The 288,358-nt window shown below is 39.9% G+C and overlaps 3 protein-coding genes across 8 annotated transcripts; 1 reads left to right on the top strand and 2 right to left on the bottom strand.

The window, feature by feature from the left end:
* Window positions 1-120,839: 120,839 nt before the first annotated feature.
* Window positions 120,840-238,631, top strand: USP47 (ubiquitin specific peptidase 47). 4 transcript variants are annotated; one of them, XM_033205809.1, is made up of 29 exons: window positions 121,491-121,649; window positions 153,966-154,025; window positions 160,286-160,489; window positions 164,595-164,708; window positions 173,027-173,165; window positions 178,526-178,622; window positions 183,591-183,736; window positions 184,149-184,228; window positions 186,295-186,444; window positions 200,982-201,077; window positions 201,168-201,320; window positions 203,544-203,711; window positions 210,205-210,336; window positions 210,818-210,894; window positions 211,460-211,515; window positions 213,758-213,870; window positions 214,590-214,694; window positions 217,049-217,256; window positions 219,038-219,153; window positions 221,204-221,323; window positions 223,094-223,871; window positions 228,679-228,854; window positions 229,217-229,297; window positions 230,633-230,748; window positions 231,108-231,226; window positions 233,473-233,603; window positions 235,184-235,231; window positions 235,322-235,452; window positions 236,298-238,631. In XM_033205809.1, the coding sequence occupies exons 1-29, from the start codon at window positions 121,611-121,613 to the stop codon at window positions 236,470-236,472; spliced, it is 4,128 nt and encodes a 1,375-aa protein (XP_033061700.1). In that variant the 5' UTR covers window positions 121,491-121,610; the 3' UTR covers window positions 236,473-238,631. The 4 variants fall into 4 exon arrangements, with proteins under 4 accessions (XP_033061702.1, XP_033061701.1, XP_033061700.1 ...); XM_033205810.1 differs by lacking the exon at window positions 153,966-154,025 and having other exon boundaries at window positions 121,372-121,649; window positions 236,298-237,233; XM_033205812.1 differs by lacking the exon at window positions 121,491-121,649 and having other exon boundaries at window positions 153,971-154,081.
* LOC117080623 (60S ribosomal protein L17) lies at window positions 125,349-125,979 on the bottom strand. The gene has a single exon (XM_033205817.1). The coding sequence runs from the start codon at window positions 125,955-125,957 to the stop codon at window positions 125,403-125,405; it is 555 nt and encodes a 184-aa protein (XP_033061708.1). The 5' UTR covers window positions 125,958-125,979; the 3' UTR covers window positions 125,349-125,402.
* A 2,805-nt stretch (window positions 238,632-241,436) lies between the features above and the next one.
* Window positions 241,437-287,653, bottom strand: DKK3 (dickkopf WNT signaling pathway inhibitor 3). 3 transcript variants are annotated; one of them, XM_033205815.1, is made up of 8 exons: window positions 287,295-287,653; window positions 286,625-286,863; window positions 280,641-280,778; window positions 277,040-277,123; window positions 246,690-246,782; window positions 245,261-245,405; window positions 244,120-244,276; window positions 241,437-243,005 (listed from the first exon to the last, which is right to left on the bottom strand). In XM_033205815.1, exons 2-8 carry the CDS (start codon window positions 286,835-286,837, stop codon window positions 242,783-242,785), a joined length of 1,053 nt encoding a protein of 350 aa, XP_033061706.1. In that variant the 5' UTR covers window positions 286,838-286,863; window positions 287,295-287,653; the 3' UTR covers window positions 241,437-242,782. The 3 variants fall into 3 exon arrangements, with proteins under 3 accessions (XP_033061706.1, XP_033061704.1, XP_033061705.1); XM_033205813.1 differs by having other exon boundaries at window positions 287,428-287,653; XM_033205814.1 differs by having other exon boundaries at window positions 287,126-287,374.
* Window positions 287,654-288,358: the final 705 nt, after the last annotated feature.

Below are 288,358 nucleotides of genomic sequence, written 5' to 3'. Positions count from 1 at the left end.
ACCACTGCGGTTAGAAAGCACATTGACACTGAAGGCTTTTCAGCGAAGGCTTGACAGGATCATATGCATGTTTGTGAAAGATCACTCTGCATGCTGTGTGAAGGATGGAGCAGAGAGGAAGAGCTCAGCAGTGGGCAGACCCGTTAGGGGGCCAACGCAGTGATGCCTGCAGGGGATGATGAGCCCCTGAACCATGACAGTAGTGACGGGGCTGGAAAGAAAGGAAGACATTCAGGAAATATTTAATAGAACTGAACAGAACTTAATCAGAGAATGTCTTTCCTATCAAACCTTTGAACTGCATCAATTATCAGTTCCAAACAGAGCCAAGGACCAGGAATGCTCATTACAGAAATCATAGTGGCAAAGCCCAGCTGCCATTATATGTAGGCAGAATAGAAAGTCACCTCCATATTATTATGTCAGGAGCACATGGAGGAGCCAAAATCCAAAAATATCTATGCCACCCACTGCCTGAAATTACACCATTAAAGCAGCATTTCTTGGTTTTAATCCTCACCCCTCTAGATGATTTTAAAACATGTTAATATGCCTGAGAAGGGGAAAAAAAGAATGTTTATTGAGTTCAAAAGACATTCTGCATATATTTATTGAATCCTCACAATGACCTTACAATTTTATTGCTAAGAAAAAATAAATCTCAGGGAGACACACAAGTAATAAGTGGGAAAGCTGGGATCTGAATGCAGGTCATTGTGATTTCTTTTTTCCTGGGTGAATCCTGATGGATACCACCATTATCATTGTTACTACCGCTTATTTCTATTTTGTTCTTTTTATAAATATGAGAGTAGTGGGCCTAAGGGAAGAGGAATTGGTGGAGGTTCTGAGAGTTATGTACGTTGCAGACAAGATAGAATAAGTTCATAGGTAAAACACACGTTCAACTTCATTACCTAAGATTACGTTTATGCTGCAGAGATTAGGGGGTGGCCGGCAACAATCCGAGCCACAGACTCATGTGATCCATGGTTCTGAGCACTCTTACTCTCATGAGCCACAAGTTATCAGATCTCAGCAAACTCTCCCAGTAGAAGGTTCCTGTGGTGTTGGAATAATGACTGAATCCAGACCAGGGAGCTTAAAATAGAGACCAGAAAGCGTAGCTTTCTCCATATTTTCCCAGAGTAATGGAAGGAAACTAGCTGTTCCTGACCCTGAGAGGAAAACTCCCCACCTTTAGATGTTTACTTCCCTTTTGCAGATGTCTCATTGTATTAACTACATCTTGTCCTTCTCTTCAAGAGATTAATGCTCTTCCACATCTGGGCAGTCCTAAGTCCCAAGTCACAGGGGCCAGAATTTGCTTCCTTCCTTTTTTATTTCATGGACACTTATAGCACCCAGTAGAGCTGGGTTAGAATATCACACTTCAGCAGTAGGAGCTACAATCAGTCCATAATCATGCCAAACCTAAACATAAGTTAATTTCTGTTTATTAATACAAAGATATGCCCTAGCTTACTGGTTCCTAAGTTTGAAATCTATGCCCTTAGTTTACTATCTCAGGGTATTCCATAGGGAGAAAGGAGATGGTAGAAGTAAAGCTGAGGGGAAAAAGAGCCAAGGTCAGAAGGTAGTTAGGAGGGTAGACAAGACAGAGCTGAGTATCTTAAAGAAGAGGACAATGAGAGCTGTGTCAGAGGCAAACAGTTGGTCAACCACCAGGCTGAGCACCAGTGGGAGACAATGGTACCTCTGACCTTCAGCTGATTCCATTTGTCAGCTTTCTCAAAACTGATTGGGTTCAAGGGCTTTAATTCATGCTAACCAAACTCAGAAGACACTGATTGATACATCAAATGCTGAGCCTTTAATATCCAGAGAAAAATGTAAGTGTTAACTTGTCTGGAACCCAGGTCCTCCCCTGGGCAGTGCTAGAGACAAACTGACCATATCTTGGTCTTTGGCTCTCAATTTCTCTAGGCCCTTTGAAACACTTCTCTTCGTGAGTAATACCAACAACATACTACATGCCAATATAGCTGGTTAGGTTAAAGCTCTTTCTAGCTGTCAGAGTATGAGGAAACCTTCCTAAGACTACCCCGAATTTTCTCACAGCAGTTACATCCATCTATTCATTCTTTTAATCAATAAATACTTATTGCCTACTATATGCCCAGCAATGTGCTAGCAGCTGGGGAGGTAGCTGGCAAATGAGGGAAGTGTGGCCTCAGGTCTTATCAAACTTACCTAGAGTAGGGAGACAAACTACCAATAAGGAAAGAAACAAAATCACTGCAGAGTGAAGCCTGATCCCATGTGGGTGAAACCTGATTCCATGTGAACGAAGCCTGGTTACGGTAAGTGAAGCCTAATTACCATGTGAGTGAAGCCTGATCCTACAGGGTGTGTGGGGGAGGGTATGAAGGCATATGATGCTGTGAGAAAGGGTAGAGGACCTCCTTAGACAGGGTGGAAACATGACATTTAACCTCAGTCCCGAAGAAGCCAACCTTACAAAGAGAGACGGACCGTGGGGTCAAAGCAGAGATTCAGGCAGAGGTGAGGCATATGCAGGGCCTATGGGTTGCGAAACAATTCAGCATGAAGATAATCAGTGTTTCTGGAGTACAATGTGCAAGAGGGAGTGTTGTGTGAGATGAAGTTGAAGAGGAGGTAGGGACAGATCATGCAGAGCCTTGTATACTATCACAAGAAGGTTGGGTTGTATTGGAAGTGAAAGAGAGTCGTGGAAGAATTTTAAGAGGCAGAATTGTATGACATAAGTTGAGTTTTTGGAAGACCACCCTGGCTGCTGTGTGGAGAATGCATTGAGGCTCAGGCATGGAAGGTGTCAGTCTAGATAGAGAGAAGTACATTGACTTCAGAGACATTTAGGAAGAAGAATTATTTACAGACTTCCTTACTCACAGAATTATTACAGACTTACCGAAAGAATAGACATGGGAGAGAATTTCCTGTAGGTTTGCATCTACATACTACTACAGATGCTCTCCAGAGAATCTCTGGATCTGTTAACAACTGAAAAAGGCCAAATATCAGTTCAAACAACAATGTTAAGGACCAACTCTCTGCCATCTTAATGTTCTTCGTATGGTTGCACAATGCAGCACATTTTAATTTATCCTCTCAAACCATAATCTTAAGGTCACTCTTTAGACACTCAGGCACAACATTATTAAATCCTATCCACTTATGATTATTATTGTTGCTCTTATTAAAACTTTATAGGTGTCTCTGGAGAGTATTTGAATGAACGGCAAATTTAGAGGAAATTAAATCTTACTTTCATGAAAATAAATTTTGCTGTCCAAGAACTATAATTGGATAAATTGACCAAAAAGAACAATTTTCAATTTTTTTTTACTTAGCTATAATTTGTTGATTACCTAATGTGTGCCAAACACTATTAAATCTTTACAATTACGCCATGAAGTGGGTGTTGCTGTTCTCACTCGAAGCCTTGGAAAATCAAGGCTCACAGAAGACATGGCTGGGCTAAAGTTATGAGCAGTGATTGCCACTGGGGTACACTGGACACATACTTGCACTCCTTTTCACTATGCTTTTCTGAATGTGCTTGTATTTATTATTTCCTAGAGGTTATCAGCAACCTCATGCATAAATGACTTCTCTATAGACATCAGGAAAAAAGCAGCTATATCCCAGGAATGGCAAACTCAAGTGCCTACTGGGCCCAGGCAGATTCTGTAAATTAATGTATAGTCCTGACAGAAGAAAATTAGGAGTCATAGCAACTGTGGGAAACTGAAGGGCATAAGCCCCTTTCAAGGAGGTCAGCCCCTACTCAGCCCCACATGACTGCCACCGCTGGAAATGTGGCCCATGTGGCCAGATCTTCTGTTTTATCAAGGAAGCAAGAAATCCAGACAGATTTTCATGTAAGTTTTAAAATATGCAACAAAACTCAAATATTCTTTAAAATACTGAGTGCCAACACCATGCAAGCTTAGCTAAAGGGGTGTGTGGGCAGAATCCAGCCTACAGGCTGCCAACTGTTGACCTCTGCTGTACAGATCATTGAAGCATTATTTATGATTTGGAAGAATTTTAACCAACCTTAATGTCCAATGATGTGGGTTGGCACTGATATCTGTGCTGCAGCCATCTGATTAAATTTTTAAAGGCTTTAATAGTGAGCAGTATAAATACCATGTAGCACGCTAAAAAATTCTTAGGATACACAGCAGGGTAACATGCTGCTAAGATGACATTACATTTAAAAAGCAAACTACCAAAATGATACCCAGGCAAATGTTTTATATCTTGAACTACAGGGTGGTTACAAGAGTGAACAAGTGAAAAATCATCAAGCTGTATAGATTTGTGTATTTCCCAGCATGGAATGTCATACGCCAATAAAAATAATAATAATATTGATGATTCCTGGGCTATGGTTATCATTCTGTACACTTTTGAATGAATATGAAGAAGACTTTAAAGGAAGCATGGGCAAAGAAAATAATTTGATTGTGTTAGTTGTAAGGTAACAGGAGATTTTTTCCCCCTTTTCCTATATGTTGATTTCTATTACTGTTACTGCATGCAGTACAGTATTTGTGTGGGAGAAAAAATATTCCTCAAAATATATTATCTAAGAAGAGCAAGAGTAAAATTTAAGCTGATTTAAAAAAAAATCAGTAGTAATTACCTTCCCATTTTAATGCAGATTGAAAGCTTAAAAGGAGGATTCACTATTTAATGTTTGTGTCACTTTCTGCGTTTTCCCAACTGAGGCCCCCACCTGCTGCCTCAGCTCCAATCCGAGCAGGTCAGAAGGGAACCTGGGAGCCCCAGTGCCCTACATGGTCACTGAAAAACATGATGCTGCCTGCCCATGGCCCCTGTGACTGGAGAGCTTCCTACAAGCCAAAGGCACTCCAGTGCCCACTGAACTACCACTGCCCCTCTTACATTAGTCAAGATGATCTCTGCTGCAAGTGATAGAAAACTCAACAAAATGGCTTAAAATACTGGAAAAAGTTCATCTCACATATCCAGAATTCAAGGTATGGGGGATTCCAGAGCCCACTACAACCAGCAACTCAATGATGTCAGCGAAGGCTCAGGTTCTTTCCACATCTCTGTCTTGATGTCCTTTCTGGGGTTGTCCCCCTCCAGCCTTGTGGCAGTAGTCATCAGAGATACAGTAGCCAGAGAGCAACTTCCATATTCACATCCAGCAATGGAGGGATACTGTTTTCCTCCAGGTTCTCTCTGTGAGGGGGATTTTTTTTCCCCCAAAAGCCCCTGTTAGACTTCTTCTCATATCTCAGACTAGAACATAATTGAGTCACATGATTATTTAAAATTAATCCCTAGAAAATAGCATGATGAAACGAACATGAGTAACTTCAACTAATCATCTGGATTGAGACTGATGTGGGATACTAAACCCAATGTCCTTAACATCCTTATCAATTTTAACTCTTAAAAAAATCTTTAAATGTGTCCACCTCACTGGTTTCCAGGTTATCATAATCTCTTACCTGATCCACAACAAGAACCTCCTAACTAATCTACCTAAAAATTCCTGGCAGTTAGGGGTCATTTTATCACTACCTCAATCAAACAGCCAGAGAGTTAAGTCAATCCACCAAATAAAATGTTGGAAGGAAGGGGGCAGGATGAGAGAGAAAATAAGCTAAAAATGGAAGGGAACTTTCCTTTGGATGTTGAACTGTGAACTGTGCTTCTTTGCATGTGATATTGCATCAAGACTAGACCATGTGGTACCTGGACTTATATATGGGTTATAATGTGATCCTCAGAACTAAAGTAGAGGTCAGCAAGTTTATACTGGAAATGCCAAGTTTAAAATCTCAGAAAGAATGATGCTCACTCACCCCATACACTTTTGGAGGACGTATATTCCAAGCAATGTGCTCGACACTGGATGTACAACAATGAAGAAGGCTGATGCAGTCTCTGCTCTCTAGAGCCAACAGTACAGTGGGAAAGGTTGTCATTTTGCAACTAATTACAGACTAATTATTTAATTACAACTTTGACGAATGCTGTTAACCAAAAAAATACAGGAGGATGAGCCCAGGTAATGATGCAATGTGGGAGGTGTGAAATCAGAAAATGCTTCCCCAAGGAAGTGACATTTAAACTAAGCGGAGTTTAGCCCAGAGAAAAGGTAAGGTAAGTGTATTCCAGGCAGAAGCAACTGTATATACAAAGACTCTGAGGCAGCAGAAACAAGGAAGGACTAAAGGAAGGTCACTGTGCGTACAATGTAGAGAATGAAGACAAGAACAATACAAGACGAGCTGGAGGGGGGCATGGTGAAGGCATGTTGGGGGCATGCAGAGCACGTGCAGGCAGGGTTAGTTTCATCAGGACGTTTTGCACTAAAGGGATATAAGCAAGTGATATTGATCAAAAGCCAGAAGATGACACCACAAGCAATTTGGAAGTGGCAGTCAGAAACAGAGGAGGCCGGGCGCGGTGGCTCAAGCCTGTAATCCCAGCACTTTGGGAGGCCGAGACGGGCGGATCACGAGGTCAGGAGATCAAGACCATCCTGCCTAACACAGTGAAACCTCGTCTCTACTAAAAATACAAAAACTAGCCGGGCGAGGTGGCGGCGCCTGTAGTCCCAGCTACTCGGGAGGCTGAGGCAGGAGAATGGCGTAAACCCGGGAGGCGGAGCTTGCAGTGAGCTGAGATCCGGCCACTGCACTCCAGCCCGGGCGACAGAGCGAGACTCCGCCTCAAAAAAAAAAAAAAAAAAAAAAAAAAGAAACAGAGGAAAAGTAAGCTGCTCCCAGAATTCTCAGAGAAACGGGGGTAGCCTTCCCTGTGAATGGAGCTCTGATTAATCTGGCTTCTTTGTGTCTAATTTACCCTTTCCCCAGTGTTACACTACGGCCACCACAAAGTCACTATCTCAGTGAGTGGCCGTAACCTTCCCTTTCCAGAGCCTGTAGGGCTGATGTGGCCCATGTGCAGACTGGTGATGTTCCCAGATACCTGGGACATGGGCCTCCCCCTTCCTCTGACTCTGTCACCAGCCTCCTTCTTACCTGGAGAGTTTGTATTACATGCAGGAGCCCTGTCTATTCCTCCAGCCCAGCTGTGCAGAGGGTTAATTTGCCTGTTAATTTTCAACATGAGGGGATATGCACAATGAAGCACAAATAAGAAGCAAGACATCAACACTGCCTCCAGCTGAGAAGTCAATTTATACTTTAAATTACCCTAGGTGACCCCAGTCACCACTGGATTCCTATTGCCATCTATCCTGATTTGTAGGAAATTGTCCTCCTGGAGCATGAAGCCCCCAAGAAAGGCCTGGGAGGCTTTGCTGCTGCACCCCAGTGACACACTAATGGCTCGGTGAGGAGGAGCGCCAGGATTGGAGGCAGAGCGTCTCCAGGGCAGGCCAACAGCACTGCACGGGTGGAGAGGCCTGCTGGGCCCATGTTACCGCTCAGTGTCAGTAACCACATGGGCTAGCCTCAGGGCTGGCAGGCTAATGCCCGGGGTTCAGGGTCCCTCCCCTCCCCACCACCACTGATAGTTCAGCTGATTAATTGCTGGGATCATTCATCCATTTCACAACACATGCATGAGTGTCAGATACTCTGCTTGGTTTAGAAAAGAGAAGAAGTTGAAAAAGTTAGAAGTGTTTTAAAACACTGGAGTTTTTTAAAAAATGAAGCAACATGGGCTTATATCCCAGTTCTTTGACTTAATGGATATGTGACCTTAGGCCAGCTCTATGACCCCTTCCTCTGTACTTTAGGTTCCTTGCCTGTGAAATGGCTACAATATCCATTTTCGAAGTGGTTGTCAGGGTTACATAGATATAAATAAAATTAAGTTTCCATGTGCTTATTTGTGCCTGCATCACACAAAATTGGCTGACTGGATCCTCACCAGATGTGGAGATTATAATTGGGCCAGACTCACATAAAATATAAGCCACGTGAAAAAGCCACACATTGTATGATTCTATTCCTATGAAATGTTCAGAATAGGCAAATTCGCAGAGACAAAAAATAGATCTGTGATGGCCAGGGGCTGGGGTAGGGGAGAATGGGTACAGGATTTCTTTTTGGGCTGATGAAAATGTTCTGAAATTAGATGGTGGTGATGGTTGCACAACCTTCTCAATATACTAAAAACCATTGAATTGTACACTTTAAAGGGACGAGTTTTATGGTATGTAAATTATATCTCAATAAGGTTATTATCCTAAATATATATGTGAATTTACACATATATCTGTGTGCCTGTGTGTCTATATATACACCATATGGCATAACGAAATCACTATAAGGGTGTCTCAGGAATAGAGACATGCAGTATGAATCAAGATGATGGAGATGGAGAAAACAAATGGGGGATGCAAACATGAGCCTAGAGCAAGAGTTTCCAAAGCAAATAATGAGGCTTGCAGGTGTTCATATGCAATCACGATGCCTGTCACATAGTATTAATAACTACATGTGGCTAATGGCTAGCATATTGGACAGCACAGTTCTAGAAGGAAAACCGAAAAAGAAAAAATAAAGGCAGGAAAGGCACACTAGCTAATCAAAACCCTGCAAGTGGGCCATGCTCTCCTATACTACCTTATTTATCCCACCTCACCAATGCTCAGCAAGGTAGTTGACACTGTCCCCATTCTGACATCTGAGCAAACTGAAGCTTGAAGAGGTCAAGCAAGGTAAAGGAAAAGAGAGTTTTATTCATAAATTGAGAAAGAGGATGCCCGAAGAGAGAGGACAGCTAAAATATAAAAGAGGGAAAAGATGATGGGTGAAAGAGGTCCCAGAGGATGGACATGGAAGGTCATTTAAGAGGAACAACATCCCGCAGGGTAAAAGGTGTCTTTTACATCATAGCTGATGGTGTCAGGTTAGGTTCATCTCGTAGGATTCTCCTCTGCCGGAAGCAGAAGGGTATGTAGAAGGCCATTCAATTTTCCAGCTGGGGACAACTTGAACATGACCATCAATAGAAGTGGGTGTCAGTTCAGCAGAAGCTATGATCACAAGTCCAGGGTTTGTAACCATGACAGAGAGCAGCCTACATCATTCACTTGGCATCTCCCAGGCCGCCTTCTCCTCTGACCTTACCGATGACCCACCCGTACCCCAGCAGTAACAACAGCCCTTGCCTCTTTCTCTCCTCCCCCTCCCCAATCCCTTTCTCTCTTCTTTCCTTTTCCATCATCAGGTTCCTTTTCTCTACAGGTCTTTATTTGGAAGCTTCTTTCCTCTCCATCTTCATAAATAATCCAAAAGAGGCACTTTCAGCAGCTCCTCTTTCATGCACGTAATTGAAGTGGGCCTCTCTGAGATAAGACCTCTCTCTAAATCATTCATCAGATAAGGAAACACAGAGAGGGGCTCTATTCCTTCTCCTGCAACATTCTGCCATTAGACACAGTACAAGCTTGTGTGTCCTGCAGACGTGGCAAGACTCCACTCAGGAGCAGGACTCCACTTGGGGGCTCCACTCTGTCCCAGTGACTGACTCAGCCAGATTCCCCAACTTGCAGGGAGGTACTGCCCTCCCCATCTTCTTAAGATGTTTTGACAGCCTGAGGAATCAGAAGGATGGAATAAAGTTGAATGCTAGTTTAGCTACCAGGTCACAGTACACGCTAACCAGAGCAAGTTTGGCAGCAAGGTCCTGGGTTTCAGATATTCAGGCTTGGGTTTGAGTCCTGGCTCTGCCACTTCTTAGCTGAGTGACCTTAAGGAAGTTTGGGGAAGTTACTTAACACTTTCTTCCCCCAACCTCGCCAAAGTCTGTTGTCTCATGTTTTAAAGTTAATTGTTTGTTTTTTTTTTTTTAAAGAATGAGCGGATAAAAGAAACTGCCTGTCCAGTTGCACTAAGGATTAAAAGGCATAGGTGCAAAAACAAGGACCAGCTGTTCAGCTCTTATGGCTATTACTTTCTTCCATTTCTTTGGTTATAGTGTCAGGCTAACTCTGCAGGCCAGGGCCAACAGGCAATTACATGTTTGCAGGACTTGCCACCCTGTGCACCACACCATGCATGCCCCATGGGTCAAAGTCTCATTCACTTGTTCAGGGTAACAACCAAGCTGGACCAACGTGACCCCAGCCTTTTCCCTGATCTTGTGTCTTCTATCCGCAAGGCCAAAAGGCCAACCTCAATCCTGAGTATGCAGACAGGGCGGCCTCTGTGATTTGTTCTATTAATGATGTCTTGGTTCTTTTTGCAGCTCCAGCTTTAAAACTCTGATTAGTCACACATGAGAATCCTCCTAGGGGCAGCTATGAGGAAGGGGACGGAGAGGAGAAATCAAGGGATGCATTGATTTTGTGGTTCAGCCAACTTGGACACTTGGCTCTCTCTATGCTCAGTACCTAGAACAGTGGCCAAAACACAGCTTGCTCTAAAAAAAGGACAAAAAAAAGAGTTAAATAAATAAATGAATTGACATTCTGGACAAATGAAATTAGATGCGAGATAGTCAAATGCAGAAAGATGTGAAACAATATAGAATGTTCAGGAAGCTGTACACAATTTGGTTTTGCAGAAATGTAAAGTACAAGACAGAGAGTGAGAAATGAGGGGATGAGAAAGCAGGATCTGGTTAAGAAGGGTCTTGATTGCCTTGCTGACTTTAAATGTCCTTCTCTAGGCAATAAGGAGCCTGCACACTGATTTTTAAGCAGGGAAGGCAAAGGGTCTGACTGGCATTTTAGAAATACCACTCTGTGAAAAAATATATATATAAATCCAAGGTATAAAATGTTCAGAGATTGACTTTGATCAGAGGTAATGACAACAGGGATGAAAATAAAAGTAAAAAGACAAGAGAAACCAAACAGGTTGAACCAGCCTATTGTATATGGAGCAGGAGGGAGTGGGGAGGATCTGGGATAACTCTCAGGTCAGCAGTGCTGGAGACTGAGCATATGGTACCAAGAAGCAGGTTTTAGGAGAAAGATGTTTGGGCCTTCAGAAAGAATAATACTGTCATTGTCACCAAGAGGAGAAACAGGCTCAGAGTCCATGACTGCCATTTCCAACAGCAAGAGCATGTGAAAGTTTGACTATCAAGTGCCCTCGTTGTCATACTGTCTCCAAAGAATTACTCATCTTTCTGTGGTTCATTTTTCTTAGCACCAAAATGAACGTAAAAATTAAATTTGATGAGCAAAAGATCTGAACAGCCACTTCACAAAAGAAGATACACAAATGGCCGTAAGCACATAAAAACATGTTTAACATTATTAGTCATCAGGGAAATACAAATCAAAACCATAACGAGAAACACTTTATATCCACTAGGATGGCTATAATTTGTAAAAACCAGATAATAACAAGATAATAAGAGGATGTGGAGAAATTGGAATCCTCAGACACTAATGATTGGGAAGGTAATGACTGAATGTATTAGAATGAATAAAATGTAAAAGATTGACAAAACTTAGTGTTGACAAGGGTGTGGACCAGCTGGAACTCACACATGTGCTAATGAGAGTGCAAAATGGTACAACCACTTAGAGCATAGTTTGGCAGTTTCTTATAATGCTCAACATACTCTACCATATAAAGCACCAATCCATTCCCAGACATTTATACAACAGAAGTGAAAACATATGTCATTACAAGATTTGTGCAGCCTTATTACTAATAGTCAAAAGCTGGAAAAAACCCAATTGTTCATAAATGGATGAATAGCTATCAAACTATGATACATTCATACAATGAGATATTACTCAAAAATAAAAAGAACAAACAACTAAGATACATAAAAACATAGATGAATCTCAAAAACATTATGCTGAGCAATGGAAATTACAAGATAATGAAATGCTTCATTAAAGTGCTGAATAAAATAATTGCCAACCTAGATTCTATAAACAGCAAAAACATCTTCTAAAATTATAAGCAAAATTCATACATTTTTAAATTAATAAAAATTGATTAGTCAGAAATCATAATGGAAAGTTTAAACACTTTAAACTAAATGAATGCATCTGACATAACAAAATCAGTGGGGTGTAGCTAAAACTGTAGAGAGAAATTACAGCCTTACAATGCATATGTTAGAAAAATAAATTTGAATAATCTAAACATTCATTTCAAAAGTTGGGGGTTGAGGGGAACAATAACAAAATAAGTACCAAAAGTAAAGAAGAAGGAAGAAAATTATTTAAAGATGATAACTAAAGAAATAAACATATAATGATGCAGCCATAAAAAAGAATGAGTTCATGTCCTTTGCAGGGACATGGATGAAGCTGGAAACCATCATTCTCAGCAAACTATCACAAGAACAGAAAACCAAACACCGCATGTGGGAGCTGAACAGTGAGAACACATGGACACAGGGAGGGGAACATCACACACTGGGGCCTGTCAAGGGATGGGGCTAGGGGAAGGATAGCATGAGGAGAAAGATCTAATGTAGATGATGGGTTGATGGGTGCAGCAAACCACCATGGCACACGTATACCTATGTAACAAACCTGTACGTTCTGAACATGCATCCCAGAACTTAAAGTATAATAAAAATAGGAAGAAAAAAGAAATAAACATAAGAGAGGATCAATAGAGCCAAAAGTTGGTTCTTTCAAAAGACTAACAAACTTGATAAATCCCTATCAAAGTGATCAAAAAATAAGAAGAGGCCGGGCGCAGTGGCTCACGCCTCTAATCCCAGCACTTTGAGAGGCCGAGGCAGGCAGATTGCTTGAAACCAGGAGTTTGAGACCAGCCTGGGCAACATGGTGACATCACGTTTCAAAAAATACAAAAATTAGCCAGGCATGGTGGCACATGCCTGTGGTCTCAGCTACTCGAGAAGCTGAGGCGGAAGGATCACCTGAGCCCAGGAGGTCAAAGCTGCAGGGAGCTGAGATCAGGCCACTGCACTCCAGCCAGGATGACAGACTGAGACTCTATCTACAAAACAAAAACAAAGAAGAAAAGAAAACACTAATAACTGGGAGCAGAAATAAATAAGGGAGCATTACTACAAATTATATAGCCATTAAAAACATTAAAACCACCACAACTCACCTAATATGAAATAGACAATTTGAATAACCCTGTAACAGTTAAAGAAAATGAATTTGTAATTTTACAATGCCCTCTAGAGAAACTTACAGGCCCAAATGATTTCACTGGATAATTCTACTGAACATTTGAAGAAAATTTAACACAATTCTACACAATCTTTGTAGAAAACAGAAGAGAGGGGACTACTTCTAAACTCTTTTTAAGAGGCCAGGATTACCCTGATGCCAAAACTAGACAAAAACAACACAAAAAATAAAACAAAAAACCAATATTCCTCATAAAATAGACATAAAAATTATTAACAAAATATTAGGAAATAAAATTCAACATTTTAAAATTATATACCATGATCAAGAAAAATTCATTCCACAGATACAAAACTGGACAATATTCAAAAAAGTCAGAATCCATCAGTGTCATCAATCATGTTGACAGCCAAAGGAAAAAAAATCACATGATCATAGTAATGGATTCAGAAAAAATCATGTGATAAAATTTAACATCCATGCATGACTTAAAAAAAAAAAAACTCTTACATAACTAAGAATAGAAGGGAATTGATCAGAGCCCGATGGGCAGAGCAAGATGGCCGAATAGGAACAGCTCCAGTCTCCAACTCCCGGCGCGAGCGACACAGAAGACCGGTGATTTCTGCATTTTCAACTGAGGTACTGGGGTCATCTCACTGGGAGTGCCGGACAATCGGTGCTGGTCAGCTGCTGCAGCCCGACCAGCGAGAGCTGAAGCAGGGCGAGACATTGCCTCACCTGGGAAGCGCAAGGGGGAAGGGAATCCCTTTTCCTAGCCAGGCGAACTGAGACACACAACACCTGGAAAATCGGGTAATTCCCATCGCAATATTGCGCTTTAAGCAAATGGGCACACCAGGAGATTATACCCACACCTGGCCGGGAGGGTCCCACGGCCACGGAGCCTCCCTCATTGCTAGCACAGCAGCCTGCAATCTAACCGCAAGGCAACAGCGAGACTGGGGGAGGGGCGCCCGCCATTGCTGAGGCTTAAGTAGGTAAACAAAGCTGCTGGGAAGCTCGATCTGGGTGGAGCTCACAGCAGCTCAAGGAAACCTGCCTGTCTCTGTAGACTCCACCTCTGGGGACAGGGCACAGCTAAAAAAACAACAGGGAAAGCAGCAGAGGCCTGTGCAGACCCGAATGACTCTGTCTGACAGCTTTGAAGAGAGCAGTGGATCTCCCAACATGGAGGTTGAGATCTGAGAACGGACAGACTGCCTGCTCAAGTGGGTCCCTGACCCCTGAGTAGCCTAACTGGGAGACATCCCCCACTAGGGGGAGTCTGACACCCCACACCTCACAGGGTGGAATACACCCCTGAGAGGAAGCTCCCAAAGTAAGAATCAGACAGGTACACTCGCTGTTCAGCAATATTCTATCTTCTGCATCCTCTGCTGCTGATACCCAGGCAAACAGGGTCTGGAGTGGACCTCAAGCAATCTCCAACAGAACTACAGCTGAGGGTCCTGACTATTAGAAGAAAACTATCAAACAGGAAGAACACCTATACCAAAACGCCATCAGTACATCACCATCATCAAAGACAGAAGCAGATAAAACCCAAAGATGGGGAAGAAGCAGGCAGAAAAGCTGGAAATTCAAAAAATAAGAGCGCATCTCCCCCTGCAAAGGAGTGCAGCTCATCGCCAGCAACGGATCAAAGCTGGTCAGAGAATGACTTTGACGAGATGAGAAGAAGGCTTCAGTCCATCAAACTTCTCAGAGCTAAAGGAGAATACGTACGCAGCGCAAAGAAACTAAAAATCTTGAAAAAAGAGTGGAAGAATTGATAGCTAGAATATTAATGCAGAGAAGGCCATAAATGAAATGACAGAGATGAAAACCATGACACGAGAAATATGTGACAAATCCACAAGCTTCAGTAACCGACTTGATCAACTGGAAGAAAGTATCAGCGATTGAGGATCAAAGAATGAAATAAAGCGAGAAGAGAAACCTAAAGAAAAAAGAAGAAAAAAATGAACAAAGCCTGCAAGAAGTATGGGATTATGTAAAAAGACCAAATCTGCGTCTGATTGGGGTGCCTGAAGTGAGGGGGAAAATGGAACCAAGTTGGAAAACGCTCTTCAGGATATCATCCAGGAGAACTTCCCCAACTAGTAGGGCAGGCCAACATTCAAATTCAGGAAATACAGAGAACACCACAAAGATACTCCTCCAGAAGAGCAACTCCAAGACACATAATTGCCAGATTCACCAAAGTTGAAATGAAGGAAAAAATCTTAAGGGCAGCCAGAGAGAAAGGTTCGGTTACCCACAAAGGGAAGCCCATCAGACTAACAATAGACCTCTCGGCAGAAACTCTACAAGCCAGAAGAGAGTGGGGGCCAATATTCAACGTTCTTAAAGAAAAAATTTTCAACCCAGAATTTCATATCCAGCCAAACTAAGTTTCATAAGTGAAGGAGAAATAAAATCCTTTACAGATAAGCAAATGCTTAGAGATTTTGTCACCACCAGGCTTGCCTTACAAGAGACCCTGAAGGAAGCCCTAAACATGGAAGGAACAACCGGTACCAGCCATTGCAAAAACATGCCAAAATGTAAAGACCATCGAGGCTAGGAAGAAACTGCATCAACTAACGAGCAAAATACCAGTTAATATCATAATGGCAGGATCAAGTTCACACATAACAATATTAACCTTGAATGTTAAAGGACTAAATGCTCCAATTAAAAGACACAGACTGGCAAACTGGATAAAGAGTCAAGACCCTTCAGTCTGCTGTATTCAGGAGACCCATCTCACATGCAGAGACATACATAGGCTCAAAATAAAGGGATGGAGGAAGATCTACCAAGCAAATGGAGAACAAAAAAAAGCAGGGGTCACAATCCTAGTCTCTGATAAAATAGACTTTAAACCATCAAAGATCAAAAGAGACAAAGAAGGCCATTACATAATGGTAAAGGGATCAATTCAACAGGAAGAGCTAACTATACTAAATATATATGCACCCAATACATGAGCACCCAGATTCATAAAGCAAGTCCTTAGAGACTTACAAAGAGACTTAGACTCCCATACTAATAATGGGAGACTTCAACACTCCACTGTCAACATTAGACAGATCAACGAGACAGAAAGTTAACAAGGATATCCAGGAATTGAACTCAGCTCTGCACCAAGCGGACCTAATAGACATCTATAGAACTCTCCACCCCAAATCAACAGAATATACATTCTTCTCAGCACCACACATCACACTTATTCCAAAATTGACCACATAATTGGAAGTAAAGCACTCCTCAGCAAATGTAAAAGAACAGAAATTATAACAAACTGTCTCTCAGACCACAGTGCAATCAAACTAGAACTCAGGACTAAGAACTCAATCAAAACCGCTCAACTACATGGAAACTGAACAACCTGCTCCTGAATGACTACTGGGTACATAAGGAAATGAAGGCAGAAATAAAGATGTTCTTTGAAACCAATGAGAACAAAGATACAACATACCAGAATCTCTGGGACACACTTAAAGCAGTGTGTAGAGGGAAATTTATAGCACTAAATGCCCACAAGAGAAAGCTGGAAAGATCTAAAATTGACACCCTAAAATCACAATTAAAAGAACTGGAGAAGCAAGAGCAAACATATTCAAAAGCTAGGAGAAGGGAAGAAATAACTAAGATCAGAGCAGAACTGAAGGAGATAGAGACACAAAAAACCCTCCAAAAAATCAATGAATCCAGGAATTGGTTTTTTGAAAAGATCAACAAAATTGACAGACTGCTAGCAAGACTAATAAAGAAGAAAAGAGAGAAGAATCAAATAGACACAATAAAAATGATAAAGGGGATATCACCACGGACCCCACAGAAATACAAACTACCATCAGAGAATACTATAAAAACCTCTACGCAAATCAACTAGAAAATCTAGAAGAAATGGATAATTTCCTGGACACTTACCGCTCTCCCAAGACTAAACCAGGAAGAAGTTGAATCCCTGAATTGACCAATAGCAGCTCTGAATTGAGGCAATAATTAATAGCCTACCACCAAAAAAAGTCCAGGACCAGACGGATTCACAGCTGAATTCTACCAGAGGTACAAGGAGGAGCTGGTACCATTCCTTCTGAAACTATTCCAATCAATAGAAAAAGAGGGAATCCTCCCTAACTCATTTTAGGAGGCCAACATCATCCTGATACCAAGCCTGGCAGAGACACAACAAAAAAAAGAGATTTTAGACCAATATCCCTGATGAACATCGATGCAAAAATCCTCAATAAAATACTGGCAATCCGGATTCAGCAGCACATCAAAAAGCTTATCCACCATGATCAGTGGGCTTCATCCCTGGGATGCAAGGCTGGTTCAACATTCGCAAATCAATAAACGTAATCCAGCATATAAACAGAACCAAAGACACCAACAACACATGATTATCTCAATAGATGCAGAAAAGGCTTTTGACAAAATTCAACAGCCCTTCATGCTAAAAATGCTCAATAAATTTGGTATTGATGGAACGTACCTCAAAATAATAAGAGCTATTTATGACAAACCCACAGCCAATATCATACTGAATGGGCAAAAACTGGAAAAATCCCTTTGAAAACTGGCACAAGACAGGGATGCCCTCTCTCACCACTCCTATTCAACATAGTGTTGGAAGTTCTGGCTAGGGCAATCAGGCAAGAGAAAGACATAAAGAGTATCCAGTTAGGAAAAGAAGAAGTCAAATAATCCCTGTTTGCAGATGACATGATTGTATATTGAGAAAACCCCATTGTCTCAGCCCAAAATCTCCTTAAGCTGATAAGCAACTTCAGCAAAGTCTCAGGATACAAAATCAATGTGCAAAAATCACAAGCATTCTTATACAACAGTAACAGATAAACAGAGAGCCAAATCAGGAATGAACTTCCATTCACAATTGCTTCAAAGAGAATAAAATACCTAGGAATCCAACTTAAAAGGGATGTAAAGGACCTCTTCAAGGAGAACTACAAACCACTGCTTGAAATCAAAGAGGACACTAACAAATGGAAGAACATACCATGCTCATGGATAGGAAGAATCAATATCGTGAAAATGGCCATACTGCCCAAGGTCAGTTATAGATTCAGTGCCATCCCCATCAAGCTACCAATGAGTTTCTTCACAGAACTGGAAAAAACGGCTTTAAAGTTCATATGGAACGAAAAAAGAGCCTGCATTGCCAAGACAATTCTAAGTCAAAAGAACAAAGCTGGAGGCATCACGCTACCTGACTTCAAACTATACTACATGGCCACAGTAACCAAAACAGCATGGTACTGGTACCAAAACAGAGATATAGACCAATGGAACAGAACAGAGTCCTCAGAAATAATACCACACATCTACAGCCATCTGATCTTTGACAAACCTGAGAGAAACAAGAAATGGGGAAAGGACTCCCTATTTAATAAATGGTGCTGGAAAATTGGCTAGCCATAAGTAAAAGCTGAAACTGGATCCTTTCCTTACTCCTTATACGAAAATTAATTCAAGATGGATTAGAGACTTAATGTTAGACCTAATACCATAAAAACCCTAGAAGAAAATCTAGGTAGTACCATTCAGGACATAGGCATGGGCAAGGACTTCATGTCTAAAACACCAAAAGCAACGGCAACAAAAGCCAAAATTGACAAATGGGATATGATTAAACTAAAGAGCTTCTGCACAGCAAAAGAAACTACCATCAGAGTGAACAGGCAACCTACAGAATGGAGAAAATTTGTGCAATCTACTCATCTGACAAAGGGCTAATATCCAGAATCTACAAAGAACTCAAAACAAATTTACAAGAAAAAACAAACAACCCCATCAAAAAGTGGGCAAAGGATATGAACAGACATTTCTCAAAAGAAGACATTCATACAGCCAACAGACACATGAAAAAATGCTCATCATCACTGGCCATCAGAGAAATGCAAATCAAAACCACAATGAGATACCATCTCACACCAGTTAGAATGGCAATCATTCAAAAGTCAGGAAACAACAGGTGCTGGAGAGGATGTGGAGAAATAGGAACACTTTTACACTGTTGGTGGGATTGTAAACTGGTTCAACCATTATGGAAAACAGTATGGCAATTCCTCAAGGATCTAGAACTAGATGTACCATATGACCCAGCCATCCCACTACTGGGGTATAAATTATAAATTACTGCTATAAAGACACATGCACACGTATGTTTATTGCGGCACTATTCACAATAGCAAAGACTTGGAATCAACCCAAATGTCCATCTGTGACAGACTGGATTAAGAAAATGTGGCACATATACACCATGGAATATTATGCAGCCATAAAAAAGGATGAGTTTGTGTCCTTTGTAGGACATGGATGCAGCTGGAAACCATCATTCTTAGCAAACTATCACAAGAACAGAAAACCAAACACCGCATGTTCTCACTCATAGTGGGAACTGAACAATGAGATCACTTGGACTTGGAAGGGGAACATCACACACTGGGGCCTATCATGGGGAGGGGGGAGGGATTGCATTGGGAGTTATACCTGATATAAATGATGAATTGAGGGGTGCTGACGAGTTGATGGGTGCAGCACACCAACATGGCACAAGTATACATATGTAACAAACCTGCACGTTATGGACATGTACCCTAGAACTTAAAGTATAAAAAAAAAAAAAAAAAAAGAATAGAAGGGAATTTCCACAAGTTGATTAAAAAACAGCTAAAAAAAAATAAACCCTGTTGCACTATTTATACTAAACAGTAAAAGACTGAATGCTTTCTCCCTAAAACTGTGAAGAAAGCAAGGATGTCCACTCTTATCATTCTTAACACAGTATGAGAAGTCCTATCCAGAATAATAATGCAAGAAAAAGGGCTAAACAGAAAAATAAATTAAAATATAAAGAATGGAAAGGAAAAATGTGTCCCTATTTTCAAATAACATGATGGTTTACACAGAAAATCTCAAGAAATCTAAACACAAAGAAAATTCTAAGATGAGTAAGAGTTCAACAAGCTCACAGGATACAAAACCAACATACAAAAGTCAATTGTATTTCTATATACTAGCAGTAAAAACGTAGAAAATGAATTTAAAATAAAATGCCATTTACAATCACTAAAATGTACAATAAAATACTTAGGTATAAAACAAAAGGACTTTTATGTTGAAGACTTAAAACTCTGAAAAGGAGATCTAAATAAATGAGGAGACATACTGTGCTCATGGATTAGAAAACTCAATGTAGTAAAGAAGTCAATTCTCCCCAAAATGATACAAAAGATTAATACAGTTTAAAATCCTAGTAAGGATTTTGAGTTTATAAACAAACTCATTCTAAAATTTATATGGAAAGTCAAAGGTATTAGAATGGCTAGGAAGATTTTTAAAAAGATGAATAAGGAAGAAATCACTCTACCCAATTTTAATACTTATATAGCAACAGTAATCAGGACTGCATGGTATTAGCAAAGGAATAGTCACATAGATCAATAGAACAGACCATAGAACCCAGAAATAGACCCGCAGAAATAAATATAGCCAACTGATTTTGAAAAAGATATTTTCAACAAATCATTCTGGAGCAATTGGATATTTATAGGCAAAGGAAGGAAGGAAGGAAGGAAGAAAGGGAGGGACAGAGAGAAGGAGGGAGGAAGAAGGAAGGAAAGAAGGAAGGAAGAAAGGGAGGAACAGCAAGAAGGATGGAGGAAGGGAGGGGGAGGGAAGGAGGGAGGGAAGGAAAGAAGGAAGGGAAGGGAAGGGAAGGGAAGGGAAGGGAAGGGAAGGGAAGGGAAGGGAAAGGACTCCACCTACAACCACACACCTTATGTAAAAATTAACTTAAAATGAATCACAAATTCAAATGTAAAACTCTTAAAACTTAGAAAAAACAGGAGGAAATTTTCAGGACCTTTTGTTTTTTCTAAAAGTTTTATAGTTTTACATTTGATTGAATAACTGGGAAAATGTAACTAGAAAAATACTACAAAGTTGCCACTGCCTTCCTTCTGTGCCCCAAGGACTAACAATGTCCTTCGTAGTCCACCATAATTGGGAGCATACCACAAAGGAAATTCTGGAGAATTATAGTTCAACCAAGCCAAGTTCACACATCAAAAGCCATCACAAATACGTATGTGGAAAATTTTATGCTGACCACTATCTCACATCATACCCCTCCCAAAACTAATTCTGAATGGATTGTACATCTAAAAGTAAGGGGTAGAGTAATAATTCTTCCAGAAGACAACATAGAGAAATATCTTTATGATCTTGAGGTCACCAGTAAGTTCTTAAACAGGACACAAAAATTACTACTAACAAAGAAAATGATTGACAAATTAGACTACATTAAAATTAGGATATGTTATTTATGAAAAGTTAGGACACAGTCTTAGAGGATGAAGGGCATGAAAGTCTAAGGGCCTTAGACTGATGAAATATGTTTGCCGTGTGCACCTATAACCCACAAAGAACTACATCAAGAATATAGACAGAACGTCTAAAACACAGTAATAAGATCGACAATCCAATCAAAAAGGAGAATTTCCAAATCACTAATAAACATATGAAAAGATGTTCTTCAAGGAAATGCCAATTAAAAACCACAGTTAAATACCATTGCCCACCCAACATAATGACTAAAATGAAAAACAAAAACAGTATCAATATTGGCAAGGAGGTGGAGCAGCTGAAACTTTCAGATCTTGCTGTGGGGAGTGTAAATTTGTACAACCACTGTAGAAAGCTGTTTGGCAGTATCTACTAAAGTTAACTGTAGTACTCATCACTTAGCAATTTTACTCATCATAACTCATCACTTAGCAATTTTATAATTCATCACTTAACAATTTAATCAAAAAAACAGAAACCATCTAAATGTCCTCTGTATTAGCCAGGGTTCTCTACAGCGACAGAACTAATAGGATAGATGTATATATGAGGGGGATTTTATTAAGGAGTATTGACTCACACATTCACAAGGTGAAGACCCACTGTAGGCTATCTGCAAACTGAGAAATAAGGAAGCCAGTCTGAGTTCCAAAACCACAAAAGTAGGGAAGCTGACAGTAGGCAGCCTTCAGTCTGTGGCCAAAGGCCCAAGAGGCCCTGGCAAATCACTGGTGTAAGTCCAAGAGTCCAAAAGCTGAAGAACTTGAAGTCTGATGTTTGAGGGCAGGAAGCATCCAGCACAGGAGAAAGATGATGGCCAGAAGACTCAGTAAGTCTGCTTTATTCCAGCAGTGCTGGCAGTTGATTAGATGGTTTTTTCCATTAAAAGTAATTGCAAAAACTGCAATTACCTTTGCACCAACCTAATATGGGCAATATCATGGTTGACTCCACAACATAACATTGAGTCAAAGAAGCAAGGCACCAAAAACACTCAGTGATTTTATTTACAAAGTTATAGAGTTCAAAACAAGTTTTTAAAAATCTGTGATGCTAAGGTTGTGCTTACCTTAGAGAAGGAGAGTGAGGATAATGACTGAGAGGGGGTATTGGGTATCTGCAGGGGTGTTGCTAATATTCTATTTCTCTACCTGGTTAGTGGTTATATGGGTGTATTCCCTTGATGGAAATACACGGAGCACACTTTATGATTTATGTGCTTTTCTATATGAATGTTATCTTCCAACAAAAATTCTATTTAAAAGTTAAATGTGAAAACTGATAATGATCAACAAATACAATACACAAAGGGGGCTGAAAGTTTTAGGTATAGATTGCCTTAAGGAGAACACCAGAAAATACCAACCACCCAAGGGGCAAGATGCCTGGAACCGAGGAACTTACCGGGAGTGAGCGCCAGGAACCAACAGCAGGTAGAGGCAGGGAAGAACGCCAAGATACCAGACCAAGAAGAGATGAAGCCAGAAGGTCCCTAAAATACAGTAGCTGAAATATGAGATCAGAAGTTGAAATGCACTTAAAAATGAAGGAAGTGGGACCCATGTGTTCAAGGATAGGTACATCCAAGACAAGTATTATAGAGCAATGAGATAATCTGAAATAGTGGCTTGTTTTGACCATTTATCCTAGTCATTCTTCAGTTGTGCTGTGCAGTACTTCTGGGTTCCCAACCAACTCAGGTCACCTTGCAATCTTAGACTATAGAACTTAATTTCCATTCAAGAATCCCCAAAGGATTTCAGTGGAGGAGGTGGAAGGGAGTAGTCACTATGAATATGCTAAATAGTCAAAACCACCCTTTCTCTCTTCTCCCCCTTGGTCTTTGAAAAACCAAGAATGTTTATAATACAATAATGAAATAAAAATAAAGTCATTCATCAAGAAGCCTGTATTTATTTTCTTTATGTCTGAAGGTTGTTAAATCCTAATTATCCTGAACTATTTTCATACTGCTGAGCAGCCACCACTTATGAAGTCAGTAATTAATATTCAATTTGCCTAGAGCTTTCAGATTTGCATGTTAATTATTGATTTCTTAATCACCAGGATGGGTGTTTGAGAGCTTTAGAGAACACTGACATTTTGGTAAATGTTACAGAGCAATCATTTCTATAGACTGGAATTTTTAAGAAAATATTTTGCAATCTTTTATTTTCAGATTTCCTCTTCACCTGCAGCTCTGATTCTTTTCCTGAGCCATCTGCTCAGGTTTTGCACTGCTGTTATTGATAGAATTGTGAGTTTGAATATGGAAAGGGGCAATGTCATCCTTTAGGGTCTCAGCCTGGGCATCCCCTCTTCCAGTGTCATTCCTCTGGCAGAGGGAGAGGAGGATGTATAAGGAACACTGGCAACACAAACAGAGTAAAGGCAGAGAATGCTGAGACTAGTTTGGCTAGGCATTGGAGAAAGGACCTGGCTGTAGTGGTTGCTCTAGTTGAGATATCTCAATTACCCAAAACACAGAGCTCAAAGGGATACTAGTTGGGGAAATAAAAAAATTTATAGGAGAAAGTTCTGATGGCAGATGACACTTGAAGCCCAGGTAGGCAACAGCATCAAAATCATGGTCAATCAAGTCTTTCACAACAAGACTCCAGCCAGTCATGGGAGGGTACAAGGAATGTGGTCTCTCCACTTCCCAGGGAAAAGGAATCGACAAGAACTGAATGTGTTATGAATTTAGCTGACTGTGCTAATGATCAGATCAGAGCCTTTGATTGAGTTAGGAGCCTAAGTATCTTCTAACCATGGTCCTTCTATGGATGGAGTCAGTGAAGCAACACACAGATATGAGTGCCTCCCACATACATACACGTACACATGCCTTACCAAGGACTCATGCTCGTGGAGCAGTTCATGGAGTGTTTCATGAGTGAGGGTCCTAGAACAAAGGCCAAGATGCCAAATTCATCTGAACTATGCTTAGATCAATCAGGAGGAGACCAGCTGAGGGCCAGGAGAAACTGGGCATGGCCACATTGGAAGAAATGGACTGGAAGGAAAAGATAGTGCAGTGGTGTGAGAGGCTGGAGAACAGGCATGGATATGGAGCGGGGCAGCTTAAAAATAACTTTTGAAAATACAACCGCCAAATCCTTTACTTGCTGTTTGACATCATACTGCCCAGCTCATCAACAGAGTCTTGAAAAGAAAGCCGCCCACTAGACAAGTATTAAGAGGGCCAGGGTAGGAAATGCTATGGCTCAGGTGCTCCCCGTCAACCTATCACCCTGGAATAGTAGTTCTGCTACAACAGGTTATTATTAACTCCATCCAGAGTGGGGCCAGTACACTTCCTGCTATCAGAATTGGCTAAGAAATGCAGTGTGGGCCTGAGCCCACAGAGAGTAGCAGCTTGGAGGAGTTGGAAATTAGAGGATGAAAAGAATGAGGCTTTACAGAAGGCTACTATGGAATTCCAGGCTCTTAATTTATGCTGACCACACATTGATTCTACTTAGTGAACTGATCCAAAGAGGACATATCTCAGCAAGAAATATAGCCAATAAAAGAGCATCTAAATATAAATGGCTTATATATCTTTCAGTACCCAAAAGTACCTTAATGTGGCTTTCAATAGGTTGGCTGACCATTCTTCTGCCATACAAGATAAATGGATCTGGAAAACTGAATTACAGCTAGTATCTTTTGAATTACCTAGGTTGGTAAACATGAATCCATTATTTAAGTAACTTTATGCAAGACTTTCAAACTTGGGGAATCATGCCAGCAGTTATCCCAAGGTATTAAGAAATTCAAGAGAAAGCCAGATGTGTGGCCATGTGTACATCTGCCATCCCCTTCAAATTCTGCTCCACCCTTTTCCTGAAACATTTCTGCTCCATGCTAAGCTCTAAGCCTGGCATCCAAGTGGTACATCATAGCTTTAACATGGCTCCTGCAATACCCAGTTTTGACCCTCTTCTCATCTGCTGTGCTAGATATTAATAGCTCCAATTCTTCACACTCGCTAGATCCATCCCTTTACTGTGACTTTACTGTTCCTCCTGATGCAGATCTACCCAAAAATTGGGGCTTAGCCCTAGAGGATTCTTGGCTTCACTCAGGAAAGGATTCAAGAGAGAGCCAACAGTGAAGTAAAGTATGTTTATTAGAACAAAAGTGTACAGCAAAATGGCTGTTCCATACACAGAGAAGGGCTATCCCATATGCAGAGTTCCCCAGAGTGGAATTTTTGGATTGCTGGCTGGCTATATTTATACCCAATCTAAATCATATGCTAACAATGGAGAGATTATTCATGAACTTTCTGGAAAAGGAATGGGGCATTGCCAGTATCATATAAGTTAACCTCTAGATGTTGCCATGCCAGCATTTGTAAACAGTGATGGCAAGTATGTCTTACAGCATGCAACTGCAAATGAGCAGTGAGAGTTACTGGAAGTCACTTTCATCACCACCTTTGTCCTAGCTGGTTTCGGCCAGTTTCTTTACTGCATCCTGCTTTGACCAGATCTTGTTTGGGTTCATGAACAGAAAACAAGTCCTGCTGATCTCTTACTTCACTCCTTAAAAAAGCAAAGAATACACCTGTGCAAAGACCTTATTCAGCCCCAACTTGGGTTCATCCATGCGACTTGCTTTGGCAAAATGGTTAAGAATGGGCTGGGCGCGGTGGCTCATGCCTGTAATACTAGCACTTTGGGAGGCCAAGGTGGACGGATCACAAGGTCAGGAGATCCAGACCATCCTGGTTAACACGGTGAAACCCTGTCTCTACTAAAAATACAAAAAATTAGCCAGGCATGGTGGCGGGTGGCTGTAGTCCCAGCTACTCGGGAGCCTGAGGCAGGAGAATGGTGTGAATCCAGGAGGTGGATCTTGCAGTGAGCCGAGATCGCGCCACTGCACTCCAGCCTGAGCAACAGAGGAAGACTCCATCTCAAAAAAAAAAAAAAAAAAAAAAAAAAAAAAAAGGATATACATGGGCGTGAGTGAACAAAAGTTTGCAAAGAGCTTTTTCTGTCTTAGCTAAGAGGCACCCTCTGGGTCTCTGATACTCTCTTAGCTAACTCCCACTCTAGTCTCAGGACCACAAGTAGACTCAAGTGCTCTCCCATACTTCTTGGGGCAGCAGGAAGGTCAGTAGGTTGTCTAAGGGCCTATCTGCCCCAGTATTCATTTATACAGTGATTTTCTTTCCCTGCTCCCATACCACACAGCAGGAGAACTGTTACAGAGCTGCTACCTCCCAGAATTCCATTGATGAGCAATCCCCTGTATTTTCTGGAGGATACAGACATTCCGTAGCCAGTTTAGACCTAACACTGGAGAGTCCCTTCTCAGTGACCCTCACCTGCATATACTGTCTTCCTTCACTCTCACCTCTTTTGTGTCTTCAAATTCTCTTTTGGTAGAAATAGGAAGGAGAGAGAACTAGAAAGCTAACTATTCTTCCAAACTAGTTTCTCACATCAGGATAATTACTTTTATCTGATTTTCTTTCCATTCCTGCCATTCCCTGAAATGGTGAAGGTCAAGGTCTACTTTGAATAGTAGGAAGGGCAACAGAACAAACGAGAGAACTGAGGCAGCAACACCAACAAGAGCTGAGCTGACAGCAATTACTACCCCACTGGATATCAAATGAATAAGTGCCAAATTTTAGAAGGTTCAGGTAAATATACAAGTCACCTGAAGTATCAAGCCAAAAACAGGAGCTTGGAAGGAGTGTTAAGTTATGGACACCAAAGTAGGAGAATGTCATTGGTAGAAACACCAAGCCACAGCGATGTCAAAAAAGCCAAGTGAGAGAAGATACCATAGAAAGATCCATGCTGTGGCTGGGGTACAGGATACAGGGAAAGGCAAATCAAGATGTGGGTCATTGTGCATAGGCCAGGGCATGGCATGGTTTGCTATTTTGACATGCTTATGCCTCAACTGTGCTGTAACCACACAACCTCTATCTTAATGTAGCCACACTCAGGAACCACTGCCTAAAGACCCTGAGAAGTCTGAAGAGGATCTGCTTTTCTCTCCCAGATGGAATATGGACCAGTGCTCACTGCTTTTTTGAGTTCTGCCACACTCGCATGTCCTAGGGATGCTTTGGTCATATCATTATAGATACAAACATTGCTACCCCACTACCCTCACCTGCTATAAGTCCCCTCCACAAGGTGACATCAGTCTTTAACACAGCCCAATATTTGAGGGTTCAAACGATTCAAACCAAAACATTTGAGGTGTTCATGTATTGATTAGTCTTCCATCAAGATGGTAAAAGTTGTAAGCAAAGCCACATCTGATCTCATAAGGAACAAAACATTGAAGGATAAAATATGATCCCCTGCCCCTTCCAAGTCATCCTTCTATAGGTAGTAGAGATTCCTCCTTGTTCTGCTGTCTCTGGATTTGTCCTTATTCACTATTCCTAACTTGGGCCTAATGACCACCCATCCACACTCAGGCCAGGCCAGGTGCCCCTTTCCAATGCTCCATGATGCATCAGGCATTTTTCTGTTACTATACTTCCAATTATTTTAAAGCTCCCTGTTTATAAACCTCACTGAATTGAGAACTCCTACAAAAAGGAACTAGTTCTTTAATTCCTTCTGTATCTCATTCATATCTGTATTCCTGTGATCAACCTAGCACAGGACCTGGTATAGAGTGTACATCAGTAAACATATAATGATAGCCAAAGCACACTGGAAAGGAAAGGAAACATCTCTAATTCCAGTCCAAAAATCTAGACCATGACTTTGGGGACCTCCCTGGGCTATACAGTCTATAGTCCCCTGTTTGAATCCTGGTGGTTTCTGGCCAGGTGCGGTGGCTCACGCCTGTAATCCCAGCACTTTGGGAGGCCGAGGCGGGCGGGTCACGAGGTCAGGAGATTGAGACCATCCTGGCTAGCACAGTGGAACCCTGTCTCTACTAAAAATACAAAACATTAGCCAGGCATGGTGGCGGGTGCCTGTAGTCCTAGCTACTCGGGAGGCTGAGGCAGGAGAATGGCGTGAACCCAGGAGGCGGAGCTTGCAGTGAGCCAAGATCACGCCATTGCACTCCAGCCTGGGTGACACAGCGAGACTCCATCTCAAAAAAAAAAAAAAAAAAAAGGAATCCTGGTGGTTTCCTGCTGTTGGCCTTTACCCATTACCCTGACCATGAACTAAACCACCCCTATACTCAGTTGGTTCTAGTATTGACCTGGACTTGTCTCTACTCAACCTGGAGTCTCCAATCCTAGAGGAAGTATGTAAAGAAGAGGCAAAGGGAAGTATTTGAGTAAATACAGCCTGAACACCAATCAGAGCTAGGCTTTGGAAGAAAAAACGTCCTCCATCTAAAAATGATGTGCAAGTGGTCTGTGCTGCCTCAGCAGTGAGGCAAGTGCGAGCTGCTGTCTGGGTCAGGGACAATCATTATTTCTGCTGTCTGGACCACTGAAGACAGGATCCATGACCCCAGTGCCTCTTTTCCATCTTTGACATCTATTATTCCATAAATTTTTGATGTTTCAATCTGTGTACTTTGGGGGCAATAGTGGTGATTACAAAAGAGTACTTCCCGTTCTCTCCTGGGCATGTGGGAAAGGGCTGGTTTCCGAGCATGTCTGCAGCAGGAAGAAGCCAGGGAGGCATTGTGCTAGTTGTAGCAGTTCTTACACACAATACTTTTGAAAGGCAGGCAAAATCTTTTCAAGATAGAAAGCGGTGGGTTTGCCTCTTTCCCATTTCAGCAATTATCCTTAGGCTGCTCTGTTTCATACATTTATGGAGTGGTTATTTGGGATTAAAGGGGCAATTGAATCTATATCAAAAATAAGTTCAAGATTCCTTGCCTCCCCGACAAATGTGTTATTGCTGTCTTTGCAAAGGGGCATTTATCTGTCTGTCAGAAAGATACTTTGTTTTCATTTTGTGTGAAATCCTCTTTTACCTCCAAAGACACATCTGTGGAGTCAAATGAATGCTTCTGACAGACATTTCCCAAGGGAAAGCACGAGCCTTTGCCCTGCCCATGGTGGGCCCCAGCCTTGAAGCAGCACCATTTTGCTGATGAAATGCAGTTATGGACCTGTGTGCTCTAAAAATAGAACCCCATGGAGTTGCTTTATTTCCAAGGTCTGCTGCTGCTGCCCTCATTCACATGCTATTAGAGATTCCAATTTTCCTGAACATTCTCCCATTTTTTCCGTAAATAAGTACTTTGCATCTAAAAGTGGAAAGGGAACAGACTAGCTCTGTGGCTAAACAGTCCCTACCTAGTTAAGGCCCTGAGACCTGGGTTCCCTCCTGCTTCTTAAATGTATTCAGATTTGGCAGTCCATCACCCTCTAAGGTGAGTCGTGTCATTTCCAGGCTATCATTTCTTACACTTAATGAAAACCTTGACAGTATGCTGTCAAGAACCAGCTCTAATATTAGGGGAAATACCTATCTAGAGCTTTAGATTTGCAGAACACTTCCATGTTCACTATCTCTGTTGAGTCTCTTAATAATCCTAAGAGGCAGGTGTTTTCCCACTTAATAGGTAAGAAAACAAAGGCTCAGTGAGGGTGAGAGTCTTGCCAAAGTCAAAGAGCTCTATGACCGACCTGACCCAGCTTTCCTAAGATCTTTCAGTTTCTTCTACTGGCAAATAAAAGCCATCACCGATTAAACCAAAAGTTCTGGACCTGGGTCTACATTGGACATGCCCACAGCTTCCTAGGGGACTGTACTGTGCAGACAGGATGGAGAACAACTGTACTCCCAAGACGGCCCTCCCCCAGAATGCAGACTTGTGTTCTGCAACGACAATGGCAATAAGGACTTTTCACTAGTAAGAGGCCAAGGCAGATGGGTGTGCTTGGGGGAGGAAGTATCTAACCTGCATATGCGCCTCAGGAACTCTGAGATGTCAGGCTAGTCAGGAGCCCACTTCCTTAGATATCTTCTGCTGTCAGGGAGAAATGGTGAAGATGTTTTGGAGAAAGGTGGGCAGACCGTAGCCACAGATTTAAACCTATCTTTACATATTATACATTTACTTTATTTTATAGTTTTCAACCTCTACACCATCCACATTTTGGGCCAGATAATTGCTCACTGTGAGGCCATCCTGTGTATTATGGAATGTTTAGCAGCATCCCAAGCTTCAATCCACTAAATGTCGGTAGCAACACCGTCCACACACACACTACCAGTTGTGACAGCCAAAGCCGTCTCCAGACATTTCCAAATGTCTCCAGAGGACAAAACGATCCAACCCCAGTTGAGAACTACTGTTTTATTTTATTGCATTTAATGTGCATTTATCTGTCCTCCCCTTACCTGTCAGTTCCTTAAAGGCAAGGTCGTGTTGTACTCACCTCTATAATCCCCAAGCCTGGCGGCACACTGTAGAAACCTTTCAACTCACAATGGCCACTTAAATTGGCCACTTAAACCTCTCAGGAGGTTTCTCTCTCATAGCTGTGGTCCTTTGACCACAGTTTGTTGGACAAGAGGTAGATACCTAATTCAAACTCAACCGATCAGATTCTCTCTCCTGTTGGAAATGGGACTGACAGACTCTATGACAGCCAGGCCTGCTCTTTGGAATGGAAGAAATGGGCACTGGGAGCAGTCTCTTGTACCTATCACACGAACCAACAGCAAAAAAAACCAGTCTTCCAAGAAATAAGAATGAAACAGAGAGGGGGGCGGAGCAAGATGGCCGAATAGGAACAGCTCCAGTCTCCAGCTCCCAGCGCGAGTGACACAGAAGACAGGTGATTTCTGCATTTCCAACTGAGGTACTGGGTACATCTCACTAGGGAGTGCCGAACAATCGGTGCTGGTCAGCTGCTGCAGCCCGACCAGCAAGAGTTGAAGCAGGGCAAGGCATCGCCTCACCTGGGAAGTGCAAGGGGGAAGGGAATCCCTTTTCCCAGCCAGGGGAACTGAGACACACAACACCTGGAAAATTGGGTAACACCCACCTGAATACTGCGCTTTACCAAGGGTCTTAGCAAACAGGCACACCAGGAGATTTTATCCCATACCTGGCCGGGAGGGTCCCATGCCCGCGGAGCCTCCCTCATTGCTAGCACAGCAGTCTGCGATCTAACTGCAAGACAGCAGCGAGGCTGGGGGAGGGGCGCCCGCCATTGCTGAGGCTTAAGTAGGTAAACAAAGCCACTGGGAAGCTGGAACTGGGTGGAGCTCACAGCAGCTCAAAGAGGCCTGTCTCTGTAGACTCCACCTCTGGGGACAGGGCACAGCTAAACAACAACAACAACAACAACAAGCAGTAGAAACTTCTGCAGACACAACCGACTCTGTCTGACAGCTTTGAAGAGAGCAGTGGATCTCCCAACATGGAGGTTGAGATCTGAGAACGGACAGACTGCCTGCTCAAGTGGGTCCCTGATCCCTGAGTAGTCTAACTGGGAGACATCCCCGACTAGGGGCAGACCGACACGCCACACCTCACACGGTGGAGTACACCCCTGAGAGGAAGCTTCCAAAGCGAGAATCAGACAGGTACACTTGCTGTTCAGCAATATTCTATCTTCTGCAGCCTCTGCTGCTGATACCCAGGCAAACAGGGTCTGGAGTGGACCTCAAGCAATCTCCAACAGACCTACAGCTGAGGGTCCTGACTGTTAGAAGGAAAACTAACAAACAGGAAGGACACCCACACCAAAATCCCATCAGTACATCACCATCATCAAAGACCAGAGGTCTTTGATAAAACCACAAAGATGGGGAAAAAGCAGGGCAGAAAAGCTGGAAATTCAAAAAATAAGAGCGCATCTCCCCCTCCAAAGGAACGCAGCTCATCGCCAGCAACGGATCAAAGCTGGACGGAGAATGACTTTGACGAGAGGAGAGAAGAAGGCTTCAGTCCATCAAACTTCTCAGAGCTAAAGGAGGAATTACGTACCCAGCACAAAGAAACTAAAAATCTTGAAAAAGGAGTGGAAGAATTGATAACTAGAATAAATAATGCAGAGAAGGCCATAAATGAAATGACAGAGATGAAAACCATGACACGAGAAATATGTGACAAATGCACAAGCTTCAGTAACCGACTCGATCAACTGGAAGAAAGAGTATCAGCGATTGAGGATCAAATGAATGAAATGAAGTGAGAAGAGAAACCTAAAGAAAAAAGAAGAAAAAGAAATGAACAAAGCCTGCAAGAAGTATGGGATTATGTAAAAAGACCAAATCTACATCTGATTAGGGTGCCTGAAAGTGAGGGGGAAAATGGAACCAAGTTGGAAAACACTCTTCAGGATATCATCCAGGAGAACTTCCCCAACCTAGTAGGGCAGGCCAACATTCAAATTCAGGAAATACAGAGAACACCACAAAGATACTCCTCCAGAAGAGCAACTCCAAGACACATAATTGCCAGATTCACCAAAGTTGAAATGAAGGAAAAAATCTTAAGGGCAGCCAGAGAGAAAGGTCGGGTTACCCACAAAGGGAAGCCCATCAGACTAACAGCAGATCTCTTGGCAGAAACTCTACAAGCCAGAAGAGAGTGGGGGCCAATATTCAACGTTCTTAAAGAAAAGAATATTCAACCCAGAATTTCATATCCAGCCAAACTAAGTTTCATTAGTGAAGGAGAAATAAAATCCTTTACAGATAAGCAAATGCTTAGAGATTTTGTCACCACCAGGCCTGCCTTACAAGAGACCCTGAAGGAAGCACTAAACATGGAAAGGAACAACTGGTACCAGCCATTGCAAAAACATGCCAAAATGTAAAGACCATCGAGGCTAGGAAGAAATTGCATCATCTAACGAGCAAAATAACCAGTTAATATCATAATGGCAGGATCAAGTTCACACATAACAATATTTTTTTTTTTTTTTTTTTTTTTTTTTTGAGGCAGAGTCTCGCTCTGTCACCTGGACTGGAGTGCGGTGGCCGGATCTCAGCTCACTGCAAGCTCCGCCTCCTGGGTTTACGCCATTCTCCTGCCTCAGCCTCCCGAGTAGCTGGGACTACAGGCGCCCACCACCTCGCCCGGCTAGTTTTTGTATTTTTAGTAGAGACGGGGTTTCACCGTATTAGCCAGGATGGTCTCGATCTCCTGACCTCGTGATCCGCCCGTCTCGGCCTCCCAAAGTGCTGGGATTACAGGCTTCACACATAACAATATTAACCTCAAATGTGAATGGACTAAATGGTCCAATTAAAAGACACAGACTGGCAAACTGGATAAAGAGTCAAGACCCATCAGTCTGCTGTATTCAGGAGACCCATCTCACATGCAGAGACATACATAGGCTCAAAATAAAGGGATGGAGGAAGATCGACCAAGCAAATGGAGAACAAAAAAAAGCAGGGGTTGCAATACTAGTCTCTGATAAAACAGACTTTAAACCATCTAAGATCAAAAGAGACAAAGAAGGCCATTACATCATGGTAAAGGGATCAATTCAACAGGAAGAGCTAACTATCCTAAATATATATGCACCCAATACCCAGATTCATAAAGTGAGTTCTTAGAGACTTACAAAGAGACTTAGACTCCCATACAATAATAATGGGAGACTTCAACACCCCACTGTCAGCATTAGACAGATCAACGAGACAGAAAGTTAACAAGGATATCCAGGAATTGAACTCAGCTCTGCACCAAGCAGACTAATAGACATCTACAGAACTCTCCCCCCCCAATCAACAGAACATACATTCTTCTCAGCACCACATCACACTTATTCCAAAATTGACCACATAATTGGAAGTAAAGCACTCCTCAGCAAATGTAAAAGAACAGAAATTATAACAAACTGTCTCTCAGACCACAGTGCAATCAAACTAGAACTCAGGATTAAGAAACTCAATCAAAACCGCTCAACTACATGGAAACTGAATAACCTGCTCCTGAATGACTACTGGGTACATAAGGAAATGAAGGCAGAAATAAAGATGTTCTTTGAAACCAATGAGAACAAAGATACAACATACCAGAATCTCTGGGACACATTTAAAGCAGTGTGTAGAGAGAAATTTATAGCACTAAATGCCCACAAGAGAAAGGTAGAAAGATCCAAAATTGACACTCTAACATCACAATTAAAAGAACTGGAGAAGCAAGAGCAAACACATTCAAAAGCTAGCAGAAGGCAAGAAATAACTAAGATCAGAGCAGAACTGAAGGAGATAGAGACACAAAAAACCCTCCAAAAAATCAATGAATCCAGGAGTTGGTTTTTTGAAAAGATCAACAAAATTGATCGACCACTAGCTAGACTAATAAAGAAGAAAAGAGAGAAGAATCAAATAGACACAATAAAAAATGATAAAGGGGATATCACCACCGACCCCACAGAAACACAAACTACCATCAGAGAATACTATAAACACCTCTACGCAAATCAACTAGAAAATCTAGAAGAAATGGATAATTTCCTGGACACTTACACTCTCCCAAGACTAAACCAGGAAGAAGCTGAATCCCTGAATTGACCAATAGCAGGCTCTGAAATTGAGGCAATAATTAATAGCCTACCAACCAAAAAAAGTCCAGGACCAGATGGATTCACAGCTGAATTCTACCAGAGGTACAAGGAGGAGCTGGTACCATTCCTTCTGAAACTATTCCAATCAATAGAAAAAGAGGGAATCCTCCCTAACTCATTTTAGGAGGCCAACATCATCCTGATACCAAAGCCTGGCAGAGAGACACAACAAAAAAAGAGAATTTTAGACCAATATCCCTGATGAACATCGATGCAAAAATCCTCAATAAAATACTGGCAAACCGGATCCAGCAGCACATCAAAAAGCTTATCCACCATGATCAAGTGGGCTTCATCCCTGGGATGCAAGGCTGGTTCAACATTCGCAAATCAATAAACGTAATCCAGCATATAAACAGAACCAAAGACAAGAACCACATGATTATCTCAATAGATGCAGAAAAGACTTTGACAAAATTCAACAGCCCTTCATGCTAAAAACGCTCAATAAATTTGGTATTGATGGAACGTATCTCAAAATAATAAGAGCTATTTATGACAAACCCACAGCCAATATCATACTGAATGGGCAAAAACTGGAAAAACTCCCTTTGAAAACTGGCACAAGACAGGGATGCCCTCTCTCACCACTCCTATTCAACATAGTGTTGGAAGTTCTGGCTAGGGCAATCAGGCAAGAGAAAGAAATAAAGGGTATTCAATTAGGAAAAGAAGAAGTCAAATTGTCCCTGTTTGCAGATGACATGATTGTATATTGAGAAAACCCCATTGTCTCAGCCCAAAATCTCCTTAAGCTGATGAGAAACTTCAGCAAAGTCTCAGGATACAAAATTAACATGCAAAAATCACAAACATTCTTATACAACAGTAAGAGACAAACAGAGAGCCAAATCATGAATGAACTCCCATTCACAATTGCTTCAAAGAGAATAAAATACCTAGGAATCCAACTTACAAGGGATGTAAAGGACCTCTTCAAGGAGAACTACAAACCACTGCTCAGTGAAATCAAAGAGGACACAAACAAATGGAAGAACATACCATGCTCATGGATAGGAAGAATCAATATCGTGAAAATGGCCATACTGCCCAAGGTCAGTTATAGATTCAGTGCCATCCCCATCAAGCTACCAATGAGTTTCTTCACAGAATTAGAAAAAACTGCTTTAAAGTTCATATGGAACCAAAAAAGACCCCGCATTGCCAAGACAATTCTAAGTCAAAAGAACAAAGCTGGAGGCATCACGCTACCTGACTTCAAACTATACTACAAGGCTACAGTAACCAAAACAGCATGGTACTGGTACCAAAACAGAGATATAGACCAATGGAACAGAACAGAGCCCTCAAAAATAATACCACACATCTACAGCCATCTGGTCTTTGACAAACCTGAGAAAAACAAGAAATGGGTAAAGGATTCCCTGTTTAATAAATGGTGCTGGGAAAATTGGCTAGCCGTAAATAGAAAGTTGAAACTGGATCCTTTCCTTACTCCTTATACGAAAATTAATTCAAGATGGATTAGAGACTTAAATGTTAGACCTAATACCATTAAAAGCCTAGAAGAAAACCTGGGTAATACCATTCAGGACATAGGCATGGGCAAGGACTTCATGTCTAAAACACCAAAAGCAATGGCAACAAAAGCCAAAATTGACAAATGGGATCTAATTAAACTAAAGAGCTTCTGCACAGAAAAAGAAACTACCATCAGAGTGAACAGGGAACCCACAGAATGGGAGAAAATTTGTGCAATCTACTCATCAGACAAAGGGCTAATATCCAGAACCTACAAAGAACTCAAACAAATTTACAAGAAAAAAACAAACAACACCATCAAAAAGTGGGCAAAGGATATGAACAGACACTTCTCAAAAGAAGACATTCATACAGCCAACAGACACATGAAAAAATGCTCATCATCACTGGCCATCAGAGAAATGCAAATCAAAACCACAATGAGATACCATCTCACACCAGTCAGAATGGCAATCATTAAAAAGTCAGGAAACAACAGGTGCTGGAGAGGATGTGGAGAAATAGGAACACTTTTACACTGTTGGTGGGATTGTAAACTAGTTCAACCATTATGGAAAACAGTATGGCGATTCCTCAAGGATCTAGAACTAGAAGTACCATATGACCCAGCCATCCCATTACTGGGTATATACCGAAAGGATTATAAATCATGCTGCTATAAAGACACATGCACACGTATGTTTATTGCGGCACTATTCACAATAGCAAAGACTTGGAATCAACCCAAATGTCCATCAGTGACAGACTGGATTAAGAAAATGTGGCACATATACACCATGGAATACTATGCAGCCATAAAAAAGGATGAGTTTGTGTCCTTTGTAGGGACATGGATGCAGCTGGAAACCATCATTCTTAGCAAACTATCACAAGAACAGAAAACCAAACACCGCATGTTCTCACTCATAGGTGGGAACTGAACAATGAGATCACTTGGAAGGGGAACATCACACACCGGGGCCTATCATGGGGAGGGGGAAGGGGGGAGGGATTGCATTGGGAGTTATACCTGATGTAAATGACGAGTTGATGGGCGCTGACGAGTTGATGGGTGCTGACGAGTTGATGGGTGCTGACGAGTTGATGGGTGCTGACCAGTTGATGGGTGCAGCACACCAACATGGCACAGGTATACATATGTAACAAACCTGCACGTTATGCACATGTACCCTAGAACTTAAAGTATAATAATAATAATATAAAAAATAAAAATAAAAAATAAAAAATAAAAAAGAATGAAACAGATGTTCAAGCAGAGACTAGGGACCAGATGAGAGCATCTCTGGGTTCATGATGGCTTTTCAGAGACTGTCTGGTGATTTTTCCAGTCCCTTCCTGAGGTTTGGCTCCATTCCTGTCTTTGGATTCTATGAAACATCCCTGTATCCTTATAACAAACTCCCTTATATGTAAAAGTTTTAATTACATTTTGATAGGTACAATTAAGGAACCTGCACCAATGCATAGGACCTGGTACTGGGTAGATAGTCAATAAATTTTGCTTAATTAATTGATTAATTAATGAGCCACCAGCCACAAATAAGAGGTTGTGACAGCAGCAAGGCTCTGTGGATGCAGCAGCAGCAGCACTGCCAGCCACCTGGAGTCCAGTGTGAATAAGAAGCAGCTCCTCCTCCTAGACAGTGCCTAGCCCCACCTAGAGACAGAGGCAGATTCAGCCACTGGGAGAGAAGGAATTGGGTACTAGAGTGGGATGTGCAGCCATAAAACCCAAGGCAGTGTTGACAAGAATCTAGTCCTCTGGGATTCTTACGAGTCTTTCCAAGCCAGGTCCAGCCTGGGGTAATCAGGCTCTGACCGGCCTGCAGAGAATCTGATTAGTCCCTCAGCCACAGCTGGTGCTCCTAAAAACATCTCAAAGGAACTCCCATTTCTCACCCAGCTACAGCATCATGCAATTTTTTTGGGAAGTGGGGGCTAAGAGCTTGTGTGAGGGGACAAAGGCCAGCATGACAACACTGCAGATAAAACGAGGTGGGAGCTGGCATGGGCAAATCCCCTTGCTTCCTGGCACCCCTGTTCTGGCTCCCTGAGAGCCCCCCAGGGTGAGCTGGATGCCTGCAGATGTGGGTCTGCAGCAGACTGGGCTTTAAGGGAAACTCTCCAAATTCTCCCCTGGGCACACCAGAATGGTGTTCGGTGCTAAAAGGCAAAGGGCTTATAGTGAGGGGACTAAGCTGAGATCCCTGTGGGGTGTCCTGGGTGAGTAGGCACCACCTGTGTGCAGCCAGGTAGAAGAGGCGCAGAGGGTCCTTGGGCTTTGAAGAGATAAGTAGATGAGTCTGGGTGAACAGACTGACTCCAGTTGTAACTAGGAGACCTCCATATTGTTAAGTAACAGCAGCAACTGACGTGGCATCAAATAAGTGAAATCAAAACCACAGTGGCCAAGAGTGGTACCAACATACAAAAGCTACAGAAAGCAATGACCTTGTGCATTCACAGAGCAGAGAGCTCTGTGTAAACAGCTTGTAGCATCAGGTAAATAACCAACAACTCCGAGTTTCAAGCAAGGGACTTCTCTGCCTGGGTAGTTTCTTTTGGATAATATCTCCTATAAAACCTCCAAGGTATTGGCAGAACCTATTACTGAGTCTAATCTTGCTAATCCATTGTACCATCTAGGGCTGTGTGGGGAAGCCATGATGCAAACATAACCCAAAAAGGATATGTAATCCTTTCTGTCAGCTTTGTAGGTGTCAGCTGTCTCTACACACCAGAGGGTCAGTTGGGTTGGGGTTGCAGAGCAGAGAACAGATGGGCAAGAGAACTTGGACACTGTTAGTGCTGGAGACCACTGAGACACAGGGTATAAAGGCAGATGCCACCATTGCTGTATATTGGAGAGACACATTTTGGTTGTGAAAGCAACCCTTGATGTCTTAAAAGAGTAAGCTGTAAGGAAGTGCATGGTCACTTGGTAAGGTGCATGCCTCCTTGGTAAGGCCTCTCATTCAGACCCAAGATGGTGGACAGTCAGGGCATTAAGTCATCACCCACAGCCCCACTGAACACTAAGCAGAAGGCTCCCTCTGCAAATCTGTCAATTCCTCCACTGCTCTGCCTTGCAGGGACACCACCACAAAAGCAAGCCCCTTCTTCCTAGGGATCCCGGCTCTTCCAAATGCTTTCCAAGTTCTACTGCACCTGGCTCGATCCTCAGGTGGTGCTCCGGAGGGCAGCAGCAACAGGCACAAGCTCTGTACAAGTGTGCTGCAGGAACCATCCAGTGAGGAATGCCAGTCCTGACAGCGAGGGACAAGCCATGGGGGTCTCTGTCCCCTTCTCCAGCCGCCACGAAGGAGACTACTCCGATCCAAAGGCCTACAATGCAATTTTGAAAAAAGAATTTCTAGTGAGATAAGTGACATATAAAATGTAGCATCTCCAGTCCCAGCATTGAAGCCTAGAGAACCAATTGTTAAACCATGCCTGGCACAGGAAGTCCTTGCCTTCCAAAAGAACTATGTCCCCAAATCTTTACTCATCAAATAATACATTCTACAGTATTAAGTTTGAGGCAGACATTGTACGAGATGCAAGGAAACCGAGTGTTAAAAGGTAGAGATGGTCTTTGATGTCATGAAGCTTACCTTCTAAAGAGGGGAGGAGGGGAAAATGTTCACCTATGGGTACATCAGAACACATTGTTCCACTAATATGTGACTGAATCCGGGACACAGATGCTCACTATCATTACACAGGGGGCTCACAATCCCCTCCATGATTTTGACTAATAAAATGGAACCTGAGCACCATGCCTTTCTGTAAAGAGGGCTATAGCAGGCCCATGTTCGAAGAATCAAGGGCTCCTTGTAAAAACATGAAGACCCTCCATCCCCTCCCAAGGGTCCATCTTTCCAATACAGCATCCTATGACGCCTCCTGGGGAGAAAAGATGAGTCTCCCATCAGGATCCACAAAGAAGCTGGTCCTCTCATGAAGCCAACCACAACAAGGCCATATGTCACATTGGCTCAAAGCAATGACTTTCAGAGTCAGACAGCTTGATTCCACTATTTACTGACTGTGTGCCTCAGTTTCCCCTTGTACAAAATGAGGATAATAATCTCAATCTCCCTGAGTTTCCGAGTTCATTGAAAGAAGTCCTGTATTTAAAGCACTTGCCCCCAGCCTGGCATAAGAGACTCTCACTAAATTTCAGAGCCTTGCCCTTCTTCTCTGGGCTGACTTTCCTTCTCCCTCCACCAACCCAATACCCATATATTCTTCTAGAGCACCCGCACAGGGTTTCTTCTCCTACTACGCTAGTACTTTTCTCATCTAAACTCCCATTTCCTAGCTGCTGTCCTCCAGTAACAATCAGGACCCAAAGTTCCCTTCAGATCACAGGTCTGCGAGTCCCCATCACTCACCTGCAGACCCCATATGTAAGGAGGAACCTGAGGGAGAAGTCATGTGGTGTGGAACTCTGATAAGAAAATATTCGAGACAAGGAGATAGGTACTCAAGGGCCACCCCAACTACCACCACCTCCCTCTCCATCCTCCAGGTGACCTCCAGGACAGTCACCTTTTCTATAAGCACATCAGGACAGCTATTTTTGCAATTAGGCAACAATTCAATTTTTTCTGCTCACAGGGCAAAGTGATAAATTTTCCTCGAATTCCCCCCAACACCCTCGCCTCTCTTCCTCCTTCTTCCAAGACAGCACTTGAGGGTGGATGAGTTGCTATTTGTATAGTAGTGCCTCTGGTTTTATTGCAAATTAAACATGCACACATTATAAACAAACAATAGATGTCTCTGGAGAAAATATACAGCTTTCAGACCCCTCATAAATTCTTCAAGAGGAGCTCTTTGCAGTTTACAGTCTTAATACAATTTTGAGTGAGTTACAGTCTTGTGTGCCAAGAAGGAAGCTTCTCACTTAGGGGGCTTCATAACACAACTTTCCACTCTCCCGTTTTTCTGCAAACTCGCTCAGGGTTGGAGTCTGACAATGCTCTGGTGTCACAGTGACCCGCCCTCTCCTTCCCCCCATGCTTTTTGATTTCTTAAAACATTCTTTTTTTCTAACAAGCTCAGAACTTCCCACTGCTCAATCACAGAATTCTGGGACAAGGGAGATTGTACCCACCCACTCACACTTTCTTCCTTAAAGTTTGATATGAAGAGACTAAGGCCTAGAGATGTTAAGTGTAAGGAATAAGAAACCCAAATCATTTCCTACTCTCACATACTTCCTGCTCTCACACACTCAATGCTCAACATATCACAGAGCACTTCTGTGCCCAGATGTGTGGGATTTGCTCTACACACATTGAGTCCCAGCAGACACTGGGCATCCCATAATTCAATTAAATTCTGATGCCATCTACCTGGAGATCACATCAGATCCCACAGGTTAAGGGCTCGGTCCCACAAGACTGCTATCCATATCAGAGGCCAGTCACAAGTCCCAGGTTTTGACCTCTACTTCTGATCCACCAGCTATAACTCCTGGGTTCCTATGATCCCCCCTCCTCTGGTTTGATTTAATTGCTAAGACAGCTTACAGAACTCAGGGAAGCCTTACATATGCTTACCACTTGTTATATTAATAAAGTATATGATAAAGGAGGTAGATGAACAGACAGATGAAGAGATGCAGAAGGCAAGGTATGTGGGAAGTCCTCGGAGTTTCCATGCCCTCTCTGGGCACCACCTTCCAGCACCTCCACGTGTTGTGATCTGGAAGCTCTCTGAACCCTGTGCTTTAGGGATTTTTATGGAGGCATCATCACGTAGGCTTGACTGATTATCAGCTCAGTCTCCAGCCCTTCTCCCCTTTCCTGAGTATAGTGGGGAGGGGGGCTGAACGTTTTCCAAGCTTCTAATTATATCTTGATCTTTCTGGTGAGCAGCCACCATCCAAAAGTCTACTAACAGTCACCTCATTAGAACAAAAGACACTCCTATTACCCAGGACTTTCTAAGAGATTAGGAACTCTATGTCAGGATCCAGGGTCAAAGACCAAGTATTAGAACAAAAGATTTCCTTGGCACCTCATCAATCAGGAAATTACAAGAACTGTAGGAGCTCTATGCCAGGAACCAGGAGCGGAGACCAAACATATATTTATTATATCACAATGTCACATTAAGAAACTTACCAGTAAGTGCCACAAGAACACAGGTCTTCTAACCTCCAGCTCAGGGTTCTTCCTAACACACTTTGGGCCCAAGGAACGTGACTTAAATTAAAGGGCTTCTAAGTGCTTGAAATACTCCAAACTCTGGGTAATCATGTGCTGTAAAGGGCAGGACGTCAGAGAAAGAAGCTAAAGGGTAGTCAAAGTCCGAAACCAAATCAGGCGCCAAATGGAAGGAGCAGAATGGGGCCAGTGTGTGATCAGATTCTCGTTCCTGAGGAAGGACAGAGGAGACACACAGGTATGCAGGACGGGTCATAGCGGGGAGGTGGGCCAGAAGCACGGGGATTTCCAGGACTGAATCTGGGAACAAGTTTGCCTTAGAACATTCCTCTTTTCCATGGGGGCAGGTTTAGTGAGTGCCTCTTTAAAAGATCTGCCTCATCCTAACTCTTTGTTCTATATCTTAGAGCAAGTCAACGGGGTAATATTGAGCAGGTCCTGGGCTCTACTGGGTATTGGCATCTCAGGAGACACTAGGAGAATATCCCATCCCACATAGCAAATGCCATCTCGGGGTCTCCTTGCATGCTCCCTGTGGCCCTGGCAGGAGCTGTCTCCAACAGAAGTATGTGCTTGAATTTTAGCTCCTGCCCTGCCATATTCAGACGAAAAACTGAGGCTCAGAGAGACTGGCTTCCAAAAATGACATGGGTGGTAACCAGAAAACACTTTATTTATCTCTGGCCTTCACTATTCCACTTTGCTGCTCCTGCCACCACATCAAGATCTCCCCTAAGCTACCTCCTGCCTTTCTAAACATAAGTATTATAGGTGATGATGTTTTGTTTTGTTTTTTTAAATAATTGAGATGAGGTCTTGCTATGTTGCCCAGGCTGGTCTTGAACTCCTGGGCTCAAGCAGTCTTCCCACCTCAGCCTCTTAAAGTACTGGTATTACAGGTGTGAATCACCATGCCCAGCCAGTGATGATTTTTTTAAAAACCCTTTCAAAATTCTTATGTTTTTTCATTTTAATTTTTTTATTTTATTGATACAGTTGTACACGTTTGGAGGGTACATGTGATACTTTGATACATGTATATAATGTGTAATGATCAAATCAGGGTAATTGAGATGTCAAGGTGATAATGTGTTTTTAATTAATTACACTTTCTTTTTTGTTTTGTTTTGTTTTGTTTTGCAAATGCTGTAGATGTCATGATACCCCTTGAGATATTTTCAGAACTCAAAGATCTCAAATCTGGAGTTGAGAATCAGAGTTAATTCAGATGGTCTGGCCCTTGAAGCTTGACTAAATCCTTTCTAGGAAAAAAAAACCCACATAATAGAAAATCTGTTTTTATTTTTAGTTAGTGTAAAAATTTCCATATGATGGACTATATATGCAATGAACTCTAACCCACTGAAATAAGTTCATCCCTTATTGATCAAATTTTCACAGCTGGAACATAAATGACTTGCTATCAAGAGAGGAAGAATTCACCCTCCTTGCTTGAAAGGCAGGTGAGGAGGGGCTGTGGGTTCAGTCCATGACGATCCAGTTGTCAATCTTCACTGCTTCTCCAAATGCGAGAGAACCCAACCAGCACTTGCCTCCACTGGGTATCCAGTCACTGCCCAGGAGAGATGACTAGCTGGTCTGTTCTCCTGCAAGCCCAAGAAAATGCGGTACTCCTGAAATGGCCATGAGCCTTTTCGAGATGAGGACCTCTCTCCTCATATCCCCCTCTCTAAGCTTCACACTCAGAGCCTAGGGAGGAGTAAGAGAACGTGGTGATGGTGAACAGCAGCCTGTCAAGATGTGAGAATGATGTTTCCATGCATGGTGATGGCATGGCAAAGTCCCTAACCCTGCCCCCACTCCTAACTTGATTATTTCTTGTGGAAAATAGGCAGTATCATGAAGATATCTCCTTTTTCTCTCCTTGTCCCCTTCCTGGGTATCCTCATTTAACTCTAGAAAGCCAAGAGTGTCTTTCTTTAAAGAAATGATCTGAAATACTGAAAAAAAGCAAGAAAGAAAAAGTTCTAAATGTCCATTGAGAGAGGAAGAGTCAAGAAGATCATGTTCATTCATTAGCTATGTTAATATGTAGCAGTTGTAAGTGACATTTATAATGTTTCCAAAATGGAGAAATGCAGTCTGCAAGGTCTTCCCTAGAGAATGATCACAATCCTATTAAAACTCTGTATGGAGAAAATGCTTCACAGAAATGTAATTGAATATTAACCACAGATTGTCTGAATAGTAAGACTATTGGTGATAATTTTTCTCTACTTTCTATGTTACTTGAGTTTTCAATTTTTTAATAATTAATATAAATTTTCCAAACAGAAAAAGTAAACTTTTTTAAAAAATATATTCTTCTCCAAACAGTGACAACATTTTAGAGAAAATAGTGTAGGGTAGCAGTGGTTGGGACTCAGGCTCAAATAGACTTGAGTTTGAATCCCAGCTTTGCTGTCTTACCAGCAGTGCAACAGGGTTAATTGTTTTATACCTCTGTGCCTCCATTTCCTCTTTTGTCCAGTGTGAGTAATAATATCTACTTCACATTGTCATTGTGAGGATTCAGTGGGAATCCTCAGAAAAAGTATAAAAAGTACTTTTTCTGGCTGGGCGCGATGGCTCATGCCTGTAATCCCAGCATTTTGGGAGGCCGAGGCAGGCAGATCACGAAGTCAAGAGATCGAGACCATCCTTGCTAATGCGGTGAAGCTGTCTCTACTAAAAATACAAAAAACTAGCCAGGCATTGTAGTGGGCACCTGTAGTCCCAGCTACTCGAGAGGCTGAGGCAGGAGAATGGTGTGAACTCGGGAGGCGGAGCTCGCAGTGAGCTGAGATTGCACCACTGCACTCCAGCCTGGGTGACAGAGACTCCATCTCAAAAAAAAAAAAAAAAAAAAAGTACTTTTCCAGCACCTGGCACACAGCGATGCTTCATCAGTGTTATCTATTTTACTCTTGTCATTGTTGCTGTTGTTGTTAAGTCACCTGAAGTCCACTGCATGAGCTGATGGTTAAGAGTGCATATACATAGAGTAATGACTTCAATGTAAGACTGAAAACTGTAAACTACTAGAAGAAAATATAGGAGGAAAAATCTTGACATTGGTCTTGGCAAAGATTTTTTGGATATCACTCCCAAAGAACAAACAGCAAAAGCAAAAATGGACAATGGGATTGCCTTGAACTAAAAATCTTCTGCACAACAGAAAACAATCAACAAGTGAAGAGAAAACCTGCAGAATGAAAAAAAAAAACTTTGCAAACCATATATCTCATAAGAAGCAAAATTCAAAACATATATAAGGAACTTTTACAACTCAACAGCTATAAAACAAATAACATAATTTTATGTATTTATTTACACATTTATTTTGGCACAGGGTCTTACTTTGTCACCTAGGCTGGAGTGCTGTGGTGTGATCACAGCACACTGCAGCCTCAACCTCCAAGCTCAAGCAGTCCTCTTGCTTCAGTTTCCCAAGTAGCTGGGACTACAGGAGTCAGCCACCAAGCCCAGCTAAATTTTTTTTAATTTTTTATAGAGACAAAGTCTCACTATGTTGCCCAGGCTGGTCTCTAACCCCTGGGCTCAAGCTATCAATTCTTCTGCCTCAGACTCCCAAAGTGCTGGTATTGCAGGTGTGAGCCTCCATGCCTGGCTGCCTGATTTTAAAACAGGTGAAAGACCTGAATAGACATTTATCAAAAGATGATATACAAAAGGCCAACAGGTATGTGAAATGGTGGTCAACATTACTGACCATCAGTACAACATTACTGACCATTAATACCACAATGGGATATCACCTTATATCAGTAAGAACGGCTTTTATCAAAAAGAGAAAAGATAACAAGCATTGGCAAGGATATAGAGAAAAGGAAACCCTTGTATACTATTGATGGTAATGTAAATTAGTACAGCCAGTATGGAAAAAGTAAGATCCCTAAAAAACTAAAAATAGAACTACCAAGTGATTCAGCAATCCCACTTCTGGGTACATACCCAAAGGAAGAGAAATCAGTATATCAAAGAGGTATCTGTATGTCCACATTCACTGTGGTATTATTCACAATAGCTAAAACATGGAATCAACCTACATGTCTACCAATGGATGAATGGATCAGGAAAATGTGGTATATATACACAATGGAACACTACTCTACCTTAAAAAAGAAGGAAATTCTGTCATTTATGACAACATGGATTAACCTATAGAGGACATGATGTTAAGTAAAATAAGCCAGGCACAGAAAGACAAACACCACATGATCTCACTTATATGTGAAATCTAAAGAAGTCAAATTCAGAGAAGCAGAGAGTAGAATGATAGTTACCACCAACTGGGGAGTGGGGGTTTGGGGAGATGTTGGTCAAAAAGTACAAGTTTCAGTTAAATAGGAGCAATAAGTTCTAGAGATCTGTTGTACAGCATGGTGACTATAGTTAATACTTATTTGTTACTTGAAAATTGCTAAGAGAATAGATTTTAAATATTCTCATTACAAAAATGATAAGGACATCAGGTGATGGATATGGTAATTAGCTTGATTTAGCCATTTCATAATAGATACCTATATTGAAATAGCATGTTGTATACCACAAACATATATAATTTTTATTTGTCAATTTTTTACAGTTGTTTATGTAGATGGAATCAAACAGTCAAAAACAAAAACTCACACGTGCATAGAGAACAGTCAAGGTCCTGCCTCTGGATGGGCTGGTCCATAAGGATACTAAATGAAGATGGCAGTGCTGGAGGGAGCCTTGAGCTTTTCAGTTGCTGAAGAGCTACCGGCTGGTCTGCAGTGAAAGAAGTTCCTATGCAAAAGACCAAAAGAGGTCACTCAGTTGGATGAGTCACTATTTGGCTTTACTGTGATATTTCCTGGCTCTAGACCTTCCCAAGACAGATCTACACTTTCTGGGGGGCTCACCGTGTATAAATTTTCCTGAGGAGAAAGACTTCCTAATCAGTTTCCAGAAGTATATGTATTCTTTTGGTTGGAACCTAAATTCTTACATTAGAAGGAATGTTTCTGCTACCAAAAGCATTTATTAATACATGAGAGAGATTGAACAAGGTAACAATAGAAGTCCAAATAGCAATCAAGTTTCGCTGAAAAACATGACTATTTTATGTCCAAGAAGTTCTGTTAGCTCCTTGGCATTGATGTGATTTGGAAAATATCACTAATTTTTCTGAAGTGACAGATTTCTTTAGGCCAAATGAATGGATTCCCTTTATTCAGGTCCTTAGAATCCTATCTGAACAGCTTCCAGTCCACCCCTCTAGCCTGAAAATTGTATTGTTCATTTACAGACAGTCTTGGACTATCAGATGCAGAGAAAATACTCCATACAGAAGCCCCTTATTGCTGTTTACAGACCTTAAATATGAAACTGGTATCCAGAGTGAAAATGAAATCAGAGGACTTCTACCAGTAAAGCACCTTAGCAATGCCTGCGGAGTCCTCTGGGACCGAAAGTTACTGTTTGCAAGCTATGTTGATGATATGCTTTTGGTTTAAAATAACCTTGAGTCCACTGAGCCCAGTGTTTGCTGCCATTTTTTAAGCTTGATGGTGAAAGGATCTGTTCAAATTAGCATGTCTTCCTTCAGAGGTGTCCAGGACACTTTGTGTCTATGTCAGTCAGTGGCATCTCTAACATTTCATTAGCTTGGTCAATCCCTGTGGAGAAACTGAGGGATCTCAGTACAAAGAACAAGAACTGGATATATTAACTCCTTATTTTGTGTCCATGTGGTAGCCTTTCCTGATACATACTCCCTGTCACTTTCAGCCATTCCCGTTGCTGGTGGAATAAATGTTTATGAAGAGTAGAATCAGTTTTACAGAGTGCATGTTTCAATGAATACAGGAATGTGTTTACCTCCCAATTTATCTTCTACATTTTGGCCATAAAATTTGACTGTATCTGAAGGAGAATTTCATAGTTCTATAAAGAAAGGCAGCTTATAGCATGAAAAGCTTATAGCTTTTCCAAGTAAGAGGAAAAATTTAAGCTAGAAGTGGTTTTAAAAATCTTTCTAATATCCCTTCCAAGAAACACCATCCTATCCATGCGCAGGGTCTTTGAGATTTGTAGATGGGAAATACTCCTAGTATTTGATGATTCCATTTCCACAACGACTGGAACATGTCAGAAGCACAATGAATGCCCTTTTTTTTTCTTAACTTTCTTTCCAACTTTATCATTATCATTGTCATCATTGTTAGGTTAGGCACTGGTTTTGCCTAAAGCAACAAACCATCAAAAATTCACAGCCTTCAAGGCCCTCCCTAAGTTATTGGCACACATAGAATGAATATTATATTAGCATTATTGCATATTTCTATGAGACTATGACTATCCAGTGATCTGACCAACTCCCTCCACCTTTGTAAGCAGAAAAGCATTTTAAGCCTCTATCAATTTCCCCCAGACAAATGGAAATATTACTTGGAGAATTTCAACCCCAGTGTTGCTTCTGCCTGAACTAACAAGAAGATTTCATCCTACATTGCATTCAATCTTGCTTCCAGCTGTGAGAAATTCTGCCATGCTGGAATACGGACTTAGATGTGATACACAGTGGGCCGTGAGTGATGTGTGCCAGCCAGCAGAGGGACATTTTTCTAGGCAATGCTGTGGACTCCTAGAGGTAGGAACTGAGGCATACTTGGCTCTCTGTCCCCTAGCACATAACAGAAGATCCATGAATGCTTATTGAATTTCAACTAGCTCAACTGAAGAGGCTGGTTCCAGCAAAGACAACTGGATGGCTCAAGACACAAGGTCTGACAGGTACAGTTTGTTCTGCACTGATTTAGGCAAGGCAAGGCTACTGGTAGGGTGCGGTGGGTGGGAGACAGAAGACAGGATGATGGAGTACTGAAAAGGGAAGAGCTCGGGTATTGGGAGAGATGTATATGCATACAGTCAGGTGATGGCAATTCTAGTGAGGCATTCATTCTTAGCAGGACCTCAACCAGTAACTTGGGAGGACTGAATTCAGGTAGGAGATTCCAGCACTTCTCTACTACCATTCCAGCATGGAAGAAAGAAACTGACCTGAGTGAAAGTCCCAACCACAGAGATAGAGTTCAAGTTGGGACCCATTCATAGAAAGAGAAAGTTTAATGCAAGGCATAATCAGCAGGCCACCACAGGGCAGAGATGGTAGCAAATGCCCAGTCTGGCAAAGTCTCATCCTGAGTCAGGAAGTCCCAGGACTGTGGGGCACTCAAACAGTCAGAGTTCATTCTTGCCATTCGAACATCAAGTCTGGGAGTGTGACTTCACTCCAGGCTGTCCAGGTTATGGGCACCAGGCTGCTGTTGTAAGTTATTTCCTGAGCAGGAATGGCTGGAGGCTTTATGAGGTCCTGGATCTGCAGATAAGAGGAGCTGAGTGAGGCCAAACTAAGTAGCGAAGAGCCTACAGATTTTGCCCAGCCTGTTTCTAGAGAGGGTTCAGAAACACAGTTGTTCAGGCTCCAATTGAACCAACAAGACAGTGTAGTCTGACAGAATAATTATTAAAAGGTGATCTTAGCCTAATTTCATTTCTTTGGTATGATTTGAAGGAAGTAGCACATTATACAATGTATTTTTCTAGGCAGCAAATCTAAGTACTTGGCTCCATAACTGTCTGGCACAAGGTTTGGGAAGGTTGGTGAGTAAGCTAGATGTATCTTGCTTTGGAGAATTTTGCCCAGTGTCAGCTCTGCTCCCTTGATATAAACAGGTAACCGGGTGATTTTATCAAGAATGAAAAAGCAGGAAAAGTGCCCAAGTTCCATAAATCAGTGCTCTGGGAAAAGGTACACTGGGGGCTTCTGGAAGATGGTGAAGACAATATAAAGGAAAGAAACCATTCACAATGACCATAGAACAGAGAGTAAGAAAAAGAGATGATAGAAGTCTGATGGGAATAGGAAAAGAGGCTCATTCCCTCAAGATCCATGGTGTCCAGAGATTAATAAAGAATGTTCCTCCTAAGGCCAACTAAAGCCTAGAAAAGGACACAAAGAAGCTCTTCCCTTCCTTCTCTTCACCAACATTCAACCCTGAGTTTTTAAAAATTATACCCATTGTATTAGTTAGAGTTTAATCAGAAAAAGAGACCAGACCCCTTCCAGGTTTTCCAAACAGGAAAGATTTTAATATAAGGAATTACACACTTATACAACCATAACCATTGGAAAGACTTGGGTAGCAAAGATTAGGGCAAGAGGTGCTGCAAACTTCAGATATTGCAGGAAAGCTACAATCTCAGCTACCTGTAGCATTGAAGCAGATGACTCATAGGAACTAACCTGACAGCTCTGCAAACCTCACCTTTCTCCCGCTTCCCATCTGCCCACAATTGCTGTCAGAGAATAATGACTTCTGCTTCAACTTTCACAAGAGTTTACAGAATCTAACAGGGAACCAACCATCCGGTAAAGGAATTCTGGGAAATGTAATTGCAGATTTCTCTATAATGATGATGTAATGATGAAGATGATGTAGAAAGAGGTAGAGAAAATGCTGAGTTAACAGCAAACAATCTGGCACTATTGAGATTGGAGGGTTTGTGATTTCTTTTATCCTTAATGTGTGATTTTTAGATTTGAAGTTATTGATTCTGTATTGAGTATGTATCTTTTCACAGGCTTGTACTGAGTGTTTACAAAATGGCAAGATATTGCTAGCTCATTTATTCACGCATTCTCTGAATACTTGCTGAGCTCTTTTTATGTGCCAGGTGCTGTTCTAGGTGCTGGGGACATATTGGTGAACAAGATAGACAAGATGCCTGCCATCATAGGCTTACATTCTAATCAGAATGTAAGACAGTAATAAAGAGGAAAATAAACAGGGTAATTTCTTCTTTTAACAGCTTTAGTAAGGTATGTTTTACATATCATAAAATTCACCCATTTTCAGTGTACAATTCAATGACTTCTAGTAAATTTACTGAGTGGTACAACGATCACTATAGATAAGTTTTAGAACATTTTCATCCCCCCATTAAGATCTCTCAGGTCCATTTACAGTTAATCCCTGTTCCCACCCACAGCCCCAGGCCATCACTAATCTACTTTCTGTCTCTATAAATTTGCCTTTTCTGGGCACTTTGTAGAAATGGAGTCATTCCAGTAACTGCAATTTGAGATAAATATGATTTCAGTGAATCAGAGAGATGTGACAGAGCTACTGGAGTAGGAGAAGGACTCCCGCTTATTTGGGACAGTGGAAGAAAACTTTCCGAGAAAGACCAACCTTTGAGTTGAGATATACCTTGTCAGATATATGAGGCATATATTTTCAGGACCACGAGGTAGAGACTGGGTTACTCCATATGAAATACACTAAAATACAACAATACACTAAATCATGGCTTGGAGATGATGGGAGAGTTTCCTTCCTTCTCACCAGTCATTGTGTTATGGCAACAGTCATGCCCAAGGAAGACATGCTCAGGAGACCTGTGGGCACCTGGAGGAGCACAGTCTTGTGGAGAGAATTCAAGAAGAGACAGGAGACTTGGAAGAAAGGGATAAAGGCCTCTGTCTTCCCTATAAAGAGCATAGTTCTTAGACTCCACTGACAAAGCCCAGTGCCCTACCAGAATACCCAGCACAAGAAGAGATGGTACCAAACAAGAGCATCTACTTCAACGCCTCCCCTGGCCCAGAAGCTAGGCCAGAGCACAGCAATGTTCAACCTTCAGAGCAGTATCAGGGAGGCAAGGGTTAAGACTTTGGAATCAGACAGTTTTTCAAATCCTGGTTTCTTAACTTCCTTGTTATGACTTGAGTTGCCATTTCTCCATCTGCAAAATGGGAATAAAAACTCTTACCGTACAGAACTATTTTGAGTATGAAATGTGGTAACATATGGAGGCGATTGATTCTAACACACCATAAGCCCTCAATATGTGACACTATTTGTTACTTTGAAGGAAGGAGCAGCAGACTCAAAAACTAGATAGGTAAAGGAGAACACAAAATTATACCCTATTTGGTAGATCAGTGTTAACTACGCCAGCTGCCAGGTGTATGTAAAAGGAAAGCTATCAGGGCTGCTACCAGGAAAACTGAGTAAAATGACTTGTCTCTCAGAGGCAGACAGGGACAGGTAACACTGAACAAATTCTGCAAATGCAGGAGCTTAGAGTACAAGGTGACTGTGAGGTTAAGAACCACCACTCTACCCAGGGAATGCACTAAAATCTTGGGTAGTATATTGGCTATCTACTGAGATGCAATGGGGGCTAGGCCCAACCTTATCTTAAGGAGCAAGAAACTCAACAGATATCAGAGTTAGGGCAGCTATGATTATTATCCCCCACACAGCCCAATTTGACAGATGAGAAAACTATCCATTAAAGAGCTAAGCAGATAAGGAGGATGAAGCTGTGGGCCTTCAAAAGCTAAAAACATGAAGTGAGGGAGGGGGCAAAGCCATGACCTGGGGACTCTGTGGTATTCTCATCACTATCTCTCCAAACTCCTTTTCCTGAAACTGAGACAAAGCCCCTAAAAGGATTGTCTTTAGCTAGCAAAACCCATTAACAGGATGAAAGTAGCACCTGCAGTGTCTGCATGGGTCATTGCTTGCATAGAGTTTCATTTCAGAATTCAATTCGGTAAATAATTCAAATGAAATACAAGGAAATATTCACCCCTTAGCCCTGGGGCTTTCAAAAGGTGATATTAATTAATACTGATGAAAGTCAGCCAGCAACAAACTATCTTTCTCTGCCATCTTCCAAGGGGACTGTTTTTACTTCTTTTCAAAATCTGGAAAAAAAGACTTTTAAGAGGCCTGCCATGTAAAATTTATTCAACTGAGCCCAGCCCTAAATGAAGATAGCACTGGCCTTCTCTGAGAGAGGAGATAATTGAATAACACTCCATGATTAGAAGACAGAGAGACGCATGTTACCACTTTCAAGAGCAAAGCCTCAGCAGTCATCAGAGCCAGATTAAAACCTGGCTCTCAACAGACACATGAAAAAATGCTCATCATCACTCGCCATCAGAGAAATGCAAATCAAAACCACAATGAGATACCATCTCACACCAGTTAGAATGGCAATCATTAAAAAGTCAGGAAACAACAGGTGCTGGAGAGGATGTGGAGAAATAGGAACACTATTACACTGTTGGTGGGACTGTAAACTAGTTCAACCATTATGGAAAACAGTATGGCAATTCCTCAAGGATCTAGAACTAGATGTACCATATGACCCAGCAATCCCACTACTGGGTATATACCCAAAGGATTATAAATCATGCTGCTATAAAGACACATGGACACGTATGTTTATTGCGGCACTATTCACAATAGCAAAGACTTGGAATCAACCCAAATGTCCATCTGTGACAGACTGGATTAAGAAAATGTGGCACATATACACCATGGAATACTATGCAGCCATAAAAAAGGATGAGTTTGTGTCCTTTGTAGGGACATGGATGCAGCTGGAAACCATCATTCTTAGCAAACTATCACAAGAACAGAAAACCAAACACTGCATGTTCTCACTCATAGGTGGGAACTGAACAATGAGATCACTTGGACTCGGGAAGGGGAACATCACACACCGGGGCCTATCATGGGAAGGGGGGAGGGGGGAGGAATTGCACTGGGAGTTATACCTGATATAAATGACGAATTGATGGGTGCTGACGAGTTGATGGGTGCAGCACACTAACATGGCACAAGTATACATATGTAAAAAACCTGCACGTTATGCACATGTACCCTAGAACTTAAAGTATAATAATAAATAAAAAATAATAAAAATAACAAAGATAACTTCTAAAGACAAAAAAAAAAAACCTGGCTCTGCCACTTAACCAAGTCATTTAATCTCTTTGTGCCTCAGTTTCTTTCTCTGTAAGAAAATGGGACAAATAATAGTTCCTACATCATAGGCTTGTTATGAGAATTAAAAGAGATAATTCATGCAATGCATTTTGTATAGTACCTGTCAAGTTATTAGTGCAATAACAGATCATATATTCAGACATAAGTGGTTGCCATGGACCATGCTGGGAGCTGGGGCACAGGCATTCCTGGTGTAAAGGAACAGGTGTGGGACTAGGAGAATGCATGCCTGAATTGCAGTTCTGGTTCTTCCCTTGACTAGTTGTCTAGACGTAGTCGAGTTCCCTAACCTCCTTGAGCTTCAGTTTCCTCACCCAGAAAATGGGAGTGACAGGACACAGCCCAGGTTTATGATGAGGAACAAACAAAATCATGTTTCTCACCTGGTCTACTCCTTTTGGGCCTATTTTCTTTTCTTCATGGTACCAAACCAGGAGTGACTGAAGAGAAGGAGGGCAAATTGCACACACCTCAGTCTATTTCATCAGAGATTGTTAAACTGTATTTTTGGTGAGAGAAGAAGTTGAAGATGTGATTGATTCCCGGCAGAGATCCTGAAGAGGTGGTACACGTCCATTGTTCAGGGTAAATTGAGGTTAGCTTGAAGAGATCATGTTTGGGTATGAGATCAGTGTTTCAACTTTTAAAAAATTATTATTCCACTCCCTTTCTATCTGTGTGACCATGGGTGTGTTACTTAACTTCTCTGAATCTCAATTTTTTCATCTATAACACTGGTATAAATATACCTAACATGTAGAGTTGTCAGTTTAAAACATAAAGTAGGCAAGATACACTGTCTAGACATATTGAGTGTTCATAAGTGGTAGCTATTCTAAATTGAAATCTTTACGTCAAGTCTTTCAAATCCTAACTATGGTAATGATTTTTTAGCACTACTTTATGAAATACAATAAAGTCCCAGCCAGCAGACTCAAGTGCCACTTCTTCATTATCCTCCTTTTCCCTTCAGACCCCTGCTTCTTGCCTCAAACATCACGTTATAATTCAAGTCACAAGATTTCACATAGTTCTTTGTGGTATCTCTGGAGCTTCTTCCTTTCAAACTAGTGGCTTTGTCCTTCACAGAGGCAAGAATCTATGGGATTAATCACTCTCCAGAACTAGTGTTCTATCAATAGAGGGATACTGAGTGCTACCATGTGCAAGTAAGTATTCTGCAAAGCCCCACGGATAAGTAATCATGCAGTGCAGTCTCTGAGCCTCTAGAGATACAGGCCTGTCCAATCCACAGTGGCAGTGACATAGGGCCAGGACTGTGATGGCACAAACCCAGAGCTCTGAGAGAACCAACACTACTGTTGGACAGTCAGAGATGACAACCCTTAGGCTGGGCCTCAGAGAATGGGCAAGAGTTTGCCAGGTGCTCAATGGAGGGAAAAGACTCCAAGCAGAGGAATCATATGTGCAAAGGCACAAAGACTTGGAAATTCTGAGAAGTTTGGGTCGGCTGGAAGGTGACAGATTGGGAAAGTGGTAGGAGAAGAGATTGGAAAAGCAGTACAGGAAAAGTTGCTGAGGATATGAACTAGAGCAGTGGTGCTGAAGAGGGAAAAAAGATATAAAAGACATCTCTGAGTTTGCATCATCAGTTCTTGGCAACCAAAGACACTGGCAAAGAAATGAAGAGGAGCATCTAAGATGACTCTCAGGTATGTGACTTGGAGGTGTGTGGAGTGGGTGGTGGTTCCATTGGCTGAGATGGGGTCCTCACAGGAAAAACGGGGGGTGTGCATTTTGAGCTATATCTAGTATCTGTTGAGTTTCAGATGCAGGTGAGTACCTTCCATGCCAGGTGGGTTCCCAGTCAAAATATGTCCAAAGTGTAACTCTGTTTGAGCTCTGTGGTCTGTGATGGTTGAAGCATATATCCTTCTCCCTAAGTGGCCATGTCCACTTAAGGCAGTTAGATCTGCGAAAGTGTCTGAACTGGGCAAAAGGCTTGAGCAATCATCTTCATTAATGAGGTCACTGAAGTTGTGAGGTAGAAAAGGCGCTTTTTTGTGCCCCAGATCATAGCTCCTAGAAGAGGGAGGAGCTTGTGAAAAGAGATTGATGAATAACAGCTACCAGGTTGATTCTTTTGTGACACAGCTCTTCCCCTCCCTACTTTGTCTTTTCTATAGTGTTCACATCTCTCTTCTTTTCATCTCCTCCTGCTTCTCCTTTGCAGCTCCTGGTGAATGCTTGATGAATCCTGGCTTAGCGAATAGGCTAAGCCCTCCACTTAGAAAATAAGCCCTAGCTTTTATCTTCCTCTGCGGGTTTGGGTTTGCCAGAATCAAAGTAACATTAGCACGATTTGTTTGGATTAGCATGAAGACTTCTAATCCGCTCCTTTGCAATATTCCATATTTTAATAACTTTAATAATTACTGCTTCCTTTTTCTAATTAAGAGCTTAGAGACAGAGACCTTGGAGAGGGACCAAAACAGTGGCGTTTGGTATGGTGGCAAATAGGAAGAAAAGTTTGCATAGCAGAATCAATATTCGGAGCTGGCTCTGAAGCACTTGGATTTTAATTCTATGAACATTTATTGTGCCCATGCTGTGAACAAGGGCTTGAATGCTGGAGATTACAGATATGCAGAAGGTTCCTCTGCAAACCTGTTTGTTTGGGATCCAATTAAGATGCCTCAGGTTGCATTCTGACAATAGCATAAATTCTATACCAATATTCTCCTGGTGATGTGGTCAGCAGGTCCTAGCATTTAGGGTAAAGTCCAGACCACCTTGACTCTATCTCACTGCTCTGACTTCAGAGATAGGCACCGATGGCTAAGCAGAAGTTCCCACTGGGGAGTTGTCTTCAAACTACAGAAGCTGCATCCTATCCTCTGCTCCAAGAACATCCATCACATTAGGATATGTTCTCTTCACCTGAAGCTAACCTAAAGGGCCCAGCAAACCCTCAGGACCCTCGCTGTAGCTTTTTCCATTGCCCAGCACTGCGTGGATGTGGAGTGAAGACCACATGAAGAAAGAACAGCCCTCTGGCATGGGATGAACCCAGAGTCTCAAGAGGCAAAGTATCATCTTGCTGGCAAAGCTGCCAGCCTGGAGCTCAGAGCAGGAGGCAGACCTTCTGCTCCTAATTGACAACCCAGCCAGTCTTTATACAGTGTGACTTTCTATTTGAAGCCCAACTCAGGAATGAACTGTTCTGGGATCAATTCTGGATCTTCCACGTCACAGACCTAGAGTTACCATCCTCTTCCCTCCTGAAGCCTGTCTTCAAGAGCTGAAGAGCTTCTATTTTGAACTCTCACATGAGGGATTGTGGATCCCCTTTTTGTGTCAATCATACTACACCTACTCTTTTAACAAAATCTATATTTAGTGCCTTTCAAAGGAAGACCCACCAGCGGATTCCCCTTCTATCTTTCTAAGGAATGCCAGTCTTGGATTCAGAGGTAGCTTTCTGCATCTTCTCACTGAAGAGAGAAAAATGCACAAATTCAGTCTCAGGTGGGCCACCCTTCTGGCAGAGACTCTAAACCCCAGAGATAAGTTTGGTGCCACCTCTGCCTCAGAGGAATCAGACAGACATGGGCAATATGCTTTTATAAGGCAGAACTGACTACATGCAAAATACAGGCTCAAAAAAGCCCACATTACTTCTGACATGGTGACGTGGTAAGTTGGGAACAGTTTAACAGAGGAGGTATTCCATCTGGGACCTTGAGGATAAGAAAGATTTAATGGATGAATATTAAGGGAAATGGCATTCTGGGGTCAGGGTGCAGAATAAGCCAGTCAGGGGAGCTTGAAAATGCAAGCTCTATTTAGGGAATAATGATGGGTCTGGTATTGATAGAGTAGGATTCATGCAGGGCTGAATGGGACATGAATCTGAAAATGTCTAATGACACCCAACCAGAAGGCCTTGAGTGCTATGACAAGAATTGGTTCTCTATGCTGTAGGGGATGGAAAACCACCTGGGCAGGTGTACAAAGAGAGGAGTGGTCCAATCTTTCCTCAGCAAATGAGCTTCAGGAGAACCACTGCTTATCCATGTGAGGGATGAAGAAATAAGCAGCAGGCCAGCAATTTGGAAGCTATTGTTACCAGCCAGAAAATGAGAGACAAAACCAGGGCAGTAGGAAGCAAAAGGAGAGAGGGTACAGAGTATTAGTCAGTTTCTGCAATTGACGAGCTGAGGTGCCATTGTCTGGGTAAATGTTTGCTCTGTCTCACTTGAGTATAAGTCCCTAGAAAGCAGAAATCATGTCTTACTCATCTTTGTGCCTTTGGTGCTTTACAGGATAACTGGCAGACTGGTGGCTGTCATTATAACAGAAATTCTAAAATGGTGATCTTAAGTGGGCTTCAAGGGGGCCTGAAAATCCTCCCAAAACTGTACACATTATTTTGTGTGTCTATATATTGGGCATCTTTCTCTTGGAGAGGGTCTATAACTTTGATCAAGTCCTCAAAGAGCTCTGTGACCCAAAAAATGGTTGGGAGCAACTGCTCTAGAAATTTGTTGTCTTCATAAATGTTTCTGACTCTAGGTTTCTGTTTTTATCCCTTCTCTAAGTACCAACATCCTACATAAAAAAGGACAAGGTCAACAACATTAAATGGACACTTTGAGCATTATTCATTTTATTTGTAGTAAAAGCCCAACATATAAATTCAGCTGTGAGTCTAAGTTATGCTGAAACACTGAAAGACATTTTCCCTGTCCATAACTGACCTCATTCTCTGGTAACACGTCCCATTTAGGAACCTACTCTCTAATAGCTAATGCTTCTATGAGAATGTGAATCAATTTTAATTTGGACTTTAACTTCTGCAGCAAGTGCCTTTGAAGAAGCAGCTTCCTAAGAATGCCAACTTGCACTTTTTACAGCCTGATAATTGGGATAGAGGCTTGACTGCCACCCATTTCCTTTCTATGAGGATGTGGGGGTTAGCATTTCTGGGAAACTGACACCTTTGCCAAACATTAAGAGATATTATATTGTTCAAACTTAGCCTAAAGAAGGAACTTGTGCCACTTCTGCATGCCAAAGCAGTCTGGGGGATGTGGTTTGGATGCCAAACTATTGGATTTTCTATGATATCCCGACGGTTTAGGGGGACTACATAAGTGATTGTTGGCTGGACGCGATGGCTCATGCCTGTAATCCCAGCACTTTGGGAGGCCAAGGCAGGTGGATCACTAGAGGTCAGAAGTTCAAGACCAGCCTGGCTAACATGCCAAAACCCCATCTCTACTGAAAATACAAAAATTAGCTGGGCGTGGTGACAAGTGCCTGCAGTCCCAGCTACTTGGGAGGTTGAGGTGGGAGAATCACTTGAACCTGAGAGGTGGAGGTTGCAGTGAGCCAGGATTGTGCCACTGCATTCCAGCCTGGGTGACAGAGCAAGATTCTGTCTCAAAAAAAAAAAAAAAAAGGGCGAGATTGTTTAAAAATGGGACCGCCCTGGAAAACCTGGAATATAGGTGCCCTGGAAGAAGAAAATACCTCCTGACCTCAAGAAAATGTGCAGTCTAGTTTGGTTGATAGTATGCACACACAAGAAAACAAACCAAAAGAAACTTGACAAAGGAACAAGGCAGTGAGTGTTCAGTGTAAAGTAAATTATTTAGATAAGGGGAAGGAAGGGTGAAGGAATTTGGAGAAAAAAAGCTGCCACTAGGCAGTAAAGCACTCACAGAAAAATATGCATAAATAAGGGGCAAAGACAAGGAATTAGCATACTATGAACATCGTGCTCTCACATTTAACTTCATTCTTATGCCTCAAACTTTTAGAGAGTACCTACTATGTGCCAGACACAACATCAGGTGATTTTACATATATTATCTGTTAATCCTCACAACTATATATGAGGTGGGGATTATTCTTCTGGTTTCATGAATGAGAACTGAAGCTCAGAAAGGGTAAATAACATTCCCAGAACACACAGCTAGTAAATGGCTGAGCCAGAATGAAAACCCAGGTCTGACTCCCAAGACTACATTCTTTCTATACCACATAGTGTCCATAAAAAGCTACTAGGACAGCATGATTTATAATCCTTTGGGTATATACCCAGTAGTGGGATGGCTGGGTCATATGGAACATCTAGTTCTAGATCCTTGAGGAATCACCATACTGTTTTCCATAATGGTTGAACTAGTTTACAATCCCACCAACAGTGTAAAAGTGTTCCTATTTCTCCACATCCTCTCCAGCACCTGTTGTTTCCTGACTTTTAATGATTGCCATTCTAACTGGTGTGAGATGGTATCTCATTGTGGTTTTGATTTGCATTTCTCTGATGGCGAGTGATGATGAGCATTTTTTCATGTGTCTGTTGGCTGTATGAATGTCTTCTTTTAAGAAATATCTGTTCATATCCTTTGCCCACTTTTTGATGGGGTTGTTTGTTTTTTTCTTGTAAATTTGTTTGAGTTCTTTGTAGGTTCTGGATATCAGCCCTTTGTCAGATGAGTAGATTGACACATGCACACATATGTTTATTGCGGCACTATTCACAATAGCAAAGACTTGGAATCAACCCAAATGTCTATCTGTGACAGACTGGATTAAGAAAATGTGGCACATATACACCATGGAATACTATGCAGCCATAAAAAAGGATGAGTTTGCATTCTTTGTAGGGACATGGATGCAGCTGGAAACCATCATTCTTAGCAAACTATCACAAGAACAGAAAACCAAACACCGCATGTTCTCACTCATAGGTGGGAACTGAACAATGAGATCACTTGGACTCGGGAAGGGGACCATCACACACCGGGGCCTATCATGGGGAAGGGGGAGGGGGGAGGGATTGCATTGGGAGTTATACCTGATATAAATGACGAATTGATGGGTGCTGATGAGTTGATGGGTGCAGCACACCAACATGGCACAAGTATACATATGTAACAAACCTGCACGTTATGCACATGTACCCTAGAACTTAAAGTATAATAATAATAAAATAAAATAAATTAAAAATAAATAAATAAAAAAGCTACTAGGACAAAGTGTATGAACCTCAAAAACATCATGCTAAGAAGAAGCCAGGCACAAAAGGTCATGCATTTTATGATTCTATTTATATGAAATATCCAGAGTAGGTAAATTCATAGAGACAGAAAGCAGACCAGTGTTGGCCAGGGACCTGGAAGCCAGGGAGAGCAGGGAAAGGCAAATGACTGCTTAATGGGTGCAGTTTCCTTTGAGGGTGATAAAAATGACTTGGAACTAGGCAGAGATGATGGTTGCACAACTGCTGAATTACTAAATGCCACTGGATTGTACACTTTAAATGGTTAACTATTAATTTTATGTTATGTAAATTTTACCTGTATTTTTAAAAGCTATTAGGAAAGAGAGTTTAAGGAGACAAAACCAGGGAAATGGAAGACACTCAGCATATTTGGGGAACAATGAGGAGACTGAGCCAAGTGGAGCAGCATGAAGAGCCAACATTTTCTTCTCAGCTCAGATGAAGAATGTGGGTAAAGGTGTGAGTAACGTTCCTTAGTTAAGAGTGAGAGAATTCCCAGGCACAGACACCTGCCTTCCTTAATCACAGAAAGAGCTGCCCTAGCTGGTCCAAAATGCCTCTAGTTGCATTCTGGTGTTAGGAGGGGTGAACACCACCTTTCCTGTGGGTCTCCTAGATTCAGAAGACACAGTCTTCTGCTTCAGCATTCCCAAGTGATTCCTCGGATCTATGAAATGTGGTTATTTCTTGGTTGCTGAGGGGCAACTCTGAATCTCGGTAAACCTGAAATATGTGGAATCATCTCTTCACTAATGAGGGTGTGCAACCAGCCACCCTGCATCTTATCTCCAGTGGGCTGGCTTTGATCTTGGCATTGAGGGTGCAGCAACTCTCAGGAAGGGTCTCGGGAGCCACTTGAGATATTTGATTGTCTTTACTGCCTCTTATGTGAGACGTAATAGGCGCTAAAGCAACCCATGTGAATGGGAACTTCCCTAGGCCAAGGCACACCCCCAGGCAAGGGTCTGTCATCCAAGCTGCAGCGAGCCTGACACAGACCTACCTCAGAGCTTCACTTTCCTCCCAAGCTCTTTGAGAAATGTTTGCCTTCACTCCACGCACTCCTCTTGGATGTACACGCACCACTGACAGTGGCTTCTATTAACTCAGAGTTTCACTCTGCAAACGAACCTTTTCAAAGCCCTGCAGCCTTTCTGGCAGCAAGAAGGAGGCGGCAGATGTGAGTGGGCTCTACTGCTTTCCCTCCCTTCCCCAGTGCCTGGGATGTGGCTGTGCTGGTGGGCCTGTAGCTCAGTTTCCTCCATAGAATAGTCTCTGCTCCTGGAAGGTGTCCACTGAGTGGGTCTGGGATACAAGAACTAGCTTCTTCAGTTGCCCACTCATGGCCATTATTGGGGTAATGGTAGTGTCCAGAAAGGGTGCTTCCTGCGGACCAGTTCAGAGTTTTGTATGATGTCAACTATGATGCCGAAAGTCACATTCTGTGTAGGATCCAGTAAGAGTTCTACAGGGTGTCCTGTGCAGCGGTGCACACAGGATTCCATCCAGTGCCTAATGCATTACCCACTTAAGTGCTCTATGCAGTGACCACCCCTCAGCCCAGTGAGTTATAAGGTACTGCTGCCTGGGCAATGACCAGTGAGATGACCTCAGCCATCCCAAACATACAATCTGGCCAAAAGTTCTATGCCAAGATCAGTTCAATTCCCCACAGAGTGCTCCAAGCTAAATCCAGTATGAGGTCTGACACTGTGCTGAATATAATACCTAGTGCCCAATGAGTGCCCACTGGATGCCCTTCAAGGTGGCCAATGAATGGACTTCACACCCCAGTGAGTGACACACCTGGGAAGTTCTCTCCTGCCCAAACCCCCCTGGCTAGCAAGAAGTGGGACCACCCTCTGAAGTCCTGATAAAATCTGAACCTCACTGCCAGCCTCTCCACAGGCTCTTGGTGTTTTTAAAAAGCCACATAATATTATTTTATCTAAACAGGCAGCTTGCTCTAAACCTGAAGCCAACCAAGAAAACATAAAACTCCAATACTAACATAACAAAGTTTTGTTTCATTCTGAGATTATTTTTTACATCTTTTAAAAGCAAGGTGCAGTACACGCTTATTATAACACAAAACATGACAAGCAAATAGTACAGGAATCTATTACATAGAAAGTGAAATTCCCTGTTTCCTTTCCTTTCCCTCCTATCTCCCATCAATCCCTCTTTCTAGAATTAGCTACCAATTATTTGGTTTGCATCCTTCTGGGTCTGTTCCATGCATTACTCAGTTATATTACATGCATTTAACTCTTTTTTATACATATTAGATGATACTGATGCATTCTTCTGAAACCTGCTTTTTTCATTTAATATAATATGATAATGTGGTCACCTCTCCATATCTATGCATATGTATTTACCTCTTCATCTTTAGTTTAATGCATATTATTCCATAGTACAAAGGTACTTCCAGTTTTTTAACCTGTCCTCTGTTGATGGCATTTAGACCATTTCCACTTTTTCACTGCCACAAACAACATTGCAATTACCATCTTTTATGTTTTGATAATACTACAAAATCACCCTCTGAAAAGATTTTAGCAGTTTATACTTCTTCATGATGAGCACAGTAGAAATCCTTCCATTGCTTCTGGAAAGCCATTAATCGACTCCACTTTAAGAAATGCAGGAGGCAGAAGGTTCCCAATGCAAGCTACAGGTCCCCTTCTGTCTATTTAGAATGGAACTGCCTGTTCTCACTGGGTTTGGGTGTGGTCTCTTTGTCTTGCAATATGTAAGCTGGAGCCTGTCCTTGGCATGCTCTCTCAGCTCAGGTGCCCCCAACCTCTCCCAGCTGCCAGGTGTGAGGACCTGCCCTCGGTACACAGGAGGTGGGCTCAGCTTACATGGTGATAAGGCCTCATTCACAGAGAACCAGGCTTCACTCACATGGGATCAGACTCCACCCACATGGAACCAGGCTTCGCTTACATGGGATCAGGCTTCATTCACATGGGACCAGGCTTCACCCACATGGGACCAGGCTTCACCCACATGGAACCAGGCTTCACCCACATGGAACCAGGTTTCACCCACATGGGATCAGGCCTCACTCACATGGGATCAGGCCTCACTCACATGGTAATCAGGCTTCACCCACATGGGATCAGGATTCACCCACATGGTAATCAAGCTTCACCCACATGGGATCAGGCTTCACCCACATGGTAATCAGGCTTCACCCACATGGGATCAGGCTTCACTCACATGGGATCAGGCTTCACTCACATGGGATCAGGCTTCACTCACATGAGATCAGGATTCACCCACATGGTAATCAAGCTTCACCCACATGGGATCAGGCTTCACCCACATGGTAATCAGGCTTCACCCACATGGTAATCAGGCTTCACCCACATGGGATCAGGCTTCACTCACATGGGATCAGGCCTCAGTTACATGGGAATCACTGTAGGATCAGGTTTCACCCACATGGGGTCAGGTGTGGCTCACATGACGATCAGAGTTTGCAGTGTTTCTGCTTCTGCTGCCCCTTGACTATCTCAAGAGGTCCCTTGAGTGATGCAGGGATTCCTAAATGAGCACAGAGCCATTGGTCATCCCTAACTTCCATAGAACACTCTGTCTATCTGATAGGCTCTAGGTCCCTGGCTTTCCCTTTAGTTCCCTACTTGGACTGGAGCCCAACTAACCAGGGCTCTGCCCTCTTCTCTTTGCTCTCTCCAGCTCAGCACCAGCCTTGGCGTCAGCTCCCCCACTGACAATGATGGTGAGATTCTTGAGATTCATGCCACTCTCTCAATCCTCTACCTTCTGTGCTGGACTGGGTCAGAACTACCTTGTCCTCCAGAATTGGGGATTTGGACAACTAAGCACTCCTGCTTTTATTATAGGTGCCCAAGCATCTCTCTGCCAGCCTGTGCTTCCCACCTCCTGCAGTGCCAGGAACCAGGATGCTTCATGGCTGGCCTCATCTCACATTGCATTCATTCATTCAACAAATCTTTATTATATGCCACTGTACACCACGCACATTTTCTACCAAACTGTAAACATCCTAAAATAACTACAGACATATCAAGTTCTGTGTTTCTACTGTGATATGGATGGCAAGATATTGAAATTTTATGAATTTGTTACTATAAACCGGATATAGTTCAGTCCTCTTTCTGGAATAAATGCGCTTCTAGGCAGTTACCACTATGGCACTCTATCCCATCCCACTGATTGTATAACAAAAATCAACAAGTATTAAGTACTCTTCAAGTTTGGTCCAAGAGGCATACGTGTGTTCATTTAAATCCCCGCGAGAACAACCCTATAAGTACCATTGTTATCGCCATTTTATAGGTGATGATCTGGAGTTAAATGAGTCACCTGAGTTCACACAGACTGGAAGGAACAGAGCCAGGATCCAAATCCAGACATCTGACATCAGGGCCTACACTCTTTTTTTTTTTTTTTTTTTGAGATGGAGTCTCACTATGTCGCCAGGCTGGAGTGCAGTGGTGCAATCTCAGCTCACTGCAACCTCCGCCTCCCGGGTTCAAGTGATTCTCCTGCCTCAGCCTCCCGAGTAGCTGGGACTACAGGCACCCGCCACTACACCCTGCTGATTTTTGTATTTTTAGTAAAGATGGGGTTTTACCATGTTGGCCAGGATGGTCTCTATCTCCTGACCTTGTGATCCCCCTGCCTTGGCCTCCCAAAGTGCTGAGATTACAGATGTGAGCCACTGCACCCAGCCTAGATTCTTATAAGGAGCATGTAACCTAGAGTGGTACTGGTCTCTGGCCTGGGAGTCAGAGACCCCTGGTTTAAACCGCTCAGTTTTTGGACTTTGTTATAGCAGCCCTGGAAAACTAATATGGTTATTTTCAATCAAATTGCCATTCTGTTGCCACCTTCCCCTGTTCTGGATGTGCCTTGTAACACCTATAGAAGATAAGTCTGTGGTCATGGCTCTATGTTCACTGCCTCAACTGCTCCAGAGTGGTCAGCAGACCTTTGGGAAGTCATAAAAATAGTATTTTTTGATATTTTCAGTACTTTATATACATTTCATTAGATAAACCCTCACAACAACTGTCTGAGAAAGATACTATTATTTTCCCCATTTTATACCTGAGAAAATTGAGGCACAGATATGTTTAGTAACTTATCTCACATCTATGAAGTGGTACAGTGAGGAGGTGAATAGGTCCAGACACTTTGACCCCAGAGTCCTTGACCTTCACTGTCACAGTGAGCTCTTAGTAGCCCCCATGCAGAGAAGCTTAGAGATGACTGGGGTTGAAGGAATAGTAAGTCTGAATGGCCACCCCTCATCAGTAGGACTCTTGGCAGCAGGATGAAGCTGAAATCTCAAAGCCGGGAGGCGGAGGTTGCGGTGACCAGAGATCACGCCACTGCACACCAGCCTCAGCAACGGAGCAAGACTCTGTCACAAAAAAAAAAAAAAAGAATCTAATGCCTGATGATCTGTCTCTGTCTCCCATCACCCTTAGAAGGAACCATATCGTTGCAGGAAAACAAACTCAGGGCTCCCACTGATTCTACATTATGGTGAGTTGTATAATAATATAAATAAAGTGCATAATAAATGTAACGTGCTTGAATCATCTTGAAACCATTCCCCTGCAACCCGTCAACCCTCACGAAAAAATTATCTTCCACAAAGTCAGTCCCTGGTGCCAAAGAGGTTGGGACTGCTGGTTTAAACAACAGAAATTCATTGTCCACAGGGAGGCTGAAATTCTAACGTTAGGGTATCAGTAGGTGAGTTCCTTCTCAGGGCTGTGGGGATCTGTTCTAGGCCTGTGTCCTTGGCATGGATAGCACCTTCTCCCTACATCTCTCCCCGTTGTCCTCCCTTCACTCACGTCTCTGTGTCCAAATTTCTCCTTTTTATAAAAACACCAGTCATATTGAATTAGGCTTCACCAGAATGACCTAATTTTAACTTGATTACCTCTGTAAAGATCCTATCTCCAAATAAAGTCACTCTCCAAGTAGGGTACTGGGGGTGAGGACTTGAACACAGGAATTGTCAGGTGATGCGATTCAATTCACAACAATGACTAATGAAAAGTGTTACCATTCATTCGGCAGCTAACACATGTCAAGGGTATAACTATGACTGTTTTAGCACCCACAGCACATCTTCAGGTTATCTACTAAGAAAGTGGAGGTTCAGAGCATTTAAACGACTTTCGAAGATTACTATACAGCTAGCAACTGGCAGAGGCAGGATTTGGATCAGAACTGTCTTATCAAGCCCATGTTCTCTAAATGTCATTTAACAGTGTCCTTTTAGTTGGTTCCAACTAGCCAGTGACAGGATGGTTCCTGTGAAGGTGCCCATCTCTGCAGCTCCTCTGTTCACATGCAGATCCACTTGGACTCCAGAAAATCACTGACTCTCAAAGCAGGCAGGACCCTTTGATGTCATCCTTTCCACCCCCTACTTTACAGATGAGGAAACAGAGTCCCTGGGAGACTAGTTCCTTGCAGGAGGTCACATAGGAAGTGGGGATGTTCTAAATCTGCTCTCTACCCAACACTGCCTCTGCTGGAAGAAATTTTGAACTTTGCTGGTGGATCTAATTAATTTGGCCAATGGTTTCACAGATTTAAGCCCTTTACACAAAATTGTGAGATTAATCATTATTAATCAAACACAGTCTGACACCGTATGAAATAGCCAAGGGGTAGGTCTGTTATGCAAGCATCCTGCAGCCTTAATTACTGAATGGTTGGAATGATGGTCGGCCCCTCACATTTATCACAAGAAACATTCAACTTCTGAGATAACTCATTTTCTATGCCAATGCTTTGAACAGTAAGAAATAAAGGAAACAGCAATCTGTCCTTGTCACAGGAATTGTTATCTAGAAAAGGAGGAACACATCAAATGTCCACATCCACTCTTCAGGATGCACATGCAGCATTGCTCCCTAATAGGATCCATCTTCTCTCAGTTACCAGCTCTGGGGCACAGCCACCTTGTTGAGTATCTGGAGCAAATGTTCCCTGCCATGTGACAGACATATGGCATTCTGCTTTCTCTGTCCCAGAACAGAGACCAAGTTTCTCAGGATCATTAGGCAAATGTTAACAGAACTGAGACAGCAACACGACAACACGACCACAAGGCTTGCAGCATCCGGTGTGAATCCATGAAAAGACCAAGACCTCCTTGCTGATTCAGCTCTGCTTCTTAGAAACTGTACTGCCTGGGGTAGATTCCTTCAGCTTCTGGAACTCCATTTCCTCATTTTTACCATGGGGGAAAGGGTTGCCTACATCACAGGTTGTCAGGATTCAATAAGATGATGGCTAAGAAAGTACACAGTGCGGTAGCTGGTACAGAGTAGGGGCTTAAGTATATTTTAATTAAAAATGTATGGCAAATAATTTTCTTCCCTCTAAAGCTGATCTGCAGTAATCCGTTCTTCCCTTACTCATATGCAAATAAGGAAGGAAGGAGTTGTAAATATTATGGGCCTAACTTGGCCCATCTATGTTCTAATGCTGCCACCTGCTGGACAGCCAACATCCCACACAGGTATTTCAAGGGGATGCCCTGATACGAATGGGAGACAATCTCAGATACATCTAGGCAAATCCTTCCCTGAAACACTCCCTCTGGCCTCCATCCTTCAGATCTAGACCTAGTGCACCCCAGACTTATCAGATCCTGGGGTTGACTCACAACCTAATTTCCTTGGCAGGAGGTATTTTTCAAACAGTGTGACATCTGCCTAATAGATCACAGCTCCCAGCATTGGGAACATGAGGACAGCTATGGGCTGTTGCCTTGGGAGTCTGAAACAAACATGCGGCCTGAGACACGTTTTGTTTAAACTACATCATATTGGCCCATACTGTGTTTAATACAATTCAAATTGCCCACCAGCACATAAATATCATATTTCACCTAAAAATGTGGATATTTTCAGCATGTTGTAAAATCTAAAGACATGGCAACACATGATCTGCATTCCTTCATGACAGCAGTTAGCCAGAGCAAATGCTCCTTTCAGCCTGAGCATGGCCTCCCCAGTGTGACACACTCCCTACCACTCCCTTTCAGCTCTTTCACTTGACCTGCTTCACTTAGGCTACTCTGCCCTGGCCCTGGTGCCACAAAAATTGTTGTCTCCCTAAACCAAAGCACAAAGCGTTGCAAAGACTAGGGTGGCTAAATAGAGTAGCATGAGTGAATAAAAGAATGATTTACATCTTCAAGTAATAATGTTAATAATTAGTAATTACCAAGCACTTACTTAGCTTGTGCCAGGCACAGAGGAAAGCACTTTGACTCTAACTTTTTGACCCCAAAGATATTTTCATTCCATGGTACATTTAAATCTCACATTTCTGCTCTTCTCATTTGCTTTGTTCTCTGTGCCAGGAAATATAAAATCCCTAACTCATCCAATTCTTAACAAATATTACTTGCAGAAAGAATCTGTTCAAAGTAAAACTAGCAATGGCAAAAGCTTCAAATGGTAAAATTTGTTATTGACCCCCCCCAAAAAAAAGACAAAAAGAATCCCAATCCCATTTCTTAGGTAATATTGAAAATAGAAATTTTGAACTAAAATTTTTCATATAAAAGAACAGGATTTTTAATCCCAGCACTTTGGGAGGCTGAGGCAGGTGGGTCACTTGAGCCCAGGAGTTCGAGACTAGCCTGGGGAACATCAGGCAACCCTGTCTCTATCAAAAATACAAAAATTAGCCAGGTGCGCTAGTGCACACCTGTAGTACCAGCTATTTGGGAGGCTGAGGCAGGAGAATCGCTTGAGCCCAGGAGGTGGAGGCTGCAGTGCGCCAAGATCATACCGCTGCATTCTAGCCTGGGCAACAGAGCAAGACTACGTCTAAAAAAAATAAAATTTTCTTTACAAAATTTTTATCTGTCAGTTTTACCCAGGAGAACTGTACTTGCTAATAACAATGGCCAAGAAGAAAACTCACAATAGTAAAAGTAATAATTAAACAAGACAAGAAAAAACGCTAAGTACTGAGCCTTAAGAAAATGTATATGGAAAAAATTGACCTCAGTAGAAACAACTCCAGTAGAATAAAACTTTAAATTGGGAAAAATAAGAAATCACTTAAACATGTTGTATAGAAAATTGTTCAATAAGTCATATTGGGTCTATAATTCTTCCCTTCCCCCTATATCACAGAAAATCCATGTCAATAGCCTAGCATGTATCCTTCCATATATTTCTCCATATTTATATAATCTCTCATACTCATGTTCATATTGAGGGAAACTTTTTATTGATTGTCTCACAAAAATCTACTCATACTATACACATTTCCTGATATCTTGTTTTTCTCACTGAATCTTATAGAAATCTCTTTCAATCAGACAGGGTTTATGTATAGAAAAGAAAGTCTATGAAAGGGATTGCTAGGTGGAAGGAAAGATACATTTTGTTTTTAAAAGAAGTTGTCAGATTACTTTCCAAAAGGACTGAAAGAATTTACATTTCCTTGGGCAAAATTATGCAAGGATCTTTTCCCTACATCTTACCGGCAGGCGGCATGATGGCTGCTTCCCACTAGTCTGACAGGGTAATAATCTGCATATTATTTTACTCTGTGTTCCCTAACTTCTAATAAATTTGAGCAACGTTTCCTATGTTTGTTGACAACTGAATTTGCTTTTCCACAAAGTGCCTATTGATAATACTTGGCTATTTTTTATTGGGATATTTGTCTTTTGCTTGCCATTTGTAAGAGTTCGTGGTATATTTTCTTTTTTTTATTATTGTTATACTTTAAGTTCTAGGTTACATGTACACAACGTGCAGGTTTGTTATACATGTGCCATATGTATACTTGTGCCATGTTGGTGTCCTGAACCCATTAACTCGTCATTTACATTAGGTATATCTCCTAATGCTATCCCTCCCCTCTCCTCCCTCTCTACAATAGGCCCTGGGGTGTGATGTTCCCCTTCCCGTTCAAGTGATCTCACTGTTCAATTCCCACCTATGAGTGAGAACATACGGTGTTTGGTTTTCTGTTCTTGCAATAGTTTGCTCAGAATGACGGTTTCCAGCTGCATCCATGTCCCTACAAAGGACATGAACTCATCCTTTTTTAGGGCTGCATAGTATTCCATGGTGTATAGGTGCCACATTTTCTTAATTCAGTCTGTCACTGATGGACCTTTGGGTTGATTCCAAGTCTTTGCTATTGTGAATAGTGCCGCAATAAACATACGTGTGCATGTGTCTTTATAGCAGCATGATTTGTAATCCTTTGGATATATACCCAGTAATGGGATGGCTGGGTCAAATGGTATTTCTAGTTCTAGATCCTTGAGGAATCACCACACTGTTTTTCACAATGGTTGAGCTAGTTTACAGTCCCACCAACAGTGTAGAAGTGTTCCTATTTCTCCACATCCTCTCCAGCACCTGTTGTTTCCTGATTTTTTAATGATTGCCATTGTAACTGGTATGAGATGGTATCTCATTGTGGTTTTGATTTGCATTTCTCTGATGGCCAGTGATGATGAGCATTTTTTCATATGTCTATTGGCTGTATGAATGTCTTCTTTTGAGAAGTGTCTGTTCATATCCTTTGCCCGCTTTTTGATGGGGTTGTTTTTCTCTTGTAAATTTGATTGAGTTCTTTGTAGGTTCTGGATATTAGCCCTTTGTCAGATGAGTAGATTGCAAAAATTTTCTCCCATTCTGTAGGTTCCTTGTTCACTCTGATGGTAGTTTCCTTTGCTGTGCAGAAGCTCTTTAGTTTAATTAGATCCCATTTGTCAATTTTGGCTTTTGTTGCCGTTGCTTTTGGTGTTTTAGACATGAAATCCTTGCCCATGCCTATGTTCTGAATGGTATTATCTAGGTTTTCTTCTATGGTTTTTACGGTTTTAGGTCTAACATTTAAGTTGCCAATCATCTTGAATTAATTTTCGTATAAGGAGTAAGGAAAGGATCCAGTTTCAACTTTCTACTTATGGCTAGCCAATTTTCCCAGCACCATTTATTAAATAGGGAATCCTTTCACCATTTCTTGTTTTTCTCAGGTTTGTCAAAGATCAGATGGCTGTAGATGTGTGGTATTATTTCTGAGGGCTCTGTCCTGTTCCATTGGTCTACATCTCTGTTTTGGCACCAGTACCATGCTGTTTTGGTTACTGTAACCTTGTAGTATAGTTTGAAGTCAGGTAGCATGATGCCTCCAGCTTTGTTCTTTTGGCTTAGGATTGTCTTGGCAATGCGGGGTCTTTTTTGGTTCCATACGAACTTTAAAGCAGTTTTTTCCAATTCTGTGAAGAAAGTCATTGGTAGCTTAATGGGGATGGCATTGAATCTATAAATTACCTTGGGCAGTTTGGCCATTTTCATAATATTGACTCTTCCTATCCATGAGCATGGTATGTTCTTCCATTTGTTTGTGTCCTCTTTGATTTCACTGAGCAGTAGTTTGTAGTTCTCCTTGAAGAGGTCCTTTACATGCTGAGACTTTGCTGAAGTTGCTTATCAGCTTAAGGAGATTTTGGGCTAAGATGATGGGGTTTTCTAAATATACAATCATGTCATCTACAAACAGGGACAAATTGACTTCTTCTTTTCCTAACTGAATACCCTTTGTTTCTTTCTCTTGCCTGATTGCCCTAGCCAGAACTTCCAACACTATGTTGAATAGGAGTGGTGAGAGAGGGCATCCCTGTCTTGTGCCAGTTTTCAAAGGGAATGCCTCCAATTTTTGCCCATTCAGTACGATACTGGCTGTGGGTTTCTCATAAATACCTCTTATTATTTTGAGATACGTTCCATCAATACCGAACTTATTGAGAGTTTTTAGCATGAAGGGATGTTGAATTTTGTCAAAGGCCTTTTCTACATCTATTGAGATAATCATGTGGTTTTTGTCTTTGGTTCTGTTTATGTGCTGGATTATGTTTATTGATTTGCGTATGTTGAACCAGCCTTGCATCCCAGGGTTGAAGCCCACTTGATCATGGTGGATAAGCTTTTTGATGTGCTGCTGGATTCGGTTTGCCAGTATTTTATTGAGGATTTTTGCATCAATGTTCATCAGGGATATTGGTCTAAAATTCTCTTTTTTTGTTGTGTCTCTGCCAGGCTGTGTGATTTTGTACATATCACTTAACCACTCAGCCTCAATTTCTCAAATGTTAAACTGGGAAAAGCAAAAAGTATCAACCTCATATAACTGCTGTGAAAATTAAGAAAGGAAGGCAGGACATTTCAGTGTAAATGCTCAGTAAGTGTTGGCTAAGATGGTATTAACAACAAATAGTTCCAGGACTGCAGTCATTGCCAGCAAAATTGCAAGAGCCCCAGTCCTCTATCCCTTCTGTTTGTTCAGGAAATACCCAAGGAGGCAGATTTAAGTCTCATTGTTTCCTCAAGGAAACACTCCCTAGCTTGAGTCACACACAGCCCAAAGCCCCCCGCCTGGCTTAGGCTGATGCCATCAAAGCATGGAGCCCTCCATTCTGCAGGGGCGTGGATTATGTCAGACACCACCTGGCTGTCTGCAGCATCTAGAATGCAGCCTCAGCGCAGCTAGCAGCGCCCGGCGTGGGACCCTCTGGGCCAGGTGTGGGATATAATCTCCTGGTGTGCCATTTGCTAAGACCCTTGGTAAAGTGCAGTATTAGGGTGGGAGTTACCTGATTTTCCAAGTGTTGTGTGTCTCAGTTTCCCTTGGCTAGGAAAAGGAATTCCCTTCCCCCTTGCACTTCCCAGGTGAGGCGATGCCTCACCCTGCTTCAGCTCTCGCTGGTCGGGTCGCACCCACTGACCAGCACCAACTGTCCAACACGCCCCAGTGAGATGAACCTGGTACCTCAGTTGAAAATGCAGAAATCACCGGTCTTCTGTGTTGCTCACTCTGGGAGCTGGAGGCTGGAGCTGTTCCTATTCGGCCATCTTGGGCACCCCCCGGATATATTTTCATTACACATATTCTACCTGTCATCTGCAGTATAGTTATTCCTTTCAAATCACTTGTTTGTCTATTGTCTGCCTATGATATCTTTGCAAAACAGGGGTGTGAATTTTTATATGGTTAAATGTGATTAACCTCTTGTTAAAAGAGTTTTCCCCCATCATCTTGCATTCTTAGAAAATCTAGGAAAGTAGTCCCCCAGATTATCCAGCAAGATATTATTGGTTAATATTTTGTATTTAGTTTATATGTCTCTATTTAACTTATTTTTAATATGCATAACATATGAGTCCAAATTTTTCTTCCAAGTAGACAGCCAGTTGTGCCAGTATCATTTCTTATAGAAACATCTTTCCCACTGAACTTAATACCAAGATGCTTATATATTCCAGAGTCTATTTCCAGAGTCTTTATTTTCTTCTTCTGATCTAGTTACTTGTTCCTATGCCAACACAATATTTAATTTATTAGTATGCCCTGAAACCTTGTAAACTCTCACTAGTCTTTTTATCATATTTTGGGGGGCCATCTGTGGGCATTTGTTCTTCTATATAAATTTTAAGATCATTTTATCAAATCCCCCCACACCAAAGCCACTGGGATCCTAGTAAGAACTACATAAAACATATATATATATTAATTTTGGAAGAATTGACAATTTTTAATAATGCCTTCCTATCCAAAATATGTTTCTATTGTTTATATCCTGTTTTATGTCCTTCTATAAGACATATAACTTCTAATGAATTATCTGCTTCATGTAAGTCCTATTTCTTTCTTGTTAAATTTCTGTTCTATAATTTTTGTTACTAATTGAATACTTGTTAACATTTCCATTTGTAGCTTTTTAAATAATAGATAAAATTAGTGATTTTTATATATTTATCCTGCATCTATACACCTAGCTAAATTTTTTTTTTACTTCTAGGAGGTTTTTACTATAGTGTCCTGGATTTTCTATATATATAACCACATGGCCAGGAAAAAAAGATTATTTTTCTCCTCTTTATCTCAGGATTTTGAACAGTTGGATTATTTATTTATTACATTTGCAAGGACCTCCAAGGTAATGTTAACTAATAACAGCAAGAGCAGGCCTTCCTGTCAAGTTCTTGGTTTAATTTGATTTTACCATTTCACCATTTAGGATATTTGCTATTAATTTTTGGTAAATAATACTTGTTTTATTGAGAGTTTTTATTAAGAATAATTGCTATATTTAAGCAAATATCTTTTTAAATTTATATGCTGACTTTTCTCCTTTAACCTGTTAACCTTGTTGATTAATAAATTATGCTGGTCGAGGCCAAGTGCAGTGGCTCACACCTGTCATCCCAGCATTTTGGGAGGCTGAGGCGGGCGGATCACTTGAGGCCAGGAGTTCGAAACCAGCCAGGACAACATGGTGAAACCCTGTCCCTGCTAAAAATACAAAAATTAGCCAGCCGTGGTGGCACGTGCCTGTAATTCCAGCTACTCGGGAGGCTGAGACACAAAAAAGCCTTGAACCTGGAAGGCCAAGGTGGCAGTGGGCTGAGATGATGCCACTGCACTCCAACCGGGCAATACAGAGAGACTCTGTCTCAAAAACTAAATAAATAAATAAATAAAGTTGGTCAATTTCCTAATATGAAACTATATTTGCATTCTTGAAGTAAACTATTCTTGTTTTAATACTTATTAGATACATTACTAGGATCTACTTGGTAACATTTAACTTAGAAATTTTACATTTATAATAACATGTGATCATTGTCTATGATCCAGATAGTGCATAAAACATTTGAATTACCTGTTCTTTAAAAATGAGATGAAATTCACTTGTATATCTGTCTGGTCCTGTTGTTTTCTTCAGTCACAGCTTTGTAATGACTTTTCTAACATCTTGTGTAGTAATTAGTAATCACATTTTTCACTTCAGCTTACTCCTTCTGGAGATGTATTTTTTGCTGCGAAATCAACTATTGTATCTGTTTTCAAATGTATACCCATAACAATGCATGTAATACTCCTTACAATTATTTTAATCTCTATCATTTCTAATTTTATAGTTTGCTCTTTTTTCTTTAATCATAGAACCAGTGTTGAAGTCTAGTCTTTCTGCTTCCAGCCCTCACACCACTTCCTCACACCACTGCTTCCTCATACCACTGCTCCATACCACAACCCTGGAGGTTAATTAAGGCTGAATCAAAATAATTTTGACTGATTTGATGTAAAAGACTTAGTCAATTGAAGACTTCAGATTTTTACAAAGTTCAAATTATTCTTATTTTTACTTTTAAAAAAAAAAGGTGTCTTGGCATAAGTAGAATCAGCAATAAAACATATCCATGCTTGGCAAAATCTTGGGAAATCTGAGTTTTTATTTAACAAGAAGATTCATTGTTTTCTTGATCCTAAAACTGGTTTTTGCCCAGCACCAATCATTTCCATGGAGGAAACAAAATCTATCTGAATCTGAATGTTATTTAATTCTTGAAAATGGTATTCAAACTAACATGAGATTTTATTCAGTTTAATAAAATACTACCTAGTTAGGAAGAAGCTTTACTACTATCTCTAGGGATATATTAATATCAGTAAGAAGAACATATGCTTGAAAATTGTATGTACATTTATAATTTTGTTCCGTTCTGAATATGAAAGACTATTTAATCAAGATTATTACTATCTTTAAAGCTTTTTCTCAAGGGAAATGGTCTTCATTCTAAGCTATGTATCTTCTATGGAAAAAAAAATTAGTTAAAAAAAACCCTGAAATTCTACAAGTACATATCCTCTGGTTGTACCCTAAGCAGAACTCCCTTCCTCCTTCCCTCATTATATTTCTATTGTACAATATCAACCAGGATTGCTTGCGTGTGCTTGCTTGCTTGCTCTGTGACGATTTTTAACAATTTTTTTAATGAGCAAAGTGGAGAGATACACCAATTCTTCATATAATTTATACCAAAAAAAAAAAAAAAAAGAAGATGACGACAAAAGAATACAGAGCCTAATAGGAGGGTGCAGAAAAGTCCACCTGCTGCAATCCAGACAAGGATACAGATGACTGCTCATCCATCCATTTTGCTTTGTCCTCAGTCTGAATGTCTTCTCTTCCCCTTTGGTGAGTGTATTTCCATTTGTCCCATGCTCTTCTATTTCCCTTCTATTTCAGGTTCCACTTTCTTACTTCCCTTGCCCTGTGTATAATCTAGCCTCTGCTGACACTGTCCTCCCAAAGACCACCTTCCTGTTATGGACAGAAATGTGTCACAGTTGCAAAAACATTATATCTGTCTTAACTAATTATATAATTATTATATAATTACCATAGAACCTGCATTGAATGCTAGTCTTTTCTGCCTCCAGCCCTAGTCCTCATGCCACTGCTCCTATATCACACCCCTGGAGGCTAATTAAGCCTGAATCTATAAATGGAAATCATTTTGACTGATTTGATTTAAAAGACTTAAGTCCTAGAACTTAAAAGTAATTTTTTAAAAAAAGGCAAAATGACAGGGGGACTCATATGATATCAATCTCCAATCTCTTCTAAGTACATTCAAAAGCACTCCAGAAGCATCAGTATACACATATCACAACATTCTTCATTCATGTTGAGTCCAATTGTTGTTGAATATTTTGGTTTTGCCAAATAGTTACCTTTGAGGAATTTACAACCTAGTAGCCACAAACTACAAATTTCCCTAGTTATAAATCATTCTGGTTATTGGATTTTTAATAATGTCATACCGAGCAGGTACAAAAGAAAGTTTTATATAAATTATGAAACGTAACAATGAAATAAATATCCTATGAATCTACCACCTAGCCTAAGAACTAGAATATTCCCAATGTCCATGAATTAACCTGCAAGCCCCTTTATTATCCCCTCATCTGCCTCTTTCCACATCCCCACCAGAACTAATCAATCTCCTGAAATTTTGTGTTTATCTTTCCTTTGCTTTTCTTATAGTGTTATTCCATATACATGCATTCCTAAACACTAAATTAAGCTTTGCTTTTTTCAAACTTTTTTTAAATGACATTGTGCTGTATGGAGTCTTTTGGGATCTGCTTTTCTTCATCAGTATTAAGTCTCAAGATTTGTTCATGCTGTAGCTGTGTTGCTGTGATTTGTTCATCTTCACTATTGTATAATATTTCATTTTATTTATCTAGTTTCATGATGATGGACATTTGGGATATTGCCATTATTTTTCTATTACAAATAGCACTGCTAGGAACATTTTTGCACATGTGTGGTGTTTATAAACAAGAGTTTCTCTAGGATATACCTAGAAAGAGAAATGCTGGGTCCTGGAGTATATTCATTTCCAAAATGGCTATATCAATTTATAGTTCCCTCAGCAAGGTATAGTTTTCCATTGATCTATATTCACTCCAATAGTTAATATCAGCAGATTTATCTTTTAAATTTTGTGGATTTAGTGAATGTGTAATGTTATATCATTGCTATTTTAATTTGCATTTCCTTGATTATCAATAAAATTTAGCACATTATCATAAAAAATAAAAAGACTCAGTCAATTGAAGAAATCAGATTTTTACAAAAATCTGTGTATAATCTGACCACAGATCTGTGTATAATCTGACCCCAGGTATAATTTGACCACAGATTATAATCTGTGCATAATCTGATCTGCAAAGATGCCAGCAAACCACCAGAAGCCTGGTCTGCAAAGATGCTGTCAAATCACCAGAAGCCTGGTCTGCAAAGATGCCGGCAAACCACCAGAAGCGAGATGAGGGGCATGGAACAGATCCTTCCCACCCAGTTCTTGAAATTACCACCTAATGCTGCAAAACTGTAGTGCATTGATCCTCTTCTGCTGTTTCTTCTTATCTTCTCTGACTTCTTTTCCTTCACCCCCCAAAAATGTCAGAGTCCTCAATTTTCTATCTAAAATCATGTTCTATCTAAAATTATAATAATAATATAATTATTATATAATTAGTTAAGACAAGGTCACACTGGAGCAGGGCAGGCTCCTATTCCAATATGATCAGTATCTTTATAAAGAGGGGAAATGTGAACAAAGATATCCACACAGGGAAAATGCCATGTGAACATGAAGACAGAGATTGAGACGATGCACCTATAAGCCAGAGATGCTGGCAAACCACCAGAAGCGAGGTGAAGGGCATGGAACAGATCCTTCCCTCACAGCCCTCACAAGGAATCAATCTTGGGATACCTTGAGCTCAGACTTCCAGCCTTCAGAACTGGAAGACAATAAATTTCTGCTGTTTAACCTGTCTTGTTTGTGATACTTTGTTACAGCCGCCCTAGCAAACTAATATATTCCCATTCCAAATTTGACAGTATTTACTCTATATTCATCCACATTAATTTCTCACCTCAATTGATAACAGTGGCTACCAAGTCCTTGAAATTCTCACCTAATGCTGCAAAGCTATAGTTCATTGATCCTCTTCCACTATTTCTATCTTCTCTGACTTCTTTTCCTCCAGCCCCCAAAAATGTCAGTGCCCTCAATTTTATATCATTGTACTACTAATCATTTTCATTGTGCTATTATCTACTGATAATCATTGTTATTATTAGGGGTAATAATTTTTTAAATGGTAGCTTTTATCAAGCAGTCGTATGCTGGGCAACCGTCTAAATATTTTGCATATGTCATCTGATTTAATCCTCATAATCCCCTCCAAAGAAAAGGCTATATTCTATCCCTTCTTACAGATGAGAAAACTGACACTTAAAGAGGTTAAGTAACTTGCCCAAGGTCACACAAAGACTATGTGGCAGAGCTAGGATTCAAACTCAGGTCTGTCTGACTCTGAGAACAAAGCTACTTTCACATTGCCTCCCAATTTTTTCTGCACAGATAAGAGATCTCCCCACCTCCTCTGAAATCTTACCAAATTCCATTCGTTTGTCTTTTTCTCAGTGGAACCGATCTCATATTCTATATCTCAAAGTCATTTCCCTTCTGTACTCCAAGCCTGAATTTCTACCTGAACATTCTACAGACATCTCAAACTCCTCTTGACCAAAATGGAACACCTCCCATTTCCTTTCAAACATACTTTGCCTCTGTACCTGCTATAGGTTTCACAATCTTCCCAGCCATCAGTGTTTGGAAATGTCATGGCATTTTTTAAATTCATTTCTGTCCATTGCCCCTTATTACAATCAGTTGCCAAGTCATGTTCACGATGAAACACTTATTTAGGTTGCCCTCTCCTCTCCATTCCACCCGCCTGAACTATCCTAATAGTCGCCTACTGTCTCTCCGCATTGCATCCTTCCTTTCTCCCATCCATCCTATGTCCTATCACTGAATTTTCCTAAAACACTCGTCTCATCAGCTTATGCTCATTGCCTAAGAAATCAAATCCAAACTCCTTGCACAGATGGAGGACCTAGTTGGATGTAGCCTCCATGTATCTTCCATGCACCAAACAAAACTTCTGGCAGTTTCACACACACCCAGGTTTTCCTGCCATGGTTCCATCTGGGATGCCCTCTGCAACTCGAATTCTTTAATTTTAGTTCAAATGCTCCCTGCTATAAAATTTTACTGTTGGATATGTCTCCCTCTTCTGAACTCACTTTACATTTTACTTCTACTTGAATCATTATCACTTTCCTCTCTCTAATTCAATTATTTATCTATGAGTCTTTTTTTGTTTTCTTTTCTTTTTTTAAATTTAATTTTATTATACTTTAAGTTCTAGGGTACATGTGCACAATGTGCAGGTTTGTTACATATATATACATGTGCCATGTTGGTGTGCTGCACCCATTAACTCGTCATTTACATTAGGTATTTATCCTAATGCTATCCCTCTCTCCTCCCCCACCCCATGAGAGGCCCAGTGTGTGATGTTCCCCATTCTGTGTCCAAGTGTTCTCATTGTTCAATTCCCACCTATGAGTGAGAATACGCGGTGTTTGGTTTTCTGTCCTTGTGATAGTTTGCTAAGAATGATGGTTTTCAGCTTCATCCGTGTCCCTACAAAGGATATGAACTCATCCTTTTGTGTGGCTGCATAGTATTCCATGGTGTATATGTGCCACATTTTCTTAATCCAATCTATCATTGATGGATATTTGGGTTGGCTCCAAGTCTTTGCTATTGTGAATAGTGCCACAATAAACATACGTGTGCATATGTCTTTACAGCAGCATGACTTATAATCCTTTGGGTATACAACCAGTAATGGGATGGATGGGTCAAATGGTATTTCTACTTCTAGATCCTTGAGGAATCGCCATGCTGTCTTCCATAACGGTTGAACTAGTTTACAGCCCCAACAACAGTGTAAAAATGTTCCTATTTCTCCACATCCTCTCCAGCACCTGTTGTTTCCTGACTTTTTAATGATCACTATACTAACTGGTATAAGATGGTATCTCATTGTGGTTTTGATTTGCATTTCTCTGATGGCCAGTGAAGCTGAGCATTTTTTCATGTGTCTGTTGGCTGCATAAATGTCTTCTTTTGAGAAGTGTCTGTTCATATCCTTTGCCCACTTTTTGATGGGGTTGTGTGATTTTTTCTTGTAAATTTGTTTAAGTTCTTTGTAGATTCTGGATATTAGCCCTTTGTCAGATGGGTAGATTGCAAAAATTTTCTCCCATTCTGTAGGTTGCCTGTTCACTCTGATGGTAGTTTCTTTCGCTATGCAGAAGCTCTTTAGTTTAATTAGCTCCCATTTGACAATTTTGGCTTTTGTTGCCATTGCTTTTAGTGTTTTAGCCATGAAGTCCTTGCCCATGCTTATGTCCTGAATGGTATTGCCTAGGTTTTCTTCTAGGGTTTTTACGGTTTCAGGTCTAATATTTAAGTCTTTAATCCATCTTGAATTAACTTTTATACAAGGTATAAGGAAGGGATCCAGTTTCAGCTTTCTACATATGGCTAGCCAGTTTTCCCAGCACCATTTATTAAATAGAGAATCCTTTCCCCATTGCTTGTTTTTGTCAGGTTTGTCAAAGATCAGATGGTTGTAGGTATGTAGTGCTATTTCTGAGGCCTCTGTTCTGTTCCATTGTTCTATATCTCTGTTTTGGTACCAATACCATGCTGTTTTGGCTACTGTAACCTTGTAGTATAGTTTGAAGTCAGGTAGTGTGATGCCTCCAACTTTGTTCTTTTTGCTTAGGATTGTCTTGGCAATGTGGGCTCTTTTTTGGTTCCATATGAACTGTAAAGTAGTTTTTTCCAATTCTGTGAAGAAAGTCATTGGTAGCTTGATGGGAATGGCATTGAATGTATAAATTACCTTGGGTAGTATGGCCATTTTCATGATATTGAGTCTTCTTATCCATGAGCATGGAATGTTCTTCCATTCAATTCTTTGTCTATGAGTCTTATAATCCCCACCAGATCATGAGTTTGTGGAAGGTGGGGCCATGATTCATCTCAGAATTTGCCACAGCACTTAACACCTAGTGTATGGTAAGTATTTACTGGCTTAATTTGTTAAGTCTCTAAGTAAATTAATGTATTTGCCAAACTGACTATTGGACTACTTGAAATTCACTGAGCTCAGAGCAGCTAAACCTTGAAAGCAGCTAAACCTTGAAAGTAGATTAAAATCACCAGGAGACCTGGCTCACCTGGGTCTCATTCTGATCCAGTCAAAGGTTGTCATTATGTACAGCAGCCTTGCTTTTTGTCCTTGGGGAGCACTCCAGGCTAACCCGTCCCACTGGCACCAAAGCCCTTTTCCCATCATTCCCACCACACCCTGGAAGGTTAGAACATGTCATTATCCTTCTTCATATGTCAGTCTACAAGATGCCAGGTAGATCCCTAACCTTCCTTGCAGTGATAACAAGATAACATAGTGACAAAGTACTTTGAACTTCACAGGTTCCATTCACCCTGTAGTTATGGCTATTCCCGTGCCCAGAAGCCACCACCAGGGGGCTCCAGCATGTCTCTGAAACCTGGCTGTTCAGTAAGTCTATGGGAAAGACTGGAGGAAAACTACAAAGTCTTGATTTCCAGTCCCAAGGCACAGAAATACTGGACAATCCCAAATGACCCCCTTACCCGAGAGCACAGCCGGGGAGGGTCCCAGGTCCCAATGAGGAGCAAGTGCTTGTCTTGTCCCTGCAGATTTGAGAATCCTTGGGTGAGAATTATGTGGATTTCAAGGTTTCTAGGCAGGGCAGGGAAGGAGGACTGGAAAATCGGAGCTGGTAGTTCAAATTTTTAGTTAGATCTCGTTACTTTCTCCCAAGGCAAGCAACCAGAAATCTTACACTAGCTCCACTATATTATGGCTTAGTAGTATTAGTGTCAACATTAACGTTGTAGAAAAATACAAGTGCAATTTATTGAGCACATGCTCTACAACAGGCATTGTACTTTATTCTCTGTACATGATATCAGTTGACCCTCACGTTGCCCCTGTGAAGAATTATGATTATTAGTAAACTAAAATTCAGAAGAATAAGTGATATCCCAAGGTCACGTGGCTTCTAAATGCCAGACAGTCCAAGGCAGAGTGGAGCACATGAGCAAAGACACAGAGACAGGGAAAGCAAAGTATTCACAGCATCCTACAAGCAGTTGGGTATTCTTGGAGAATAAAACAAGAAGGACATAGAGAGAGAGTTTGCCTATCACAACACAGAATATACTGTTAGGCTAATGACAGATCATGCAAATGACTGAAAGGCTTTGAAGAGTTTTAAACAGGAGAGTGACATGCCAGACTTATGTTTTAGGAACTGTGGCAGAGAATAGATTGGGAAAAATAAGACTGAAGGCAGGAAGACCAGATGGAAACTGTTGAAGTCATAAAGAAATGATGACAGCTTTGTGCCTTCTCCATCCCTTTTATATGGAGGGACAGCGCTGGAATAGAAAAATGTTTAGGTGGTAAAATCAGCAGGTCTTGGTGAAGTATTACATAAGGTGTCAGCCTATGACATCTCCAGCCTATTCTCCCATGCCTTGGACTCACATATACAATCATCTTGTAAATGACCCGTGAGTATTACATCAAATTGTGCAGAGAACACATGAATGAACAAAGCAAAGTTTCTGATGACCTTCTTGTTGGAGCAGACAATACCAAATGAACAAGAAAAATATCCAACAGAGATAAGTGTTATGCAGACAATTAAAATATGGTGATGTGATAGGGACTGGGCTCCTTTAGAATGAGTGGTCAGGGAAACCTCTCTGAGGAGATGTCACTTAGACTTTCTAAGGCCATGTGAAAATCAAGGAAAGAAGTGGTCTATTGGGTTGAAAGAATCCAAAGCAGGCCAGTGAAGCTGGAATAGAATGGGCAAAGGAGAAAAGGGAATAAGGCAAGATCAGAGAGATTGGCCAGTGGCCAGATCACACAGGACTTTGGAAGTAAGGTTTGGGAACCTAGATTTTATTTGAAGTATCATGGGAAGCTGGTGGAAGGTCTTAATCAAGGGAATGACCTTATCTAATGTAAGTTGCTAAGTGATCTCCCTGACTTCTATATGAAAAATGAAGGCAGGGCAATAGTGAAAGCAGGGAGACTTTTGTAGTTGTTCCACTGAGAAATGATGGTGGTCTGGAGCAAAGTAAATGGATTACAGACCTGTTCTTGTAAAGTGGAAGGTGAGAGACGAATCAAGGGTGACTCTATATTTTGGCTTGGGCAACAAGGATGGAGAAGCCATGGAGGAGCAATGTGACAGGGAGAAATCAAGAGTTTGTTTTGGACGTGTGGAGTTTAAGATGTCTACTAGAGACCCAAGGGAATATGCCAAGTAGGCAGTTGGAAATACAAGTCTGGAATTCAGGAGAGAAACTGTGTATAGAAATGCACATTTCAGAATGATCAGCCTATAGTTGGTATTTAAAGTCAGAACACCAGCTGAGATTTCTTACTGAGTAAGAAAGAGCAGAGATGAGGCTGAGAAGTGAGCTCTGAGACACTCAAATATTTGGAAGTCAGAAAAAAAAAAGAGGAGCTGGAGAAGAAGATAAGATGGAACAGCCAATGGGGTGAAAAGAAGTCAAAGACTTCTGCAATGTCCCCATAACCAAATGAAGAAAGTGGTCAAGAAAGGGAAAGGAACCAATTGTGTCAAATACCACTAAAAGTTCAAGTTGTAAGAGGACTAAGAACCAACCATCATATTTTACAAGATGGATGCTATTAACGCATATGGAAGCAGATCTCAGGGGATTGGCAAGGACAAAGTTCAATAAGAGCAAATCAAAGGGAGAAAGGAGGTAAGGAAATGGCCTCAATGTCCTTAGGAGGAAAAACCACATGCCAGGGATGAGCACTCAGGGGTGGTATAGGGCTTGAGGAAGGTGGTGAAGGCTAAGGCAAGTAATGAGCTCTTGAAGGAGCAGGTAGTCGCAGTGGCACAGTATGTGTAATCTACATTTCTTCTAGCAGCAGCAACAGCCCAGAAGTAGGAGCTGAGAAGACAGAAGTCTCATAGATCCAGAGTTAGTTTTCTGATGGATGAGTCCAGCCATAGGAGAGAAAGTGAGGTAACCCAGAGTTCTGACAAGGAAGTGGCTCAGATAATTAACTATGGGAGTGCACAAAGAAAAATATGCAGGGCAGTACTTGTGGGCTGGGACAAAAAGAGGAGCCAAGGACTAGAGGACTCTTTGTGGAGGAAGAACAGGCAGGGGAGGAATGAGTAATAAGAGAGCTGAATAAGAAGCTGGTCGGAAGGGGAGATTAAGGTAACAAGACCATGAGAAGGTCCTTAGCTAACTGGGAAATCAGTCCTGGAGCCACACTGGCTGCGGCTCCATCTTCACCAAGAACAGGTCAGTACCAAGACTTGTCACCAGAGCAGTCCTATTCCATTCATTGCACCTCCAGAGACTGATGATGCCAGGTGAGCTAACCATACCTTTCATAACAGGTGGGTCCTGGGCTAGCTCTGCAGCAGGGTGTGTGCTCATTGTAGGTAAGACCTGCCTGCAGGGCTGGAGGGGATCTGCACCACACTTCAGAACATCACGTTGTACATTCTTCCAAAGCAATGAACCCTTGTGTTTTCAGTGTTCCTAGAGACGCAAGCTTGGGTCCATGAACAATCTAAGAAAATCCTGGACTCAGAAATGCTTCTTCTTTTACACAGATGAGGTAGTGTTTTTGACCCAAATTATCTCCATTATGATGAACACCTTCCCTCAGACCTTAGTGCAAATAGATAAGCCCACTCCTCCACACATGCCCTGGCATACCTGGCCCCTACATAGAAGGCAGCTTTATTTCAAGGTAAAACCCTACTACACTGATATTTTTTTCTACTGTGTTGTGAGATACTGGGGAGAAATTGGGGATACGAATAGTGCACCTCTTCCATGGCACATAATAAGCACTCAGTAAATATTTTGTATTGTAATGAATGAATGGATACAATTTAGAAAAGAGGGAAACAGAAAAGAGAAGCGAAAAGAAAGAGGTACCAAAACTTTTGGAAAAAAAAATTAAAAGTTTTTCTTTTTTGAGACAGAGTCTCGCTCTGTCGCCAGGCAGGAGTGCAGTGATGCAATCTCGGCTCACTGCAACCTCTGCCTCCTGGGTTCAAACGATTCTCCTGCCTCAGCCTCCCGAGTAGTGGGGACTACAGGTGCATGCCACCACACTCAGCTATTTTTTTTTTGTATTTTTAGAAGAGATGAGGTTTCACCATGTTGGCCAGGATGGTCTCGATATCCTGACCTCATGATCTGCCTGCCTCGGGCTCCTAAAATGCCGGGATAACAGGCATGGGCCACCATGCCCAGTCAAAACATAGTGATTTTTACATTTGCCAAAAATCCCTCTTTGTAAACTATCAATGAACAATTTTTTACTATTCACTTAACTATTTCCTATAAATAAACACAGCCACACTGAGGATTATTACTTTTTTAAAAAATCTTTTTTTTTTTTTTTTTATTTGAAGCAGTCTTGCTTTGTTCCCCATGCCAAAGTGCACTGGTACAATCTCAGCTCACTGCAACCACCGCCTCCCACATTCAAGCAATTCTTGTGATAGGCTCCAAAGAAGCTTGGATTACAGGCATGCACCACCCACCTGACTAATTTTTGTATTTTTAGTAAAGACAGGGTTTCGCCATGTTGTCCAGGCTGGTCTGAAACTCCCGGCCTCAAGCAATCTGCCCACCTGGACCTCCCAAAGTGCTGGGATAACAGGAGTGAGTCACCATGCCTGGACTTAAAAACTTTTTGCTAGAAAGGTGGTCAACTAACATTAGTATTTTCTACTTTTACTCAAAACAGAGGTCAGCTGCCATTGCTTTATCTATATTAGCTGACAATTCAGTGTTAACACCTCAAGAGATATAAAACAATATAAATGTTCATCAATGGATACATAAATAAAATGTGGCATATAAATATAAAGGAATACAATTCATCCTGAAAAAAGGCAAGCCTGTTATTTGCTGCAACATGGATGGATCTAGAGAACATTATGCTACATGAAATAAGTCAAGTGCAGAAAGACAATCACTTATATGTGGAATCTAAAATAGTCAAACTCATAGAAGCAGGGAGTAGAATGGTGGCTGTCAGGGGCATGGTGGAAAGGGGGAAATGAGGAGGTGATGGCCAAAGGGTACAAAGTTTCAGCTATGCAAGATAAATAAGTTCTGGAAATCTACTGCATAGCATAGTGCATATAGTCAACAATACTTTATTATATACTTACAATTTTCTTTTTTCTTTTTTAAAATTTTCACAGAGTTGGGGGTAGAAGTGCAGTTTTGTTTCATGGATATATTGTGTTGTTGTGAAGTTTGAGCTTTTAGTGTACCCATCACCCACACAGTGTACATTGTACCTAAAAGGCAATTTTTATCCCTCACCCCCTACATTCCACTCTATGGCCATGTGTACACATTGTTTAGTTTCCACTTATAAGTGAGAATGCATGGCATTTACTTTCTGTTTTCATTCATGTTGCTGCAAAAGACATGATTTCATTTTTTTTACAGATGAGTAATAGTCTGTGGTGTGTGTATATGCTATATACACTATGCTATATACATATGGAATACATACATATATACATATATATGTATATATATATAATATATAATATACACACATATATATACATATATTCCATATGTATATAGCATAGTGTATATAGCATATACACACACCACAGACTATTACTCATGTAATATACACACACACTGCATTTTCTTTATCCAATCATCTGTTGGTGGACACTTTATGTTAATTCTATGACTTTCCTATTGTGAATAGTGCTGCAATAAATATACGATTGCAGGTGTCCTTTTCTATAATGATTTATTTTCCTTTGGTAGATACTCTGTAGTGGAATTGCTAGAGCTAATGATAGTTCTATTTTTAGCTCTTTGCAAAATCTCCATACTGTTTTCCACAGAGGGTATACTAATTTACATTCTCACCAACAGTGAGTAAATGTTATATTTTCTCTGCATCCTTGCCAACATCTGTTTTTTGTGTTTTTTTTTTTGACTTTTTAATAATAGCCATTCTGATTGATATAAGATGGTATCTCATTGTGGTTTCATTAAAATGACCTTAAAGCAATCTACAAGTTCAGTGTGATTCCTATCAAATTACCAATGTCATTTTTTGCAGAATTAGAAAAGACAGTTCTAAAATGCGTATGGAAGCAAAAAAAGAGCCCAAATAGCCAAAGAAATTCTAAGCAAAAAGAACAAAGTAGAGGAACCACATTACCTGACTTCAAATTATATTACAAGACAATAGTAACCAAAATAACACAGTACTGGTATAAAAACAGACACATAGATCTATGGAACAGAACAAAAAACTCAGAAATGAAGACACATACCTACAACCAACTGATCTTTGAAAAAGTCAACAAGAATATCCATGGGGGGGGAAAGGATACCCTATTCAATAAATAGTGCTGAGAAAACTGAATAGCCACATGCAGAATAATGAAACTGGACCCATAACTTTCACCATATGCAAAAATTAACTCAAGATGAATTAGTGACTTAAACATAAAACCTGAAATTATGAAAATCCTAGAAGAAAATGTAGAAAAAAATGCTTCTGAACGTTGGCCTAGGCAAAGAATTTATGACTAAGACCTCAAAAGTAAATGTAACAAAAACAAAAATAGGCAAATGGGACTTAATTAAACTAAAAAGCTTCTGCACAGCAAAAGAAATAATCAACAGACTAAAGAGACAACCTACAGAATGGGAGAATAAATAATTATTTCTTCAGCCATAACCACCTCCTTGCTTTTCAGAAAGAGAAGAAAACAAAAATAGGTAAATGGCAAAAAAATAATAATAATAATAATAAAGGCAAATGGGACTTAACGCACAGCAAAAGAAATAATCAACAGAGTAAAGAGACAACCTATAGAATGGGAGAAAAATATTTGCAAACTATGTGTCTGACAAAGGACTAGTATCCAAACTGTATATGGAACCCAACCAACTCAACAGGAAGAAAACAACCCCAGCAAAAAATGAGCAAAGGACATGAACAGTTTTCAAAAGAAGACAATCAAATGGACAAAGAAACATGAAAAAATGCTCAACATCATTAATTATCAGAGAAATGAAAAAATATATATATAATTTTCTAAGAAGGTAGATCTCATGTTGTGCTTTTACCACACACAAAAAATAATAATTACAAAGGGGGGCTGGATAAAACTTTAGGAGGTAGACGAATATGTCTATGGCCTTAAAGGGTAATCGTTTCATAAGTCAATACTTATCTGCAAACTCATGGAGTTATATACCTTAAGTATATGTAACTTTTTACATGACAATCATACCTCTACAAAGTGATTTGAAAAAATAATAAACTGATGTTTCTCCATTTCCTCAGCATATTTTATAAATTGTATAACAAAAATATATGCTAAAATTCAAAGTTATGTATGTATGTGTATGCTTGTGTGCCATTTTTTTTATCTTCTTAATGCAAAATAATACAACTATACAAACTGAAAAACTCTGCTTTAAAATTTAGATTAGCTCATATTCCTGGGTAATTTCTATGATTAAACCTTTTCTTTTGTCTTGGTTTTTACTTTCACTGAAGGCTCTTTAAAAATATTAGTATCATGTCCACTTTTTAAGAAAAAGGATGGATTCAATTTTGTCTGAACATATTTTATCTCATTTTTTGCAATTTGATAAAAACATATTTTTCCTCTAGCTATTATCACAAGAATGGTAGACACTATACCTGAGTCTTCATTTTTGTCTTCTATAAGGCTCACAGTCTCCAAAACATTTTTAGGAGTCACATGAGTTTCATCACCAGCATTCAGCATGTTACAAAATACACTCTAAGCCCCTTTCAGCCATGACCTACTTCTTCCAGGCAAACTGAAACCCAGAGGCTGTTCCTCCAAATCTTCTCTTTCTGAAAAGCAACGAGGTGGCTACGGCTGAAGAAATAAAGAAATCTTCTGCCTGACTGGCTTCCTTTTGGGTGCCCATATGGCTTCTGATTCTCTGGGAGAATCTGAAGTTGCTCTGAGGAAGATGGCTGTACCGTCAAACTTTTCTCCACTTAAGATCTCTGCCCAACTTCTGCAGAATCACTGAAATGGTGAATTCCTTCTCCACTTCCACCCCTGACATAGTTGGGAGTTGCTAAAGACAAATAACTGCAGTGACTACTGTGACTATTGGGAATAAGCCCTGATTTTAGAGGGGAAAAAAGAGGGGCTTTTGACTTAGAAAAATCTCTTGACTGTGATCAAAACTGCTGCCCATTTTTTTCAGGGCTTTATCATGCCTATTTGAGAAGCCCTCTTATCTTTCAGACTCTCCACCCAAAATTCATCTTCTGAGTTACATGTTTTCAATTCAAGCACAGATGGACTGGATGACAAAGGAGGCTCTATGTTATGAGGACAGCTGTTTATTTCAGGGAGGGCAACTCCTAATACAAGACCTACAATGATTTCCTTGTGTGCCTTTTTTTGCTTTTGGAATTTGCCAGAATCTCATCATCAAAACAGTATGAAGCAGTTTTCAGATCTTCATTGCAATTATCTCTGGAAATGTTGGTTACCTGGTGTTCACTGTCTTTACTGCAGCAGACAAGCATATATAAATACATACATAGCTCTTTCAGCCTCATTTTGGTTTTACTTTTCTTGAGAGAAATGGGATTTCTGCAAAATCTTTTATAAGTTAAGTCTGACAATGAGTCTTAACTTTTTAAATGTGCTTTTCTCTTCTTTTCTTTCTTGTCAATAATGGACAAGAATGAACATGAAAGAGAAAAAGCTTGATTGTGATGAATGTCTTTTTGGTAGCTTTGATTTTGCCTAGATCCTTAGGATGTTTTTAGAAGTTTTATTATTTTTATAAAGTGAGGCATTGGGATGTTTGAGATTTTTTCAAAACATTCATGTTTTCTGAATACAGTGTCATGTCTTCATTTTTCTTACATAGATGAAGCATATTTTGATGATCCATGTGATTTTCTAGCTTTATCTTTTATTTGATGGTAATTTGTTCTTAATTTTTCTTTATAGACATGAGAGTTTTCAAACTGGTGCTTATCTGCTTGCAACTGATGATACTTAAAATAAGACAGACTACAGCAAGCTTAATTCTTCCATATAATAAACATTTAAGGGGTCACTATATGCACACAGTCCTATACTACATGTCATCTATTGTAATATCTTAAGGAATTTAGTTGGGGAAGGAAAAGATACAGGTCCTTGGAAGAAAAAATCAAGACAATATATCAGCAATTACGTAACAGGTGGTCAGATCAAAGATGGCTATAACTAAAAGTAAATCTATATTATTTTAGTAACATTACACATAGTGCAACAATTTGACTCTAATACAAGTAGTATTGGAAATGTCTAGCGAAACTGTAAGATGATTCAGCTGTAACTAGGAGTGACAAGATGTACTTTAGATAGAAATGGTAACTTTCTTAAGCATATGCTCCCCAAAGTAAGTACAGAATGTGATGTGATTTTTTTTTTCTTTTACAGAGGGTGTCTCACTATATTGCTGGCTGGGCTCAAGCAATCCACCCACCTCAGCTTCCGAAGTAGCTGGAAAGTACAGGCGTGTACCACGGTCAAATCATAAACAGCTTACAATTTGACTTTTAAGTAGAATTTTTTTTTTAAGTTTCTGTTGTCAAGTTGCCAACTTAGGGAATTTTAAAGAAGAGAATGCTTATGTTTGATGACAGTATCATCTCATCAAAAAGGTATATAATGTTTTGAGTAGCAAAGCAGAGAATCAATTATGAAACTTCATCTAGGGACCATGTCTAGGAGAAAAACCTTTTTCAAACTACAGACACAAGTCACGAAAAATTAAGGGAGCCAATTTACAATAACAGCTGTATCTGTCTAATAACATATCATAAAACCAACAAAGCCATGTTCTGCTGATAAGGTACAAGTAAATATCTACATAAACTTTTCCCTAAGAACTGTATATTATCCATAATAGCAATTTACATTTGTATAGTATGTTTCTGCTTTCAAAATGTTTTCACATTCCATAGCAATAAATGAAAAAGAATGTTGTGCAGTGTGCCCGATGCAGCTGTAGTGTAAATTGAGGGAGAAAATGTCTGGACCATTAGGCAGTGGTTGCAGTTCAGGATAGCTCTGTCTTTGGCACGTTGTGCTATGTGAAGATAAACCCCAGACTATGAAGCTGGGTTCCAATCAAAACAAAATCAAACAAGGCTGACAAGACCAATTAAAAGACAAGGCAAGAAAAGCATATCCTGATATGATTTGAATCACACTTCTAACCACTGACCTACACAATACCAGGGAAGGAATAAAAATAGAACATAAGTCTGGTTCCACCAGTTAATTTAAATTGCTTATAATTTCACCTTTAGGCCGGGCGCGGTGGCTCAAGCCTGTAATCCCAGCACTTTGGGAGGCCGAGACGGGCGGATCACGAGGTCAGGAGATCGAGACCATCCTGGCTAACACGGTGAAACCCCGTCTCTACTAAAAAAATACAAAAAAATCTAGCCGGGCGAGGTGGCGGGCGCCTGTAGTCCCAGCTACTTGGGAGGCTGAGGCAGGAGAATGGCGTAAACCCGGGAGGCGGAGCTTGCAGTGAGCTGAGATCCGGCCACTGCACTCCAGCCCGGGCGACAGAGCGAGACTCCGTCTCAAAAAAAAAAAATAATAATAATAATAATTTCACCTTTAAATCGGCCACTCCAACTCATCAGGGTTGGCAACAAAGAAAGTGTGATTTACAAAAAGAACCTAGTAGAAAGGAGAGAGAAAAAAGCTATGCACCAACATACTAAGCCAGGTGGAATCACTCTATACAAAGGTAAACGGAACTGATCCCAGAAAACAACAACAAAAAAAACCTGTGAAGTGAAGGCAGCTAAGGCGACCTTCCTTTAGGAGTCACTCCTTTCTTAGACTCTTTCTTACTTGTCTATCCTCCTATTTTCTCTGGTCCTCCTCACCCCAACCCCAGTCATCCACACTCCCCACTTCCAGGCCTTGGAAACAGGAAAAGATCTTCAGTATGAATCAATTGAGGTCAGATATTCCTAACAAGAACTTAACACATTGAATCAGATGTCCGGAAATGAACTCAGAAGTCTTTTTCCCCCTAATGTTTCGCCCTCTGCATCAATTCTCTTATAATAATTCCTACACACGGAGCCCAGACTCTGAATAAACACCTTCCCTGACTGTAAATCAAGGCCTCCTGGGGCAGACCATTCCATTTCTGGATTGTTCTAATCATTAAAATCTTCTCAGTCGTGCTAACCAAAATTAGCCCCCTACAGTCTCTCCTCACTTGAGAAACATAAAACAAGTCCTTCTCCTCCTGGCAGCCTTTCACTTTGTTTGAAGGCAGCTGTCCTCCCCACCAAGTGCTATGTCCCTGCAGTTTAAATATGCCCAACTGACCCTCATAGGACAGGATTTATAGGCTCCTAACCATCTTGGTCATCCTCTCTTGAACATATTGCTGTTCAACAAAGTCGCTGTTCAAAAATGTCACCCAGAATAGAACACAATATTGCAAGAATGGCCTATATATGGAATGAAAGCCTTTGTCCACTGTTGAAAGAACACAAGGATCACAAAAACAAGAGAAGGGTTTGTGGTGGTGTTGTGTTATCAGAGGGTTTTTTCACATGGGAGTAGGAAGGAGGGCTTCACCATGTTTTTCGTTCTGTGATTCTGGAATTAAATTTTTTAAAAATAAAAATGAGAGTTGGCTTTCAAGGTTCTCCGCTGGGGATTTTTGAAGAAACAAATGAATAAGATACAGCCTTGAAAGAGTCCACATACCATTGCCTGCCCATTGTCCTCACCCCGTGTGCATTGCAATCTCACAGGGCTTTTGGATGAGGCAGTCTTATTTGAGCCTTCTTTTAGAGTAACTGGTTGGGCATAAAGTACCCACAGAAGATGAGCTTGACCTGGCTCCAGAATAGTTGTTTATTCCCCGGAACAGCAAAAGTGTTTCCTACCCTGACATTGCCCCCCACCCTCCAACCACATCAGCCTGGCTCTTGTACACTGGGTGCCCTCTTCCCAGTCCTCCCTGCTCCTCAGAACGACAGACTTCTCTCTCTGCCCAGATACCCAGTCACTACACATCTAGTATCCAGTCTCTTGGACCCTGAGGGCTTAGAAATAAAGTGTGGGCTTCTCCAGTCTCCCTGCGGACTGGGAGCGCCAGAACACAGAGCAGCTGCCTCCTTTCCCGAGAATCCCGAGCATCTTGCCTTCATTCTCTTTGCCTTAATACCTGTTGGGTGCTGAAGGGCTGGGAGGTTTGTAGCCACGATCCTGTGATTAAGGATACCGGAGCTGAAGCTGTGCAGCTTCACCAGACTGCCCTTTACAGACTTGCAGAACAGAAGTGTTGGGGAGCATTCCTTTTACGGGTGACAGAATGCAGGAAACCCAGAAAGTAAACTGACTCATTCGAGATGACAGAGGACCATAGTCATAGAGGAAGGACTATCTCGATTGCAAGATCAGCGCCCCTTTCGCTGGAGGGCGCAATAATAGATGATATTATTAATTAACATCATCTAAATACTGTCTGTGTATTTTAAGAAGTGGTTTTGGCTCTATCTATTCCACTTATTATTTTAACAAAGATGGTCCCTAAAAATGAAACGCCCAACCCACTTAGGTACAGCAGATCTTCCCTTCGATGCCTAACTGCATGTGCAAAAGCTGGCCTCACCACATCTTCTTCCTGCAGAGGGCGAGGACTCGCAGGACAGAACTTGGTTTCCTTCCATTCTCTGCTCCTCCGGAGGGCTTGGGCTCGCTAGGTGTAGAACAAGGAGAAAGGGGTAGAGGGGCAGAGTTGGGTCGAACCTCAGCGAGGGACCCGGCCTTCCCTGGAGGAGAAGATCGCACTCGCGCCAGGGGTATGGACTCACCCAGGACGCGCTTGGGCGAAGAAGCAGCCTCTGCTCCAAGCCTTCTGCTGCGGCGCCTAAACAGGCCCAGAGGCCCGCAAGCCACGCCCTCCGTACAGGCCCCGCCCCCGTTTCGCCATTATCCGGTGCTGTCCGCTCTTCCACCAGTTCCTGCGCCTACCCCCTTCCTCCCACGCATCCGCACCCGAGCAGCCCCACCTGCTAAGCCACGCCCCCTGTCCCGTGCTGTCCTGCACTCCCAGGTGCCCCACGCCTTCCCACCCTCCCAGTCAACCGGCGCAGGGAGCCTCATCATTATTAGTGCATGGACAATCACATGTAACAATATGAGCTAACGTGCAGTACCTACCAGGTGCCAGGCTCCGTCCTAAGTGTTCTACACATAAACGTTAAGTTACCAGTATTGTGCTTATTTTACTGTTGGGAAACAGACACAGGGTGGTTAAAAAGTTTAAGACTTTTGGCTGGGCGCGGTGGCTCACGCCTGTAATCCCAGCACTTTGGGAGGCCGAGGTGGGCGGATCACAAGGTCAGAAGATCTAGAGACCATCCTGGCTAACATGGCGAGCCCCCATCTCTACTAAAAATACAGAAAATTAGCTGGGCGTGGTGGCGGGCGCCTGTAGTCCCAACTAGTCGGGAGGCTGAGGCAGGAGAACAGCGTGAACCCGGGAGGCAGAGCTTGTAGTCAGCTGAGATCACGCCACTGCACTCTAGCCTGGGCGACAGAGCGAGACTCCGTCTCAAAACAAAACAAAGCAAAAAAAAGTTTAAGACTTTTTAAAAATTAAATGTGGTATATCCATACAATGGAATATTATTCAACAATAAAAAGAAACTACTGATGCCCTCAGTAACATGGATCAATCTCAAAAACACCATGCTACGAGAAAGAAGTCAGACACAAAAGAGAACACACTAATTCCATTTATATGAAAAGCTAGGAAAGGCAAAACTCTAGTGACAGAAAACAGAGTAGAAGTTGCTTAGGGCCAGAGGTGGGACAGAAAGAAACTTTTTGGAGCAATGGAACTGTTCCAAAACTTGATTATGATGGAGGTTGTACACATCCCCAGTGCACATTTACCCAAACTCATTAAAGAGTACACTTAAAATGGGTGATTTCTGTGGTAGGCTGTGTATACCTCAACACACTGCAAATAATAATTATTACAAGAGGAAAGAGGAACAAAAGGGAATCCTGGGAACATCAAGGATGAGTAGACAATGAGACAACAGGAAAGGAGGAGAGGAGGAGTCAGAGAAATGGAAGAAGGAAGACAGCACAGATGCCAAGTGAGATGCCAGCACCTGGTACATTGTAGATGCGGGATAACGACTTGCTGAATGCATGGTGGAGCCGTGTCCAGAGGAGGGAAGTGGTCAACAGGCCATGGAGAAGTCGTGGAGGATGAGAGCTCTAAAGAGGCCACTGGAGGCCGGGCGTGGTGGCTCACGCCTGTAATCCCAGCAGTTTGGGAGGCCGAAGCAGGTGGATCACCTGAGTTCAGGAGTTCAAGACCAGCCTAGCCAACATGGTGAAATCCAATCTCTACTAACAATACAAAAAAATTAGCCTGGCATGGTGGTGCATGGCTGTAATCCTAGCTACTCAGGAGGCTGAGGCAGAAGAATCGCTTGAACCCGGGAGGCAGAGGTTGCAGTGAGTCAAGATCGTGCCACTGCACTCTAACCTGGCCAGGCGACAGAGTGAGACTCCATCTCAAATAAATAAATAAATAAGTAAGTTAATTTAATAGAGTTCATTTGTATGAAAATATTTTGAAATATTTTTAATAATACTTCACCCATGGCTTCCAAAAGGGAGTTAATAATGATCTATCCAGTGTTCTCATCTTTTGAGATACAGGCTCATGGCCCTGGAAGGGTGGCAATCATAGAAGATATGTCCTCTGCCATGTCAAGTTTCTGATACTGCTTTACATGGGTATGATTAGCAGTATACTGTGGTATTCAGCGAAGCTGGCTGACAGTGTAAGCATTCCGAAGTTCATGCTCTGGCCTGGAGGACCTGAGTCACAATGACTGACACAAGATGGTATTGCCCGTCAGTTATGGGCTGGTGGGCTGATTAATGGTCTCAGCATGAAGCTTTGGGTCTCTAACCCTGACAGATCATTAGCTCCCAGCAAATGTCCAGCCTCTGAAGGTCACGGTTATTATTACAAACCAATAGATACGTGAATTACATAAAACAAAGCAAATGGCCTTTTTATGTGCTAGGGATATTTAAAAACTAAGCTGTACATTTCCATGAATACAGAGTCTGTTTGTAGCATAAATCTTTGCTGAACTTTCACAAAGCAAAAGCAGAGACTGAAGAACCATACTTCACTGTTAATGTCTCGTTAAATTTTAACCACTGAAGTCACGGTTAAGGAGATATTTTTATTATAATCCAGCATTTTCAGGACTTTACAATCTAACTTAGTTCCACATTCTCTTTTGGTGAATTAATTATTTTTATATTGGTCTCTCACTCAAGAAATATGAATGTTTGAAGTTTGATAAAACTTAATCAGTATTTAAGGTAAGTTAAATGTTAGAAAAGAGAAAATCCTCACATACAGAGTAATATATTATTATATAGGGAAACTATTAAGCCCCTATTGGGAAGAAACATTGTTCAGCCTCTGTTTCTTTGTTGAGTACAATATGTTTCAGTGAAAAATACATATAGTACCACCATAAACTGGTGGTATGTAAGGCCAGGCGCTGTGGCTCACGCCTGTAATCCCAGCCCCTTGGGAAACCGAGGCAGGCAGATTGAGCTCACGAGTTCAAAACCAGCCTAGGTAACATGGTGAGACTTTGTCTCTACCACAAGTACAAAAATTATCCAGGTGTGGTGGCCGATGCCTGTGATCCCAGCTACTCGGGAGGCGGAGGCGAGAGGCAGGAGGATCACTTGAGCCCGGGAGGCGGAGGTTGCAGTGAGCCAAGATCACGCCACTGCACTCCAGCCAGGGTGACAGAGTGAGACCCCATCTCAAAAGCAAAACAAAACAAACAAACAATCAAAAACCTTATAGTATGTGAAAAGGAAACCAAAAGCACTACTGGAATTATTGTCTATTTGTTTATTTCTACCTGGGGATCAGGGGGTTGGACTAACAAAAAGGAACAAATGAAAACAGGGCAGACTGCAACAATTCCACTAATAAGGACCACATTAGTTACTGGGATGGGACTGGGGATCTAGGCTGTCTGGTACTAAGGCCCAGAGGGAAACTTCATAACCAGAAGTTATGTCATTAGAAAGGGGAAAATGTGGTAGGTCCTTCAGGAAAACAAACTATTGAAGTTTAGAAGCCTGTTAAAGTTTAATCATGTCCCATTCTCTTTGGCCATTAGACTGTGGTACCTTAGTGACACTTTTTATAGACTGAATTGTAGCCCATCAAAATGAGTATGTTAAAGCCCTAACTCACAATGTGACTGTTTCTGGGACAAGGCCTTTAGGAGGGAAATAAAATTAAATGAGGTCACAAGCATGGGGCCCTAAGTTGAAAGGACTGTGGCCTTATAAGATGAGGATGAGAGATCTCTCTCTTTTCCTTTCCTATCCCACCCCACAAATGGCCTCCTCTTGTGAACACACAGCCAGAAGGCAGCCATGGGCAAGCCAGGAAGACAGCCCTCACCAGAACTTGACCATGCTGGCACCTTGATCCCATACTTCCAGCCTCCAGAACTGTGAGAAAATAAATTTCTGTTGTTTAAGCCACCCAGTCTGTGGTATTTTGTTATGGCAGCAAACTAATGCACGTTAGACATAACCCACGCAGTCACCCTTAAGACATGAGTACACTGAACAGTCAGGTGTCAGGAAAACAGTCTGCTGCTGGCACTCTATATCCTTCCATGGCTTGTCAATGTAGATGACAGCAGGATCTGGTTAGGCGTCTACCTGTCCTATAAACTGCAAGATAATAATAAATACATAAATAAACAAGACTCTTTCTCTATGTCACACAGTAAAGTCATAGGTTCTCTTTAAAAAGCTATACAGTGAGTCTATTAAATCAGTTTGTTTTTAACAAATAAAAAAGATGGGGTGTCTTACACAGATGCACAAGAAAGGGAGACTGATAAATTATGATGCTTTGACTATATCACTACAAACTTTGCTTTAGGAAATTTTGAAAAATATATGTGATATAATATCAAGTGAAAAGTTAAAGAAGACATTCTCTGATTACCATGACTTAAAAACTATAAAGATAATGTAAAAAATGAAAATAATTCTAATACATGGTTGAAATGCAATTTAAATTTTTCCCTACATTTTGATTTTGTGAATATTGCAAGATGTTATTTTTTATTATTTACAATTTTAAAAAGTAAATTCAAAAGCACCTATGGGTATCTTCTGTGGAAAACTATCTTTTACTATCAAATTGACAGTGTCTTTTATTAGTTATTGAAAATTCCAATTGTAATTAAAGTTTCATTTGATTGCTAGTTATGTCATTTTAAATACAGAGTCAAAAGTGACTAAATCAAGCCAACCAAATGTTTCAATTTTAATGAGATCTGAAAATTCTAAGTTAGCAAAATACCTTCAAAAGACTTGCTCAAGTTGAATATTGTGGTAATTAGATATATTCATCTCACTATAAACATCAAGATTGTCCAATGCAAATGCAAGATAAAAAGGAGATGGTATTCTTTTTTTTTTTTTTTAAAGGAAAGCATTGAACCCTCACCAAAACCAGATCTTGATTGCTAAGTATGATTGGATAACAAAGGCCTCTTACCATTGATTCATTTATTTAGTCAAGTCACATTCACTAATCACTTAAAGGACAATGATTTAAGGCACAGGCTGGAGAGCTGGATTGTCTGGGTTTAAATCTCTACTGCATCACTTATTAGAGTTCTGATCCTGTGTATTAGTCAGGATGAGATAGGTTTGCTATGATAACATGTCAAAACCCAAATCTCAGTGGCTTAAAACATCGAGGTTTATTTCCTACTCATGCTACATGTTCATGTGGAGGAGAGGGACCTCTGCTCCACAGAATCACTCAGGAATCTAGGATTATGGAGACTATATTGTCTTGCAACTATATATGCACTTCAACTCTTTTGAGCACCAGAGGGTCTCATATCAGCAGTTAAATGCTACGGCCGAAAAGTGGCCCATAGCACAGAAGTGACACATATCAATTCTACTCATAACTGATTGACCATTACTAGTCACAAGACCTCCTAACTGCAAGAGGGCAGAAAAGTGATCCTCCCACATGTCTGGAAAGAGAGCAGAACCAGGGGAGGGTGAGCACTAAAAGCCTCTATGACATCTCGACCTAATTACTTAATCTCTTTGTACTTCTATTTCTTCATTTGTAGAGTGAAGATAATAATAGTGTCTATCTGATAATGTTATTGTACAGATTAAGTTATTACGCATAGAGCACTCTGAACTAAGTGCTAAGCAGTTGGGACAAAAAGAGGAATTAGATAGGTCTGTCCTCCTTGGAAGTTTACACACTAGTGGAGAACATAAACATACATCATAATTCAACAGGAAATCTGATTATTATCACTTGGGAAACTGCCTTAGTTCTGATTCTCCAGTAACACAGAAAGGCAGAGCAGCATGGGAACGTGGAACACATTAATTTGCAAACAATGGAGTTGGGCAATTGTTGATTTGACTCTTGGCTCTGCCACTTACTGGCTGTGACTTAGACAAGTAGTTTAATCTTTCTAAGCCTCAGTATCATTCTCTGTAAAAAAGTGAACTTAAAAACATTCACCTGTGGTTAATTATGAGGATTAAATATGAAACAGGTACAATATGAAACGTAGTTCAATCAACAGCCGCTACTGTTTTGAACATATTATTAAGCACTCTAGACAGAAACTGTTTCTGCTGTTTTATTTATTTCAAGTCAGTAAATATGCATAGAGCCCCTCTGTGTCTACCCAGACTTACTAGGGAATATGAATTTAGCTAGCTTTTCTTATTGAGGGCACATCAGTTTAAAACAGGAACAATAAAAAGAAAATCAAACGCAACACACAAAAACCTACATGATCCAGAACAATGTATTTTTTAATCTAACACTCCCCATCTTCCTGCTTCTTTTCTCTCCAAAATCCAGCCATACCAAGACTCTCCACCATTACTTTGTAAGTCCCCAAAGAGCACCTCATGGTTTCCTCAAAAACTGGTTCTCTTTGCTTCTCCCTTTGTCTTCCTGCACTGAGCCACGCCAGAGGGCTCTTCAGCTCCCAGTAGCTCCACAGTCCCAGAAGGTATGGTAGTTGCCGCTCACAGAAATGTGTGAGATGGCTGGGGTGTGGTGGTTCACACCTGTAATCCCAGCACTTCGGGAGGCTGAGCCAGCTGGATCACTTGAGGTCAGGAGTTCGAGACGAGCCTGGCCAACATGGTGAAAACCTGTCTCTACTACAAAAATTAGCCAGGCATGGTGGGGTGTGCCTGTAGTCCCAGCTATGCAGGAGGTTGAGACAGGAGAATTGCTTCAACCCAGGAGGCAGAGGTTGCAGATTGCACCATTGTACTCCAGCCTGGGTGACAGAGCGAGACTCTGTTTCAAAAAAAAAAGAAATGTATGAGATGGTCCTGATGGGAAGATGGGATGCTTTGTTATAAATGTGCTGACATGAACATCTTTTAGTTAACTTTTAATTTATCAATCTTTTATTTTGCATAATTGTGCAGATGTTAGCACAGTCAGAATGAGCATTCACTGTTAGCCAAAAGCTAACTTGCAAATACCCAACCAGATGACCCCACTTGTATTACAGGTTAAAAAAAAAAAAAACTTCAAACACCAAAAAAAAGATAAACAGCTGGTATTTTCTCTAATGTGAATTTCTAATAAATAGTTACCCATGTGCTGTTGTGTGACGTAATCCTATTGATGTAATCCAAATATCCTATGGCCAATCATAAACATCTAGCGCTCATTTACAACATAGCTATAAATTAACAATAATTAACTTTATTGAAATATTGTCAAGAGAAATAGAATAAAGCTTCATAAGCCACTATCCTGGGTATGAAACTTAAGAAGCCAAGAACACAAGAGGAGCTTGAGCCAAAACATTCTCCCTCTCTAGTCTATTTAACTTCTCATAACTACTAGGAGCTCAGGGAAGGATATCCTTGCCCTCCCCTTGCTCTATCTCTGGGCACCGAGAGCCACCAGAGCCCCATACTTGGCTTTGTTCTGAAACCCGGAGACACCTCTTCCACAGTACAGCACTGCTAGAGGGAAGAGTCATAGGCCTTTGGTTGAAGCTCAGCTGCTTAAGGCACCCTTTCCCTACCCATGTACCTTGCCTCAGTTTTCTCCCTGCTCCCGCCCCCACAAGCCTGGAGTGTCTGCTTCTCTGCCTCTCCTGTCTCAGTCAAGTCCACAGTCTTTCTCCTTCCTCTCTCCCTGACAGGCAGCATGGAGGACTCCCCAGAGGAGGCGAGCCCCAGTGGACCCCACTATCTTGAAGCTGTGTCTTCTTCAGTTGGGAACCAGGTCCTTCAACCACCCAAGTTACCTGATCTAGGGCATTCCCCACTTCCTTTCTGCTCTAGCAAGACATGTCTAGTTAGAGCTGCGTATTTTTTCCCTTGACCTCTTTTCTGAGAGGTACAATGTGTGTGTGTGTGTGTGTGAGTGTGAGTGTGTTTTATTTTAGAGCAATGTGTAGCCTGTTTCTCAATATATATTTATACTATGTTCATCTATATGTTCAATTATTCATTTTCATAATTAAATTTTCCTCGTGTGACACACAATCTTTCATTTACAAAATTATTCTTGTATTATTTATTCATTCAAACAAATATGTGTTCCTGCCAATGCTGTGACAGTGATAAATAAGGCATTTCTTAAAGACCTTACATTCTATTGGGGTGGACAAATATTGAAAAACCAATAACGTAAGTACTGAATTGCAGTTTTGTTAAGCGCTAAAAATGAGGAAAATAGATTGTTAAGAGAGAATATGACAAGGCCTGACTACATCCAGAGAGAAAGACTTCTTTGAAAAAGTGTGATTGAGCAGAACTCTGAGGGTAAGTAGAAAATAACTGGGCAGGTCAGTGCAGTGGCTCACAACTGTAATCGCAGCACGTGGGGAGGATCACTCAAGGCTAGGAGTTCAACACCAGCCGAGGCAACATAACGAGACCCTATCTTTAAAAAAAAAAAAAAAAAAGCAAGGTATGATGACATGCACCTGTAGTCCTAGTTACTTGAGAGGCTGAGTGGGGAGGATCACTTGAGCCCAGAAGTTCAAGGCTGCAATGAGCTATAATTGCACCATTGCACTCTAGCGTAGATAAGAGAATGAGATCCTGTCTCAAAAAAAAATATTTTTAAAAGGAAAATAACTGGGCAAAGAAGGTGTGTGGAATGGGAGAAAGTGCTACAGTAGAGAGCATTCCAGGAAGCTGAAACAGCATATGCAAGGGCCCGGGGGAAGGGAAAAACTTACTGGCTCACACATGTAATCCAGCACTTCGTGAGGTCAAGGTGGCAGAATCACTTGAACCGAGGAGTTTGAGGCAAGCCTGGGCAATACAGGGAGACCTCATTTCTAAAAATAAAAAAAAAACAAAAAAAATTAAGTATTCAGGTGTGGTGGTACACACCTGTGGTCCCAACTACTCAGGAGGCTGAGGCAGGACGATCCCTTAAGCCTGGAAGGTCCAGGCTGCAGTGAGCCTTGATCGGTCCATTGTGCCCCAGCTTGGGTAACAGAGCAAGACTTGTCCTAAAACAAAAAGGACAGTGCCCAAAAGAAAGCTAGTGAGCAAGGCAGGAGCCATATCATGAGGAGTTTTCTTGGCCATGTCAAAGACTTTGGTCTTTACCTTATGAGCTATGGGAGGTATTCACAGATGTTTAAGCAAAAATGTTACATGAAATGTTTTTAAAAAGATTATTCTAACTGCTGTGTGGGAAAGATATTAAAGAGAGTAGAGGTAAGAAGTTATTTAATTAGCCTTTTACAAAAATTTTTATCTAGAGACAGGGTCTCACTACATTGTCCAAGCTGGAGTGCAGTGACTATTCATAGACACAGTGATAGCTCACTGCAGCCTTGAGCTCCCAGGCTCAGGAAATCCTCCCACTTCTGCCTCCCAAGTAGCTGGGACTATAGGCACCTACCTCCCCATTTGACTATTTCATTCATCTTAATGAGAGATGATAGTGAGTTGGCCTAGCTTATGGCAGTGGAGATGGAAAAACTTGGGCAGTTTTGATATATATTTAGGAGCTAGAGTTGCCAAACAGCTAAGTCCTAAAAAGTCAAACAATTAAGATATGAATTTGTTTTTTAAACATAGGAAAAACAACTAAGTAAGAATCATGGAATTCCCTATTTATTGCCCTATTTTAGAAAGGGTGACACAGAAGTATTCTTTGAGATAATGGCATTTGTGTGGGACTAAGGTGTCACATGGCAAGGTCAAATTCATGCCTAAAACCTAAATAAAAAATGCTAAGTTATTGGAGATACACACAGACACACACACACATTATATATTTTATATAAAACATAAGTTTATAGATCACACAGTCATTTCACATATATTTATATAAAATTTGAATACATGTTCATATAATACTTATGAATATATGGGTATTCAAATTATGTCCTTAAGAACAATGAAGAACTGTGAAACCTTCAGGTCATATTTCTGTTTAACTTCTGTAAAACACATTGGTTAATTATTAGCCTGGTTTATTTGCTTGGAAAATAATTGAAGTAGTTAGAGAATGTGTTTGTATTATGTAATTTAAATTTTACCTACAGATATAATGCTACTTTTTTGTTTTCTTCATTCTTGAGAGGAGAGGGACTCATCACAATGGAAACTATTGATTTTAGGTGAAGCCAAACACAGAACACAGCAGCTGGACATAAAAATCTTTAGATGTCTTAATTTTCTTCAACCTTCTGGAATCATTCATTTCTGGCTCTCAAGAAGGTCTAAATAGCAAAAGATGAGTTGTGGCCATCTGGTACTTTTGGGGAGGTGCCATTGGATTATGAAGAAAAATCATGGGCTAGGAGTTAAGAAATATGAATTCTAACTCCAGTTCTATACCTGGCCTCTTGGATTGCCTTGAGTTGATGTCTTAGACCATTTTTGTTACTATAACAGTACATCTGAGACTAGGTAATTTATAAGGAAAAAAATGCATTGGCTCATGGTTGTAAGGCCTGGGAAGTCCAAGATCAAGGACCTAGTGCTTTGTGAGGGCCTTCTTGCTGCAGCATCCTATGGCAGAAGGTCAAAAAGAGGTGGAGAGAGAGACAAAATGGGATCAAATTCATCCCTTTGTAAGAAACATACTCCTGCAATAACAGCATTCGTTCATTTATGAAGACAGAGCCTTCGTGGCCTAATTGTCTCTGAAAGTTCCCACCTGTTAATATTGTTACAATGGCAATTAATTTCAACATGAGTTGGGAAGAGGACAAACATTCAAACCATAGCAGGTGATTACTTGGCCTCTCTGTGCTTCAGTTTTTCAACTGTGGAATTTGGACTAGATTAAGTCTTGGGTCCCTGTAATACTCATTCTATGATTTAAAGAGGAAATATGAAGCCTCCTCCCCAACATTTCACATACACAGTTATTTAATCATTCACTAATGATGTTAACAAATGAGAACCTACTATGTGTCCAGCATTATTTCAGGCATGAGGCACAGAGTGGTGAACAAAAACAGACAAAAAAACCTCATAGAATTTATATTCTAGTGTCTATAGTGGCTCTCTACAAATCCTGGGTCATTAATAACAGCATCTTTAATAAACAGCTAAAAGAAGATCTTTGTTTACTTAACATTTAATAGGCTGGGAATGGTGGCTCATGCCTGTAATCCTAGCACTTTGGAAGGCCGAAGCAGGTGGATGGCCTGAGCTCAGGATTTGAGACCAGCCTGGGCAACACAGTGAAACCTCGTCTGCACTAAAATACAGAATAAATTAGCCAGGCGTGGCAGCATGCACCTGTAGTCCCAGCTACTCAGGAGGCTGAGGCAGGAGAATTGCTTAAACCCAGGAGGCGGAGGTTGCTGTGAGCTGAGATTGCGCCACTGGACTCTAACCTTGGCGACAGAGCAAGACTCTGTCTTTACACATACACACACACATACACACACACAATTTAATAAAAGAAAGTTTGTTCTTTCAATACTTATCTCAGGCACCACCACTTACTTCCAGGAAATCTTTCCTCTGAAAATTTCTGTGTGTCATAGCATTTTGGGCTATACTATTTATTCATAAATTATATGTATATTTATATATTAACAGATACGAACAAATTATTCCTTTCGAAGCTGTATGTTGGTGTTAGTCACCTCTATCAGAGACTATAAAATCATGGATTAAGTGACTACATACCTTCAGCACCGTTATCACAGTGCTGAGCCATAGTAGATGCTCAGTTCATACTTGCCCAATGAATATGTCTGAACTGTTGGAATATATTGTATCTGAAAATCCAAGGCCTCACTGACTTGCAAAGGAAGAGCCTTCAGAGCAAGATTATGTCTATAGCTAATCTGATTCCTGGGCTTTTGCCAGGTTTCCTTTGTTCCACCTGCCTTTTCCTGCCCCTACATTTTTCTCCTAGCTAAGGCTCAGTCTTGCTCAAGTCCTGCTTCTATAGCTGTCACTGTCCATGACAGTCTGCAGATCCATTCTCAGCAGTGGATCCTCTAGCGCATGGGCTTCCAAAGTGGTGTGTACACATCCCAGGGAATACCCTAGAAAGTCTACTGAGGTTCAAGAAGAAAATATTAGAATATATACATCTGCTAATATATATTTCTGCACAGATATATATATGCTCTTTGCATATATACACACAAATATATATACACACATACATATGTATACATGCATGTATGTATGTATGTATACACATACATGAATACACATGCACATGTATATGCATATACATAGCTGCACATACATATATACATGCACGTATATGCACACACATACATATATAGATCCATATATATAAAACATACATACATATATATGCTTACATGCATACACATGTATGTATAATATATGCACACATGCACACATATACATGTAAATCATGCACCACATAACAACATTTCAGTCAACAATGAACTACATATATGATGGTGGTCCCATAAAAATTACAATACCATATTTTTAACATACTTTTCTATGTTTAGACATGTTTAGATACCCAAATGTTTACCATGTGTTACAACTACCTACAATATCCACTACAGTAATATGCTGTACAGGTTTGTAACCTAGAAGCAACGGACTTGCAGTAGTCCATGTTCACACTACTGATAAAAACATACCTGAGACTGGGAAAAAAAAGAGGTTTAATTGGACTTACAGTTCTACATGGCTGGGGAAGCCTCAGAATCATGGAGGGAGGTGAAAGGCACTTCTTACATGGCAGCAGCAAAAGAAAATGAGGAAGATGCAAAAGTGGAAACCCCTGATAAAACCATCAGATCTCATGAAACTTATTTACTACCACAAGAACAGTATGGGGAAAACCACCCCCATGATTCAAATTATCTCCTACTGGGTCCCTCTCACAACACATGGGAATTATGGGAATACAATTCAAGATGAGATTTGGGTGGGGACACAGAGCCAAACCATATCATTCCACCCTTGGCCCCTCCAAATCTCATGTCCTCACATTTCAAAACCAATCATGTCTTCCTAACAGTCCCTCAAAGTCTTAACTCATTTCCAAAAGTTCACAGTCCAAAGTCTCATCTGAGACAAGGCAAGTCCCTTCCACCTATGAGCCTGTAAAATCAGAAGCAAGCTAGTTACTTCCTAGATACACTGGGAATACAGGTATTGGGTAAATAGTCATTCCAAATGGAAGAAATTGGCCAAAACAAAGAGGTTACAAGGCCCATGCAAGTCCGAAATCCAGCAGGGCGGTCAAATTTTAAAGCTCCAATGTGATCTCCTTTGACTCCACATCTCACATCCAGGTCACACTGGTGCAAGAAGTGGGTTCCCATGGTCTTGGGGAGCTCCACCCCTGTGGCTATGCAGGGTACAGTCTCTCTCTCAGCTGCTTTCACAGGCTGGCACTGAATGTCTGTGGTTTTTCCAAGCTCATAGTGCAAGCTGTAGGTGGATCTACCACTCTAGGGTCTGGAGACAGTGGCCCTCTTCTCACAGCTCCACTAGGCAGTGCCCCAGTAGGGACTCTCTATGAGGGCTCCAACCCTGCATCTCCCTTCTGCACTGTCCTAGCAGAGATTCTCTATGAGAATTTATGAGATTCCCACCCCTGCAGCAAACTTCTGCCTGGACATCCAGGTGTTTCCATACATCTTCTGAAATCTACGCAGAGGTTCTCAACCCCAGTTCTTGATTTCTGTGCACCCATAGGCTCAACACCACATGGAAGTTACTTAACTTCTCGATTCCTGTTTCCTTGTCTGAAAATTAGGATAATAATTGTTCCCAAATCATAAAGTTGTTATGGGGAGTAATAAGATAGGGTGTGTAAAATACTCAATACAGAGCCTGGATCATAGTAAGAGTAAGTACTCTACAAAAACTTGTGATTGTCATTAGCGATATAATAAAAAGTTATGAACCAAAGTGACCAGTAAGAAAACATGAAAGTTTTTATATGAGCATCTATGTGAGCATCTATAATGTGTCAGTCATTATGCTAACCAGTTTTCATACATTATTTCTTTTAATTCGTTGTCTTTGAATTATTTTAAAAGAATTAAAAGAATACAGTATGATTTAATGTGAAAATGAAAAAGAGAAGATTCCAGCTGGGCACCGTGGCTCACGCCTGTAATCCCAGCACTTTGGGAGGTCGAGACAGGAGAATCACTTGAGGTCAGGAGTCCAAGACCAGCCTGGCCAACTTGGTGAAACCCTGTCTCTACTAAAAATACAAAACTTAGCTAGGTGTGGTGGCACATGCCTGTAATCCCAGCTACTCGGGAGGCTGCAGCAGGAGAATCACTTGAACCTGGGAGGTGGAGGTTGCAGTGTTGCAGTGAGCCGAGATCACGCCCCTGCACTCCAGCCTGGGTGACAGAGTGAGACTCTGTCTCAAAAAAACAAAAACAAAAACAAAAATGAAAACAAAAAACCAAAAGAAAGAAAAAGAGAAGATTCCAACTAACTCCTTACTTCCACCAACATTGAGAATTTCCATTCCAGTGACTTAGAGATAATCACTACAAACATTTTTGAGGAGAGGAGGAAGGGGGAGGAGTATATTCTTCTAGAGATTTCTATGCTTATACTGGTACACATATTTATAACACCATCTTTTAGTACACAAATGCCATACATAATATCCTGCAAATTTCTTTTTATTATTTATTGTATCTTGAGCTATCTCACCTTTTTTTAAAATAGATTTTTCATTTTTGCATAATTTTGGATTTACAGTAGAGTTGCATATTAACATTTTACATAATCAAGGTGTGTCCACAGTTGGTTCCTTCCGGTGGATTCTTGCTCTTGCTGACTTCACGAATGAAGCCATGGACCTTCGTGGTGAGTGTTACAGTTCTTAAAGGTGGCACAGTCCTAAAGAGTGAGCAGCAGCAAGGTTTATTGTGAAGAGCAAAAGAACAAAGCTTCCACAACGTGGAAGGTGATCCGAGTGGGTTGCCACTTCTGGCTGGGGTGGCCAGCTTTTATTCCCTTATTTGTCCTCACCCACGTCCTGCTGATTGGTCCATTTTACAGAGTGCTGATTGGTCCATTTTACAGAGTGTTGATTGGTGCATTTACAATCCTTTAGCTAGACACAGAGCACTGATTGGTGCATGTACAATCCTCGAGCTAAACAGAAAAGTTCTCCAAGTCCCCACTGGACCCAAGAAGTCCAGCTGGCTTCACCTCTCAAAGGTACTTTTGTCAAAAATAAGAAATTAACATTGGTACATTAATATTAACCAAACTCTGACTTTGAATTTCACTAGTGTTTTCACTAATGTTCTTTTTTGTTCCAGGATCAAGTCTAACATATCATGTTGCATTTAGTCCTTAACAGTTTTTATTTTTCTACCTCATTCTATTTGCATAACTGCATAGTATTAGATAGTATGAGTGTGCCACAATTTACATGATCCTACTGACAAATATTTATGCTATTTCTAGTTTTGAGTTATTACAAACAATGCTATAACAAACATCAATACACATATGTCTTTGTACACTTGTGCTGTAGGATAATCTTAGAATTGCTGGGTCAAAGAATAGGCACATTTGAAATTTTTTATATACATTGACATATTGCCTTTAAAATGCTTTTAATAGCTCATATTCCACCAAATTCAAATGAAAGCTTTTATTTCCCCATAAATTTTGCTAATCTAAGAGTGAAAATGTCATTTCATTGTTTTCATTTGCAGTTATTTAATAATGAGTACATTTGAGCATCTTTTCAGATATTTATTGGCAGTTTATATTTTATTTTAAAAAATTTTTTTTTTTTTTTTTTGAGATGAAGTCTTTCTCTGTCCCCCAGGCTGGACTGCAGTGGCGCGATCTCAGCTCACTGCAAGCTCTGCCTCCTGAGTCCGCACCATTCTCCTGCCTCAGCCTCCCAAGTAGCTGTGACTACAGGCGCCCGCCACCATGCCCTGCTAATTTTTTGTACCTGTTAGTAGAGACAGGATTTCACCGTGTTAGCCAGGACGGTCTGGATCCCCTGACCTCATGATCCACCTGCCTCGGCCTCCCAAAGTGCTGGGATTACAGGCGTGAGCCACCGTAACTGGCCTATATTTCATTTTTTATGAGGTGCTAACTTACCTTCTAAGCATTCTTCTCTTGGGTTGTTCATCTTTTCCTTATTGATTTATAAGCACTCTTTTACACTGAAAAAAATAGCCATTTGGCATATTTGTTGCAAATATTTTTCCAGATGATATTTTGTCTTTTGACTTTGTTTATATTACTATTTGCTATACATGAGTTAAACATTTTAAATTACCATCTTTCCCTTTACACTTCTGGCTTTTGGTTTGTTTCAAATGAATATTATTATAAAATATTCACCTTTGTATACATTATTTCTAATTCTCACAATGCTACCAAGTAATTATTACAACTCAGCCTTCACATTCTCAAGGAATGTTGAGATCTCTTCAAATGACAAATTTACAAATATTACTCTATTTCAAAGACATTACGAAATCATTTCAGAAAGTTTAACAATGTGACCCCAACTTTATTTTGCTAGATTCCTTCCTATTCTTGCACCTTAAAATGTGGGCACTTGCTGACCCCAAGGAAAGCTGAGTGAATCGTGGTCAGTTTGTCTTTGGTTGCCTTGGGCACTGATATTTGCCTCTCCTCCTTCAATATGTTTACCAAGGCATTTTCTGTTGACAAGAGCCTCTTTTTAATACTGTTGAACACACTGACCTATTAACCTTTTCTTTATGAATTTCTTCAGCTTAGAAAGAGGCAAGCAAGCACTTCTGTGGCAGTGACTTTTATCTTTATAAAATGTCAATAGAAAAATGCTACTTTAGGTCACAGAAACAATCTTTTTTTTTTGAGGTCACAGTGGGTTAAGAGCCCCACAAATGTCCTCACTTGCTTACCTCATGAAAATATTTATACAAATGTTCCTAGGTTTCTCCCAGATTACATTTTCTTGAGCATCATTTTTTCTATTCTCATCTTCACACCAAAAGGTAGTCATCTTTTTGATAGTCAGTGGTTTTTAACTTAATTGATGAGCTTTTTTTCCTTAGTGGATGCACTCATTTAAATAGTTTCCCAAATTACTTTCTCTTGTTTCCTTATTGATGGTGTCTTTTCCACCATAAATATAAGTCATTGACTAATTTTACATCCCACTCTTTTAACTTAGACAGAAGACCTATTTTGTGGCTAAGATCCATCACTTTAATAATTTCTTCAATCTCATTACTAATAATTGAATTTCTCTTCAGAGTCATTTTCCACAAAGAAAATTCATGGAAGAACTACATAAGTGGAGAAGACTAGGTAGAAATGAGACTATATCAAAGTGTAGTTGCCATATGATTAACTAGACTTACTCACTAGCTAAGTGACTAGTTTATTTATCCATTTATTCAACATGAATTTAAAAGCACCTACTATATGCCAGGTATTGTGAGGGCTGTGCATTCCCTCATGAAACTCAGTCTACTGCTAGGATAATTAGAGTCAGCATATATTGATTGCTTAGTATTTGTCAGGCAGTGTGTGTTGAGTGCTTTAAACAGTTTACATGCATTTCCTCACTTGTGAGATGGGGGTATTAGAAGTACTTATGCATAAAGTTGTTGAGAGAACTGAATAAAAAATATATGCAAAGGGGCCGGGCGCCGTGGTTCACACCTGTAATCCCAGCACTTCGGGAGGCTGAGACGGGCAGATCACGAGATCAGGAACTCTAGACTAGCCTGACCAACATGGTGAAACCCTGTCTCTACTAAAAATACAAAAATTAGCCGGACATGCTGGTGCATGCCTGTAATCCCAGCTACTCAGGAGGCCGAGGCAGGAGAATCGCTTGAACCGGGGAGGCGGAGGTTGAAGTGAGCCGAGATCGTGCCACTGCGCTACAGCCTGGACAAAAGAAGGAGGCGCTGTCTCAGGAAAAAAAAAAAAAAAAAAAAGCAAAGGATCTAGAGCAGGACTTAATCTACATATTCAACCTTTTTTTTTTTTTTTTTTTTTTTTTTTTTTTTTTTTTGTTGTTGAGACAGGGTCTCTCTCCTCACCCAGGCTGGAGTCCAGTTGTGTGATCTCGGCTCACTTCAGCCTCAACCTCCCAGGCTCAAGGGATCCTCCCACCTCAGCTTCCTGTAGAGCTGGGACTACCGGGGTACGCCACCACACCTGGCTAATTTTTTATTTTTTGTAGAGATGGGGTCTCCCGATGTTGCCTAGGCTTCTCTTGAACTCCTGGGCTCAAGTGATCCTCTGGCGGCAGCCTCCCAAAGTGCTGGGATTACAGGCGTGAGCCACCATGCCTGGCTATTCAACCAATCTTTTTTTTTTTTTTTTTGAGACGGAATTTGGCTCTTTCGCCTGGGCTGGAGTGCAATGGCGCGGTCTCAGTTCACTGCAACTTCCGCTGCCCTCCGGATTTAAGCGATTCTCTTATGTCAGCCTCCCGAGTAGCTGGGATTATAGGCACCCGCCACCACGTCTGGCATTTTTTTTTTTCAGCAGAGACGGGGTTTCACCATGTTGGCCAGGCTGGTCTCGAATTCCTGACCTCAGGTGATCCACCCGCCTTCGTCCCTCAAAGTGCTAGGATTACAGGCGTGAGCCACCGCGCCCTACCTCAACCAATCTTAAGTGTTGTAGTTTTGTGATTATTATTACTTTCTTTACTAGTTAATACAACAACCTTGTGAAATGAGGCTGTTATCATCCCCATTTTACAGATAAGAAAACTGAAGCTTGGTGGATTTAAGAGATCTACCCAAGGCATGTCATACAGTTAATAATCACAGAGGTAGGATTCAAACTCAAATAATGTATTTTCAGCTTATTCTTTCAACCACTTAGCTCCTTGGTCTTCTGTACTCTGGTTAACGTATAAAGTTCAAATTTCCTTTCTATAACAATTGTGCTACATGTCATGGACTTTTCCAGTCAACAGGGCAAATGTTAAACTGATAAATGCCAAGGGTCTACTTTATTGCCCCCATTTAATAGTTGAGAAAATAGAGGTTCAGACAGGTCTTATATGGAGGAAGTGGCAGAGCTTGGATTTCAAAACAGGTAAATCTGGCTCCAAAGCCACATTACACTGACTAAAGATTTTCTCCTTAACCTTATTAAAACATAGTCATGGTGAAATTTTCTTTTCATTTTTATAATACACATTTAACCTTCTATTTTCACTGATTCTTAAATTGTATAGTATGACTTTGACTACATGCTTAGACTTGTGCAATGAAGAGTCTTGAAATATAAAAGAAAGAAAATCTTAAGTATTGCCATGAACATTAAAATATACCTTTTATTTTGGAATAATGTTATGTTTTCAGTAAAGTTACGAAGATAGGACAGAGAGTCTATATATACCTCCTCCACTTTCCCCCATTGCTAATATCTTACATTACCATGTTACACTTATAAAAACTAAGAAACTATCAGCAATGAACAAGTGGAATTTCAAATATAAAACATATTACCATTTACATTAGAACCCCCCAAAATCATGCTTACATATAAACCTAACCAAATATGTATGAGGTATATATATTTATGGAAAGTGACAAAACTCTAATGAAAGATATCAAAGAACTAAATAAAGGAAGAGATATTCCATGTTCATGGATAGGAAGACTCAAAATGGTCAAGATGTCAGTTTTTCCCATCTTGATCTATAGATTCAGTGCAATCTCAATCACAATTCTGGCAAATTATTTTGAGGATATTGACAGACTGATTCCGAAGTTTATATAGAGAGGAAAAAGACCCAGAATAGCCAACTCAATATTCAAGAAGAACAAAGTCAGAGGGCTGACTTCCAGACTTACTTTAAAGCTACAGTAGTCAAGACAGTGTGGCATTGGTGAAAGAATAGACAAATAGATTAATGGAACAGAATAGAGAGCCCAGAAATAGACCCACGTAAATACAGTCAACTAATCTTTGACAAAGGAGCAAAGGAAATATAATGGAGAAAAAAGTCTTTTCAACAAATGGTGCTGGAACAATTTTACGTTCACATGCAAAGAAACAAATCGAGCCACGGACCTTATACCATGCAAAAATGAACTCAAAATGGATCATAGACCTAAATGTAAACTTTAAAACTATCAAACTCCTAGACGATAACAAAGGAGAAAACCTAGATGACTTTGGATTCAGTGATAACTTTTCAGATACACCACCACAGACATGATCAATGAAATAAGTAATTGATAAGCTGGGCTTCGTTAAAATTAAAAATTTCTGCCGTGTGACAGACAATGTCAGGCGAATGAGAAGACGAGGCACAGACAGGGAGAAAATGTTTGCAAATGACACATCTGATAAAGAACTGTTATCCAGAATATACAAAGAACTATTAAAATCAATAATAAGAAAATGAACAACCCAATTTAAAAAATGGGCAAAAGACCTGAACAGACACCTTACCAAAGAAGATAAACAGATGGCAAGTAAGTATTCGAAAAGATGTTCAACATCATATGTTATTAGGGAATTGCAAATTAAAACGACGAGAGATACCACTATATATGTATCAGAATGGTCAAAATCAAAACTCTGATGATGTCAAATACTGGCAAAGACGTGGTGGAGTAATGGGAACTCTCATTCATGGATGGTGGGAATGAAAAATGGCACAACCACTTTGGAATGTTTAGTTTTGTAAAACTATGCCTTTTTTTAATTTTAATTTTAATTTTTTTTTTTTTACAAAACTGTGTAAAAAAAAACTATGTAAAACATGCAGTTTTTTTTTGTTTGTTTTGTTTTGTTTTTTTACAAAACTGAACATACCCTTACTGTGCAATCTATCAGTCATGCTCTTTGGCACTTACCAAAATGAACTGAGAATTCATACCTACACAAAAATGTGCATGTGGATGGTTGTATTTACTTTATTGGTAATTGCCAAAACTTGGAAGCAACTAAGATATCTTTCAGTAGGTGAATGGATAAATGAACTGCAGTACATCCAGATGATGGAATATTATTCGGTGCTAAAACAAAATGAACTATCAAACCATGAAAAGACATGGAGGAAACTTAAATGCATATTACTAGGTGAAAGAGCCGATTTGAAAAGCCTACATACTATATAATTCCAACAATCTGGAAAAGGTAAAACTATGGAGATGGTAAAAAGATCAGTGAATGCCAGGAGTTAGGAGAGACGGAGGGATTAATAGGCAGAACACAGCAGATTTGAGGGCAGTGAAACTATTCTGTATGATAATACAATGGTGGATATATATCATTATATATTTATCAAAACACATGGAATGTACAACACCAAGAATGAACCCTAATGTAAACTATGGACTTTGGATGATAATGATGTATCAATGTAGGTTCATCAGTTGTAACAAATGTACCACTGTGGTGGCAGTTGTCAATAGTGGAGAGGGTGTGTATGTGTAGGGACAGCAAGTGTATGAGAACTCTCTGTACTTTCAACTCAATTTTGCTGGGAACCTAAAATTGCTCTAAAAAACAAAGTTTAATTACAAATTCTTCTCATTTACTGTTTAAATATAGTCTTTGTTGTTAATAACAAAAATAAAGGCTGGGTGTAGTGGCTCATGCCTGTAATCCCAGCACTTTGGGAGGCTGAGTGGGTGGATCACCTGAGGTCAGGAGTTCGAGACCAGCCTGACCAACATGGTGAAACCCTGTCTCTACTAAAAATAAAAAATTTGCTGGGAGTGGTGGTGCGCGCCCGTAATCCCAGCTACTCAGGAGGCTGAGGCAGGAGAATCGTCTGAACCCAGGAGGTGGAGGTTGCAGTGAGCCAAGATCATGCCACTGCACTCCAACCTGGGTGACAAGAGCAAAACTCCGTCTAAAAATAATAATAATAATAAAAATAATAAAAATAATAAAAATGAAGTGTATTAACTTTTTAAAAAAATTTAAAAACTAAGAAATGAACATTAGTACATAAATATTAACCAAATACAGATGTTGTTTGAATTTTACCATTTTTTTCATTAATGGCTTCTTCCTGTTTCGGGATCCACTTCAGAGTCCCACATTGCATTTACTTGTCATATTTCCTCAGTTTCCTCTGGTCTACGACAGTGTCTCATTCTTTCATTGTTTTTCATGACCTGAACAGTCTTGAGGAGTACTGACCAGGCATCCTGTAGAATGTCCTCCAAACTGGGTTTGTGTGATTTTTTTTTTTTTTCATACTTTGACTGGGGTTATACTATGAACTTTTTCATTTGAAAAGGAAAAGGAAAATATTCCCAAAGAAATTATAAGAAAAATCATCAGCCTCTGACCCACACCAGTCTTATTTTTTGTTTTTCTGTTTTAAATTCAACAACAATTTATTAATGACCTACTATGTGTCAGGCATTGTTCTAGACATTGAGGATGCATTAAGGACAACCAGTTTAGATAGGATTATCATAAAAGGCCGCTTTGAAGATTTAATATTTGAGAAGCCCAAATGACAAGATTAAACTAGCTAAGAGAAAGATCTGGGGGAAGAACATTTCAGGGAAAGGAAATAACTACTACAAAGGCTTTGGGGCAGAGACAAACTTTATGTATTTAGAAAGCCCAATAAAGGCAGAGTGGCTGGGTCATTGAGTGTAAGAGGAAGAGTGCCAGATGACTGGAGCAAGACAGACAGGGGCTCGATTACATTGGGTCTTACAGGCTATGGCAAAGAATATGAATTTTATTCTAAGAGGGATGAGACGTCTTTGGAAGATTTGGGAGGGATATGACATATTTTTGAAAGATCACTCTGGTTGCTCTATGGAATATGGATTGTTGAGGGATAAGATTAGAAACAGGAACCCAGTTAAGAGGTAACTGCAGTAGTTCAGGCAAAAGGATAAAGTAATTGGAGTGGGATGTGCAGTAGTGGATAGAAAGAAAAGTAGATGGATTTGAGATGTGTTTCAGAGGTGGAAGCAACAGCCCATATGAAGGGATTGAATGTAAGATGAAGAGTCTCAGGTTTTTGGTTTGATAAACTGAATTGATGATGGTGTAATTTAGCAAGGTTGGGGAGAACTGATAGAGGATATGTTACAGGAGGTAGAGAACGCTTGGAAATCAAATGTTCTGTTCAGGTCAAGTTTAAATTTGGGATGTATTGAGCTATTAAAAAGGTAGATGTATGAGTTTACAGCCTATGGGAGAGGTAAGGACTGGAGACATAAAATTCACATATAAAGCAAATAAACACATATCCATGTAATCTCAGTAACAATATATTAGGAAGAGTAGGCATATATTTGTATTTGTCCATTTGTTCATTAATCCATTCATGAATCCAGATACTTATTCCACAAATATTCATTGCATACTTACCAACCTAGTAGGCTCTCCTGCAATAGTCAAGCCAGTGGCCTATAAAGAAAAGAATGTGCAATCAGAAAAGGGGGATTGTGGGAAGAAAATGTTAGACCTTCTTTTTCTATTTATTTTAATCTAAAAACACAAAATTAAATTTTACTTATATTGAATATATAAACACTGGCATCTCACTATTCCTGAATGAAAAGTGTGAGTTCGGCAATGTAGAGAATTCAGAGATTCCTTCATTTTCTTTTAGTATGTTGTGACTTATTCCAGTTTATGTGTGCAGAGTTAAGTAGATTTATCAATTACATTCTTATTTCATTATATCAACCTGTACTAAAATGAAAGTGGCTAAAAAGGATTTCTGGAAAGACAACATGAATTTGAAACAATACTGCAAGCATAAGCAAAAAAGATGATGACAGATGACATTTCTACTTCTAGTGTGAGCACCACAGCACTGGCCAGCACTTCAGAAGACACCTTACGAAGTCATGGGATGACATTTTGAAAATAGAAGTTTGGAAATATTTCCATCATGTGATTTTGATGCAAAAATGATATATGTGAGCCACCCAAGGCTGGAACTATGGTGAAGCAAATGGTTTTCAAGGTGAAAACCATTCACCCTGGGCACAAAATTTAAGGGGTGGTGCCAAAAATTCAATAATCAAGACAACTAATCTTAATGCAATATTTTAAAAAGTCAAAATTCATCTTAATCCATGATAATCAAAATATCAAAACCTTAAAGACAAGATCTATAACCCCTCAAAACTCATACATGAATGCTTAAAACTTGAAGACAGAAATTTTCAACCTCTTAAAAATCTTCTAAGCAATTTATTCCAAAGAGCTTTGAATCATTTGTAAAAATATAAAAATGCAACGTCTTCTGGTTGATGTCAGGAAAGATGGAACACTACTAGTTGAATTTCAGTAAAAACCTTTGCATGGTTGGTGGATGGAATGGATAAAAATGAAACTTTTTTTTTTTTTAATCTTTCTAAACATGCATTAGAAAGAATGGCCAAGGATGTACTTCTTCCTTTAGGATCTACATCTTTGTGAGTTACCCTTTTTTTCAGCTTATGACAGTCATTAAAACCAAGTACAGAAGTAACTTGACGTTGAATCAGACATTTTAATAACTATTTCACGAAGTATTAAAGATTTTTAAAATTAATGTAACTTAGTCAGTCATATTGATTTCCCTAAATATTTTTAGTGGGAATAACAAAGATTTTTATACCATTAATATGGAAAATAACTCAGTTATTTTAAATGTTTATTTCATCTTTGTCTTAGCCTTTTTACATTTTACAAATGTTTTGTAATTCCGCACACAGAAGGACACGTATAAAACTTATATAAGTATATGTTTTTTTTTGGTAACGGGATTACAATAAAAAAAAGTTTGGAGAACACAAGTGCAGGCAGTTAATGCTGTGGGTGTTAGGAACATGACAAGATTATATTATCTCAGCACGCTGTAAGATCACTGCATCCATAAAAGTCTTCATGAAGGAGCCCCGCTGAGTCTCCATAATGGAAGTAGGATTTGGAAAAATGACTACAGCAAACTTTGTTTAGTATAACACAAAGCACCATGCTTACTGCTGGAGAAGATTAAAGTTCTCCAAAAACGTTAACGGAGATCACAGGTTGAAGCATACGCAGCTCTACTCTTGGAGGCTAGCTCAGTCTCAGACTTGGCCCTGATGGAGAAGGAAGTTCTGTGGAAGGGGGCAGGGGAGCGCCTCTCCAATGTAGTTGCGGGGGGCGGGCGGTGAGGACACCGCTTCATAAGGGAAGGGGTGGCTGCCTCCCCCAGCAGGGGGTGGCCCCTGAGGTCCCTCCAGCTGGGGGCCGTTGAGAAGGAGGGTGGGGAGAGGGGAAAAGAACGTCAGGAGAGTGAACGGGAGCAAATAAAACGCCGTTCATTCCGACTGGAAGGGCCAGAGCCGTGTCTAAGCGCGGGGGCCGGGAGGTGACCCGCGGTGGTGTCTCTACCAGGACGAAGCCTGGGGTATCTGAAGAGGGGATGACGTCCAGGCGCTTTGCTAACGGGAAGCCAGAAGGGTATGAGTTGCTAGGGTCAGAGAAGGAACTTTCGGCTGATCTTTCCCTGCTGGGCAGAATCGGAAGAGCCCCAGAAAGCAGGGAGGACAGTGGGCCTGGTCCTTCCCCGGCCGGCAGAGGGAGTCCCGAGATGGAACGTCCAGCTCTCCTCTAACGAAAAGCGTTTGCATGGCTGTCTTGCCAATTCTGTACTTCCCGGGGCTGAGGAAGAGCCGAGGTGACTAGAAGCGAGCGACAAGTGCCGGCCACCTCGGGTGCCAGGCGCCGGGCTTGAAGCCCGACGGGCCGAATTCTCGCGAGAGCGGCCGCCGCCATTTTTCCATTGATTGCAGCGGGCTGGGGGAGGGGCCGACGACGAAGGCGGCGGTGGTAGCGGCGGCGGCGGCGGCGGCGGCGGCGGAGGAGCCCTGGGTCGGTGTCTGCGCGCTGGTGTCTGAGGCCCAGGGTGAGGCCTCCGCGATTGCTGGAGCGCAGGCGGCGGAGAGGATGACTGCCGTTGCCATTCTCTCTTGAGCTAGCGAGCCGCCGCCACCCTCCACCCTCCCCCGGCAGGGCGGAGAGGAGCGGCCGGAGTCAGCGATGGTGCCCGGCGAGGAGAACCAACTGGTCCCGAAAGAGGTGAGGGGCCCCACAGGAGGTTAGGCCTGAGGCCTGCGGCCGCTCCCGGCAACGCAGGCCCGGGCCGGGGTTCGGCTGCGGGCCCGGCCGGGGTGCAGGCTCGGCTGTGGGGGAAGGAGGAGGCATGAGGCAGTCGGGGGTGGACGGTGGGTGCGGCGAGCAGTTGGGAGACCCGCTGGCTCTAGGGGTCGGGGAGCGGACCTCCTGCCTCGGGTTTTATGGGGCTGGACGAATAAAGGAGCGGACGGGAAGGAATCAGGTTCTACTTTAGGGGAGAAGGTGGCCTTTTAAGTTCTTGTTTAACGTGTCGAGCCGAGAGAGATCATTTCAAAGAAAACATTCTGGAACAGTTGCCTATGGGCACGGCAGGGTGACGGTGCGGCTTCAGGGTTTGACAGTGGCAGCGTATAGCTTTCAGCGCTTGTGAAATCTACACCCAAGTGAGATCTGTGGGAGGGCAGACTTAACTGTTACGACTTTTTTTCAACTCCTGTTACTTGGTAGTACTATTGGCCTGTTTAAATGAGGCCTACTGAAGATCGTGGAAAAGTAGTACATGGGACATTAATGTAAAGGAAGGAGATAGGAGAACATTACCATATGGAGAGCTGAACTCTTTTTTTCTTTTTGAGGTTGGGTTGTGTATGCCAATTTGAGTGACTTCTTAAATTCTTAAAAGCAAGTGATACGAGAAGCCTTGACTAGTTGGGTTCTCTTGAATAGTAGTAGAAGATTAAGGGTAGAATCCAGCACTGGCTAGCGAATTTCAATATATTAATAGTATCTCTGTTGGCTTTATAAATATCTTCGGCGTATTCAAACGTGTATTTTTAACTGGCTGATCATCAGGCTAATGCTTTGGATTTTTATTTATCATATACCTTAAATAGAGACAAGTGTTGGATTGAAATTAGCTATGTGGAATCTTGAAATTTATGAGTGATCATTACAGATTCTTAAATTTTTTTGTGCCTGTTTTACTTGTTTTGTAGCAATTCTTTGCTACTTAAGCAAGCACTGACACCATGCAAAGGTGATATTATTGGAGTCATGTACCTGTATGATACAGGTATTTTCCCAGCTTTGTCAGATGGACAGTGATAGTTGTTTTGCAAGGACGATTTTTGTAAAAGGCAGAGAGTGTTCATCAAGCGTCACCAACTCTGTGCAAAGCAGATAAGCAGATGAGTTAATCAGAATTCTTGCCTTGGGAACTTTCTGAGCTACTAAGAAAGTGAACACTAGTGTTTGTTGAACTCCAATTAGGGACTAGGTACTTTACCACATAAGTAATTATGCAAGGAAGGAAGTGATAGGTGCTGTAAGAAAGGTGTAAATATGTATTTCGTTTTAGAGCTTCATATTGCTGGTTTTCATTTTTATAAAAATATTCTTTCTCAATTTTTTTGACCGTTAGAAAAATATCATATAGTTGGAACTCTGCTTTAAAAAGAAAACCCAACATGCCGGGTGCGGTGGCTCAAGCCTGTAATCCCAGCACTTTGGGAGGCCGAGACGGGCGGATCACGAGGTCAGGAGATCGAGACCATCCTGGCTAACATGGTGAAACCCCGTCTCTACTAAAAATACAAAAAAAAACTAGCCGGGCGAGGTGGCGGGCGCCTCTAGTCCCAGCTACTCGGGAGGCTGAGGCAGGAGAATGGCGTGAACCCGGGAGGCGGAGCTTGCAGTGAGCCGAGATTGCGCCGCTGCACTCTAGCCTGGGCGACAGAGCGAGACTCCGCCTCAAAAAAAAAAAAAAAAAAAAAACCCAACATTAGATTTATTTCCCTATTAACTTGATTTATAGAAAACATGATAGAATAATAGATACCGAGCGTTGTAGAAACATCTGTTGTGTAAAAAGTGATAGCAGCAATGAAAGTTTAAAGATTAAATGCCTGTCCTTTAAGACTAAATCCCTTCCCTGAGGCTTTACATTCATCGCAACTTTTTTCCCCCTCCTTTCTACTTTTTATGGACCATATGCCTTTATTGTCTATTCCTTAGTCTCATCTTTAGTCTTCTTTTTCCCTGGTTCCTTTCATGATTCCTGGAAGCATAATCTGTGGTTCTTACCTTTTATAGCTAGCCAACTAGCTTTTTCTTCTTTGATGGCCACACTCATTCTTTGTTAAAGTGATTGCCTCCACTTCCATATTTGCTTCTGGATTACTGGAAACTTTCTGAAAGTCACCAGTTATCTCTTAAATGACCAAAATCTTTGGCTTTTTTTTTTTCTTGCCTCTTCTGCTCTTTGAATTCTCTGCAGGATTTGATAGTTTTTTAAAAAACAATTTCTTTATTTTAGTGGTACTCCACTTTTCTGGTCATTTTCCCACCTGTTTGTCCTATCTGCCCACTCATTTAGTCAAGGCCTTTCTCATCTTTTTTGTATTTTTTTTTTTTTTTTTTTTTTTGAGACGGAGGCTCGCTCTTTCCCCCAGGCTGGAGTGCGGTGGCGCGATCTCAGCTCACTGCAAGCTCCGCCTCCCGGGTTCACGCCATTCTCCTGCCTCAGCCTCCCGAGTAGCTGGGACTACAGGCGCCGCCACCTCGCCCGGCTAATTTTTTGTATTTTTAGTAAAGACGGGGTTTCACCGTGTTAGCCAGGATGGTCTTGATCTCCTGACCTCGTGATCCGCCCGCCTCGGCCTCCCAAAGTACTGGGATTACAGGCGTGAGCCACCGCGCCCGGCTTTTGTATTCTTAATTAGCACTTTTCTGTGATCCTTGAAGCTCCCGGACAGGTCCTTTTAAGTAGTAGTAGAATCATACAGTGCTAGAGCTAAGAGAAAGCATAATCATCATCTAAGTTACCCTCCACTTTACAGTTGAGGGAATTAGGCCCGGAAGATTGAAAGTGACTTGTTCAGGGTCAAATAATGAATAAATGGCAGACCTAGTGCTAGAACTCACGTCCTCTGCTACTATTTCCTTGATTATACTCTATTTTACAGAGCCCTCCATGTAATTTAGAGGCTCTGTAAGAAGAGTTTGTAACTCTAAGTATATATACCATGTGAAAATAAATGGCAAATTAAAAAATTTGTTGCATTTATTTTAATGACTTATTATCAATCTAAAGATTTTTTTTTTTTTTTTTTTTTTTTTTTTTTGAGGACCTTTGTATAGGGAACCTCTGACCCCTAACTAGATTTAGATTTTGGTTAGATGTGGGCATGTGTGCATGCATGTGTTGATGTGTATAGTTGTTCAGTGAATAATATATTTTGGTCCCTGAAACTCAAGGACAAATGTACCTTTAGAGGACTCTTGAAGAAGACAGCTTAGTGTAGTACAGGCATTGGCAAACCACGGCCAGTGGTCCAGATCAGTTCATAGCCTGTTTTTGTATGGCCCGTGAGTTAAGAATGAGTTTTACATTTTCAAATTGTTGAAGAAAAAAAGTCAAAAGAATTATAATAGTCTGTGACACATGAAAATAATATGCAATTCAAATTTTAGTCTTGGAACAGCTATGCTATTTATTTAGTTTTTTTGTATTGCTACGACAGCGGAGATGAGTAGTTGCTACAGAGACTCTATGCAGGATAAATTTGAAATTACTTAGGTTGGTATTCAAGGCCCAGTACAATTGATTCTGGCCATAACCTGTCCTTCCAGCTTATCTCTTCTCCCATGAAACAGGTTTTTAATGTAGTCAAACAGGTTTCTCTCTAACTTGCATTTCGCTTCTTTTTTTTTTTTTTTTTTTTTTTCCTTTAAATTACATTTATTTTAATGCTGAATTTACTCCCGTGCCATAAGTTTTTGTTTCTTCAGTTTCTTCTGGGATATCTTTTTCTTCTGGGCAACCTCCTCTTCTGGTTTAGGAACAATCTGTTCCTTTTCAGTAAGGATCATCTCAATGTGGCAGGGAGAGCTCATGTATGGGTTAATCCGACCATGAGCTCTGTAGGTCCGTCGGCGCATTTTAGGTGCTTTGTTCACTTGGATATGCTCGATGACCAGAGAATCTACATCTAAACCCTTAAGTTCAGCATTACTCTCTGCATTTTTAAGCATGTGCAGCAAAAATTCAGCACTCTTTTTGGGCCATCGACCTTGTGTCCAGCCCCACTGCTTGGCCTGGGCACACCTGCCAACTCCACCATTGTAACGTCGGAATGGTACACACTGTTTCTGTAAAGTGACATCTTTCAGATACTTCGTGGCTTTTCGAATATGCATACCCTTGATGGCCTGGGCAGTTTCACGAGTGTTCTTAAAGTGAACACGAAGATTGGAACCTCTTGATTTGCATGATTTCGTGGGGTTCTCCGGGTCAAGTGAATAGCGAACCATTTTCCCAGATTACCTCAGGCCGCTTCTGCATTTTGCTTCTATTTGTGCTGTCCCCTCCTTCCTGTTCAAAACCTTCATACACATTTTTCCATAAGTGCCTCATATCTCAGTTATTCTAAATAGCCTTTTCTGACCATTTTAACCTTAGAGATTTCTCCCTCTTAGAAGACCTTTATGTAATAGAATTCATTTGGCAATTACAAGATGGTGCTTGGTGACATCTATTATGATCTGAAACTGTAATCTACATTTTATATGTTATTTGTTGTGAATTTCTTGACAAGAAAGACTGTGTGTGTTTCTCTTTCTTTGTTTTTCGTTTTTGTAGGTTTGTATTATAGGTTTAAGACAGCGTCTTTCCTGGAGCAGATATTCAGTAAATATTCGTTGGTGTGGTGACAGGGTTGTAAGCAAATTTAGCATTCTAACCAATTATCCTGTCCTTGGAGGTTTTCCACAGCATCATTGGCAAACTATTTTCCAACTTTTGCTTTAATACATACTTTCATGACTAATCTTTGATAACATCTTTGTCTTAGAAGAGATCTGTTATTTTTTAAGTTTTTGAGTTGAGAGAAGTCTAGATCTCTATAGCTGCCATCTTTTGATAGTTGCCTTACAGAAATATTAAAGCATTTCCCATTGGATAGTTTTTCTCATCATTGAAGATGGAAGAGGGCAGCACGAGAACTAACCTCTTCTGTTCTGAGTCTGAGCATCCTCAGTTCTTTAACTGTTTGTTAGTTCCTTTCTTTTGGACATAATCAAGGGTTTTTAGTATTCTTCCTAAATTGTTGTACCCAGAAAGAGCAAAGAGAGTGATGTCTTCATTGTGGTGAAGAACAAAGCTTTTCACCTGTTTCATTCTGCTATATGTCTTTTAATTGTAGTATATTGATTTCGGCTTTGAGGTCTCTTTTAATATCATCCCAAGTTTAATTATTGTTTGGTTGCTATTTTGTTATTCTGTTTTCTTATAAGGATGTGTGTCATTAATATTCATTGAGTACTCACTGTGCATCTTACTGTATTCTGCCAAATAGGAAAAACTGAGAATAGAAAAATTTGTTCTCTCAAGTATCTTATAGAATAATCAAGGATAAGGTACACATTTACTGATGCTTTAAAAATAATACTTAAACTGCAGTACTTAAAGTAGTGCTCATGGACTCTGTAAATCCAGAGAAAATGGAAAAAATGAAGGAAAAAGAGTAGAAATGTAAATTCTTTATCTCTGGATTTTTTTTCTCCTGTCTTTCATGCAATCACTACTTCTGTCTGGAACTGGTTTTGGCATCTAATGATGATGATGATAGTAATAGCCAGTATTTATTGAGCATTTATTTATATACCAGATACTGTTGGTTGTTCTTTGTATTAACTCATTTGAGCTTCACAGCAACCTCAGAGTACATATATAAGACATATTGATAGCAAAAACAACTTGTTTTTATTTCTATTGTCTGACTTCTTATAAAATCCATTCATCAGTATCTTTTATAGAACATATCAAATGCATGTTCTTTTAATTTTATTTTTCCTAAATTAAATTACCTGAGGAAATATGCTGCAATTGTCCTTTTTGATTTTACTGATTCTTTTAAAATGAGCCTTTTTCTTAAATGTCAGATGTTGAGTCTCTCTTACTAGTAAGAGACAAGTTTGTCAAGTTATACCTGCCAGGGTTGTAAACAAATTGGAGTGTTTAATAAAAGTCAGTATTTTAGATATCATTGGAAATGCTCATTTAATGAATGAAAGCAAAGCTGAATGCAGAGTTGTATATGATTCTAATTTTGTTGAGGAAAAAATGAACAATTTAGGGTTATATGCATTGAAAGATCAGAAGGAATACACTAATATTAAGAGTTGCTATTTCTGGATGTCTGGATTATTGGGATATATATTTAGACTTTCATATTTAAAAATGAGCATGTATATTATTTTCAAAAACAGAAATTGAGATGATCTGATTGTAGTTTCGGGGGTATTTACATAGTGTTGTTAATTTTTTTGTGCTCACAGTTTTCCTATTTCCCCTCTCCTCTTACTCTGTATATTTGCCTTGAGTAATCGGATCCACTTGTATAACTTCAACCTTTGATTGTGATTTACACATTTATATCTCCAGCCCTGAGCCCTTCTAGATTCAGATTTCCACTTGCATGCTGGATATCTCTACTTGGTTGTACTCTAGGACCCACAAATTAAATATAGGTAATATCAAGCTTATTTCTCCTTCCCTTCTCGCAACCCAATTCTTGGTGTTCTCCTGTTTCAGTTAGTGTTATCGCCATCTATTTATATGCTTAAGTTAGAACAGTTTTTGACTCCTCTCTTTTCCTTTTTCTCACATGTAGTTCACCACTTAGAAAATATTTCTGTGGGCCGGGCGCGGTGGCTAAAGCCTGTAATCCCAGCACTTTGGGAGGCCGAGACAGGCGGATCATGAGGTCAGGAGATCGAGACCATCCTGACTAACACGGTTAAACCCCGTCTCTACTAAAAAAATACAAAAAAAAACTAGCCGGGCGAGGTGGCAGGCGCCTGTAGTCCCAGCTACTCGGGAGGCTAAGGCAGGAGAATGGCATAAACCCGGAATGCAGAGCTTGCAGTGAGCTGAGATTGCGCCACTGCACTCCAGCCTGGGGGACAGAGCGAGACTCCGTCTCAACAAAAAAAAAAAAAAGAAAGAAAGAAAGAAAATATTTCTGTGTCCTTATCTTTCTCTCCATGGCTCTGCCTTTGTCTAATTATTGTATTTTCTCCAATGTGACCTTTCTAATTGGTCACTCTGCTTCCAAGGCCTTTCCTTTCCTAACCATCCTCCCCACAACTGCCAGGGTTACTTACCAAAACAGATGAGATTAAGATTTACCTGTTTTAAAGTTTATAATTATTACCCTCTGATTGCAATTTGAATGATAGGTACTATTTGTAAACAGTATGTGCTAGACACTGTGCTAACCAGTTTACATATATTATCTCATTTGACAGTGTGATAGTATTAGCTATTATTCTTCATTATCCATTTTACACATGAAGAAACTAGGCTTAAAGATGTTAAGTAACTTGCTCAAAGTTACATAGCTGTTTGATTCTAAATCAAGGTAGCTTTAACCAGTGGGAAAGTCCTTGATAATATGGACTCAGTTGATTTTTTAAATGTATTTTTATCGAAGTTATATTTAATACATGCACATATTTATAAGAGTTAAATAGCTCTGCAGAACTACAGTCACTTGTCACTTAATGACGAGGATCTATTCTGAGAAATGCATCATTAGACATCATCTGAACATGATACAATATGCTTGCATAAACCTAGATGCTTTAGCCTACTACACACCTAGGCTATATGGCATAGCCTATTGCTCCTAGGCTAGAGACCTGTACAGCATGTTACTGTGTGGAACACTGTAGGCAGTTGTAATACAGCATAAGTCTTTGTGTGTTCACATATACAGAAGGTACAGTAAAAATATGGTATTTATAATCTTGCGGGACCACTGTCATATTTGTGATTCACTGTTGACCAAAATGTCTTTATATGGCACATGACTGTATTTATAAAAACAGTAGGTCTCTGCAAATTTCCCATCATTTCAGGCTTTTGATACTTCCATATTTGAAACGAGCGTTTCTTTTTGTTGTTGTTTTTTGTTTTTTTGAGATGGAGTCTCACTCTGTCACCCAGGCTGGAGTGCAGTGGCATGACACCAGCTCATTGCAACCTCCGCCTCCCAGGTTCAAATGATTCTCCTGCCTCAGTCTCCCGAGTAGCTGGGACTACAGGCATGCGCCACCACACCTGGCTATTTTTTTTATTTTTAGTAGAGACGGGGTTTCACAGTGTTAGCCAGGATTGTCTTGATCTCGACCTTGTGGTCCACCCGCCTCGGCCTCCCAAAGTGCTGGGATTACAGGTGTGAGCCACCATGCGCAGCCGAAACTAGCGTTTTTATAGTGTTACTTCTTGATTTTTCAGTTTAAGGTATTTTTCAGTTTAAGTAAAAATGAGGGTTTACCACTATCCCCAGCAACACACAAACACACTTTTTACCCCTGCCCAGTACTCCCAATATTGTCATACTGCAAGTTGTTTGGATACATCAGTATTTCGTAGAAATGGGGTCTCACTATTATTGCACAAACTGGTCTTAAACTCCTGGGCTTAAGCAATCCTCCTGCCTGAGCCTCCCCAAAGTCCTAGGGCTACAGGTGTGAGCCACCATACCCAGCCTGGATACATCAGTATTTCAAAGTTTAGAATGACTCCATTTTCACCATGTTAGCCAGGCCAGAGTTAGTAATTTTTAACAATTTTGCTTTGCTTAGTTTTCTGTATACTTATTAAATTAGTGAAGTGGTTGTCAGTTGGGGCCCATTTTCACGCCAGAGGACATTTGACAATGTTGGGAGAGCGGAGGAGAGTGTAGGTTTGTGCTACTGACATCTAGTGGGTAGAAGCCAGGTATGCTGCCAGGTATTCTTATGCACTGCACAGGACAGACTCCTGTAACCAAGAATTACAAGGCCCGCAATGTCAATAGAACTGTTGTTGAGAAACCCTGATTTAGTCCAAACTATCTCTCAAGTGTATGATGGCTTATCTTCAAACCTACCAATTTTGACTTCGTGAGAAGCTCTTTCCCAGGCCCTCTGACCTGCTCCAGTTTGAACTCGTTAAAGCTAGAACTTTTGTGCAGCTGTTGTCTTGGACTTGCTTTACTGTCATCTTAATGATTCTCTCAGTTCTGTCTTGTTTTGGAGCCCCTGTTTCTGTATCTGGTATCTTTGGCTGTCTTTGTTTACGTTCTCATTTTGAAGGGCCACTTTAAATTGTTTTCTGGATGGGATAGAATTTTTTCAAGACTATACCTGTCTGTAAATGTTTTTTCTCCCCTCTTGTTTTATGGATAGTTTGACTAGGCAGAGAACTCTGAGTCAGAAATAATTTTTTCTCAGAATTTTGAAGGCATTGCTCTATTGTCTTCTATTTTTCTGTGATGTTGAGATCAGATGCTTAGAAGATCCTTTTCAACTATATTGAAACTTTCTTTTTTTCTCTTTGCAAGCTGGAGAGAGAATCTTTGTCCCCAGAGTTCTGAAATTCTTGTATTATGTAGTTAGATATGTGTGTTTTTAAAATTCATTCTGTTACTCCTGTTCAATCTGGAATTTATCTCATAAATTCTATAAATTTTCCTTTATTTCTTTGATTTCCTCTCCTTCGTTTTATCTCTCCTCTCTCTTTTGAATTCCTATTGTTAGATGTTGGGCCTACTGATGGGTTTCTCTAATTTTCTTGTCTGTTTTCATTTCTTTATGTTTTTTTCTTTGCTTTCTGGGAGATTTTTCTCAACTTTGTCTTCCAGTTCTTCTACTAAGTCCTTATTCCTGCTATCATATGTATAGTTTCCATTCCTTTTTTTGAAAAAAAAAATCCTGTATTTGTTTTATGGATGCAGCGTCTTATCTCTCTTAGGAAATATTGGTAGTTTTTTTTTTTTTTTTTGTCTGCATATTCTTTTTCTTCCAAATTTCCTTTTTCTGTTTGTTTGCTTTGGTCTTTATCTTTTATATTTGTTGCTTTCCTTAGATGTCTCATGATCCTTGGAAGTCTGTGCTTATTTAAGAGAGAGGCCCTAGGCTGAATGGAAGCTGTACTTTTGTGTGATTGTGGTTTTCTCTGTAGGATGGTAAATCTGGATGATTTCCTTGCAGACTCCTAGTCTTAGTCCATTTGGACTGCAAAAACAAAATATCATAAACTGGGTGGCTTGTAATCCACAGAAATTTATTTTTCACAGTTCCTGTGAGTGAGGCTGGGAAGTCCAAGATAAAGGTGCCAGCAGATTTGGTGTCTGGTGAAGGCCTGCTTTCTGGTTCACGGAGTAGCACCGTCTCGCTGTGTCCTCACATGGTGAAAGGAGACAAGGAAGCTCTCTGGAGCCTCTTTTACAAGGGCGCTAATCTCATTTATGAGGGCTCTGCCCTCTTGATCCAGTCACCATCCAAAGATCCCACTTCCTAATATCATATTGTTAAGTAGGGTTCAACATGTGAATTTTGGGGTGAAGAGACATAGGCATTTAGACCAGGGCACCCAGTGACACATCTTTTCTCTTGTGCTGGATTGTTTTCCCAGACAAAATTTCTCATCTTTTGCCAGGAGAGAACAAGCTTGAGAGCTGAGTAGGAAGAGGGGACATGGGTCTCATCTTTAAGCATGCAGATTAACCTAATTCCCCAGTTTTCATTATGGCACCCTTCAAATTCAATTGAGCATATTGTCCTCTAGTCTAGATATATCCTGTTATATGCTCTCTAGGGATTGTTTAGTCTTTTATCAGAAGGGGCTGAAGAGTAGAAGAGGTGGTCTGGGGGTTTTCACTACTTATTAGATTTCAGTCAGTTCTAGTTTGGACTCCACTCTCACTCCCAGAGTGTCTGAAACTTCCAGTTCCTGAGCCCCTTAGTTTATTTTTTGTTTGCTTTAATGTATTTACACAAGAATTGCAGAAAGAGTACAAAGTTTCCATATACTCTTCACCCAGCTTCTTTTTATCTTAACATCTTATATAACCATAGAACAATGATCAGAAGTAAGAAATTAACTATACTACAGAATTTATTCAGATTTTACCAATTTTCCCACTCATAGTTTTTGTTTGTTTCAAGATCCAAATTTAGGATACCACATGGCATTTACTTATATCTCCTAGTTTCCTTTTATCTGTGATAATTTTTCAGTCTTCATTTTCAAGATCTTGACACTTTTGAAGAATACTGGTCAGTTATTTTGTAGAATGGCTCTCAATTTGGGTTTGTGGATGCTCTCTCAGGAATAGATTGAGGTTATGAATTGAAAAGAAGGATTATCACAGACGGGATGTGTTCCTTTCAGTGCATTATGATGTAGGGGCGTGGGCATGATGCCGATATGTACTACTGATGATGTTACCCTTGATCACTTGGGTAAGAGGGTGTCTGCTAGGTTTCTCCACTGTGAATTGACTATTTTCCCGTGTAATAATTATTAAATACTTTGATTTAAAGTTATTCAACCAGGCAAGTCAAATTTTAAAAATAAAATAGCTTTTAAAAATCAAATTCTTTGAGACCATGCAGATATCCTGTTTCCCCCTAAATTTCTGCCCACTAATTTTATCATCTATCTGTGATCTTGTCTGCAGCAATTATTACTGAGGCTTAATAATAGTGATTTTCTATTTCTGCCATTATTTCTACATTTATTAATTGAAATTCTTCTGCGAGGAGAATTTGTCCCTCCCTCCGTTTATTTACTTATTTATTTATATCAGTATGGACTTATGGATATTTATTTTATTCTTTGGATTATAATCCAGTTTTCTGTCATTTATTTGTTGATCAAGCTGTTCCAATTTTGGCTAGGGGGCACTTTTTCTGGTGGGCTTCTGTACTCATCTTTGCTTTTTGAGCACTCACTTCCTTACTTTCCAACACCACATAATGCTTCAGCCCATCTTATGTTTTCCTTGCCCCAACACTTCTCCAAGGAGTTTAGAGGTCTTTTGGTGTACTAAATGTCAATGTGATATAAACTAGGTGTCTTTGGCTTTCCTCTAGGCTAATGTGGAATTCAGCCTTCCCAGGTGTAATTGTCATTGCCACTTATTCTGTTTTCTAGCTTTTAAAATTATGTTTCTGTTTCTTTGCGGTTAATAGTCTTTCAAAAATTTCTTTACTGGGAGGCATCAGAACTAAATCCTTATATTCAATCTATCCTCTTTAACCAGAGATTCTTAATGTTTTTGTCTCATGCCCCAAGCCAGTTTTGTACAAACCACATTCCACTACATTAGTTGCTGTTCCCCAGATGTGCTGTTACATGTTCATGTATCACTTCTGTACCCTTCCCCGAGTGAATACTATGAAGTATTTCTTTTTGTCCTCCAGTTTTTAAGGAGTTTTAAGTGGGTGGACTTTGATTTTACATGAAAACGACTATTTGAGTAATTAGGATTCTTGCCTATCTTCTATTTTCTCTTTTTTGGATTAGTCATATAAATTTTTTGTCTTTTAGTGCCCAGATACTGTAATTTTTTTGCCAAATGGAAAGGAGGAGTTTCTGCATCTCAAGAATAGTAGGGTATGGTGATAGCCCAAGTTAGAAAGAAAAGATTGTATCAAAAACAGGGGTTGTAAAAAACATAGAATTACATATATATTTAAATACCTATTGTGAATTAAAGTTGCAAAAGACATCTACTTTTGGAACAAATTCCTTGGTGTTAAGGACCTTCTTCAGTTCAGGCAGCATGCTTAGGTGGCATGATATGCAGAGGCGTATTATGTTACGAGGTTTATGACACAGATTTTCAAATCTAACATACAGACATTCTCCATTGTGACAAAGTATTTGGCAAAATGATTGTGCTTGGCAGTGATGGCAGATGACTGACAAAAAACGATGTGATCTTTCACATCAACATTCTTAAAGAATATGTTTTTTCCTGAGCCTGGCTTTTACAGGTATAGTGTAAGAAGGGATGGATGTAGTTGTAGTGTGAGTAAATAAATGTGTCCTCTGTACCTTACTGCATACTTCCATTTACTTTGTCCTTAGGTGTGGAATGAATAATTGCCCTCTTCTTTCATTTAATGAAACTAAACTGAAACATGCATACATAAAATGTCCATGTATATGAATGTTTTAATTTATGCAAAACTGTTATTGATATAACCTGCTGTTGAGAGATTACAGTGTTTGTAAAAATTACTGAGCTTTGTCTCAAGTTTTGATGTTCTTTAAAACATGCTCTTAAAATCCTATCCAACCAGCAAAATCCAGCCTGAAAATTCTCCTCTTTCAACCTGATTGCATATTCTTAACTCTAAAATCCTACAGCACCTTTGGCATTTGAAAAATTCTGCTTCTTTATTATAAGTTATTTGTTATTTCAGTTAATACCTTCTATTAGATTGGAGGTTCCTCAGAGTCAGGACACTACAGCTGGAATCCCTAGGTTCAAATACCAGCTGTCTGACATTGGAGAAATTCCTTAACTTGTCAGTACCTTAGTTAATTAAGGATAATTCTAACTACCTCCTAGCATTGGTGGGAAGATTAAATGAGTTAATACATGTAATGTGTCATGCACACAATAAGCTATCAATAGATGTTAGGTATTACCACCTTCTGTTACTACCATCATTTCTATTATTACCTTCATTTCTATATCCTCCCCCAGGGGCCATCACAATGTGCTGTACGTTGTTGTTATTCAACAAATATTTGTGGATTAAATGAAAATGAACTTATATTTTAGTTATGCAAGTCATTTGAAGTTGTAGTTCTGATTACAGCCTCTCAGCTACATATCTTAATGTCTATAGCACTAATCCTAAATTATTGTTAGATTTGACAGGTTCTCTTGTATGATCAAGTAAGACCTACTGTTACAGCTTTGAAAGTTGGAACACATAACAAAGTGAAAGTATTAAAAGAAATTTTGAGTTAAGCTAATGAGGTTCTGAGAAAAATTAGTTTGGTTTATATAGGTGGTTGTCAAAATAATTCACTAGATTAACACATTTCTTTTTTAGTAGGATTCAGTGTGAAATTTTAAAGCAGGATCCATATTAAGACAAAGTTTCTGAGAGAACTTGATGTGTTTGATAATTCTGATTTTCTGTAGCTCTGGTGTAGAACTAGTTGACATGGATAGAAGAGACTGTCCCTATCAGTGGTACTCTGATGATGCTTTAGATTTGATGCTGTGTAGTGGACTGCTTCTATACTAATAATTTTCAAATATTAGTGTAATATGCTTATATTAAAGTGGCTTTCTAGTAGAGAAAAATTAAAGAAAGGCTAAGTGACATAATTCAGAAAAAGGTCTAGAACTTAAATCTTTCTGTATAAAGATGTGAATCCGATACCTTTGGTAAGATTATAGGTTTAACTTCAGGAAAATAATGAACCTCATTTACAAACTGTGAAATTTTTTAGTACAACCAAAGCATTCTAGTTTACTACAGATACCTTTCTTGTTTTAAATACTTACTTGTATTTAATAATGAATACACTTTCATTGTTTTTAGTGTAGATTTCCATGGCTCCTGATTTTATAGAATTCATTCAGTTAAACATTGAGTTAGTAGCTAATAAGAACTACTACAGAGATATTCAAAGATGAATAAAGAATCTGGCCTACTTCTAGATTGTAGTCTAGGCTAATGGAAGAGACAAACAGGTGACCAGACAAATATATAATGTGGAAATAAAGTGGGACCATAGAGCGAGGAGCAGTCGGCTTTCTCCAGGGGATTCTGTGAGGAAGTAATCACAAAGGCTGACTTGATTATTATGTAGAGAAGGAGGAATAGTGTTCGAAACAAGAAAGTTTGTAGTGCATTTTAGGAAGTGGCAAAAAATTTAGTGTAGACGCATGGGACGCCTGGTTCTGGCAGGTTGTGTCTAAAAATTCCAAAGGCTTTGTGTGCCCAGAGTTTAGATTTTTATTTTGTAGACATTAGGGGGCAAAACATATTTTTTTCCCCAGAAAAAGTCAAGATTTGTTTACAATGATTATAAAATTTAGTTGCTGAAACTTGTTCATGTAAACATTTTTTACTTGCTTGAATGTTTTTTGTCCCCAACATTAATACCAAAAATTTGCATACAAATCAAAGTGGGGGAAAAACTTGCTAATACCTTATTCTCTCATCCATTTGTTTTTCACATTTGCAATCTCATAATTAGGTACTTTTTTGTTTTTTAAGAATAAATATTTCCTTTCATAATACATTTTAGCACATTTTCTACATACGAGACTTTTTGGCAGGATGTCCTTAGGCATAATTGTTACATATTTGATATGGATAACACAAAGGTGGGTGTCTTCAAATAGGCTAACCAGGTAAGCCTCATTTGCCTTTAGAAAAGTGTCAGGGGCTGCACTCTGGAAGTGTAGATCTGTTTTGAAGTTCTCACAGCTGATGCTGGAAGGGAAATTTGCAAGTGAGAAGTTCAGTGTACATTTGATAACTTCTGATTTTCACTGAGAGCCACAGTACAAGGCTTATAATGATGTGGTTTCTTAACCTTTCTAGTATGCAACATATTCTTGTGAGTGGCTTTTGTAGCTAGTTACTTCCTGTGTGCTTTACCACTGGCTTTTTTGTGGGCATTTGGCTTGGTAGGAACTGTAGTGTAGAGAACTCCCTATTTACTTCTCTTCTTGGCTGAAGCTCTGCAAGCTAAAGGTGACACCATGCTAGGCAGTGATGACTGTTGGTGGCAGTCACAGTGCAGTAACTGAGAACAACATAAGTAATATCTTTAATTTGAGAATTAATGGAATCTTCCTAAGGATAGCCACAGTGCTCCAAATAATATTTATTTAATAAAAATAAAATATTTAATCAAGAGAAGCTCTGGATTATAAACCTAGTTCCAGGTTGCATTAATAAGTAGAATTTTTGTATGACTCATCTCCAGAAAGATGCAGCATGTTGCTTTCGTAAATATAAGTAAGCTATCAATGAATTTATATACATTTCCTTCATTTATAGTGTCTGTCCTTTTATGTGTTTAGGTATTTTACTTGTATTGCCTTTAAGTTTACACCAATTTATATAATCTATTATTTTATGTCTATTTATAGTACTTTGTGTTAACAAGAGAATTGGTGAAAAATTATGTTTAACAACCACACCTTATTAAAATATATCTGAGAAATATTGCTTTAATTTTGACATTTTAAATTCATATGTCTTGAAATATTTATTTACCTTTAGTTATTTACCATTAACACAACACAAATGTAATTTTAAGAGTTCTAGGAAAAGTAGACGACACAAAAATGTTTCTACAGTTGAGTAATATGATTTTAACACTGGAAGGGAGGCAGTAGTTATGAGGCAGGAGAATAGAATCTGGACTCAGGGAACTTAAGGCCATTTCACGCTGACTTCTTAGAACTAAATTGAAAGGAAAACCCTCACTTTCCATGCTTAAGTAACAAAAGAGCCAGAGGCTACTCCCTTTTCGGACCCCTACCTTTTCTGCGTGGCAGAAGGAAAATTGAAAGTACCTCTGGTTGGTTGCAGAAAGCAACCAATGAGACGTTTGCAAAGGCTTGTAACTTTGTAACTTCACTTCAGCCTCTGGTTGGTTGGTGGCGCACAGACTGATTGCAGGCCAAATCTTCGTTTGCATAGAAGTGCGACTTTGTAACTTCACTTCAGCCTCTGATTGGTTGCTTTCCACAACCAATCAGATGTTTGCATAGGAGAATGACCTTTGTAGCTTCACTTCAGCCTCTGATTGGACACCACTTCATTTACCAGAGGTGAATACCAAGTGACCAATGGGAAACCTTTAGTGGGTATTTGTACCCAAGAAGATTCTGTATCCAGGCCCTTGAGCTGCTGCTGGTGCAGTTCCCACCCTTTGTAGTGTACTTTGGTTTTCAGTACATCTCTGCTCTTGTTGTTTCATTCTTTTCCTTTCTTTGTTAGTGCATTTTGTCCAATTATTTGTTCAAAACGCCAATAACCTGGACATGCTCCACTGGTAACGGTTAAATACTAATGTTATAGCCCCTCTATTTTCTCGGTAAGAAAAACTATAAAGGCCATAGAAACTCAATAAGTTACTTAGGGTCTCAGGTAATGAAAGGGCATAAGTGAGATTTTTTTTTTTTTTTAAATCAGTATTACTGAGGTATTATTTATATATAGAAAAATTCATCCTTTTGAGGTATACAGTTTTATAAGTTTTGAGAAACTTACACAGTTGTACAACCACTACCATAGTCAAAATATAGAATATATCCATCATCTCAGAAAATTCTCCTTTGTTTCTTCATCACCTCGAAAAAGTTCTCTGTTGTCTCTTGTAATCAGTTCCCTTCCCCTTCCTCCAGGCTCTGGTAACCACTGATCTGTTTTCTGACCTCATGTTTTTCCTTTTCCAGAATGTCGTGTACATGGAATCATACAGTATGGTAGCGTTTTGGGTAGGAATTTTTTCATCTAGCATAAAGCATTTGAGATTCATTTATGTTGTTGCTTCTATCAGTAGTCTATTCCTTTTTTTTGCTGAATGCCACAATTTGTTTATCCATTTACCAGCTGATAAACATTTGGGTTGTTTCCAGTTTTTGTTGATTCTGAATAAAGCTACTATAAATATTTATATACAAATTTTTGGGTGGACATATGTCTTCATATGGTAAGTGTATGTTTAACTTTGTAAAAAACTGCCAAACTCTTTTCTGAAATGGCTGTAACGTTTGTGCATTCTAGACAGCAATGTATGAGAATTCTGGTTGTTCTGCATCTTTGTTATTACTTGGCAATGTCAGGTTTTTTTTTAAGTTTATTATTATTTTTTAACCCTTTTAATAAGTGTGTAGTGGTGGTATCTGTGCTTTTAGTTTGCATTTTCCTAATGACTGATAACATAGAGCATCTTTTCATGTACTTGATACTGGTTTTTCTTAAGCTTAATGCAGCGTCCTTTATGTATTACATGTTTAAGGTTTTGCTAGGTACTGATAGGAGGGAGAGGAGTAAAAAGAGTATCATCAAAGAGTTTGTGATTTATATAGGGAAAACTGATAATAATGTTAACATGATGTTAGTTATAATTTTGGTAGGTTCTTTGAGAAAGGGGTTTACATAGTAACTGACTTGGTGGAAAGGACAGTAGTTTGGGAATCAGAAAACTCAGTGGTTTGATTTTACCTTCGTTGCTTAACCTTTCTGGTCTTTGTTTTATTCTTTCATTTGTTAAATGAATGAGTAAGACCACATAAGGTATAAGGTTTGTCTCTAAATTCTGTATCTACATAGTTTTTCTTTCCATGCAGGTTTTGAAACCTTGTGAGAAGGCTGGTCAGAAAACAAAAGATCTTTGCAGATGTTCCTCATCTGATGAAGTTCCTCTTACATGCATCCCCAAAATATAATCATTTGAAAATTTAAATATTGAAATTTTAGTATATAAATTTCATTATATACAAGAATTGCATATTTCTTAAATATATTTTAAGGGTAGTAACTGATAGTTCAATAATAATACCTTATTTTTGTATGGTGTTACTATAATTTATAGAGCATTTTCAAGAAGTTCTCCCCTTCGATAGAAAAACTATGTGGATGGCCGGGCACCGTGGCTCACACCTGTAATCCAAGCACTTTGGGAGGCCGAGGCAGGCAAATCATTTGAGGTCAGAAGTTCGAGACCAGCTTGGCCAACATGGCAAAATCCCATCTCTACTAAAAATACAAAAATTAGCTGGGAATGGTAGCACATGCCTGTAGTTCCAGCTACTTGGGAGGCTGAGACAGGAGAATTGCTTGAACCCGGAGGTGTAGGCTGCAGTGAGCCAAGATCATGCCACTGCACTCCAACCTGGTCGAAGGAAGGGGAAAAAAAAAAAAAGGAAAACCTGAGTGGAGGATATATTTTGTTTTCTTTTCTTTTCTTATTTTTTTATTTATTTATTTTTGATACAGAGTTTCGCTCTTGTTGCCCAGGCTGGAGTGCAATGGTGCAATCTGTGCTTACCACAACCTCCGCTTCCCGGGTTCAAGTGATTCTCCTGCCCAGCCTACCACTGAGCAGAGGGTATATTTACTTTTAGGACCCTGAGAGTGAGAGATAAGTTAAATGATTTGTGTAGGATTACACAGCTAGATGAAAAGTAGCCACTTTGACTTAAGGAGTCTAGTCTAGATCTTTTGACTCTGCAGTCCATTGTTCTTGTACCATAGGTCACTCTAATAGGAAATAAACAATCTTTAAAAAGTGTTAAGTAGCGTTAACATTTTTTTAGATGTATAATTTCATGTTTAAAGTATTAAAAGAATTTAATATTCTTAAGAATTATCCATGCTTTTAAATAAAATGCATGGTAACAGATAATATAAACAAGCTTCCTTGATTTAGTAATAATGAGTAGAATGTTCATAACCTATAAACAAGTCAGTAATTTCACAAGCTGAGTCACTGCTTCTCAACAACAGCCTACTCACAGAGGAAATCTTAGCTGTAATCAAAAGTAAAGATAACAGAAATAGTAAAGGATGTTTTATTTCGCCTCCTGAGAATAGTTTTGGTTTCTAAGTTTAGATACCTACAGTATATTATTAGTGAGTTACCCATGGCCAATTCTATTATTAAAAGAAGCAAGGCAGAGTGGGAAGAATATTAGGATAAAAGTGAGAGGAAAAGTAATACATCACAATTTTAATGCTACAAACATGTCAGCATTTTACAGTCATCAGAAGGCCTCTGTTATTTAGAAAGACCCGTGTTCAAATGTGATGTTGGGTAAGTCACTTAAGGTTTCCCAGTTTCTTTTTCTTCATCTGTAAAATAAGGAGCCTCATCTGATGTTCAAAGGTCCATCCAACTTTATTTTATTTTACTTTATTTTATTTTATTTTATCTTATCTATTTTTTGAGATGGAGTCCCGCTTTGTCACCTAAGCTGGAGTATGGTGACAGGATCTCTGCTCACTGCAGCCTCCGCCTCCCAGATTCAAGCGGTTCTCCTGCCCCAGCCTCCTGAGTAGCTAGAATTACAGACATGTGCTACCACGCCCAGCTAATTTTTGTATTTTTTAGTAGAGATGGGGTTGCACCATGTTGGCTAGGGTGGTCTCGAACTCCTGACCTCAGGTGATTCGGCTGCCTTGGCCTCCCAAAGTGCTGGGATTACAGGTGTGGGCCACCACACTCGGCCCCATCCAACTTTGAATACAGTTCTATGTTGAGTGTGATGAGTCATCTGGTTGGTTGGTTTTTAATTGTCAAAATAGGTCAATCATAGTTAAATGGATTGTAAACTATTCTTTTTAAGTTCTGAAACTTTGCATTTTTAGTTTCCTGTTAATTGAATGAGTACTTGATGTAATTTGTTGCAACAACTAAAAATAAGTTACATAGGATCAAAAGAGTTGTATTTATTTTCTAATTTTAATACTGTGGGGTTCTGGGAGCTTATTTCATGACTGTTTTATAATAAAATGGAATGCATTTACCTGAGGGACACCCTAAGACTAGAGCACAGTGGGCAGGTATGAAAATAAGTATTTTTTCAAAATTTTAAAAGTATACTTTATCCAAGTCAGCCTAGTTATGTTTTATTACTTGAGTGTTTTTATAGTATATAATTTAGAAACAAATGTCATATAGTGACATGTAATTTATAACATGTTGATTAATTTAAATTCAGAAAATTCATACCATGATACATTGAGCAACACGTGCTAAAACAGATTACTTTATCACAGAATTTGTATTTAACTAGAATAATAAAGCAAATCTACTTATAATTTCTTTACTGCTTTAGGCTTTTAGAACAGGTACAAAGTCTTTTTTTTTTTTGAGGAAAACACACATAGGAGGGTTTGAATTTAGGAAGCAAATTAAAACAGAGCGTGATTATCATCAAACTTCATTTAAGTAGTAAAAGCCCTTATTGCACTAAAAAATTCACAATTTAAAATGAGATTACAAAATTTTTTGTTTCAAAATGAGTTTCTAGAAATTAGAAGTTTTTAAAGCACACTTTATGCTTCCAAAAACTTCAGCTATAACACATTATGAAATTATTTTTCTGAGTGAATATATTTTGCTTACAGAATTCTGTGTAGAACGTAGATTTTCTAATTCTGTGGTTTTTACTAGTAAACATTGTAAAATAGCTGTTTTCATTTCTTAGCTAAGCAGAATTGTGCATAAGAATCTACTTATCTTCTTATATACATTGTGGGTTTTTTTCATGTTCTTGTTGTGTCTTTATGATTTTCTGAAGTGTTTGTGTATTCCTGACAAGTCTCCTCACATCCTTTGACATGTTTGTTTTCCTTGAGTATATAAGCAAGAGGAAATAAATTACACATTTTTAGAAAAACTGATATAAATCCTAAAGAAAATAAAATTTTTTGAGAAATTTGAACCTACAGCTAGATATTCTGGATATAATTTGACAGTGGTAGAAAAGCTAAGGCTAAGAAGACTCTTCTCTTTTTTTAATTTGTATAAATGTATGGGCTACAAGTATAATTTTTTTTTCTTTATTAGAGATAGGGTCTCGCCATGTTGACCAGGCTGATCTCGAACTCCTGGGCTCAAGTGATCCTCCCACCTTGGCCTCCCAGATTATTGAGATTACAGGCATGAGCCACCACACCCAGTCTACAAGTGTAATTTTGTTACGTGCATAGATTGTGTAGTGTTGAAGGCAGGTATTTTAGGGTATCCATTGCCTGAGTAACATATATTGTACCCTTTAAGTAATCTCTCATCATCTACCCACCTCCCACCCACTTAGAGCTAAGAAGACTGAACCATTTAGGGGAAATTGTAGAGGGATACTAGTGGGAATGGAGTTGAAGATAAAGTGGATACTAAGAAAGTCTTGAATTTTTATGTTAGTATAGTTTGCATTATTTTCTGATTATAGTGATTTTTAGAGATGTTTATTAGAAAGTCTTGATTATTTAGAAATGTTGTGATTTGATTTTTAAATTGATGAGTCATGGGAAATGTGGTATATTTTCATAACATACTTTAGCTTTAGTTTTCATTCACTTTAAAATGGAAGCATTCAAAACATGAAATCACAAAAATAGAAAAGCAATTTGATGCTCAAAAACTTAGAAATTGAGAAAACGCTAAAAAATTATAATTTGATTAATGTCAAATTTGATAATGTTTTTACTTTTAGTTTTCTTTTATTTACATTTATTCCTAAATCGAAATACACTGAGTAAAAAGTCAGATTTTTAAAAAATAAGATCAGAATTGTCATATTTAATTTAAGAACATAGCTTTCTGCCACTTACCTTCTATAGCTAACATTTTAGATTTTAAGTAAGCAAAGTGAATTTTAATACTGAAAGTAAATTTTTTGAAGGGATCCTTGAGTAGTAAGCCAATTATAACTGTTCTTTAATCTTTACTGTCCACTGTCAGTATTTTAGTATTATTTAGCAAATAGGACATGTTTATTTAAATTTTCAGAATACCTACAAATACATTCTTTGTTATTTGATTATTTCTTATGCTGTGTAACTATCTTTTTAACGTTAACTTTTACATTGAATAAATCATTTATTTATTTTAATGTTTAAATTTTTCCACATTTGGCCAGTGAGAACCCTTTCACCTGATTTTTTATGACCTCTTAACACACACACACCATTCTTCGAGAGCTTATTTTCTGGCTGTACAGGATATCCCAAATTCTTGTAATTTCTCAGCCCCAATTCTAAGATTAGCCATTTCTGCAAAGACCTCTAGGTTCTTTTTCTGAAGAATGATACTTAGAAATTGAGATCTGGGTTCTAATTGTACTACTGTTATAGTGATATCATTGCTTCTAGTCCTTTCAGTGGAAGGAGCTAGAAAATATGCACACAAACACATATATGAGTAAGACCTGTATTTATTTTATATCTATTTCTCTCCATATATGTATGTATATATCCACTCAAATTATATTAATTTCTTTAATAAACAGTTAAAATTTTTTTATATAAGAAAAATGTAGGAATTTATGCTTCTATATATTTATACGTATTTATAATATGCCTATATATAGTATGTGTTTGTAATGTAGACATGTTGGAAACCTAGTCTGCTGGCAGTTTTGCTTCTTCCACAAATTTATGGAGTTAAGCTATTTATTTTTTAAAAATTTATTTTTTTAAAATTGTAAAATACACATAACATAACATTTACCATCTTAACCATCTTTAAGTATGTACAGTTCTGTGGTACTAAGTACATTCTTATTGTTGTACTACCATCACCATCATCTATCCACAGAACTCTTTTCATCTTACAAAACTGAAGCCGTGTACCTATTAAACAACTTGCCATTCCTCCCTGCCCCTAACTTCTGGCAACCACCATTCTACTTTCTATCTCTATGAATTTGACTAGTGTAGGTATCTCATATAGTATTTGTCCTTTTGTGACTGGCTTATTTCACTTAGCATGTCCTTAGGTTTTTTCGTGTTGTGGAATTGTATCACGATTTCATTCCTTTTTGAAACTGTGTATGTGTGTATATCATATTTATACATTATCATAGAATATAATAATCATATTTTTTAAATGTAAAGTAGATTTTTAGCATTTTTATATCTATTTAGATAACTTTCGTAACCATTTTCTTTTAGGTTAGGTCTGCTGGCATCAAATCTCTTCGTTTTTCTTCATCTGAGAATGTCTTGATTTCTCTGTGATTCCTGAAGGATATTTTCACTGGATATGTAATTCTGGGTTGACAGCTCTTCTTTCAGCCCTTGAAGTGTTGTGCCACTTCCTTCTGCCTCTGTTGTGATGAGATCAGAGAAATCTGCTGTCATTTGAATTGTTTTACCCTTATAGTTAAGATGGGTTTTTCCCTAAATACTTGAAAAAAATCTTTCTCTGTCTTTAGTTCTTAAAGGATTTGATTATGATACATCTTGAGATGGATTTCTTTAGGTTTACCTTATTTGGGGTTTGGTCAGCTTCTTGAGTATGTAGGTTAATGTCTTTTGCCAGATTTGGGAAGTTTTCGGCAGTTGTTTCTTTGAGTACTTTTTAAACCTGCCCTCTTTCTCCTTTTCTTCCCGGATTTGAATGACATGTTAGATATTTTGTTATAGTCATGCAGGTGCTTGCCACTGATCATTGTTTTAGGGTCTGTTTTTTTTTTTCTTTATTGTTCAAACTGGGTAATTTCCATTATTTTTATCTTCAGTTCACTGATTGTTTTGTCATCTTCATTCTGCTATTGAGCCCACCTAATTAGTTTTCATTTCAGTTTTATCTGTTATTTATTTGCTGAGACTTTCTGTTTTTTTCAGGCGTTTCATGTATGTTAGTAATTGCTTGTTGAAACACTGCTGAATCTTATGGTAATACTATGTTTAATTTTGTGAGTAACCACCCAACTGTTTTCCACAGTGGCCGCGCCATTTTACATTCCTACCAGAGTTCCAGTTTCCCCATATCCTTACCAACACTTGTTATTTATTTTCCTTATCTCTCTCTTTTTCATTTCAGTGGCCATCCTGTAATGACTGTAAAGTTGTTACTCTTTGTGATTTCTGATTTGCATTTCCCTGATGATTGCTGATGTTGACCATGTTTTTATGTGCTTGTTGGCTGTTTTTACATATTTGGAGAAATGTTTAAGTTTTTTGTCCATTTTTTAATCAGGTTTTCCTGTTGTTAGGTTATAAGAATTCTTTGTATATTTGGGATATTAATCTCTTATAAGATACATGGTTTGCAAATTTTTTCTCCCATTCTGAGTTGTCTTTTTACTCTGATACTGCCCTTTGATGTATAAAAGTTTTGATTTTGATGAAGTCCAAGTTATTTATTTTTCTTTTGCTGCCTGTGTCTTGGTATCATGTCCAAGAAATCATTGCCAAATCCAGTGTCATGAAACTTTTCCCCTTTGTTTTCTTCTAAGAGTTTTTATAGTTTTAGCTCTTACATATAGGTCTTTATCTGTTTTGAGTTAATCTTTGTAGCTATTCATTTCTCTCCTATCTCCTTTGTTAAAGAGAAAATAAAAGCTTCGTGACCAAAGATTGAACACTGAGTAACAATTTTACTATTAAGCTGGGAACTAGATCCAATAACAAAGGGTTGGTGGTCAGGATAAGACTCAAGGCTCAGGAGAGGGAAAGTGATAGGTTTTTTTAGAGCTGAAACCCATGAACAATTTGTTTCATATCAGATAGGCAAAGTCTGTCTGTGCCTGATTAGATGGCATATATGAGCTAATTGTTTAGGCATTGTGTTCCCCTGAGTTGGTGTTGGTTCTTCTAGAAAGTTGTCATGGTGATGAACATGATTATGGTACTAGATGAAGATGGCACTATGGTAATTTAATAGAAATCAGGCATGCTTCACTGTCATCAGGCTGGGTGGCTAGGTCAGGATTCATCACCTTCCTTCTGGGGTCACTTTCTTTTTTCCTATAATACATTTTTTAAGGAGTTTCTTTAATGATAATCTATTGGTGACAGAAATCTCTGTTTTTGCATTCCTGATAGATATTTTTGCTGTTTGTAGCTTTCTGGGATAACAGTTATTTTCTCTCACAACAATGAAAGTATCATGCTCCAGTCTTATGACCCACATTTTTTCCTATTGACAAATTAGGCATTAGTCTAGTTGTTTCTTTTAAGGTAATCTGTTGTTTCTCTCTGACTGCATTTTTTTTTTAATTTTTAATTTTTGCTTTTATTTTTTGAGATGAAGTTTCACTCTGTTGCCCAGGCTGGAGTACAGTGGTGCCATCTTGGCTCACTGCAACCTCTGTCTCCAGGGTTCAAGTGATTCTCCTGCCTCAGCCTCCCAAGTAGTTGGGATTACAGGTGTGTGCCACCACGCCCAGCTAATTTTATATTTTTGGTAGAGATGGGGTTTCACCATGTTGGCCATGCTGGTCTTGAACTCCTGACCTCAGGTGATCCGCCCACCCGGGCCTTTCAAAGTGTTGGGATTACAGGCGTGAGCCACTGTGCCTGGCCCTCTCTGACTACATAGAAATTCTTCTTCCTTTATTTACTCTGCTTGAGATGTGTTGAGATTCTTAACTCTATGGATTGGTGTCTTTCATTGGTTCCTGAAGGGTTCTAAGCCATTATTTATTTAAATATCCCCTCTGCTTTCATTCTCTCTCTTCAGGATAGATATTAGGTCTTCTTACTCTATCCTTCATGTCTCTTAATGCTCTAATGTTTTACATCTCTGTGTCACTAGAAGTTTAGAAAATGTCTTTAGTTCTCTTACATAGAGTTCATTAATTATTCTTTCATATATTTAAAATATGCTGTTAAATTTTGTGTTTTTAATTTCTATTATTTTCTAGGAATTCTGCTCAGACTCAATTTTGAACCCACTTTTTTATTTCTTGAAGCATGTTAAACATTTATTTTATAATGTAACTGGTAGTTTCAGTATTGAAGTTTTTGTGGATGCCATCTACTGTATTTTATTCTTAGCTGACTCTCTTTAAATGGTATCATGTTTACGTATGCACACAGTGGTTTTTTAAAAATGTGAGCTGTTCATTTTTCTTATGAAAATAATTTTTGTGGATATTAGTTGCACTTTGGAATATATGTGATTCCTTCCAGGAAGAATTTATGATTGTTTCTGCCAGGTGCCTGGGAATATCTCTATTTTAGAACCATTTTCAAAGCAATTATTGGCTTGGAGTTTTTTTTTACCACCAGATGGTGTGAATTGGGGCTGCAAATCAGCGTGAAGACCAGCATGGGGTTGCACATTCTCAGGAGTACCCTCCTCCCATCAGCTCCAAGGTTTTAAACAGGCAGTCCTCTTTCAGTTTCCAGAAAGGAGAGGTTGAAAAATAGTGGAATAGACAATGTTTTAACTAACTTTCCATTTGAGATAATTGTACATTTACTTGTAGTTTGGAGAAATAAAACAGAGATATCTCATGTATTCTTCACTCAATCTACGCTAATGGTAACACCTTATGGAACTATAATACAGTATCAGAACCAAGATATTGACAGTGATAGAGTCAAGATATGGAACATTTTCTTCACCACAAGGATCCCTCATGTTGCCCTTTGTAACTACACTCACTTCCATTTCACTCCCTATTCCCTCTTTAATCCCTGGCAATCACTAATCTCTTCTCCATTTCTATACTTGGTTAAGAGTGTTGTAAAAATGAAATCATAGATTGTAGAGTCTTTGGGGGTTGGTTTTTTAAAATTTAGTATAATTCTCTGGAAGTTTATTCAGGTTGTTACATGTATCAATAGTTGGTTCCTATTTATTGCTTAGTAGTTTTCCATGGTATGGATGTACTGTAATCTGTTTAACCATTTAGTTGATGAAAAACATCTGGGTTTGCAGTTTTGGGCTATTGTGAGTAAAGCTGCCATAAGCATTCCTGTATTTGTTTTTGTGTGAATGTAATTATTTCATCTGTGATAAATGTTGAAAAGTGCAATTTCTAAGTTGTATGGTAGTTGTATATATAGTTTTTTTTTTTATTTTAACCATTCTGAAAACTATGTGGTAATATTTCATTGTGGTATTAATTTGCGTTTATCTAATGGTTAGGATGTTGTACATCTTTTTATGTGCTTATTTGCATCTGTTTATACTCTTCATTGAAATGTCTTTTCATGATTTTTGTCTATGTTCTAATTGGATTGTTTGCTTTTTTACTGTAGGTTTTCAGAGTTCTTTATATATTCTACATACTAATCCTTCGTTGATTATGTGGTTTGAAATATTTTCTCCCAGTCTGTAACTTTAATCCTTAAGATAATCTTTGTATAGTAGACATTTTAAATTTTAATGAAGTCTTATTTATCAATTTTTCCTTTTATGGATTATGATTTTGGTGTCAAGGCTAAGGATTCTGCCGAGCCTGTATTCGGAGAACATTTTCTCCTATGTGTTTTCCTAAAGGTTTTATAGTTTTATGTTTTCCATTTATATTTGTGGTCCACATTTATGTTAATTTAAATATAAGATGGAGAGTTAGGTTGAGATTTTTTTTTTTTGCTTCTGGATGTCTAAATGAAATGTTCTAGCATCATTTTTGGAAAGATTATTTTTCTTCCATTGAGTTGCTTTTGTACCTAGGCAAAATCAGTTGTGCATATTTGTGTAGGTCTCTATTGTGACATTGATCTGTTTATCTCTCTACTAATACTATATAGTCTTGATTACTGTTGGTGTATATTAAATCTTAAAGTCAGGTAAACTGAGACCTCTCACTTTATTCTTTTTTAATATCCTTTTAGTTATTCTAATTCCTTTGCCTTTCCCTGTAAGTTTCAGGATAATCATCAAAATTTTCAAAAAGTCTTGCTGGGATTTTGATAGGATTTGCATCAAACTTTGCTATGGTTTGAGTATTTGTCATCTTCAAAATTCATGTGGAAATCTAGTTTCTATTATGATAGTATTGAGAGATGTCAAATACCTTTAAGAGGTATTTAGATCATAAGAGCTCTGCCCTCATGAATGGACAGGAGTGCGTTCATTATCATGGGAGTGAGTTCACCCTCTCTTTCACCCTCTTTTTGCTCTTGCACCATGTGATGCCTTTCATCAAGTTACGATGTAGCAGGAAAGCGCTTGCCAGATGCTGGCATCTTGATGTTGGATTTCCTAGTCTCCAAAACTGTGAGCCAAAACAATTTCTGTGCTGGTAATTGGTGTATTTAGATCATTTATATTTGATGTAATGATTAATATATTAGAACTTAAGTGTGACATTTTATTTTTTTGTTTTCTGTTTCTTTTTTTTTCTTTCTGTTGTCTTTTTCTTGTTTTCCTGTGGGTTATTTGAACATTTGTCTAATTCTATTTTGAGTAATTTGTAGTATTTTTCTTGTTTCCCTTAGTATAGCTTTCTTGATGGCTTCTTTAGGTATGACGTAACGTATACCAACTTATCACAGTCTACTGGTGTTATTTTAGTAGTTCAAGTGAAATGTAGAAACCTTATCTCCCTTTATGTATTTTTACCCTACTCTATTTATAATTGTGTTAAATATTTGCCTGACTTGTAACCACATTAGACAATGTTTTAGTTTTTTCCTCAACTGTCAAGTCTAACAAAAACTCAAGAGGAGAAGGAAAATGTATTACATTTAGCTGTATTTTTGCTTTCTGTATTCTTTTTTACTGATGTTCTAAGGTTTCTTTGATGATTTCTCTTTTGTTTAAAGAACTGTCTTTAGCTATTCCTTCCTGTAGGGTAGTTCCACTGGATGCAAATTCTTTGAGTTTTCCTTCATCTGAGAATGTCTTGAGTTCCACTTGATTATTAAAGCAATTCCTGGGTCGTTTTTGAAGGGCATTTCTGCTGGTTATTGGATTCTGGTTTGACGGTTATTTTCTGTAAGCACCTGAAAAATACTGTGCCACTTCCTTCTGGCCTCCATGGTTTCTGGTAAGAAAATTATCCTGCTTTTCTGTTCTTTCTCTTTTCATTCTTTTTCCTCTCTTTGTTTTAATTTTAATAGTTTCTTGTGCTGTGTCTTAAGCATTCATTCATTCATCTTCATCAGTGCTTACATTTGTTAATACCATCCATGTTATTTGTTATCTTAGATACTGATTTTTTTTCTCTTCATGTGGGTCATAGTTTCCTGCTTCTTTGCATGTTTGTTTATTTCCAATGGGATGACAAACATTGAGAATTTTACCTTGATGGGTCCTGGATGTTTTTTATTCCCGCAAATATTCTTGAGTTTTGTTCTTAGATGCAGATGGTTCATTTGTAAACAGTTTGATCCTTTTGAGTTTTGCTTTTAAGCTTTCTAAGGTTGAACCAGAGTAGTGTTTAGATTAGGTCTAATTTGGTCCCAGTACTAAGACAGTACCCTTTTGAGTACCCTTATCTGATGCCCTGTGTATTATGAGATTTTAAAAATTCTGGTTGGTGGGCGGCTGAGTGCAGTGGCGCATGCATGTAATCTCAGCACTTTGGGAGGCTGAGGCAGAACAGATCATGAGGTCAAGAGATTGAGACCATCCTGGCCAACATGGTGAAACCACATCTCTACTACAAAATGCAAAAATTAACTGGGCGTGGTGGCGCATGCCTGTAGTCCCAGCTGCATGGGAGGCTGAGGCAGGAGAATTGCTTGAACCCAGGAGGCAGAGGTTGCAGTGAGCAGAGATCGCACCACTGCACTCCAGCCTGGCAACAGAGCGAGACTCTCTCAAAAAAAAAAATTCTGATTGGTGGGAACAGGAAAGAACCAGGAATTCTTTCCTGTGGTTCTTTCCCTTGCCTGAGGCACTCTCTTTACACACATACGCTGATGAGAAATCAGCCGAACACTCTAGGGGGATGCACTGTAGGTCTCTTGGAGCTTGCACAGAGTCCAGCTTTCTTCTGCCCTGTATCCTGCCCTGCGAATTGTAGCTCTTTCCACCCCCTGAACTCCCAACTCTATCTTGTAACTCAGGGAGATTGCTGGACTCCACCTGCGTTCTCCCTCCCTGCACTGCAGCCTAGAAGGGGGCTCACCATTTTTGTTTCTGCTTTCACAGGGATCATTACCTGTGTTGCCTCTTGTTCAGTGTTTGAAAATCATTGTTTCATACATTGGGAGATAAGGAGCACCAACAGGACTGGAATGTTAGATAAGATGGTGAGAGAAGGACTTGATTGAGAAATTAACTATTCGGATTATGTTTTGCTGTATAACAATCTGCCCCCAGATCTAGTGACTTTTCTCATAGATGTGCAGTTTGGGTAAGGTTAGGCTGAAACAGCTTGTTTCTGCTCTGCTAGACATCAGCTGGGGGCAGAAGAAAGGCTGGGGGCTGGAATCGTCTAAAAGCTTCCTCACTCAACATACAGGTGGTTGATGCTGGTTGTCTGCTGAGATCTCATTTGGGATGTGGCTGGAACATCTACACAGAGTCTTTCCAGTGGCTGCTTGGCTTCCTTCCTCACAGCATGGAGGCTGGGTTCTAACAATAAGGATCTGAGGGCCAGGAGGAAGTTATTACACCTTTTCTAATCCAGCCTTGAAAATCATGCTGTGTATTACAGGGAGTCACTAAGTCTAGTCTATATTAAAGGGAATTAGCCTCCTACTTTTGCTGGAGGCAAGTTAAACTCCTACTTTATGTAGGGAGGCAAGTCAAAGAATTTGTGGACATGTTTTAAAGTCCCACAGCAGTGATACTTGAGCAAAGGAGGTGAGGACATCCAGGGAAAAGTATTCCAGGTACATGGTACAGATACATAAAGACCCTGAAGGATAGTGGATGCCTGATAGTTTAGATCTGTTTATAGTTTAGTTACCACTGCACAACGTCACCTCCTTGAGGGCAGGGTGAACAGTGTTGGGAGAAGAGTGTTGAAAGATAGTTGCAGTTCAACAATTTTTTTTTTGAAGGCACTGTGTATTAAAAATTCTAAAAATGAGTACGTATACTTTGATCTAGTAATTATTTCTTTGAGAAATTATCTTAAGGAAAAAGTATACAAACAAGCAATGCTGTAGTGAATATTTGTAGGTGCTTAAATGCCCATTAATAGCAGATTAATTAAATTATGGTTTGTCTATATAATGGAACACTGCAGTTTTTAAACTAAATGTTTTGGCACAGAAAAATAAGTGAGTATTGAGGGACAAGAAGTAGATTTCAAATACTGGTATATAAAATTGTACTATTTGGTTAAAAGTACTCTCTCTATATAATATGTGCATAGAATGGAGAAGATGAGATGAGAGCAATGGTGGCTATTTTAGAGTTGCTTTTCAGAAAACTGTATGTTGCTATTATAACAGAAATATATTTCTATTGTCAAAGTAAAAGCACCTTTTAAAAGAATATGTTGATTTCTTTTTATTAAGTAAAGAAGGGAGAATAAAACAAAATATGTACAGAAAAAGTGTAGAGTGATGTAAAATCAAGATTTTTCAAGAGATGATCTCTTGATTATAGGTTACTTTTATTTCCTTTTATATGTTGTTGTATTAATTGTAATTTAATTGTTAAATTCATAAGAAGGAGATATATATTAAAATAAAATAGTTGTGAAGGATGTTGTTAAGCAGCCTTGTTTTAAGAGTAGCTATCATGTGAAGAATTTAAATTTAGAGACTAGCAAAATCAAGAGATCTTTTGGTTTCCTTTAGTGCAGAGAACTGCAGAATTTCTTTACCGGACACAAAATATTATGTGACTTACAACATTTGTTTTACACACAATTCTTAAGCTATCATTCTTTGTTAAAATGTGGCTATTTTCCATATTTATCTTATTCTTTATCACCTCTTTATCATAGATTTTTAGTAACCTTGCACGTTCATGAATAAAATTCTAGATGATGTACTAATACTTTAATTAATATTTTATTGCAAAAATGTTTTTAGGTTAATTGTTCTCATTTCACTGTCTTTTCCCTTTATTTTATATAAATAATTTGTAATTCATTTTGTTCTTATATACCATAGGATGTGTTTTGGAGATGCAGACAAAATATCTTTGATGAAATGAAGAAGAAATTTTTACAGGTAGACTGCTGATGTAATTGCCTTAGTGTGATAATCAGCAGAGCAAATAACAGCATGTTAGTATTTTTATTTAATATCAAGGCATGTCTTATGTTTTATGCTTGTTTGGCTATTTTATTTCTACCCAATTTTAATAATAAAAAAGTCACCTTAAATGAATTTGTGTCGGATAGTACCTTGTTTTTAGCTAGTGAATGAGGGAGAAAAAACTGATGGAAAAACTAAGGAACCCTTTGTTATGATGTTGGGTGTGATAGTTGCCTATTTTCCCAGATGTATTTATTTTCTGAGATATTAATAATGTAGGAAATTAAATCATTTAAAAATTTACAAAGTCAAAATCCAGAAATCCTATTCTACTAAATTTCTGAGAGCCTGTGTGCACTACAGATTTAAACTTCCATGTGATGTAACATTCTGGTATAATCTTTACTTGATACTTAATTTTTCCTTCAGTCCCTTTGCTCTGTTTTTTTCCCCGGAGTTGCTCATTTAATCTCTCCTATCCTTCCCAAGTGTGGCAAGAGACCACTTAGAAAAAGATCACGTAGATAACATCAGAGTTGGCTGCGGTTTTGAGGTGGGGTGAAGGGAGGATCTTAAAAATAAAATATCTTTTTTCAAATGTAAGTTAGGACCTTCATTAATAGCCCTAGAAATGTTACTTGTTAAAATAAAAATGCAGAGTCTAAATGAAGCTGATAGTTTTTTTTTTTTTTTTTTTTTTTTTTTGAGATGGAGTTTCACTCTTATTGCCCAGGCTGGAGTGCAATGGTGCGATCTCGGCTCATGGCAACCTCTGCCTCCTGGGTTCAAGCAATTCTCCTTCCTCAGCCTCCTGAGTAGCTGGGATTACAGGTGTGCACCACCATGCCAGCTAATTTTTTTATTTTTCGTAGAGACAGGGTTTTGCCATGTTGGCCAGGCTGGTCTTGAACTCCTGACCTCAGGTGATCCACCCGCCTTGGCCTCCCAAAGTGCTGAGGTGTGAGCCACCACGCCTGGCAGCTGATACATTTTATAAGTTTCAACCAGCAAAAATAGTCATACCATCAATTCTCTTTTAAAATCTGTGGCAGTACATTAACCTTGAACTCTGGATACCCAGATGGGTAGTGCTCTAAGGCCTAATTACTTAGCTTATGGCAGCTCCTGTACCAAAAGGGAGAGAAAATGGACTTATTGTACGCGCGCGTGTGTGTGTGTGTAAAACTTGTAACCAAAATATTATTCTTTGCAATAACATTGAAAGGAAGAAACTCTTAGAGAGCATAGGTTGAATTTAGAGGTAAAGAGGTACCTTCATAATTTAAAAATACCTTATCTTAATTTTTTTCTCTTAGAAATATTTAAATCTTGATAATTTTGAATTTTGTTTGATATTAGCTTATATTCTATATGCTGATGCCATTCTGAACATATACCATCAATTTTAAATGTCAGTTTGTGTTCTTTAATAAGAAACACATAAGTATTTTTTGAAACAAAAATTATGATGTTATCAGAGAACTCAGATTTAAACTTAAAACTATTGGGAATGTCAAGAAAAGGAGACAAGATGACTTAAGAGGCGAAGATCCCTTCAGCAGGCTCTAAAATGTCTTAGAACTATGCCAACAACTTCTAGATGTTTCTAGCAGTTAATTGTATCTTTGGAAGAAAACTGTTTTCAGTGTTTTTTATCCCAGTATGTTTCACCTTTTATAAACAAGGCTATGATTTTATTCTTTCTACTTTTTTTTCTTTGAGACAGAGTCTCACTGTCACCCAGGCTGGAGCACAGTGGCACAATCTCAGCTCACTGCAACCTCCACCTCCCGGGTTCAAGCGATTCTCCTGCTTCTGCCTTCTGAGTAGCTGAGGTTACAGGCATGTGCCACCACACCCAGCAAATTTTGTATTATTAATACAAAATAATACAGGATTTTGCCCTGTTGGCCAGGTTGATCTCGGACTGCTGACCTGAAGTGATCCTCCCACCTCGGCCTCCCAAAGTGATTACAGATGTGATCTACCTTTCCTGGCCCCTTTTACTTTTTTAAAAAGGTTTTTTTCCTTCAGACTTTGCTAGGAAATCTAGCTTTGTTTCTGCAATGAACATAGACACTGAGCATTCTATTAGCCTATAGAGTAACTATAACTGCTGTTGACTTTCCCCCCAGTCTCACAAGTGTAATATTGCTATGAGTTGTCTGTAAAATAAGTAGTTTCAACTTTAGGATTTATACCTTTTTTTGTACTTGGCTAGATTTTCTTTGTAGAAAACTTTGTGCTCTTCAAATAGCGCATCTAAACTACATTACATGTTTTTCTAAATGGAACATGTTTTAGGCTTTTCTAGAATTTTGCACTTGTTTTCTCTTACCTCGGGTTCGTCAGAGAACTCTTTCAACTAAAAATTTTTGCTTCCTCCCCTCAATCATGATATATCCTTAGATGCCTTTTCTTAATGTTGGATGTAGTACTTAAATGAAAAGTAGTACCCTTCCCTCCCTACCAGCACCATCATCATACTTTCCCCACTTGAACTTGGATGTGCTTGAAGGTGTTTAGGTATGTTTATTTTTTATATATTACTATGTAACAGTGGACCCTAAAGTTTAGTGACTTAATAGGGCAATTCGTTTATTTGTCCAGATTTCTGCAGGATGGGATTGGGGCCAGGGCTCACCAACTATTCGGTTCTGCTCCAGGTGGCATCATCTAGAATTACTTGGCTCCATTAAGTTGGTGGCAGTCATTAAATGGAATGGCAGCCATTCCATTGAATAGAATGTCCAAAAGGCTTTTCTCATACATCAGGCACCTCAATGTCTCCACCAAGTGGCCACTTCCTCTCTATATGGATTGTTAGGGCCTCCTCACAGTATGCTGATCCAGGGTAACTGGATTACTTACATGGTGGCTGGATTATAAGAGGGAATGTTCCAAGAAATACAAAAGCAGAAACTGCTGGTTTCTTAAGGCCCTGCCTTAAGTTACACAGTGTCACTTCTATCACATTCTTTTGGTCTTAGATGGTCACGTGGCCAGGTCAGATTCTTGAGAAAAGGAAAAAGGAAAAAGAATGGCAAAGAATTTTTTGCTATTTTTAATTCATCTCAAGACATAATTGGTTTTACCTTTGGGCATAAGTAGGATCAGTCTTGGTTAGAGCCACAAAGAAATTAAGAAGATAGCTGCCCTAATTTCCCATTTCCAAAAAAAACTTTTTACATTTAAATGTTTTGGAAATGTTTCTTGCATGTTTAATTTATAATGTATAGTTTTTTTTTTCTCTTGAAAAGCTATTAAAAAAAAATCTGTTGCCACATCTTATTGGTGGTATTTTAAAATTGCAACAACAAAAAAATTGTTTTCTTCTCAGTTCCCAAATTGGAGAGGGGAAAGGAGGAGAGAAATTTTACTTTAGTATGATTACTATTAGCAATGGTGATTCTAAAATTCAGATGAAGTCCACATAATAGATTAAAGTATAGGTGAAATAAGAATGGGCCCAGAAAGTTGAGTGTAAAGTAGACTTTAGCAGTGGCTAGCTTAGAGCTTTAAAGAAGAGCAGAGCTTTTTATCTGTTTAAATCATCCTACAACAGAATTCAAGAGGAAAATGTAATTTGCTGAGAAATTCTATGTATAAGGAGTTTAAGGAAACAAAGTATATGAAGTTTTATGTAGGTGTTCGTCACAGAATTATTTGTAAAAGTATAATAAAGTCTAAGTCAATAAAATAGAATTTATTAAGTAAATTATTATTAATCCATGTACTAACAAATACTACCTAGCTGTTAAAATGATGAGTTAGGAAAAGCTTTACAGGGAAAGATTGCATGATATAAGAAAGATGTTAGAAAACAGCATGTGTATTCTAATCCAGTGTTTGTGATTATGTAGCATGCATGCATAGCCTCTCTCTCTCTCTCTCTCTCTGTGTGTGTGTGTGTGTGTGTGTGTGTATGTGTGTGTTTGCAGATAAGATACTTGGAAGGATATATGCCAGCATGCTAATAGTTATCTGTGGGTTATAGAGTTACAGATTATTTCAATTTTTTCCTTTATACTCTTACTATTTTTTTAAAAAGCAAAATTATGTATATGTACAAAAAAGAAGGGCTATTACTAAAAAGAATATAAGCCACACATGAGATAGAATTTTGTTTTTATCTGTATAATACATTTAGTCTTTAGATAGGACTCTATTGAGGGATAATTTTCCCACATAGAAGGAGAGGCATCTGGAGTGCTTGGACCCTGCATTCACATATTTAGGGAAAGAACCAGGAACTGCTAGTGTCTGGCCATATGATGTTGCCACATCACCATTCTTATGTATGATTACTATCATAGCACTTTTGATTTCTAAATTCTTAGAGTTGTCTTCCTTTGACCATCAACTCCAGCCTATTTGAGGCTTTAAAATCTGGCTACTACAGTATTTTATACCAGGAACACTGAATCATTCAGACCTGAGCTATCCCTGAAGTATACTATTGAATCTATAAAAGTGTACCTTTTGTAGTTGAAATTTATTTTGTTATTTACTGTTTCATCATAAACCAGCATTTTTAAAAAGATCTATGTTTTTTAGTTTAGGGTTAAAATGTGTAAAATGATCTATAAAATGTGTTAATATAACATCTAAAATGTACAGGTGAAGGCTTTTTTATCTTTTTTGAAATGTATATTGATAATGTTCTTTTGTTTCTTTTATTTTACAGAAATGTATTTTCTTTTTATTTTTTAACTAACTTATTGGTAATTAAATATTTAGTGTGTCTGAATTGTAGTGCTACCCAATTTATTTTAAATATTATACTTTTATATCAAGTTACTTTTGTTCTAAACTAATTGGAATAACTTTAAATGATCTCTTGCAAACCCAAAAGTGTGTGTCACAGAAACAGATGATAATTGTATTACTTCAACAAACAAAAAACTTTGTGGCTATCCCATCTTCAGTACTAGCTAGTTACAATTTTTCTTATTTAAAAATGGATAATATAGAAGCAACAAAAGGTTGGGGTTGATAGTGTTGTAAAAACTAAGGAAGAAATAAATTTTTGTGTAAACCACCAGTTTGTAAAGATCATATTTCTGAATAGCCCATTATGGAGATGGTGAGACATCTCCCAGTTTAATGCCACACCTGACTTTCAGGGAAAGCAAGAGATTTACGTAATCAGATTTGTGTATCAGAAATACTATTCTGGGTTAAAGGAATATAAGATTGGAAGAAGTTAAACTTCTTAGGAAGCTGTTCCATAATTCTGTTGTAGGATATTCTTACTGCTGCAGGCAGGAATAAAGTGCAGGAGGTAGTTCAAGAGATATTCAAAAGGTAGAATGGACAGGATTTGGAGACTCTGTGAGGTAAAGAGGGGAGGATGAGGAAGATGATCAGTTCAGCTGTTTGGTTTCAGCAGCTAGGCAGATGATGGTGCCATTCATTGAGATAGCCATTATAGCAGGAGGGAAAGGAATTTCTTCCAATAAAGTATCTTTGATGTAGTGTTTTACCCCTGTGGAAAGTGGAAAAGTGGTGTCCCTTAACAGCTTGAGGGAGGGCATAGCTTATTTGAGAAAGTTTAAGCAGGAAGGAGAATTCGTGACCCTAATTCCTTTCTGTATTGGTAATTGAAACTGCTTCCTTGTTTTTCCCTCCCGCTCCTCCTGGCTCATCTGTTTGGATAAGCTTATCAGCTCCCAACACATTAATAAATGGAGCTTTTTGGACATCTGGACTTATGGGTACAGCAGCGTAAAGATTAGGAGATGTAGTAGCCTGTATCCCTTAGTTATAGATTTTGTAATCTTTAGACAATCCTTACTGCATTTTTGCACAATTCCCATTGTTTTTTTAGGAGACCCAGAAATACTTGGTTTGACTGTGGCTAGCATGGTAATGACACATTTTTAAGGATCAGATTTTATAATTTTTAACTTAAAATTGCTTAAATATTACTATCTTCATGGCTTATTGACCATGGGTTTACATCTTAAAGGTGAAAGCAAATGTCTCCAAGAATGATTGTTGATTCTGAAATATGCCCCGATGTTTCCAAAACAAACTTACATGGTACTTATATGTTTGACATATCCACTAGAATGTGTTTCAGGCTACAATAAAACAGAGAAAATAGCACAGAGAAAATACTTAATATTTTGTGAGGTCTTTTACATTTAATCATAAAATTTTATGGCTAATTATACTTCTGTTTTGCCTAGAAGATAATATATAAAGTCCTATTTTTCTTAAAATTTCAGATAGAAAATGCTGCTGAAGAACCTAGAGTCTTATGTATAATACAAGATACTACTAATTCAAAGACAGTGAATGAACGGATCACTTTAAATTTACCAGCATCTACTCCAGTCAGAAAGCTCTTTGAAGATGTGGCCAACAAAGTAGGCTACATAAATGGAACCTTTGATTTGGTGTGGGGAAATGGAATCAATACTGCTGATATGGTAAAATCCTAGACTTAAGCTTCTAAAAATGTTATTATAGCCATTGTTGTTGCTACTAATGATAATGTTAAATCCTGGAACTCTTTTTAAATCATAAACAAAAGTATAACAACTACAGTAAGAGCCTATGTGCAGCTCAGTAATTGGATCCTTCGTCTTCCTTTGCCTCCATTCTGGATTTAACATTTGCTTGTCCTAAAGTTTACATAATATCATTTCGTCAGTTTTTTCATTCATGAAAGGTGACTCTCATAATATTGTCTCAACTAAATATTCAGTAATATTGTCTGTATTTACTGAGCAGAATGATGATCATCGTATATTTTTCCATGGTAAAAGATTGTAAAATCATATTTTATGATCTGATTTTTGGAAAGGAAGAAAAAATATTCATAGTAAGAAAAATGGAATCATATATGCCTCATACATTCCAATGTTAACCAAGATTATATCTTGCTGACTTTTATTTCTTTTTATTTGTGTGTCTATGTGTATTTCTGGGCAACTTTTTTTATATGTTTATTTTTCTTTGTATGGACATGTATAGCTTTTGACTTTTGACTCTCAAGCTTAAAAACATTTTTAACGACTGCAGTCTTGTCAGATCTCTTTGAGGGTATACTTTCTAATTTTAGTCTTCTGTTCTATTAACTGTTTCCTTAAGTGTTTATCCTTTATCCATTATATTTAGTTTCTCTCTTTCATGATGTAGCATTTCTTTAAATATTTAGTGATTCTTACTTTCTGCTCATTTTTATATTTGAGAATCTCTTCACTTCTCTGTGGATGCTGATTGAACTTACCATATTCAGTTCTTGGTTGTTGTGGAAAAAGGGTGGGACATGCTGCTAGATGTGATGTGTTTATAATTTGTTCTGGGATTGACTGGTTTCTGACTCTTTAGGGTTAGGAGTTGATCAGTACCTAGTTAGACAGCACTGCACTGCCTCTCTGGTCACAGTGCCCACTCTTCACCCAGACAGGAAATAGGCACTGCTGTCTGCTGCATAGTCCAAGGAGAAAAAGGAGATACCAAACTGATCAGAATGCCTTTTCCCACTTGCTCACTTTTAACTGTTTCCTGGCCTCTACGTCTTGACCTTAGTCTGAAGTTCCTTACTACCTTTATCTCCACAGTAGTCTTCTCTTATAGGATCTTTGGGCTATGGTTCCCTTTAGTTTTATTTTTCCATAGATCTGATCCTGTCTGTTTTGTTTTTTAATTTCTCAAAATTTTTGGTTTGCTAAGCATGCTTTTTTTTTTTTTTTTTTTTTTGACATTTTATGGACTTTTGGGGAGGATTGTTGGGAGACATGTACTTAGGTCATCATTTGACCTAATTTTTTATTAATGTTTACTACCAAAATAAACAATTGCAATTACTAAAAAAATTTCTAGGAATCCTTGATAGACATCTCTCCTTGGGCCATTTTTATAAGGGCACTGATCCCATTCATGAGGGCTCCACCCTTAAGACCTAATCAGCTCCTAAGGCCTCACCACTTAATATCATTGCATGGGGATTAGGTTTCAGCATATGAATTTTGGGGAGACATAAACCTTCAGAACATAGCAGAGGCACTGATCATTTTTGCCTGGGATTGTGGTTAAGGAAGGAGACCACTGAGTTGCATCTCATCTGCATTATTAGAATAGTATTCTAGATAGTCTTTTTTGTTTCCTTTCTCTCCGTCCACCCTACATGATAGTTAGAATTATTTTCTATCATCCAAAATGGTAGCACTTACATCACCTTTTAGTTCAGTAACCTTCAATCACTGTTCATTGCCCACTGATTAAAAATCTCAGACAAGCTACTATTGGCTCTTTAAGGCTTTATACTCTTAAATCCCAGACACTGCATTGATTTATTTTCTTAACATAAATTTCCATAATTTTCTGTCTTAAGTTTTCCAGGAAAATAAATACCTCTAACAGTCAATGAAGTTGAATGTGTATCCCTATGGTATTTGGAGTACACATTTTAAGTAGGTTCCACAGGAGAATCAGAGATGTTTGATGTTGCCTGATTTGCCCTTAAAATCATATTATACTTTTTATTCCATAATATATTTGTTTTTTTAAAATATAGAACAAATGTTTTAAACTGAAATTAACCAGTAAAATTGGTAGTCAGACAAGACATAGAAAGATAAACAATATTTCATCTGAGACTTTGAATAGTTTCTGGTACATCACCACACAATTTCTAGTGTTGTCCTTTTTCAGTTTAAAGGATAGTTCTGTACTGTCCTAGGTGTCTTCCCAGGTCCTATTCATCTTTTACCCTTAAAAAGCTTTACTCGATGTTTCCTCATGCTACTTTAAATGTAATTGTTTTCTCTTTGACCTCCTATCCCCTTTGGCTGAACCACTTATCATAGTTCCTTTTTGTTATAGGTGTTATTCATCTATGTCTTTCCATTTCCAATGTAAGCATTTTCATGACAGAAACCTCGTGTAAATTTCGTATCCTCCATAAACATTCCTTCTGGGCATTCAAAAAGCATTTGTTAAATTATCTTCCACAATAGCTTTAAATAGCTGTATGTCAGGATTACCTGTTACTCTTTCTTTAGCTATTACTGTACTCAAGAGCTCTATTTCTGTATTTTTATTTGCCTCCTGTACATTTCTACAAATATGACTACTTTCTCCTGCTTCCTGCATAGTGCTGAATGGATACTCCTCAGAAAACTAAGCCCATTTAGCTACCCACCACCTTGTATACAGACACTTACTGAGGTAAAACCCCTGTGTATTTCAGCTATATCATCTGATCATGTCCCACCAATGACTTGAAGGAACCCAGCAATCCCTTTCTTCCTTCCATGTGGCTTCTTTCAGCTTCAGGTTTTCTGTGTCCTGTTTTTCTTGCAGATTGATAGATGTTAGCCAAAATTAAGAGGTAGAACATATATTCGCTATTTTATTTACTTAGCACGTCTTTTGCACTGTGTTTATAGTATTCTAAGCTCTGTACAAATGTAATCTTTTTTAATCCTTATATTATTAACTACTCTATGAGGTAGGTGCTACTACACCCTCATAGGTGAAGAAACTGAGTCATGGGGAAGTGAAATAACTTCCAAAGTTACACAGATAGTAAGTAGCGGAATCTCTTACAGTTAATTTTTTAACTGTAATTGTCCTCAATACCTGCACTTTTATATAATGTTAATTAGTGTTAATTTCCTAAGAAATAAAGACATTTTCATAAAATGAGTATAAGGAGACTCTGCCCATGTCTTTGAAACATTAAAAACATTTCTTAATGCAACAAAATAGTTTTAAAGATACTTCTACTCCCTCATTTTTCTCTATAGTGGTCTGGAATGAGTGAATAGGGCTTGGGGCATACAGAGTTTCCTCTCTCATCCACCAACTAGAGTATATTAGAATGACAGCTAGAGTTGAAATTGCCCTACCATATAAGTTACATGAAGACTTGAATCTTAGATGTTTAATTTTCAAAGGTCTGATCACAATCACTTCCATACCCCCTGGCTCCTCTGAATCCTAGTGGTACATTTGAAATAGGTATCATTTACTAGGAGAGGCTTTTCCTTAAGGAGTCTTTCTAAAGGCTATAATATATACTACATTAGTTATATTTTTGTTGCATTACATAATTATGTTACATAATTATTTTGGTTGGGTTGCTTAGTATGTTGCTTATCTGGTATTTTTCATCATATTTATATATCAAAACATTTTAGTTTTTATGTAAACTTGCCTTTGGTCAATTTTCATGAAACTCCATTAAATATCATATTGCATATATTGTATAGAACATGGAGAGAAATGTTTATAGATTCTTTTTATGTGTATGTAGTACTTAACACTCTTAACTTTCACCTTTTCTCTTTTTAGTTTTTTAGATGTTGGGGAGTGTGAGTCTCTGGGATACCTATCAGTGTATGCATTGTTACTGGGCTTAGCTATCCCAGTTAATGAACAAATGAGTTAATTCCAAGCCTACATGAACAGAATTTTACCAGATCATTGCTAAACAAATACTTTTTAAATGTAGATATGTGTCCATTTATAGATTACTTATTTTATGTTTCTCATAATCTGAAATATTATGTTTTATGTCCATAGGCTCCACTGGATCATACCAGTGACAAGTCACTTCTTGATGCTAATTTTGAGCCAGGAAAGAAGAACTTTCTGCATTTGACAGATAAAGATGGTGAACAACCTCAAATACTGCTGGTAAGCTACTTAGAAAACCCTGTTTTTATAATTTTTGTGCACTGTCACCTACTACTTGAGGATGCAGTTTCCCGAAGGAGATAAGATGTGTTTTGTAATTTGTGTAATAAATTAATGTTTTTCATTTTCTGTTGGTTTAAGTGTGTAGAATAACATAGTTACACTGGACATCCATAGCAACATTATTTGTGTATACAGACTGTATATAGACCGTAGTCTGTTGCCACGTTGGATTTAACATAAACTGCTGTCTTCAAGACCACTGCCATACCAGGGATGGGGGTGGGTCTAGGATAAGTCAGAGTGCCACAAGGATCTCCTGTGTTTCAGTAGTGACCCTTCCTTTGTTTAAGCATTTGCTTGGTTGCTGTAAATCTTCGCTGGTTTTCGTCTGGTTTTTCAGTATCTGCGACAAGGTCATTTCCATTCTCACTTCCTCCCCTAACCTGCCACCTTTTTTGGAATGACTGGTATATACATTAAATGTTTCATTTCTATTCTTTTAATATTTATCCCAATTCACATTTCAGTAGACTTTCCTGTTCAGCCCAGTTGCCTTAGAGATATCTAATGCAGTAACTCCCAATTTGAGGGCTATTCCACTAGAGATTTTTTTTTTCCTCTCAGTACATTGTAGAGGACATGAGTTAAAAAAGAGTAAGAGGAAGGGACTGAGATGGCTGATTAGAAACAGCTGCAGTTCACAGCCCGTATGGAGAGGAATGAAAGGGGCAAGTGAATACAGCACATTCAACTGAAATACCCAGGTTCTCGCATTGTGACTGATTAGGCAAACAACTGGACTCAAAGAGAATGAAGAAAAACAGGGTGGGGCAATGACCCACCCAGGAGAGGCACAAAGCCAAAGGAATCCCCACTCCCAGCCAAGGGAAGCTGTGAATGATTGTATGACTCTGCCCAGGAAACCACGCTACTTTCATGGATCTTTGCAACCCTAAGATCAAGAGATCCCCTCAGGAGCCCACGCCACCAGGATCTTGGGTCCTATACACAGAGCTGTGTGGAATCTTGGTAGAGCAGCCACCTGGGCACACATACAGACCCAAGAGTTTTACGTACTCCGACCCCAGGATCCCCACCAAGGTGGGAAGTCCATCCATATATATACCCCTAGGAAGGAGGCTGAATCCAGGGATCCAAGCAGCATTGTTCTGCGGGCCCCACTTCCACAGCACCTCACAAGCTAAGACTCACTGGCTTGGAATTCAAGCCAGCCAATGGCAACAGGCTGGAGTCTGCCCGAGATGGGATGGAGTTCCCAGTGGGAGGGGTGGCCACCATCTCTGTGCTTCTGTTGACTCAGTCATTCCAGCTGCTGGCTTTGGAGGATTCAAATGCTCTGGACCAGGAAGGATTCCTCCCATTGCAGCACAGCTGCTTTGCCAGATCGTGGCCAGACTGCCTCTTTAAGCTGGACCCTGATCCGTTCCCCCTCACTGGCTAGGAGCTCTTTGCAGGGACTTCAGTCACTCTAGCCAGTGTTAAACAGACAGAGCTCTAATCTCTCCCTGGGATGGAGCTCTGGGTAGGGGAGAGGGGAGGCCACTGTCTCTGTGGTTTGGTTGACTCAGCCATCCAGCCTGCCAGCTTTGGAGAGTCCAAACGTTCAAATGAGGAAGGGTCCCCACACAATGCAGCACACCTTCTCTATCAGAAGGCAGCCAGACTGCTTTAAGCATGCCTGATCCTGTTCCTTCTGACTGGGTGAGACCTCCCAACAGAGGTTTCCAGCAACTTCCTACAGGTACATTCAGGCCAGCAACAGGTCAGGACCCCCGGGACAGAGTTTCCAGAGGAAGGAGTAGATGGCCATCTTTGCTATTTCACAGCCTTCACTGGTGATACCTCCAGGTATGGGAAAAACTGAGGCAACTACGGCCTAGAGTGGACCCCCAGCAAACTGCAGCAGCCCTACGGCCTGATGGTTAAAAGTAAAACAAACAAGCAGAAAACAATAACAATAATATCAACAGAAAAGACCCCACACAATCCCTGTTCAAAGGTCAGCATCCTCAAAGATCAAAGGTGGATAAGCCCACAAAGATGAGAAAGAGTCAACACAAAAATGTTGACAACTCAAAAAACCGGAATGCCTCTTCTCCAGATGACCTCAGTGCCTCTCCAGCAAGGGCACAGAACTGCTGAGGCTGAGATGGCTGAATTGACAGAAGTAGGTTTTAGAAGGTGGGTAATAACGAACTTTGCTGAGCTAAAGAAGCATGTTGTAACCCAATGCGAAGAAGCTAAGAATTGTGATAATACAGAAGCTGACAGCCAGAAGAGCCAGTTTAGAGAGGAACATTACCAACCTGATGAAGCTAAAAAACACACTACAAGAACTTCACAGTGCAATCACAAGTATCAATAGCAGAATAGACCAAGTAGAGAAAAGAATCTCAGAGCTTGAAGACTGTCTTTCTGAAATAAGACAGGCAGACAAGAATAGAGAAAAAAGAATGAAAAGGAATGGACAAAACCTCCAAGAAATATGGGATTATGTAAAGAGACCAAACGTACAGCTGATTGGAGTACCTGAAGGAGACAGGAAGAATGGAACCAAATTGGAAAATATACTTCAGGATATCATCCAGGAGAACTTCCCCAATCTAGCAAGACAGGCCAACATTCACATTCAGGAAATGCAGAGAACCCCAGTAAGATATGCCATGAAAAGATTAACCCCAAGACAATAATCATCAGACTCTCCAAGGTCAAAGTGAAATAAAAAATGTTAAGGGTAACCAGAGAGAAAGGCCAGGTCACCTACAAACAGGCAAACAGTAGACCTCTCAGTGGAAACCCTACAAGCCAGAAGATATTAGGGACCAATATTCAATATTCTTAAAGGAATTTCCAACCCAGAATTTCATATCTGGCCAAACTAAGCTTCATGAGCAAGGGAGAAATAAGATCCTTTTCAGACAAGCAAGTGCTGAGAGAATTCATCACCATCAGGCCTGCCTTGCAAGAGCTCATGAAGAAAGCACTAAATATGGGAAGGAAAAACCATTACCAGCCACTACAAAAATAAAGTACACAGACCAGTGACACTATTAAGCAACCATATAAACAGGCTGGGAAAATAACCAGCTAGCTAGCATCATGATGACAGGATCAAATTTGTACCTAACATTATAACCTTTAATGTAAATGGTCTAAATGCCTTAATTAAAAGGCACAGAATGGCAAGCTGAATAGAGTCAAGACTCATCAGTATGCTGTCCTCAAGAGACCCATCTCGTGTGCAAAGACACACAGGCTCAAAATAAAGGGATGGAGGAAAATTTACCAAGCTAATGGAAAACAGAAAAAAGCAGGAGTTGCAATTCTAGTTTCTGACAAAACAGGGTTTACACCAACAAAGATCAAAAAAGACGAAGAAGGGCATTATATAATAGTAAAGAGTTCAGTCCAACAGGAAGAGCTAACTATCCTAAATATGTATGCACCCAATACAGGAGCATCCAGATTCATAAAGCAAGTTCTTAGAGACCAACAAAGAGACTTAACACTGCCACACAATAGCAGTGGGAGACTTTAACACCCCACTGACAGATCATTGAAATTAGACAGATTATTGAAAGACATTATTAGACAGATCATTGAAACAGAAAATTAACAAAGATATTCAGTACCTAAAAAGACAGTATTAGACAGATCATTGAAACAGAAAATTAACAAAGATATTCAGTACCTAACTCAGCTCTGGATCAAGTGGACCTGATAGATATCTACAGAACTCTCCACCCTAGAACAACAGAATATACGTTCTTCTCATCACCACACAGCAGTTACTCTAAAACTGATTACATAATCAGAAGTAAAACACTCCTCAGCAATTGCAACAGACTGTCTCTCAGACCACAGCACAATCAAACTAGAACTCAAGATTAAGAAATTCACTCAAGGCCGGGCGTGGTGGCTGAAGCCTTATAATCCCAGCACTTTGGGAGGCCGAGATGGGCGGATCGTGAGGTCAGGAGATCGAGACCATCCTGGCTAACACGGTGAAACCCCGTCTCTACTAAAAAAAATACAAAAAACTAGCCGGGCGAAGTGGCGGGGTGGCGGGCGCCTGTAGTCCCGGGAGGCGGAGCTTGCAGTGAGCCCAGATCGCGCCACTGCACTCCAGCCTGGGCGACAGAGCGAGACTCCGTCTCAAAAAAAAAAGGAAATTCACTCAAAATTACATGACTACAAAATTGAACAACCTGCTCCCAAATGACTCTTGAGTAAATAATGACATTAAGGCAGAAATCAAGAAGTTCTTTGAAACTAGTGAGAACCAAGAGACAACATACCAGAATATCTGGGATGCAGCTAAAGCAGGGTTAAGAAAGAAATTTATATAAACGCCCACATCAAAAAGCTAGGAAGATGTCAAGTTAACAACCTAACACTACAACTAAAAGAACTAGAGAACCGAGAGCAAACAAACCCCAAAGCTAGCAGAAGACAAGAAATAACCAACATCAGCGCAGAAGTGAGGGAGATAGATAGAGACACCAAAAACCTTTCAAAAATCAACAAATCCAGGAGTTGGTTTTTTGAAAAAATTAATAAAATAGATAAACTGCTAGCTAGACTAATAAGTCAAGAGAGAATAATCAAATAAACACAATCAGAAATGATAAGGGGGATATCACCACTGACCCCCACAGAAACACAAACAACCATCAGAGAATACTATAAACATCTCTATGCACATAAAGTAGAAAATATGGATAAATTCCTGGACACATATACCTTCCCAAGACTGAACTAGGAAGAAATTGAGTCTCTAAATAGACCAATTACAAATTCTGAAAATGAGGCAGTAATAAATAGCCTACCAATCAAGCCCAGGACCAAACAGATTTACAGTTGAATTCTACCAGAGGTACAAAGAAGAGCTGGTACCATTTCTACTGAAACTATTCCAAAGAATTGAAAAGGAAGAACTCCTCCCTAACTCTTTGTATGAGACCAGCCTCATCCTGATACCCAAACCTGGCAGAGATACAACAAAAAAAGAAAACTTAAGACCAGTATCCCTGATGGACATCAATGCAAAAATCCTTAACAAAATACTAGCAAACTGAATTCAGCAGCACATCAAAAAGCTTGTCCACATGATCAAGTTGGCTTCATTCCCAGGATGCAAGGTTGGTTCAACATATGCAAATCAATACATGCGATTCATCACATAAACAGAACTAAAGACAAAAAACACATGATTATCTCAAAAGATGCAGAAAAGGCCTTCAATAGAATTCATTATCCCTTTATGTTAAAAACTCTCAGTAAACTAGGAATTGAAGGAACATACCTCAAAATAACAAGAATCATATATGACAGACCCACAGCCAATATAATCCTGAATGGGCAAAAGCTGGAAGCATTCCCCTTGAAAACTGGCACAAGACGAGGATGCCCTCTTTTACTACTCCTATTTAACATAGTATTGGAAGTTCTGACCCAGACAATCAGGCAAGAAAAAGAAATAGAAGATATTCACATAGGAAGAGAAGTCAGATTATTATCTTTGTTTGCAGATGACATGATCCTATATCTAGCAAACCCCATCGTCTTATGATGTATTTTCATAAAATCAGCTTAAGCTGGTAAGCAACTTCAGCAAAGTCTCAGGATACAAATTCAGTGGCAGAAATTGCTAGCGTTCCTGTATACCAACAATAGGCAAGCAGAGAGCCAAATCACTAATGAACTCCCATTCACAATTGCTACAGAAAGAAAATACCTAGGAATACAGCTAACAAGGAAAGTGAAGGACACCTTCAAGGATAACTATAAACCACTGCTCAGATAAATCAGAGAAGACATAAACAAATGGGAAAACATTCCATGCTTATGGATAAGAAGAATCAATATCTTGTTAATGGCCATACTACACAAAGTAATTTATAGATTCAGTGCTATTCCCATTAAACTACCATTGACATTCTTCAGATAATTAGAAAAATCTATTTTAAGATTCATATGGAACCAAAAAAGAGCCTGAATAGCCAACACAATCCTAAACAAAAAGAACAAAGCTGAAGGCATAATGCTACCCAGCTTCAAACTATACTGCAAATCTACAGTAACCAAAACAACATACTGCTGGTAAAAGAACAGATACATAGACCAGTGGAACAGAATAGAGAACTCAGAAATAAGCCCACGCATCTACAACTGTCTGATCTTCAACAAACCAGACAAAAGCAGTGAGGAAAGGATTCTCTATTTAATAAATGGTGCTGGGAGAACTGGCTACCATATGCAGAAAATTGAAACTGGACCCCTTCCTTACACCATAAACAAAAATTAAGACAGATTAAAGACTTGAATGTAAAACCCAAAACTATACACAACCCTGGAAGAAAATCTAGGCAATATTATATAGGACACAGGTATGGGCACATATTTCATGATGAAAACCCCAAAAGCAATTGCACCAAAAGCGAAAATTGACAAATGGATCTAATTAAACGAAAGGGCTTCCACACAGCAAAAGAAACTATCCTCAGAATGACCAGCCAGCCTACAGAATGGGAGAAAATTTTTACAATCTATCCATCTGACAAAGGTCTAATATCCAGAATCTACAAGGAGCTTAAATAAATTTACCCGAAAAAAACAGACCCATTAAAAAGTAGGCAAAGGGCATGAACAGACATTTCTCAAAAGAAGATACACATGCAGCCAACAAACATGGAAAAAAAGCTTAACATTACTGATCATTAGAGAAATGCAAATCAAAACCACAATGAGATACCATCCCACACCTGTTATTAATGAGATACCATCCCACACCTGGCAGTTATTAAAAAGTCAAAAAACAAAAGATGCTGGCGAGGTTGTGGAGAAAAAGGAATGCTTTTAAACTATTGGTGGGAGAGTAAATTAGTTCAATCATTGTGGAAGATAATGTGGTCATTCCTCAAAGACCCAGAGGCAGAAATACCCTTTGACCCTGCAATCCCATTACTGGGTATATAGGCAAAGGAGTAGAAATCATTCTGTTATAAAGATACATGCATGCGTATGTTCACTACAGCACTATTCACAATAGTAAAGACATGGAATCAACCTAAATGCCCATCAATGATAGACTGGATAAAGAAAATGTGGTACATTTACACCACAGAATACTGTGCAGCCATAACAACTAACGAGATCATGTCCTTTGCAGGGAGATGGATGGAGGTGGAAGTCATTATTCTCAGGAAACTAACACAGGAACAGAAAACCAAACACTACATGTTCTCACTTGTAAGTGGGAGCTGAATGATGAGAACACGTGAACACAGGGAGGGAACAACACACACTGGAGAGGGAGGGAGAGCATCAGGAAGAATAGCTAAGGGATACCGGACTTCATACCTAGGTGATGGCATGATCTGTGCAGCAGACCACCATGGCACACATTACCTGTGTAACAAACCTGCACATCCTGCGCAGGTACACCTGAACTTAAAAGTTGAAAAAAATAAGAATTTAAAAAATTAAAATGCCAAAAAAAGATTAAGAAAACCTGTTCTGATTTACTTCACTCTTTTACAGGCTGAGAAATCTAAGGCTTTATGGACTTTTTCTGAATCCTTCTGTTTAATGACACTTTGCTCAGGAAAGATTGTTCTGTTTGATGCTTTTCATTTAGAAGTTTATTGTGAATAACAATGCCTGTCTGAACACTAGACAGTAATTAAACACAGTCCATCTGTACTGAAGCCGTAACAGAATATGCTCTCTGATCTTCATTAATTGCATCATTTATTTTTATGACATCATGAGAAGATTTTGATTAGTCCGAGTGACATTGAAATCTAAAATAACTGTTAAATTAGGGAACTCTGGATTCACAATACAGGGATTCATGTTTTTAAATGCATAAGAATTCTTCAATTCTGTCCCAATTGCTTGTGCCATTTTTATGTCCCTTAATCCTTTTCAGCATCTTCCTTATTAAAATGAAGTTTCTTGTTGGAGACAGTAGGAAGCTATCCATCTCATCCAACAATAATTGTGTGTCCCCTGTGTGCTAGGCCTACCTGGCAAGGATGATATAAAAATGACTGATAGTGTCATCAAGGAGTACAATGGTACTTTTGACTTATTAGTACCAAAAATCTTCTGTCATGTAAACAGAAAATTTGAAAGAAAATTTAGAAAGTAACACTTTGGAAGGGGACATGAGCAACTTTCCAAATTGTTTTGTATCAGGCATCATTCAAACCTTCCTACAGGAAATGGTGAGTGCTATTGTTTCAGCAAGATTTGCTATTTACTAACTATTTGAATATGTTGCATTTTAGGAGGATTCCAGTGCTGGGGAAGACAGTGTTCATGACAGGTTTATAGGTCCGCTTCCAAGAGAAGGTTCTGTGGGTTCTACCAGTGATTATGTCAGCCAAAGCTACTCCTACTCATCTATTTTGAATAAATCAGAAACTGGTAAGATTTGTTGTTGTATTTTCATAAAATCATAGGGCATTAGCTCCAAAGTAATCTTAGCGATTTCAAGCCTAATCCTCTTATTTTATGGATAAGAAAACTGAGACCTAGAGCAGGAGTACTAGCTAGCAGCCACAAAGTTAGGAAAAGTATGTGGTTTACTTTTCCTTCAACCCATTGTTGTTTCTACTATATTGCTGCTGCAACTATTTAATAATAATATAAATATTATCGAATATTATGTTTTGAAGGAAGACTTTTCTTTTTTCTTTTCTTTTCTTTTTTTTTTTGAGACAGAGTCTTGCTCTATTGCCCAGCCTGGAGCACAGAAGCATGATAATGGCTCACTGCAGTCTTGAACTCCTGGAGTCAATCAATCCTCCCACCTCAGTCCCCTAAGTAACTGAGATTATAGGTGTCCTGGGCACAGTGGCTCACACCTATAATCCCAGCACTTTGGGAGGCCAAGGCAGAAGGATTGCTTGAGCCTGGGAGTTGGAAACCAGCCTGGGCAACCTAGCCAGACATCATCTGTACAAAAATCAAAATAAAAAAATTAGTGGGGCCTGGTCGCTGTTGCTTGCAGTCCCAGCTCCTCAGGAGGCTTAGGTGGGAGGATTGCTTGAGCCAGGAGGTCTAGGTTGCAGTGAGCCATAATGACGCCACTGTACTTGGGTGATTGATTGAGACCCTGTCTCAAATAAAAAAGAAAAAAAGTTCAAGACTTCTTTTTAATAATTTTCTATTTTGACTATACTCTTAAAATTTTAAAGTAGACTTCCTCCAGAAAGGAAAGTCTGTGTTGTCTACTTTTAACAGTACTTCCATTTTGAAGCACATAGGCCATGCTTATTTTATGGTTCTGTTGTGTTATCATTTAGTTTAATCATGTGCTTGAAATGAATCATGTCATTTTGAAATTTCTGTTTTTTTCTGAATATGATTAAGCCTAGATTTTTCAATTTTTTCACTTTTGAGCAAGTAAAATGGCTTTTTTATGCAAAGGTTTATTTACATATAAGGTTCTGTAATTGCTTAATGAATAAATCTTGATAAATTTACATATTATTTCATATTAAAACAAATCTTTGCAATAGATAGTATGCATAAAATAATAGATAGTATGTTTTATGTTGAAGGAAATGGAAACTGGGGTTCAGAGAAGCCTTTGATTGCATATCTCATTAATGGTGTTTCATGCTAAGTATGGCTTCAGAAACTTTACTCTTAGAACTTCAAAACAGAGGTGATTTTAAATATTACATTACAACTATCAGTGTAAAAAGAACACTATAGTGTTACATTGCAGATTTCTTATTTTTAATTTTATTATGTTATAGAGATAGGGTCTTGTTTTGTCACCCAGGCTGGAGTGCAATGGTAAGATCATAGCTCACTGCAGCCTTGAACTCCTAGGCTCAAACGATCCTCCCACCCCAGCCTCCCAAGTAGCTTAGTACTACAGGTGTGCACCACAATGCCTGTCTTTTAAATTTTTGTAGAGACGAGTTCTCACTATGTTGCTGAGGCTAGTCTCGAAGTGATCTTCCTGCCTCAGCCTCCCAAGTAGCTAGTATTACAGGTAAAAGCCATGGTGCCCAACTCCAGATTTTGTTTTAATGTCATCTGTAATCTTTCATTTACTGTATTTTGTAATTAGAATTTAGAATAATTTCCTCATATCTAGTTATTGTGCAGCTTTAGTGGTTTATTTGTTCTGGAAATAATAGTAAAACCTGATTATGTTTGGTATTTAGGATCCTTTCTATCAGTAGAACTTTTTGTAGCAAACAACCGCAATAAAAAAGGATACAAAATTATCTTTGATTTCAGATAATAGGAGGTAATAAAACTGTTTCCCATTACATTATCTAGAGTAGTGATTCTCAGATTTTAATTTCTTTAAAAATTAATTTTGGGGATACTTGTTAAAAATGCAGATTCCGGCCAGGCACAGTGGCTCACTGTTGTAATCCCAGCATTTTGGGAGGCCGAGGCGGGCAGATCCCCTGAGGTTGGGGTTTGAGACCAGCCTGGCTAACATGGTAAAACCCTGTGTCTACTAAAAATACAAAAATTAGCTGGCCATGGTAGCAGGTGCCTGTAATCCCAGCTACTCGGGAGACTGGGGCAGGAGAATCATTTGAACCCACGAGGTGGTTACAGTGATCTGAAATTGTACCACTGCACTCCAGCCTGGGCAACACAGCAAGACTCCGTCTCAAAAAAATAAAAAAGAAAAAATGTAGGTTCCAAGGCATTACTTCCCAAAATGCTGATACAGCTGCTCTGTAGTAGCCTGGAAGAAATTGCATTTTGTTTTAAATAAGCACCCTAGATTATTCTGAGATAACTGAAACACTGTGAGAGAGTTCCAGATTTAACAAATCAAGATTCTTGCGATATTTGCCTTGTCTTCTGACAGTTGATTCAGTCATTTTTGCACCAAGTATTTACAGAACTCCTACTTTGTGCTCCTACTTTGTGCTTCAACTTCCTGTGGCTCTCTGAGGCCTGTGAATTCCTTGAGACTAAGACATGCTTTTTAAAAACGCTCTTTCTTTGATTATACAAATATAATACATGTCATTGTCTTACTATAAAATAAAAACGTGAAAATAATTTACAGTATTACTAGCATCACTTCTAGCAATTTTGCATATTTTTATCTTATCTTTCCTCTATATGTGTACTTTTCAGAAAATGGAGAATCCTGAGTAGATTTTTGATCAATGTTTTTCACTTAATACTATATGAGTAATTTTTAATGTTATTAAATAGTATTTTAATATGGGGCTTTAAATGGCTGAAAAATAGTTTCATTGTATAGGTTTAGATATTTAAACTATAGTTATTAATATTACTGATACTATTATGAACATTCTTATACATACATTTTTGTTTTCATCTCTGATTATTTCCTAAAGATAAAAATTTCCAGAAATTATATTAGTAAGTTGAAGTTTACTTTAAAAAATATTTTTAGAAGTCTTTGCTATATATTGCCATGTAATCATAGTCTTTGCTCACATTTACTGTTCCTCACACACCTCTGCTTCACTCCCTTTCCGTGCCTGTACATTTTCCTGCAGTGTTCTAGAGGTTCTGCCTTTCTGAGTTGCTCTATAAGCTTCCAAAGGGGTTATATTTGGAAATTATTTTATCAGGGGTTGTGTTTAGAAATTATTTTATCAGATAAAATTATTTTATCAAAGTACTGAGTTTGCATTTTCCTTAAGAAATTGTTATAAATTTTGGCACCATGTGTGAAATGTTCTTATTAGACAGTGCTCTCATGATTTTAAATTGGGGCTCTAGGAACACATTTTTCAGTAAAGCAATGGGTTTGGGTATTCAACATACTCTTTCCTGTCTCTTTCCTACCACGTCCCACTGGTAGCCACTGTTGATAGGAGATGGTGGGTGGGAGAGAAATAAGGAGTAGATGGAAGGCTAATGTGAACTTACAAGTGATTAGAAACTAAATCCATGATACCTGTCTTTGGCCAGTTTCTTTAACAACCTTTTTATCTACTTCAAGAGTTGGCCTATTTGATTCTACTTCACTGGGCCTGTTTGATTTCTCCTTTCCTACTGGTTGGTTCTGTTTAGGATTTCTTTTTGCATGTGCCCTCTACTGGATGGTATATGTTCTTATATTCTTCTTGCTTACTGACTTATACTAAAAATATTGATTCATAACTATTTCAGATGTAGAATCCACTTGTTAATAGCTGCCATTTGAAGTTTGTTGATTTAGACAATGCCTAATGAGAAAGGTTTCTGTTAATTCATTAGCACTTTTAATAGTGTCGCCAAAATCTTCATACTTTTGGAAAATAGTACATTTATGTGACAGTGTTCATTCTGTTTAAATATGGTGCCAAATCAAGTACAAAAGATCATAGAGTTATATGTGATTTTTATAGCTAATGGTAAAATAAAGAGCTATGGCAAAAATTAATTGCCATTACTCTCTTCTTCTCTTCTCAAGCCTACCCCCGAAACATTTTTTTAAGCCCAGTAAAGGGAAACAAGGTCACAAACAAGTGATACATGATTGATGTGTATGTACACAAAGGATGATAATAGTATTCATTTACCTTGTAAGGCTCCAAGTAGATTGGTTCTACCCCAGACTGTTGAGGAATTGGGAGAAGGAGGACGGAGAAGAAGGGAAATCCCAGGGCAGCCTCAGCTCAGAAAAAGATACAGAACAGCCTGGTCTCCTGGCCAAAGTGCTGTTATTTGTGGGAAAGGATCTGTTCGTATGAACTAATGAAATAATGTTTTTTATTATTAATAATCAGGTTAGATACCATACAAACTTGGGTTACTTGTAAGTCATACACATTGCCTCCTCATGTGCATCTGCTACTGTGCTAAGTAATAGGAGAGAGAGAAATCAGATTCAACCCCTGCTTTCACAGTCTGATGGGGAAGACATATAAGCAAACAGGTCATTACAAAACAGTGAGATAAAGGCTCTAATACGGATTAAATATAGGATCCTATGAGAACAACTCAAGTGGGGAGTAGTCTGGAATAGAAGCATTTTAAAATAATACAGTGATGTAGATTAAGATATAAACCACCCATGCATACACGGTTCTTAAAATAAAGATGAAAAAAATAAAAATTTGAACCTTAGTACAAAGTTAAAAGCAGATAGCTACCATACTTGGTCTTTTCTTGGAATCATACAAGCACAGATGGTGTGGGATCCATATTACCCTTTGCACAGCATGCTGATCTATAGAATTTCATTGACAGGCTTGTGGAAACAGACAAAGTCACTCTGCATTACTTAGAGTCTCAGCTTTTGTGAGTTTGCATGTAGTGAATTTATCTTGTATGTTATTCATTCTTACAGAAATTGGTTTATAGGACTTAATGACAGGGATAACTGATTCTGTGTAGTCTTTCTACATTGGATGTGTGTGATGCTATTTAAAGTAATATGTTTATACTTTTCCGTTATAATCTAGTTTTAATATGTTTAAAAGTTTAATATGCTTAAACTTTTAGATTTGGGGGAAAAAGATTATGTCTATGCCAGTAACACATACTTTACTAAACATATTACCCTTGAAATGTTATTTAATGTCATATAATCTCCATGTGTATCTCTGGACATATCTATAACAAGGTATCCTGACATTTTCTGCAAAACAAAGCCTATTTAGAGCACATATTAGAAAAGGGATCTTTTCTTAGGTGCTATTGAACAAATTGAAATAATTTCCAAATGAGTAGTAACTTTAACCTCTGAATCTTTACTATGAATTAAATTCTTACTATGTTTTTGTTATTTTTAATGTAAATACTGGTTAATGTATATTTGTATTTTCTCTTTAAAGGATATGTGGGACTAGTAAACCAAGCAATGACTTGCTATTTGAATAGCCTTTTGCAAACACTTTTTATGACTCCTGAATTTAGGAATGCATTATATAAGTGAGTATTCTGAAAAATTTTATAAATAAAATTGATTTAAGAATGAAAATATTGCCTTTAACAAAATTTATCTTCTTGCAGTTATTTTAAAATTTGGGGCATTTCTCACACCATAAGATGTAACTTCTTTCCTTACATAATAACAAAGATCTTGTGAAAAACAGGTATATGGAAAATGTGTGCAGAGAGAGAATCAGAAGTATATAGAGAGCAAAAGGATAAAATTGATAAGATTTACATATAGGGTAAAAAGCTTCCCTCTCTCGTAGCCTTAACACCCTTTATGAAGAAATAAATAACTACTTCTGAGATAATTTGAATATATAAATCCATACTCTCCTTCCACCTATCAATTTAAGAATCCAGAGGTTTTTTTTTAACTTGCAAGTTTTGTTTCTAATTAAAATACAATATTTACAGCTTGTTTCATGTGCCTGTGTGTGCATGTGCGTGTGTGTGTGTGTTTCTAAAAGACTCCATATACATCAGATAGTTTAAAATGCTCTATGGAGGAAGTCTATATTTAAGTAAACCCTGAAGTCAGACATTTATTTTTATGAATATCCTATTATGACACATTTAACACATCTTTGCTTTGTGTATTTTCTTTAAGATAGACACATAATTTTTTAGTTTTTAAGGATACTTTTAAGTATGAATAAACTGATTTTTTTCCCTTTTTTTGTGTTACTTTCCAGTAACATCTTTAAATTACTGTAAATATGTATATAGGTTATTTTTGGAACTTTTAATATTGCTGATTGTATTACTCAGACAACATTATATCACCATTAAATTCATCTATCAGCTTGTCATCTGAACTTAACTTGTAAAAGTTGATGTATTTGTCATTCCGTATGCATGTATCGCCCTGTAGTGTTTAAATGCTAGGCACTTGGTGGATAGAGAGGGAATTAGATATAAGATCTTGTTCTTGAGTAATTTATAAATCTTTCTACAATAGCAATATGTGTATGTTTGAAATGGTTTAAATAACATTTAAAGACAGCCAAATACCATTAGAGCTTAAAGAGAAGAAAGGTTGGTGAAACTTGGAGAAGAAAGTAAGCTTCAGGTAGTTCATGAAGCTAGGTATAGTTTGGCCGGGTTGAGAAGAAAGAGAATACACGTGCAGATAGGAGGCTTGTCAAAAGTGAAAGTAAATAATAGTAAGAGCTACCTGAGTGTTAGTTATGGTTTATATTAGGTAGTGTTCTGAGCACTTTATATATAGACTCACTTAATTCTCATAGTAACTGTATGAATTTTATGCTATTACTGTCAGCATTTTATAAAGAAGGTAACTGAAGGCACAGAGAAATAGCTTTGCCTGAAAGCACACTGCTAGAAGTTGCACCTAGTAGATGCCAGGATTCACTACTCTATTCTGCCTATACACTAGCTGATGCCAACAAGCACAGTGTGTTGCAGGGGGGTCCAGGAGATCATCACCAGAGTTTTGTCAGAGTACTGGAGGATGAAGTTAATAGATAGAGTTCAGAGCCTGCTCTCAAAACTAGCACAGACCAGATAGCTGGACAATAGGCCTGTTTTGGAGAGTATGCATAGGAATGGGGATCATGGACACTTGTTTAACCATCTGTTTTAATACTTGGAAAGTAGACTGTAAATTTACAGCACTGTAGGGGAAATTAAGAGCATAGCCAGGGTTATTCATCATCTAACATGTATTGGACACTACACAGTAACGCCAGGCATTCTTTTTAGGTATAAGGATTAGAGTGATGAGTAAGACAAAGTACCTCATTTAGAGCTTATATAAAACTATATATAAGCTCATTTCACAGAATCATATATGGTAGGTAGAAAATAAAGCAGAATAATGTGGAAGGAGTAATTGTCAGGAGAAGAGGAGGGGAGGGTCACAGCTTCAGGTAGTAGACAGTAAGGGCCTCCCTGAGGACATTCCAGGAACTTCACAGGAACAAGCCCTCTAAAGGTTTATGGTAAGAGCATACAAGGCATAAGAAGCCAGAAGTGTGAAGGTCTTCGAAAAACAAAAGAAACTAGAAATCCATTGTGACAATCCCAGTGAGTAAGGAAGTGGGAGCCAGACATGAGGTCAAACAGGAAGGCCTTGAGATTGTGAGAATAGAGTGAAGTTTATAGCAGGTAGGGAAACAAAGCCTGAGAGCACTCATGATGTTTCTTAATGTAGAACTAAGAACCTCATTGAACTATCCACAGAGCAGTGCTAGTGTAAAAGGATAAACTATCCACAGAGTAGCGCTACTGTAAAAGAATAGACTAGCCACAGAGTAGTACTAGCGTAAAAAGATAGACTAGAGAGTAGTGCTAGTGTAAAAGGATAGACTAGAGAGTAGCGCTAGCGTAAAAGAATTGACTATCCAGAGAGTAGCGCTAGCATAAAAGGATAAACTATCCAGAGAGTAGCACTAACATAAAAGGATAGGGTTTTGTTTATTTTCTTTACTTTTTGTGAAGAAGGCCAGTAGATAACCTGCCACTTGATTTGGAGTCATGTATGTGATGTGTTAAATACATTGTTTTAGGGAAATTTATATTGTGCAGTGTGCAGGATTGATCTGAAAGACAGAGAACCCTGGAGGAATCTGTTATTAAACCAGGCATGGATATATTAGAGTCAGAATGATGATGGTGGCAGTGGTTATATTTGAGATTGAAAACTAACATGGCTTAGTAACAAATTATACTTAGGAGTAAAGGAAAGGAAAGAATCACATATGCACCAAAGTTTCTAACTTAGGTGACTAAAGTAACGGCAAGTACCAGCAAGATTTAAAACCTTTTTAGGTATTTGTACCAGGACTAAAGGACAGGTGAGAATTCAGTCTTATTACAGTAATTCCTCCCTATTAGTGAATTTCCTACACAAGAAATTTGAGCATTTTCTCTTTTAACCAATGTTTTCTCACAGTTACCAAGAGAATTTTTGATCTCATAATGCCAGTTATAAGTACCCGATAACCAGAAAAAAGGGAGCTGGGGATTGAGAATAGAAGAGCGGAGGATTAAAGCAGAAGTCAGGTATTGAATAGAGGTGTTTGCAGGGAAGGCTTAAGAAGAAAAAGGTGAAATGTACTTCATTCACTTCTGTGAGGCAGAAGGGAGTGCCAGTGTGTCAAAAACGGAAGATGAGAACAGAGCTGTGACTTCTCAGTCCTAAAGTAAGAAAAATATTGAACACTCTAATAGAAAGCCATACCCAAAAGAAAAAAAAAAAAAAAGCCTTTTAGTATGTCTGTAAAGTGTGACAGAGAAAAATTAAAACTCAGACCTCCTTTTGAAACTAAAAAGTGGGAAAACAGCAATCTTAATGCTAACTTAAGATATAAAATAACTTTAATATTGTTGTCACTTAATATTTTGTCTTAGATGTATATTATGAATATAGAATTATTTTAAAGACTTTTTTTTTTGAGACGGAGTCTCGCTCTGCCACCCAGGCTGGAGTGCAGTGGCCGGATCTCAGCTCACTGCGAGCTCCGCCTCCCGGGTTTACGCCATTCTCCTGCCTCAGCCTCCCGAGTAGCTGGGACTACAGGCGCCCGCCTCGTCGCCCGGCTAGTTTTTTGTATTTTTAAGTAGAGACGGGGTTTCACCGTGTTAGCCAGGATGGTCTCGATCTCCTGACCTCGTGATCCGCCCGTCTCGGCCTCCCAAAGTGCTGGGATTACAGGCTTGAGCCACCGTGCCCGGCCTTTTAAAGACTTTTGTGGGTACATTACCAACTTTAGTACCTCAATCTTATTTCTTTCCATGAGATCTTAAGTTCTTCAGTTGGGAATTCACTTGTTATTGAGACAGTAGCTGTAGCTAGGGCTAGACTGCTGTTTATCATAAGTTTGTGAGGGTGAAAATCTTACCTGAATTATTATTTAGTTTACTCTCTTGTATTTCCTTTTAAACTCTTTTTATTACAGAAAATTTTAAACATTCAAAAAAAGGGAAGTAGGCTGAGTGCGTGGTTCACACTTATAATCCTAGCAGTTTGGGAGGCGGAGGTGGGTGGATCTCTTGAGGTCAGGAATTTGAGACTAGCCTGGCCAACATGGTGAAACCCAGTCTCTACTAAAAATACAAAAATTAGTCAGGCGTCATGGTGCATGTGTATAATCCCAGCTACTCGGGAGACTGAGACAGGAGAATTGCTTAAACCCAGGAGGCAGAGATTGCAGTGAGCCAAGATTGTCCCACTGCACTCCAGCCTGGGCGACAGAACGAGACTCCTTCTCAAAAAAAAAAAACAAATAGTGTAATGAATCCCTCTTCACCAATCATTCAGCTTTGAATATTATTAATATCAACTAATAATCAATCGTTTTTGTCTATACCCTCCAACTTGATTATTTGGAAGCACACCTCCATCATATCATCTGTAAATTATATCTCAGGTCAGGGCTATGATTTCCCTGATTGCCTCGTTTAACAGTTTGTTTAAATCAGGATCCATATGAGCTGTATATTGCAATCGATTAATAAAATTCTTAATCTGTTTAATTTGCTTATAATCCTCTTATCTTTTTTCATCCTTGCAATTTATTCCCTGCAAAAAATAGAAAGAAAACTGATGTCATCTATCCTATAGTTTTCCACAGTTTGAATTTTGATGGTTGTATACTGTAGTATCTCATGTAATAGTATTCTTCTGTTTCCTGTATTTTTGTGAATTAATAATTAGGACAGAGGTTATGGTCAGATTCAGGTGCCACAGTTAAATGAGCTTTGTCTTTTTTTCTTGAGAACTTTTGCCTTATTACGCCTTTTCTTATTAAAATCAAAAGTTCTTCTGAATTTATGAATTAGGGAAACACTAATGTTTCATTAGATATTATTCATTTCAATTAGCATTCAAACTCTGTATAGCTTCCAGGGTTGAAATCTTACATTATTATGATTTTGATATTAATTATGCTTTTAAATAATAAAATTATTTTATAATTTATTAACATTTTGTTTTAATAGGTGGGAATTTGAAGAATCTGAAGAAGATCCAGTGACAAGTATTCCATACCAACTTCAAAGGCTTTTTGTTTTGTTACAAACCAGCAAAAAGAGAGCAATTGAAACCACAGATGTTACAAGGAGCTTTGGATGGGATAGTAGTGAGGGTACTAATTCTCTTGTAATGATAAGTGTTCTAATATTCAGACAATTCTAAGAGACAATAATATTACAAACACATTACACATAACTTAATTACCTTTATCTGAAACCTTTCATTGCAAGTTTGTTGTCCTAGATTTTCTAACACATTTCGTAACTCTACAATGAAAAATAACAAACATGACGAATATTGTAGCACCATAAAGTGTATACTATTTGTAGAATGCTGCAATCTCTTTATTTTCTGGTGTATGAATGCCTTTTCGTGACTGTCATATATATTCTTGTGTTCTTTTTTAAATTTGGCATTATTTAAAGTAGACTTTTCAATATTTCTGCCTATTTGCTTTTAAACAACAGATTGTTTCATTACATTAAGTTTATTGCTATTTCTAATTGAATTTTATCTTAAAATAGCTTGGCAGCAGCATGATGTACAAGAACTATGCAGAGTCATGTTTGATGCTTTGGAACAGAAATGGAAGCAAACAGAACAGGTAATTTACATCTCTCAAATCCAGGGGACTGTTTCCTAATAAATCACTCATTACCTTAAATGACTTTTATTCCATTGGAATGTTTTGGAACTTAGGGATTAGTCTCCTGGTTAAAGTACCCAATGGGGAATTGAAAGTACTGAGCTCTCATTAGCCATTAACTGAATTATAAATACCATCATTAAACCACCCTAGACTTTAGTTTTCTCATCTTTAAGGAAATTGGGCTGTATAACCTGCGCGATGTCTTTTAGCTCTGAAAATTATACATTTAAAAGCTGTATATATGTGTTTTGGGGATGATTTTTGAACAGCATTTTCAGATAATTAGGTAAATTATATGTCCTGTAGTCTGTAACACTAGTCATGAAGCATTACTTTTATTTTGACCAATGGAAGTATAGTCTTATGTATTTGACATTTAGGATCCTCATTAATATGACCCTATTCTTATGTAATGGAAAGAGGAGCAGGTTAGGAGTGGAAAGAACATTAGATATTAGGATGAGGAGTAAGGCTGAATGGGATGGGGCTCAGTACATGGGAGGATTTATGCTGGGTATACTAAAAGAAGGTCACAGGGATAAAAGGGGAGGAGTATATAAGGTAGCTAGAAGGGTCTGATATCTGATTGGAACTACTGTGATGGCTTGGACCAGAGTTTTTCAAAATGTAGATGACAATCTATTCACGGCTTATAAAATCAGTTTATTAGACCTACAACAGTATTTTCAAAAAATGGAATAGAATAGAACATAAGAGAACATCACATTAGAGTAAGTATTATTTTATGAAGCTCTTGTTAAAGTTGCATGCACTAGGTTGCAGTGTAAGTTACTTTCTTATGGTGATTTGCTATTCAGTATTTGAAAAACACTGGTTTGAACCACTTCAAAAGGCTGGCCTAGGTGAAGAAGACGGTCACATATGACTGATGCTGATGAATGAAGAAGGCTTCATTAAATAAGTGGTATTAGTGTAGACAGTGATGGTCAATCCACTTTAAAGGCTTATAAATCCTATTTGTTTGAAGAAATGTAAATTTATGAAAGAGGCAAAATGTAGTACACTTATCTTCATGCCTATTCTTACTTAGGAGATAACGAAAAAAATTTAAGTTCATTTAATGATCTAGTTTCTCTCCATAGTCTTATGGGGCTGTGTTTTAGTAACTATGTAGATGGTATTGGGGGCTGTTTCTTTTTCATAGGTCTGAAGTTGCCCTTCTTCCTTGTTACATCCCTTTCTGTGGGTCAACACTTCCGTTAAGATCAGTTGGGGCATTCCTACTGAGTTCCTAAGTTTTGGAACAAGACTCTTTGGTTGTTACTTAGGGAGTTATCTGCTGCCTTTGAGTCAGAAAAGCCCTAGTTAACTAAGTTTGGGGACTAGGTGAGAGATCCATTCTTTTAGGTGAGGATATTTTGAGAGAGATGGATTTTAAGATTTTTTTTGAATTTCCATACATTTTTAAAAGATTGTTGTGTAATATTTCTCCATAAAATTGTTCTGTGTATATTACTGAAAGCTAAAAGGTTTGATTTGCATCTTGAGCTAGAGGATATGATTTATACATCAGAATATATTATTGTGAGAAGTGGCGATAGACATATGTAAGTTATAAAACGCAACCAATTGTTTAACTGTATAATTATTAACATGCCTAAAGTGATAGGTTAGGATTTACTCTCATCTTAATGTAAAGATAATTTGAGGCTTAATGGTATAATAAATTGGTAACTAATTTCATCAAAACTTACATTAATAGGTTTTCTCATGATGAGTATTGAAATCGTTAATATTTGCACACTGACTCAAGTTAGTGTTAATCTAATTTTATTGATTTTTTTAGGTGATTTGTGTTTTTTTAATTTTTTCTATAAAATTTTAGATAAATTTAAATATTAAATATATAATAATAATTATAGATAAATATTAATGTTTTCTAAGATTTTAGCTGTAAATATCAATATCCTTTTGTAAACCATTCTAAAAAGTGTAGATTGTTACATGTTTTAAAGATTATTTTTAAGGAACACTTAAAAATGTAAATATTTTATTTTTAGGCTGATCTTATAAATGAACTATATCAAGGCAAGCTGAAGGACTACGTGAGATGTCTGGAATGTGGTTATGAGGGTTGGCGAATCGACACATATCTTGATATTCCGTTGGTCATCCGACCTTATGGGTCCAGCCAAGCATTTGCTAGTGTGGTGTGTACCTTTCACCTGACTGCTTGTGTATCCTTACACAGAATACATAATAGCACAGTGGTATAATCTCTTGTAAGGTAAGTATCATCCTAGATACACCTTCTTGGGTTGTTAGTCATTCCTGCATTTAAATTAGCAAGATCTAGAAGATTTTTGACCCTTCAGTGAGTCCTAATAGTGCATGTATTATAAGAGAGAAAGTGAATGCAAATGTACTGCCTCATGGTTCAGTGTTTTATTCTTTTGGAGAGGTGATTAGATGATTTCACTTTTATCTTTTTTTTCACCTCTAAATAGTCTATGTTATAAATGCTGTTATTATGACCACCTTTTGCATTGGAAAGTACTTTTTTGTTTTGGGGGGATTGTTTTGGTCCACACACTTCTAAAATTGGAAAAAGCACCTCTGGTTTTTATGACAAACAGTCCGTATTTTTAAAAGAAGCATCCCTACTCTAAATATTTAGTTTAAAAAGCATACACTGTAGTAGTAGCACAGATAATTTGAAGAATCAAAACTGTAATCACCTTAATTATTCACATACTGAGTATCTAACTGGGGGATTAGCTGAGATTTTCTCATTGTGCTTGTCATCCATTTCTTAATTGCTTTTTAATAATTTTTTAATTGTATTTTATCTGTACATATGTGTATTTACTTATACGACAGGAAAATCTTGGAAAGACTTAAGTTGATATTTAAAATTAAAGTGCTCAAAAACATTTATTTGAACCTACCATGTGCCAGGGGAAGCTTTCAAAGCTAAACAAGATATCTTTAAGAAGTAGAATTTCATTATGTTTTATGTTTTGGTCTTATTTATGTTGTTATTAAACTGATGGTGGCTTGTAGCTAAAAATCAGTTTTTTAAAAGCTTTTCTATACTTCTAAGATAGTGCTACAAATATGATTTAGTCCTCTGGCCTCTAGGATGATTGATTCCTTTTGATTTTTTCTCCTACCTTTATGTGGCTATTAGGAAATAACCAGCAATAAATTATGGAATCAGTCAATGGGGATCCAAAGCAAACATCTAAGTAAAAGACCTTTTCTGGGTAGTGTAAGATCAAGTCTCCTTTCCGCTACTGTTTTTCATAGTCAGCTTCCTGAGTATATTTGAAAAATTTTTTAGATGTTTAGTACTACCTTTTTAAATGGCCATCTAGGTGTGTTAAATGAGCTTTGGTTTGGGTGGCTAGTTTTGGTTTTTATTTTTTAAACCTTATTTTACTTTAATTTGGCAGTTCAAAGTAGAAATGATATACTGAAAAAAATCATTGAAAAATAAACATTTGTCTTTCAATGACTGATTTCCACTAATTTTTAAATACTCGCATTTTTCTGACAAAATATACTAGGGAAATATTCGGTAGTCCCAAGTGATATGGACTATTTTTTCTACCTTATTTATTAAAGTATTTTTATGAAAAATTTTCCATATATACATTTAGGTTAGTTTTTAACATATTGATTTGAGTATTCACCGAATATAATTGCTTAGCTAAATCTTTATGTCATTATATATTCACCTGCTGATTTGCCACCACTCTCTTAAGTACATTAATAGACAAAGTAATGGAGTGATTTGGAGGATACTTCTGGGGATGTGAACAGTATCACATTTCTAAATGGAATTCTCCAAAGGTAGTATCCTCCACTGATGATACATAGGTGGTAGTAGTGGTGGTGGTTCAGTGGGAATTGGAAGTTGCAGCTATGAAGCAGTATGTGAGCAGGTCTATAACACACATGCGCTAATAGGGCTTGCGGAAGAGAACTTAAAACTTTCTAGACTTTGCTGGAATCTCTTGAGGGAAATTACAGCAGGTGAAACTACCCAAGATAGGGGTTCTAAGGAGGATACTACCTTCGGAGAACTTTAGTTAGAGGTAAGTGATTTCTCCTTATTTTCTGAATTCAAATCTGTAGCCTAACTCTTTTTAGTCCACAAATATCATCATACAGCATCTAAAATTGGTGATATGTCACTGCTTGCCATTTTGTGTTTTGTGAACTGTATATGTTTTAAAAAGAATTGGAATTATGGATTGCAAAAATCTAGTTAAAAGAGGTATCATAAAAATCATTCATTCAGATTATATAAAACTGGCCTGAATTTTAACTGGACTCTTAAAATTATTATTCTACCTTTTTTAGTGGACTGGTATTTTTGCCTTATTTAATATATTAGATATAGATGTAGGCTGGGCACAGTGGCTCACACCTGTAATCCCAGCACTTTAGATAGCCGAGGCGGGCAGATCACTTGAGGACTGGAGTTCGAGACAAGCCTGACAAACATGGTGAAACCTCATCTCTACTAAAAATTAGCCGGGCATGTTGGTGCGTGCCTGTATTCCCAGCTACTCAGGAGGCTGAGGCAGGAGAATTGCTTGAACCCAGGAGGCAGACGCTGCAGGGAGCCAAGATTGCACCACTGCACTCCAGCCTGGGTGACTGAGCAAGACACCGTCTCAAAAAAAAAAAAATAGATGTAGACATATACATTAGCACGTGCATGTGCACAGACACATACACATTGATGGTTATACATTCTGTTTATTGTATGTTTCGTTTAGTGTGCCACAACATTATGGGTTTAATTTCAGATAATTGAGAGTGAGGTCTTTAAAAAATTGAAGGGTTTTTCTTTTTTTCCTCTCTTTTTAAAAATTGATTAAATATTTCTTTTATTTTTTAGAGATGGAGTCTTGCTGTGTTGACCAGGCTGGTCTCAAACTCCTGGTCTCTAGCAATCCTCCCGTCTCAGCCTCTCAAAGTGCTGGGATTTCAGGCGTGAGCTACCACACCCAGCCAGGGATTTTCTTTTTTAAACCTTCATCTAAAATGTCCAATTTCTGGAGTTGTTTTATCTTTATGGTCAGATAAATTAACTTGCAAATAATAGGGAGGATTAAAATAGGACTGAAATTAGCACTCATCTAATTTATTATAATATCCACAATCTATTTTTATGGGACTTTTTTAGTATGATAACAGATTATATTTATAATGAGTGCTGGGAGACTTCTGCCGTTTTAAAAATAAGCTCTGGTAAAGTAGGGAGGCCAAAAAAAGCCTTTTTAATAATATTTTCTTTATTCAATAGATTTTTAGTTATTATAACTGATATTTGTTAGATTTCTGATCTTCATTTTACTCACCCAAGTAGGGAATCAATATCGAAAGGCTATTCTGCCATTCTGTATATCTCAGATTGAGTTCTGTTGAATACTAGTCTGTAAAAGGATTTAGTAAATATTTTGGGGAAAGTGTCCTTGTTTAAACAGATTTGGGAAACTATAACAATAATCCTCTTTGGAAATACCACAGTGCATATTATATTGTAAATGCCCCAGTGATTCCTGTAGTTGAGAAGTATGTTTAAATGTGTTTAACCTAGCATTTTCTTTCTCTGTGGGACATCTGTTAATATCTCAAGAGACATTAGGATTCTGAGGAACATAATATGGGAAGCTCTACATTAGATTAAGGTGATTTAAGAACATCACTACTTTGTTTATATTTGTGTCCTTGGGATGTTGAGAAAGAGTGAGAATACTAAAATATGTGTTACAATTTTCTTTTGTTTTACATATTTTTTATTAATCCTGAAAATATCAGCTGAAGAATTACTTGTAGTAATCCTTAAATAATTTTGTTCTTAATGACTTATTAGACAGTTAGAACCTTCTATGTTCACTGACTAGTTCACTGTGATTATTGCCAACCCCATGTGAGAATGTATTAAATAAGGAGATAGTTCTAAGTACATTCTAGTAATACATAGAAATTAGATATATTAACTTTTTGTTTGTTAATTATGAAAGCATAATTTATAAATTAAAGAAAAACGATGTAGCCTCATGTTTGACATTATCTAGGGAAGTGCTTTTTTATTTAACAGTAAAATTTTAGACACTTATCTTTTTATTGGTATATTTTGTCATACAACATTTATTTAGTACCTACTCTATGGCAGACACTGTTCTAGGACATTTTCTTTTAGGATACTTTTATTCTGTTATTCATTACATACATTTAAATACCTGTTTATTATGACAAAAAATGTGTTCAAAAGTTTGATCAGGGTTTAGCTGATTAATTTCATATAGTGCCTTTGGAGAGATAAGATTATATAAAAGACTTGTTCCCTAAGTAAACATAGTTTAATGATTGTTTTAAAGTTTTGAATGGAAAATTGTTAAATTAGTAAGTATTTATGAAATCAAAAGCATTTCAACTGTTTACACAAGTTTATATTATAAGTCCTACCCTGACATAACAGGTGGTTTGGACATTCTTACATGGCTGACTCAGCCACAGAACTCATTTGGGTGAAGGAGTGGTCCAGATTTGTCCAAATGTGTAAGCATCAGATAAAGAAAAATCTCTTCCACAGACTCTACCCTCATTTTTCCAGGAATGTGTATGGTTGGACATAGTGGGAACAAGTTTAAAAAGTGGGGACTTCTGCTTTCAGGAAGATGAGGCAATCCCTATTCCTCCCACTAAAACAGCTGAAAACCTTGAGCATTATATATAAAAAAAACTTAAGAAGACTGACAGGTGGAGAGAAGGCATACACACTAGGGACCTCAGCACCCAAGGAATAGCATAGTGGTGAGTTCCATGGGTTTTCTTTTTGCCTAATATATCCCAGACTTGGAACTGAAGAAGCTGGCAGCCTGGAAGCAACAATGGGCGCAGACTGAAAAACCCTGTTCTTTTTAACTGAAGGACCAGGAAAAAGACAGCCTAGCAAGCCAGAAAACTTTTAGACCATAACTGCTGTGCTCTAACCAAACACCACAGAAAAAAATGGCCTTACATCAACTTGTGCCTGCCAGTGCTGAATGGGAAGCCTAGATTCTCTGTTCCTTCACCACCTCCCAGGGGTAAGGAGACGAGCCCCTCCTGCTTTTGTCAGTGTTGGGGTGTAGTACTGAGATACTCCTGCCCCTTACAGCCAAGGTTGTATCAGCAGAGGCCTACTGAACAGCCAGAATTCCTTTCCCTACCCAGCACTAACAAGGAACTTCCTCCATTCAGATGTCCACATAGGCTAAGTGGGAAACCTGGACTTCTAATGCCATCTAGCACTAATATGGCAGAGCCCTTTCCCCAGATGGTACAGTGTCAAAGGAAGCATTTAAACTAGAAGGTTTAAATATGGTCCAGAATCTCATAACACCTCAAATGTCCAGGTTTCAATTAAAAAATCACAAATCTCAGTTTGAGTTAAAAAAGAAAACCAGTAGGCATAAACACTGAGGTGACAAAGGTGTTAGGATTATTTGATAAGTATTTTAAAGCAGCCATCATAGAAACACTTCAGTGAGCAATCCTAAGCACACTGAAAACGATGGGAACGTAGAAAATTTTAGAGAATCAATTAGAGATATAAAGAAATGAAATTTTGAGACTGAAAACTGCAATAAGCAAAATTAAAAACCCAGTGGATAGGCTGAACAGCTGAATGAAAGAGACAGTAGATCGAATCTGTGAACTTGAAGATAGAATGATAGATATTACCCAATCTAAACAGCAGAGAGAGGATAGACTGAAAAAAACATATACCCTCAAGGACTTATGGGACTAAAACAAAAGATTTAACACTGTGTCATGGAACACTGGAAGGAGAGCAAAAGGTATAACACTTGTGTCATTAAAGTCCTGGAAGGAGATTAAAAAGGAAAAAGAAGACATACAAAGAAATAATGGATGAACATGTTCCAAATGTAGCAAAAGGCATAAACTTACAGATCTGAGAAGCTGAGCAAACCCCAAACAAAGTAAGCCAGAAGAAATCAGGAATGGCCATGTTAGTGTCAGATAAAGAAGACTTTAGAACAAAGAAAATTACCAGAGACAGAGAGGGGTATCATATTGTAATAAAAGTGTCAAACAACCAAGAAGACAACAATCCTAAATGTGTATGCAGAAAATAACACAGCTGCCAAAATACATGAAGGAAAAACTGTCAAAACTAAAAGGAGAAAGACAAATCTACAATTACAGTTGCAGACTTCAGTATGCCTCCCTGTCTTACTGATAGGTAGAACAACTAGACAGAAATAGCAAAGATGTAGAACTCAGCAGCACCATCAACCAACAGATCTAATGTACATTGCTAAAGTGCTTCACCCAACAGCAGCAGAATACACATCCTTTTCAAGTGTCCATTAAATATATTCAAGGATAGACCATATACTCTGGACTATAAGACCTCAAAAAATTTAAAATCATGGAATGTGCGATTTTTTTCAACAACAGTGGAATCAGGTTAGCGGACAGGAAAATCACGAAACACTTGGAAAATAACGCTTCTGAATGATCCATGGGCCAAAGAGGAAGTCTCAAGGGAAATTTTAAAAATATTTTGAACTTAATGAAAAATAAAACATAACCAAATTTTTTTGAGGCACAACTAAAGCAATACCGAGAGGGAAACTTACAGTGTTAAATGCTTATACTAAAAGACAGGAAAAGGGCCAAATCAGTAATCTAAGCTTCCACCTAACCTGAAAAAAGAAGAGCAAAAGAAACCCAAAGCAAGCAGAAGGAAGGACATAATGAAGAAAAGCAGAGAAATCGGGTAACATTGAAAATGGGAAAACAGTAGAGGAAGTCAACAAAACAAAGGGCTGGCTCTTTGAAAAGACAATAAAATTGACAAATAGCAAGACTGACAGAGAAAAGGGGAAAACAAAAATTTCCACTATCAGGAGTGAAAAGGATATAACTATAGATCTTGCAGATACCAAAGGGATCACAACAAACAACTCTGCACACGTAAATTTGACAACTTAGATAAAACAAACCAATTCTTTGAAAAGAACTCAATAGGAATTAGATAATTTGAATAGCCCTGTAACTGTTAAGGTAATTACATTTTCAATTTAAAACTTCTTGAAAAGGAAATCTCCGAGTCTGGAATGTTTCACTGGATACTTGTATCAAACATTTGAAGAACAGTCAACACCAGGTCTATACAATTTCTTTTCAAAAAAAAGAAAAAAGAGGAGGAAACCCATAGTCATGTGATACTATTCTTACCTGATATTAAACCAAGATAGTTCTTTAAAAAAATCAATATCCCTCATATGTATAGTTGGGAAAGTTCTTTCCAAAATATCAGGAAATGGAATTAAGCAATTTATAAAAAGAGTTATACATTGTGACTAAGTGGGGTTGATTTCCAGGATTCAAGACTAGTCAATATTTTAAAAATCAATGAGTATAATCTTCCATATTAACAGGCAAAAAAAGAAAATTCATATGATCATATCGATTTAGAAAAGGTGCTTAATAAAATTCAAAATTCACTTATAATAACTCAGATTACTAGGAATAGAGGAAAATTTCCTCAGCTTGATTAAAAAACATATCTAAAATATCTATAGCTAACATCATACTTCATGATGAGAGACTGCTTTCTTCCTAGGGAATGGCAAGCTTGTCTAGGCAAGGATGTCTGCTCCTATCACTCCTTTTCAGCATAGTCCTAGAAGTCCTAGCCAACACAGTAAGGTAAGAAGAGGAAATGAAAAGCACTACTAGACAGAGTGAGACTCTGTCTCAAAAAAAAAAAAAAAAAGGAAAAGAAAAACACTACTAAAGGAAGAAATAAAATTGTCTGTATTTTTAGGTGACATGATTATCTATGTAGAAAATCCCAAGGCCTCTACCAAAAAAAAAAAAAAAAGAAAGAAAAAGAAAACCCTGAACCAATACGTGAGTTTAGCAAGGTAGCAGGATAAAAATAAACATAAAAAATAAATTGTATTTCAAGATACTAACAATAAACATGTAGAAAGTGAAGTTTAAAGTACAATACCATTTCTAATTTTGCAAAAAGAAAAAAGATGGAAATCCAACAAAAAATGTACTGAACCTATGTGTTCAAAACTACGAAACTTTGAAAAGATCTTGTTAAATAAGCTAGGACCAGAAAGACAGATATTACATGTTCTCATTTACATGTGGGAACTAAAAATAAAGCTGATCTCATGAAGGTGGAGAGTAGAGTGATGGTTACCAGAGGCTGGGAACAGTGTTTGAGAGAGATGGGGATGAAGAGAGGTTGGTTAATAGGTGCAAACATACAGTTAGATAGAAGCAGTAAGTTCTAGTGTTTGACAGCAGAATAGGGTGACATATCGTGTATTTCAAAATAGCTAGAAGATTTTAAATGTTCCCAATACAAAGAAATGGTAAATGTTCAAGGTGATGGATATCCCAAATACCTTGACTTGATTCTATGCATGTATCAAGTATCACAAGTACTTAATAAATATTTACAATATTATGTGTCAAAAAAAACATTGAAAAGAATATTTAAGTAAATGGAGAAACATACTGTACTTATTAATTGGAAGATTCAACATAATAAAGATAATTACATAGTCTTAATGCAGTTCCTGTCAAAGTCCAGCAAGATTTTTTGAGGACGTATACAAGCTTATTCCAAAATGTATATGGAAGCCTAAGAAACTAGAATAGCTAAGAGTTTTCAAAACTAAAAATGAAGTTACCAGTCTACATGATTTGGAATGGAATACTACTTAGCCAAAAAGATGGATTATATGGTTCTTGTAATCAAGACTATGTGATACTGGCAGAGGGGCAGACAAATAGATCAGTGGAATAGAATAGAAAACCCAGAAATAGATCCACACAAATATGCCTAACTGATTATTGACTGAGACACAAAGGCAAGTCAATGGAGGAAAAATGGCGTTTCCAACAAATGGTGATGGAACAACTGGACATCCATATCAAAAAATGAACCTTGACTTAAATAACTTTATACAAAAATTAACTCAAAATGGGTTATAAATGTAAAATGTAAGACTAATGTAACTTTTAGAAAAAACATAGGAGAAAATCTTCCAGATCTGGGCTAAGCAAAGAGTTTTTAGATTTTCTATCAAAAGTACAGTCTACAAATGGGACAATTAGCAAACATTGAAATTAAAAATATTTACTCTCTGAAACCCCATATGATAAAGAGAAGCTGTAGACATTTGCAAGCTGTCTGTCTGACAAAGGACTCATATCTAGAATATATAAAGTACTCTCAAAACATCAGTTTAGAAAAATTCATCTAGACAATTGACAAAAGACATAACATTTCATCAAAGAGGATATACAAATATCAAGTACAGAAAAGATACTCAACATTGCTGGCTATTAGTGAAATGCAAATTCAAACCATAATGAATATGTTATTCTTTACCTGCCAGATGGCTACAAATAATGATAGCATGGAAAACTGGTGACTATGTGGAGAAACTGTATCACTCATACACTGCTGGTGGGAATGTGAAATGTTATGGGTAGTTTGTTATAAAATGACACATGCAGTTACCATAAACTCTAGCAGTTGAACTCTTGGTCATTTATCCCAGAAAAATTGAAATTTATGTTTACATGAAAACCTGTGCACAAATATTTATTCCATCTTTGTTTTTAATATTCAAAACTGGAATCAGCCCATATCTTCTTCAGTAAGTGAATGGTTTAACAAACTGTGGTTCATACAAACCATGAAATAGTACTCAGAAATAAAAAGAAACAAACTATTAATAAACACAAAAACTTGAAAGAATATCCAGGGAGTTATTCTGAGTGAAAAAAAGCCAGTCCCAAAAGGTTATTATATACTTTATGATTTTGATATGACAACATTTTAGAACTGTGGGACAGATTAACCATTACCAGGTCTTATGGATTTGGTGGGAGCAGGGAGAGGAGAAGCAGGTGGTTGTGGCTACAAGTTACCCTTGCATAGGAACTGTTCAGTCTCTTGACAGGCATTGGATACATGAACGTCTACAGGTGATAGAATTGTATGGAACTTGATAGACACATATACACAGGCAAATGAGTGCACTAAAGCTGGGAAAATCTGAATTAGATAGGTGTATGAATATCAGTATAATGGTTATGATATGCTATAGTTTTACAAAATGTTTCCAGTAAACTGGGAGAAGTGTACAAGAAGTCTCTTTATATTATTTCTTACGATTGCACATGAATTTACAATTGTCTGAAAAGTTTCAATGAAAAAAAAGACAGTTTAGGTAAAAGTATATAGCCTTTTTCCTAGTTAAAAAATAGTAATATTAAAGTATATATTCTGGGAAAGACAGTTGAATATATTTTTAAGGCAAACATCATGTTCCTGTATATCAGTAGCACCAAAATTGCTTAGTACATCAAAATCAGGAAATAATTCTCAGTGGTGGATCTACTTTCTTTTTTTTCATATAAAAATGGAAGTGTGGTGTTTTAACACTCATTTCTGTATTCAAAATTAAATAGATTTTAATTGATGAATAATTCATATATACATATAAATGATTAAAAAAGGATTTGTAGGCAATACCATTCCTTGCATATACCTTTCGATTGCACTGTGCTTAGATTATCTGCATTAACTCTAAAATTGGGATAACTCATATTTTTTTTTGGTTGAAGAACTAAGGATGTAAGAATTCTTTATGTTCTATCCTGAATTCTGAAAATTATAGTGTAAAAGAATGTGCAGGCTGGGCGTGGTGGCTCATGCCTGTAATCCTAGCACATTGGGAGGTCAAGGCAGAGGATTGTCTGAGCCCAAGAGTTTGAGACCAGCCTGGGCAATGTGGTGAGATCCTGTCTCAAATTAAATAAATAGATGTGCAGAATTACATTTTGCATGATATATGGGGAGCAGTAAGATCTAGAATATGAAACTGTTGTCACTCTGGAATTATCAACATGGTACTCTGACTGAATTAAATACTCTAAAATGAGCAAAACAGAACCTGGTATCCAAAAACTTAGGCAAAGAAATAGATTTAAAAAACAAAAACAATGCTGGAAGAAATGAAGTGGGAGTTCATCAAATTCAGGAAAGAAACAGAAGAAAAAGACAAAAATATCTTAGACGTGAAGAATCAATTGCAAAATGCTCAAGAGAAAATAGAAAGAATGAAAATCTAATGAATGACACTGAATGGAAATGAAATTTTTGTAAAAGTAAACAGGATCTCAGAAAAAAAAATAAAGAGAAAACCAGCAAAGGATGTCCAACATAATTGGGGTGTGTGAAGAAGAAAAATAAAACAGTGCAACAGAACTAATAGATAAACTATAATTCAGAGAAACTTTCTGGGAATAAGGGAAATGTTAAGTCTACCTTTTGAAGGACCTGGAATGATAAACTCTGAGATGTATTTTAATAAACTATTAAAGATGGATTAAGGCCAGTCGCAGTGGCTCCCTGTAATTCCAGCACTTTGAGAGGCTGAGGCAGGAGGATCACTTGAACCCAGGAGTTTGAGACCAGTTTGGGCAACATGTTGAGACGACGTATCTACAAAAAAAAAACAGTGACCAGTTGTGGTGGCATGTGCCTGTGGCCCTAACCATTCAGGAGGCTGAGGTAAGAGAATTGCTTGAGCCAGGGAGTTCAAAGCTGCAGTGAGCCAGCACACCACTGCACTCCAGCCTGGGTGACATAGCAAGACCTCATCTGAAAAAAAAGACGAATTGGGCTGGTATCAAATTTCAGAAGAACAACATGCAAATCCTGCCAACAGAGTAGCAATTTCCAGAAATTCAAGAAAGTACTAGCCAGGGGTTTGATAGCCAGGCAAGTTTTTCTTAATTATGACAGCTATAAAAAGACAAGTTTGAATATTCAGGAACTCATTGGATGTTATATCCATGAGCCATTGAGGAGTTCATTAGAGGATGAGCTCAACCCAATCAAGAGATTACTGGGGCAGCTTCAGCAAAAGAACTGTGAGCACTTACTATATTAAATTAAGGCCTAAATACAAGGGTGGGAACATGGGTAGCAGAATAGTATGAAATGTTACATGTTAGACAAAGTACAAATAATACCACTTTTCAGAAGGGAGAGTGAAAGGGAAAGCAGAATAAGATCACAGACTATTGTGTGGGTGGGGAATAAAGGAGACCATTTAAAACTGGCAGACACTGAAAGCTTAAGAAAGTAAACAGGGTGGGGGTGGGTGGGAAAAAGAGGGGTCCAAGGACACTAACAAAACTATAAATGCAAAAGTAACGTAGAATAAAATTACAAACCTTGCTAAATACCAAAAGAAAATTTAAGAAACAGCAAAGGAACACAATAAATATTACCTAATACACACAGTAATTACACAGTAGTGACTGAGATAGAACCAAGCGTGTCAGTCATATGAAATATCAGTGGGTTTAAATAGCCTATTAAAAAGACTTTCAAGTTGGTTCAGAAAACAAACATTAAAATTTGGTTTTGGCAGGAATCTAAGTGGATGTTAAAATCAAGGGTGGAAGATTTGGTAAGGCTCAGGATTTTTACATGGTCTCCAAGTGTCTCCTTACAGATTGCTTATTAGCCATGAGGGTAAAAATAATAACTGTATAGTAGAGAGACTGGACGATACCTTGACCAGATAATTAAAGCTAATATCGCTGAAGAGAAAGCTAGGTACATCATGGCCTGTGACTGTGCTACCCTTAGAAGGGCACATCTTTGCTAATATCATAGTAGCCTAGCAAGGAATGTATAAAATAAATCTAATAATGAAGAACATCAGACAAACCCAAATTGCAGAACATTTTATACAATAAGTGGCCTCTGTTCTTCAAAAAATATCAGTGCTATGAAAGAAAGGCAGACTTTGGAACACCTCCAGATTAAAGGAATCTCAAAAGACCAAACAAAATCTGTGGCCTTGGGATAGACTGTGTACTAGATGGAGAGAAATACATTATTAAGGTAATTGACAGAATTGGAATATGGATGATGAAAGTACTTTATCAGTATTAAAATTTCCAGAGTTTGATTACTGTTTAAGAATATCTTTATTCTTAAAAAGGTATATCGAAGTTAAGAGGCAAAGCATAAGGTGTAAACCTACTGTCAAATGGCTAAAACAAAGATAATAATGTTGGGTTGGGCGAGATAAAAGCAAAGTTGGCAAAAATGTTTAAAAGTTGATGAATATGAGTAAAATATTTGACAGTTCTCTGTTCTTCAAACTTTTTTTCCAAGTTTTAAATTTTTTAAAAAGATCTCTAGGTATTAACTATAAGCCAGAGACCAATATACACACACCAAAGTAGAATTTGAGTTACATAATTGTCTCACTCTCCCTCTCCCCCCATCCTTTTTTGAATATTGAGTTTTTACCAGTTCGAATTACCACTATTTGGAAAGCCTGACATTTAGTATCAGTCTGTGTTAAGCTATAGATGTAATTTCTTTTAAAGCTTGTTTTTCTGTTGTGTTTTTATAGAACTTGCCTTTTTTCCCCTAAAATATGCCTGAGAGAAACAAACAACAACAAAAAAAAACATTTTCTAAATGTGTCCTTTGACCACCAATAAAATGCATGGTCATGTGGAAAAAAACACAGCTGTTTGGTTTCTTCCCCACTTGTTTCCTTGTGTTCTGAGAACAAAATAGGGGATCAGATGGGTTTAGACACCTTTGAATATCTGTCTTTTCTTATTTTTATCTTGTTCCACAGTGAACTCTATCAAACAATATGTGGACAGTAGTTTTCTAAGCTTTGCCAGCTATTTTGCAACTACGACCATTAAGCTCCTTTATCTTTTGAGGAACAGCTTGTCCTATATCAAAAGGAAAATATTTGAAGATACTTTGTCTTAATGATTCCATTTCTTTTAGTTTATGTGTAATATTTTCAGTAGTTCTGCTTAGCCCATGTGTGAAGAAAAGAGAGAACACATCAGATGAAATTTGAGATTATGCATCCAGTCTTATATGCTACATTAACTAGTTTTTAATTGTGAAAAGCCAATTATTAAAATAAAAATTAACTTTATGCCACTGATTCTTTAACAATATTTATATGAAGTTTCTTACTTCTGTTGTAATGCTGTATGGAGAAAAGAGAACCACATGGTACTAACAATCCAGGAGCCTCATTATACATTTCCAAGTGGAGCAATATCTCACACAGACTGAGAAGGTTGCACAGTGTTTTTCAATCTTTATAACTAGTTCTGTGGCAGATTACTGACTGATCCTAACTATGGCAATTAACGATGCTTACATGATTTTTAAGTGTATGAAAAGTGTGAATTCTTTAGAGAGCATTGATATTTACTGTACAGTTTTAAATGCTTCCTTTTATAAGAAGATTGAAATGATGCATGCAACTGCTTTTCTTAGAAGTGTGGAATTACTTTTTATCTAAGGACTGAGGATTTTTTTAGAGATTATTTAGCCGAACACTGCAATGTAAAGTCAATGAAAATCGGGTTGAAGTGACTATGATACTGCAGTACTAAGACAAATCTTGTGTAGAATGAAATAATTTTTTTTGCTTAATTTTTATAGTGATAATACTATTTTACTGTTGATAATTTTCCTTGGTACATTTTGAGTTCCTAAATTTCTAACCATTCTACTTATAACTGTTTTAGTAATTGCAGTCTTTTTTATTCAGGATTTTGTCATTAATATAATATTTTAAGTAATTATAAAACATTTTTTTCTAACTAGGAAGAAGCATTGCATGCGTTTATTCAGCCAGAGATTTTGGATGGCCCAAATCAATATTTTTGTGAACGTTGTAAGAAAAAGTGTGATGCACGGAAGGTAAATGCCATGTACAGATTAATACTTAGAAATCTGAGATAATATTCCGTATTCTGTAGGGTCTCCCCCTTTTTGTTTTTTGTTTTTTAGGGCCTTCGGTTTTTGCATTTTCCTTATCTGCTGACCTTACAGCTGAAAAGATTTGATTTTGATTATACAACCATGCATAGGATTAAACTGAATGATCGAATGACATTTCCCGAGGAACTAGATATGAGTACATTTATTGATGTTGAAGATGAGGTAAATATTTGTTAAAGTATTTTTCATTAATCCACATTAGTCAGTCATGTTTTTGAAAGAGCTGTTTGAGGTAATAACACTGATGTCATTTAGACTGTCTTCTTAATGGAAACTTTTTCTTATTTTCTAATGCGGAATTCAATAAATGACTTGCCTTTGTATAAGCTTTTCCTTACTGCATAAATTATATTTTAAATATTCTTGTTTGATCAGAGTAACTTATGATACTCTTTGAAAAGACAATAAGGAACTCAGCTTTGGAATTATTTCTTGAAGTTGAGTGATAATCTTATGTTTTATAATTTCGTCGTTATTGAAACCAGCATGAAGGTAAGCCATATTCATGTTTCTGATCCATAATAAATGCAGACAATGCCTGTGATGGAATGAATGAACCAACTGAATAGCATGGGCTTAATTTCTTGTACTTACTTGCTATTTTGTATTTACTTACTGTTTTGTCTGTTTTCCTTTTTTACTTTTTTTAATTTGAAACTGTTTAAATAATTTAAGCATAGGATTTTGAGTGACATATGATGTAATGCTTATCAATTTCTTCCCACACTTTGGCCTCCCAGAATTCTCTGGTTCCTCTACCCTTATTCAGTGAAAGACTTACAATATTCCACTCTATTATTTTGGAAACTCTTCTGATTTTATTATGTGGAATATTTATAATCACTTAGGCTAATTATTTCAAAGTGATAAATCTTTATTATTCTCAGAATTACCCTGAAGCGTTTCTGTTTTTGTTTTTGTTTTTAACTGAAACTGATTACTATAGTTATAAAAAATGCCTTTTCCCAGGAGTTCAAAAATAATTTTAAACATTCACCAAGTTTTATTTAGTACTATTAAGTACTGTGAGGCAGTTTGGTATAGAAGAGCACATGTTTTAGGCCTAGCTGGATGTGGATTCAGATTCTTATCCTGCTACTTGCTAGCCTCTTGACCTTGGATAATTCATAAAACCTTTTGAGCCTCATTTCCAGGTGCCTTAGATGAAGTAGCTATTAATTGAATGGTAACTATGACCGGTAACATTTTGAAAAGTTTAATTTAAAATAATGTCTCAGACACTTGTGCTTAAGCTAGGAAATCTATCCAAAGTGTGCCAGACTTTCAGAGGAGACATAATCTTTGTAGGATTTCTACTCAAGTAGAGATCAGTAGTAGATTGGTCTTCTGAATATGCCTAATATATTTCTCATAAAGGAAAATTTTTTCCAAAGAAAGAAAACCTATATACGAAGCTTAGTACAAACTTTCTAGAGAATTCTAGGTTTAGTTCTTGGGACAAGAAATGTTTTGGCTCAGCTTAAGGAGTTTCAGGAATTATATCTCTCTAGACTTAATTCTATAGCTGGATTTCACCTCCATTTTTCCTTGAACCTAACCTTCTTGAGAGATGAAGACTATATATTAGATGTAGTACCTACAACAGAGTTCCTGGCAAAAAGTTTGTGCTTATTGTGTATTGCTTGGTTTCACTCAAGAACTTCTATGCAATGCCTTACATATTTCAAAAGCCTGCATCTTAGAAAATTCTCAAATTATTTAAATAAAAACATTTTTAGGGATGTATATAAAGTGTGAAGAGGGGAAAGAATTGTTTGGGGATTTCTAACAAAGAGAATTCTTCAAATTAAATTTGTGTGAATGTGGTTTAAAAACCATAAAATAGAAAAGCATAATGTGCTATAACCATTATATTTCTGCTTCCTGTAAAAAGACGGTAAAGTTCTTAAGGATAAATGCAATATCTTATTGCTCTTTCTAATTATCTATAATACCTAACGCACTGATAAACTGAGTTGAACTTTTTGTTCAAGAAAATAAATGATATTCTTTCATGATTTGAGAACACCAGAAGCTCATTTTGGAGCTCAGCTTTTCTGATTTTGTGGATTTTGCTAAAAGAAATGATAATTTCAACCATTACATTGTAACAATAAACATAAATGAGGTTTAATAGAATTCTGAATCACTAATTTGTTGTATTAGAATTTTAAGGACATGATATAAATGCTTTTAAAATACACTTTTGCTTGTTTAATTTTACTTAAGGTCTCACTTTTTAAGAGAAAATAAATATACTTAAAATATTTTTGCTAATAATATGTTAAATTGTGTGAAAATATTAGCAGTATATAGGTACAAAGTTTTGTTGAGCATATTTTCTCTGTATTTGGTTTATAACTAAGATAATTATGTCTTATTAAGAAATCTCCTCAGACTGAAAGTTGCACTGACAGTGGAGCAGAAAATGAAGGTAGTTGTCACAGCGATCAGATGAGCAACGATTTCTCCAATGATGATGGTGTTGATGAAGGAATCTGCCTTGAAACCAATAGTGGAACCGAAAAGATCTCAAAATCTGGACTTGAAAAGGTACCTTTTATAGTTTTCATTTTTTAGTTGAAAGTGAGGATAATCTCTGACTTGCTATATAATTCTATAGCTGTTGTTACTGATAAAGTTCTCGTTAAAAGAAACTTAATTTCTGAAAGTTAAAACTTCTCAAATATAGTTTTTTTGTGCATATATATATATATATATGACTATAATTAAACTTCAAGAGAAACTGCTTACAGGTAGGAACATTAATTTTTGGGAGACCATACTGTAACTGTCTAAGCAAGCTGGATGGTGTAGAAAGGATGCCTAGTAGTCAAGAAACCGAGATTCTATTACCACCTCTGCCTTTAAGGTTGCAGCAAGTATCTATAAATTTTGTCTGAGTGTTCTTATATAGAAAAGTAAAGTGTTGGATTAGTCATTGATTTTTAAAAGTCTGGCCATGGAACACTTTATGAGACAATTAATAATAGATCTGATCTTTCTGAGTAGGGAAATGCCAAAGCCCCCAGTCTTTCTCCCCTGTCCTGTAATAGTCCTCAAGACACTTTGAAAAATGGTATAGTTCCATGGATTATCATTTGAAAACCACAGAATTGCATAATCTCTGGGATGGGATCTTGCCTCTGTGTCAATAACTTTAAGGATTTTTTTAGACCATTTTTTCCCACATGTATTCTGTTTTATTGAGGGAAAGATTATAGATAAAATGTCCTGAGCGTGGTGTGACTAATAAACCACTAATGTGAAGACTGATGACTAACCCAAGTATTACAGAGTCATTAAATATAGGGATTTTTAAGACAATATTTCAAAATAGAATTTTACTTTCAGACCAAGGCCATTCTTCTAATTATCACCACCACCCTTTACCTTTTAAAATTATCTGTTTCATTCAGGGCAGACAGTTGAGTGGGGATTGCTATGTAATAAGTATATTGTAACTTAGTATAGAAACATGGCATTTTAGCAAGAGTTGGCAAACTATGGCTCAAAAGCCAAACCTGAGCCCTCGCCTGTGTTTTTACATACACTATAATTTCATCTGCAAATAAAGACAGTATTCTTCCTTTCCCATCTGCATGCCTTTTTCTTGTCTCACTGCACTGGGTAGGACTTCCAATGCAGTGTTGAATAGAGTGGTGAGGGAGAACATCCTTGCCTTGTTCCCAGTCTTCAGAGGAAAGCTTTCGGTTGCTTACCATTGAGTGTGATGTTGACTTTCAGTTTTTTATATTCTTTTCCTACTTTGTTGGAAACTTTTATCATGAATGGGTATTGGATTTTTCCAGATTTTTTTTCTATGTCAGTTGATATGATCATGTATGTAATTTTTCTTCTTCAGCCTGAGTTACATAGATTGATTTTCAAATGTTGAGCTATCTTTGCATACGTGGAATGAATCCTGCTTTGTCATGGTGTGTATTTCTTTTTATACATTGTTGATTTGATTTACTAATATTTTGCAGAGAATTTTGGCATCTGTGTTCATGAGATGCATTGATCTGTAGTTTTCCTTTCTCATAGTGTCTTTATCTGCTTTTGGTGATGTTGGGCTCATGTAATAAGTTAGGGAATGTTCCCTCTGCCTTTATTTTTGGAAGATATTGTGGAGACTTGGTATTGTTTCTTAAATATTTGGTAGAATTCACCAGGGAAATTATCTGGACCTGGTGCTTTCTTTTTTAGAAAGTGATTAATTATTGATTCAATTTCTGTAATAGATATAGGGTTTTTCAGGTTACCTGTTTCTCCTTCGTGAGTTTTGGTGGTTTATGATTTTTAAGAAGTTGGTCCATTTTATCTGCGTTATCAAACTTGGAGGCATAGAGTTGTACAAAGTATTCCTTTATTGTACTTTTAATTGTCCTTTCATGTCCTTTTAATGCAGGGATGAACCTTCCTTCATTTCGGATATTGGCAATTTGTGTCTTCTTTTTAATTGTTTTGGTTAGCCTAATTAGAGATTTACCAATTGTGTTGGAGTGTTTTTCTTCCAAAGGACCATCTTTTGGTTTTGTTCTCTTTTTCTGTTGTTTTCCTATTTTCAATATTGATAAGGATTGCATTGAACCTATAGATCACTTCGTATAGTGTGGACATTTAAACAGTATTAAGTCTTCCAGCTCATGAACACGGGATGTCTTTCCATTTATTTGTGTCTTTAACTTCTTTCTTTGATTTTTTTTTTTTTATTGAGACAGAGTCTTGCTCTATGCCCAGGGTGGAGTGCAGTGGTGTGATCTTGGCTCACTGCAAGTTCTACCTCCCAAGTTCACGCCATTCTCCTGCCTTACCCTCCTGAGTAGCTGGGACTACAGGCGCTGGCCACCACGCCCAGCTAATTTTTTGTATTTTTAGTAGAGATGGGATTTCACTGTGTTAGCCGCAATGGTCTTGATCTCCTGACCTCATGATCTACCCACCTCGGCGTCCCAAAGTGCTGGGATTACAGGCGTGAGCCACCACGCCCGGCCTCCTTGATGTTTTATGGTTTTTCAGTGTATGAGTCTTCTGCCTCCTTGGTTAAGTTTATTCATAAGAGTTTTATTGTCTTTGATACTATTGTAAATGGAATTGTTTTCTTAATTTTCTTTTTGGATTGTTAGTGTTAGTGTAACAATAAATTGTTAGTATTCAGAAATGCAACAGATTTGTGTGTGTGTTGATTTTGTATCCTGCATTTTTTGCTGAATTTACTTGTTAGGGTTTTTTTTTTTTTTTTTTTTTTAATGCAGAATCTTTATTTTCTACATACAAGACTGTCATCTGTGAACAGAAATAATTTTTCTTCTTTCTTTCCTATTTGGATATCTTTTATTTCTTCCTGCCTGATTGCTCTGGCTAGGACTTCAGTACTGTGCTGAATAGAAATGGTATGAATGGGCATCTTTGCTTTGTTCCTGATCTTAGAGGGAAAGTTTTCAGTTTTTCACCATTTAATATGATGGTAGCTGTGGGGTTTTCATATAAGACTTTCATAATGTTGAGATAATTTCCTTCTATTCCTAGTTTGTTGAGTGTTTTTATCATGAAAGAATGTTTAATTTTGTCAGATACTTTTTCTTTATCAATTGATCGTGTGGTTTTGTTTTTAATTCTGTTAGTGTAGTGTATTACATTGATCACTTAGTCATGATGTATAGTCCTTTAATGTATTATTGAATTTGGCTTGCTAGTGTCTTGTTAAGGATTTATGCATGAATGTTCATCAAAGAGATATGTTCTATAGTTTTTAGTATCTTTGTCTAATTTTGGTATCAAAGTCATGCTGACCTAATAGAATCAGTTTGGAAGTTTTTCTCCTTTTTACTTTTTCAGAAAGTTTGAGAAGGATTCATGTTAATTCTTTAAACGTTTGATAAAATTTTCTAGCAAAGCAACCTGGTCCTGGGGTTTTCTTTGTTGGGAGGTTTTTGATTACTGATTCAGTCTCCTTACTAGTTATAGATGTGTTCGGATTTTTTATATCTTCTTGAGTCAGCCTTCGTAAGCTGTTACGTTTGTAGAAATTTATCCATTTCTTCTAGGGTATCCAATTTGTTGGTGTATAATTGTTCATAGTAGTCTCTTATGATCCTTTTTATTTTTGTGGCTTCAGTATAATGTCTCCTCTTTCATTTCTGATTTTTGTTATTTGAGTCTTGTCTCTTTCTTAGCCTAGCTAAGGGTTTGTTAACTTTGTTGATCTTTTCAAAAAGCCAGCTCTTAATGTCATTTTTTTTCTATTCTGTATTTCTGCTCTAATCTTTATTTCCTTCCTTCTGCTATCTCTGAGTCTAGTTTTTTCGTCTTTTTTTTTTTTTTTTTTTTTTTACATCCCCCCCACCAGCTTAGTTTGTTCTTCTATTTCTGGTTCCTTGTGGTATAAAGTTAAGTTGTTGATTTGAGATGTCTTCTTCTTTTTTTTTTTTTTAATGTAGGCATTTACATCTATAAACTTTCCTCTTTTGTTTCATTCCATAAGTTTTGGTATGTTATGTTTTTGTTTTCATCTGTCTCAAGATATTTTCTGATTTCCTTTGTGGTTTCTTCTTTGACCCATTGCTTGTTCAAGAGTGTGTTGTTTAAAACAGCTTACACATATTTGTGAATTTTCCAGTTTTCCTTTTGCTAGTTATTTCTAGTTTCTCTTCTTCACTTTTAAAGGATTATTTCTCTGGTTATAGAATTCTAGGTTGGTGGTATTTTTCTTTCAACACAAAATATTTCATTACATTCTTCTTGCTTGCATGGTTTATAATGACAGTGTGCTATAATTCTTATCCTTGTTCCTCTATAGGTAAGGTGTTTTTCCCCTCTGCCTCCCCTAAAGATTTTTTGTCTTTGGTTTTGTTCAGTTTGAACATGATATGCCTAAACATGGGAGTTTTTGTATTTTGTTGTTGTTTTGGTTTTTGGTTTATTGGGCAGGTTGGGTATTTATTGTTTGGTGTTGAGCTTCCAGGTCTGTTGCCAAGTGTTACCAGTTTTTGTGAATAAAGATTTATCAGAACACTGTCACTCTGGTTGTTTACATATTGTGTATGTCTGGTTTAGTACTATAATGATAGAGTTCAGTAGTTGCGACAGAAACCGTATGGCCTAGAAAGCCTAAAATATTCACTCTTTGACCCTTGCATTAGTGAGCCAGATGATCTAGATTTTAGTTCTTACTTTGCCATTAATAAACTGTATCACTTTGGGCAAATCATTTAATCTGTGTGCCTTTCAGTTGCTACATTTTGGAGGAATTTGGACTAGATGCTTTCTGTTCTACCCAAATTTAGAAATTTGTAATTCTGTTTGCTAGTACTGTGTTTGAAGATGTATCCTCTTTTTATTAAGAGTAATGTATTACTTTGTTAAATAGTAGTAAAAGAGAAGAAAATGTTAGGACATGTTTTTGGGTAATTTTATTTACACATTATCATGCTAGATTTGGGTAAAGGTACTTTACTTTCCTTACTACTTTTTAGCAGTGTATTTGATTTGAAACTAAAACTATTACATTTGAGAACCCTTACTCTATCATGACTGTATTATCTTTTGCTTTAAAATAGATATATACAATTCTAATTTGGAAGGTGTTTCAGCCTTCTGAATATATCACCATTACTGTCATGTAGAAGTTGCTACTATTAGAATTTTCCAGGAAGATAATTATGTTGGCTTTGTTCATTGTGATGAAACTTAAAAAATGTATAGCTGTTGGTTGGCAGGCTTTTTCTGTGTTTATTTTTTTTCTAAGTGGAGAGACTGCTTATCATAAGATACTGTTCATATCATTCAGTGATATCAAAATTTTGTCTAGTGTATTTACTACATTCAAAGCATTTTAATTTAATAACATGGAGTTACCACATTTCATAAGGTGTTCAATGCTGTAAGCACGTTTTGGGTTGCAAATAAACTCTGAAACTTCCTCCCTGTCACCACTGTGATTAATTTTAGTTGTAGGAATAAAATCTGAACCACATAAACAAGTTTTCAGACATTTTCAAAATTTGTTCTAGAAATTTCACTAATTAACAATATATTGTGGTCAGTTTAAAGTTATTTTAAGATAAATTAGAATTTCTTAAAAATTATAGAAGGCTCTAAAATGCTTTTTAGGCAAAGAATAAAGAAGAGATACCCTAGTATTTGTAGAAAAGTAAATAAAATAAAGCTTGTCCGTCATAAACTGGTAGTCTTCTGATGTCAGACTGCCTTTTTAACTTCCTTATTCTCTGTTTCTGTCTTCCTACCTGTTCTTTTTTTGTAATAGAGTTACTGGTCTGCAAAGTCTCCAGTATCTCAAACTGTCTTAGGAGTTGTGAAGTGCGTGGGCTTCTGAAAGAAAAGATTGTCTTAAATATAAAAACAAGTCATTATAAATGACCTCATTTTTTTTAAACAAGTTGCCTCTTTTCTTGATTTTCTTCCACAAATACTTAAGTTTGCCTAAAATAATCTTTAGCTCCAAACTTTAAAGAATTGTTTGCAGCACAGGAAGCTAAAGAAACAATTTTAATTTATTGTAGATATAGTATAATTCAGGATTCATTCTTAATATGAGAGAGATAAATCAGTAAATCATGATATCACAGATAATGCATAAATGCATTAGAAGATATTCCAAATAATTATATTCCTCAGCTCTTTTGTAAAGGAAATAAAATTTGAATAAGAAACAGTATGTTACTTGGGAATTTTTTTATCGACTGTGCATTTTAGAACAGCATTGTAATTAGCATCTGCTTCTGAAATGTTAGACTTATTTAATTTTTACATATGTAGGTTTATATTTACAGATATATATGGTTTCAAAGGTTATAGCATAATTAAAATGTGAAAGAATGCACTGATGAAACTTGTGTAACTTGTGGTGTATACAGTTATTTTATAACTTGCCATTTTTGTTTTGCCTTAGGGGAAAGTTGACCTATAATATATAAGACAACTAACCATGTTACTTCTCTGCGTGTTAACAGAGAATAGGAAATACACAAATAAGGGTTCTGTTTTTCTTCTCCTCTGAGTTACTTTTATTTTTTCCCCTTAGAATTCCTTGATCTATGAACTTTTCTCTGTTATGGTTCATTCCGGGAGTGCTGCTGGTGGTCATTATTATGCATGTATAAAGTCATTCAGTGATGAGCAGTGGTACAGCTTCAATGATCAACATGTCAGCAGGGTAAGGAGGTGTCCTTTAGGATTATTACTCTGAAAGATGGGAGTAAGAATGCTTCTAAACAACAGTGAGTTTTATTAAGAATGAGTGAATCTGTCTGGTGGTACATCTTAAGACCCATATCAAATCTGTCTTTAATTTTTGCTTTTAGTAAAGTTCTTGCGTTTGTTTATTATTTCTTTGTTTTGCTTTGTTTTGTTTGGGGCTTGCTGAATATCTCCAGAGATAGACTACCAATTTTCCTCTGGGCCTGAGCCTTCATAGGTGCTACTTGTGCTTCACGTGTGATCAGGAATGCTAGAACTGACTGGCTGGTTAAGCAGCCACTGATTATGATTAAATTTTGTGAATTGGTAGCTGTGTGAGCAATCGTGAAGGTCTTTCATATCATTTAACTCTGAGGTTAAAGATTGAGTTACATATTGACATTAATGTGATAGTGTTATAGAATTTGCAAAAAAAAAATCATGTAACACATTTTCAGATAACACAAGAGGACATTAAGAAAACACATGGTGGATCTTCAGGAAGCAGAGGATATTATTCCAGTGCTTTCGCAAGGTAAGCAATTTCCTAATTTTCAGTGTTTAGAAGTTAGAATTAATTTTAGCTTCTCAGTGTTTTTTATCATCAAAGATTTAACCAAGAGATTGACAGACTACAACCCATGAGCCAAATCCAACCTGCCTCCATATTTTGGAAGTGAAGTTTGAACACTGACATAGCCATTTGTTTCTATATTATGTGTTAATGCTTTTACACTATAATAACATAGTTGAGTAGTTGCAGCACAGACCATATGGCCTGCAAAGCCTGTGATTTTTACTGTTTGGTCCTTGCTGGAAAAAACTTGCTGACCCCTGACTTAACTGTTGTATGTAGACATTCCAGTACACAATTTTGTTAAAGACTTTACTGTATTACCAAGAAGAGATACGGAATCTTCTCTAAATGTGATTTTCCTCTTATCTGGAATGTTTTAAATCTGAATGTGTCTGTGAACAGTGGCATGATTTTCTAATTTTTAAAAAAAAAATCACGATTTAAAGTAAGTACTTCATGCTTAGAAGTAGAATCTTTATAATCTACTTTTTATCCCTATTAATCTTTTTTATGTTTCTGCTAGTTCCACAAATGCATATATGCTGATCTATAGACTAAAGGATCCAGCCAGAAATGCAAGTATGTTTACCTGTAGTTATTTGATTTTAATTTGTGTTATAAACTAATGTCTTTTGTAAGTGTGCAAACCCAGATAACTACTTTTAAATGATAAGATAATTAAGTTGTTTTATGCCTGGAAGAATTATTTACAAAGACTGTTATAAAATAATACCAACTGGTAAGGACCTTAAAAAAATGTTGTTGAATTATTTTTTAGTATATGAAGAGACAAAACTACATTAAATAAATTGAATGTTTATTAGTAGTAAGATTATATTATGTGCAGTCTGATATAGGGATCATAACATATTTGGAATTATTGCTCTTAAAATATTGCAGTGTTTGTTTTTTCTTGCTAATTTTGACTCAGGCTGTATTACAAATGTATAGGGGGCATGTACAGATACTTATACAGGTGATGTGTTTGCTCATAGTCTTTTCATAATTAAAAAAAGTAATCACAGTCTTTGATTTCAGTCTATTTCCTTTGTTTAGAAACTACCATTGCTGTTAGTAAATCTGTTTCAAGCATTATGTTTTTATTCACATTTTTGTAAACCCTCATTAGATGGTGAATTCAGTTGGTACAAGGCTTAGGACTTAGTCATCTTTTCACATAAAGTATATTTCAGGATGTGTCATATAGTAACGTTCAATAATTTGCTATGGAATTAATGAAAAAATAATTGGAAATTATATAAGTCATTTCAGAACAGGGATTTAAGAGCAGAAGCAATCATTTGTACTGTATTATAAAGAAACTACCCCAAAGAGTAAGCTGTCCCAGGTCATAGCTATCTGGAAGTAGAGAGTATTATAATTCATGTCCCTCATGTGGACCCAGCCTTCCGATAATGCAGTAACTCAGCCTTCCTTTACTCCCCCAACTCTAGTTTTGTTATAAAGCACCAGAGGGCGCTGTATTATATGATATGGAATATTTTTTAAATTACAGTTCTTTCCTAGAAGCAACAGCTTTTACCTTTTACAGACACATGCTATTTTTGATAAAAATTATTTTCCCTTTTTCATGCCAAATAATCATTGGCTTCATCAAATGGTGTCATCATTTCATATTGTCTTTGAGTTACATATGAAGTTGTGATTATTAAGAAAAACTTTTGTAAAAATGATTAGAATAATCATTTTTTGCATATAATTCTTTCTTTTAACTAATTGTTTAAAAGTAGCTTCACAAATTATATCAGGTTGTCTTCACATTGCTATAAAGAAATACCCAAAACTGAGTAATTTATAAAGAAAAGAAGTTTAATTGTCTCACAGTTCTGCAGGCTTTGCAGGAAGCATGATGCTAGCATCTGCTCAGCTTCTGATGAAGCCTCAGGGAGCTTTCAGTCATGTCAGACGGCAATACAGGAGCAGGCATTTCACATGGCAAAAGCAGGAGCAAGCAAGTTCCGGTTGTGGGGGAGGGGTGCCACACACTTTTAAATGACTAGAACTCATGAGAACTCAGTATCGCAAAGACAGCACCAAGCCATGAGGGATCCACCCTCATGACCCAGACATCTCCCACCAGGCCCCACCTCCAGTATTGGAGATTACAGTTCAGCATGAGATTTGGGCAAGGACAGATATCCAAACTGTATCACAAATAATCATCACTTTTTGTATTCAAATGAATCTTGACCATATAGACAGGGAGAAATCCAGTAGATGAAGGTGTCAGTTTTATGACTCTGCATTCTTTGGTCAGGAGGCAGCTAAACACTGCTTTGAGAACACGGGAAAGATAATAGTAAACAAATAGGTAGTATTTGGTAGCAGCAACAGCAGCAGCATTTATTAAGTTTTATTGTATCTCAGGTAGTAACTTTATGGGATAGATGATATTGATAAGCTGAAGAGACCTACGTTGGAGAAGTAAACTTGCCCAAGGTCACACAGTTTGATGGGATGGCATGATTTGAAGTCAGAAATTATTCTATTTTCAAGTTGCAGAGAGCTTTTTCATTCTACAATATTAATCCACGTATTGGAGTTGTTCTGGAGCCAAGAGCCATTTTGAATAAATACATGGCTCTTTAAGATATGAGACCTAACCATGTGTCCCTGTTAACTATCTCTTAACCCTTTTCTGGACAAAGCTTGTATTCCAAGTTGAGAGAGGGATATAATGGAGATACATCTCCATGAGTGCTATAGTAGAAGTATATACCATGAGAGCATAGTGAAGCAGGATGAATAAAGGGAGCTCAGTTTCAGTGACACTGTTTTATCCTGTTTTTATTACTAATAGAATTTCTAGAAGTGGATGAATACCCAGAACATATTAAAAACTTGGTGCAGAAAGAGAGAGAGTTGGAAGAACAAGAAAAGAGACAACGAGAAATTGAGCGCAATACATGCAAGGTTGAATTCCATCATTTTATTTTTAATTGAAAGTGCTATCTTTAAGCTTGGTTAACTGCAATTCTAATGACTGACTCATTGGGTTGATTCTGTAGACAGTTATGCTATCATGATCATTGAACAGTATAACCAACTATACTATAAAGGTAAAATTTGATTTGATTTGATTTGACGTGTAAAAACCCAGAAACACGTAGTGACGGTGCTCAGTGCTGGTGAAGCCACAGTTGAGGTAGAGACATTCTCTTATCCTACTAAAAGAAAATAAATCAGTAAAAATTGGATAGAAATTGAGTAGTAGTTATCAAGAGCCTTAAGCAAAATCATATTTTAAAATATAATTTCTCTTATGGAATTATTATCTAATGAAATAATCATAATTACTGTAATACTTTGATTACAGGGATATTCATTATAGCATTTTCCAAATTAGGGAAAAAATGGAAACCCAAATGTATATCAGTAGGGGAATGATTACATAAACATACATGCTTTTAAGGAAACATACAGTTGTTAAAATTAATGTTTTTGAATTTTTGTATGGTGTGAGACATCATCAGTGTCAAGGACTAAGTGAGAAAGGATAGAAGAAAGAATGATCTCAATTATGTTCTTTTAAAAAATTAGAGTATTTTGACAATTAGGAAAAAATGCTGTCTACGGAAGAATTGAACTTTGACTCTTGAACTGCAGAGTTGATGATATTTTACATTTTCTAGATAAAATTATTCTGTTTGCATCCTACAAAACAAGTAATGATGGAAAATAAATTGGAGGTTCATAAGGATAAGACATTAAAGGAAGCAGTAGAAATGGCTTATAAGGTATGTTTAACTGCATCATTGGCATTTACTTACTAATACAACAGTATTAACATAATTTCCCAATTTTTTATTATGGATAATAGTTATATAAACACTGGCAGTAACCCTGGTAACCAGTTAATTTATCTCTTACTGAGTATATTTATATATCTCCTTTGGAGCATAGTCAGTTGATTTTGAAAATTTTCTCTCTCTGGAAGCCATTTAAACTTTCTAGATCCCAGAATTAAAATTAGAAACAGAATGTTTATTTGTTCTTTCTGTTCATTTAACGTATATTTCTTGAGTGCTTACTGTATGAAACATTAGAGATGTTAGAGTGAATAAGACAACATGAGGTGTTAGAGATAGGAAAGTGAACAAGACGTGGTCACTGCCTTCATGGAGTTTACAATGCATTGGAAAGAACAGACAAAACATATGTAAACATCACAATTTGCAATTATTTTATTATTTAGATGCTGTAAATACATTAGTAGTAAATTGAGAAAATTTGAGACTTTAACCATGAGAAAGGGAGGCAGCGATGCAAAAAGTTGAGGAGGAATATACTGGTCCATAGTCAGATGCATTACCCACTCCATCACTGGCCCGTGCTCAAGGAAGAATATTCTAAGTAGAGTGAACAGCATGTGCAAAAGTGCTGAGGTGAGGAGATGTTTGGCACATTTAAGAAACTGAAGAAAGGAGCCATATGTTTAGATTGTTTTAAGTGAGCACAGAGTACCATAAAATGAAATTAGAGATTTTGTGAAATAGAAGTTTGCATTTTGTTCTCTAAGAGTAGTGGAAAGTTATTAATGAGGTTTGAAAGGCAAATGGGGTCACGCTGTTTCACCAGATCGTTCTAAATGTCATTTATGATACTTAACAAATTAAAGTTTTCCCCTTTCCATATAAGCATTAACAGAATGACTGAAATTAAACCATCATTACCTAGAGAAAAAAATTGCATACTACATCATTTTGTGTGTAGTTATAATGGAACCAATAAAATAACTAAAAATAACACACAAGATAGCTGACATTGTTTCTCAAAGTGTGATCCAGCACAATCTGCACCAGAGTCACATTCTTATTAAAAATGCTAATTGCTGCAGATGAATCAGAATTTCTCTGTTGGAACCTGGGAATAGGCATTTTAACACATACATCAGGTGATTCTTAGACATAGTCAAGTTTGAGAATCATTTATATTATACATCTGGTCCTGCATAGCACTTATCAGTATTGAAATTTTACATTTAATTGTTTGACTATTTTAATTAATATTACTGTCACTCACTAGACTATAAGCACATACAAGTGCAAAAACCATTCTGGTTTTGCTCACAATTTTATTTTTAGTATTCTTCCCTGGTATATAGAAAAGTCAAAAATGGTTGGGTATGTTGAATGGATAAATGAATGAACAAACATTAAGATGGATGGATGGCTCTGGATTTGCCTCATTTTGGTAAAAATTCTTTAAATATAATGGTGGATTGCAAGCATTAGTCTTGAAAGTAGGAAGTGTGAAAGTTTGCAAATAAAAAGAAACAAACAGAAGAGAGAAGTCAATCTTATATGCCAAAAATAGAGCTTCATTGTTGTGGATGGGAGTTGGGGAGGAGTAGAGATCAATGGGGATACACTGAGCCTTACAAGTCCTTCTTGAAAATCGTAATCACAACCTTAAATGAACATTGAATACTTCTAAGCAATCCTACTATGTTTCTCTAGGAGGCTTATTTCTTATCAAGAGAGTTGTTGCAACCAGGGTATGTCATCTATTAGTGACATAAGCTAGAAGGAAATTTTATGATAGAAATTCCTATACCATGAGCTGTAAGTATTCTGGAGGCTAATATTGAAAGGGGATATCTGGAGAGGAATGAGGTGGCACCTGAGAGACAGAAGCCATACCCTTTTTGATGGCTTTATGAGACATGCTGTCCTCCTGTACTTAGATTGTTACTAGATACACGAATTATCAATTCTACTCCAGATTGGATTAAGAAAACAAAAGATGCATATTCTAGTTGGCTGTTCGGTTGTTTTCCTCTGTGTTTCCAGCTTAGTTGATTACGAACAATAGTTATAATACATTGATTTTGTTTCTACATCTAAAGTTTATTAAGTTTACTTTTTAAAAAATAAAAAATGTATTTAATACATGCTTTATATGATTTGAGGGATAATGAAACATAATTATTTAAAAATAACATTTAAGTTGTGCCTGTAACTTTGATGCAAATCATAAATGTGTGGATTTTGTTAGGGCCTATTGTAGTGTTATTACCCAACAGACTAAAACACTGTGTATTTATATATGTATATATATTTTTTCTTTCTGGGGGATTACTTTCTTTTAGATGATGGATTTAGAAGAGGTAATACCCCTGGATTGCTGTCGCCTTGTTAAATATGATGAGTTTCATGATTATCTAGAACGGTCATATGAAGGAGAAGAAGATACACCAATGGGGCTTCTACTAGGTGGTGTCAAGTCAACATATATGTTTGATCTGCTGTTGGAGACGAGAAAGCCTGATCAAGTTTTCCAGTCTTATAAACCTGGAGGTGAGCAATTTTACACTATTTTTAGTTCTACTGTACTTACAATGTTCATGAGAAAGTTTTTTTTTTTTTTTATTGTAGAAATGAGCATAATTTTCATATGGTCTTAAAATGTAGAATAATTTTGACAGGTTGAGAAGTACTCAGCAACAGCTTGGAATTAAGTTCTAGATTACTTGCAAAGAGTTGTATGCATAATTTTAAAAACAACAAAAAAACAGCAAAACTTCTAGCTTATGGTCTTCAGTGGGTTTTTTCTTCTCCATTGTGCAGTACAGAATCATTCTGGATGCTGTTAATCCCTAAAGTTATCAATTGCTGTCTTAGGAAGATCTCTCTTTCTCTTTCTTTCTCTTTCTTTCTCTTTATAGAGAAGACCTTGGTCCAAAAAAAAGTATATTCCCATAAAATCTTAGAAGTCGAGGCTGTTTTTCAGGATTTCTTTGGAAGGGTGGATTCATTATCCCATCATTGTCAGCATTAAAATTTTTCTTCATCCTTTCTATTTCTACAGGTCCCAGGGACTTCAGCTTTTCTTTCTTCATTAAATCTATCACATTCACTCAGCACATTGAGTTTTTTGTTTGTTTGTTTTTCCTTTGAGACTGTTTAGGAAAACCAGAATATCATGCCCCTAGTTTTCCCAGAGACAATTTCCCTGTACACAGTTACATGGTCTGTTCATGTCCAGAGTTTTCTATAATTACCATATATAAATTGTAACAAATAGAAGAAAAGCAAAATGTTTATATAATTTTACAAAATCCTTACTGTTGTGTCTTGACCCTAACTCCTTTGCATTAGTGGTTAGTCAGAATTCAGACTTAGGTTTTCTGTGTTTTTTTCCTAAAAGTTGAACTTACAAAACCTTATTCTGCCCTTTTATAATAATATTCATCTGTGGATCCTGTATATCTCCTTTTTAAATGAAGGCCTCTCTTTACAGAGTAGGTTAGATATAGTATTCTTTCAAGGAGTCTACCTCTCTTAAGTGGGAAAATTTTATTTCTGAAAACCTTATGATGCCTACTTCAACTTCTAAGACTCTACCCTATCTATAAAGAGTCCCATAAGGACATTTCCTTGCTTTTTTTTTTTTTTTTTTCTTTTTGCTAGACAGGAAAAAGAATGATTAAGATATAACATGAGTCAGCAGTAATACCTCTTATTTGAAAGAGAACTCTAAATGCTAGTGTGGATTGTAAGACTTATAAAGTAGTCTTTATTCATTAACAGTCAAGATCTTAGCGGAATATTTTGTCAAACTTAGATTAACAATGTAGGAAAAAAACTGAGGGTTAACATAAAACAGATACAGAATAACTATGTATGAAATACAGTGTTTGAAGATCATTTATTTTTCAAGTGATTAAGAGTTTAGTTATAAACATAACCTCCTGAAAACAGAAGAGAAGAATTTGGGATTAAATTTCAATATAAAGGATTTAAGTGAGAAAACAAAGGCATAATCAGAACAGTTTTTGTGTGGAATTTTCCTTGGGATATAGAAAATATTATTTTGAGGATAGGAAGTCTTTGATGATGAACAAGGTCTTGAGTGGCTTAATAAGGGGTTTGTTCAAAAGCAAGCAGGAGTGCTATGTTGCCTTTAGTATTTGTTTTGCAGTATCTGGTGATTTATATTTATTCATTGTTGTTGTTTTCATCTGTACTTGGAAGTTTGGATTTTTCATCTATTAGAAACACGTTAAGAATGTATTACTCATGTGAAATACGTTAAAAAATAACCTCCAATTATGTGTTTATGTCTTCAAATGTGACAGAAGTGATGGTGAAAGTTCATGTTGTTGATCTAAAGGCAGAATCTGTAGCTGCTCCTATAACTGTTCGTGCTTACTTAAATCAGACAGTTACAGAGTTCAAACAACTGATTTCAAAGGTAAGTTTTAAAAGAGGTCTGTAAATACATTTTTGAGTGCCTGCTGTGTACAAGACACTGTGTGATAGTTATGAATAAGATATATGCTCTACCTCTAGGAGCTAATATTTGTAGTTAGGAGACAACTATAGTTAAAAGAAACAGATTGAGTAAAGTGTAGAGGTAAGAAAGTGTGAGGCAAGTACATATAACAACTTATATGTGTTGGCTGGATTATCATAAAATACGGGATTGGAAATATAAATACAGTTTATTTCATGAAGAGCTTTAAACAGTAAACACGAAAGTTTGGGTTCCTTTTTGGTGTAGGCAATAAGAAGTTAAATTTTTGTTTTCATTGTTTTTAAGCACGGCAATGCTGCATTTAGTGTCTGGTGACAATAGATTAGTGTTCCACATGCCTTGAGGGGAGTCAGGATTGGAGAGGAAGAAACTGTTGAAATAATTCAAGTGCAGGTGTATGACTGGAAATGAGAGAAGGCATAGAGTCCAAGAGAGATAGAATCTGTAGGACTTGTAATTGTTAAATGTTGGGGTAAAGCAGATGCACCAATGACCTGAGCCAGGGGTTTCAAACTTAGGTAACCAGAAAAGTAGAGATACTTTTAATAGAAATAGAGGAGGAAGGTGAGGGTGTAGACTTGACAGGGAAGGTGATGAATTAAATACTGGCACCATTATATGAGCTAGTGATAAAGAAAATAGGCTCATTCAGATATTTTGAGCTGGAAAAATATAACAATGAAAACATTCAAATTTTGGAGGGCAAAAGGATTAGTCCACACCAGACAAATGATTATCATCCTTTCAAGGGTCCTATACTCGGCAGAACCTTGAGCATACAAACAGGCAAATTTTGCAGGGTTCTCGAACCATAGGTTAACATCCCCTGGTGTAGTGGAAGTTGTTCCATAAGTACAAGTCGAGTCCAGTTTTCAGTCATTCATCTTATGGTAGTCTTGTCTTTCATCTCATTATCTGGGGTTATAAATACCTGTTTAACAGAGTTGTAGTGAACATTAATGAAAAATAAATAAATGCTCTGTGGAAAAAAAATGTAAGGTATCATGTAAGAGTTGGTGGTTATTATGTTTAAAAAAAGTCTGTATTTTGACTTCTACATATGACTTCTAACAATTTTGCTAAAGTAGTAACCAGGAAACAAATCATTTTGTGAAATTTTGTGATGAAATTGCTTGTAAATGCATACTATGTTGTGATAATATACTGTATATTACATTTTTAAAATATGAATGCCAAATGTAAAAAAATTTAGTTTAATGAGCACTCACACATAATACAAAAGAAAGAGATACAATAGTTTCTTCCCCAAGAAGTTTATAATCTTATTGAGAAAAATATGTCTATAGATAATAAAGGCAGTCACAAAACATCATGTGAACAAATACAGTATTTTTAACCAGCCTGCTTAAGAATTAGGTATTTATAACTGATGACCTTTGTTGCATTGAAAATTAATTGTGTTCTTTTAAATGTAAAGTATTTTTGTCTGCTGCTTTCATGTAAAATTTATAAAATGACTCCAAAAATTAAAGATGTGGACTTTCAGAATAACTTAAAATTTTACCTACTAATCTTCTCATTTTACACAAAGGAAAATTGCTTATTGCTTTGATAAAAGTATTAACAGCTATTCACAGACTACAGAAGGGCCCGTCAAAAGCCAAGAAGTTCAACGTTTTGATATCAGCAGTCAAAAAGTCAGTTATGCAGTTTCTTTGGAATCATATCACTCATTTACTTGGCAAGTTTGAGAGTAATAGAGTTTCTAGGAGAAAATCCTTACCTTTCAAATAGTTTCAGAGTATATATTTATAAGTGGTACTTTGTTCTCCTGATTTGCAGCATAATTTATGGCTATAACTAATTTTTCCCTTCAATTATTCAAAAATTTTAAAACCTCTACTAAAATTATTTTTCTCTCTGCTGCTTTTGAGAAGAACTCAGCAGTGTCTTGCTGTCCCATATTTTTAAGTCAAGCAGAATTATTTTTGAAAGAGTACTTTTTATTAAATTGCTTTCATTATAGGCCATCCATTTACCTGCTGAAACAATGAGAATAGTGCTCGAACGCTGCTATAATGATTTGCGTCTTCTCAGTGTCTCCAGTAAAACCCTGAAAGCTGAAGGATTTTTTAGAAGTAACAAGGTATGTCATTTATTTTTTAATTACTATTTTCATTATAAGCCTGGCCTCCACAGCTGTTCAACATCTGTCTGGAACTTAATTTAAAATTCTCAACCCAATAATTACCTTCCTTTGTAGTCAGGTCAGGTCAGCCTCCTTTCTGTCCTGTGAATCAGTCCTACTGGTTCTCCTCTTCTTTGCCTTTGTTCATATGCATTCCTACCTGGAGTGTTCTTCCTCCTCCCTGTATTTTTTTGTTTTTTTGTTTTTTGTTTTCAGTCTCCAGATTAGTCCTACCTCTTTGGTGAAGCCTTCATAACCATTTCTGTCCACAGTGATTATGTCCCCTGGATTTTGTTTTTTCTTGAGCTTGTCCCATAAAGCAGTGCTTCGTGGTGAGGGTAAGAGGCATACCTGGTATAGAGAAAATTGTAATCTTGAGTTCACCCAACATTATTCCCTTTGCCTACTCATTTTTCTCTGTTGGAAATGAGAAAGTTCATGTTAGTCCTCTTCTTCTGTCTTGCTATTATGTGTTTCATCATTTATCATTTTTCATATATGTTTTTATCACTTTCTAGTCTCATTCATCTTAGTACAGTCAAGTCTTTTATCTCATTTAACTTTTTAGTATTATTTTATTAATAATATGTAAATTTTATTCACCTACACTTCTAAAACTTTTGTGTGGTGGGGGAGGGGATGTATGTGTATATGTGTGTGTGTATATGTAAAACATTAAAATCTCTAATCCCCTCCAATACTTCTTTAGGGTAAGAAGTGCCATAGGGATCTAACTTTTCTTTTTTCTTAAATGGTTAGCGTACTGGTTTCAATTTGTAACATTTACTGAATAGGATAATTATAGTGTTATCCTTTTATGCAACACCCAACATGCTATTTATAATTGCCAAATTTATGCCAAATACGAATTTCATTTAAAAAAAAGATGTATTATGGAAAATTTCAAACATAAACAAAAGTAGAGAAAATAGGGAAAATAGAGTGACCCCCTACACATCCCCATCACTCAGCTTCTACAGTGATCATCTCTTGTTTCATCTATAATTTAACCACCTACTTCCCCCAGATTATTTGATAAACTTCCCCAGGATCATTTCATCATTTCATCTATAGATAATATGAACATATATCTAAATGAAGAGAACTTTTAAAAAAATGACAATTACGTTATATACCTAAGAAATACCTTAATATCAGCCAATATCTAGTCAGTGTTCAAATTTCTCTGATCATCTTAGAAAATTTTTTTTCTGTTAATTTTCATGTGTCTTTTTTGTTTGCTTCCTTGCAGTTTATTTATTACAAAGCCAGGTCATTTGCCCATTAAATTTTTCCATGATCTGGATTTTGGTGTTATATTCACAGGGTGTCTTTACACATGTTCCTGTGTCTGTAATTCAGGCTAAACTTGGATTTCCTAAAGGTGAAAGATTTATACAATCTAAAGAAAAACCAGAGTATTAATTTCCTAAAGAGAAGGATATATAATACAACCTTCTGAAATTGGACAACCCAATAAACAAGATGTTTGTGTGTATGTGTATGTCCATGCCCTCTATCTTAATGTAGTCTTCTGGCTAGTAACAAAGACATATGAGCCTAATATTTATTTTATTCAGTCTGCAAAACAATACAGTGTCCTTCAGAAACTTTATCGTCACACGTTTTGTAACATAACTGTGTATTGTCTTGTATTAATGCAATATAACGATGATGAATGAGCATGTCACTAAAATTAATATATAATAAAACTGACTTACCATGTAGGTGTTTGTTGAAAGCTCCGAGACTTTGGATTACCAGATGGCCTTTGCAGAGTCTCATTTATGGAAACTGCTGGATCGGCATGCAAATACAATCAGATTATTTGTTTTGCTACCTGAACAATCCCCAGGATCTTATTCCAAAAGGACAGCATACCAGAAAGCTGGAGGCGATTCTGGTAATGTGGATGATGATTGTGAAAGAGTCAAAGGACCTGTAGGAAGCCTAAAGTCTGTGGAAGCTATTCTAGAAGAAAGCACTGAAAAACTCAAAAGCTTGTCACTGCAGCAACAGCAGGATGGAGATAATGGGGACAGCAGCAAAAGTACTGAGACAAGTGACTTTGAAAACATCGAATCACCTCTCAATGAGAGGGACTCTTCAGCATCAGTAGATAATAGAGAACTTGAACAGCATATTCAGACTTCTGATCCAGAAAATTTTCAGTCCGAAGAACGATCAGACTCAGATGTGAATAATGACAGGAGTACAAGTTCAGTGGACAGTGATATTCTTAGTTCCAGTCATAGCAGTGATACTTTGTGCAATGCAGACAATGCTCAGATGCCTTTGGCTAATGGACTTGACTCTCACAGTATCACAAGTAGTAGAAGAACTAAAGCAAATGAAGGGAAAAAAGAAACATGGGATACAGCTGAGGAAGACTCTGGAACTGATAGTGAATATGATGAGAGTGGCAAGAGTAGGGGAGAAATGCAGTACATGTATTTCAAAGCTGAACCCTATGCTGCAGATGAAGGTTCTGGGGAAGGACATAAATGTATGTACTTCAAAAGAAAAACGGTCCTTGTAACAGCATCAGTTTTTCTCTCAGTTTATTTAAATTTTCAGTTAAGCGTTAGGTACTTAGTTCTAAGATCATTTGTAACTTTCTGGATTATAAGATTATTGACTTTGATTTTCGATGCAGTTATAATGAACACTGTTCTTAGACCTGTGCAATAAATTAGATGGTAATTATATCAGAACTCTGAGATAAGAAGTAAAAAAAAAATAGTATTCAATATTAGGAAGGAATTATTATATAATTACTAAGTAAAAAATTAGGGAATATATTAAAAAGTAAATAATATTTTTTAAAAGCTGAGACACTTTAGAAAATTTGATATTCAATGCCCAGGAAAATGTTTTATTTCTACATGCTCTTCCCTCTCTCCATTTCCAATGCAAACAACAATTCCCTTGCTATACACCCTTAAAAAGTCCATAATTAACTGGGAAAGTCAGAGAAAGAAAAAGCACTCTTAAAATTTTTTTTGTTACTTTGAAGTAACTCCAAAGCAAGGAGTTACTAGAAATTCCAGTGCATAATCTCAGAAAGATAGAAGAGATCTGAGAGTTTGGGCATTTGGCATAAGCAGTAACAACAAAAACATTACAGCATCGTATGAGACTTAAAATAAAAGAACCTTTATAAAACCTTATACTAAGGCCAGCCAAATAATTAGCAAGACAACCAGGTTTAAGATATAAAATCTTTCTTCGAGTGTAAAAGAGAAGTAGCTGAAAATGTAAATACTTTGCATTAGTTCTAATAAAGAAAATATTAATATTACCTCCTTATACTTTTATATTTTAGTTTTCAAAATACTTATTTGTTCTCACTTAAAGCTTCTCCAAACTTCATAAAGCAAACATTAGTATCCTTATATGACAGATAAGAAAACCGAAGCTCATAGAGGATGAATGACTTGCCCAAAAGTGTATATATAACTAGTTAAGTGGGACCATTACTAGAATTGAAGGCATCTAATTGTTCCTTTGACCTTTGGAAGAGAGTACCACTCTTTATCCATCCAGTCATCCACCCATCCAAGTAACATTTTCTAAATCCATACTAGATGCCAGGCCCTATGTAACTGTTAGCAGTAGAGACGACTGAGATGCAGCCTTATGCTTCATCTCATGGGGAGGAGGTGCACAGTCACCCACTCTAAAAGTTAAGTGCTGTGATGCTTGTAGTCTCAAAATTCTATCTGCTAAAAGAAAGTAGTAGAAATTATGAAATAATGCAAGTATTTAAATTTGTGTTTTTAACTAGTTGGGTTAAATAACACTGGAATCATATGACATTCATACATATATCTTGCAAAAACTCAAGTGTGAAAATGTGGATTAGCAGAACAAAATAGAGGAAAATCGTGTTATAATAATGCTTTAAATTTCTGTGGAGCATTTACCTCATAAGGCTCACTAGCTTACATTATTTCATTAGTTCTCTTAACAGCTGTGTGAAATTGTTATTGTTAGACCATTTTCACTGATGGCAAAATTGGTCAAACAGATTAAGTAATTTGCCTGTGCAGTCACATAGCTAGTCGCTCACACTGCTAGGATGAGACTCAGATACCATAAGCCACCACCCCATAGCTGCTACCACTGTTCTTTCCTTGCCATCTTAGTAAAGGAAAAATAGTAGTAACTACTCTGCTTTTTTACCATACTCAACCCATCAAGGACATTAGAAAAATTAAAAGTAGTTCCTCTTTAGTAAAAGGTTGGAAGTTTCTTTTAATTGGTTTGTTTTAGAATGGTGTGCTGAAAATTTAACTGGGTGATAGTCTCAACCGTAGGAAGAACTCAATGGGAATACTTAGAATTATAGTTTGAAAAGTCTCATTTCCATCCTAGAACAGTTAATAAAATCTTTTAAATGGAGAATATTGGCCATATTTGTAAATTCATACTAAGCTAATTTACTAGTGTTCATTGAAATAGTAAACATGGTGAAGAAGAGAAACCATTCACTACAACTTATGTATTTGGGCTTTTAGAAGCCATAGAAAAGGTCTTGTTTGAAAAGAAAATGTGACCCTGGAAAATGCCTTCTCATGTGTAGAAAACTGGTTTGGAGATAGGGCAGTAGGGATAGCAACTAGCAACCGGGTTTTTCTTGAGTCTGTGCTAAGACTGATTCATTGCAGCTCCTCAGTCATCTGGAAGTAGGTCCCTGGGAAAACATGTGGATGATGAGTAATAATACACATTCTTCAGAGTGATAAAATGGCAAGGAAGAACAGGTAGACAATGAATTTGATATTTGAAGAATGATGCGCTGTGCACAGTATAGGCAGTTCACTCAGGCAGTGATCAAACTGTATTTAAAATGATGGTCCTTAAGATAGCAGTTATAATTCAAGAGTTGTTTCAGAGAATAATTGCAGATCATTCTCTGAGAACACTGCCCTGGTAGGACCTATTTATAGTTCGTAGGCACTTGGGTATAAACAAGAAAGCCAAGATAAATAAAGATGGTAGTGCATTTGCACTGAAATTTCTCTGTACAATTTTGGTTACCACTTAAGAAATATGTAACGGTCAGTTACAGTGCCTCACACCTGTAGTCCCTGCAGTTTGGGAGACTGTGAGAGGACTACTTGAACTCAGGAGTTAGAGACCAGCCTGAGCAACATAGTAAGGCCCCGTCTCTACAAAAAAAAAAATTTATTTAATTAGCCTGTAGTTCCAGCTACTTAGTAGGCTGAGGTGGAAGGATCACTTGAGCCCAGAGGGGAGAGGCTGCAGTGAGCTATGATCATACCACTGTACTCCAGCCTGGGCAACAGAGCAAGACCCTGTCTCAAAAAAAAAAAAAAAAAAAAAAAGGAAAAAGAATAAAAGAAGAAATACATAAGAGAAAGGACAGAAAAAGGAAAATCATAAATATATTTTAAGGTTGTTCTGTGAAGACAGACTTTTCAGTGTGAAGAGGTAAATAGGAAAAATGGTGCAATGGTAATCTCTAAAACTACAAAGTAATTATAGCCAATAAATTAACACTCTTTGCCAAAGCTATGCTAAACATTTTACATGTATTGACTCCAGAACACAACTTTGAGATTTAAATACTGTTATCTCCATTTTATAATAAAGGTAATTTAAGTACAGAAAAGTTGAGAAGTCAGAGTCACAAATCTAATATATGAAGGGGAGCCAGGAATTCATTCAGGCTAGGCCATCAAATTCCAGAACCAATTGGTCGTAATCACCATATTAAGGCTATACCAATAACCAACAAACATTTTTGTCTTCCTATGACATGACACTACTAGAGGTTAGGAAAGAAACCAAAATGGCAATAAAAGCTTGTATTTGAGTAATGCTTTAGAAAAGACTTTTACTACATTTGTCACAACAATGTTATATGTTATGATCACATGGGAAAACTGAGGCTGAGGGAGATTGGATGACCTGCCTACGGCCATTTATCGGAGTAAAGTGACAAAACTGAAATCTAGACATAGGCTTTCCATTTCTAATCAAGTAATTTTTGCATTACACCCTTCTGTTAAGAAATTTAGTACCTTGTTAGATAGCATAGACAAGCTTGTTTGCCATAAGCTGGGTTATTGATATAGAGAGAGGGGCACTCCTTAAAGCTTAAAAAGTGACATTTTAAACAAATTAAGAGAAATACTGTCTCAAAACTCAAAAGGTAGATAGTCAATAAAGGTCATCACCCTCTTCATATTTTCTTCTAATTTGTACTTGTCACATTTTCTATTAATGAGCCTATATTTTATAGCCAGGAAAACAATCAACATTAATTTATTCAAAAAGTCATGTGAGAAAAATTCAACCCAAGTGTTGCTATGACATGGGGATGTAAACCAGGAGTATTTTAAGGTCTCATCCTTTACCTTCCATGTAGCTTTAGCAGAGAAACCAGACCTAACATGGAGGGAACCTTAGAGCCAGGGAGGTCCAGTGGCCTGAGGCAGCGAGGCAGCCCTGCCTTATTAACTGAGAGTCCGGTTTCTGCTTTCTACTACAATATGAAGATCACAGTCAATGGAAGCATTCCAGATGTGTCCTCATGAGTGGCTTATAAAATTAGAGACAAAAGATTAAAATAATAAGCATTAGAGAAAAACAAAGCTCATCAAAGATAATCCTATTACAATACCAAGAGAGCTTAAATTTAAGCCGGGAAGAGGTAAGAGTTTCTGATCCATTTAAATACAGTTGCTGTTACAGCCCAAGCACTTGATAAATCAGACATCTTAGTATGCCAGTTGTGACATTTTTTCTAGTGAAAATCTGAAAATTAAATAATATTACTAACAGTTGTTGAGGCAATCATGCTGTATTTGGCACTGTGCTGAAAGCATGATAAATGAATTACCTCACTGAATTCACATTGCAACACTCAGGTGGGCACTATTATCATCTCCATTTTTCTAGTGAAGAAATGGAGGTACGGAGGCTGGTGTCCCATATAGTAAGTAAGCAGAAGAGGTGGGATTGGAACCACCAGTGCTTACACTATTACTGTATAGAGCTAGAAGTGTATATATTTTAAAAGAATTTCTAGAAGCTTGTTTTTGAGTTTGGCAACCTAAACAAACAAGCACTTAAATAGCTCAGAACATTGTAAGCTATCAGATAATACCTATCAGAAACTCTGTGTCCATGTTTTTTGTCCTTTCAGTGTGGTATATCAGCTAAAGTCTAACTGAAAAGGAATACTTTTTCCTGCATACAGTATAGTAAAAAGTAAATGATCTGTTTCATTTATACTCAGAGGTTTCTTTCACATTTTTGTTCTTTTTTTTTTTTATGCTTAGGGTTGATGGTGCATGTTGATAAAAGAATTACTCTGGCAGCTTTCAAACAACATTTAGAGCCCTTTGTTGGAGTTTTGTCCTCTCACTTCAAGGTCTTTCGAGTGTATGCCAGCAATCAGGAGTTTGAGAGCGTCCGGCTGAATGAGACACTTTCATCATTTTCTGATGACAATAAGGTTGATTAAAATAATCTTTGAGTAGTTACAGTCAATTTTAAATGATAGATTCGAGAACAGCTTTTACTACTTCCAAGTAAGGTGAAGTAGATACACTGGAAGGATTTTTTTTTTTTTAATGATTAATGGTAATTTGGGGGGTTTTTTGTTGTTACTTTTCTTCACTCATCTAACAAACATTTGTGAAATGTTAACTGTGTGTCAGTTACTATTCTAGGTGCTGGGGATTCAGAGGTAAAAGATATGTCTTTTCTCAGAGAGCCTGTAATCTGGAGAATTTTGGAAAGTTTAAAAATGGGATGAGAATGGGTTATTTATTCTGTTGAGGCAGCATGTCTAAAAAAAATGTTTTTAACTTATAGATTACAATTAGACTGGGGAGAGCACTTAAAAAAGGAGAATACAGAGTTAAAGTGTACCAGCTTTTGGTCAATGAACAAGAGGTAAGTAACACATTTAAGAACAATATAAGGTTACTTTTTACAGTTACTAAAAACATACAGTGTAGAGATTTTATTCATACTCATTTTATTTATCTGAAGCAAAGGTCAGCAAATTTTTTCTGGGCCTTGTAGTTTAGCAGGCCATACTGCCTCTGCTGCAGTTACTCACTTCTGCTATTTTAGCACAAGGAGCCATAGACAATAATAAACCGAGGTGGCTATGTCTCAACATTTTATTTACAAAAGTAGGCAACAGTGAACTTGGCCCTCAGGCCACTGTTTGTCATCCCTGTGCTCTAAAGTGTTGCTGCAAATGCTGAAATGAGACAAAATTTTCCTGCTTTTAAAAGGAAAAATTTTTTTTCTTTGTGCTTGCTTTCTGGAAACAATCGTATAATGCTACAGGTGAATAGCAGTTGAAAGTCATTTTAGTATGTAACAAGCATTTATATAGTGTCTACTGTGTGCTTTAGGTGCTTATAAATATTAATTCATTTAATCCTCATCAATTAACTAAGATACAAGCACTATTTCTTATTCTCATTCTATAGATGAAGAAAGTTAAAGTGAGGCACAGAGAAGTATTTCTTGGTCAAAGTCACTGCTTGTAAACGGTGTGGGTTAATGATCTAAACAGGCTGTGTTTTTTAAGGAATAATAAAATATTTTAGTCCCTGTGGTATACTAGCCTTACCACAAATACCCAAAAGAATAAGGCAAAGATCATATTTTCAGAAGGTTATAACATCCTACTATTACAACATTCTGTTATAACATGTTATATCATCCTATTGAACAACTAAACAAATGTGAAAACCATAAATTTATCATAAAATGCCTTTATTCATACAAGATATTTTAGCTGGCACCTGTTATTTCTCTTAATGTGACCCATTACAGTCATTTTAACTTACATATTTCATCTGAGTCTGTGGAAACTGTGTCTCTTTTGAGAATTGGTTAATGTATTTGGAGAATTAGTATACATTTCCCTCATTTTAGTCCATAAAAGTGGTTCTTTTTGCTTTCAAAATTATAACTATTATAAGAAGGAAAATACAAATGTGTTATCCTATTTAACCTTTACAATGACTCAGTGAGGAAGATACTGTTCCCAATTTACAGAACTGAGACAGAGCTTTTAAGTAAACTTGCTGAAGATAGCTGAGCTCATAAGTAGTGGAGTTGAGGTTTCAAAAAAGGGAGATCGAGTCCGAAATTCAGGCCCTTAATTGCAAATAAAATGTTTTGGTAATTTTTATTTTAATGTGTTAATATTAATGTATTTAATTAATGTGTAATTCACGCTCTGATTGTTTGTGTTTATATTTCTAGCCATGCAAGTTTCTGCTAGATGCTGTGTTTGCTAAAGGAATGACTGTACGGCAGTCAAAAGAGGAATTAATTCCTCAGCTCAGGGAGCAATGTGGTTTAGAGCTCAGTATTGACAGGTAAAGTAAAATTAATGTCATCAGTGATTTGAAGAAAGACTATGTGGTCAGATGAAATTAACTGGTATGATTTTCTAAAACTGAGAGAATTAAAATTTCCTGTACTATTCAGAATTTTAGTATGACAGATTAGTTTACAAGGACTAAACAAGGGTATTAAAATTTTGTTTGGATTTCCTATAGAGGATTCTAAATTTGAATTACTAGGAACATTTCTTTATTTCCCCAAATTTTAACAACTCATTATTTGACTTTTATATTTGAACATAGTTCATTTTTCTTTGGTGTCAGTTTAGTGTCAATCTTTAAATTGAGAGTTTCAAATTATAGTCATTTTAAATGTCTTATCACATTTGTAGGTTTCGTCTGAGGAAAAAAACATGGAAGAATCCTGGCACTGTCTTTTTGGATTATCATATTTATGAAGAAGATATTAATATTTCCAGCAATTGGGAGGTTTTCCTTGAAGTTCTTGATGGTATTTTCAATATTTTTGGGGGGAAGTATCAGTTAGAAATACTCTAGAGCCAATAGAAGCCTATAGTTTTTAATCAAATAATGAGTTACAAGGAATCTAATACACATTATAGTGTTTTGTGTTATATTAAGCATAACGATATCCTTATTGTGGGTTGATGTGATTCCTACCTACGTCTTATCCCTGGGAGTTTTATTTTCTTCCCCTGTGTCCTAGTGTAACTGCTTAAGTTGTTTGTGAAAGAATAATCGGTGTCTTTCAGCCTTCTCCTATCTTTCTCCTATCAAATGCTACCATTTGCCTTTTAAGTGTTCTTTTTTTGAATGTTGAGAATATTAATTCCCCCTTATGAGGAAATTACAAAGTTAGGTTTTTAATACATTTTAAGAAAACTCTGCTATTAATTTTTTAGCCACGTTCTTTAGTTTCTTTTTTATTATTATGGCTTATTTTGTATTGAGGACATGGTACTGATAATTTATCAGAGACTCAAGAACAATGACTGTTTGTGTCCTAAGCCAGGTAAGGCTTAAAGAATAGAAGTGTATTGTCTCACAGTCTGAGATCAGGCTGTCAACAGGGTTGGTTCCTTCTGAGTGCTGTGGGGGAGAATCTGTTCCATACTCTCTCCTAACTTCTGTGGTTTTGGGCCATCATTGGCAACCTTGGCTTGTAGATGCATCACCCCAGTCTCTGCCTTCATCTTCATATAGTGTTCTTTCTGTGGGCTTGTCTGTCTGTATTGTTTTCTCCTTTTTCATAAACCACTAGTCTATTGGATTAGGGCCCACCCTGAAGACCTTATTTTACCTTGAGTATCACTGTAAAGACCCTATTTCCAAATAAGGTCACATTCGGAGGTACTAGGGATTAGGATTTCAACATGTCTTTTTGTGGGGGGCACAGTTCAACCCATAACAGTGACCTTGAGGAGGTCCAAGTAGCAGACCTGTTTGTCGCACCTCCTGGTTTTCATTATCAACATTGGTACATTGAAAGTATTGGTTTTTGGAGGGAGGCTCTGGGAGGAAAGTTGGCTTTTAGAAGATCACATCAAGGTAAACAGCTAGTTCTATATTCTTTTTTTGCTGTTGCTTAGGAAAATTTTAATTTTCCTTTTCTTCTATAGAAAGTAAAATGTCAATTCTGGATATTTTGTTACAAGATTATACTAGTTTTTAGAGGGCTCAATAATACTAACACCTCATGTATTTCAGGCTGCTTCAGGTCTAATTCAACCATAAATTTAAATGGTTGAAATTCTGATTGACAAGTTAAGTTGGGAGGTAAGGAACAACTAGGATCCCATCTACTATGGTGTGTAGGCAAGTGCTCCAGATTGTGATTTCTTTGAGTATCTGGAGTCTTAGGGAATAATCACTGTGCCTGGGTAAGTCGGGAAGAGATCATAAATGACAAGTCACCCTTGTAAGGATTAAGTATATTAGCAGAGATGGATTCATCTGAAAATGGTAGTAGATGGTGGGTGCCTGCATCAGTATTATTTCAGTATATTTTCACATCAAGATAGTTGAGTAAGAAATGTCATGTGATTAAATCCAAGATATATTTATTGACCTGTAAATTGCCAGACACTGCTAATCCCTTGTGCTACAAAAATGAGTAAGAACCACTTATTGCCCTCCAGGTACACACAATCTGTGGAAGAAACAGAACTGCAAACCTGTCATTCTAAAATAATAGGTACTAAGGGACTGAATCAGTAGAAGTTGTTCTTGTGTACACCAGAGAGAAAAGTGACAATTGAGTTGATGCTTGAAAAGTGACATAATGTAAAAGTGACAATTTTGAAGAATCACTAAATTGGGGATTAAATGGAAAGAGAAGGATTAATAATAGCTTGAGTGAAAAAAGAGGATAGAGTGAAGTCGATTTGATTATGATTTTAGATAGGGGTAGTAGCCAATAGAGAAACGATGATTGGAGATCCAGAGAAGAGAGTAACTGGTAATGCAGCGTTCAACAGGAGTCAGGAGGGAGTGGAATTAGGAGTACTGGTTGAACAATAGTTTGAAGAAGAGAGGAATTATCTTCTGAGACTGGAGAGAAGAGAGTAAATATTTGATTCTCAAAAACTCCTTGGGATAATTGGGCTTTTTCTTGTGCCCACTTTTTAAGAGTAACACTTGAAGTAAATTTTTTTGTTTAGTCAGGCACTAAGGGAAAAGTCGAATTATGAACCTTCAGAGGAAATAGAATGATGGCCTAATCTTGCATATTCTTAGGGGTAGAGAAGATGAAGTCCATGTCACAGCTTGCAGTTTTGTCAAGACGGTGGAAGCCTTCAGAGATGAAGTTGGATCCCTTCCAGGAGGTTGTATTGGAAAGCAGTAGTGTTGACGAATTGCGAGAGAAGGTAAGTTCATTTTAAACAAAACATGTATCTTATGTTGTATATATATATCATAATATTTATACAATATATAATATATAAACAATACATTTTCCTGTGTTGCCTAAGAGAAAACCTAGGAAGCAGTACCAAACACTGATGCAGCAACCTTTCTTTTCGGTTTCTGTCACACCTGGTGGCACACTCTGGTTGTTCAGGCTCTTGATTCTTTGAAAAATTACTTTGGCTCCTGGCCATTCAGAAGTGGATCCTCACTTTCTGTTGCTTGGACCAATTTTGTCCTAAGAAGTTAGAATTAGTTAGAAGTTACTAGATTGAATTGCTGTATGTCTCAAAAAAACAAATGAAGTAGAATTGTGTAGAGAATCCAGATAAAGGTCTGTTTTGCATTTTAAGATGGAATATCTAAGGATCTCTGGGGAAAGGGTGAATTAGTCAATCCGAGGTACTAGCACAATGAGCATTTTGAAAAAGATTTATTTCCGTACTTCATACTAAACACAAAAATAAATTCTAAATATATTAAGTTTGTATATTAAAAAAGTAAATGTACTAGGTGAAAATATGTAAAATATTAAATACTAAAAATATTTTCATATTCCTGGAGAAAGATATTTGTAAGCATAATACCAGAAGCCAAAAAAAGAAACTATAGACCACATACAAACCCCTGTAATCCCAGCACTTTGGGAGGTCAAGGCAGGCAGATCACTTGAGTTCAGGAGTTCGAAACCAGCCTGGCCAACATGGTGAAACCCTGTGTCTACTAAAAACACAAAAATTAGCCAAGTGTGATGGTGCATGCCTGTAATTTTAGCTACTCAGGAGGCTGAAGCTGGAGAACTGCTTGGACCCAGGAGGTAGAGGTTGCAGTGAGCCAAGATTGCACCACTGCATTCCAGTCTGGGTGACGGAGTGAGACTCTGTCTCAAGAAAAAATAATTTATTTATTTATTTATGTATTTATTTTTGAGATGGAGTTTCACTCTTGTTGCCCTGGCTGGAATGCAATGGCGCGACCTTGGCTCACTGCAACCTCTGCCTCCTGGGTTCAAGTGATTCTCCTGGCTCAGCCTCCTGAGTAGCTGGGACTACAAGCATGTGCCACCACACCCGGCTAATTCTTTGTATTTTTAGTAGAGAGGGGGTTTCACCATGTGCAAGGATATATTCATGGAAGTAAAAAGTAGAGCTTTGTAACTGGGAAAAACTGAAAACAGTCTCAGTGTCCATCCACAGAAGATAAAATGTATATTGTTCAGTTATTGAACAGCATGTGGTCACTTTGTATCCTATTCTTCTAAGAACAGAATTATTATATAGAGATATTAATCTAATTTTACATGTTTTTGGAACATGTGGGTGTAGTTTGTGTATGCATAGAGAAAGGTCTGGAAGGAATATACTAACTTGGTGTTTCTGGGGCGTAGTATTTGCAGGGTGGCTGCTTCCATCTTTTTCTTCTAATTTTTTTATATCAAACAGTTTTTAAACTGGGCTATTTCTATTGGTGGGGTAAAAGGAAAATAACTTTTCCAGGCAAGTTTATTTTTTAAGTGAACTCAAAATGTTTTATTTTACAGCTTAGTGAAATCAGTGGGATTCCTTTGGAAGATATTGAATTTGCTAAGGTAAAGCCCTAAGAATGTTTGCATCTGTGTATTGTGCGTGATAAACACAGCTAGTGGCATGATTTAGTCATTCATTCTTTTTCTTTTTAGGGTAGAGGAACATTTCCCTGTGATATTTCTGTCCTTGATATTCATCAAGATTTAGACTGGAATCCCAAAGTTTCTACCCTGAATGTCTGGCCTCTTTATATCTGTGATGATGGTGCGGTCATATTTTATAGGTAACATTCACAATGTTTTTGTTGCTGTTAGTAATACAGTTTTGGTGTGCATACATATCTTATTTTACATAAGTATCTTTATTGTTTTTATGATATGGAGCAGCACTAATGAGTAGAAATACAGTGACAGCCAAGCATGATTATAATTTGAAGTTTTCTAGTTGCCACATTAAAAACAATAAAAAGAAACAGGTAAAATTAATTTTTAAAATATTTTAAATCCAGTATATCCAAAATATGATCATTACAAGTCATCAGTATAAAAAATCATTTATAAGATATTTTGCATTTTTGTATTGTACTGAGTCTTAGAAATATTGTATGTCTGTTATACTTCCAGCACATCTCAATATGAACCAGACATATTTCACAAGCTCAATAGCCACATGTGGCTAATGGCTGTTGTATTGGACAGCACAGATGTAGAGGAAAAAGAATACTCATTGGAGCCTCACAGATCTGGGTTCAAAACTAGCTTTCTGATTTACCTAGCTCCTCATCTATAAAATTGCAACAGTGATGTCTACTTTGCAGGATTTTATGAGAATTAGAGCTATTGCATGTAAAATAACTGGCACAGTGCCTGTTATAAATAGATGTTCAATAATGATAGCTGTTACTACTGCTCATAACATGGAAATTATTCTCTGCCATTTTTAGAAGCAAGCAGTGCGTTCCTGTGATAAACACCTTAGAAATCTGGGACATCCCAATATATAAAATAATATTACTTCACCTGTAACAGATTTCATTATCTTGCTGAGGAGCATCATAGCATTCAAGCATACATTAATAGAGGTGGCAGGCTCTACTGGCCTAATATGTGATTAATATTTTATATGTAGGGATAAAACAGAAGAATTAATGGAATTGACAGATGAGCAAAGAAATGAACTGATGAAAAAAGAAAGCAGTCGACTCCAGAAGACTGGACATCGTGTAACGTACTCACCTCGTAAAGAGAAAGCACTAAAAATATATCTGGATGGAGCACCAAATAAAGATCTGACTCAAGACTGACTCTGATAGTGTAGCATTTTCCCTGGGGGAGTTTTGGTTTTAATTAGATGGTTAACTACCACTGGGTAGTGCCATTTTGGCCGGACATGGTTGGGGTAACCCAGTGACACCAGCACTGATTGGACTGCCCTACACCAATCAGAAGCTCAGTGCCCAATGGGCCACTGTTTTGACTCGGAATCATGTTGTGCACTATAGTCAAATGTACTGTAAAGTGAAAAGGGATGTGCAAAAAAAAAAAACAAAAAAAGCAAACCTTCTATTAGAAAAGGGGACAGGGGAATGAGTAAACTACTTCTATTGTGGACAAATGTGCACATAGCCGCTAGTAAAACTAGCCTCAAACAGGATGCTCATAGCTTAATAATAAAAGCTGTGCAAAGGCCATGAATGAATGAATTTTCTGTTTATTTCACTGATACACACATTACCTCATTGACAATTCAGAAGTAAATCCAACATGTGTTGACTCTTGGAAAGCAGCAAAAACAGGAGCTGAAGAAAGGAAATTCTTAGAACCAGCCGTAACCCAGTAAGGAATTGTGAAGTTGTGTTTTTATTTTGTTTCATTTTTTGCAGAGTATTAAGAACATTATTCTGGAACATCAAAACGTTTCCCTTAGAACGCTCCCAGCAGGTGGCAGCTCAGATTGCTGCAGTGTTGTAATTATAACTGATTGTACTTAAGTTATGGATGTAGAGAATATGTTTCATTCATTTATTCAGCATGTAAATAAAATTGATCCTGTTAGTTATCATAATTGCAGTTCAACTATCTCCCATGGTTATTCTTTTCACGTATCATTCATTCTGTACATTTGTGTACATTGAGAAGTATAGCAATCTGTGTAAATGTAATCCTCAGTGAGGTTCCTTCAGTGCTAGGTCCCATAGGATTGTTGTTGCCCTTGTTAATGAGGTTTCTCTGTTCAGTGGCTTCAGTTTTTTTCTCTTTGTACATCTAGTTTTGAAGATTTACTTCAAGTTTGAATCTTCTAGAATGCTTGTAAGTCCAGTTTTAATTTTTAGAGTCAATTTGTAGTTACATGTAGTTTAACTTTTGGGAAACGTCTTAACATTGTTTTGAATAAACTTGCTAGTGAGGTTAGGTCATGGTACAGACTGATGCAGTCAACATGATTTCATTGCAGAGTTTATTAGTATCAGCAAGTTTTTGCTTTGCTAAATAAAAGTATTCAATGAACACAATTCTACATAAATTTTGAAATACCATCTAATTTATAAAAATCAGTAAAAAAAAAGGTTTTGGTAAAACTTTTTCATGCCAGATGCTGTTTACAACAATGAACATGCCAATAAAACATTTGTTCATTCTGTTGTGTTATTTTAGTCATTAAACTTCTGTGGATGAAGAATCTGGGTTAAGAATAGATTTGTCATCTTTAAATATAACATTTTGTAATGTGTATTGGATATCTCATTTCTACGATAAAGGTATATTTACCGTAAAGTTCTCATAAGAGAAATGAAAAGATGTATTATTATCTGACTTTGGGGAATCCTGTCAGTATTTCAGATCCGATTTTTACCCTTTTTTTTTATAAGAAATATAAAATTAGAAAATACTGTTAGCAAATGTGACTCTGCCATTTGAATATAATCACCGAGAATTCCATAATGTCTTAAAAGTCTCCTGGAATCCACAATGAAAAAAAAAATCTTTTCTAGGTATTTTTCTGGCCAATTTTTATTTCAAAGAAGCTATAGCATTTAGCTAAACTTGACTGAAGTAATGTTCTGAGTTTGCATTAGTGGGATCGGTGATGGTCTCAGAAGAAAATTGGAAACACTTGTGATGAACTGTCTTTCAGATCACTTAGATTTTCTGATGTAAGAGGACAGCTATTTGGTTCTAATACAGGCCTGCTTACTTGGGATACAGGATTAGTAAATGGGGTTTCTGCTTTAAAGGACTGACTTGCTATCGCACAGAAGAGGCAGATTTGTAAACAAAATGGGCTTTGGAGTTTGGTCTGATTGGGTTTGGTTTAGTATTCCTGAGCGTAAATGGTAAAATTCTTCTGATACCCACTCTTTAGACTGTGCCTTCTGCTCTGTTCTTTGTTTGTTTTATGTTTAATTGCTGCTTATAATTGCAGGTGTATTACAGATACAAATAAGAGTAAAGAAAATATATTTCATTATAGAAAAGAAAACATTAAAAGCTTCTTGCTTTTCAGTGCCTGATAGAGTGAAAACACAATGTTGCACTTTAATAATTTCAATAAAAGCTAATCTGTGTCAGCCTCCCTCTGCTTCAGAGAGTCAGGTGAGCACCCATAACCTAACAGGCAGAGCCCTAGCAATGTGGATCAAGTTCCCTGAGCCCAGGGGCAGTGGAGCCTCATGATCTTTTATCTTTTGAGGGTGAGGTAGGTCACATGCAACAAATTGTGACCCTGCTCCCCACAAGTCATGCAAAGGTTTTGAAGAGCTTTTACCATGGGGCAGATGAACTTGTGTCAACCATGCACGAGAACCAAGTACCTGCGTTTCTAAGGCGGGCACTCAAGGTGAGGGGTGCATTCTGGCCAAAGAAACAAAAGCTGTGGTCTCAGGACCATGCCTTGTGTAGCTGGTCTGTATAGGACGTGTAATGTAAGGAAGAGCAGTCATGATAGTGATAGATAAAAACTGTGTGTGAAGCAGCCCTCACACTAGAGTGTTTGGTTTATCTCTTATAATGTAAGGGAAGGTACTTTAAAATTCTTCCCAGAATTAAAGCGATGAACCCAGCCTCCAGTCAGAAAATAATCCAATGAAATAGGCATTGGTTGCCACAGTTAGTAGTTGTATTGTGATACATCTAGAGGCCAAGAGAGCAGGAGAGAGCTACCAACTTACACTGTGGTTTGAGCATCATAGCATTGCAGTGTTGTTACTAAAATCTGGAAGTGATCTGTGAATGTATGGAATACAATAAAATATTTTATTCTGGTTCATTTGCTAGTACTTCCTTTTTGATTGGATACTGTAGTTCTTCCTCTGGATTTTATTTTGTTCAGCGTCAAGGCCCTAATTTTGCAAATGTAGTCTAAACCACAGTACGTGGACTAGAGGATACTCTGAATTAGCAAGTTTTTTGTTTGCTAAATAAAACTATTCCATCTTAATCCTGTGTAATTTTTGAAAAACACCGACATTTTGGTCACTAGTAGTCAAAATCTTATAAGGCCATATGTCCTGAAAGGCAAAACTGTGTGTATGTGTGATTTACCAGGGAGATAGTAGGACAGTTTTTATGAGGGTTTCAAAGGAGTTTGTGGCCCAAATGAAGCTTGTGGCCACCTAGGTTGAGTGTACATGAAATCGGAAGATTCTCCTTGATTGTAGTTCCCATGGGGAAGAGGTAGGCTGTGATCATTTGGTTAGATACAGCATTAATTGTCACAACTTGACTTTCAGAAACAAGAATACTGCACAAAAGCATGCATTGGAGCATGTGTTACTGTTTAGGAAAGAGTGCAACCATCAGTAGGTCAAGCTAGGAGGGCAAAAGAGAGTTGAGAGGAATGCTCTGCCCCTTCCCCAGAACAGCACTGCTCCTTTCCACCTCCTCACCAGCTCACCTGCACAAGAGGAGAATTGATCTCAACTGAGAGCCCTAGCTGCTGGAGGGACTGGGAACAGCTGTTGAGCAGATTACCTGATAGCATCTGCCATGGCTTGGCAGGAACTCTGGCTCTGGGACAGAGCAGCAGCAAGATACTCAAGCACCACCTCCACCCAGCCCCTCCCACATTTCACTCAGGATTGAGTAAAGGAGATACTCCAACTACTCAGATGCTGGCTTCAGCTAAGCATTTTGCAAAGCCTCTCATGTTCTTAAAAGTTTGTGGCTATCATGACAAAATGGAGCAGCCTACTATACCTGCATATACAACTATGGAGGAACCTAGTTTTATCTCATTTACCACAATGTTTTCAATCATTTTTTGGATGACATAATGTTTAGCCTCTTCTCCAAACACTTCCTCAAGCTTTCCTTGCCTTCCAGCCACTGCAAATGACTTGCAGTTTCCCCTACATGGCACCTGACCCTTGTGCCTCCCTCCCTCTGCCCACAGTCCAGAAAGCCCTTTCCTGTGCCCTCTGGCTTCCTGATAAACTCCTATCATCTTCAAGAGCCAGTTCCCATGCCAGCTCTCCCCATGTGCTCCACTGAGGCTCCCGTAACACCTTTGTTCCCACATCAGGTTGACTGTCTTTGTTTTGTCGTTGCTTGCTCTGGCTGTGTCTCCCTCATTAGACTGGGATGCTTTCAAGGTAGGGACCCTATCTGGGTCAGCTTGGCACCGCAGAGCATACCACAGCACCTGGTTCTGAGGAGGCTCTCAGTAGATATCTGTTAAGTAATAAGAATGTAGGGTGGTCCTGATGGTTTTTGACACTGAATAGGAAACAGCTCCCTGTTTGATCTTAATCACTATAACCTGGACATACTGTACCAGATGCTGTTTTCGTCTGACTTCTACTCTGTCCATCTCTTTGCAACTCCATTTGTTCATCCATGAAATGAAGAAAATGCTCATGGAATTCAGTGAAGATTAAATGAATGAATATAGGTAATCTGGCACTTGCCACACAGCTAACTTCAATATAGTAGCTCCAATATTATGGTCCTTGAGGATATTACTGTGTAAGTTATGGCCCCAAACTGCATTTGATTAAAGAAGGCTCCCTTAAAAAAAGTCATACGTATTCCATTTGTCCTTTCAGAAGGCAGTGAAGCATTTCCAGTCTTTAAGACAAATTCCCATCCAAAAATAGTTAAGATTTCTAAAATATTTTGATGCTGAAAGAGGTGTGCTTCGGTTGTGTGGAAAATTTGCTTCTATGGAAGAATTTTTAATACAGGTCATTTCTATTTTACTTTTTCTGGCTGAAGGGATTTTACATTTATTCAAAGTCAAGAGGGAAAAGGAATCCAAGAACTACAGAAGAGCAGTTGAAGTGATTTATGCTTGATTTCTAAATGCAACATGTGTTTATACATAATTTAGAATTCAAAGAAAGCATGCTTATACAATCATGTGCAACTTTAAACTTTAATAACTCTGGATGAATACATGGTGGCAACAGTCCATGACACCTGAAAGCATCATTTGTGGAGTGGCATAGAGTTCAGTGTTCACAGTCTGCATATTACAACCATATTTCACGTGGTTGATAATGGTCAGTTTGATTTTCTCCACGTGGATGATAATGGTCTTCAGTTGCTGCTAAGTAATTTTGCACATTTCATTTATAATCCTCACCCTACAATTAACCTATGTACTGTTTCTGCAAGTTAACCTATATGCTATGCTCAGTCATGTACCTTTCAAAGTTACTAATGCAACTGCCAAAGAGGGACAGTGTCAAAACCATTGTTTCCATCAGAAGGATGGCTGTCCCCACACTGTGAGAACACTGCTGTTCCTAACAGAAGTTTAATTTCAGAGGAATGTGAGAATTTGTTTGACCTTAATTCCAGATGTGCATGCCTCAAAAGAAAAGTCACATTCTCCTTCCTTTTGGGGAGTGCTTTTGGTGGCACCAAGGCTGCTATGGGGTAGTGGAGAGAACACTGAGCTTGGAGTCCCAACCAGGTGAAACTGCTCTGGTCTTCACTAGCTGTGTGACTTGGGCAAGCAGCTTGCAGTCTCTGAGCCTCTGAGATCCCCGATGGATAAGAACAATGACCCCCTCCCCAGGCTGTGCTGAGAGAGGGAATTGATTGTGGATATGAAAATGCTGCCCCAGCACAGAGGCAGGAGCTGAGCAACACTGCTGGATGAATAAACACATGTAATGCAGGGTAAACAGAACATTTCATCTGCAACAGCTTACCTATGCCCATGGAAAGAACTGCGTGGAAAATTCCTTTGTTGTATTTTTGCCAGGCTGATGTTTGCAAAGCAGGGCACTCTTCACATTTCCCCAAAACCCATCATAGGGAGACTCTACATTCTTTCCATCTCCTCCCCTCAAACAATTATCAAAGCCATGTAGAACAAACTGCTGTCTGCCAACCGGTAGAGGCAAAGCAGTCAATAATCTGGACAGGGGTGACACCCTGGTCCTGTCTTTAACCCTGCCTGACTTTCCCAAGCACCAGACTGTGACGCCTGGAGAACAGCCTGGGGGAGCTGAATAAATGCACAGCACCTCATGCTGTCAAGCCGGTAGGGAAATTTACTGGGAAGAAGATGTAGGAAGAAGCCTGGTCAGCCCACGCCTAAAGCACACACCTGGGGAAATAAATTAGCTATTTCTATTGCACATCTACCCGCAGCCTGGTCCAGATCTAAATCTCTTCCCCTCCCAGCAGTGCGGAGGCGGCAGCCGCAGGCTCCCCCAGCGCCATCTCTTCAGTCAGGCTCCTCTCCAGGTCCTCCAGCTCCTGGCGCACCTCCTCCATGAAGCTGCCAACTTCATACTCCTCGGGAGCCTCTCTGGGCAGCAGGATCTCCCCATCTTGGTCACGGCTCCCCACGAAGGTCGGCTTGCACACGTACACCAGGCTGTGGCTGGGGAGAGATGGGACAAAGCCAGGCTGTAAACATGGGAGCCTGCCCAGGCCCAAAGCTAAGGCGCCCTGACTCTGTGGGGCTCTCAGCCTCACCTTTACACCCCCTCCTCTCCTGTCTCTTCAACAGAGACACTTCCCATCAACATCTATCTTAAAATGATGGCTGACGGAGGCTCACTTTGGGAGAATGTGCTGGTGGAGGGCAGCTTCCCTCCTCCAGCGCAGGCCTGACCTCCTGTGACTCTCAGGCCTCACAGCCCAGGGGCAGGACCCGAGGGCTGTATAGCAGCACCACAGTTCCTCAAAGACCCTGGCCCATTCGGGCCTCCAGGCAGGAGTTAGCCTGACCCTGGGGTGTAGTCTAGCCACATGCAGGGAGCCATGGACCTCTGTGGGAGTGGGGAGGAAGAATTCCTTTTTTAAAAAAAATTAATGTATTTGGTAGAGATGGGATCTGTGTTGCCCAGGCTGATATCGAACTCTTGGCCTCAAGCAATCCTGTATTGGCCTCCCAAAGCTCTGGGATTACAGGCGTGAGCCACTGCACATAGCCATGGGGAATGGGAGTTCTGCCTGTCTGCCTAGCAGCCCTGGATTCTGTTGGGAGAGAAGATTGGGTAGAGGCTGCAGGGAGGACAGGGAGATGTGCCCTGAGAAGCTGGCCAGGCCTGAGCCTGATGCCTCACGGAGTCTCAGCAGCCTCAAAGACTGTGGGCTGTGCCCTCCACCTTGGTGGCCACTCCTGGCCTCCCTGTGGACTCTTTGCCAGCTCCTTTTTCTCTGTGTATCTGTCACTGTGATGGGTCTGGAGAGGAAGCCCAGGCTTTTCTCCCTCCATGCCCTCTCCCTGGGCCATCCACTCATGAAGCTTCAGCCACCAGCTGGATGAGCCCCAGATCTGTGCCTCCTGGGCAGCCTGGGCTCCAGAGCCCCAGAACTGACTGCTGATTGGACCCTTCCATCTGCATGACCCAACGACCTCTCAAACCAATCCTAAAGGGAATCTACCTCTCTCCCGGGGCAAACCTGCTCCTGCTCCTGCTCCTGTGCCCCTGCTGGATGGTACCTCCTCAGCCCTTGGCTCCCTGAGAGGGAGGGAAAGGGGGCCTCACCTGTGGGGCTGGCAGAGGAGGCCATTGGCACAAGGGCATCGGTCCAAGGCTCCATCAGGCTCCAGCTCCCAAGTGATGAGGTCCAGAAGCCGGCTGGCAGGGTCATGGCAAAGCTCGCCCTCCACAGGCAGGGGTGTGCACACAGGGAACAGCAGGCCTGGAACCAGCCCAGAGTCACCCCTGTGTGCCCAGTGTAGGCAGAAGGGCTCCGAGGGGAGGGGCAAAGAAATGGAGCACAACCTCCTACCTCCCACCGTCAACCCCAAAGTGCAGGTTTGAACACGTGGAATGATAGGAAACAAGAATGGCAGCCTGGGCTCAGGAGGGAATGATTGGTAGGGCTGAAGCAGGGAGGACTGCCTGGAAGAAGTGGGCTTCTGCTAGAGCTTGAGGGCCAGAAAGTCTGGAGAAATTAAGAGTGGGGCAAAGGCATTCAGGCCCAGGCACAGCACCAGCAAAGGCCTGGGGTTGAGCTCAGTGGAAAATGTCAGGGCTGGTGAAATTCCCAAATAGGCCAAGGAGTAGTGGAGAGAAAAGGACAAGTAAGTTGGAGCTGCATGAGGCCTCGCAAGACAGCCTAAGGGGTCGGAACAACGTGGGAGACAACAGGAGCTGCTGCAGGTCCCAGAGGAGCAATACCCAAAAAGCAGCCCTTTAGGAAGATAACACAGGCGGCAGGTATGGGGAGGACTAGCGGGCTGGGGATGCAGAGCTGGGGTGGTGGCAAATGAGAATTTTTCAAAAGCCCTATGGGGGCAGAGAGAGCCTGAGCAGACCTCACCTGGGAGAGGCAGTGAGGATGGAAGATGGGAGTGGAAGTGGGTGATTCACAGGAAAAGGAACCTGGGAAATAAGGAGTGGTGGGAGGGAGGGGGCTGCTAGTCCCACCCATCTGGGGGTTCCTTCCAGAATGGGCTTTTACATCTTGAAGTCATTTAACTTTTCTGGGGGAAAAAAAGGAGGTGGTCTTTCCACTCTGGGCAGAGGCTGTGGGAGTGCAGCACACACGGATGAGCATTTGGGAGCCTACCCAAGATGTGGGACGTGAACCCATGTGGTTGGCATGGATGTGGCCCCAGGAGGCCCAGTCTGGTTGAGCTTGGGACAGGGTGTTTCCTGCATCTGAGGGGAAGCCACTTACCTCTCTGGAAGGCACAACACAGTCCCGGCTGGCAGTCCCTCTGGTTGTCACAGATGGTCCCATTGCTGCCCCTGGTGGCCATTTTGGTGCAGTGACCCCAGACACACAGCTGGTCTCCACAGCACTCACTGTCCCTGGTGCAGAGCTGCGGACAGGTGGGAAGAGCCTAGAGCGGGTGGCTCAGGGACTGGGGGCCTGCTGAGAGCCCAGCCTGAAGATACCACAGATGGGCCAACCTACATCCTCCCATTGTAGAGACAGGTAGACCAGGCTGAGATTTCAGTGAAAGTCAACGGGACAGAGGTGGGAGCTTGGCTGGAGAGACATGGGGGTCAGAACACTGGAAAAAATGACACCGGGAGGACTCATGGAGCTTAAGATTTTGCAAAGAACAGCAGGGGATCTTTGTGGTCCCCACAGACTTGTGCCCTTCTGCCTTTTCCTTAGGTCCCTAGGTCCAGGCCCAAAGGGGCAAGGCCCAATGATGAGCCGATCAAACTAAGGCCCAAGCCGGCCCAAGATGAAGATGGCCGGTGGGTGCCAGGGTCCTGCAGTGACACAGGGCATGGCAGTTAGAGAGCAAAGTGAGGTCCCCATGGCTGTGCCCAGTGATGGCACTGAGTGGGGTTGGCTGGGAGATGCAACAGCAGTGGCCTCACCACAGACAGCCGGGTAAGGTAATAAGAACTGCTTGACTTTCCAAACTTATTAGCATGCTGTGTTATTGTCTGAATAAGGAAAAATGATGAGGAAAAGTCTGCAAGTCCAAGTGGCTTCGTCCAAAATGCCTGTTGGGTGGAGGAAGAGTCTCCTTTGCCCTGGCTTCACATTTCCCAGTGTAACCTACACTGGAGCAGTGCCCTGGCCTCTTCCTGCCCCGTCCCTCTGCCCTCTCTTATTGGCAGATTGGGAGAAAGATCTGGCGGGTGGGGTGCAGGCCCAGAAGGAGAGCAGCTGCCGCTCTCCCTGCTTGGGGGCTGTGGGAATGTCTCTGTTTGTCTACTAGGATGGGCCATCCCCAGGGGAAGGAGCAGGTGTAGGGACACCTCCTCTCCCTTCCCTCCCCTTCTTGAACTCCTGGCCTCAAGTGATCCTTCTGCCTTGGTCTCCCCAAAGTGCTGGGATTATGGGTGTAGCCACGGTGCCTGGCCGTCCCTCCTCTTCTCAGCCATCAGTGACACAAACAACATGACCAGAGGACATGGGGTGGCATGGGAGTGGCCCTGGGTCTGCAGATGGCTTCCTGTCATCCCAGACTGGAATGATTTCCTGTTCACTCCAGGAGTCAGTCCTTTGGGGAGCCCTCTTAGGTCCTCCCCATCATGGTGAGGCTCTTCTGGGAAGCCCAGCTGAGAACCCTGGGGCCCCTGGCCTTCTCCCACAGATCCAGATCCAGGTGCCACAGTCCCAGAGGCCCTGGTATACTCACTGTCCGCTGGGCCCGGCACGGCTGGCAGGTGTACTGGAAGCTGGCAAACTGGCAGTACTTGCTGGGCCCGCAGTCCTCGTCAATGATGCACTCCTGTGGAAGGGCACAGGGAGCAGATGTGTCAATGGAGAGCACAGCAGCAGGCCCACAGTGCCCAGGAAGGGCTAGGCCGCTTCCATTCCCCACTCTTGACCCCATAGGCTCAGGAGGGTCAGGAAAGGCCTCCAGACTCCAGGTGCTCCTGAGCCCTGCGTGGCCACACTGCCCTTCAGCATCTCCACGCCTAGCAGGCTTGGCGGCCCAGAGCCTGGAGGATCCCACACCAAATTCACACAATCACCATCTGTGCACAGTTCTCCCCCTGCCCACACCCAGGACGGGAGCACAGGGACTCAAGGCTGGTCTTCCACACAGAACAGATGGATTTAATAAAAAGAGCTAATGAGGTCCAGGCCCGCCCGACTGCACAGGAAAGGCTGGAAGCCAGGCGCCAAGGGCTCTGCTGACTGTGAAGACTGGGAGGCAGCAAAGGGGACATCACCAGGGACCCTGCCACAAAGCCACAGCCCTGCCCACAGGGAGCGCCCTCAGGGTCCTGGGCCTAGGGTCCCCGCAAGAGGCAAAGGCAGCTGCCAGCATGGAAATGAATTAGAGGAGGCTGGACTCCAGCCCTCCCAGCCCAGGTGCTGTCTCCTCGTGGCTGCCAGCCCTGCCTGGCTGGAGAAATAGAGAGAGAGGGAGTGGGGGGCATCTGTCCACCCCAAGGCCTGAGTCACAGAGCAGGGAGGCATGGCTGAAGGCACTGTGGCCTGCCATGGTCACCGGTCACTGGCAGGAGCAGGGCTGCTTCAGCTCCTGGACCTGCTGTCAGGCTCAGGCCTAGGAACCGGCAGCTTTAAAGCAGGGGAAGGAGAGCAGGGGAGGAGGGAACGTGACGACAGGAATGGCCATTGATCGCCCTTTTGAGGTGTCAGGCTTGACAGCCCTGATCTCCCTCAGTGACTCTTCCCAGCGGGCAGCAGGTAGGGACTGCCTTCTGTATACTGCCAGCCGGGAAATGGAGGCAGAGAAGTCCCTCCAAGATAATGTGACTAGTTGAGGTTGGACAGTTTCTTTCCACCACCAGCCCTTGAGCCAAGGGGGTTCAGGGCTCCACATGCAGCAGCCAGAGGTGAGAAGGACCCTCCTGAGGCCTGATATTCTGGGGCCCAGCAGACCTTCTGAAAGGGTCAAGGAAGGGAAGGACCAGCTGCCCCCTCTAACACAGAGCATCCTCCCATCCTGAATGCAGGTGTGGAGCCCCACCTGGAAGAGCCTGGCTGGGCAGGCCTGGACTTCCGGCAGCTGCCTCCAGTCCCCTTCCAGGGACTCTGCTGCTTTGATCAACACAGCAAGTGCTGGCGGCCCAGCAACCAGGGCGCTCCCTTGCAAAGCACTGATACTTTTGTTTCAGTTACTTTCCCAGCACCCCTCAAATGTTAGGCACGACACCATCGCTGTTTTTACGGATAAGAAAACCGAGGCTCTGAGTAGGGTGAACGGCAGCCCAAGTGAAGGGACTGAGTCTGAGCCAGAACCCCAATGGCCAGAGAAGTCCCAGGGCTAACAGCAAATCACAGATGCGCCTTGTCTCAGCCCAGCACACACTCCTGTGCACAGACACAACTCAGGCTGTTCAGCCGGAAGCCTCCTGACATTCTTTCCAAAGCAGAATGGCAAGATGGAGTGGGAGGGATGACATTTGGGAGAAACGAAGGGCCAAGAGGCACAGAATCCCTTCTCTGAACCAGCTATATTTTGAGGGACTAGGGACACAAAGGTGAATGTGAGGAGGCCTCTGCCCTTAAGAAATTCATAATTCAATTGAAAAGAGAGAGAGAGAAAGAGCAACCCAGTAGTAAAGGAGACAAAGGGTATGAACAGACAACTTAGAATAACAGAAATTTGCCTCTTCAAATAGAAAGACATTCAACCTCACCAATGAAATCAATGAAGAAATGCAACTTAAAAGAGCAGAATATCATTTTTTTCCACTTAGAATGGAAAAATTAGAAAGGCTGAATGTCTCCATGGTGGGAGGAATAATGGCACCCCCAAAGATGTTCACATCCCATTCGCTGGAACCTGTGGGTATGTTACGTTACATAGGAAGGGGAAATTAGAGGCAGAGGGAATGCAGGCTGCTAATCAGCTGACCTGAAGGTTAGGGAGTGCACGCTGGATTTTCCAGGAGCACCTGATGGAATCACAAGGGACTTTAAAAATGGAAAAGGGAATAGAGGAAGAGTCAGTGTCACAGTGATATCATGCAAGATGTCACAAACACTCCACTGGCCATCGCTGGCTGTGAATATGGAAGGGGGCCACGGGTCAAGAAGAGAATCTCTCTTAGAGCCTCCAGAGAGGAATGCAGCCCTGCTCACACTTTGGTTTTAGCCCAGTGGGACTTGTGTTGAACTTCTGACCTCCAGAACTGGAAAATAATAAATTTGTGTTGTTTTAATTCAGTAAATGTGTGGTAATTTGTTACAGCATCAATAGGAAACTAATAAAATATTCAATGTTGGTTTCAGGAAAGAGATATTGCCAAATGCTTTGGGGTAATTAAAATTGAAGGTTTTTTTGTTTTGTTTTGTTTTGCAGGAAATCCATCAGCATCTATGAAATAGTTACATGTATATGTCCTTTGACCCAATAATTTCCCTTCCTGGTGACTACCCTCAGAAACACTTGTCCATATATGTAAATATCTGAGAACAAGGGTATTTAAGGCTATATTGTTATATTATTTATAATCCAGAAATAACAGAAATGTCCAACAAGAGGGAACTTATTATTGTACAGTCATTTCACAGAAAAATCCCTCCGCACAGACATTAAAAAGAATGCAGTTGTTCTTTGCATAATGATTTTTAAAACAAGCAAGGGTTAGGACCATAAACAAAAGCAGGAAAAAGATGAAACCATATGCTTTTGTAAAGCCCTTCTGTAAAGCAGAATACCACCACACTCATGCCTATGCCCAGCACTGTGCCTGGAACATCATGGGCACACAATAAATCCGTGCTGAGTGGGTGAAAGCACTTGGATCTTACTGTGGCAAACAGGCTAACAAAATGCTGATCGTTAACAATGATTTGAGAACTAGTGCAAAAAACATACATTCCATTAACTTGGCTTCTCATTCCCCCAAAAAGCCTTTGTAGACTTGGGATTTTCACTACACATTTCCTCTCCTAGATCTTTAATTAAAAATATGAGCTAAGACTCTTCCAGCATCAACTCCTGTAAGACCCTGCGATTTACAATTATCCATCAAGACAAGTGCATTTTCATCCTTAGGAATATCTTCCTGTCCCTAAGCAGGCTCCTGTGCATGACAAAGCATTCCCTTCAAACTTAATTGTTTTTCTAGGTAAGGAAAAAAATTTTTGGCATGGAACTTTGCCAAAGACCTTTGAAAAATCTAAATATGCCAAAGCTCCTGGTTTCCTTTGGGGTATCAGCAAGGAGCACTGGTAGGTTAGTTCCGCATGATTCCCCTCAAGAAAGCTTGAGGCTTTTGTTATCATCAAGCCCACCAGCTTGTCTGGTTGGATGTGCAACTGCCATTCCCAGCAGGAACACACTCTTTAAGAATTATGGTCATACTAGAAACTTCGGGACTCGAAGGTGCACAAACTGAATCCTAGTTTTGCCACTTCACAGCTGTGAAACCTTGGGCTGCTGATTCTACCTCTATTAAAAACAAAGATGAAGGCAGGAGCTGTTTTGCGGGGCTGTTGCATGGAGTTCATGCTCAGTGAACGGTGGCCATAGCAACAGATAGCGATGCATCTGCTCCTCCACATATCTAATGCCTGATCCCGCCATGGTGCACCCCTGCCAGGGGACCAGCTTGTGAGCCGAAAGGAAGGTCTAAATCAACAGGGCCCTAAGGCATCCACCAAAACTTGACATCTCTGTCCTGGTCAGCACTTGGGGATCAAACATCTAGTCCCCGCTTACCTACATCCTGAGGATGTCAAACAGGTGGGCAGCGGCCTGTATGTCCACCCCAGGCAAGTCCCGGGGCAGAGTAACCTTTTGTTGTATAAAGGCCAGGATCTCCATCCAGTAATGCTGTTTGCATTGAGTCTCTCCTAAGGACCGCTAGCAGTAGGGGCTGGCCCCACCGTTCCCGGTGTTTGTTAGACCTGAGGAGGAGGTCAGGCCCTCTACCCTTAGCAGAACTGAGTGGGTGGAGAGGACATGTGTCAGTGCCCTCCAAGCACAGCCAGGCCCAGAGCTGAGAAATCCAGGTTTTATTCTTTTCAATAATTCTAATTGCTCTTAGCTGTGCTCAAGGGTTCTGTCCACATTTGAGCCAAGGTGTTAAAGGGGCCTCAGCATCCAACTGGGCTCTGGATGGCTGAGAAGCTGAGATCAGAAATAAGAGGCCTGGGAGGGAAGGCAGGGGCTCTGGGCTTGGGGTCTTGTTTTAGTAAGGAATGAGTACCTTGCAGGTCCTCTACCTCTTAGCCCTGGGACTGGAAGAGGGACTCCATTCTGCACTGGGCTAAAGTGAAAGGCGCACCAAAAAGCACTTCAGAGGCTACGCCTACAACCCATCACATGCACGCAGAGCCCTGGCCAGATAGGACCACTAGTGCCCTATCTTTCTAGTACCATCTTTCTAGTACTAGTACCACAATTTCTCTCTAGTCTCCTTGACATAGTCCTTATGCCCACTTCACAGATGTGGAAACTGAGACTGAAGGAAAGAATCTGCCAAGAGGTCACCCAGCTTGATGGGAGTGGAGCCAACAGACTCTTTTCATTTCCTGCTGGGGAGATCACCATTTCTCTCTCCTCTTCTTTAGTCACAACTTAGTAGCACCTGCCCAGGACAGGGCCCTGGGCCTCACGCATCCCCAGAGGCAGAAGGCAGGAACTCACGGTCAAGGTCATAGCCACTGGGCGTCTGGGCCCAAATGTCATATGGCTGGAAGACAGCACCCTGCTGCACGGACTTCAGCAGCTCCTCTCCGGTCCTGGCCACTCCTGTTTGCCCCCACTCCTCCCTTCCATCCTGCTGGGGAAATCTGACAAACAGCCCAGAAGCTGGCCATGGGGAATGCAGTCATTCAGAGGATGGCTTCTTTGTTGTCCCGAGGAGGGAACTATATTTAGAAAGCTCAGAAGCCGGTGGGAGAGAGGGCTGACCGGGAACACGGCATAGATTTGGCAGGAATGTTGGGCTGGAAGCAGCCCCGGTGCTTTGACACTATCATGAAATAGTGGAAAATGGCAAAGGAGTCATTCTGAGTCTTCGATTTTCCAGTTTAGAGTTGATCAGAGGAGAGAGGCTCTGAGAGAGCAGAAGTCAAAACCTGGAGGAGGGAGCAGACAACAAGCGAGTCTCTAGAGGCTTTCCCAGGGTCTGTGTGGGGCCCGCAGAGGCACCACTTCTTTGGGACACTTCTGCTACTGCACCTCACTCCTCATAGTGGCCGGGCACTTGGATTTCCCACACTTCTCTGGAATCTCAGACATTCTTGTTCACTGGAGGCCCAAAGGAAGAGGCTGCTGGGGATAGATGCCTCCAGGGCCAGGGCCTTCCCCTAGCTCCTCTCAAGCTCATGGCTCTGGGGAGAACATCTTCAGGGCAAGAAATGAGGGTCAACTGCACGCAGAGTGGAGGCTCAGGACCTCCATCAATAGGATGCACTTGTCCTCAGAGCTCTGCACACTGTGCAGGAGGAGAGGACAAGAGTGGAGGTTTAGAGAGTGCCAACCATTTGCATGCACATGCTTCAGGCTTTAAGTACAGTATGCCTCTCAGATCCTCACAGCCACCCTGAGAGGTCAGTCACCATCTTAGTCCATTTTTACTGCTATAGCAGAATACCCAAGACTGGGTAATTTATAATGAACAGAAATTTATTGGTTCATGGTTCTGCAGGCTGGGAAGTCCAAGATTGAGGACCTAGCATCCAGTGAGGGCCTTCTTGCTACATCATCCCCTGGCAGAAGGTGAAAGAGCCACAAGAACAGGCAAGAGAAAAGGGGACCAAACTTGCCCTTTTATAAGAAACCAACTCCCACAATAATGGCATTAATCCACGTCTGAGGGTGGAGCCCTCTGGATCTAAATAACCCTTAAGGGTCTCACCTCTTAATACTGTTAAAATGGCAATTGAATTTCAACATGAGTTCTGGAGCAGTCTCTGACTCTAATTACCCCAGCATGTGCTTGACTCACAGCTGCCATTCACTAAAAGAATAACAGAAAGTTAGCTGGGCATGGTGACATGCACCTGTGATTCCAGCCATGTGGGAGGCTGAGGTGGGAGGATCGCTTGAGCCTGGGAGGTGGAGGTTGCAGTGAGCCAAGATCGCACCATTGCACTCTAACCTGGGTGAGACAGTAAGACCTCATCTTGGAAAAAATAAAAAATAACAGAAATAATGAACTGATGAGTAGATGAACCACTGGTCATAGAGCCTTAGAGCCCAACGGTGTTGATGGAGGAAAAGCTCAAATTTACACACACATCCATAAGAGCACACATCCTTCCCTCACAGCTCTCATAAGGAAACAATTCTGTTGACATCTTGATTTCAGACTTCCAGCCTCCAGAACCGTGACAGAATAGATTTCTGTTAAGTCATCCTGGTTGGGGTACTTTGTGATGGCAGCCCTAGCAAACTAGTACATGTGGCTTCCCTCCACACAAGCCAGCAGCCCCAATCTCCTCTGTTTTAGATTTTCCATGCACAGTCAGCTCTGCTCCTAAACCTTCAGCATCTTATTGCTAGAAGGTGACAGAGGGGTGGTCAGTGGGGAGGTACTGGTGCATTCCAAAGGATGTTGAGCCACAGGGACCAGAACAGGGTCTCTTGGCTGAGCCAGGCTCTGGCGCCCCAGCCCCGTACACATTCTGGTCACTGAAGGTTTGGGTGGGGCATGTTATCTGTGGATTACCATTTCCTGGCACCCTGGGGGGTGGCATGGTCATGCCAGGCCCTGAGCGCTCCCAGGATGAACAGATGGTATAATTTGTGAGATAAACAAATATCCTCTTCTGGATGTGGGACTGTTCCCAGAACCCATGGGTAGGGAAGCAGCTTGACCCAGGCACCCTCCTGAGCAGAGGTGGTCCTCTGGTAAAGAGCCAGCAGTGTGGGTGAAGTGGCCAAGGTCCTGGTTCACCCAGGGCTAGGGGCATCCTGGGATGCAGGACTTGCAGTGCCAACACTGGGAGAGTCCAGGCACAGTTCCCCACTCCCCACTGGGCCCCCATACTCCCCTCTACAGGTTCTGTCGCTGCACTTGCCATACTGCTCAGTCACAAGTCAAGACCATATGGCACAAGTGTATCGGGGGCCATGTAGGGCTGAGACAGGCTTTTTGCACACACGCCTGGGTTCTAATACACGTTCACTTACAAGCTAGGTGATCTTGGCCTAATTACTGAGTCTCTCTGGGTCTTATCTGTAAAGCAGGGAACCTTGTGAGGTTACTGGACAGATTAAGGAGATAACAGATGCATAGTGCTTAGTGGCCTCCACTCACTCTACCCCTAGAGTGGATCTCTATTTGCAGTGCTTAACTCATGGCAGGAGCTCAAAGGATGGCCTCTTCTGAGCTTAAGTGTGGGCCAATGGGTCCATTTTTTAATGAATACATTTCTACTGAAAAGGCCCAGAACATCAGGCTTGAGTCAGTGCCCTGCCCATTACCAACAGCACAACTTCCTGCTTCATCCTAGAGCCCTCTGCTCTGGAGGGGAAGACAAGAAGAAGGACGACAGTTGTAATGGAACCAACAGAGGGCCCAGGATGGGCCAACTACCAACAAGGACAAGGAGACTGCAAGGGACAAGAAAAAAATAGACACAATTCAATCACCCCTGGGGGCTAGGCCCCCGGGCATCCATCGCCTCAGCTCATCCGCACACTATCCTATCTTCCAAAGTAAGCAAGAGAAGCCCCATTTGACAGATGAGGAAACTGAGACAGTACAGTGAAGTCACTTGCCAAAATCAGAAGAAGTGTAAGAGCTGCACTCAAGCCAACTTCTGCTCAACTGCAACCCAGTGCTCTATGGTGCTCTCTCTGGGAGTGGGTGGGCTGGGTCGGGGCCCCAGCCAGGGGGCAGGAGGTGGCAGTGTGAGGCAGGAGGGAGCTCTGGAACTCTCAGGGAGGTGGAGTACTGCCAGTTGTGCCTGCTGCAGGAGGGCAGGGTCCACAAGGCTGGCCCTGGCACAAGGTGACTGCAGGATTAGGAACAGTGCCCTGAGGAAGAGCAGCAGGCAGCCTCCCTTTTATCCTACAGGATTCCCAAGTCAGGCTTTCCCCATTCCTGAGAGTCCTTTTTTGACCTTAAAACCAGGCCAGTCACAGAAGCCTGTAAGATGCACATTTGTCTGGAACACAACAGGGCGCCTCCAGTCTTTCCTGGATGCTACACTGGAAACTCTCAGCCAGCTCAGGACGTGGGGGCTGCAAATCTCACTGAGGGGCTCGAGCCTGACCCACTGCAGAGACTGCCCTGTGGAAAAACCCAGGCAGGAGCCAGGAGCCCCTCAGTGCCAGCTATTATTATTCTGAAGCGCTAATGTCTGCAAAGGCCTGGCTCGCCTGGGGCTGCTCCCACTAATTTTCTTCCCTAAGTCACACAGCCTAGGAAAGTGGAAAATGCACCCCGAGCAGAGCTTGGCACCCCAGTGGAGAACATTGCTCCCAACCCTTTAGTGCCTGTCATGCCTTGCTCATTCAGGAAATAGTCCTGGAGTTCTCTCTCTCCTCCTATCCTCCCTCTTCCCCTTCCAATATATACAGCTCCTACCTCTGGGGCTCCTCTGGGAGCCTCCTCTCTTTGCCGGTCCCTGGAAAAGCTTGTTCCCTCCTCCAGGAATCTTGTCCTGCTGCCAGGCCACCGAGAGCCAGCCCTCCACACACAGAGCCTCCCAACATTCTTTCAGTCTGAGTGGCATTTCCTCTGGAGAAGTCAGACGCATATTTAACTCCAAAGGAAGCGGCTTGTCTCTACTCATCCGAGTGTCTGTCATCCCGCCTGGGTTGGCAGCTGTGGGGAGAGCTCTCTCTACTCACTCCCCTCAACACTTCTCCAGGGACTTAGGGTCTGCACAGCCCCCACCACCTATCCAAAGACACACTGTGTGGGTGGAGCGACTGAGCCTGACCTGGGTCTATCCTTCCCCAGACACACCGAGTCCACAGTTGGCACTCCACATGCAGAAGATCAGGAGGCTGACGGGCATTTCAGGCCCAAATACACTGACAAGTCCAGCAGCACTTCCAGGTCTCCCAGACCCGCTGCCTCCTCAATGGCTCCTTATTCCACTTGCATGGGACCGCTTCGTTTAGGGGCCTCAAAGTGGGGAACCTCATGAGGTTATTGGACAGATTAAAGGAGATTTAGTCAAATTTAGCAAATAAATTTTATTTAGCTAAATTTTATTTGCCAGATTTAGCAAATAAAATCACAAGATGCCCAGCCATAGCTGAATCTCAGATAAACAATGAATAGTATTTTCATATAGTATGCCCCAATTAATTATTACACGGGACAGACTCATACCAAAAATTATTTTGGTATTCTATAGGGTGTCTTGTATTTTATGTGCCAATCCGATCAATGTGAAGATTCAACAGGTGCATTTCTTGGAAGAGAGAGAGTGGGGTTGGCCTTGAGCAGGAGAAGGTTGAGAAGGAGGGGCTGGTGGCCACAGAAAGAGAGGTGGCCTCAAAGACATCCATGAAGATAAGAAAACAAGGACATCGGGGTGCCTGCTCCTGACCCCAGACAGGAGCAGACGACACAGCACTCCAGGGAGGCGGCCAGGAAGCCTTCCTCCCCCTACCCACTCATCAACCCAGATTCTGGCCTGTGCTTCAGGGGCTCTGTATGTGCAGCTTTTCTTCTTCTTCCTTTCTTCTTCTTCTTCCTTCTTCTTCTTCCTTCTTTCTTCTTTTCTTCTTTCTTCCTCTTCTCTTTTCTTTTCTCCTCTTCCTCTTCCTCTTCTTCCTCTTCCTCCTCCTCCTCCTTCTCCTTCTTCTTCTTCTTTCTTCTTTTTTTAAACATTTTGTTTGGTTTTGTTTTTATTTTTATTTTTTGTAGAGATGGGGTCTCTGTGTTGCCCAAACTGGCCTTGAACTCCTGGCTTCAAGTGATCCTCCCACCTTGGCCTCCCAGAGTGATGGGATTACAGGTATGAGCAACCATGCTCAGGTGCAGCTTCTGTACTTGGAGAAAAGGCCTCTGGATTCTGTGTGATGATAGGGGTTGTCATGAAACAATCATAGCCATAATGGCCAACATTTATATTGCTTCCTAGATATTATTCCCAGAGCTGTCCTGCATCCTAAGCATTAACTCATGTAATCTCCACACAATCCACTGAGAGAAGACTGTTATTATTCCTGTTTTACAGACGACGAAACTGAGGGACAGAAAGGCCGAGTAACTTGCCAAAGTCACACAGCTAGTGAGTGCTGGAGCTGGGATGTGAAGCAGCAGCTGGCTCTCCTGCTAGGTCAGGCAGCACATGGGGGCCGGGATCCAAAAAGATGGCCAGGTTGAGTATCCCAAGGTAACAAGAGCAGCTACAGAGGTGGGGAACAGGTTCACTGTCACAAGGAAAGGCACAAATCATGACAGTGAACGCCTCAGACTCTCCCCAGCCTAACTTTTCCCATCCACTCAGGGGCCTTGGCCTCTGTTCCCCAACCCACAGGAAGCTCCAACTGTCTGACCCTTGTGTCAGGAAATGGAGGCTGGGCGGGGAAGCCTTGGCAGGAGCAGCCCCTCGCAGCTGCTGCTGTATATGCTCAGGGCCCACAGGCCTTTCAGCTGCTGCAAACTCCAGGCTGCAAACCCCGCAGGGCCTACAGTGTCTGGATGCAGCACAGGAGAGCCAGCCCAGGTCCATATGAAGTCCCCCACGTGACTCGGAGAGAAATGCTTCCGGTCACAGGCGGGTAGCCAAGTTCTCACCAGGTTCTCAGGAACTGAATCTGGATGTGGATCCCAGGAGATGAGTGCCAGAGAGAAAGGAAGCTGGCTTCACTCCTAACTCTACCCTCCTGAGAAGTCTCTATTCCTGCCCAGCTCCTGCTAAGGCCAGGAAATTGGTGGAGAGGGCTCTGGTGGTTTGGGGCTCACTGTCCTGGGGTTTCCTCCCAGGCAGGGAACGGCCTTTGCTACCCTCACAGATGCTCCCACCAGTCCTACCTCATCCTCTGCACAATGTGGCAGCAAGGAGGCCAGCGTCCAGCCACCAGCCTGCTTCCCTCTCCACCAGACTCCTTTCTGCAGCCCCAGTTATCTGCCTAAAACACAAACTTGATTATGCACATCATTGATCATAATTGTTCAGAAAGCTGCTGCAGCCGAGGGCCCCTGGAGAAGGCTAAGGGTTGCACAAATTCAATCAACACGTAATCAGAGGAGGCAGCCCGCCTTGCAGGCCCTGGGAAGAGTCAGCCCGCATCTGTGACTCTGGCATCATAAAAGAATGTGACAAGGAGAGAGGGAGTGAACAAAAGGTGTGTCCCCAGTGACCCGGGGAGAGGGAGGCCTGGAGCTCTGTGGCAGCTCTCTGCTCTGATTGCACCAGGCACCCTGGAACCCACGACGTCCCTTCAGCGATCTCAAGCTCCCTTGGCTTTAATTCTCACTCACCCAGCAACCTACAGAAAACCAAACTTGTCCCCCAGGACGCTGACACCACATAAGGGGCATCCTGGGTGGGAGTCCCCACTTTCCTGCCACTGGAATGAGATGTTCCTCACCCCTGCAAATTAATAACCTGTGCTTTTGGTTTACACATTAGTGAGGTTGGAATTTAGTTAGCAAGATTGCTGAGCAGGTCTGGTCTCTCAATCTGCAGGGCTTATGGGTTCTGGACTGTAGCAAATTGACCAAGGTCATGAGTTCCCATAAGACTGTCACCCTGAGCACATTCTACCTCACAACTGACTGTCTCTCCACCTTCTCCGGCAACCATGACCTGGAGTCCAAACTGCAAGGTATACAAAGCTCTTAAGGGTCAGCTCCCAGCCTGTTTTCCAGCCTGATTTTTCTGACCTCCCTAGGACCCAGATTTTTGGCCCATGCTTTTAGAATGCTCTTACCTCCCTTATCTGTCCATTAATCTTTAGGGAGCAGCACAGATGTCTCCTTCTCAAGGAAGCCTTCCCTGACTCTCCCACCAGGCAGCTAGCGCCTCTCTCCTGGGTGCTCCCCAGCCCTGAGAACTCACCCCAGTTGGGTACTGAGGGGTGGGGTGACAAGGGGAGGAATAGTTCAGGGTTCAAGCACCAACAGGTGGTTATAAGACATGCCAAGACTCATACTGGGAAAGCCAAGATTCAGATGGGAGGGCTGGAAGTGCCCACAGTTGGTTTTTCTCTCTGAGGGGTGGCCCTGTCCAGGCGACCCATGGCTGGTTGATCACTGGTGTCTCCAGGCAACCCAAGGAGGGAAATGCCTCAGTCCCTAAAGCTCCCAAGACCTGCACTGAAATCACTGGCCTCTTCTCCACCTAGAACACTCATAGCTTCTTTGATCAAGGGATTGCTTCTAGAAACAGAAAATAGTAGGAGGTTGGAAGGCAGCATACCAGCCCCTCAATCATACTGTCCTTATCCTAGCAGAGCACTTGCCTCTAACAACTCACTTCTAAAGAACTGACTACGGAGGAAGTCATGCTGCATAACTTCAAGGCTGGGTTCTAAGAGGCAACACAGCTTCCACTTGGCTCTTTCCCTCGTCAGGTGCCTGCCCTTTGAACTAAGCCACCATGTTGTGAGGAAGTCCAGGCTACATGGGGAGGGGGGCAACAGCACGGGCAACAGCCAGGAGCTTGGGTGAAAAGAGCCTCTGGATGTCTCCAGCGCTGGTCATTGAGTCTCCCTGGCTTCAAGTCAGAGGTCTCAGGCATTATGGAGCAGAGACAAACATCCCCATGGTACTTGTCCAAGTTCCTAACCCACAGAATCCAGGAACATAATAAATGGTTTTTTTATCGCTAAGTTTGGGTAACAGATGCCCAGAACACGGTGCATCCAAACTCACCTTCTGCCTTGCCAGCCTTCCTGCTGGGCACTTTGAAGGTGATGATCTCAGGGCTCGGCAGGTATCACCGATGCCCATGGGGCTGGGTGGGGGTGCTGCTCCCCTGCAGCAAGGCTAATGAGAAGCAAAATCATGGTGGGGTTTGTGCTCTCAGCAATCACACAGTCATCTACAGAAAAGAGGCCTGTCTCATATCCCTGTCTTATCCTTCTCTCTGTCCCTCCACTTTACAGCTCCATAGCTGATGTCAGCAACTTTTCCATCTCCACTTTGCCCCTGCCTGGCCTTGCCTAGGACCCCTGGGCCTTCTTGGTTGCTCTCCAGGCCAAACAGGTTTGATATTATCATCCATGGCTAGCAGCTCCCCGCCCCCAGCAGAGCTTGCATTCCTATGAACCCGAGGATTTTTTATAAGATATCTGTCCGTGTGGATGTCCTGGTCTCTGGATCAGCTGCTGCAGGTGCTCCCCAGGGTCCTAGTTGGTCTCTGAGTAAAGGACCACCCCCATTCCCAGCCTTGCCCCCTGTGATGCTGAAAGTCCATGGTGAGGGCCTCTTTTTTAAAATAAGTGTTCAGGGCAATGAACAGCAAGACATCTGGAGCTGCCTCTGGGGAGTGTTGTGGGTGCTCCAGGGTCATTGAAGGAGTCACGGGGGCCCCTGACCACGATGTGTCAGAGGCGTGGGGACAGCCCTCCCGGAAGAAATGCTGGAGGAGAGAGATCTGGGGAATCGTAACAAGCCCTCCTAGGGGAGATGACAGGCCCTGCTGGGTAAAGGGTCTGGGCGACATGCCAGGTCTCCTAGGAGTTGGCAAGTTAGCAGAAACATGTCCCACCAGCTTCCACATGGCGCTGTCTGAAGGGTGGCACCTGCTCTACCCCAGCCTCTCCATACACTCAGCTACCTCCACAAATCTCCATCACCTTTTCCTCCTTTTCTGGCTTCGGGGTGCAAATAGCACTCTGGCTCACAGCTTCAACCATATCCTGCATCTCCTTGTCTCCAGTGTCAGCCACTTTTTGGGACATACCAGAATTGGTGGACCCCTCAGAGCTGACATCTGCCCCAGGCTAATTATGTTGAGCCGTGGGGAGGAGCAGTGCCCTTCCGTGGCTACAGGGCTCTGGGCCTTCTCACTTCCATGGGCCAGGGAGACCATGGCCAGTCCTCAGGCCACAAGTGAGGATGATGTCCCGACACAACCGTGGTGGGCAGGGTCCAGGCAGGGCCTCCTGGGTGGCCAGAGTTTGTGTCTCTTTCCTCAGAAAACTCCTCTGGAGGCCCTAATGAAATCCCCTTTCTCTCAAACACGGCAACTAATGGGATTAAGTTTAGAGTGAGTCACACGATTTACCTGTACCCAGTTAAGCCTGGGAGTGTTCACAGGATTGGTTGTGCTATTCCTTCATTCATGCAAGGGAAGGAATGATGCAGGGGATGAGGGCTAGGAATTGGGCAGGATTCAGGGACAGGGTGGAAGTACATGCTTCTGCTTTTCGGTAATTACAGAAAGCCAAGCAAGCTCTGAGAGTGTCCTCACTGCCCAGCCTCATTTTGATCACATTTGGGACACTCCCCCTGCCCTTGAGGATAGATAGAGTTTCTCCAGACTGACTCAGTTGGTTTCTTGTTTGCTCTTTTTAGATGAGTCAGTGAGCTGATTTGGCCTAGCTCAGTCTCTTAAATTTGGTTTTCCTTTGCCTTGGAAAGGAAGTAATAAATGTGCCAAGTCCCTCCACATTCTCAGCACTTGGAGATAGTGCCTATGCAAGAGCTGGTTCCTCAGGAGACAGTGCTTCTGAGACATAGTCCCTAGGCACGTGTCCTTGAGAGAACTGGGAGGTGATGAAAACTGCATCATCTTTTGTATTTTCTCTGTCCATCCCAAAGGCCTAGGGCTGGAGCCTTCCATGGGGCAGGTGAAATCTCTCAGGAAGAACAAAGTTCCGGGGGCTGTGGCCTGTAATCCCTCCTGACATCACAAATCTCCACTGGATGTCATGTCTGCATCCTCCAGCTACACCATGGGTAAGACAGGCCGCAGAGGGAGAAGGGAGTCAGAGGATGCTTCACGCAGCAGTTCAGGCTGCCAAGCTGCGGCCACGGGCCAGGGGCCTTCTCCACTGAAGATCAGCCTTGGCTGCAGTTGTGAGCAGCAGGAGTCAGTGCAGGCCCCTATCTGGGCTACCCTGGTGTCAAACGGTCCATCTGGGAGATCCCCAGGATGAGTTGGGCACTCCTACATCTGGGACTGAGCCCAGGCCCAGCATTTTCAAGACCCACCCACCCACCCAACAACGCTGTTAGTCAGAATCTTCTCAATCTTCAGTTTCTTGAAAATGGCTCTTCGTAGTCTTTAGGATTCAAACCACCTGAATGGGGAGGCTGGTGTGACTCAAGGAACCTCAAGGTTAAGTCTTATCTACGATGGTGGGGATGTCACTCCAATGAAGGCAACAGACAGATCCTTCTACAGCTTCCCTGCTGCCCACTAGGCCATATCTGTATCTGTGACTAGGAGTGACTAGGAGGCCCCAGTGTGGACACTGGCCTTTTAAAAATAAGGGGTCTTAACTTTTTTTTGTCCTAGGAACCCCTTTAACACTTAGATGAAGCCTGTTCTCCTGTTCTCAGAATAACAGAGTTAGATGAATAAAGGTAAACATACAGGATTACAAAGAAAAATGGTTGCATTGAAATTGAGTTATTAGAATATTTTGAGAGACAGTATTTTGTGGGCTTCTTATGAATACACTAGATTGCAAGACCTATCAGCAACTCTGACAACTCTCTTCATCTCTAAGTGCTGAGCATAAATGCTATTTTAAGATATGTATAACAACAGTGAGAGAAAATAAAAATATTTGTGATTGCTACTGGTACGAAATACTGCTAATAATACTGTGGTTTGTTGTCTACATTTCAGATTAAGGGAAGTGTTCAATTTAATTTAAAAGTAAGTGAAAATAAAAACGCATTACTTTTCCCATGAGTTGTATCCAGATTAAGAAAATAATTCTGCCATATGCCCAAGGCGAAGAACCATTGCTTCAGTGCCCCTAATCCATTGCCCTCTTTATAAATACAACTCAAAGAATTCACTCAACTCCCTTAAAAAAAAAAGAAAAAGGAAAAGGTGAAGAAAATCTAAAGCAGAACAAAAACAGAAACCAGTTTGTTTTCCCTGGGCAGAAAAAAAGTCATTTCCCCAGCCCCCTGGCAGGGCTGCTGGGTGGGGGACCGCACCTGGCATTCCCTGCCGAGCCTCTAAGGAGCGTCCAATCTTCTGCCTTCCAGCCTCTTCCCTGCCCTGCAGAATTATTCTTTCTTTTGCCTCCAACACTACCCACAAAGTTCTTCCACAGTGAGGATGGAAAGGGGTCTCCCAGAATTTTTTAACTTTTCAAGTTAAACCATTTATGCTAATGAGCCTGGGAAAAACTTTAATTTGTTTCAGTGGTGGAAAAACATATGCTTTGACCTCATTTTGCTCACAAAAGGCCATGTCAAATCTTGCTTCACTTTTCTGGGATGGCAAGAAACATGGAAAGCTTCAGCTCCAAGGAGGAGGCCATGTGCAGATGGTCTAGGGAAGGGGGTCTAGGCACACCCAAGCTTCCTATTCCAGACACCCTGGCGCCACCCATCCTCATAATGGCCTTGGTGCTTCTTCTGGCTGGAGCTAGGAGATTCCTTTGTGCTCCAGCACCAAGGAGCCCAGCCACACCACCAGGGCTGCCCCGTCTCTCCAAACCAAGACTCAGACAAAAGGCTCTAAAATGACCAATTCCCTGTACAGTGAGCTCCCAAAGCCTGCTGTCTTCCTCAGTTCTTGCTGGGCAAGCCTGGGTAAGTCATTTAACTTCACTGGGTTGCAGTTTCCTCATCTGTAAAATGGGCATGATAAAACCTAACAAGCTATGTTGTCAGAAAGATTAACGGTGATAAGTATGACCACATTTCATGGCATGTACCAGACATTCTGTTACTATTAGTGACCTTCCCACCATCTGATCATTTTGCAAGGCAGTGTTCAATGTACTAGAAGGTGTCGAGGCTTTGGAGTAAGACAGATTATCTGGAAATAATTATAAATCCCAACTCTGCCACTGACTAGCTGGGTGACCTTGACAAGTCTCTGTGAGCTTTTCACTCCTTATCTTTAACTCAGGGCTAGTGCACTGTGCTGTAGGTGGGTTTGGTAAGAGTGAAGGAAAATAGCTCATATGAAATGGTCACATAGCATCTTAATGTATGTGCTTAATGAATGTTTCTTCTCTTTCCTTCCTCTCACCTTCCAAATCCCAGCAAAACCACAGGGGTGCAGGGAGAGGAGAGCAGCTCTGCACAAAGCAGGCACTGAGTATGACTTCTGGCCTTTGATTTGAACTTTCTGCTACAGGATGTGTGTTCTCTCTGGGGAAGGAGATCCCCACAGATTTAATCAAAAAAGGAGGATCCTGGAAACAATGGAAAAAGCAAAGGCTGCTAGGAATCTCATGCACATGGGGCTGAGCCTAAGTTCTTCTGCTTGCCAGGCATGAGAAGGATAGAATCTGCTGGCCTCTGCCCATCCCAGCCACCCGGGGACCCCTGGCCTAGTGGGCAGGCCCCTCCGCCATCTTCAAGCCAGGGTGTTTTTCTATCCTAGCCACTACTCTTTTGTTCCTGCCTCCTTTCTGGGAGGGCTTGAATTATGAGACTATGGAAAATTCAGGCTGTTTTCCCTGTGGCTGTATTTTCCACATCGCATCACTGAAATGTGTCAATGGCCAACCTCTTCAGACACGGAAGCATGCCACCCACTTAAAATGCCCCTCTCCTGGTTTAGAATGTTCCTTTTCAGCAGCAGCAAGTCTGACACCCCATCAGTGGTGAGAACAAAGGGAAGTGGGTGTGAGATTCCACAGTTTCCTAATCATCTTCCACTGATATCTTCTCCCCTGAGCCCAAGGGGCTCTGCCATCCATAGGAGGGGAAAACCATACAGTGGTCCTTTGTGATGTTGGTTTTCCATCTGAGGCCTTTGGAAGGGGGAGAGGCTCAATGACTCTTGAGCTCAATGACTCAGTGACACAAGCTGTAACTTGGGAATGGAAGGTTGGGGATCAAAACAACCCAACATTATGGCCGCAAACCATCATGACTTTATCAGAAATATATCTTCTTATTGAAATGGCCAAAATTTACATCTGGGTTCATACTCCAGTTCTACCATTTTACCATCTGCCATGACTTTTGGAATTTAACTTCTTTAAACTCCAGTGTCCTCATCTATAAAATAATATTATATCTACTTCATAGTGTTTTAAGAATTAGAAAATAAAACATGTAAAACACTGGGTATACAGCCCAAAAAAAAGTAGGTGTCCAATAATGTAGATGAGTGAACAAAGGCAAGAAAAACAGAGGTTCATTTTTTTAAACAAATCAAACTCATTTACATACTTACGGCTCTTTACAGAATTTTATCTTCAAGGACTTTTACTTCTGTTTCTATTCCCCAATTTGCACCAAGGTCACACAGCTTTCATCTACTAAGTATGTATTCAACTACTCAATGCCTATCCATGTCCAGCACAGACATAGGGATACAGAGATGACACACGACAGGTAAAGTCCCTGCCTTCCCAAGCTCAGTCTTTAGACAATTCTTTATGAACTTCTACATTTTTTTCCCTGGGCCTGAGAACACCCTTTCCCGGCCGGTCTTCACCATCTTTCTCAGCATTAGGTGGCCCATTCTCTCAATTATTAATTTTTTGAGATATGACAAAAACAAGGGCACCAAGACCCTGCTTCCTGAAAAAGGAAATTCCAGGTCCACCATGCACTAAAAGCTGAACTGAACTGGAAATAAGGGTCCAGATCTGATGGCTGCATGATTTGGAGAAAATTATATCCCCCATCTCTGTTTTCTCATCTGCAAAATGGGAGGTTTGGTCTGAAGCAGGGGTGGAAAATAGGTTTCAAGGATAGTCCTTTTCCAACTGTCAGTTGCTGCTTGAAGTGCTGGGCTGCCTCAAGTGCTGAGATTATCTGGGCTCATAAGGAAACAACTCTGCGATTGATGAGCAATGTCTGCCATGTGCCTGGAGGTGCGGTATGGCAGTGGATGGCCACATGTGTTCCTTCCCGGTTTAGAGGAGTTAAGGGGACCCTGTGAATTCTACCATTTACAATTGTGTGACTCAATGAAATACTGTTTTACTTTATCTTTGGCATGAGGCCTGTCTTTACACAAATAGCTTTTTCATCTGTTTGGTCTAGCACCTTAGCCACCATCACCTTTCAGAAGCCTTCTCAGTTACTGTTTCAAAGCAACAGCAACCTTACAATAAAATAAACATATTTACTGATTTATCACACTCATATTCAGTAAACTACTGCTTCCTGCCACAAGGGGTCCAGGAAATTAGGTCAGAAAGGAGAGTTCACACTTATTCAGCATCTATTAAACACTGTTTTCCAGACATTGCCTCCTACTTGTAAAACACCCTCCTCGAGCAGTCATTAAATCCTCCTTTCACAGAGCAGGAACCAATGCTCACAGCCATGAGGGAAGTTGCCCCAGAAGCAGGGATTCCAACTTGCAGCAGTTTGGATTCCAAATTCTACCACACTATATTCCCCTAAAACGTAACCAAATATCTTGTTTATTCTTTCTCTTCCAGGAGGTGGAAGTGAAAAATGAAACTGACAGTAGACCAAGCAATGAGATCTGAGCAAACATTTAGATGACTCAATCTCCATCCATCATTTTCCCAACAGTTTGCTGGGGATGTGACCAAGAGTAGAGGTTTCCTGCCTGATTTGAGAGACCAGTTCATTTATTAGATTTGGGGGCATGACTGTGAATTCCCTGGGAGCATTAAACATGTCCTTTTGCATTCCCCACTTCCCATCCTGACCCAGTTCCTTTCCACTGCTCCTGGCTCTGACCCTGAAAGAGGAGATGGCATGACCAGGGCCTCTGTTGGCACTGTCCCCTGGCCCACCTCCTGGGAAGCCCTCACTACCACCGGTGGGAATTAATAACAACCATCATCACCACAAAACCTCCTTGGAGGCCTGAGTCCCCCATGGACCTCTTGGGAGTCTGGAGCCCCTTTATAGGGAAGTGGGAGGCCCCTCATGCCTCTGGGGAGTCTTTGAGGACAACATGGAGAAGGTGAGGGTGGGGCTCATAAAGGAGGGTGTGGAGTGGGTGTTAATTCCTGAATGGTCAAGGAAATCACATCTCTGGATCCGCACAATCTCCAAGATGCAGCCTGAGCCTGCATACGCCCAGGCCTAGGAGAAGTTTTCAGCATGTTGGCTATATACCAGGGTGAGGGGTGAGAAACTCAGGTCAGTGGCATCAGTTAAGCTTTAAAAACACTCCCTGAGACTATGGCTGCCACACTGCAGGGGCAACTGCTGGAAGCAGAGTTGGGGAAGGCACTGCCATATCCAAGGGCAGCAGGGGCCAGGAATTTTGAGACAGTCCTTTAGCTCACATTGGGCACTTATGTCCTCTAGTGCCTATAGTCACGAAGACTGAAAGGCTGAAAAAAACTTCTACTTTGTGCCCTGCTGGTGGGAATGCAAAATGGCGCAGTCACTATGGAAAACAGTATGCTGGTTCCTCAGAACATTAAACATAGAATGACCATATGATCTAGCAATTCCACTTCTGGGTATATATCCAAAAGAATAGAAAGCGTTTGATATGAAAGAATGTCAAAGAGATATTTGCATACCTGTGTTCATAGCAGCATTGTTCACAATAGCCAAAAGGTGGAAGCAACCCAAAGGTGCATTGACAAATGAAGGGAGAGACAAAACATGGTGTGCTATGTATATACACATGCAACGTATTATCATTCAGCCTTAAAAAGGAATGAGATTCTGATACCTGCTACAACACGGATGAACCCTGACGACATTATACTAAGTGAAATTCACCAGTCACAAAAATACAAATACAGTGTGATTCCACTCATATGAGGTACCTTGAGTGGTCAGAATCATAGAGACAGAAAGAAGAATGGAGGTTGTCAGGGGATTGGAGGAGGCAGGCATTGTTTAATGGGTATAGCATCTCATTAACACTGCTGAATTATATGCATAAACATTGTTAAGATGGTAATTTTATATTATATACATGTCATCACAATTTTTATATGTTCCATTAAGAACACGAGTCTTGGAAGTTTTGGAATCAACAAGACCTAAGTGTTTCATTTTATTTCTCTTTTTTAGTACTGTCTCAGCCACCTACAAGTTCTGTTTTATAATTTTCTCTGAGCCTCAGTTACTTCATCTGTAAAATGGGGTCAACTGGGTGTCTGCCTTGTATCATTGTCATGTGGATCATGTGAAGGAATGCAAGTCAGATCCCTGGCACAGAGTCTGACTAAATAAGGGAGTACGGGAAATGTTGCAGCCCTTGATGTTATTTTAAAAACAAAACAAAATGGACTCAATGAGTTTTTTGGAATGATGCCAACAGGTAAAGAAGGACAGGGCCACATATTTGGCAGTCAGGATACAAAGACCCTGTGGTGAAGGTTATCCAGGATGGTCTGGAAGGATCCCCAGGTCCTGAGAGCAGTGGACAGCCACACACCTGCATGGAGGAGCTGTTGGGGCCGACATGCCCAGGCTACTCAGAGACCACAGAAATCAGCTTGTTCTGCAGCCAACACCATCAACCTAATGAGATTTCAAGTTCAATCACTGTCACTTACCTGGCCTGTCTACTGGCACCAAGCAAAAGCAGAGTGCTCCATTTCTAAGTAACAGTTTCCAGATTTCAAGGCCGGAAGCCAGGTTTTTTGCAGGGTACACGGTTTGGAGCCCAAAGGGGCTCAAGCTTTCAGCTTCAGCAGGATTAAGCAAAGCTCCATCCCCACTAATGTCTGTCTTCCAAACCATGTCTTGCTGGCTCTTTCCTCTAGGGACTGCATGAAGGCTCATTACAGCATACCGCACAGGGCATGGTAAAGTATTGCAGATGCAGGATATGTTCCTAACTCAGCATGTATTCCTAACTCCTTGGCATGGCTCTTGAAGGCCTGCCTGATCTCATCCCTGCCTCTCCCCAGCTTCACCTTCTGCTCCCCCAAGCACATCTCCAGCTCTGGCATTCTAAATTGTTTAGTGTTCCTGCAACATATTCTTATTTCCACATGTCTCCTTGACTTTGAAGAAGAAATACTTTTTCAAGGAATATCCTTCTTCCCCACAACTAAGAATTCCTAGACATCACTCAAAATAAAACTCAACTGCCACGTCTTCCAGGGAGCCTGTCAAGAAGTGTGAAGGGTCTAAGATTCTATTCTATTTGCAAGATGATACATGTGCCTGCCACAGTTTCATGGCTTCTAGCAGAAGACATGAGACTTCCGGGTCAGAGACAAAGGGCTTTATTTCAGCAACACAAAAACAGCATAAGCCTCTTGTCTATATCAGTTCTCCTTGTCTGCAGGTTCCACACTGCTACATGGAGGAGTCCAGGTGGATGCTGCATGTGCATCAGGTTTACATCACACCTAAGGAATCTCAAGCTCAGAGAACCCAAACCTTTGATAATGGACTGCAAGAAAACCTTCCCTCTGCCATGAAGGAAGAGCTACCTCTGTTTATCAAGGCCACCGCCTATAAAACATCCTTGAAAAGAGGGCCTGAAACAAGAGGTCAATTAGTGTCAGATATAGTGTGGATATTTGTCCTCTTTAAATCTCATGTTGAAATTCGATCCCTAGCATTGGAGGTGGGACCTAGTAGAAGCAGCTAGGTCATGGGGGCAGCTCCGTTATGGGTGGCTTGACACTGTTCTCACTCTATCGGCTCCCATGTGTTCTGATTGTTAAAAAAGAGGCTGGGCAGAGTGACTCGTGCCTACAGTCCCAGCACTTTGGGAGGCCGAGGTGGGAGGATCTCTTGAGGCCAGGAGTTCAAAACCGGCTTGGGCTAAGTGAGACACTGTCTCTACAAAAACAAAAAACAAAAAACAAAAAAGAGCCTAGCAAGTCTCTCTCTCTCTCTCTCCTCCCTCCCCCAGCTTCCTCTCACAATGTGACGCCTGCTCACCTTCATCTTCTGCCATGAGTGGGGGCTTCCCGAAACCATTACCAGGTGCAGATACTGGTGCCATGCTTGTACAGCCTGCAGAACTGTAAGCCAAATAAACCTTTTTTCTTTGTAAATTACCCAGGCTTGTGTACTACTTTATAGCAATGCAAATGGACTAAGAAGTGCCTTTGTTTATAAAATGAGCAGAAACAGGAGACCCATAAAGAACTCTCTCCCAAGCAAGTCTTCCGTGGCTACCTGGTTTTGCCCCTGCACCATGCCCCCACAATGCCCTGTGCAACCTTTGCTTTTCAAAGTTGTGCATCCATATTGTAAGGACTTGTTTATTTATTTTTTTTGTCCACTACTAGCCTGAATAGTCTCTGATGTTAGAGACTGTCTTTTACATTTCTCTGCCAAAAACGTAGCAAGTATTCAAAGAATGTGCAAATAAATGAATGAATTAATACTGATAATTTTGACAGCCATGGATTGGGCTACCAAAATAATCAAAACATAACAAATGCCTGCTATTTACTGACTTCTTATTCTTTATGTTCCAGCTATTGTATAATATATTGACCTGGGTTATTTTATTTTATCTTCATGACAATACTATATGGAAGGTACTTTTATTAAGCCCATTTTACATACGGGAAAACTAAGGCTTAGAGCAGTTCAGGAACTTAACCAAAGGCACACAGCTAATAAGCAATATAATTGCCATTTGAACTGGATCTGCCTGTGCCCGAGCTGTTAACCACCCTGAAGTGCTGCTTCTATCAGCAGTCATCTAAATCTTGTTTGTATTCACAGGGGTGGAGGCAGTAGCCCGCATGTCCCCACCACCCACCCCCTGTGACTCAGCCCATCAGCCGCCTCACATAGACACTGAGCACTGAAATGTTCCTGCTAGGACTTCCCACCTCCCTAATCACCTCACACTGGAATAGATGGTATTTGGTCTTGGGCACGGCCTGGAATGCAAAACTGACCTTTCTCCCTGACAGAGAAAAGAAGGGATAAGATAAATTTGCAGACTCTACATTTGATACAACTTAGAGTTCTCAAACAGCCATCCCTCTTGCTTATATTTCTTTGACCTAATAATCAAAGAAATATGAACAAAAAGAAGATATCTTTTTTCTTTGCCATCATATGCTCATGCACTGTTAACATCCACTGTAGGTGAGGGCTGGTGAAACACAGCCTCAGAAATTGATGCTAAAAATAAAATGGGTGTAGCCCTCCTAGAGGAAAATTTGTCAGTATCTCTCAAAATTTTAGATATGCACACCCTTTGACTTAGCAATTTAATTTCTAGCGTTTACACTGAAGGTATTTGCAAAACCATTCAAATATATAGAGAGATGTTTACACCAAAATTGTAAATTCACAAATTCTTTTTAAATAAATAAATCTATAAAGGAAAAGTCTCTGCAAGCTTAAAATCCTCTGGAAAGATCTACTAATGATTTAATACACATTTTACCAGGATTTTTTATGCATACTTTTTTCTAAAAATATTTCATACACCTTATATGTATATTTTATATACTTTAAATATTATATATACTGTTCTGCAATTTTTTTTCACTTAATGTTTGATTGAAGACAACCTTTTATACCATCTCCACAGTATTAACTCCACAGTATTTTGATTTTAGATGTGAAATCTCTTCTATGTAATGAATTCCTTCTTGGAAGATACTGAGGTTGAGGAGAGTATAACAATATACCAGGTAACAACACAAAAAGAAATGCCTACCCCATAAAAATTGCTCACCCACATCAACTTTATTTATTTGGGAATTACCCATTTCTCAGAATGATACAGAGCTCTTCAATTTTCCTTATATATATTTTCCTACGGAATAAGGCATGAGGGCCTTATATTTAGCCATAAATCACAAAGTCAATGCAAAATATAAATCTTGAAACACAAATGTACCCAAACTTTGTGTGGTTCTCAGACTATGGAACCAAACATTCACACAAGCCTATGCTGTCAACCTTAGGACAATAAGTGTGTTTCTTTCTGCAGAAACCAGTATCACCCCTTGCCAACTTGGGGCCCCAAGTTGGAACTTGTCAGTACCCAACCATCGCCTATTCCCCTGGTCATTCATTATGACCTATCCTTCCCTTTGTCTGTATCACCAATCCCCAACCTAGACATATACGACAGGCACCGTTAGGAACAGCAGCGGGATGAGTCAGCCTCATGGCCAGGAGCACAGAGCTTCTGGCAGAGCACATCACTCAGAGAGCGAGGCAGGCTGCTGCAGAATGAAAAGAGCTGGAGGCTACAAACGTCAGAAGAAAGATGCCTGTGCCTGTGGAGGCCTTGTGCATTTCCCCCCAGTCTCATGCCATTCCTTTTTCCGTAAAGTTGCTGGGAACCAGCCAATTAGAACCCAGCTTTAATTACTCTTCAGTAATAATGAACCTCACACAAAGAGCGTTTATAAACTTTGCCACACTAGATTCTCACTCAGTCTTGTGAAACAGGGATCATTAGCCCCATGTGATAGTTGAAGAAACCGAGTCACAGAGAGCAGAGCTTGTAAAAGTCAATGCAGGGCTCGAACCGAGGTCTGCATCTCACCTTCTTCAAACTTCTTCATTCTGCTTCAAAATGGACAGAAGGGAAGGGCTGCATTTCCTGGGGCCCAGCCACCACCCCAGCCTCCCTGGATCTTGCAGGTCTCCCCAGGAAGCAGATCCTCCGGGAACTGATTGAGTCCCTCTAGAGGTGCCCCACCCTCCCCTGGTGCAATTCCGTTAAAATAATAAGCCCCCAGGGATTCCTCATCATGGTACCTTCTGACACTCCATTAAATGAATGGAGTTCAGCATCAAAACCCAGGGCACAGGGAGAAAATAAAGCCAGCACCCCACTGTCCACTCTGGAATGAATGAACAAGTTGGGGTCAGGGAAGAACTTGCGGCCTGAGGGAGAAAGGGCTTGTTCCACACACTTTCCTCTCCCACTTTCTCGCTTGGTCTCTCTGGGTTTGGAGGTGATGGGTGCTCACTACTCCATGGGAAAAGATGGCCACGGTTTAACATCCCACTCTCCCCAGGCTCCAACACATTTATCAAGCAAAGTATCCTCATAACAAGCGGTCTCACACTTGTAGAGAACTCCATGGTCACTGTCCTCAGTCTGCTGTCCCAGTTAAAAAGCCACCACCAGCACTGGAACAAGGAATTCCCTGGGTCACTCAAATCTCTACAAGCTGGGTGCTTTTGGCAGGAAAACGCATCCACCTGTGGCCTCAGAAGTCTGTTGTTTGTTTGTCTCTAGAGACGGGGTATCGCTGTCACCCAGGCTGGAATGCAGTGATGCAATCATAGCTCACTGCAGCCTCGACCTCCTGGGCTCAAGCAATCCTCCTGCCTCAGCCTCCTGAGTAGCTGGAACCACAGGCATGTGTCACCAGGCCCACCTATGTTTTTTTCTTTTTTCTTTTTTCTTTTTTGTAGAGGGGTCTCAATTTCTTACCCCGGCTGGTCTTGAATTCCTGTCTTCAAGTGATCCTCCCACCTCAGCCTTCCAAAGTGCTGGGACTACAGGTATGTGCCACTGTACTCAGCCTCTCAGAAGTCTTGGCCAGTATCTTGGAGTTGCTTGTATATGATTGAACCTATAGCTTCAAACGAGGTGTGTTCACTTAGATACAAACCAGCTCACTTTTTAACATTATATTCTAATGTGAAACTAGAAGGACAAAACATGCAGGATGTGCTAAGCCTTGTAGCTGTGAGTTGGATTTTAAAGAGGATGTGTCCCATAAAAAGGGTGCCTTGGCTAATTGGGCCAGACTCTTCCTATGTGGGGACACAGTTCCATAAATAAAAGTGTCCTATTAATGCACAATGGCTTGCCCACGCTCTAGCTTCCACATGGAGCGCAAAAGCAGCGCAGCATCAGGGCGTCTGCCACTGACCTGTGAAGTGGGGCAGGCGGCAAGTGTAGCACAAAAGCCTCACAACAAAGACATCAGACCACATCCCCATCAGCCGACGTGCTCAGGTGAAATAACAAGCGGCAGCGTCCTTTTCCCCTTTCACATTTGAGTATAAAAACAGACCAGGGCCTTGCACACACTGCGTGCAATTTCTAGACAGGCATATAGTGTTACTCTCTGTAACTTTCTGTGAGCTTCCTCGGGTTACCATACACATTAATACACATTCCAGCATTTGAAGAAAGGAAAGTATAGGGTGCGTGGTGATTACTTTTAATTGAATTCATCTGGAAATTTTAAAGCCTGAAAATTCAGCTCCTATGTGTAGTATTTTAAGGTTTACACAGCATATGATTTGTCCTTTGCCATGGCAAATCTCCCTTTTCCCTCTGAGAGAAAGTTTCTGCAGTGTGTAATGCATTTCAGAGTCAACTGTAAAAATCATTAAATTGCAAAATGATAGAATAGGACAGTGGTGAGAATGCAGAGCCCCCTGCATTCCTTTGATAGTAAACTAGTCTTTATCGCTTTCTATTCAGAGAAAGGAGCTCCGTGTCTCTGTAAAGACATTGCTGAAGCCCTAGATCAATTGTGTTAGGACGACGGTGAGCCCAGGAATAGGAAGGTGGTTGAATGAAAGAATTCTGTGGACACGGGAAACAAGATCTCACTTCCCTGACTCTGGGCAGGCCACTCCGACAATGAGTGCAGCTCTGTAGTGAGGCACATATGCCACCTTTTCTGCCATACGACATCCTTCTCACAGGTGGCTTGAAAAGTCTCCAATCTGTTCTCCAAAGCCCTGTGGGATCTTCCAGATGCTGGCCAGTCAAGCATCAGATGCCCCAGGTCTCCCTTCTAGTTAATCAAATGGGAATTTATTCTCGTATGGAAACCCAATACACTCACATCCCATGGGTCTGAGCAGGCATCAACACAACCTTGGTGAGCCTCCAGCATGTGGGGTTCTTAGATCTACTGCTCTCCCCTCAACCTCCTGCATTCTCAGAACTGTCATATGTGGGGGTTCAGATTCTGCCCTGCACACATAGAGGCCAAGGTGTGTCCTCTATCACACGATGGCCAGAGGAGACTGCATGGGCAGGTGTGGAGATTCTGGGCCTCCCAGATGAGATCTGAAGCAGAGTACACAGGGGCACACAAGGCCATGCATGCTTGGGGAAAGTGACACAGCACAAAAGTGTTGGCAACCGGTTTCTGCCCCAAGCATGCCCTTGGCATGTTCAAGATCTTGTCTCTTCCCCATCCCACTCTCAGAGTCTCAGTTCCCCTGACTAAAAGGCACCAACTGGACACAGCTGCCTTGTTGAAGGGGTGGAGGGGGCAGCAAGGGATGCAGGTGTGGCAGCCTCATGTGCACCTGGTCCTCCAGCAGGTGCAGGTGTGCTCACAGGCATGGCTGCTGCCCTCCCCAGAGCACAGCTGTACCATTGTGCAATGATCAATTAAGTTTTTTTACTTGAGAACAAAAGATTTTTTCCTAATTCACAGCCCTGTGAGTTCTGTTTCCCCTGCCCTTTTCATTCCACAACTCTGCTCAGGCCTCAATGCTTCATCAAACCCCCAACACAGCCTGAGATCTGGAACACTCTAAACCACTTCCCTCTAGAACCATGATCATATCCTATGGCTGGCTGGTTTTTGTTTTGCTTTCTTCTGTCTCTCCCATCTTTGGAAGCTGGCCTTCCTTCCATTCCTGCCTTAGTTAACATTGTCTTTGTTTCTCTCTCTTTTTGTTTTTGAGACGGAGTTTCACTCTTGTTGCCCAGACTGGAGTGCAATGACACGATCTCAGCTCACCGCAACCTCCGCCTCCCAGGTTCAAATGATTCTCCTGCCTCAGCCTCCCGAGTAGCTGGGATTACAGGTATGTGCTACCACGCCCAGCCTATTTTTATACTATTAGTAGAGGCGGGATTTCACCATGTTGGCCAGGCGGGTCTCGAATTCCTGACCTCATGATCTGCCTGCCTCAGCCTCCCAAAGTGCTGGCATGACAGGCGTGAGCCACCGTGCCCGGCCAACCTTGTCTTTGTTTCAGAGGCTTCTGTGCTGCCATGGCTGGGAGACATGATGGACATTGTTACCCCACTTGAAGATGGGGAAACCAAGGTGTCCTGACTGGTAGGACAAAGTGAGGCTTCTAGACCCCACAGCCAGTGCCCTTTCCATTTCACTGCACAGTTCCTCACCCCCACCCCAGGCTCCCTTGAATGGTGGGTCACTACCATTGCACACAGCCAACTGGACCCCCAGCCTGCTGTAAATGTCGGCCAGCTCTGTGCCAAAAACAAAGAAAAAAATCCATCAGCCACTAACCAAGACAACGCCACCTTCCTAATTGTCATCAGTACACTGGTTCTCTCCCAGCCATAAGACCAAAAGAGGTGGGGAACATCATCAATGCCCTGGGAAGGCTGAGGATGCATAAGCCATCTGGATACAGAGGGGCTGGCTTCTTGCAGTCTCCATAAAAAAGGCACACTTTCCCTGCTGGCCACTCCTCAGCAGGCATGTGCATCCGAAGCCAGCATCTCTTTGAGAAGATGAAGTGCAGTTGAGCCACCTCTGGTCTGGGAGTTAGGAGACCAATGACTCCAACCGGGTCATCCCCTGACCTATACCCAGGTTTTCCTTCTGTGAAATCACACCCCTTCCAAATTTAGGACTCTATAATTCTGTGAAATCCATCCTGCCTCTGGATTAAGCAACAGGCAACTAACAGAAGCAATCACGGGGGAGCAGAGCCTAGCCCTGGAATGGACCAACAGCCTTTTGCCCTTTAGGCCATTGGGCTCCACATAAGGTATTCTTGTTCTCAAACTGCCTGACCAGAGGTGGGATTACAAAAGGGGTGGCCATCCCAGACGCTTTGGGGATTTCACCACCTGATACACCAGGTCTATTACCAAAGTCCCAGTCAACATGTCTGGTACTCGCTTGTCCCCCTTTCAAAGCTGACATGGGCCATGCAAATGACCACTCAATTTAATTTCTCTGTTGTTTCTGATGCCAAGTGCATGAAGGCGTAACCTATTACTGGACTGCATCAGTCTGGTCAGAAATGTAGGCATTGAGGGATCTTGGTAGAAATGAGTCAGAAGACTCCACTCCCTCCCGCCCATGGTCTGCATCTGAGTCACCGTTGGCAAACTGAATGAGAGTGAGTGTACTGGGGTGCAAGTACAGGGGAAATTACAACTTACGTGGCTCCTTCTGCCTTCTTCATCTCCCACAGACGTGATAACTGTCTCTGAAAAGACCATTTGGCCAGTCTGGTTGTTGGTTATCTGTAGTAAAACAGGTACAGTGAAAGTAAAATAGAAGGAATTCTGGACAAATTCCACAAGTTGTTTTTGTGTTTTGTTTTCCAATTTCTGAAGCAGCGGCATCCAGTATAGGAGATGAAATGCCCGCCCCGCTTTCTTTCTGAGTTCCCTCGGCAGCTGTGAGATGAGCAGCTTCCCCTGGGCACAGTGATAAGAGATGTTAAGAGTCAGCCTCATAGGGTTGCTATGAGGAGGAAATGAGGGAATCCGGAGAAATCACTCCCCACAGCGCCTGACAACCAGCAAAATGCTCAAAGATGTCAGCTATTTCTATCACTCTTGGGGCTCATCACTTGAAACTCAATGTCAACTTTATTTTTGACAAATTACAAGTCTGGGTGTCTAGTTGAACATCTTTCATGAAAAGCAAGCAGGTTTCAGCTCTACCAGCCCTACCTGATTCGAGTGAATGGTCTCATTTCATCAAGAAAGTGCTTAAGTACAATGAGAGACTTGTTCCAACATTGCTGTATCTATTGTCTGCCTCTGATTCTGTAACCAGGTGCAGGCATCTCAAAGCTAAGTCTAACATAGAACCCAGGATGTTCCTGCCCCATGAAAGGTCATGTCTAATGTTTGGTTTGGTGATGAAGGATAGAAAAGATGTTTGGTCACCTGACCAAGATGGTGAAATCCCGTCTCTACTAAAAATACAAAAATTAGCCACAGTGGCAGGTGCCTATAATCCCAGCTACGTGGGAGGCTGAGGCAGGAGAATCGCTTGAACCTGGGCTGCAGAAGTTGTAGTGAGCTGAAATCGTGCCACTGCACTACTCCAGCCTGGGCAATAGAGTGAAACTCTATCTCAAAAACAAACAAACAACAACAACAAAAACAGAAAGAAAGAAAAGAAAAGATGCTGGCTCAGAAGCTAGGAGATGTGTATTCTTTGAGCTCTGGCTCAGTCGCCAATAACCATCTAGTATGTCACCTAGAACAAATCATATCTTTTCTCTGATTCAAGATTTTCTCACTTCTACATCATCTTTAAGGTCTCTGCCAGCTCTAATATCACAGGAATCTGCAGCCAGGACAAAGTGGAAACTATTGTACTAATTTGCAGAAGGGAATCAAATTCTAGTTCTGAGAAGGTAAGGACCACATCTTAATTACCATGCTTTTATATTTTTACCTAAATAATTCCTCTCCCCAAAAGAAATGATCTCTTCCTTTATGCCAGCTTTTTATAGAATTAACCAATGTCATATTTTTAAAAATTCTACAAGCCTGTATGTGTGGGTTGCATGACCTATCAGAACCTTTATTATAACAATTTGTATTTTTCTTAAATCTCCAGAAGAAGAATATATAAGATGATTTCCAAATATGTTTCACTACTACTGAGCCCTTCTTTTATGAAGCATTGCGTAAGGCTAGTGTTTTTTGTTTGTTTGTTTGTTTTTTGACACAGAGTCTCACTCTGTCATCTAGGCTGGAGTGCAGTGGTGCGATGATCTCAGTTCACTGTAACCTCCACCTCCTGGGTTCATGTGATTCTCCTACGTCAGCCTCCCCGAGTAGCTGGGACTACAGGTGTGTGCCACCATGCTCAGCTCATTTTTGTATTTTTAGTAGAGACAGGGTTTCGCCATGTTGGCCAGGCTGGTCTCAAGCTCCTGACCTCAGGTGATCCGCCCACCTTGGCCTCCCAAAGTGCTGGGAATACAGGCACAAGCCACCATGCCTGGCCTTTTTTTTTTTTTTTTTTTGACAGTTTCGCTGTGTCGCCCAGGCTGGAATGCAGTGGCGTGATCTTGGCTCACTGCAACCTCTGCCTCCAGGTTCAAGTGATTCTCCTGCCTCAGTTTCCCGAGTTGCTGGGATTACAGGCACGTGACACCATGCCTGGCTAAGGCTAATTTTTTTTTTTTTTGTATTTTTATTAGAAATGGGGTTTCACCATGTTGGCCAGGCTGGTCTTGAACTCTGACCTCAAGAGATCCTCCCACCTCAGCATCCGAAAGTGCTGGGATTACAGGCATGAGCCATTACACCCGGCTGAAGATTAGTGTTCTATAAAACCCATTTGAGAACTACTGCACTGTGTTGATAAAATAACTTTATTATAATAACAGTAATAATAAGAATACTGGTTTTTGCATTGCACTTTACAGTTTACAATGAACTTTCATATACTTCGGGTCATTTGACCTGCACAATACTGTAATGTAGATGTTGATATCCTTATTTCATAAATGCAGTTAGTGAGAATCAAGACATTTAAGTAATTTTTCAAAAATCACACTAGAGACTGGTAGGACTCACACTCAGGTATTCTGTCATTTACAAGAAGCAACTTTAAGAAGCAACCAAACTTGTTGGTTAATTATTGTCAGAAAGGATGGCTTGATATTGGGTTTGACAAGAATAAAATAATCACCTTGAAAACATTCTCCAGTCGCAGATGAGCAATGCCAAAGGATTGTGTTCTGCAGGTAAACTCATTCATTTACTTGGAGGATATACTGTGTAGCTGATTCATCTAACTGAACCCATTACTATGCATTGGCAGAAGTGCCACACAAAAGCTACTTTATAGTCAAGGCAATGGCACGTAAAAATTGATCCCCTATGCTCTGTGGCACAGAAACACTGTTGTTTCAACCAAGTAATTATCTAGGCACTTGAACAAAAGTGAGGCTCTTTTGTGAAAGCCACTGTGGCCTTGCATACAGGAGTTGAGATGAGCTGAGGGGGCAAACTCCTTGATATTCACAATGGGATGCTAACAATGATCCTGAATATCTGCACAGCACACAGTCTTAGGCAGTTCGCTCTCAGAGTCCTGCCAAATCATGTCAGAGGCATTGCATACCAGGGGCAAGCTAGTGCTATGTTCCTCGAGATTTGCAGAGCTTTCTTCATCAGGTCAGAATGGGAATGAACCTGGTTGCTCTCCATGCATGATGTTAGACCAAGAGGCACTCAGACACGTGGTAGTTTGGGGAAAAATCTGCTATAGAATTTTGAATGCACAACCAGCAAACGGATGAGAGTTTAATTTTGTGGCAATAGAGGGTTTCTCTTTTGGAAATGGGGTATATCATATTTACATGCCTCCTAAAAAAAAGTGAGGGTCAATTCACCGTAACATGACCTCTAGTTCAATCCCTACTGAGACATACATAAAAACCTATGAGATAGATCAATTCCACAAATGTAATGCTAGGAAAGGGTGTTTTTAGACATTCATTTGCTTTCTTTTTTCAAATGATAATCCCTGGACATTCTTTGCAACTGGACTGGCAGGAAGCCTAGGGTTAAATATACTGCATAAATGCAAAAGCAATTTAGGATCCTGATACATTGTCTCTCCACTTTAAACAGTAACATTACTCCTTCTGGTTTTCAATCTGTATTTTATGATTCTCAATTGTACTTTGGGCTTGCATATCACATATGAAAAAAAAACAAAAAAGCTTAGTTCTCTGATGGGACTGGACACTATAGAAAGGAGGAAGTGCTGGCCACGACTTACCTTGTGAATTTCTCTGTGCACATGGATGGTATTATTTCCAACCTTGGTGTCTGTGTTGGTCTCATTGTGATAGCTGGGAGGTAAGTTTGCCAGGTTCACTTCTGATGACGCTTTGGCAGCAGCTTCTTCTGCCTCCATCTATTAAATCGATGAATTTAATGAGCAAAATTATTTTCTCTTGTTACAAATGAGAGTCTATTAGAAAAAACAATCTCTTTTCCTCTTCTGCAATTACAAAGAATCATGATGATGATAGGTGCTATTAATTGAGTACTCACTATGATAAGATATTATACTAAATGTTTTACATATACTACAGCACTGAATTTCACAACCCCTCTGGGAGATGGGTGTTAATGTCCTCATATTACAAATAGGGAAACTGAGGCTCAGGAAGACTAGATAAATTCCCCAGGTTCCCAGAAAACGGTGGAGCTGGATTTTGAACATGTTTCCATTAGATAGTCTTGCTCCCTGTATAAATGCTGTTGATGCCCTGCCCATCTCCTGGTGGCCTAATCTGGAGGTCACCTGCATCCAGTTCCCATACATGCCAACAACCAACTCTGTCTCTCTCTGAGGGCATTCTCTGGTCACCAAAGTATGCTCAGTCTGCACAGGCCCCAAGTGCTAGGGAGTTAACATCCTAGCAGTGAGAGACAGGCTATGAAGGTAAGCACTCCAGCTTCTCCCTTCACTAGACAATTCTAAATCATATAGAATCTACATAGTCTCCCTCTGAGGCCCCCAGTGGGATGGAGCTCTAGATGCCCAGAGCAGTAACCTGCTTGTGGGTATACCGTTGATTGTCTTTCTTTTCTTTCATCTCACTTCCCCACTTCCTGCTAGTATCTTCTGGGAACACATCCCAAATACACTATTTGCTCTTAAATCCTTGTGGCAGGGCCTGCTGGTGGTGGTGGTAGGGCAGGGGATGGAGGGGACCTAAACTTACTCCCTGTAGGTAGGGCCACAGCTGTGTCTCCTTCCCCACCCTACCTCTTGGGTACCCTTGTAGGAAATTCTTGGAGAGGGATCTTTGTAGAGGGTCAGTTAACCAGTTCCCGGGGTCCACACCCCTTCTGGTCTTCTTGAACGTATGTTCTTCTCTGGTGTCAGGTTTCTGTGGCCACCGTCCTCAAATCCTCCAGTCTCATGATCCTCCATAACATCTATACCAAATATGTCAGTGACCTCATGTCTGCACTCAACTTCCCCTTCCAGATTATCACCCTGTCCTAGCCCTGATGAGCGGGCAGTTGACAATGTCACCTGTTCACAGCTGATGGGACCCAAAGGGAGGCCACATCATAGACTAATTGAGCCAATCAGATACTCTGTCTAGGAATTTAAAATGAGAGACACAAAGAGAAGTTCTACTTGATATATGGCAATTTTCCTACACTGCTAGTTTTGACTGTAGGCTATTTTTATTTTTAAAAAGAATGCTCAAAAAATATTTTCCTATTTAAAAAATCACTGTCCTCTATCCCCTCAAGTACTAGATGAGCCCCTGCTTTAACCACCAGATTTGCTGAGTTGAGGAGGATAAGAGGAAAGAATCCTCATGTCTCAACGCAACACGAAAACACTAAACTCGAAGTGTGAAGAAAACCTGGTAGGCAGAAAGGCTCAACAAGGACTTAGTCAGTGGCCACCATGTACACAGTGCTGTGCTAGATTCTGAGATGGCTGCTGAGACATTTGAAACTTGATCACTGGCTTCATAACAACAATAATTCTAAGAATAGCCCCCATGTTTGGGGCATTGACAATGTCTGAGCCGTTGCACCAGATGCCTTGAATATTCACAGCAATCTTATGGGAAAGCTGTGATTACAGAGTCACGTCCAAAAGTTAAAAAAATAGATACATCTGCATCCCTTCATGGACCTGCTGAATTGGGATTTCTAAAGGTGAGACCCCCAATGTTACTTAACTTCTCAGATGATTCTGAGGATTTCCCTCCCCTCCCTCTGACCCCCCAGTTAAGAATCTCTGTTCCAGGCAATAGGGAGCTACAGCAAGTTCCAGAAGGCTAGAGGGAAAATAATATAACGAGTAGACCAGAAAGAGAGGGGAGTCAGGGAACTGGCTAGAATTAGGTCCAGGAGATGGGAGCTACATCTGGGTAGGGGCCTTCTAGGTGGGAAAGACTCTAAGTAAGTCTAGAAGGATCAAGCCATTGAGAGATGGCCACTGGACGAGTCAAGTCATTGCCTGCAGCATCCTCAGAGAGGAACACAGTGGAAAGTACCAGGATTCTGGAGTCAGACAAGGTGGGTTCAAGTCCTGGCTCTGCCACAAAGTAGCTGTGTGACTTTGGACAAGATACCAAATCCCACTAAACCTCAGCTTGCTCATTTGTAAAATACGGATGTCCTACTTTGTGGAGTAGATATAAGAATTAAGGACCATGACGTAGATATAAGAATTAAGGCATGAAAGACACTACCTGCCACACAGCAAAGATGAAATTCATAGCTGTTTTCATCATACTGCCCTTTAAGAAGGCAGTTTCAAAAGAAGCCAGTTTGTTTTGCCAGAGTTCTGAAGGGAATGGATAGCTAGAAGCAGGAAGAGCAGACAGTTGATATTACGTGTTTGAAGAGCTTGCCAACAAAGGGCAGAAGAAATGGTGCTGAGAGAGAAGACAGAATGGGCAAGAAAATGACTTTTTTTTTGTTTTTTTAAAGCAAAGGACCTTGCCCTCAGTTACCACTCTGGTTAGTGACAGAAAAGATACAGCTGGGAAGAGAAGACTGAAGGTGCTGGAGAGGATCCACCCAGAAGAAGAGAATGTTTTAGTGTTTTTTAAATTCCCATAGGGATCAGTTTGGCTTTCAAATAATTGATAAGTTGCCAAACCTAGAGTTTCCTCTAGGCTGAGCAGATAGTCTTTTTATAAAACTTTTCCCCCCAGCTCAGTCACTGGTTATTTCAACAAAATGAGCTAACGGTTCTTAAATGGCACCATGAACTAAAAGTATAGTTTACAATGGAAATTTCAACCGCAACTATTATTGCCACTAGCAAGAGAAACTTAAGTCTGAAGCAAAAGGAGCTGTTTCATAGAGGAGGAATGTGAATGCTGTTAAAAATGGCATTTATAGTTGGTTAAATCTGTGTGTCTGCAAAAGGGGTATAGTAGGAAAAATTAAAGAGATGAATCCAGGCTTGGTATTAGAATTCTTGCTAGGAATAGGTGAGGCAGTAAGAACATTCTAAAACTAGTGAGTTACAGAGCTGGCAATAAGGGGAGAAAAAACAGAGTGGTTATATCTTCAGAATACATTGGTAGCATACAGAACAGTAATACAGGAAAGTAGTAATAGCCCTGATTGAAGCCATTTGAAGATTTGCTTTTCCCAACAATGGCTGTACAACTAGACCTGCTTTGTCCTTCCCCTTAAGAAACTTCAACAGCTTGAGCCAGCTGGAACATTGATAATGCCAAGAAGCTTCTTGAAAGCAGATTCATGATGCAACTATGTCAACAAATAATGCATCTGGCCCAGGTCCTTTTTTATTTTTCCCCTGAACAATGACTAAATGCCGATTATCCTGTGTCTATGAGATTTAAGGGGCATTCTGGTAGTCTCTTTACAAAAAATTAATACTAATAACCACAGTCTATTAACAATCTATTGTATTCTGTTTTTGAAGATATCTAAAAGACACTTGTAACATTTTAAGATTAATTTTTAATGCTTTAAGATATTTTAAAAGATAGATTCCACTGAGAACCACAGGCATCACAAGCTCAATTTAATTTGAAGCTGCAGAGTTAAGAGACATTGGGGCCTATCTGACTCCCTTCACCCTTTAATTGTTCCATGTCATGATTGTTTCACAGTTACAGGAAACAAAGATCATGGATCTTGGGCTCTGGATCTGACCAGTGGATATTCAGGTCCAGTGGATATTCAAGGACGGCTGCCCAACTCACTGATTTGCTTTACTTGCATCATCTCATTGAATTCTCACCTTACCCTAAGAGGTGGACATTTCTCCACTTCAGACTCAGGATGCCATTGCCAGTAATTGGCAGAGCAGGGACTGGATGAGGGAAGGTCAGGCCCCACTGCCTGTTCTCCTGCCACGGTATTCAACCTCTCTCATCCTGTACCCATGGCCAGCGAGGACACCTCTGGGAAAGAGTGGGATAGAAGTGACAGCCAGCATCTCCTCTGGTGGCAAACTTCAACCCCCAGCCTACACAGAGCCACATCTAGAGGGAGGAAAGCTGGGGTCTTGGCAAAACCCAGTGTGGATAACGCCCATGGAGAAGACACCGTCACTAGGTCCCGCAGAGCCCCACACTGCTCTGCTCAAGAAGAGACTGAAGAGGCCCTTGCTGCTCCCTCTCCTGCCTCACCAGAAGCTAACGTCAGAGGACCACGCTGCAGACTTTCTGAACAGTGGTGGGCACAAAAACATAGAGGTGACTTACTCAGTCTTACTAGGAATCTGTGTGCAGGAGGAAAAGTCCTAGAACCTGGATAAGGAAAGCAGACGGCCTGCCCTAGAACCAGAGGCATCGCGAACTCCATTTAATTTGAAGCTTCAGAGTTAAGAGACATGGGGGCCTATCTGAATCCCTTCACCCTTTTGTTTTTCCATGTCATGATTGTTGTGCAATCACAGGAAACAGAAAGATCATGGGTCTTGGGAACTGGGCCTGTCCAGTGGATATTCAAGGACAGCTGCCCAAGTCACTGCCTCCAAAACCAGTGTCCCCTTCACTGCAAACTCCACAGGCTAACTGCTGTGGAGTGGAAGGGGAAATAGCCCCAAACTACAAAGGGCTGCGGGGAGAAAGCAACTTCTCCCTGGAGACAAGGGCCAGCAGTTAAGGCTTTGTCCAAGGGGGCTACCAAGCTGGAGAGAGCAGGGATGTGAAACCAGACCAGGGGTTAACCAGCCTGGACATTAGTTTCCTGCTGGCTCCTTCACTGGGATGGCTGGCTCCTCTCTAGACACAGGCTACAGACAGAGCCGGGCCCAACAGCGCCCACGCCTACCCACCTCAGGCACCAGGGACAGCTCCCCACACCTGTATGGAGAGGGCAGGGTCAGTGACATCTTCTTCCCAGGCAGCCCTTGGCATGCGTGGGTGCCCATCACAGAGGACAGAACAAGACGCCACCCACAGTGTTTAGACCTGTAGGTGATGGAGGGCAGAAGCTAGGCAAAACTTTGCTAAGGTACGTGGTATCTGATAATAATAGTTGCTAAATACTGTGCACCTATTACTTGCCAGATGCCCACACTTACGACATTTAGTTCTCACAGGGAACTGAGGTGCAGGATATAAATGATTTGCCCAATGTCACCCTGTTACTGAGTGGCAGAGGAGGACGTGAGCCCAGGACAACTGCAAAGCACTGTTGGTGGAAGGGGGATTGCCTCTCACATCCTCATCTGCTACTCATACAGTGCTGAGATTTGGGATTTCCATCTTCCCTCTCTGCCCCCACATTGCATGAGAAGCAAGACAGCCCAGACAGACTGCCAGTAAAGCTCAGGGCTCTTTGCCTCTTTGTCCCTGCATGGCATCCTAACAAGCGCAAAGCATAACAGACAAGCTAGAACTTGGCGATGCCTGGAGCTTGCCCCGGGTCTCTGTGAAACCACAGTACTGGAATACCAGGGGCCCTGCAAACCTCCGCTTACAATAGGGAAGGCCTACGGCATGCCTGACGCCAACTGCAGGCAGGTGGCCCCAGCTACTTAGGGAGGGTCCAGCTGCAGAGCCTCTCGGTGCACAGGCTCAGATCCAGACTTTTTGGCAAGGAGGCAAAACGAGGCGGGAGTAGGGATCACCCTGCGCTACCTCCAGGCCACTCCGCATCGGCTGTCGGCCCTTCCCAGCCCGTTCTCGGGACCCCAGGTCTCTAGCCAGCGCTCTTCCATGCCTTCCCAGCCTTCGCTGTCCCCAGCCTGGCTCTTCCCAGAGCCCCGCGCCGCCAGCGCGCACCCACCTCCTCCACCGCGCTGCGCAATTTGTGCTGCGTGTCCTCCATCAGTTCCTCAACCTCGCGGAACATCTCGTTGAGCGTGGCCTCCTCCTGCGGGTAGTTGAAAGCCGGGCCCGGCTCGACGGGAGCCGAGGTCGCCGTCGGAGCGGGCGCGGGGGCCGTGGGGACCGCCGCCGCCAGCAGCAGGAACAGCAGGGTGGCCCCGAGCCGCTGCATCTCCGCTCTGCGCCCGCAGCCGCCGCCTGTGTGTCCCGGAACGCGATCAGAGGCGCGCGGACCACCCCCCTCGCCTGGCCCGCCGCCCCGCCCCGCTCCGCCCAGCCGCCCGCCCCTTGCGCCCCTCTTTTCCGCACCCGCCCGAAGACAGGAGGAAACTGAGGCCACTGAAAATGCAGCTCCGTTTACACCCGAAAAGATGCCACCCCACCCGCTCCAGCCCGAGCCCCGATCGCCCCAGGACCCCGCACCCCCATCCTCCAGCACAAGCTGAGCTCTGCCTCTCACCTGCGATGCTGGAGCCCTCGCCAGAGCAACCGAACCCGGATCCTCTACGCTAATAGCTCCCAAGCCCCAGCTCACCTCGACTTAGTCCCCGGTTCAAACCCTAGCCCCTCCTCCCCCAAGTCAGAGTGCCCGACCCCTACTTCCACCCCAATCCTCTCTCAGCCCCTACCTGGGGTGGGCAGAGCACAGGTCAGCCCCTCCCCTTGGCGTCGGGTCCTACTGGAGGGCCCCGCCCCACACCCACCCAAGGGAGGCTGAGCTCAGCCAAGTCGTCCCCTCCCCCACCGCCGCCCCTCACCCACCCCGACTGGACAGAGCTGCGCTGCGGGCTGGACTGGATCTGCTCGCTCCCGCCGGGAGGCCACCGGGAGGCTGCCGGGCTACGGGTGCGGCTGCGGCTGCGGGAGCGAGAACGGCGCGGTGGGCGGGCCGCGGGTGCGGGAGCGCAGTGGGGTGCGGCAGGGCTGGTACCCGAGAGAGCCCACTGCCCGCGCCCTGACCGCCCACCAGGTCCCCCACCGAGCCCCGCCCGCCCACCAGGCCCACCCCGCCCCGCGGAGGGGCCGCAGCCCGGCCATTGGCCAGCCGGGGCGCCGGCCACCTCACGCCCCACACCCTCCTCTTCTGCCTCCGCGACCAGCTCTACGGAAGGCAGCCATCTCCTTCACTGCTTCCCCCTGCCCCCGAGGCATCCCAGGCCCCTGTGTTCTCTGGCCTCCAGGCTTGCAACAGCCCACCGAGGTTGTGGGTGGGGGGAATGTTCCTCAGTCCCACCTTGGGAGGAGTCTTTCCAAGGCAACCTCCGTCCTGTGCAATCTTCAGGAAAATTCCCAGCCCCCCAGCCTGGCGTTCAAGCCATCACCGCTGGCCTTAGTCTGCCATGGTTGACACCGTACTACAGCCAGGACAACGCACTTGCAGCTCCTGGAATGGGAGAACGTCATGAGAAAGTCAGCAAGCTCCTCAAGGGTGGCACAGAGGAGTGGTCAGGACCAGACACCTGCAGCCAGCTCTGCTCCTTCCTACCTTCCCTCCCCGGCCAAGTTACCAGATTTGTGTGCGTCCCAGTTAGCCCTAATGTAAAGCATTGACAAGTCTCAAAAACGTAATATGGAGTGGGTAGTGAATCAGAGAAGTTAGACCATCAGGCCAAACAGCAGGTGAAGGCAGGGCTGGCCAGAGGTCCTGAGTGTAGCTGACTCTGCAGTTGGTGCTCTCCAGCTTGACGCCCCA

Source organism: Trachypithecus francoisi, unplaced genomic scaffold, assembly GCF_009764315.1.
Source record: "Trachypithecus francoisi isolate TF-2019V2 unplaced genomic scaffold, Tfra_2.0 Lachesis_group8, whole genome shotgun sequence".
Lineage (NCBI taxonomy): Eukaryota > Metazoa > Chordata > Mammalia > Primates > Cercopithecidae > Trachypithecus > Trachypithecus francoisi.
Note: the sequence above shows the minus strand (reverse complement) of the source record. Positions and strands in the feature narration are given on the sequence as shown.

Coding starts and splice junctions, on each gene's coding strand:
- LOC117080623 (XM_033205817.1), bottom strand. CDS start 125,957: ATGGTTCGCTATTCACTTGACCCGGAGAACCCCACGAAATCATGCAAA.
- USP47 (XM_033205809.1), top strand. CDS start 121,611: ATGGTGCCCGGCGAGGAGAACCAACTGGTCCCGAAAGAG. Junction 210,337..210,817: donor ATGATCAACATGTCAGCAGG/GTAAGGAGGTGT, acceptor ACACATTTTCAG/ATAACACAAGAGGACATTAA. Junction 219,154..221,203: donor TCAAACAACTGATTTCAAAG/GTAAGTTTTAAA, acceptor CTTTCATTATAG/GCCATCCATTTACCTGCTGA.
- DKK3 (XM_033205815.1), bottom strand. CDS start 286,837: ATGCAGCGGCTCGGGGCCACCCTGCTGTTCCTGCTGCTGGCGGCGGCG. Junction 280,779..286,624: donor TGCGCAGCGCGGTGGAGGAG/GTGGGTGCGCGC, acceptor TCGATTTAATAG/ATGGAGGCAGAAGAAGCTGC. Junction 246,783..277,039: donor AAGAAGGCAGAAGGAGCCAC/GTAAGTTGTAAT, acceptor GCCCTTCCACAG/GAGTGCATCATTGACGAGGA.